Source organism: Bos mutus, chromosome 17 (assembly GCF_027580195.1).
Source record: "Bos mutus isolate GX-2022 chromosome 17, NWIPB_WYAK_1.1, whole genome shotgun sequence".
Classification (NCBI taxonomy): domain Eukaryota; kingdom Metazoa; phylum Chordata; class Mammalia; order Artiodactyla; family Bovidae; genus Bos; species Bos mutus.
The window spans coordinates 12,549,446-12,837,803 of NC_091633.1; the positions used below are offsets into that span (position 1 = coordinate 12,549,446).

General features: G+C 45.2%; 2 long non-coding RNA genes across 4 annotated transcripts; both read left to right on the forward strand.

Annotated features, from left to right (window-relative positions):
* The first annotated feature begins 21,903 nt into the window (after positions 1–21,903).
* LOC106700829 (uncharacterized) lies at positions 21,904–186,890 on the forward strand. 3 transcript variants are annotated; one of them, XR_011467435.1, is made up of 9 exons: positions 21,904–22,235; positions 22,424–22,465; positions 23,055–23,335; positions 60,094–60,169; positions 127,016–127,196; positions 130,621–133,702; positions 133,871–134,000; positions 172,347–172,516; positions 185,108–186,890. It is a non-coding gene; the product is annotated as an uncharacterized lncRNA (long non-coding RNA). The 3 variants fall into 3 exon arrangements; XR_011467437.1 differs by lacking the exons at positions 127,016–127,196; positions 130,621–133,702; XR_011467436.1 differs by lacking the exons at positions 127,016–127,196; positions 130,621–133,702 and having other exon boundaries at positions 23,055–23,267.
* Positions 186,891–208,456: 21,566 nt separating this feature from the next.
* On the forward strand, positions 208,457–239,217 carry LOC138991433 (uncharacterized). The gene is made up of 4 exons (XR_011467377.1): positions 208,457–208,530; positions 229,196–229,352; positions 237,416–237,537; positions 238,236–239,217. It is a non-coding gene; the product is annotated as an uncharacterized lncRNA (long non-coding RNA).
* Positions 239,218–288,358: the final 49,141 nt, after the last annotated feature.

Sequence of the window (288,358 nt, forward strand, 5' to 3'; positions counted from 1 at the left end):
GGCTAATTCTCTGTAATTATATCTCCTGCGAGGTTCTGTAGGCTCTGAGACATGTTAACTCATTAGAGTTCATAGCACACCTAGGACAAAGGTGTGGGGAGAGGCAAAGACTGACCTCACCAGCCAGAAGGGGGAAACCGAGGCTCCCCGTGGGAGGAGCAAAATTAGAACTGTGATTCCCTGAGTCCCAAGGGAGGAGAGAAAGAGATCAGACACTGGGGCTTGAGTTCTATTTCTTTTTTTCTCTGTGTGATCTGGGGGAAGTCACTCAACCTCTCTGGGCCATGGTTTCCTGATCTGTAAAAGCAGAGAGCTGGGTGCCATGAGCTGTATGGTTCCTGACTCAAATGACCGTTTGCTTGGAAGTTTAGCCTCCCTGAGTTATGAAGAAATAGCGTTTGTTGTGTAATAACGAGGGTGGGTGTAGGTTAGACTGTAGGTTGAACTGCCATGCTGTCCATTGTTCACCATTTGAACTATGGTGATGAATTCCTCACGGCCTTCAGAGGTTCATAAATCTGAGATGAGACTTTTCTGTGAACTGAAGCGACCAGTGAGGGACAGCAAAGTTGGGATGCCAGCCTGGGTGGAGGACTGGAAGAGGAACCGGTGGATTTCAAAGTTGCTTGCAAAAATCCCTCCCACAGTCCTTTGCACTGTGTTTTTTGCCACTTCTGCTCCAAGAAGCAGGAACTGTTTGCCCTCCCCTCTGGGCTGATCCCGTGACTTGGTTTGACCAATAGGATGTGGCAAACATGATGCCTGCACACATCTGAGGGTGGGCCTTCCAAGAGTTTTGTTCTCACCGCGTTGGGGCCCAGCCGCCACGGAAAGAAGTTCCCACGAGACTTTTGAGAGCACTTGTGAAGGAGACAGCTTTTAGCTGTTGCTGCCAAGCTCCAGATATATGGAGGAGGCTGTCTTGGGGGACCTCACCCCCTCAGACTCTTCATCCCCAGCCCACCCACTGAAAATATTATGCCATGGTCCTTTGAAGCTATTACCTTTCTGGTGGTTTGTTTCAAAGCAATGAGTAACTGATCAGAATGGTTAATAGAGGTTTGGGTAATAGAGGTTTTTCTGGTTTCTAAAAAACCTGATTCTTCTGGCTGTTTGATCTAAACGCTGATGCCTCCTGCTCTTGATTCAGTTGCTGGAGACAATTGTAAGCCGTGTCCTTTCACCTCTGAGTTTCAACTTGCCTGAAAGCATAGAACAGCAACCCTGTAAGTTGTTCTTCAACCATGATGCAATCCTAGTGTGTTGATATAATTTTTTTTTTCTTGCTTCCTTACTGATTGGGTAAAGGAGAGGAATTTAGGTAAAGGAAGAGGGAAACTGGAGAAAGAGGATGAGAAAGAGACCAAGAATTTTCCACGTACCTACCTTGGTACTATATACGATGTGATTTGCTTTCCATCCGCTATCCTGTCCACCCAACAATCCTATGAGGTGGACGTCATTCCCATTGTGGTGTTGGTTTAGTTGGTAATTTGTTTCCGACCCCATGGGCATGTAGCCTGCCAGGCTTCTCTGTCCATAGATTTCCCTGGCAAGAATGGAGTGGGGAGCCATTTCCTTCTCCAGGGGATCCTCCCGACCCAGGGATTGAACCCGTGTCTCACGCATTGCAGGTGGATTCTTTGCTGCTGAGCCAGTGGGGAAGCCCCTATTCCCATTGTACAGATGAACAAATTGAGGCTCTGGGAAGTTAAGTGGCATGTCTGAGGCTTCCTAGTCAGGCTGTGACAGGCAGGATTTGATCTAAGGTCCTTTTGTAATAGATACAATGACCATATTTAGTCCGTTCTCTCCCTAGGTTGGGAAGATCCCCTGGAGAAGGAAACGGCAACCCACTCCAGTATCCTTGCCTGGAAAATTCCATGGACTGAGGAGCCTGGCAGGCTACAGTCCATGGGGTTGCAGAGTCAGACACGACTGAGTGACTTAACTTTCTAGCTAGCTTTTCTTTCTACGCTGGCCTGAGCTTGTCTGAAGAGAGCTGGAGGGAGGCAGTGCCTGAAGCCACGGAAGATCTTTTGACTTCTCCTTTAGCTTCACCTGAAACTGGCTTTGGAGAGACAACTGGAAACCAAGATCTCTTCCTTTGAGTTCCACCCCTGATTTCAGATCAGGCAAGGTCTTCATAGGAAACAGAACTCATCCCGGACAATTGAATTCAATTCAATTCAGACATGGGCTATTTACGAGGGGCGGGGGGATGGGGAGCAAGGTTAAAGAAACACAGAGGGATGCTGAGGTTCTCAGGGGCTGGCCACAGTGGGAGCTGTCACCACCCTTAGGGCTGCAGGGGCCAGGGGGCGGTAGATGGAGCCAACGAGGGCTAGAACCATGGAGCTAGGCTTTCCAGCAGGAGCTCCAGTCACAGCGGGTCACTTTCAAGAAAGGGCAGGGAATAGATACCCAGACAGGACCTCTTAACCCACCTTCCCTCCTATCTCTACCAGTGCTGCCCAGAAGGCAGAGGGCAAGGAGCTGGCGCTGTATCTGCAGGGGACCTCCCTGGGTATCGGGCAGAGCAGAGAAGATGGAATGTGGATCTGTGCGTGTGGATGGGGTAGGGGGTACAGAATCAGCAGCACAGACCTGATCCCACCCCAGTCCTTTTTCACCCTCCAAATGGGGACACATTCAGTGACCTTGAGGCCGTTTTCTTCAAAGAAAGGGGACTCTTGGGTGCCTTTTAGTAGGTGTGCTGGGAATTTCCCGGAACGGTTGCATGCTCACCGAGCCCTGTACAAAACACTCTCTCCACCTGTCAGCACCCAGATAGGTTCAAGTGCGTCTCTGTCGCACTTGGAGAGGAATTTGGAGTGTGTGTGTCTTCCAGCCACTCTCCAGTCCCCCTTTAAGGGGAGTCTTATTTTAAAGATAGTGTTTATTGGCTTAATCTGTTGACTGTGTTGTTTCCCAGCTGTGTGACTTCAAGGATGTCAATGATGTCTCTAGGTCTCGGCCTTCTCATCTGTAAACTGGGTTACTAAGGAGCATTGAATAAGAATCTCTGTGGATAACACTTTGAACAATGCCAAGTGCCTATTAAGCACATAGAGGTTGGTAGTTCTTTTTCTTCTTTATCCTCTCCTCCTCTTCCTTCTTCTTCGTCACAGAGGACAGTGTGTATCAGGGAAAACAACAGAGAAGCCCTATCATGGATATTCTTTCACCAGGTTGGAAAAGCACAAAATAAAAAATAAGGGAGTTCATAAATCATCAGATCTTTCCCAACGTGCTGTGCACTGCTATGAGCTCTGGATACATTCAGTTTCTATCTTTCACAAAGCTTTGGGAGGTAGATATTTCCATGCTTCTGGGCCAACCAAGAAACAGAGGTTTAGAGATTGGACTTGCCCAAGGCCACCCACCTAGGAAATGGCAGGACTGAGATGGAAGCCCAGGTCCGGCTAAGCTGCGGTAAACCCTTTACTGACCACCTACTATGCGCTGGGGGAAAACAGGTGAAGCCACGGGAAGCTGGGACCCTGCTCTTTGGATTCTAACAGGCCTGTGACAAGACAGTTGCCAACACCACGCCACCTTCTGTGTGTTCCATGTGACTAAACATGCTTCCTGGGTGTCCTCTTCCTATTTGAGATGGGCCAATACTCCACGTATTCAACACCGGAAATTGGTGGTGGGGGAACACCTGATTGAGCCTATAACAACGTCTTTGTTGTTGTTGTTGTTCTTCAGTCGCTCTGTCGTGTCTGACTCTTCACCACCCTGTGGACTGCAGCACCCAATGATTCCCGGTCCTCCACTATCTTGCAGAGTTTGCTCAAGTTCATGTCCATTAAGTCAGTGATGCCATCCAACCATCTCATCCTCTGCCACCCCCTTCTCCTTCTGCCTTCAATCTTTCCCAGCATCAGGGTCCAAACAATCAGCTCTTCACATCAGGTGGCCCAAGTATTGGAGCTGCAGCTTCAGCACCAGTTCTTTCAATGAGTATTCAGGGTGGATTTCCTTTAGGATTGACTGGTTTGATCTCCTTGCACTTCAAGGGGCTTTCAAGAGTCTTCTCCAGCACCACAATTTGAAAGCAACAACGTCTTTATTATTATTTTCTTTTTTTGAAATTCTTTTTAAAAGTAATACATTTTATTGAAGTATAGTTGATTTACAGTATTGGGTTAGTTTCAGGAGTACAGCAAAGTGATCCAGTTATATACACATATATATCTTTTTTTTTTAGATTCTTTCCCCTTATAGGTTATTACAAAATTTTGAGGACAGTTCCCTGTGCTATATAGTAAGTCCTAGAATTATTATTATTTTTTTTATAGCTAATAAAAGGCTGAGGCTCTTATGGTTCAGATTGCTGATAATCAAGGCTTTGTGATCTGGAACAATGAAGACTTCATTCAAAGCCCATCCTGCATTCCCAGTGGGGGACAAAGACACATGCATGCCCTCCTGGCGGTGGTAACAATGCAGTGTCACTCAGTGAACACCAGAAATGAGCCTGCAAGCAAATGGCGCATGGAAAAAGAAAACCAGCTAGGCGCTCTCTCAGGTCTAGAACTGGATCTCTCTTGCCTGTCTCACATGCAGTTTTTCTGGGCTGGCAAACCTGCTTTCTTGTCCTACACTTGTATACAGCACATACCCAACCTGTGTGTCCTGCTGTATGGCAGTTCACTTCTGGGGGTAGGGAGCAGAGATAAACTGGGAGTTTGGGATTAACATACACACACTGGTATATGTAAAATAGGTAAACAACAGTGACCTCCTGTATAGCACATACTATAGTATAAACTATCCTCAATATCTTTTTTTTTTAAACAATTTATTTTTCATTGAAGAATGATTACTTTACAATGTTGTGTTGGTTTCTGCCATACATCGACATATATCAGCCATAAGTACATGTATGTCCCTCCCTCTTGAACTTTGCTCCCACCCCTTGAGGTTTTCACAGAGCACTGGGTTGAGCTTCCTGCGATGTACAGCAAATTCCCACCAGCTGTCTGTTTTATAAATGGTAACATATATGTTTCCATCCTACTCTCTCCTTTCGTCCTGCCCTCTCCTTCCCCCATGTACCCAAGTGAACTCTTTGGCCAATCCAATAAATACAAGTATAAGTGAATCACTTGAAACTCATGTAACATTGTAAATTAAGCATACTTCAATTAAAAAATGCATTTAAAAAAATAAAAAGAAGCTCACGTTCTTGTGAGTGCCTTCCTCTCCTCCCCACCAGGTTAATCTGTGTTCCACCAAAGATTTCACTATGGAAGAGTCAGCCAGCTTACCCACAGAGCAGTGGCTGTCAGGGTCCAGTTCAGTTCAGTCGCTCAGTTGTGTCCGACTCTTGGCGACCCCGTGGACTACAGCACGCCGGTCTTCCCTGTCCATCACCAACTCCTGAAGCTTACTCAAACTCATGTCCGTCGAGTCAGTGATGCCATCCAACCATCTCATCCTCTGTCACTCCCTTCTCCTCCTGCTCTCAATCTTTCCCAGCATCAGGATCTTTCCCAATGAGTCAGTACTTCGCATCAGATGGCCCAAGTATTGGAGCTTCAGCTTTAGCATCAGTCCTTCCAATGAATATTCAGGACTGATTTCCTTTAGGAAGGACTGACTGGATCTCCTTGCAGTCCAAAGGACTCTTAAGAGTCTTCTCCAACACCACAGTTCAAAAGCATCAATTCTTCGGCGCTCAGCTTTCTTTATAGTCCAACTCTCACATCCAGACATGACTCCTGGAAAAACCATAGCTTTGACTAGACAGACCTTTGTTGGCAAAGTAATGTCTCTGCTTTTAAATATGTTGTCTAGGTTGCTCATAGCTTTTCTTCCACGGAGCAAACATCTTTTAATTTCATGGCTGCAGTAACCATCTGCATTGATTTCGGAGCCTCAAAAAATAAAGTCTCTCACTGTTTCTGGGAGAAATATCAATAACCTCAGATATGCAGATGACACCACCCTTATGGCAGAAAGCAAAGAAGAACTAAAGAGACTCTTGATGAAAGTGAAAGAGGAGAGTGAAAAAGTTGGCTTAAAACTCAGAATTCAGAAAACTAAGATCATGGCATCTGGTCCCATCACTTTGTGGCAAATAGATGGGGAAACAACGTAAACAGTCAGGGTCCAAGCATCTCAAAAATACAAACTTCTTCCTTAGAGTAGCCCTAAAAAGGGGAGTGTGGTCCTTATCCCCATTTTACAGATGGGGAAAATGAGGCATGAGAGATTGTATCAATACAACTCCCCTCCAGTCCTACATGCTAGTAAGCACTCTTAACCATTGTGCTCCACTGCCTTTGGCAGGACGGGTAAATCCAGCTGGGGACATCAGAGTGAGGATGTGATGAGCTCCAGCTCAGGCAGGTCATGGAGGCAGGATCTTGTTTTTCCAGGGTCCATTCAAGGAGTGGAATTCTGTATCTTAGACCCAGATTTCCTCCAGTGCTTGCTGTCTCTCGGGCAGCCCGTGTATCTGTGGCCTCTGCTAGGGGACTGGAAGTGACAGCTGAGACCTGCTCTGTGATGTGACATCATGGGAATCTGAGAGCACAGAGGCTCTGAGGTTAATGCCGTGATAGTAATTACTGGCCTCAGAGCATGATGGGGAGGATGGGTGAGGTAGCACAGGAGCGAGGTTGGCACGGTGCCAGGCACTCGGAAGGCACCCAGCATGGTGGTGATGGCTGATCTTGTTGAGTGTTCTGTTATCTGTCAGTGTGTAGGACTAGAACGCAAATTCTATACTCTAGGGGTACCTGATGGAACTGGTTTTTGCAGGAGGGGTGGGGAGCAGGGATGAATTAAGATTTGCAGAAACATGTAATGCAAGCCAGGCACCCCGGGAAGCACTTGATATATATCATCTCAATATCTTTGCTAGCAAGTCTAGGACCATGACACCCACTTGACAGATGAAGAGACTGAGGTTTTGAGATAAACTTGCTCAAGGTCATTCAGCTAGTAAGTGATGGAATTGGTTCCCATATGGTTTCCTGGTTTCTCCTGCTTCTTTCCTCTCTGTTCTCAGAATACCAGCCACAGGGATCTTGAGGGTGTAAATCTAGGTCAGGTTATTCCCCTACAAAAAATTCTCCTGTAACTTTTCATCGCAATTAAAGTACAATTTAGATCCCTCTATGTGCCTAGCAAGGTCTTCCATGATTTGGTCTTTGCTAAGCCCTTGGTCACTACCTCATGCCTCTCTTTCCCACATAGATAAAGGTTAAGTCTTGCCCCCAACCCCTCCTGCTTCAATAGTGAGCATCGTATCAGTTAGCTATTGCTGCCACAACTACTGAGCCCATACACCACAACCATAAAGTCTCTGCCACAACGAAAGATACTGCACTACACAACGAAGACCCAAGACAGCCAAATAAATATTAAAAACAAAAAAACAATTTATTAAAGTTTCAGCTACCATGTCTGCTGGGGCTGCAATCATCTGAAGGCTTGACTGGGGCAGTAGGATCCAATTACAAAATGGCTCATGCGAACAAACGATAAATTGGCCTTGGCTGTTGGTTGGAGGGACCTCAGTTTCCCTCCACTTGAGACTCTCTATGGGTTGCTTGTTCGTGTTTATGACAACAGGCAGCTTCCTTCTGGGTGAGGGATTCAAGAGGGAGCGAGGTAGAAGCTACCGTGCCTTTTATGGGCTACCCTTGGAAGACGTGGCCGGTCCATCCTTTCTGCCATACTCTAGTCTTGAAGCAGGTTGGCCCCATCTGATGTGGGAGAAAACTCTACATGGTGTGAATACCAGGAGGTGAGAAGCACTGGGGCCACCCTCTTCCTAGATCCCTAACCCTCTTTTCTTTATTTGTGTCTTACTCATCCTTTAAACCTCAGCTTTTGAGCTCATCTCCTGTAAGAGACCTTCTCCAACAGCCCAATTTACTCATTCCACAGTTATTTACTGAACGTCTCTCAGGTACCAAACACTATTCCAGGTTCAAGGATATAGCCGGCAGAGGTCCCACTGGACCTATTTCCAAAAATATCATATATTCAGAACTTCCTTGGTGGCTGGGAATCCACCTGCCAATGCAGGGGACACAGGTTTGATCCCTGGCCTAGGAAGATCCCACATGCTGCGGGGCAATAAGCCTGTGTGCCACGACTGCAAAACGCGCACTCTGCAGCTACTGAAGCCAGGGAGCCTAGAGCCTGTGCTCCACGACCAGAGAAGCCACCGCAATGAGAAGCCTGCACACTGCAACTAGGGAGTAGCCCAACTCCCCGCAACTAGAGAAAAGCCCTTGCAGCAGTGAAGACCAGCACAGCTAAAAGCAAACAAACAAGCAGCCCTGGAGTAAACAAACACATCCCACTCCCCCTCCAAACTGGGTGCTCTTTCCATTACACCTGAATTCTTTTCTGAGCATCACACCCTGTATCTTTTCAACAGGGATGGATTACATCATCTCAGTCAACTTCTTGGGCTTTCTCAGCGGGTCGCATGCAATAATGGATGTAAGTGGGACTCCCCTGGTGGTCCAGTGGTTAAGACTCTGCGTTTTCAATAATGGATGTAAGAGCGTCATGTAACAGTTATGCCAATGACCATGAGGATGGTCCTTGTTTTTCCTTCCCTTAGTCCTAGGGAGGGGTGCCCCCTTGGCTTTCTTTTTTGTGCTTCTCAGGCTGGCTGGTTTCCGTCTCCTTTCCTCCTCGGCCTTTGGGGATGCCATGTGGCTGCTTCATTATTCATAGTGGCGGCTGAATAATCGGATTGGTATTGGTTTGGAGGAGGGATGGGAAGGGGAGAGATTTTTGCTACACTGTTTCTCTTTGGCTATGTTCATCTCCCCTGCCCAGTTGTGATTTATTTCTGCTGTTGGCAGTCTTGCTTTCTGGAAATTCTTTCACTGGCATGGAAAGGGAGATTGATGATGGCAGGGTGTGTACATTTTGGGGGGTCCTTTTTGGATGTGGGAGCTAGCTGAACCACTGACTGCATATAGCGAAAGGGGGTAGGTACTTTGGGTGTTGAGAATCTCAGGGTGCCCATCTGTGCTCCCAGCCTCTGAGTTGAACAGTTTTAATCTCTTAAACCCAATGGGCTTATGTACCTGCTATTTGTATGAGCACATTCACTCCCAGATCACCTTTGAAAGGTGTTCCTATCCACATTTTGCAGATGGGAAAACTGAGGCTTAGACTGGTGAAAGGCATTGTACGATTACATGGTTATCTATTCCTCCCTAACCAATTATCCCAAATTCAGTGGCTAATAGGCAACCGCTTTATTATGTTCACGGATTCTGTGGGTCAGAACTTTGGCCTGCTTCTGCTCCATCATGTCTGAAGCCTTAGCTTGGATGACCTGAATGGTTGGGAGTCATCTGAACATCTAGGGGCCCAGAAACATCAAAGGCTGCTTCACCCACCTGCCTGGCACTGGGGCTGGGTGACTCAAAGGCTGGACTCACGAGGGACAGTTGATTGGAACAACTCCACATGACATCTTCCTGCAGCTTGGGCTTTCTCACATCATGGCAACTGGGTTCCAAGTAAGACTGTCATAAGACAGAACACCTAGAACAAGAGAATCACATGGAAGCTGAATGGTCTTGTGTGACCTAGTCTTAGAGTAGTCTGCATCACTTGCTAGAATAGAAGGCAGGTCTAAAATCAAACTGGGATGCACAGTGCGGAAACAGGACCAGGGCATTTCTAGAGGAAAGTCATCCCCCACTCCTGCTTACTCTGCCAAAGGATGTTTATTGAATAGGCCACCATAGGGATACCCCAATCAGAATCACTCTGTGGGACTTCTCTGGTGGTCCAGTGGTAAAAAATCTCCCTGCCAAAGCAGGGGACATGAATTCGATCCCTGGTCTAGGAAGATCCCACATGCTGCAGGGCAACTAAGCCTGTGTGCCGCAACTTCCAAGCCTGGGCGTCCTAGAGCCCATGAACTGCCACTACTGAAGCCCGTGCTCTAGTCTGTGCTCCGCAACAAGAGAAACCACCGCAATGAGAAACCCGCGCACCCCAACTAGAGTGTAGCCCCTGCTTCTGCTGCAACTAGAGAAAGTCCACGTACAGCAACCAAGGCCCAGCACAACCATAAATAAATAAATAAAAATAACAATAAAAAAGATCACTCTGAGATAGAAGTGTATCCATTATACACACACACACACACACATATTTTTTTGCGGCAGGAAATCAAGCCCAGTTCCATGAACATCAGTAATGATGATGGTGTAATTCAGTCCAGGTCCAAAAGTCTGAGAATCGGGGGATGTAGGGGTGGGGGGCAATGACGTAAGTCCCAGTCCAAAGGCCCAAGAACCAGAAGCATCAGTGACCAAGGACAGGAGAAGACAAATGTCCCAGTTCAAACACAGAGCAAATTTGCCCTTCTTAAACCTTTTTGTTCTATTCAGGCTCTCTCTCAGTGGATTGGCCAAAGCCCATTCACACTGCTAAGGGCCAACTACTTTACCCAGTCCACTGGTTCAAATGTTAATCTCTTCCAGAAACACCCTCGTAGACACATCCAGAAGTAATCTTTTATCAGCTCTCTGGGTATCCCTTATCCTGTCAAACTGACACATAAAATTAACCATCACACACACACACACAATTAACCATCACACCAACTAACTCTAGGTCATCATTCCCTCTTTTTAAATTTTTGGTTCCTCAACCAGGGATTGAGCCCAGACTCTTGGCAGTGAAAATTCAGAATCCTAATCATTGGACTGCCAGGGATTCCCCATCATTCCAACTTTGTAACTCTTTTTTTAACACTGCCTGAAATAAACAGGGGAAAATACATCTGCTGGGGGAGAAAGATGCAAAATAAATGCAACTGGGCACTGAATTGCTGCTGGGGACCTAGAGGTGAGGACTTTCCAGGTGGTTCAGTGGCAGAGAACCCATCTGCCAATGCAGGAGACCAGGGTTCGATCCCTGGGTCAGGAAGCTCCCCTGGAGGAGGAATCGATAACCCACTCCAGTATTCTTGCTCAGAAAATCCCATGGACAGAGAAGCCTGGCGGGCTACAGTCCCTGGGGTCACAAAGAGTCGTAGATGACTGAGCGACTGGGCACACGCACATCCAGAGGCCAAGGCAGGGTACAAACTCTGATGTCAGATGGCTTCCTTGATGACAGTGGTTTCATTCCAAAGCAAGTCAGGGTGGTGACATGACCTTAGGCGGCTGACCCAGAGAAGGGCAAAGCTGGGGGCCTCACGGATGGGACCTGAAGAGGTCCTAGAGAGGAGCACAGGCGTCAGGCAGCGTGGAGAGTTGGCCTCTGGGAGAGGAGAATGGAGGGTGAGTTTACCTTCCATCTCCCCTTCCCCTACTGATTCCCCAGAATAGAGAAACAGGCTGGTGTTTCTCTTCCCCGGGCCCACCCTTTGCTGGGGCATCTCTTGCTGGTCCTGGTGAGGGCCACACACAGACACAGAGGTCTCTCTGAAACGGACAGTTAATTATCTCCAGGCCAGGGAGACCTGCAGAATTAAGTTTTTCCGGACTGGACCAGGGCACAGGGGAGGCGGAGACCCTCCCCCACTGCCCCCTTAGGCACTCTCATTTCCTTGCCAGTTTTCTAGAAATCCAGGTCACTTTCAAAGCCTGGGGCTGCAGGCTGCTTGAGCATGGGGTCGCTTCCGAGGTCACTGGCTGGACAAGCAGGTCAATTTTAGCAGGAAATCTACATGTAAGTGATGCTGGTTAAGTGGAGATTCCGAACCAGGGAGTTCTGGCCTCTGTCATGGGCCAGTATTTCCGCTTCATTTTATAACTGGGGAGCCTGGGTCTTCCGGAAACTAACATTGATTACATATGCACACTCACATACAGGCTTAATAAATACATCCAAATGTCAGGTATATGGGAGGCGAAGGGTTCAAGTCCCACTTGACTTGAACAATCTCGAACATGCCTCTTAAGCAATCTAACACTCAGTCTTCTAATCTATTAAATGGGAATCTGTCCGGTGGAAATGTGTGAAGGGGAAAAAAAAAGAAAAAACACAAAACCCTTAGCAAATGGGAAGCTGTAAAAAGAAGTAAATCTATCAAGTCTCCTTCTCCGGGTTGTGAGAATGGCAAATGAGATGTATTTGGACGGAGAAGGCAATGGTACCCCATTCCGGTACTCTTGCCTGGAGAATCCCACGGATGGAGGAGCAAGAGTACCGGAGTGGGGTGCCATTGCCTTCTCCGTCCAAATATATCTCATTTGCCATTCTCACAACCCGGAGAAGGAGACTTGATAGATTTACTTCTTTTTACAGCTTCCCATTTGATAAGGGTTTTTTTTTTTTCCCCTTCACACATTTCCACCGGACAGATTCCCATTTAACAGATGAGAAGACTGAGTGTTAGAGTGCTTAAGAGGCATGTTCGGGATTGCTCAAGTCAAGTGGGACTTGAACCCTTCTCCTCTGGCCCCCTAGTCCAGTCCTCTTCTTGATTTAACCTCGAAACTTGGAACCCAAAGGGTTGCCTAACAGTAAGCAGCTCCTCTCTCTCACCTGGATTCCCGGTCAGGAAAGGAGGAAGCGCTGGGCCCTCCCTCCGTCCCACCCAGCCACCCACCCGAGGTGCCATTAAAGTTAATTGTTTTTACTGCTAGTTTTACATCGTCTTGTAAATCGTTTTACGACATGGCCCAGGAACATCGAGCTGTGCGCAGAACTTGGGGACAAAATAAGAGTTTGAATACAGAAGCCTGGGTCCCACAATTACCTGGAGGCTGTAAGACAGGGGTGCCTTTGGTTCTTCCCTGACCTGCTATCAGTTGGAAGACCCCCTGACAGGTCTCTTCCAAGTGTGGCTAGGGCTGAGCCTGCGCATGTGCATGTGTGCTAAGTCACTTCAGTCGTGTCTGACTCTTTGTGACCTCATGGACCGTAGCCCACTGGGCTCCTCTGTCCATGGGACGCTCCAGGCAAGAATACTGGAGTGGGTTGCTGTGCCCTCTTCCAGGGATCTTCTTGACCCAGGAGTCAAACCTGCGTCTTGTGCGGCTCCTGCTTTGCAGGTGGATTCTTTACTGCTGAGCCATCGGGGAAACAAACCCTAGAAGGTGGAGATCCTTTGCCCCTCCTCCATCAGCTGGACAGGTATCCCTCTTGAGCCTACATTGTGGAACCTGCCAGAATCTGAGACCCCTAAGCTCTGATTCCAGAGCCTTAGGAAAGGCTGGCTGGGGGGATAGGATGGGGAAACTCCAGTGCAGAAAGCAGGGCGTTTGGGGCACTGAGTCTCTCCCAGCTTCAGGAACATGGATCTGAAAGGCAGGTGTTGAGGTGGACACACATTCTAGGCTGTGATGGTCCTGGAGACCCAGGTCTTTCCTGGCTATGTGTGTGTGTGTGTGTGCTCAGCCACTCAGTCATATCCAACTCTTTGTGACCCCATGGGCTATAGCCCGCCAGGCTCCTCTGTCCATGGAATTTCCCAGGCAATTCCCAGGCAACTGGAGCGGGTGTCATTTCCTTCTCCAGTCGTTCTCATAATCTATTCCGGGGCCAGCACCCGTACACCTGTCAGAAATGCAAGTTCTCAGTCCTCACCGCAGACCTCTGGGCGGGGGGGCCTGGTAATCTGATTTCAACAAGCCCTGTGGGGGATTGGGATGCTCCTTAAGGTTGGAGAACCACCTGTAGAAAGAATCCAGGCGCAGGCTTGGGAGTTAGAGGCAGGGTTTGAGTTCTTTTGCTAAAAATGAGGCTTTGGCTTGGAAACTGTAGGAAACTCAGTGGCAGGGTGGGAGGGCTGGGAGGGACAGGAGAGGAGTGGGGAAATAGGCCACTTAGGCCGCCGGGGAGGATGACGACCAGGGAAATACACCAGAGCGCTCTCTGACAGGGCATCTGAGGTCGGAGGCTGCGGGCTCTACCCCGGGGCCGATCCAGTTCAGGGAGGTCAGAAAGGCAGCTCGGAACGCGCCCAACCGGGACTGGAAACGTGTGAAACTCTCGGTTCAGCCCGATTCCGCCTCGTCCAGGCAGCTTGTCTTGGGGGCACCCTAACCTCTCCGAACCTCAGTTTCCCCATCTTGGGGTCACTGAAGCCGGAAGTTGTAGAAGCACCTAGGAAGCTACGGGGTCCTGCATCCGGACCAGTTTCCGGCTTTGCGCTCCCCGTAAGTTACAGAAAATTCCTCTGTCAAGATCCCGCCGGCCGGCGAGGGGAGAGGGGCGAGGGGTTGCCGGGATTCCGGGACGCGGCGACTGATCTTTTCCGAGAATCCTCCAATGGCGGTGCCTTCGGGCAGTGCGAGAGGGGCGTGAGGTTAACTTCCAGGCTTTACCTTAAAGCGTCCGGCGAATAACCCGGGTGTTTGCAGAATTAATGAGTTGCACAGGAGGCTCAGCGCGGGGGCCCTGACTTGGAGAGCCCGGGTGCGGCGACAGGGACCCAGTCCTGAAGCGCAGGGCGCACCGCCTGGGATTAGAGGTCGACACTGGCCTTCTCCCAGGTGAAAGAAAAGGGTGAGGATGGGAGGATGAGGGGTGGAGGAGGGTTGGGAGGTGGGCTTTCTTGCCTCTGGAGGGTTCAATAGGCATTCCAAGTGCTCTTTGTTTTAAAATTATTTTCTACTGAAGTATAGTTGAATTGCAATGTTGTGTTCCAAATGTTCTTTGAGTAAAATCCAAACAATGACCCGATCTCCAGTGAATATCAGTGATGGAGTGCTCTCCCTCCGCTTTCCTTTCAGGACTGAGCTTTTGTTACGTCCCCGCCAGCGACATCCAGTGGGGAGGGTCCTCCCCAGGACCCCAGACCCAGCTTGGGTTCGAGATCGGACCACTCTCCCCATCTCCTCTCGTTTCCAGCGGGCCAAGCTCATGGAAGGAGAGGGGACCAGAGAACTCTGACCTCCCCAGTTGGAGGAGATGGAGGCTGGGCCAATTTATCCCCTCCCAGACCCCAGGTCCGGACAGCCGGAGGGGCCTTGGCCTTGCCTGGGGGCCTTGGCTCACCCCCTCCTCCGCAGCCCCCGTACCCCATCCCTGCCAGGCTTTGAAAAGCGCCTTTTATGAACTTTTCCATTTTCCTTCTGGAGGCGTGTTTGTTTTCAGTCACCTCGCTCTGTTTTATGAGCTTCAGAGCTGATCTGCACGTTCTTCCCTCCGTGTAATTTCAATTTGAACTCTCCCCGGAGCGGCCTTTTCCCTCTTGCAGGCTGCCAAGTCGTTTGAAGGCTGCACAAACATTCTTCCTCTCTCGTGTCCCCGGGAATCAGGGTCTACACCCTCGAGGGCAGGCGGAGGCGGTTACCCCGAGAGTTCCGCTGGGTTGGAGCCCATCAGCAGACGCCTTCCGATTGATGGTTGGTAAGGATGGACTGGGAGAAGGGAAATATTCGAAAAACTGGCCCCGGGGCCCCTCTTTTTTTTGATGTGGTGTGTGTGTAAACACCCCCAATCCATATTCGAAGTCTTGGGAGTGAAGATAGAGGAGGTGCACAGGGATTAGGGATGCGGTGATGGAAACTGGCACCTTCTCTCTGTTAACAGCCTAGTTTCAATTTTCATCTGGTTTCCTGGCAAGGCGGGATTATCCCCACTTTACAGATGAGGAAAACTGAGGCTGAGGTTGGTTTCCCATCCCACCCTGTTGGGATTCAAGTTTTAGTTTGAATGAACCCTTTGCATAACAATACTTCTCTGGACTTACGGCTTACATCAGTAACTGCCCTTACGACAACCGCCCTTCCTTTGTTAAGTACCTGTTTTGTGCAGGGCACCGTTCTAAGCCACTGCTTTTTCATTTCTCCCAAATGTTTCTCACAGTGACTATATGAACTATGTTCTTAACACATGACAGTAAAGTGTCATGGCACAGAGACGTTGTCACCAGCCCCAAGTCACATACCAAGGGAGACCGGAGTCAGGAGTTGAACTCAGAGGCAGGCACTCCTAACCATCAGTATCCTGCCTCTGGGAGAGCCTTTCCCAGCTCTCTTCTGAGTCACATGAAAGAAATCCCAGGATTACTGTCCCTGGGCTGCATTTTCCTCCCCAGGGTCACGCGGAGGCAAACAGGAGGATGGGGGTGGAACAAGGGTTACGTAAAGCAGTAACTTCAAAGGTGGTCACCACTAGGGTGCACAGCCGTGGCTCTGGGCACTTAGCCAGCGGCACAAGTCTACACTGCGGGCTCTCCACCCACGGTCTCTCACCTACCTCTCTGTAGTCCAAGGACTGAGCTGGTGGTGGAGGCAGCTGAGGGCTGGAGGTCTAGACGTTGAAAGTAAGGGAAGCAGAGATCAGGTGTCGATAATCAGAGTAAAAATAATGATACCAGACGTTGTTTATTGAGCACTTACTATGCTGTGCATAATATATGGTTCTAGTCCCTTTAAAAGGCACAGAGAAGTTAAGTCATTTTTTCAGAGTCACACAGCCAGTAAATTCCCGGCTTTAGACACCCTCCAGTAGGGAGGAGGCTGTTAGTGGGGACTCACTTCATGTAAATGTGGCATATTCTGGTGGAAGCAGGCTCTGATTTTATCTGAAATGAGCTACAGCACAGAATGAGAGGATCTCAGGACAGTTGGTGCAGCCGGCATCCAGGTGGGGAAACAGGCCTGGAGAGGGGTGGAGGATGTCCTATAATTCCACATCGAGTCAGGAGGGCAAACAGAGGTGGAACCCCCTGGTTCTGGGGCTCAGCATCTCCCTCCCACGCCACGGCGCCTGCCACAGCCCTGAGGGAGGAAGCAAGGGAAGGGCCTGAGACAGACCTGGGTTTTTCCTTTTGTCCTCAGCCTACTGTGTGACTTTGTGGAAATTGCTCAACTTCTCTGGGCCTCAGTTACTCCAACTGCAAAATCATGGCGGTACAGGGGTTAGAGTGTACAATTGCTGAGTCATCGGTGATCATAATATTCGTAGATACCTATCAGGTCACAACCAAAAAACAGATTCAGAACCAAGCAGATGGAGTTCCCAATCCCAGGGTTCTAGGAAAGCAGGCTCCCCATGCTTTTGGAGAGGGGGTGGCAGTGGGGTGCTCCCTGGATGCCTGAAGAAATGCTCTTTCTTTGACAGCCCAAAGGCTTCTTCTTCTTTTTTTTTTTTTATTTTGGCTTCATCATGCAGCATGTGGGACTTCAGTTCCCCATCCAGAAATTGAACATATGTCCCCTACATTCGAAGCATGGGGTCTTAACTACTGCACCACAAGGGCGGTTCCTCAAAGGCTTCTTGATCACAGCCCAAGGATGGAGTATATGGGCTTCTACAGGAGAAGTGGGTTTTAATCCCAGTGATGGGATTCCTCTGAGGCCTCCTGCCCTTGGGACCACTGAGCCAAGGGTGGTGGGCGGTGGGGTGGGCAGGGCGGGGCTGGAGAGTGAAGGTCTGGACTGGAGTAATTAACTTTGGCCTGAAGTGTCTCTAAGACCCAGTAGCTGTGTGTGCTAATGCCTGCATATATATCCAGCCAGAGTGACTTATGTGAATACTTGTTTAAGGCCCACATAGACATGGTACACCCCTCCTCTCCTCAGCCTCCCCTCCTCCCCTTCTTCTTTCTATTATTAGTGTTAGTGCTAGGGCTACACTTTTTCTAGCAGCACAGTAAGTCAGCTGTATTGCAATTTACTTTATACCATTGAGAGTCAGAGACGTGAAGACACTTGCTCAAGGTGCTCAGCCAGTAAGTGGCCCAGAGACAGACAGGTAAAAATAGAGGGCAGACGGACTTCCCCAGCAGTCCAGTGGTTAAGACTCTGAGCTTCCAATGCAGGGGCCGAGAGTTCCATCCCTGGTTGGGGAACTAAGATCCCACATGCCATGCAGGGCAGCCAAAAGATTAAAAAAAAAAAAAGAAAAGGGCAGAGAGAGGAAGTTGAGGGAGTAGGCACTGTGACAAAGGAGAGAATTCCCATCTCCTTGCCCTAAATCTGACACTGAACTGGATTATCCTTGATTTGATCACAGACACCCAAAGACACCTGGGGCACAGAACAGCCCCAGGAAGTGGGTTGTTCCCGGATCGAGGGCTATTCCTTAGGCTGTGATCCATAGCTCCAGAAATGTGCTGATGGCTGCTTTGGGGGCTGATTTACGTTGGTATCTCCATTCCTGGTGACTCCCTGGGGCAGCAGAGTATTTCATTACAGAGATCTCAGACTTTCCTATTCTGTTCCAGGAGCTGGGAGGATAAGGTGTGTGCTAAAGGTGGGTGCTAGTGCCTAGGGAGGCAGATAGAGGCAGCCTGAGGACCCAGCTGATGCGAGGATCCTCGGATGCAGGTTTCGGTCAATGAATCAACTACACGGTTGGACTGCAAGGAGATCCAACCAGTCCATTCTGAAGGAGATCAGCCCTGGGATTTCTTTGGAAGGAATGATGCTAAAGCTGAAACTCCAGTACTTTGGCCACCTCATGCGAAGAAGAGTTGACTCATTGGAAAAGACTCTGATGCTGGGAGGGATTGGGGGCAGGAGGAGAAGGGGATGACAGAGGATGAGATGGCTGGATGGCATCACTGACTCCATGGACGTGAGTCTGAGTGAACTCCGGGAGTTGGTGATGGAAAGGGAGGCCTGGCGTGCTGCAGTTCATGGGGTCGCAAAGAGTCGGACACGACTGAGCAACTGAACTGAACTGAACACGGGGAACCAGACACTCCACCGAGAGAGGCTGGAGGCAGGGGCAGGTGGCCGTGGATAAAACCATTGTGCCTTCAGTTAGAGTCAGATGAAGCCTGGGGTATTATTTTACAGACCTAGAGAGGGGCTCTGCTTGGTCAAGGCCACTCCAATCAGGGATGGAGTCAGGGCTGGACTCAAGGGTGGGATCCTGCCTAAGAAGGCCTGGAACTAGCCTTTCCCGCTTCCCTGTACCGAGGGACTGGGGCAGAGGAAGCGGTGGTGGTGGGGTGTCTCCTTCGTGGCGCCCCCCTTCCCCCACAATGGTGTCGTCGGGGTGGTCCAGACTCAGCTTCCCTGTGCCCTGGCGCTCCCGGGGCGGCGGCGCATTTTTCCGCATCATGGGCTGGAGAGATGGCCCAGCTTGCCTGGACTGGGAAGAAGGAAGGGAAAGCAGGGCCTGAAGGGCGTTGCGGGGGTGGGGGGAGTGTAGGAGGAGGGAGCTGCGAACAAAGGGGCCCCGTGCGCTGGATCGGGCAGGGCCGCTGAGTGACGATCCGCAGGCGCGCGTGGTGGGGCGGGTTCCCAGGGAGGCGCGGGGGAGGGGCGGGGGGCGCAGGGAGATGCAGAGACACAAACCCACACAGAAAAGAGACCCAGGCTGAGGGGGCAGAGATGGACGCACCGAGATCAGGAGAGAGAAATGCCCAGAGGAGAGAGGGAGGCAGGCTGGGAGGGTGGTGGATGGAAGGAGAAACACGCGGAAGAATACTGACGCATATAGAGAAACACTGCTGCTGCTGCTGCTGCTAAGTCGCTTCAGCCGTGTCCGACTCTGTGCGACCCCATAGACGGCAGCCCACCAGGCTCCCCCGTCCCTGGGATTCTCCAGGCAAGAACACTGCACTGGGTTGCCATTTCCTTCACTGGGTAGAGAGAAAGCAGAGAGGAGAAAGACTCAGGGAGGGAGAGACGGAGAAATAGACTTGGAGAGACTGAGAAGGAAGCCTAAACCGAGAGAGGCAGGGAGAGAGACAGTAGAGAGAAAATAAAGACCCAGAATTGATACAGAGATGGACAGACATTGTGAGTGGGAGAAACAAACAGACCTGGAGAGACAAAGAGAGAAAGACACACAGAAACCGAGCAGAGACCGATGATCCAACTGGTTGATGAGACTTGTAGCCAACAGGGGACAGAAAACCACACTGACGCACATTCACCTTGGCTGCAGGGATCTGAGGTCTACTGTGCAGTGGTCCTTGGCTGTCCTGGCCTGATTGGTCCAGGGTCAGGGGACATTTGCCCCCTCCAGGTCCCAGCATAAGGGTCTTTAGGGGTTAGTTTCTTTTCCAGATAAAGTGTTTTCTGTCAGTGGTTTAAATGACCTGCCAACCCCAGCACACCCCATCTTCGATTTTTAAATGTCATCCTGCTACCTCTAGGGTGGGCATCTGAGGGTGTGTCTGTCCCTAGGCAGGGTCTTGGGGACACTCCTCAGGCCCTCAAGGGACTTTATGTCCAGCTTCAGGGACACCCTTGCCTGCACACACGCGTGTGAACAGGGTCATGCAACCTTCCCAAGATACAAGCATCTTCATCACGTATGTTTGCACATACCCTCCTGGAAGCTCACCAGACACACACACACACACACAATACTCACTGCAGCATACACATGTGAATTCACATTCAATATTTGTTGAGAATCTGTTACATGCAAAGTGTTAGACTCAGCATTAAAGATAGAAAATGGAGTAGGAAAATTTTTATTAAAGAAAGAAAATGGAGGAGGAAATAGCAACCCACTCCAGAATCCTTGCCTGAAAAATCCCATGGACAGAAGAGCCTGGTGGGCTGCAGTCCTTGAGGTTGCAGAGTTGGATGCAACTAAACACGAAAGACAGAAAAATAAGACGATGAAAGGGATCTCTCAGTCTTCCTCTGTAGACAACTGTGCCAGGGAGGCTGCTGGGGCCCTGGGCACGGGGACTGTCCCTCTGTCTTTGGAAATGCCCAGGGTCAAGTCTGTGGTGTGGCAGAGAGGTCCAGCCCCCCACTGCCATCAGGGCTAATAGCACCCGCCTTAGTCCAGGTGAGGGGCCTCCCCAGGTATGTTCGGTGTTGTGTAGTCCCTCAGTCATGTCTGACTCTTCTGCGACCCTGTGGACTGTAGCTCGCCAGGCTCCTCTGTCCACAGGAATTCCCCAGCAAGAATACTGGGGTGGATTGCCGTTTCTTTCTCCAGGGGATCTTCTCAACCCAGGGATTGAACCTGCATCTCCTGTATGACAGGTGAATTCTTTACCACTGAACTACCTGGGAAGCCCCTCCCAGAGTATAGATTCTTTCTTCATCCCCAAAGCCTCCCCACTGATACAGGGATTCAGAGGACTGAGGGTCCTGTCCCTGCATCAAGTCTCAGGACTGCCCCCCATATCTGCTTCTCTGGGGGAAGTCAGACATAGGAGATTGTCTCCTCCCAAGTTGGGAGCACTCCCTCCCCCAAAGGGGATCCTGTGAGAAGTGGGGGAGAAGTTGGATTGCCTTTTACATGGGATTGGCCCAAAAGTTCATGTGAGTCTTCCCGTAAGATGGCATGGAAAAACCCAAACCAACTTTTTGGCCAACCCGGTACTTGCCCCAGCATCTCGGGAGGGCGTGCACATCCATCCAGCTGGGCTGAGGGTAATGATCAAACCCAGTGCCTGCTTCCAGTGCTGGCTGGGTCTTTCTTTTCGTTCCACTTCATACGTCCTAGTGATTGAATAGTGATTGAATGGGTCTCCGACATTGGAGGCAGATTTGATTGGGTAACAGAAAATGTTGATTGAGTGCCCACTACACCAGGGTGCTTTGCCAAGTGCTTTGCAGATACTGCTCAAAACAGCCCCATTACGTGGAAGGGATGATCGTGAGTCCCATCGTACAGATGCAGAAACTGAGACCCGGGGAGGTGAAAGCTTGTGCCTGAAATAGTATGGCCGGAAGAATTCATGCCAAGGCAGGCTGACTCTAGAAGTCAAGCTTTTGACGTACCTGGAAATCCAGTGGTTAAGATACTGTGCTGTGGCTGCAGGGGCTCCAGTTTGACCCTTGGTTGGGGAACTAAGATCCTGCATGCCTCGAGGTAAGGCCAAACAAAACAAAACGAAACAAAAGAGCAGAAGTCAAGCTTTTGGCTAATATCCACCCCTGGAGCAGATAGCTGTAGCCTATCTCTGCAGCCTCAGGAAGTGGGCAAGAGGGGGAGATTTGTGTGTGCTTGCGAGTATGGGTGTCGTGGGTGGTGCAGATTTCCGGGGTCAGCCAGCAACTGCCCTGGGATTCCAACGGCAGAGGCCCAGCCTGGGGAGAACTTTCCAAAGACCAGCCATTTCCTCTGGGCTGCTCCAGGGGCCTTGCCCGAGCCCACCAGCTCATTTAAGCTCTGCTCTGGTCCCGCTGCAGGACTACAGAGCAGCCGGCTCCGCGCCCAGTTTGCCTGCCGTGTAACAGGATAGTTTATATTATACCGCCGAGCAGAAATAAAACTACTGACTCAAACATTGCAAACAGATGCCGCCCGCCAGAGCCCAGGGTCCGCGGCCAGATGCTGTTCTGAGAACCCTGGGAGGGCAGAAGCTGGGAGTCTGGTCCCTCCAGACCCTACAGGTTGGGGCGGGGGCTGCTGCAGGGGGAGGTGTGGGGTGCTGCTAAGGGGCTTTCGGAAATGGAGGGGGGCAGGAAATGAAGAAGGAAAGGGGGGCCCATCTTTCCTTTCTTGAACTTTCTTCAAGAATTCGGCCAGTTCGCCACTTGAGACCTGCCCGTTTCTGGATTTTAATGGCCTTTTTTCCCAGGCAGAGGTGAAAGAAACCCGGGAAGCCTCCTGGAAATCCCATGTGAGTTCTCCTCAAATACCCCCAAATAAATATGCTCTGAGTGCCCTAAACCCCCTTCTAAGAAGATTTTTGCCCCTAAGCGCTCAAGAGAGTTCTAGAACTTCCATCTCGTAATTATCTCCCCCCACCTCCACCCACGTCTGCTGCTTCATCTGCTAGACTGCAGTCACCAGGACCTTCTTAAAACCTGCCAAGTCCTGCTCTTTCTCCTACACCTTCAATGGCTCCCCACTGTCCACCGTAGAGCGTCTCAAAGGGTGGTCTGAGGAGGGCCTGCATCAGAGTTCCCTGGGATGGTTCCCAGGGCCCCACCCCTGGGTTAAGGAATCCACCTCTTTAGGGGCCTGGGAATCTGCATTGTAAACAATGTGAAAGGCTTTCTGGAAGGAGACTAAATGTAATTATTTGTTTAGAAAAATGAGCACACTGTAGAGCCAGTCAGGTAATGTCGAGTGGAAAGCCAGTGCAGCCCTCCTCATGCTGTTTATTCAGCAGGTGTTTGGACCACCTACGCACCGAGCTAGGGGCTGGATCCCTGGGATCCAGTCTGGACAAGGTAAGTGAGGTTCTGGTTGTCTTGTATTTCCAGTGACTTGGCAGAAAGAAGAGCTGGACGATGACTAGAAGGTTCCAGAAGACATCATGGGGAGACATCTCAGGAAGGAAAAGTGAATTATCCACAGGGATTCAGGGGCGGTGCTCCCCATCGAAGGCTGGCATCAGGAAAGACTCTGAGGTCAGATCCAGACACGGGATTGGAGGTGCTGATAAACTCTGCTGCGGCACAGACTTTGGGGAGAAGGTGAGAAAAATGAGGAAATGGGGCACCCCTGCTCTTTTATCTTCGCGTCTCTCCTGCACACTCCAAAGGTAGGGACCTTATCTCCTCATCTTCCCAGTAGCCCCTGGAGGTGCCCACAGTGGTCTGGAAATGTTTGTGGAATGAATAAAAGTAAGGTGGTAGGGGAGGAAGGGGGACATAAAAGACAAAGAGGAGAGGAAAGAACAAAAAGAATGAATAAGGAGGGACTTCCCTGGTGGACTAGAGGTTAGGACTGTGCACTTCCACTCAAGAGGCACGGGGTCCATGCTCTGATCAGGGAATGAGGATCCTGTATGCCTTGAGGTGCGGCAAAAAAAAAAAAAAAAAAAGAATGAATAAGGAGATAGAAAAAGAGGGGAAGAGACAACCAGGTCTCCTGGTTAGTTTATAAACCCCAGAAGTGATTTGGATGTATGTGTGCCTGAGTGTAGACAGGAATCCCTCGAGAATATATGGGTCTGATTTTAGAGACCAAGGCATCTAAGAATGTAGAAGAAGCCCCTTCCCTATGGTCCATTGTCTCCTAGGGGAGGAAGAAAGGAAAGGAGGCTGATGTAAAAACTGGGGATGGGAATTCCCTGGTGGTGCAGTGGTTAGGACTCTGCACTTCCACTGCACAGGGTTGGGGTTTGATCACTGGTCTAGGCACTAAGATCCCACATGCCTTGAGGTGTGGCTACAAAAAAAAAAGGAATTAAGAACAATAGTGGGGGTGACAATGGGCATGTAGAGCTGACCTGGCTGGAGATTCATATCAATGAGGGCAGATTTGTATCAACAGAGGCTACCAGGGAAAAGGCAAGTGTGTGTGTGTGTGTGTGTGTGTGTGTGTAACAGGCAGAAACTTTCAAAGCAATCGAAATAACTCTGATGAGCACTCTCTCCTACCCTTCCTCGTGAACCCCATTTCCTCCCAGTTGAGGCTCAGGGCAGACACGCCTGAATGTAATTCTAAGAGGCAGGGGAAGCCTGAGCAATTATTTTTACACTAAAAAAAAATTTTTTTTAAAGCCCTCAAAGATACAGGCGTGCTCCAGGCTCGGAGGCCCTGACCACCCCATCCCTGAGCGTGCCTCCCTCCGCCACCCCCATATGGTCTGGCCTCTATCTTCTGCCCGCCTGTGACAGACAGACCAGGCCAGGCACCCCCCAGAGACCACCCCCTCCCCAACCGGAGGCCTGTCCCCTCTGAAACTGATCCCGGGTCTTTGGATCTAATTTGTTTCTCTGTCTGCCGGGTTTGGGAAGGGGGGTGGGGGCGGTGGTCTGGCCTGGAGACGTAGTGGTCACAGGTGACATCAATCATGTCTGCGTCTTCCCAGGGACGGGGGTAGGATATCAGAGAGGTGACCAAGCATTTGCCACATGATTCAAATCATCTCAGCATTGATTAATTGGGTTCATCCTGAGTTTCTGAATCATAACAACTGTTTTTCTCCTTCACCTAACGTCAACAGACCCTTAAAGGGGAAGGATCCATTTACCCGCGGCATGTGGTATGTTGAACGGATCAGCTCCCATTAAATGTTAAATGCTGGATGAATCTTAGACAAACTCGATTTGCTCAGGATACTTTTCAAAGGTTGGGCGATGATTAGACATCTCTCTCTCCGCCTCGCCCCTTCCTCTCCGGCTTTTTCCCTGGGATGTGTTTTGGCTTCGGCCTCTGGCAGATGGGATGCTGGAACGTGTGGGCTGATGCAGAGGGTCCTTGGGGGGTGGGGGTGGAGACGGGGTGGCAGCTGAGCCCCCACAGGCTGTTTAAGAGAGATACAGTTTCTGAAAAGTTTAATAAGGCAGAAAACAATCCGTATACCAAATTTGCCTTCCAAAAGTTAAATATCCGGAATGTCTCCTGCCCCTAAATGAAGGAGAAAACAGCATTTCCCAAGCCAAAATAAAAGAGAAGTAGTTTTCTAGAGAAGAGAAATTATGTTTTTGCACTGGTATAGGTTCTGAAAGCTAAATAACCCAGTATGTTTGGCCTGGAAGCAAAATCCAGCTCTGAGGTGATTGGTCCGTGAGTGGAGGGGTCAGGGGAAAAAAAAAGCAAAAACAAAGCTCAGGTGAATTTCCAGTTGTCTTTCCTACATGTGAAAAGAGATGCTTACCTTGGTGACACAAGGCTGTGTCACCTTGGACAAATCACTGTGTTTGTCCGAATCCCAGTTTTCTGACATCTCAGTTTATAGAAAGAGGATGAATCCTAGTCACTGATCTGTTGAGAAGTTTAGATGAAAGAAGGTTAATGAAATAGCTCAATAAATGCAGAGGCTTGATAGGTTAAATGGTGTGTGTTGAAGGCAGGGACGGGGCTGTGGCCGGAAGACCCTGGTGCATCGTGTGTGTGCATTCGTTTGGTTCACAGAGTTTCAAAATGTAGACGCGCTCCAAGATTTCACCAAGGGGACAGTTTTGGCTGTGATAACTGGTGGGAAACCTGGCAATGGAGATCAATCTGTGAGTGTGGGCTTGGCAGCCCCCAGTAATGTTGGAAGAGTGAACTGGAAATTGATTAGCGTGTCTGGAAGGTTCTCAGGGAGAGTGGAGGCTCTTCACCCCCCACATAGCAAACCTCCCGGGAATCTCCCCATCAGCAGTATTTTTCTCTCCTAATACCACGTTCAGATACTTGAAGTGACCTGGGTCTTCTGTGATGCCAGTCTCGTCCTTAGTGATGGACAGAAGGGGACTGAGGCTTTGGACAGGTTCACCCATCCACTGTGGCTCTGAGTTAGGGTGAATCTTCCCTGCCTGAGCCTTGTTTCCTTGACTGCTGCTGTTTCCTCTGCTAAATGGTTTTGTAGAGTAACTGGGCTTTCCTGGGAGACATCGAAGGGGGCAGATAGATCACAGGGGGAGAAGAAGAGGCAGAGGTGGAAAGAGTGCAAAGACAGAAGGAGATGAGAGAGACACACCCAGACACAGAGAGAAAGAAACACAGGAGAAAGAAGGACAGAGAGGAAAGGAGAGGGAAAAAAAGGAGAGAGAGACAGAGAGAATTAACCCCACACAGATAATACAGGGGAAAGGAGCCAGGAGAGGGTCAGAAATACCCGGTTGTACCTGCAAAGAGAAACAGAAACCCGAAGACACAGGTTTCCTTTTACAAGGAAAAAGACGGAATATACAGAGAGCTAATGAGTAGGCAGATGTGATACTTGAATTGTCATATCTTGGACTAGTAGGTGACTGATCCTGATTCTCTTTTCTCTCCCAGAACATGGAATTCCCTATCAGCATTGCCAGGCCTTCAAAGTCCCCTACTTGCCTGGTGCCCTGGGGGCCACCGCTGGGATATCACAAATTAGACCTCAGGGCTGTGAGGCAGGATTACATCAGGGGAGGGATGGACAGAGGGGAAGGATCAAAGGCGTCCAGGGCCTGGCTTCATTGGCAGGACTCCCAGTGGGGCCCACAGGCCTGAATTCCTGGCGGGACCCCCAGGAAACATTCTGATGGGCAGATAGAGCCGTTCAACCGCAGGCTGCCTCCTCCCTGCCCCTCTTCCTCGTCCTCTGGCTTGTTCCTTGAAATCAGAATTGGGGGTTTCTGAATGCTTCCCTCAACTTGGGACAGCAGGGTCTGTTCTTCTAAGGGACCCCCGTTCATTCTTGAGTCTCAGTTCCCTTGTGTGTGAAATGGACATTCTAGTAACAGGCGGGGATCCCCAGTTGTCTGAAGACTCAGTGGAGTGATGTTAAGTATTCAGGAGGGAAAACAGAAGGAGAAGGGGAAGAAGAGGAAGAAGAAGAATATGGTGAAAGGGGATTCCCTGGTGGCCAGTGATTAGGACTTGGTGCTTTCACTGCTGGGGCCTGGGTTCAATCCCTGGTCCAGGAACTAAAATCCTGCCAACCAAAACAGACAAACAAAACCCCAGTGTTTTGTTTGTTAAGTGTTCAGGAGGCAGAAAGATGTGCTGTTTTGGAGTGAGACACTCTTGGGATTAAATCAAGCTGTCTTTCCTATAGTTGTTCAGTCACTAAGCTGTGTCCAATTCTTTGTGACCCCATGGGCTGCAGCACGCCAGGCTTCCTTATCCTTCACTATCTCCCTGAGTTTGCTCAGACTCATGTCCATTGAGACGGTGATGCCATCCAGTCGTCTCATCTTCTGTCGCCTTCTCCTCCTGCTTTCAGTCTTTCCCGGCATCAGGGTCTTTTCCGATGAGTTAGCTCTTTGAATCAGGTGGCCCAAGTCTTGGAGCTTCCGTTTCAGTCTTTTCCTGAGACTTAGTCTTCTGCTGTGTAAAAGGGGGATCCTAGAAAGAAGTCTCGCTGCATAGCCATGGGCTGTAAACCATCTCCCGTGCTCATCTGAGCCCAGGGCCCAGTGCCTAGGAAGCACGGGGCCCACGGCGGCTCCAGGAGACAGAAGCCAGATTGCTGCCCAGACAGGGGGTAATATATGGCATCTAACTCTGGCCGAGAATTGAATTCAACCTCAGCTGGAGAATTAGAACATTGTGATTAGAAACAAGAGGGGAGAAGGGACAAAACAAGCTGTCTTCAAGTGCATGATGACAGAGCACAGACTCTCCTGGCAGCCCCGGGGGTGGGGATGGGGGGGGAGCTGGAGAAAGACAGGGCAGATCATATTAATAACAATAAATTATATCTGCACAGTGATTTATGGCTCTGGTGCGCTTCCCATTATGTTGCAGTAAGTGCCTTAGGAAGGGCGGACTCCTCTGATGACGGTCACAGCCCTTTTAATGTTGTGGCTGCTGTTAGTGACAGCAGTGTGATCTGCGTTATTATTGATGTGATTTCTCCTAGTTTTCAAATGGGGGAAACTGAGGTTCAGGGAGAACGGATAGCTTGCCCAGGGAAAGAGTTGGCCCAGGATTTAAATCCAGGTTTTGTCCTCCTGGATCTTTTCTGGCTGCTTCTTGGAAATGAGATAGTCTGTTTTTCGTGCTGTCATTTTATCTCCTCTGTGCCCCCTGGGGAGTCTCCATTTATTCTTTCTCATGGTAGACAATTGGGTCTTCTTCTCTGATTGTCCTCCAAGGGTGAAGAGGCCCAGAGATTCCTCCTGTTGAACCCCAAGGCCCTCCATCTGCCTAACCCACCGGCACTCCATCTCCACCCTTTATTCTCACTGGTGGGAATTTCCAGCAAAGAGGGCATTCTCTCCAGTGGCTGCCCATTGCTGGGTCGTGCACGGGTGACTTGGATATGGACTTGAACTTCCAAGTTCCCCCCACTTAGCTGGCCTCACGTCTCTCTTTGAACCCAGCAGTAGCTGGTTCACCATCCTCTCTCTCTCTCACCTCCTGTCCTTCCCTCCAGGAAACCTATAGTCCCGATGAACGACTGCGTTGATTTGGCGACCAGGTTCACTTGGCATTTGCAGAGCGAGCTATTTCAAGAATGTGCAGATTCAGTCCTGAAAATGGCCTAGGAGAAGACTGGCTGGGCTTCAGAGGAGCAGAACAAATGAGTTCCCCCTGCCCACCCCCCTGCTCCTTGCACCCCATCCTGCGATTTCCTTTGTCTCAATCCAAAATCCCCCTTTACATGATCCCGGAGGCTTCCTAATAAAATAGAACTGTAACTTTATCTAAGACGAGTGCAGCACATGTAGAATGGATAAGGTGTAATTAATAACAGAAAATAATGTTTCTCCCCTCCTGACCTCTCACCCCCATATAAGTGTCTTAAGTTTTATGACAGCCGGGCCCAAAATGAGTGTGTGTATGGATGTGTGTGCATGCGCCCGTGTGTGTGTGAGTGTGCAGTGCATGTTCCAGTGTGTGCATCTGAGCTGAGCCTATGTGGGGCCAATACGTCTGTCTGCTGAGTATTCACCTAGCCCTGACTGGAATTGGTTTACGTTTCTGGGTAGACTGGCCTCTTGTTGAACCCAGGCACTGCCTGAAATTGATCTGATTTCTTGAAGTCAGGATTTGGTCTAGATCTTGGAAATAACCTGTATCTATTTCTATGCAAAACTTGGGGCAATGCAGAAGTTGAAGAATGGAAAAAATAAAGGGGTGAATGTGCGTGTACACACACACACACACACACACACACACATACACAATCTTTTAGATGATCTAGTATGTTTCAGAACCCTGGTGGATTCTGAGGAGGGTGTATTGATACTTCTTTGGGCAGGAAACCAAGACCTACATTGGCTTTGATGCTGTAAACCATGGGACATACAAGGGTCTCCTTATGCAAAATGCTCTCTTAAGAAATTGCATCTCATGTGGGGCTTCGCAGGTGGCTCAGGAGTAAAGAATCTGCTTGCGAATGCAGGAGATGTGGGTTCGATCCCTGGGTCTGGAAGATCTCTTGGAGGAGGAAGTGACAATCCGCTCCACTATTCTTGCCTGGGAAGTCCCATGGACAGATGAGTCTGGTGGGCTATAGTCCACGGGGTCAAAAAAGATTTGGACACAACTGAGCGACTGAGCCCTGAGCATGCTCTTTGTCATGTAGCATCATCCACCCTGTTCATCTGAGAAAGAAGTGTGCTTGGCCCAGTGAGGAAGCTGGAGGCTGGAGGAAGCAGGGGAAGGGATGAAGGGACTCCCATCTCCAGATCACCGCAGACTGTTGTCTGCTCTGGAAATTGAAGGGTGCATGCAACCCATCCCATTCATCTTCATGGTGCTACAGCTATGTTCCCTTTGAGTAGTATTATCTTGCTTTAAAGGTCACTGGGCTGGCCCAAGCTCTTGGTTTCTCATGATTCATTACGTTTGATGCTCAACTGTTGGAGAAGTCTCCGTAGCGCCAACCTCCGGGTTAATGGAATCCACACCAGCCGCGAAGCCCAGTGACTTTGAATCCTCCCGGGATGGGGAAATCTGGGCAGGACGCAGTGAGCTGCCTCTTTTGATCAGCAATGCTGATGTGAACCCGAGGTCACGCATGTTGGGGGCCCTGTGCGTGAGTCCTGTGAGACAGCGGCAACTGGGCCCTCTGTCTTCCTTCCCACCTCAGGCCTGGGGAATCTTGTTTTCCATTGTTACTCTTCTGTGGGCTGACTTTTCTGGGACCCCTACAGCACCAAAGGGACTTGGGTGGGAGGGGACGATCTGGAGCCTTAAATCATTTAAGAAGACCCCTCTGTCTACCCCTCTGGCTTTCCTTTCTTCCATTTCTGGCTCTTTCAGGCGCAGATAAAACCAGTCCCGGCTCCCCCCGGGGGACGCCGGCTCACCGATGTTAGGTGACAGGCTGGATCTGAAGGGAGATCTCTTTCTCCCCGGGGGAGTCGTTGGGATATTGAGTTCTTTTATGGGCATGCTTGAACTCCAGAGAGCCCCCAAACTGACAGCCACCTCTGCTCAATTGATCATATATTTTCCCGACATTCTGTCATTCCATCAAACTTGCCCAAATGCTTTGGCCTGCCATATTTTTATGATCCTTCTTCCAAGAGGAGATCCGTGGAGAGTGGGTCAGCATGATTTATCTCCGAGGAGAAGGGATGGAGAGTTTCTTATCTCTGGTATCAGGAGGTGGGATTTCCCTCTTATCACCCTGTGTCTTTTGCTTTGGGGTTTTAAATGCAATACCAACGGGTTGGATTAAGCAATTCAGGGAGTTCTTGAGGCTTCCAGCTTTGGAGAGTTGACGATGACCAGGAATTGAGGACTCCACTGTCTCCTAATTTTACATCCTCCTTGTTATTTAAAATCACAGGACGCCAGTCCTTGAGTTTGTTGTTGGGACCAGAAGATCTTGATTGGATTAAAATATTTCCCAAGAGGAGGTTTGGAGGCTTTGGCAAAGATAATGAGAGGAGCAGCTTTTCAAAAACAAAACTTGAAAAATTAAGCAAGTAATATATATTCATTACTGGAAAAAAGTAGAAAAGACAGATAAGGAAAAAAAATTACCTGTAATCCCACCCCATGGGGCTTAGTATTCATATATTACCATATATCTTTCCAGTCTCCTGGATATGGTATATGAATTCTAAATGAAAATAAAGAGATTGCATATGTTGCTAACGACAGCTTTTATTCACAAAAATTATATATACCTATTGTAAAATATTCAAGTAATATGGAAAAGAACAAAACCACCACCAACAAAAGCTCACATTGTAACCACTATCTACCTTCAGGTGAATATCTTTCTAGATACTTTTCCCCATATTGTTTGATAACTGCTTTAAAAATTCTTAACATAGGGAATTCCCTGGTGGTCCAGTGGTTAGGATTATTCACTTCCACTGCTGGGGACTATGGTTTGATCCCTGGTTTGGGAACTAAGATCCCACCAGTTTCCCAGTACAGCCAAAAAAAAAAAAAAAGTGCTATTTGGTACAATTACAAAAAAAATCTTAACATAGAATTCACTTCTCCCTGCCAATGAATTTGTCTCTACACCATTATTTCTTAGGGGTAGAATTGTGTTCCTTTATAAAGATGCACCAAGGTTTAGCTAATATATAAAGAAGGCTGAGTGCTGAAGAATTGATGCTTTTGAATTGTGGTGCTGGAGAAGAAACTCATGAGAGTCCCTTGGACTGTAAGGAAATCAAACCAGTCAATGGGAAGGAAATCAACCTTGAATATTCTTTGGAAGGACTAATGCTGAAGCTGAAGCTCCAATACTTTGGCCACCTGATGCGAAGAGCTGACTCAATGGAAAAGACCCTGATGCTGGGAAAGATTGAAGACAGGAGGGGAAGGGGGTGACAGAGGATGAGATGGTTGGATGGCATCACCGACTCAGTGGACATGAGTTTGAGCAAACTCAGGGAGATAGTGAAGGACAGGGAAGCCTGGTGTGCTGCAGTCCATGGGGTCGCAAATAGTTGGACATGACTTAGTGGCTGAACAATGACGATCCCTGCCACTGAGCAGTTAGATTATTTCTAGTTGTTCACAAAGACCTCTTCTCAAAGATTAGTTGCTGTGTTGTAAACACTTTATCAGGTGGAATATATGTCCCACTCACAGCCCATTAAACAAAGGTGTACCGCACCCACAGCCTTATACAGCAAGAAAGAAATTTGAATCCCCAAGATGACCTTTGGTTGCAGAAATCCTGACTAACAGTCCTTTAAACAAGGAGAGGGTGTTTGTTGTTGTTGGTTTCCTCATATGTGAATAGTTCAGAGGTGGCCTGCCTTATGAGATCGTCAGGATCTGGTTTTGCCTTTTATCAGTCCACCATCTTTAGCATTTGGCCTTTTTGCTTGAGCCTGTCTTCTTCATGTTCAATTATGGCTGCCTCAGCTCCAGGCATCACATCTGCATCCAGACAGGAAGGAGACAGGGATGGCGTCAGAAAGCTTTCTTCTTGAGCCTTTCTCCTTGATGAGAAATTGAAACTCCCCGCAAATCCTCCTGGCAGACCTCTGTTTACAATTTCTAACCCAAACTGTGCCCCATGGACTACCAAGAAGCCAGAAAGGCGAATCTTTTCTTTTTTAAACTGAGCATGCACGTGTAAAAGGCAGGAAGGGAGGAGCCTGTTAGGAATAGCCTTGTTTGGGGATATTGCCTCCACTTAACCACCCCCAACCCATTTACTCTGACTTCCTGCATCTCACCTGCTTCTTACCACCTCCAGTCCCTGCTCCCAACTCTTCTCATTTTTGTCTGGCCTCTTGGTTGGGAGACACATTTAGACTCCCCCATACTGAACTGGGGTTTCCCAGGTGGCTCAGTGGTAAAGACTCTGCCTGCAATGCAGGAGCTGCAAGAGACCCGGGTTCGATCCCTGGATTGGGAAGATCCCCCGGAGGAAGAAATGGCAACCCACTCTAGTATTCTTGCCTGGGAAATCCCATTGACAGAGAGCCTGGCGGGCTAGTCCTTGGTGTCACAAAAGAGTTGGACATGACTTAGCGAGTAAAACAGCACTGGCTGGACTTGGCTTTTCACTCAACTTTGCCTGTGTTAGCAAGATGCTCTCTAGTCTGTTAAGTGCTGGGTTGTTGGAAAGACTTGCTTGGGTGAAGATGGATTCAGTGCTCTGCAGTTCTGGGGCCAGGGATTCCTTCTCTGAATTCCCAGCCTCTAGCTGAGGCACTTGGCGTAATTCGTGCTTGTGAAATCCAAAAAGGGGGAGGACAGTGGGGCGTCTTTGTAAATCATAGTGATTCCACAGACGTGATAGAATCAGAGCTGATGAAGAATGGCCTGAGTGAGATTTTTCCAGGGGGCATCTTTTCAGTGGCCTGTGCTTGATTCTTAATTTGGGATACTTTTCCCAAGAGGAGATGTTCTATGGCATTGAGATCCTGCGTCCTTGGACTTCCCTGGTGGTCCAGAGATTAAGTATTCACCTGCCTGTGCAAGTGACATGGATTTGATCTCTGCTTTGGGAAGATTCCACACGCTGCGGGGCTGCTAGTCTTGTGTGTTGTGACTAGTGAAGCCCGAGTGCTGCAACAGGAGAAACCACTGCTATGAGAAGCCCAGGCACCATAACGAGAGAGTAGCCCTCTCATGCCTCAACTAGAGAAAACCTGCTTGTAGCATCGAAGACCCACAGCAGCCCAAAATAAACGAATAAAATAAATAAACAATAACAAAAAAGATCCTGCGTCTTTGAGAATTCTGCTTCATGGAATACCACTGAGGTGGAACACACTCAATTTTCTCTTGGGAGGATTTTATTTTATTTTATTTTACTCTGCAACCCAAAAGATGCTTAGGTGAAATATAACGTTGTTTGGAGAGTCTGTGATCAGGTTTTCTGTGACTCTGCAGCTCAGCCAGATCTGGATCCATGAGGATTGCTTCATGATTTTGTTTACCAAAGTGAAGCCATGGTCTAGACAGGATGGAAATAGCTAGAGGAACCTATCCTCCCAGGTTTATTTGTCAAATAAAACTGGGGGCAAGGGTGGGAGTTGGGGGAAGAAATGAGGTCATAAAGACAAAAGTATAAAAAGGAGAATTAGCATCCTTGGCGAGGGTATTGTGTGCTATGACCTGAGGGAGGGCATCTGCCATCTACTAGCTGGCAACCCACTCTAGTGCTCTTGCCTGGAAGATCCCATGGACGGAGAAGCCTGGTGGGCTGCAGTCCATGGGGTCGCGGGGAGTTGGACACGACTGAGTGACTTCACTTTCACTTTTCACTTTCATGCACTGGAGAAGGAAATGGCAACCCACTCCAGTGTTCTTGCCTGGAGAATCCCGGGGATGGCGGAGCCTGGTGGGCTGCCATCTCTGGGGTCGCACAGAGTCAGACACGACTGAAGCGACTTAGCAGCAGCAGCAGCAGCAGCAGCAGCAGCTAACTTAATCCTTGCAATGGTCACTTGATATAGTGTTCTGATATCAGTGCATTGTGCTGTGCTTTTGAAACCCCATGAACTGTAGCCCGCCAGGCTCCTCTGTCCACGGGATTTTCAGGCCAGAATACTGGAGTGGGCTGTCATGTCTTTTTCCAGGAGATCTTCCCGACCCGGGGATTGAACCCGAGTCTCTGGGGTCTCCTGCATTGGAGGTGGATTCTTTACCAGGAGATCTTCCTGACCCAAGGATTGAACCTGAGTCTCCGGGGTCTCCTACATTGGTAGGTGGATTCTTTACCAGAAGATCTTCCCGACCCAAGGATTGAACAATGAGGTTCTGGGATCTGCTGCATTGGCAGATGGTTTCTTTACCACTGCGCCGCCTGGGAAGCCCAAGAGTGCCGGAGGGAGATATAATTAAATACAATTTTACAGACAGAAAAGTGAGGCCAGGAGAAGCGGATGATCCGTCCAAGGTAGCACACAAAAATATGATGCAGGGCCAGGATGGAGCCGACGGTTATGGAATTGAGAAAATGCAGAGGACTGCATATGAAATTATGAATTTATTGGTGTAACAGGAAGAAATAAGATCATTTCTGGTTTGTCATTGTCACTGTTCAGCCCCTAAGTTGTGTCCGACTCTTTGTGACCCCGTGGACTGCAGCATGCCAGGGTTTCCTGTCCTTCACCATCTCCAGGAGGTTGCTCAAACTCATGTCCATTGCATCAATGATGCCATCCAATCAGCTCGCCCTCTGTCTCCCCCTTCTTCTCTTGCCCTCAATCTTTCCCAGCATCAGGGTCTTTTCCATTGATGCTCTTGGCATCAGGTGGCAGAAGCATTGAAGCTTCAGCTTCAGCATCAGTCCTTCCATTTCTGGTTAAGAGATCATTAACAGCTGAGGTTCAGTACGACCTAAGCTGTTTACTGAGGGAGAAACTGACTCCTTGCTGGAGGCTGGAGGCTGTTGCACTGAACACACCAGCTGGTGCCTTGTGTGTTTGCGTGTACATGTGTGCTCAGTTGTGTCCGACTCTTTGCAACCCCATGGACTGTAGCCTGCTAGGCTTCTCTGTCCATGGAACTTTCCAGGCAAGAACACTGGAGCGGGTTGCCATTTCCTACTCCAGGGGATCTTTTTGACCCAGGGATTAAACCTGTGTCTCTTGTGTCTCCTGCATTGGCAGGTGGATTCTTTACCATTGCAGTACCTGGGAAGCCTCCCCTGCCTCCACCCACCAATGTACCTTGGGGGCCCACATTGCCCCTGGTTGAGAATCTTTGCTAGACTCCACTTGACTTTAAGTCCTGGCTCTGTCGCTTCAGAATCATGTCCTTTTGGGGACTTCCTGATGATCCAGTGGTTGAGACTTTGGCTTCTAATGCATGGGGTGCAGGTTTAATTTCTGGTCTGGGAGCTAAGATCACACATGCCTCGGAGTCAAAATAACCAAACCATAAACAGAAGCAGTACTGTAACAAATTCAGTAAAGACTTTAAAAATGGCACGCGCGCGCGTGCACACACACACACACACGCGCACACACTGAATCTTTTGGAGCCTCAGTTTCCTCACTTGTAAGTTGGGAGGAATAATAGGACTACCTTGGAGGGTTATTTTGAACGTTCTTCAAGTGAATATTTACAAATTGGAAGAAAACATGCCTGGCACTTAATAAATGATGAATGAGCTGTTACCCTTTCTCTTGCTACTTGAAGATGAGAAACATCTTTTATTATCTTCCCCCCACCCCGTCCCTCCCTTTTATTATCTTTTATACTCAGTGCTGGGTATTTGGAGTGTTCGCTGAATGAATGTATAATCTTGAATTACTGTCTTCTCCTTGCAGACAGTAGACATCTTAGCCTACACCTAAGTCTACCAGAAGCCCCACGTCCCAGCCTCGTCACACACCCATGGATCCTGGGAAATTCAGAGCTTAAAGGAAGCCTCCAATGGGTTAACGTGTGGAAAATTCCACAGATACACTTTCTGATGCAGATCACTCCTCTCTACTCCGCCCACCACCCCCCCGCCCTTCACAACCAACTGCAGCTCCGCAGACAAGCCAGAGAAAAGAGAAGGGAAATGTGAAAACAATTCTGAATTCAGCTGGTGTGTGTGGAAGTGCAATATTCCAAACACAATTAAAACCCAATCAGGGTCCGGAAAAGTGCTTAAATGTCCCTGTCAAACAACAGACCACATGTGGCGTAAGCATCTCCCTGGGGACCCCTCCTTCAAGGGCTGTCGTGATGGCAATGAGGACCCCCACCCCAGCAGGACCCTCGTTATCCCGCCCAAGCCTGAACCTCGGAGACCAGGTGTCCCTGGCCTAGGATGGAGCCCTGGGCCATCTCTGTTTTGTTTGTTGTTGAGTCCCCAGTCAGGGATCGAACCGGCGTCCCTTGCGGTGAAAGTGCCAACTATTGGACCACCCGGGAAGTCTGTGTTTCTGTTTTTAACTGTAGGTAGGGACCTCCCTGGTGGTCCAGTGGTGAAGACTTTGCCTTCCAAAGCAAAGGGCACAGGTTGGATCCCTGGTCTGAGAGCTAGGATCCCACATGCCTCAGGGCCAAAAAACCAAAAGATAAAACAGAAGCAGTGTTTTTTTTTTTTTTTTCCAGCTTTCTTCTTTTTTTATTTTAAAACATGTTTTAATTAATTAATTTTTTAATTGAAGGATAATTACATTGCAGAACTTTGTTGTTTTCTGAGAAGCAATAGTGTAACAAATTCAAGACTTTAAAAATGGTCCAAATTAAAAAAAAAACTTAAAAAACAACAAAAACGCAGTAGGCAAACACATATACGCACACACACACGTGGTTTTCGAAGAGCAGAGGTTGGCTGAATTTCCACGCGCTTTCACTTATTTTCAGGAAAGAGTAGAAGTGGTTCACTTGTTCAATCAACAAACACTTCCTTTGGGGCTGCTTCTGTGAGTCCAGCACTGGGCTACATCAGGGATTCTCAACTGGGGGCAATGTCCCCACCGGCCGTGGGACAATATCTAGACACACTATGAGGTGGGGTGCCTCTAGTTTGTAGAGGCCAAAACCATCTTGAAATGCTTATGACAGTTTCTGAACCAAGGAATTATCCAGTTCAAAACAACAGCAGGGCTGGGGCTGAGAAACCCAGCTGAGGCCCCTGGGATAGGCAGATGAGGTCCCTGTCTTGACTAGGTTTCCTTGAATGCAGTCATCTTTTTTTTTTTTTTCAAGTTTTTTTGGGTATAATTGATTTATAATGTGTTAGTTTCAGGTGTACAGCAAAGTGGATCAGTTATACATATATCCACTCTTTTTTAGATTCTTTTTTCATATAGACCATCACAGAGTATTTAGCAGAGGTCCCTGGGCTACACAGTAGGTCCTTCTTAGTTACTATTTTATTTAGGGTAGTGTGTGTATATCAATCCCAATTTTCCAGTTTATCTCCCTTCCCCCAGCTTACTCCCCAACTATTTCTTTAAGCAGTTGGACTTGGAAAGGGGTGTCTTTAAAAACAACTTCAGTCTTTTTTTCTCTGAGGGTGGACCTGTTGTTGAGTTGTGTGTGTGTGTGTGTGTGTGTGTTCAGAGCCGTGGTGGGTATATGTTTGCACTTGTGCGGCTGTCTGTTTATGTCTATGTGCCGCCATGGGACTCCGTTCGTCAGAACGCTTCTGTCATTTCCTTCCCCAGCTTGCCAAAGAAGCACGGATGACTTGTGAAGACCTTCTAAGGTTGAATTTGTCAGTAGGCAATGTTAAGGCATCATGGGGGCTTCTTAGGTGGCTCAGTGGTATAAAGAATCCACCTGCAATGCAGGAGACACAAAAGACACGGGTTCTATCCCTGGGTGGGGAAGATCCCCTGGAGGAGGAAATGGCAACCCACTCTAGTATTCTTGCCTGGAGAATCCTCATGGACAGAGGAGCCTGGTGGGCTACAGCTTATGGTGTCGCAAAGGGTGGAACGTGACTTAGCTGACTGAGCACACACACATGGGGCTGAGTTCCTGTCTCTGCCCCCAGTCCCTCACAACTCTCCCTGCCCCCACCTTAGCCATAGAACTAGAGGTCTGCCTCTGAGTCGAGGCTTTGAACTTGGAGTTTAGTTTAGGCTAACTCCGCTGTGCCTGCGTGAAATCCAGGAAGCTTTAAAACTGGTATTTCCGAGGAATCAAAGAACAGTCCTGAATGTGATTGATCTAGACTGGAGGTTTTAACCTCATCCCTGTTGGCCTTCTGGGCCAGATGATCCTCTGATGTGGGGGACTGTCCTGTGTATTGTAGGGTGCTCAGCAGCATCCCTGACTCAGGTCTGCTAGCTGCACCCCAGTGCTGACAACCAAGAACGTCCACAGCCCCAAATCCCCTGGAGGCATAACACTGCCTGGTTGAAACTCATTGATCTACAGATACACAGAGAAGCAGGGACGCACCTCACTTCTTTTTCAACCAAAGAAGCCAGGTTCAAGTGTGAGACTGTGGGATTCCACTTCAACAGGGTGCAGAAACCAGGCACTGCTAAACAGGGTAGTGGTTGCCCTTTGAGGAGTGGGAAACAGAGACTGGAAAAGAACACCACGGAGACTTCTGGGGATTTTTTTTTTAATCTAGATGCTGGGTACACTTATGACATATGTGCTTTTCTCTATGTATTTTCACATCTGAATCAAAAAGTATATGTGTTGATGGGGAAACATATTAAGTGAACACATTTGGAGAATCAGAGAAGACTGTCTTAGGGGAAAAAAAATCCAAATGGGACAGGTTTCATCTCCTTCCCAAACCCTGCAGTGGACGGTTTATGAGCAGCTTTATTTAAAGGATTCTTACGGAATCCCCCATCTGTTTCTAAAGCTGCAGAAACAACAACTCTGCAAGGCAATGATCAGATTGAGGACAACACACTGTTCTCAGCTTCTGTACAAACACACACACACACACACACACACCCCAAACAGAGATGTCACCGGGCCTGTGTTGAATTTCCTGCCTTTGTGTTCTCCGGGGCAGCCCTGCGGAGGGGAACACGCTGCAGACTGATATGTGAAATGAACCAATAGGCCCAGTTGAGACTTCTAAAAACAAATAGCCCTTTTAATCTTCTGGAGGGGGGAAAAAATCATTTACATGGGCAATGATCAAGCTCCCTTCTTTGCACCCATTTCATGGCTTGGTCTTGAACCTCTTTCCTAAATCCTTGTTACCCATACCAACCCTGTTTCCATCCAGAGGACTCCAGATTACGATCCTTCTGCCATTTCCAGGTCTTTTTTTTTTTTACTACTTTAAAATAATTTAAACAGTTATTTATTTTCATTTTGGCTGTGCTGGGTCTTTGTTACTGTGTGAGCATTTCTCTGGTTGCGGTGCGAGGGCTCCTCATTGCGGTGACCCCTCTTGTTGCCGAGCACGGTCTCTAGGCCATGTGGGCTTCACTAGTTGTGCCATGTGGACTGAGTAGTTGCGACTCCTGGGCTCTACGGAGCACAGACTCAATAGTTATGCATTTAGTTTCGGGCTGTTCTTAAACCAGGGATTGAACCTGTGTCTCCCGCATTGGCCAGCGGGTTCCTTACCACCGAGTCACCAGGGAAGGCTCCATTTCCAGGTCTTAGGGAACAGCCGCACAGCCACGGGGATGCCACAAACAGAGGCGGTAGGTGTTCTCTAGGTCCTTGAATGTTCCGCTTTCAAGGAACCCCAAGGAAGTTTCTGGAAACAAGCAGGCCTCAAGATGTGTCTGAGAGACCCCACCCCCCGCAAGTCCTTCTCCTTGCGGAGGCCTCGTTGGGCACCAGAATTTTGGAAGAGGCGTGTGGACGCTGGCCGCAGCCTCCCCAGCTGGCCAGCGTTTATAAAGCGGAACACATCTGCTGTTGACTGTTAGCATGGAGGAGGGGAGGGTGTCGGGGGAGAGCAGGAACCCCAGACACTAGGACTGAGCCCACATAGCGCCAAGAGAAAATTGCTTCTACACTGGAGCGAAGGAGAAACGCTTCATGAAAATGCTCCCTTAGCCACCCTCGCCCCTCCCGCCTCCCTCCCCCGCTTCCCTCTCTCTTTCTTTTTTAAAAGTCTCCAGGTTCTAGCCAGCCTGGAGATTTATGATGTGTTTTGCTTTTCGAACACCCTAAGATCGTATTTGGGTGATAAAGAGCTGAGAGGTCTGCAGATAGCCTATTGGTTGGAAAAAGAGAATATGATGTATGGTGAATGCAGGCTATTTCTCGGTTCTGAATCCTCTCCCCCTTGCCTGGGGCGACACATAGGAGCCCCTGAAAGACACTGGGTGACAAGCTCGGAGACAGCCCCCCCCACAATGCCCCATCGCATGCACAGAGAGGCATCACATGCTTACCACACATGCCTGAGACCCACAGGCGTGCGGAAGCATGTTCATATGCAACACATAAAACCATGTAAAACCAGAGACAGGTGCAGACCCATGTCTCTCAGAACGGGATGGGAGTATGCACCCAGGTTCCACCACGCACGAACCTCCCTGTGGCCCCACTGAGAAGCTTAAATGAATGAGTTTTCCTTGCCATACGAGTGTCTTCCAAAATGCAGCCCTGGGGCCCACAAAACGCACTCCAACCTGCTTTCTTCATCAGATGTCCAGACCCCTCATAAAGCAGAAATCCTCAGAAACAGCATCTCACCGGGTTCGAAGCCTAGCCCTAGTCCAAGACTGGATGCCCCCCTTTCTGCCTTCACAGCTGCTTCAGTGAACTTTGCAAGGGAAACTGCGTATCACAAGAGTGTTCCTGGAGACCCCAGGAGACAGGCAAGGCCTAGACAGACTATCAAGGACCCATGATGGATAAGCCCGGTGACAGCCAAGACAGAGAATTACATGGGGTTTCTTGGAGAGACAAAATAAAAACCGGCCCCCAGTCTTCCAGCCTTTTCTCCAAGATCTAATTACAGATGTCTTGACATTCCTTCTGCATAGAGTTTCCTTAAAAGATTTGCCAAGAAGAAACATTTGGAAACCGTGTTTTAGGTATAATCCGGTCTGGGAGTCACTTTTGCTTGCTTTGTCGTTAGATGACAGAGAGCTTAATTACAAGGAACGGGCTTGTACACTGCATTCGGAAAACTAGATTATTGACCCACATAATACACCCCATGCTGACAATGGCCTTTTGGCAAAATGCACGTCTCTGATCTCACATTAATTACTACACAAATATACATATTGTGGGTACCGAGCTTATGCGACAGAGTCCTCTTGACACATGTTCACAATAAAAACACATTTTTTTTTTGCTTTGCTTCCCCTGACCCTAAGGGAAAAAAGATGAACATTTTTCAAGATGCTGTTTTAATGGCATGAAAACTGTCTGCTGAGTGTTCACTCTGCTTTTGTTCTTTTTGTTTTCTCCTTTTATGAAAAAGCCTTTTAAACCAAGCATTCCTGACTTGTAATTCCTTTCTTTGCTTTCACTTTTATGCCGAGGGAGAGACAGATTAGATTAGATTAAAGACCCGGAGACACCTCATGAAATACATTCCATCTCGGGGCAATTTGGTTGATAGTCAATTTGTACGTGTGTGCGTGCATGTGTGCATGTGTGCGTGCATGTGTGTGTGTTTCTTCTTGTGGCTGATGGTCTTTTTACAGACACAGGGTTCCGGTTTCTAGGAATGTATTTGTTCCCTTAACTTTTTCCCCTTCAAAAGTCTGCAGCCTTTGATTGTGGCCTGACTTCTTTAGGGGTCTGTGGCATTTGGGGGGAAGGTAGTAAATCTTATTAACTCTTTCCTTTAACTTCTCACGATGTCTCAAAACTTCTTCCAAAAGCATTGGCAGTTTCTTCTCAAACTGCAGATGAAAGAGTTTGTTTGAAAAAGCCTTTCCCCGCCACTCCATTGGGCCCCCGGGTTTGTCTGCTGATGTCACAGTGGTAACCAGGGCCACACCCTGTGACATCACAGTCAAAAGGCTTCTGACCTTGGCCTGGAATTCAAAGGAAAAGCTGCCCATAAACTTCTAAAGCAGGCAGGAGATAAATATCCTTAGTCATAAAAGAACAAACAAAGTTTGGGGTGGGGGGTGGGGGCTGGAAAGAAAGAGCAAATTTTTTTTTTGTTTTGTTTTAAGAAATACAGTAAAATACTCTGCCAAGTTTTCCAGGAAGTGCCAGTGGCCATTTTGATGATGTGAACTAGACTTTAAAACCGAAAGAGGAAAAATGAATGTGCTGAAGAAGGGTCATTTGCAATATTAGAAATAATTGGGTGAAGCCTACCCCTAAACCATAATTTGTAAAATGAAGCAGAGCAAAGCAACATCCGTTTCTGAATGCCAGGAGAAATTAGCTGCCAGGATAAGGGGAGAAAGTCAGGGAGGGGATTTATCAAAAAAGGGAAAGTGCTCAAAGTCATGGGGTCTCCTGGACTGGATTCTGGGACAGAAAAAAAAAGGGGTGAAATCTGAATAAACTCTGGAGTTTAGTTCATTATAATGTCCCTATATCAGTTTCTTCATTTTGGGGACCCATGGTAAGATGAGGTAGTAACATTAGGGGAAGCTTGGTGAAGAGTAAATGGGGATTCTTGTATCATCTGTTTTTGTTGTTGTTAATTTTATGTATTTATTTAAATTAATTTCTGTTGGAATGTAGTTGCTTACTGTATCATCTTTGCAATGTGTCTGCCAATCTGAAATCATCACAAAGCAAAAAGTTTCTTTTTGAAAGAGGAGAAAGTGGGGCATTGTGTTTTAGCGTGTGTCTTGGGAAGTCTTCCAGTTTCCTCCATTCGCAGTCCACGTACGCAGGAACTGGATTTCCATGATGGTGAGGAGCACGTGACTTGCAGGGAGCTGGCTAGACTCACAGGAAAGAGAGAAAGGCTGGAGTTGCCTCTGAACAACTTTACAAAAGGAAAGATAGTCCCCTGGGCCATTCTAAGATATTCTTGTCTTCAAAGCCTTCTGTGAGTCACCTGGTCTAATTTCACAGATAGACTTCTTTCTCCAGACATCCTGAGGGTAGGCTGACCACACAGAATGAGGAGCTGATCTTCAGAGGCCAGGAGGTGTAGGAGAACAGCACGGAACTGGGAGAGGAAGATCCTGTCCCTGCTTTCACATGAACTTGCGTGTGTATTGGGAAACCAGATCCCCCTCCAGCCTCATCCTCCTTGCCTGCTAAAGGGGGCTATAGGACAATAGATCACATGTATTTACACTACATATCGGTGCTGGCTTGGATTGATTGGTAGAGACTGGCTAGGGCTTGGATCTGAGCCTGGGTTCAGGAGTGTTGTGATCCATTAGTGATGTCTGTTACAGATGTAGGAGAGGACAGTTGAGGCATGTTTGCTATTCCAGGTCCTTGCACATTTGGGCCCTAGGCTTTTTGGGACCTGCTAGTCCAGACTCTGGACATGCCTCCTCTGGCATCTGTGTGAGCAATAGAACACAGTTCCTGAAGTCAGCCAGTAGTGGCTTCTAATCCTGGCTTTCCTTCCTGCACTGAAGGTCATATGGCCTATGACATTTAACAAATATGAACCACAAGTGTGCCAACCCCTGTGCATATCCCCTGCCATCTGGAGGCAATAGACAAGTTGACAGGCAATAAAAATGCATGGTGCTTAAGTGCTCTGATGACAGAAAAAGTGTTCTCAAGGTACTGAGTAGGAAAACCTGATTCACATCTGAGGGGCAGGCCAAGAAGACTTCCTGGAGGAAGCAACACCTAAGCTGAATTCTGAAAGATAAGATGGTATTATCCTGGGGAAGGGAGCAGGGAGAGATGAGGATGGAATTTGGCCGGGCTCAGATTATGTAGGGAATTTCTCATTCATTCTCAGGGTAAATGGGGAGCCACTGAGAAATTTTAGGTAAGGGAATTTCATTAGCAAAAAGAAATAAACAAAAAAACAAACCCAAGTCTTTCTGTTTACAGAGATAGAGTAGGGGCAAGCCTAGAGGCCATTTTTAGAATGAGGAGTGGTTTGGGAGCCTGGGGGTGACACCACAGGTGATCTTGGTTACCTTGACCAGTGACATGGTTTCCTGATTATGTGTGTCAGCTGTGCAGGGTCCAGATGAAAGAGCTTTGTTCCCCATGATAACCTTGAGAGATGACTCAGCAGAGAAGAGGGCAGGCAGCGGAGAGGGTGCAACAGTCAGTTCATCTACAGATGACAGCCTGTCCTTGGCTCATGGGAAAACAAGGCAGCAAAGCAACAACAACATAATAATACCTGTACCAGCCAATACTACTTCCTGCTTCCTCCACCGTGGACCAAGCCACCTTTATCTCTCTCATTTGGATGACTTAGTGGCCTAAGTCCTCCCTGGTTCCTGCCCTGGACATATTCTCTGTTTTGCTCTTAGTTTTCAAAATTTCACTTTATTGAGGTATAATTTACACAAAATAAATGCATCCCTTTCAAGTGTATGGTTCAATGAATTTTGGTAAATATATGCATCTATGTAACCACTAGTCCAGTCAAGGTATAGAACACTCTTCTTCATTTCCAAAGTTCCCTACAGCACCTCCTCAGTCACTTCCCCGCCTTCACTCATACTTCTGTCCCAGGTTGACCATTAATCTACTTTCTGTCAATGTAGAGGAACTTGATCATTTCAGAGTTCTATGTCAATGAAATCATCCAGTATGGATTTTTTTTGCAGGGGGTGGGGATCTGCCTTCTTTTGCTTGGGACTGTGTTTTTGAGATCCATTTGTGTTGTTTCATGAATCAGTGGTTGGTTCCTTTATTGATGAGAAGCATTCCATCACATGGGTGTGTTGCAGTATATGTATTCACTTGAGGATGGATATTTGGGTTATTTCTAGTTTTTAACTATTATGAATAATGCTGATATGAACAGCCAAGTGTAAGTCTTTTTGTGGACATATGATTCTTTGCCTTGGGTAGATATCTGAGTTGAATTGCTGAGATATATGGTAAGTGTATGCTTTTTAACATAAACAATATAAACGAAACCTAAGAGCTAAAACTATATAAATTCTAGAAGAAGAGAACATATTAAGAAATCTTTTTGACCTTGGAGTAGGCACAGATTTCTTAGTTAGGACACACAAAAACATAAACCATAAAATAAAAATAAATGATAAATTGGACTCTATCAAGATTTAAAACATCTGCTCTTTGAAAGACTTTGTTGAGAAAATGGAAAGGCAGGAGAAAACATCGTCTGTAAATCATTTATCCGACAAAGGACATGTATTGAGAATATTAAAAGAAGTCCTATGACTCACTAAATAAGAAGACAAATGATCCAATTTAAAAATGGGCAAAAGAAGATGTATGAACCATCAAAAAACACATACAAAAGTACTCAGCACCATTAGTCACGAGGAAAATGAAAACAGAAACAAGATATCATTGTGCACCCAACACAAAGGCTGAAATTGAGCAGACTGACCATGCCAAGTGTTGACAAAGACGTGGAGCAACTGGAATGCCCAATGGGAACACAAAGTGGTGCAGCCACTTTGGAAGAGTTTAATAGATTTTTTAAACTCCTTTATGAAAAACTGAAAAAAATTCTTAAAGCCCTCTCTGCTCCCCATTGCACTAAAATAAAACCCAAACTTTGTGCTGTGATCTATAAAGCCGTCTATAATCTGGCTCCTGCCATCCTGCAACCTCATCTTGCATCCTCTCCTTCAAGTTACTCCCTTTCTGCCACATTGACCTTTATTCTGACCTTGAGGCAGAGCAAAGTCCTTTGCTATTCCTTTTGCCTGCATACTCTTTCCCTGGCCCTTTATATGGTGGTCTCCCTGATCAAGTCTCCACACAGATGTCTTCTCCTTAGAAAGACCTTTGCTGTGCATTAAAAATGGTCCCCTACATGGAACTCTGCTTAGAGTTATGTGGCAGCCTGGATGGGAGGGGAGTTTGGGGGGAGAATGGATACACGTATATGTATGACTGAGTCCCTTCTCTTTGCACCTGAGACTATTACAATACTGTTAAGTCAGCTATACCCCAATAGAAAATAAAAAGTTTAAATTTAAAAAAAAAGAATTGAAAAAAGAATGTAAAAACTAAAGGTTCTCCTGCCATCTGCCATGTCTCATCGTTTTACATTTTTGTTCTTTTTTAAAAATGTATTTAGTTATTTGGTTGTGCTGGGTCTTAGTTGAAGCATGTGGAACCTAGTTCCCTGACCAGGGATCGGACCATGAGTCCCTGCACTGAGAGTGTGGAGTCTTGGCCACTGGACCACCAGGGAAGTCCCCTTTTTACCTCTGAAAATCTCCTATGTACTTGCTCAGTTTACCTCCCCTCTCTTACAACTAGAAAGAAGGCTATGAGAAGGCAGGGATCTTGTTTCTTTATTCAACACTGTGCCCTGTAACAAAGTTCCTAACACACAGTAGGACCTTTACAAATGTCGAACCCCCTAAGTGTTGTTCACGGGGACAAGGACAGTATAGCTGGTTTCTGGCAGTTCTGGGATATGAATCCAGCTCTCTCTGGCCTACAGGCTTGGGTCGACCCCTTCTGAAAGCTCACAGTGAGATGGGGCTGAGTCTTGGAGGGCAAGACTAGATTCCAACCGCAGGATATCCACTCTAGTCAGTGAAGGAGAATTCCAGGCATGAGAAAGGCCAAGTTAAGCTCCCAGAATGGGAATAGCTTGAGGGAAAGCCCAGGGTGTGTGGCTGTGGGGCCCAAAGGAGCCCAGATATGACTTCAGTTGGCTTCCTTCCTCCTTGGAAATCAGCAAGAGAAACAGGGTGAGTTATTGACATCCTCACCCATTTCCCATATGAAGAGAGAAATCTCCTAAGGACAGGGATGGGGTTAAGGATGTGGGGATGCTGCTTCTGTGTTGAGATGCAGTTGTCAGGATTTGAGTAAGACCTGGGGGCGCAGGTGGTGTTAGGGGTAAAGAACCCGCCTGCTAACAGAGGAGAAGCAAGAGATGTGGCTTCAATCCCTGGGTGAGGAAGGTCCCCTGGAGTAGGAAATGGCAGCCCACTCCAGTATTCTTGCCTGGAGAATCCCATGGACATAGGAGCCTGGTGGGCTACAGTCCATAGGGTTGCAAAGAGTCGGATGTGACTGAGCAACTGAACACACACACACACACACACACACACACACACACAGACATTCACGGGCACACATGTGCGTGTGCAGGGACACTCTGGGGACCTTGATGCCTCGGGTGGAGGTGGAGAGGATCGGGCCAACTGAGTCGAGCCTCAGAACACCTCGGGCAGGATTTCAGTGGATTTGAGTGTTATCTTTTTCACTGTGGTTGAAGTGTGAAGGCAGAAAAGCACGCAGTTTTGAGATGGTTGTAAGCTTGGAATCAGCCAGATGGAATTTCAGATTTGACTCTACCACTTTCTAGCTGTGACCTTGGGTGAAGACTTTTTTCCCCTTGAGGCTTACTCTGCTCATCTGTGAAATGAGGATGATGGTACAGCCATTTACCAGGTTCTTTTTTTTTTTTTCCACTGAATTTTTTGTTGTTGTTGTGGGTAAAAGTCACATAATACAAAACATGCTATTTTAACCATATTTAACTGTACAGTTCAGTGACACTGAACACACTCATATTGTTGTAAAACTCCTCATCATCCATCTTACAAAATTTTCACCTTCCCAAACTGAAACTCTGTCTTCATTAAACACTAAGTCCCCATTCCTCCTCCTCACTCCCACTCTCTGGCCCCTGGCACCCACCCTTGTACTTTCTGACTCTGAATTTGAATATTCTGCTGCTAAGTCGCTTCAGTCGTGTCCGACTCTGTGCAACCCCATAGACAGCAGCCCACCAGGCTCCCCCGTCCCTGGGATTCTCCAGGCAAGAACACTGGAGTGGGTTGCCATTGCCTTCTCCAATTGAATATTCTAAGTACCTTTTATAAGTGGAATCAAACAGTGTTTGTGTGCACCTGCTGTATATAATTTGGGGCTTCCCAGGTGACTCAGTGGTAAAGAATCTGCCTGCCAATTCAGGAGACATGGGTTCGACCCCTGAGTTGGGGAGATTCCCTGGAGGAGGAAATGGCAACCCACGGCAGTATTCTTGCCTGGGAAATCCCAAGGACAGACAGGCCTGGCGGGCTGCAGTCCATGGGTTCACAAAGAGTTGAACACGATTGAACATGCACTCACGCACACACGCATTGTACATCATTTATTAGGTTCTTAAGTCCATTCCATGAGGAAATACATATCCTATCTCTTGGCTCGGTATATAGCACTTAGCGAGTGTTTAATAAATGGGGCCAATTATGATTATAATGATTGTGCTTGCACCTTCTAGAACTCCAGCGAGGTTAGCAGAGGAGCTGAGACTGGAAGAGGACTCAAAGAATGGAAGATGTCAGCAATTTCCCAGTAGTACGGGAGTCTCCAAGAATCCAGGTTTAACATTCAAAGCAAAGACCCCTCACCTGGAGGCCTCCGTCCACCTGAGCATTCTTCAAGGATCTCCTTGGGTCCCAGGTTATCTAATTTTTGGATGGAGCAGGGAGCAGGGGACAGGCCATCCAGACAGCATTGAAGGGACTTCCCTGGTGTTGCAGTGATTAGACTCTGCCTGCCAGTGTAAGGGGCCCAGGTTCCATCCCTGGTCAGGGAACTAGATCTCACATGCTGCAACTGATAAGAGCTCAAATGCTGCCACTAGAGATCCCGCATGCCAAAACCAAGACCTGGAGCAGCCAAATAAATAAAATAAATAAAAATAAATATATATATAAAAAGACAGCATTGAAGACTAAAGACCTATGTGTGTTCAGGATCAGGAGTTCTGTTTTCATTTCTTTACTGAGACTATGGAGAAGTAGTGGAACTTGTCACTTGATCAAATCTGTCAAAAATGAGAACGTTTACCCCCTAGTGGTAAAGAACCTGCCTGCCAGTGCAGGAGCTGTGAGACGTGGGTTTGATCCCTGGGTCAGGAAGATCCCCTGGAGGAGGGCATGGCAACCCACTGCAGTATTCTTGCCTGGAGAATTCTATGGGCTGAGGAGTCTGGTGGGCTACAGAGTGTGACACAACTGAAGCGACTTAGCACAGCCCCATCCCATTGGACTGTGGAGACCAGGAAATGAAGAGGGGTGAAGAGAAGCCCCTGACGTGGGGCTGGCAGCCAAGAGGTCATGAGCAGAGGAGCACGTGGGCTAGCCCAGCCTGTGCCTTCACTCTGCCTGAGAAGTTGGAGTCTCTGAGTTTCTGAAGCTGCCCGCTTGGCTTTAGAAGAGAGAGATTCCCAGACGTTTTCAGCACTCCAGACATGCCCAGACTTGCAGGTGCCATTTTGAATTTTCGAGAGGCCCTTGACTTAAGGGTGTGAGTTCACAGAAATGCTTTTGTCTAACTTGTAACCCTATCTTGACCGATGCAGATTTCCTCCCCAGCCCAGGGAGGGGAATGGGAGTCTTCCGAAGACCCCACCCACCTTTTATCTCATGGCTTGTTCCAATAGTTTGGGAGATAGGTCAGGGAGATACCAACGTCCCCAAGATCCCCAGGAGAGATCAGCTGTTGACTTCAAAGAGTCAACGCGTTTGGATCGGAGGGATGGAGGGTGAATGATTACAGCAACTTTGCAAGCAGTGAGGTCCTCTGGCCAGCCGGACTGACAGGTCTTGGGCTTTCATTTAAAGGAGCAATCGATCAGAGGTTATGATGGGGGTTTTGTGGCTTCATGCAAGTCTCCCAAGATTCTCAGGGAAACAAGGAAAGGGGTATCATTAAAGTTGAGTTACAACTATGTACCACGTGCCCTGTGAGGTCAGGCAAATGCTACTCGTATGACAGGAAATCGAGGCAGCGAAACATCTTGCCCAGGGGCCACCCAGCTGTTAAGATAAGAAAGAAGGGATTGGCCCCTTCTATTCTAGCTGACACTTCCTCCTTCCACTCCTAGTTTCATTACCTTGTATTTAGCACCTACTATCTTGCCTGGAAAATCCCATGGACAGAAGAGCCTGGTGGGCTACAGTCCATGGGGTCGCACAGAATCAGACACGACTTAAGTGGCTAAGCAGTAGCAGTATGTGGTTATACGGGGAGGAGGCACCTGAGACCTCTCTGACCTGTTTACATCACCTTGCCCTTGTCCTCTGGATTCCAGCCCACCCTCACCTTCTTTCCCTTCTTCTTCTTTTGAAAATAATATTTATTATTTTTTGGCTGCACCACGTAACGTACGGAATCTTTGCTCACCTACCGGGCACTGAACCTGCACCCCCTGAAATGGAAACTCAGAGTCTTAACCACTGGCCTGCCAGGGAACTCCCTCTTTCCCTCCTTTGGAAAAAAAAAAAAACCCTTCTCTCTGCTGCCTTTGGTTAGGAGACCTCTTCCTACCCAGCTCGGGCTTATCTTTCAGATTTGCACATGCAAGGAAGTCCTCTCTGACCCCAAGAAAAATTCGGACTCCTACTCCCAAGCCCACGACACATCCTGTCCTCCATCCTGAAATGTATCACCCCTTGGAAACTCACTGGTAGAATTATTTTGATTAAGGTCTGTGGACCATGCCAGAAGACTCTAAGCCCCGTGAACATAGAGAGCGCATTTGTCTTGTCTGTGGCTGGATCCAAACACAATTGAAAGAGCACTGAAAGTGAAAGCTTCTCGGTCGTGTCTGACTCTTTGAGACGCCATGGACTATACAGTCCATGGAATTGTCTATGCCAGGATACTGCAGTGGGTAGCTGCTCCCTTCTCCAGGGGATCGTCCCAACCCAGGGATCGAACCCAGGTCTCCCACACTGCAGGGGGTTCTTTACCAGCTGAGCCATCAAGGAAGCCCAAGAATACTGGAGTGGATAGCCTATCCCTTCTCCAGCAGATCTTCCCAACCCAGGAATTGAACCAGGGTCTCCTGCATTACAGGCGGGTTCTTTACTAACTGAGCTGCCAGGGAAGCCCAGGAAGAGCAGGGAGGTACCCAAGAAGACCCCAAGGAGAAGGACCAAGGACCACACAGGTGGGGAGAAGAGCCCAGAGAGGTCAGTTGCCTCCAAGATGCTCTCCAAAGAGCCCTTTTCATGCTTCCTGTCCCAGCTCCTCAGATCCTAGGCGAAGGTGAAGTGCCGGACGTTCACCAGGACTCCTAGGATGAAGCCAATATGTGTTTTGAATGCCATGTGTTTATGCTTTCCCCTTTGAAGACTGCCTGGGAAAGGCTAACAGTCATGGAAGTAACAAACACTTTGCTTTCTCTTCTCTTGCCAAAAGCAATCTTTAATCACCCCACCAAGTAATGGGCTCAGAATAGCATAATGGAAACAAAGTACTTAAAATACTTTCTTGGGTGGATAAACACAGCCGAGGGGGGGGGAAAAAGTCTTACAGGCCCAGCCCCATCCTTTTTCACTGTATACACAGCTAGGGGACATGCAAGGAAGAGAAAAAAGTCCTTCCCAAATAAACGGGTCATTGTAAATAACCAGAACACACATATTTTTAGTGGTAGCAGGATCCCCCATCCTGAAGATGATGTCGTAGTATTTGCTGGGTTTCCCCTTCCCCTTAAAAAAAAACCCCGTCACCAAGTGACAAAAAAGTAGGTCTGACATAACCAACCAGTGGGAGGGAGTTTTCAAAGAGATTATGAGCAGAGTCTCAAAGAGTCTTTCTCAAATCTCTTTAGGATGTGGAGACCACTGGGCAAAGGAGATGGGTGGTGGTGTCCTGCGGAGGTCTCTGTGATTCTGAATGTTTTACTAGTGTTCAGGGGAGGAAATTTGTGCTGCTGCCCACTTGGGCTAAAGCCAAAGATGGAAGGAAAGTGGCATACCTCTGGGCTGTGGAATCCAGGCTGCAGACCCCTAGAGAAATGCTGAGTTTGGTATGAGAGAGAAGCAGATCTTCATATGCAGAGATAAACTTTTAGTTGTGGCATGTGGGATCTAGTTCTTGAACCAAGGATCGAACCCGGGTCTGCATTAGGAGCTCGTAGTCTTAGCTACTGAACCACCAAGGAAGTCCCAATAGACTCTTGAAAGAGCTACCTCCTCCAAGCAGCCCTTCTGGATTTTCATGGCTAGTTGGAATCTCTCTTCCATGAGACGAACAAGAGAAGAACTAGGAGCCTTCTAAAACACTGTATTCTCCTTGGCCAAGTTATTTATTCTCTCTGAACTTTGGTTTTCCCATCTGTGTCACAGGGACAAAAATACCTCCTTTGTGAGTATCCCTAGGCATAGAATTAAATACTAGTCTGTGGTCAGTTCCTCACCTGGAGCACTTAACTTGGTCTGCTGAGATGTCAGAATTACCCAAGTGCGTCTCAGGGTCTCCTTGAAGCGGGAGGGAGCCGGAGAGGAAGACGTGGGCACCGAACTAGCATGTTTTCCCTGGACTATTATGTCCTGGCCACTATGTTAGACCCTGTAATGTACATTATCTCCTATGTTCCACATGACAGAGTTTTCAAGGAGGTATAATTATCTCCACTTTTCAGAAGATGCAACTGAGGTTCAAAGTGCTTGAGTAACTTGGCCAAGGTCACACAGTGACTGGCTGAGCTCTGCAGCGTCCAGTCCCCGCTTCCTCATCCGCTAGTGTCTGATATAGAACCTGGCACATAGTAGCTGCTCAGTACACATATGTAGCTACAGCTGAAGTTCCCCTCACTTCTTGAATGTTTATTCACTAACAGATTATCTATGAATAATTGCAAACATTCTTGACATTTTTTCCCCATGTGTTAAACTTGATCATCTGATATGGTCTACTTAATCGTGGAGAAAACGAACATTTTTCAACACTTAAAAAAACTGCAGTGTTAAGGTCAATAGATACAGGCTGTGTATATAATAGGAGATGGAAGAAAGATGTTTGATGTGGGGGTTAATGTCATCTTTGCAACTGAAAGGCAGTTTGTCAATACAGATCAAGGACTTTCCTGCTGGTCCGGTGGTTAGGACTCTGTGCTTTCACTGCTGGGGCCTGGGTTCAATCCCTGGTCGGGGAACTAAGGTTTCATAAGCCATCCAGCCTGGCCAAAACTGAAACAGACACAAAAGAACAGAGACCATGATGTAGAAGAGCTGATCAAAGTGGAAACCCAGGGGTAATGCTGGCCGGCCCATTTGACCCTGGGGGCCAGGGGCACTAGATGTCATTGGGATTTTGACAGTGGAGAGTCTGATGTCCGCAGATGTGTGGGCACCTGGGGCTTTACCTCTGCCAGTAGAGCAGTCCTGGTAGCATCCTCCCACCCTCTCTCCCACAGGACTCCCTCTTCTAGACCCTTCCTGCCCTGTGGCAAGGGGGGAAAGCATCAGGCAGATGGGTTGCCCTTCTTCAGTCTGGTCTTTGGATAAATCAATCTTCCTAAACTCCAATTTTTCTCAGTTGTCAAAATAGCCATAGGCTATTTGAGAGCATGGGCTTCCCTGGTATCTCAGTGGGAAATAACCCGTCTGCCAATGCAGAAGATGTAGGCTTGATCCCTGGGCCAGGAAGATCTCCTGGAGAAGGAAATGGCAACCCTCTCCGGTATTCTTGCCTGGGAAATCCCGTGGACAGAGGAGCCTGGCAGGCTACAGGCCACGGGGTCGCAAAAGAGTTGGACACGACTTAACGACTAGACACCATTTAAGAATGAACATGGGAGTCAGTGGCTTAGCTTGGGGCCAGCCCTTACCGAGTACTCAGTAAAGATAATTATTAGTGGTGTCAGTATCACACTCATTCATCCACGTGTTTATTAAACAAGTATTAAAGGGACATCTTCCCGGTGCCACTCCAGGTGCCAACATACCACAGGGAACAAAGTAAAGTGCCTATATTGCTGAAGGTGGGGGCTAAACAAATGAGTCTCATGCAGCAGGCGATGAAATGAAACAGGCAAAGGGATGGAGAGTGAGGGCAGGAAGTGCTGCTTCATAGCGTAGTCATGAGGAGACTCGGGCAGAGGCTGAAGGCAGGGAATCAAGGTTGTGAAATTTGGGGGAACAGTGGAGGGAACAGAATGCAAAGTCTCTGACCCAGGACAGGGTTGGTTTGTTGGAGGATGAACAAGGAGGCTGCCGTTACTGGACGGAAAGTGGTCCGAGAGGCTTCGGTCATCAGTAAATATTGTTTAGATGGTGGCAAAAGATGAGACCAGAGAGCTGGGAGTTGGGAGGAGCCCAGATCTTGTAGACCCTCCCAGGGCAAGTACTTTGGCTTTGTGTATGAAGAAAACAGAAGCTGTCTTGAAAAGGAGTGAATATCTTCCTTTCCACTCCCTTTGCCCACTCACCCTACTTTAAATTATTCTCAAATTTATTTTTAATTTTAATTTTTCTATTTTTTAATTTTTTGGGGGGGCCATGCCATTGCACAAGCTTGTAGGATCTTAGTTCCCTGACCAGGGATTGAACCCAGGCCCCCTGCAGTCCTAATGACTGGGCTCCCAGGGAATTCCCTCCTTTTTATTTTATGAAAAATTTCAAGCATATAGAGAAGATAAAAATTATACAGAGAGCACCCGCATACCCAGAGAGTGGATTCTGCACTTCACAATTTCGTGTTTGCTTCATCGCACACCTACCCCTGTCTTCATCCCTTTCTCCATCTATCGATTTATCTTTTGTTTTGTTGCATTTCCAAGGTTGCAGACTTCCTATGACCTCATCCCCAAACACTTTGGCATGCCTATCACTAAGCAGAGGTCAGTGTTTGTTTTTAAAGAGAAAATTTACATACAGTGAAATGCACACATCTAAGGCTCATTGTTCTTTGAATTTTGACAATTTTTGACATACTTGTGCAGGCCCAGCCCCTATCAAGCTAGAGAGTATTATCACCCTGCCCCTCCCTCCTGCCCTGCCCCCAGGCAACCATTGTCCTGATTTTTCTCATCAGGTGAGTTTGGCCTATTCTAGAACTTTATGTGGATGGAATCACGCTGTAGGTAGTCATGCTTCTTTCACTCTGTAATATATTGGGTAGGCCAAAAAGATTGTTCAGGTTTCCCATAGGATGTTAGGAAAAACTTGAATGAACTTTTTGCCCAACCCAATATTTGCAATTCATCCATGCTATAACTACCCACATATATATATATATGCATCTCAGTAGTAGCTCAGATGGTAAAGCATCCACCTGCAGTGCAGGAGACCCGGGTTTGATCCTTGGGTTGGGAAGATCCCCTGGAGAAGGAAATGGCAACCCATTCTAGTATTCTTGCCTGGAGAATTCCATGGACAGGGGAGCCCGTTAGGTTACAGTCCATGTGGTCACAGAGAGCCGGACATGACTGAGCGACTAACACACACACACGAAATGTGGGGTTGTTGTTATTGTTCAGTTGCTCAGTTGTGTTGGACTGTTTGTGACCCCATGGACTGCAGCATGCCAGGTTTCCCTGCCCTTCACCATTTCCCAAAGTTTGCTCAAACTCTTGTCCATTGACTCAGGGATGCCATCCAACCATCTCGTCCTCTGTCATCCCCATATAGTGGGGTAGTATTTTTTGTGTGTGGATATACTGCAATTTATCCTTTCTCCTGTTAATGGACACCAGGGTAGCTGCCTTATATTTTAAAAGGACTCCTCTAGGAAATTCCCTAGTAGTCCAGTGGTTAGGATTTGATTCTTTCACTGCCTTGGCCCAGGTTCAGTCCCTGGCTGGGGACCTGAGATCCTGCAAACTGTGCCCCCTAAAATTAGAATAAAATAAAGTCAAATAAAATGAAAAGATCTTTTTGGCTGCAGGGTGGAGAACAGACTCTTGGGCAAAAAGGCAGAAAGTAGTCCAGCTTGGAGGCCACCAATTGTTCAGGTGAAAGATAATAATTTGATGATGGCATTGTTTGGACCACTGTGTTAAGCTTTTTAGACACTTTATCTCTGTTAACAAACATCTTGGGGGCTTAGAAAACTCCCTTCCTCCTAGAGATAACTCATTCCTTCCCAAGGAAAGACACGATTGTTATGCTTCCCTTTCATATTCAATCATGTTAGTCACTTTAGTCAAAGGTTTCCTAAATCTTCTAGGTTACAAATTTGCAAGAAGGAACCTGGGAACTGGACTCTAGCAGTTAAGGCCCCGGGAAAGGGGATGAATTACAGAAGCTCCTCAAAGCCTAGGTCAAATGGGAAATGCCAAGAGAGAGATTAAAAGCTCTAAGTAGCTTTCCATCAAGGGGATTGGGGTTGGGGTGGGGTTAGATGGAAAGTTCTAATAATAAAAAACAGCTCATGGCTTTGAATGTTTACTACAAGCCAGACACTGTGTTCAGCACTTTCCATACATTTTCTTGCATCAGAGGCATGACTTAGGAATGTTCCCATTTTATAGAGGAAAGCAAGGATTTAAGTCCATAGCAATCTGATTTCAGAGCCTGCACGCACCACTGTGGTGGACCAATTTCCTTTCCATTGGAAAAGATGACTGAAATACATGCAACCGAGCAAATGGATTCTCTTTCCTTCCCAATAGAATGGACTGCGTATTGGTCCATATGTTTTCTGAAATCACCATAGAAAAGAACATCATTGCTCAGCAGTAGGATGGCCAACTCTTCTGACTTTGCCTGGGAGTTGCCCTATTTGAACTGGAAGAGTCACTTATCTTACTCATGAATGATGGTCAGTGTCCCTGTGGAATGTTTCCGTTTGTGATCTGGATTGAGTAGTGAGAGCTTAATTGACTCTCAGATGGTGAGTTTACCCACCCTGGTTACTCCTTTAGTTCTGCCCTGCTCAGCCTTAGGACAATCTGTTTGGATAAGATCCACTGGGATGAACAATCATAGCAACTTTTATTGCTGATTAGCTGGTATTTGAGGACAGGCTGGTGGGTATGTATGCCTTTTGCTAGAGGGCTGGGGACCATCCAGTGGTTCTTCAATATTAATTTAGTTGCCCTGTGGTGTGTGGGATCTTAGTTCTCTGAGCAGGGGTCCACTGCTTTGGAAGGTGGATTCTCAATCACTGGACCACCAAGAAAGTACCTAGCTCCAAGCGTTGAGTGCCTCAAGTATTTTTTCTCTTCTCTACATAAAACAATGTCTCTCCAACACAGCTTTGCTTTCCCAGCTCTGTTGCTAAGAGCTGCATTGAAATCACAATTTTTTGAATTTGGATTAAGACATTGGCTTGCTAAATGTTCTGGAGCCTTCAAAACCTCATCCCTTTAATTCTTCTCACCTACTAACTAGATCATCAAAGAGGACTATTAAGTGCATCCATTCTCTACCAGCTTCTAATGAAGACTCTAAATAATAGAACCACACCTGGGCTGGAGAAGGAAATGGCAACCCATTCCAGTGTTCATTCCTTGGAAATCTCATGGACTGTGGAACCTGGTGGGCTACAGTCCATGGGGTCACAAGAGTTAGACATGACTGAGTGACCAAACCACCACCAACACCACGTCGGGGCAGCCAATTTCAGAGCCTGCTAGATCGTGCATTCTGCACAAGCATGGAGGCTTGTGACTCAGAGGTCCATGAGGGCAATTTGAAAGAAAAAAAATGAAGATTTCTAACTTGTGATAGACTAAAGTTAGGGTGACTGGTTTAGACTGACGCTCCTTAGGGTGAAAGCTTTTAGGTGTTTACCCATTGCCTCTTGTGCCTAAAAATGTCTTCCTTTCTAACCCTATTTCTTGCCTTTTTGGGTTTTTTTCCGCTGCTGCATTGCATAGCATATGAGGTCTTAGTTCCCTGACCAGGGGTTGAACCCAGGCCCCCTGTGGTAAAAGCACAGATTTTTAACCACTGGACCAGGAAGTAGGTCCCTCTAATCCTATTTCTTGACTTGTGCTTGGAGCTGTTGATTTGTCTCCCTAACCCTAACCTAAAGTCTTGGATCTGGTTGCCTTCCTTTCTTCTCTAGATTTCCACAGGAGCCTTCTGTCAGCTGTTTCCACTCTTCCCTCCGTACATCCACTTTTTCTGCAGCCCAACTGATCTGAAATGTGATTGTGATCACTACTGTCTTGCTCTCAGCCCTGCCATGGATCACCTGTGTGCCTGGGGTGATGCTCAAGTCCTTTCAGATCTGGCCATGTCTCCCTCTCCAAGCTCATTCTCTTGCCACTAGCTTGGAAAATATTTTCAAGAGTTCCCCAGCTATCTCTTCCTTGCCTCTAATTGATCCTAGTCCCTCTGACTCAGTTTCAGATTTTCCACTCTTAAATGCCCCATCCTTTCAAGGATGTGAGACTTCCGTGTGTTAATTCCATCTCTGGAATTTGCCTTCCCTTGTCTCTCTGAGGCTGGTGCCCTGATGTTGCCCTGGAAGGCAGGAAGGAGAGCCATACTTTAAGGTACATGGGTGAGATGACCTGGGTTCCAGCATGGTGGAGTGCCATCAAGAAATCCAGCCAGAGGGACTTCCCTGGTGGTTCAGTGGCTAGTACTCTGCCTTCCACTGCTGGGGACATGGGTTCAACCCCTGGTCAGGGAACTAAGATCCCACAGGCTGCATGGCACATTGAAAATAAAAATAAATAAGTAAATAAAAACAAAACAACAAAAAAGAGATATTCAGCCAATAATCCCCCGATGCTGCTGATTTTCCATTAGTAGAGCTCCACTGATGTCAGAGGAAATTCTAGGGACCAACTCGCAACTAAATTAGGTTCTTAGGACCCAAAGAAGTGCCCAGATTTATCTGCAATCGTGGCCTTCTCACCCATTGGCCGTAGATGTCTTTAGCCCTTTGTCGACCGCCGGCTAATGTCAGTTCAAGCTTAGACCACTTGGGAGACCAGATCACAGCCTTTCTCTATTTAACCCATCTTGGCCTGCCACATCAGCCACTAGAAAAAGCAGTAGATATGGGGTCTTTGGGGGAAGTCAGCCACCAGGTGGGACCCTTAGGACTTGATCATTAGATTTTATACTGCCTTCTGTGACCTGTGTGGAGCCTCTGGAAGCTGTCCAGTGGACTTCCTGGTCAATGCAGACTCAGGGCCTATTCAAATCATGTGGAAGGAAGAAGAACAGGGGAGAAAACAGGAGCCAGTTTCACAAAGACGGAAGCAAAAACAAAATGCCTTGGAGAGAAAAAAGGCAAAAAGAAAAAAAGGAACAAAGCTGACGACAATCAGCCTACCTTGTCCCTGAGCAGAAACTCAATTCATTTGGTTTCTGCTTGGAGATGTAGGACCGTTTTTGACAGATGTGTTTTTATGCATCCTGTTATTAGGGCTGAAAGAACTGTCTTGATGTGATTGGGAAAATTACTATTTTAATATCCTTTTCCTCCTTTAAGCCTTATGCATATTTTCCACTACACAAGTCTCTGGTTGCTCACAGTTCAATATAAATGAATTCCACAGATTTTCTCTTCCTCCTCTAGTTGATATGAGTGGGTTATTTGGATTGGACTCCTATTTGTATGTGTGTGTGTATTTAATCTTTGCAAGAAAGAAAAAGGCAAAGCGTCAAATAACAGGAAGAAAGAAGACAGAGAAAAACAAGAGACTCCTGTATAGAAGCCAGGAACTAGGATAATTATGGGCATTGTTTTTTTTTTCAAAGTAACAATATTTACTATTATTATTATCATCTTTGTGGCAGATGGCCTATGATTTTTGCATCCTTTCTAAACTTTATAAATTTGTGAGCTGATACTTGTTTTTTGTCCACTTTACAGACGAGGAGATTGATGCTTAGCAAGATTACCATTTACCCAAGTTCTGGAAAGTGATGGAGGCAGCCTTCAGATGCAGGTATGTGTGACCCAGATCTCTGCAATGAGCTGTGTACAGCCGCTGTGAACCAACAGGACATACAGAATGGCCATTGACAGTTTTTCTTGCTTTTCCTTTTCTGTAAATCACCTTGATTTTTTTTTTCCTTTGGAAATTGTGTCTCCTCTGCTCTGTGTGCAGATAATTCAGGTGAGGCTGACCCTCATCCCCAAGGTCCAGGAATGGTGCCTGACCAAGGCCGGACCAATCAGAGCGTTCTGACTCTTGGTCAGAGTCCATGGCTTGTGGATGGCTGTGTGACCGATCTGGACCAGGAAGGACAATGAGATGCATTCCTGGGACTCTTAATGAGGATAGGGAAAAAAACTGGAGCATCTTCTTGGCTGGGGTTGCTATTTTAGTAAGATGTTAGCTTGGAACTTCTGAGGGTCTTCTTGGCTACAGAGAGCTGAGAGCCTGCTTGGAAGAAAGTCAACTGAATGAAACGTGAGGATGAGAGTTGAGGAGGCAAAGGCTTGAGTGTTTAGATCCAGCTTTGCCCAAGACTAGAATCCACAGGTGGACTTTTGAGTCACAGAAGTTGTTACATTCCTGGCCTTCTAAGATCTTGGAGAGGAGAGCTACATACCACCAGTGAGATGAGGGCTCGGTGAGGCAAGGTGGGGCGGTGGTGATTGTGATATTGTGATTCATGATAAGAAATACATATCTGGTCTTCAAGTTCCTTTTGCTGGCCCAGAGCTCCTAAAACCCTTGGAATTTCCAAAGTGCTGAGAGCCGATAAATGTCTTTTGTTATGTGAATGAAGTGACTTGGAAGCACCTAAGGATGGGGGCTGATTGCCTGGAGATCCAGTCAGGGGATTAGAGGGTTGGAACTTGCAGTCCCACCCCTCAACCTCTGGAGAAGTGGGGAGGGGCTGGAGAGCAATACCAGTCTCCAGTGGTCGATGATTTAATCAGTCATGCTCGCAGGGATTTCCCTGGTGGTCCAGTGGTTAAGACTTTGTCTTCCAATGCAGGGGATGTGGGTTCGACCCTTAGCCGGGGAGTTAAAATCACACATGCCTGGTGGCCAAAAAACCAAAACATAAAACGGAAGCAATATTGTAACACATTCAATAAAGACTTTTAAAATGGTCCACATCAAAAAACAAACAGAAAGAATCTTGGAAAAAGTCATGGTTGTGTAATGAAGCCTCCATCAAAACCCCAAAATGAGGAGGTTCCAAGACCTTCCAGGCTGGTGAACCCATGGATATTTGAGGAGAATGGCACCCTCAGGTTAAGGGTATGCCCCTTCCCACGTGCCTTGCCCTGTGCTTCTCTTCCATCTGGTTATTCTTGAGTAATATGTTTTGCTTTTTTTTTTTTAATCTTTTAAAATATTTATTTACTTATTCGTGGTTGAAACTTAAGGCTTGCAGGGTCTTAGTTCCCTGAACAGGGATTGAACTGGTGTCCCCTGCAGTGAAAGCATGTAGTCCTAATCACCAGGGAGCTCCAGGGAATTCTCAGCCCAGCTAGTCTGCTGAAGTTCTGAAGTCTACAGGTGCTGATGGCAGAAAGTAGTAAGTATATCCACCATGTCCCCGTCCCTCTCTCTTCCTGTGGCTAGGCTAGACACCTGGTCAAGAGATCAGGTGCTAGTTTAAGGGCAGAGAGGGAAGTTCAAAGTTTTGGGGATGCAGAAGTTTCTGGAATCTCTCAGATAACATATTGGGAACGTGGCTTCCCTCCCCCCATCTTCCTTTCTGAAAGTGTTGAGATCACTGGGCTCCCATGGATGCATTTGAAACCGGCCAGCTGTGGGCTACCCAGCTGACAGAGGCCACAGCTGGAGCAAGAACAGTGGCTGGGTTTCTTCCAGCTGCAAACGAAAGGGTCAACACCTTGAAGGGGAAAAAAAAAAAGTCTAGGCATCAGCTGGTGGAAATGGTCCCAGAGTTCATAATCACTGAGAGGAAGGCAAGTTTTTTTTTTTTAATTGTTTTCATTGGCAGCTGTCTATGGATGATTCCGGTTGAAGCAGGTTTGGAGATTGGAACCCGGGCAGGTGTGAGTGTGTGTGTATGCGTATGTGTGTATACGTGTGCATGCAAGAATGCACATGGTATTAATACAAAAGAAGGTGGAAGAAAGCTGGTTGTCTGTGAATGCGAGCGTGGAAATGGCCTGCAGTGAGACAGGCAGATTTGTGTGTGTGTGTTGGCAGGGAGCTGAGGGCAATGACCATCTTCTCTGTGTGAAAGAGAAGAGTGGAGAGCAGGAATTGCCCGGCAGAGAAAAACCACCTTTATTGTGTGCACACACCAATCTATGAAGACGGAAAATCGTGGATGAAAGAGCAGGAAGGAACTCAAACGTGGGACAGCGGAAACCAGGCGCGGTGCGTGAGATTGCAGGAGACAGACCTGGAGCCAGTGTGCCACGAGCGAGGGCCCCATTGGCTCCCTCCTGGCCTTCCAGAAATAGTTTCCGGGAACCATGGTCCTCTCCCGGCCCCTGCTCTCGGGCCAGCGGGGAGATAAAGCTGCCCACGTAGCTTGTCTTGGCGGCCTCTCAGCTGACACTGCTGACAGGCTGCTTTGATCTTGGGTTATCAGGGCCTAACCCTATGCCCTGGGCCTGCTTTGCCAGCTCCCACCCGCCGTTCACCTCTGCAGAGGGCGTCCCATAAGGTCAGGGTTGGGGAGGGGGGAGCGGCCCAGCCCTCGTGCCCGGTTGGCCTTGGAGCCTCGGTGCTTGATGCAATAAGGGCACCATCTTTGTAGTCACAGAGTCAGTGATGAAAAGAGGGCCCAACTAGGGGCAAGAAACTTTTGAAGTGGAGCCACGCGAAATGACACCCTGAATGCAGCCCTGTCCCCCAGCCTCCTGGGCCTTCACCACAGTGAGTGGTGACAGAAGAGAAAAAAAAAGGATCGGCAGCCCGAACACTTGCCTTCCTGTCTTAGGACTGCTGCTGAGTCACCAGGTGACCTCATGCAGGTCCCACTTCTCTCTGGACCTCCGTTTCCATCCCCCCTGTCGTAAAATCAAAGTGCTCTTATAAGCAGGGAAAGCTCTTTTCAAATGCAATCAGGTGCAGAAATCCCGTATGCAAAGCAGCTCACAGGAGACGGGCCTGGATGCCAGGGGACATGATGAACTGGTACCCGACACTCAGCTTTGTGTTGACCTCTGTTGATTCTGCCTGCCCCTGCAGGAGCTGCCGGGGACTCAGGTTCCATCCCTGGGTCAGGAAGATATACCTTGGCGAAGAAAAGGGAAACCCACTCCAGTATTCTTGCTTGGAAAACCCCACGGACAGAGTAGCTTGGCAGGCTACAGTCCATGGGGTCGCGAAGAGTTGAGCACAACCGAGCACACACACACTGCTCTAGTTGGTGTGTTATTTTGTGTTATTTTTTATCTATTTGTGGCTGTGCTGGGTCTTCACTGCTTCGTGCTGGCTTTTTTCTAGCTATGGCTCAGCAGGGGCTAGTAGCAGTGCACGGGGTTCTCACTGCAGTGGCTTCTCTTGCTGTGGGCTCTAAAGTTCTAGCTCAGTGCTTGTGGTGCACTGGCTTAATGGTCCCTAGACATGTGGGATCTTCCCGGACCAGGAATGGAACCTGAGTCCCCTTCATTGGCAGGTGGGTTCTTCACCACTGGACCACTGGGGAAGTCCTATTTTTTTTCTTTAACTTTATTTTTTTCTTTTCGGCCTGAAGGCGTATGGAACTTCCCCAGCCAGGGATCGAACCTGTGCCTCCTGCCCGGAATGGGTGGAGTCTTAACCTGGACCACTAAGGATGTCTCTAATTAGTGTGTTAGATTCCTAGGGCTACAGTTGCAAGGTACCACGAACTGGGGGGCTTAACACAGCAGAACGTCATCGTTCTGGAAGCCAGAAATCCAAGATCAAGGTGTGGGCAGGGCCATGCGCCCTCAGAACCGGAGGGGAAGAATCCTTTATCACCTCTTCAGCTTTGGGTCCTTTGTTGGCATCTTCAGCATTCTATGACTCATGGCAGCATCATTCCTAGCGTCTGTCTCATCCATCCTACTCCAACCCCTCCCCTCTGGTGACCCCCACCCCCCACCGTTTGTTCTTTGCATCTGAGTCTTTTTGATTTAAATTTATTGTTATTATTATTTTGGGCTGCCTTGGGTCTTAGCTGTGGCCTGCAGGATCTTCGGTGGGGCCAGAGGGCTCTCTAGTTGTGGCGCTCGGGCTCAGAATTTGCAGTGCTTGGACTTAGTTGCTCTGCGGCACGTGGGATCTTATTCATTCCCTTACCTGTGAGCTAGAACCTGCATCCCCTGCATTGAAAGGCGGATTCGTAATGACTGGACCCCCAGGGAAGTCCTTCTGTTTTTGTTTTCTTTATTATTTGTTTTGCTTTTTAGGTTCTACATGTAAGTGACATCATACAGTGTTTTTCTTTCTCCATCTGATGTGTTTCACTTGCTGTAATACCCTCTAGACTTATCCATGTTGTTGCAAATGGTAAGATGTAAATGTTTTTTTTTTTTTTTTGCTGAGTAATATTTCTTTGTCCGTATTTATACAGTATATATATATCCACCACATCTTCTTTATCCATTCATCCATCAGTGGACACTTAAGTTGCTTCCATATCTTGGCTATTGCAAACAATGCTGCTATACACATGGGTGTGCGTATATATTTTCAACTTAGTGTTTTTGTTGTCTTTGTGTAGATACACAGAAGTGAAATTTCTGGGTCATATGGTAGTTCTGTTTTTAACTTTTGAGGACCCTCCATACTGTTTTCCACAGCAGCTACCCCAATTTATAATCCCACCAAAAGTGTACCAAATTTCCATAAGGACACCAGTCATATTAGATTAGGTGTCCCTAAGGACCTTGGGCTTCCCTGGTGGCTCAGATGGTAAAGAATCTGCCTGCAATGCAGGAGACCCAGGTCTGATCCCTGGGTCAGGAAGATCCCCTGGAGAAGGGAAGGCTACCCGCTTCAATATTCTTGCCTGGAGAATTCCATGGACAGAGGAGCCTGGTAGGCTACAGTCTATGGGGTCAGAAGAAATTAGACAAGACTGAGTGACTAACATTTTCACTTTTAAGGACCTTACGTTACCCTGATCACCTCTGTAAAGACAGTATTTCCAAATCAGGTCACATTCTGAGATACTGGGGGTTAAGGACTCAACATATCTTATTTTTGGGGGGGAGGGAGGGGTCACGATTCAACTCATAATACCCTCTTTACCTTTTCTACATTTCTGACTCATAGAGTCCGTGAAAGAAAGTGAAGTGAAAGTGAAATTCACTCAGTTGTGTCTGACTCTTTGCGACTCCATGGACTACACAGTCCATGGAATTCTCCAGGCCAGAATACTGGAGTGGGTAGCGTTTCCCTTCTCCAGGGGATCTTCTCAACCCAGGGATCTAACCAGGTCTCCGCATTGCTGTCAGATTCTTTACCAGCTGAGCCTTAAGGGAAGCCCCATAGAGTCTGTGAACATAGTCAAATGGTGGTTGTTTGACATCACAGGTTGAGTGATTTGTTACACAGCCATGGTAACTGTAACAGGTGGTTAAACTGAAATAACCAGACACTGGAGCAGTCCTATCCAAGTTCAGGCTCCCCTTGACATCTTAATCCATTCGATTTACTTCTTGGGGCCTAGTTTTCTCATCATGAAAATGGAGTTTGATAGAAAGAACATCTGTCAAATACCTGCCATCACAGTAGGTTCTTGATAAAGGTTTTTTTTTTTTTTCCTCTATTCTCTCTTCCTAAATGACTCTGAACCACAATGCTCGTGAGATTTTGGGAAACGTCTGAGTTTCTGAATTCTGTGGGAAACCCCTGGGTCCCAGGAACCAGATCCTTATTTCATGCCTACTTTGAATGAGGGAATGTGTTTCCTTGGCAAGCTCGATGTTTGGAACCCCTGTTCCACTCAGACTTTCAAGACAATTTAGTCTGAGCTAACCTTGGTTTCTTGTTACCGAAGAGAACCAAGGCTTATGCAGAGGCCTTGCAGAATGCCTCCAACATCAAACAGCAACTACCCTACTGCGTTCTGAGACACTGAGCGTAAATAAATTAAAACCATACCCGCTCCCTTTCCCTGTAAGCACACACACGTAATTTCATTACAGCCGGAATGAAGTGCTGCAGGCAAAACGTGTCTGGGGCTTGGCTGAACCCAGAGTGCTCTGGGAGACATGGATCTTTTCGGCCAACTGGAGGAGGGAACCTTGTTTGCCTCTTTTGCTCCTCTCTGCCCACTGGGCAATCTGTTGGCATGGGGCTGGCATGAATGCATTTGGTTTCAGACCTTCAGAGGACCGTGGTAATATGGGTTCTGTTTTTCACTTTCAGAAATTGTGGTGAAATGTACATAGCACAAATTTACCGTTTAAATGATTTGTAAGTGTAGAATTTAGTGGCATTTAGTACATTCACAACTTTTTTTTTTTTTCTTTGTATAGCTAGTGGGATCTTAGTTCCCCGACCAGGGATGGAACTCATGCCACCCCGTGCAGTGGAAGTGCAGAGTCCTATCCCCTGGGCTGCCAGGGAAGTCCCTGATTTGCCTGTTTTGAATAGTTCATATAAATGGGATTGTATAATATGTGACATTTTGTGCTTGGCTTCTTTCACTCATCATCATGTTTTCAAGCTTCATCCGTGTTGGAGCATGGACCAGCGTTTCATTCCTTTTTATGGATGAATACTGTCCTGTTGTTTGGATATATACTGCATTTGGTTTATCCATTCATCCGCTGATGGACATTTGGGTTGGTCCCACCTTTTGGCTATTGTGAATAACGCTGTATGAACAGTCAGGTAAATGTGTGGACATTTACTTTCACTAGGCTTGGGTATTTACCTCAGAGTGGAATTGCTAGGTTATCTGGGCTTCCCCTGTGGCTCAGCGGTACAGAATCCACCTGCAGAGCAGGAGCTGCAGGAGATGTGGGTTTGATCTCTGGGTCGGGTTGATCCCCTGGAGTAAGGAATGGCAACCCACTCCAGGATTCTTGCCTGAAGAATCCCATGGAGAGAGGAGCCTGGTGGGTTACTGTCTATGAGGTCGCAGAGTCAGACGCGACTGGAATGACTTAGCACACGTGCACCACTGCACACAGTGAAACCACTTAGCACACGGGGCAGCACAGAGAGGTTGAGCAACTTTTCTGAGAACACACAGCTAGCAAGAGACAAAGCCACGAAAATGCGACCTACCGAAGAGTTTTGAGCAGAGAAACAAAATAGTCAGATTTCATTTCTTCCTTCTTACCATCACTTTCTCCCACAGCATTTTCAAGCAGCAACTCTGGGTTGGGGAATGGTGGAATTAGGTAGATAGGAATTGGAGAGCAGAAAAAATCATGTCAGCATTCTTGGAAGGGTTTCATTTCCCCTCACGTGATGGATATTTAGGAGGTATGTGGATGAAGTTGATGAGAACTGCTCTCTTGCTAAATCACTGGGCTGTTTGACGAGGCTGGGAAAGGACTGGGGCTTGGATAGTGGAGTATTGTCGGACGGGCTCGATTGGGAGAGAGTGATGTCATCAACACCCCATTTTCCTCTGCCTGTTTATAGTTTCTTCTCTCAGGAGCCCCCGGGGTGTTGGGACACGCCTCAGCTGTGTGGATTTTCGTGTGTGCATCTGAGGTGCACACAGAGGCCCGGGTTGCTTCTATTGCCCCAGGGGCAGGAGGGGTGGGAGGAGGCAGGAGGATGGGGCTGAAAGGGCAGGTTTTTCCATTTAACATCTGAGCATTGATCCCCATCAAGACGGAGCCATCAGTCAGGACCTCTGCCCTGGTCTCCTGGCCTTGGTCTCCCCAGTCCAGTGAGGGAAATGGGCTGGACTGTCCTTGGTGACATCAGCTATTATTAGTTGGCAAGCCTTTATTATCACCTACTGTATGCCTGCATAGTTCTGAGTACCGAGGAGTGAACAAATAAGGTCCCTGCCTTCTTTATATATATATTAGAGCTTCTCTGTAGCTCAGATGGTAAAGAATCTCAATGTAGGAGGCCTGGGTTCATTCCCTGGGTCAGGAAGACCCCCTGGAGCAGGGAATGGCAACCCACTCCAGTATGCTTGCCTGAAGAATCCCAGAGACAGAGGAGCCTGGTGGTCTACAGTCCATGGAGTCACAGAGTCAGGCACGACTGACTCACACTACTACAAATATACACACACACACACACACACACATTTATTTATCTGGCTGCACCAGGTCTTAGTTGCAGCACGTGGGATCTAGTTCCCCAACCAGGGATCAAACCCGGGCCCCCTGCACCGGCAGCAGAGCCTTAGCCACTGGACAACCAAGGAAATCCCTGGTCCCGGCCTTCTGAATTCTCTTCTTGGGAGGGAGATTGACAGCCAACAAAGAGCTACAGGATGTTATCTGATTGTGGCACGTGTGCTGGGGGGATACAGGGAGAGGAGGATATGGGTGAGAGAAGGAAGATGCTAGTTTGCATCACAAGTAGGAAACTTCTTGTAGAACGATGCATCTTTAAATATGTCCACATCCTAAGCCCTAGAACCTTTGACTGTGTCATCTTATGGGATAAAAGGGACTTTGCAAAAGTGATTAAGATAAGGTAGGATGGAGGATCATCCTAGATTATCCAAGATGGCCCAATATAATTGTAAGATCCTCATAAGAAAAGAACAGGAGGATGAGAATCAGAGGAGACGTGACAACGGAAGCAAGTCCAAGTGATGCAGAGTCATGAGCCAAGGAGTATGGATGGTCTCTATAGGCCAGAAAAGGCCAAGAAGCAAATCCTCTCTAGTAGCCTCTAGAAGAAACGCAGCCTGGCCACCTCACTGTAGACTTCTGAGCTCTATAACAGGAAGGTAATATGTTCGTGTGGTTTTAAGCCACTGCTGCTGCTGCTGTTTAGTTGCTAAGGTGTTTCTGACTCTTTGAGACCCCATAGACTGTATCCTGCCAGGCTCCTCTGTCCACGGGATTTCCCAGGCAAGAATACTGGAGTAGGTTGCCAGTCCCTTCTACAGGGGATCTTCCTGACCCAGGGATCGAACCTGAGTCTCCTCCATTGGTAGGTACATTCTTTCCCATCTGAGTCACCACGGAAACCCTTTAAGCCACTAAGTTTGTAGTAATTCGTTACAGCGGCCATGGGAAATGAATACAGATTTGAATGAGGTGAATCCCTGAGATTCAGTGGGGAAGAGCATTCCATTCTAGGTGAAAAGAACAGCAGGTGAAAAGGCCCTGAGGTAGGATAGTGCAGCAGTGCTGGGACAGAGGTGCCATACCATGGGAACAGATGGGAGGGCCCATGCGTTTGGGAGTTCGTAACCATGGAAGAAGGCAATGGCACCCCACTCCAGTACTCTTGCCTGGAAAATCCCACGGACGGAGGCCTGGTGTGCTGCCGTCCATGGGGTTGCTAAGAGTCGGACAAGCTGAGTGACTTCACTTTCACTTTTCACTTTCATGCACTGAAAAAGGAAATGGCATCCCACTCCAGTGTTCTTGCCTGGAGAATCCCAGGGACTGGGGAGCCTGGTGGGCTGCCGTCTATGGGGTCACACAGAGTCGGACACGACTGAAGCGACTTAGCAGCAGCAGCAGCAACCATGGAAGAACTCAAAACAGAGATGCATGCACCGAACCCTCCAGGGCTGTAATGAGAACACTGGCTCTTGAATCCAACTGACCTGGGTTCACATCCTGCCTCTGCCCCTTGTGATGTAGCTTTGGATAAGCTACTTTCCTTTCCACATCTCTGCTTCCTGACCTGTTGAAGAGGGTCAACAATATACATTATTGCTTCTGTGTATAAAATAGATAACTAACGAGAAACTAATGTATGGCGTGGTCTTCCCGGGTGGTACAGTGGTAAAGAATCCAGCTGCCAGTGCAGGAATTGCAGGGACGTAGGTTTGATCCCTGGGTTGGGAAGATCCCCTGGAGTAGGAAATGGCAACCCACTCCAGTATTCTTCCCTGGAAAATTCCATGGACAGAGGAACCTGGCAGGCTACAGTCCTTGGGGTCACAAAGAGTTGGACATGACTGAGCAACTGAGCATGCATGCATTGCATAGCACAGGGAACTCTACTCAGTGCTCCGTGTGACCTAAATAGGAAGGAAACCCCCAGAGAGGGTGTATATATGCATACACGTAGCTAATTAGCTTTGATGTGCGGTGAAGCTAACACAGCAGTGTAAAGCAACCATGTTGTTGTTGAGTTGCTAAGTCATATCTGACTCTTTGCGACCCCATGGACAGCAGCCCGCCAGTCTTCCCTGTCCTTCACTTTCTCCCAGAGCTTGCTCAAACTCAGGCCCGTCAAGTCAGTGATGCCATCCAACCATCTCATCCTCTGTCGTCCCTTCTCCTCCCGTTCTCAGTCTTTTCCAGCATCAGGGTCTTTTCCAATGAGTCAGTTCTTTGCATCAGGTGGCCAAAATATTGGAGCCTTGGCCTCAGCATCAGTCTTTCCAGTGAATATTCAGAGGTGATTTCCTGTAGAAATTAATAATAATAATAAAAAAAGAATACACATACACATAAGGGCCAACTGTAATTCCAAGTGGCATTGTTGTTAAGCTCATCTGTGAAAAATCCTTACCCCAGCCTGTGGCCCATTTCAAGTGCTTGGTGTACATTTGGTATGGTGCTGATGAGGATGGTGATGAGGAAGAGGGTGGTGGGGAGGACGGTGATGAGGAGGATGATGATTTTGGTGCAGGAGAAGAATTGGGGTGGCATCTTGAGTGCAGGGGACAGCACGGGAAAAAGTCAGGTGTGCCCACAGGCTGCCTTCCTAATACTATGATGAAATTGTTTTATTCATAATTTTTGGCCCTGCTGGGTCTTTGCTGTGGCACTCAGGCTTCTCTAGTTGTGTTTAGGCTTAGCTGCCCCACAGTATATGGAACCTAGTTCCCCACAAGGGATCAGACCCGTGTCCCCTGCATCGGAAGGTGGATTCTTAACCGCTGGACCACCAAGGAGGTCCCAAAATCATTTTGGAATGCTTCTGTAGACTTCCCTTCTCTGCCTTCTCATCTGGTGTTGCTGACAGGGTCTGAGGCTGCCTTCACCCACCTTTCCGAAGAGAGAGGTTTCTGGCTGGTGGTGTGATGGTCAGACCAGTTCTTGACTGCCCATTCTGCTGGTCCCTTGAGAAGAGGCAAGAGCCCGGAAAAAAAAAAAAAATCCCTGCACCCCAACCCCTCCTATGATCAGAGAGCCTCGGAAGGGAAACAAGAAGAGGGGTTAGCTGATTAGGCTCTGTCTTTGTGGGGGTGCCCCCTACCCTTGGCTGACCTCCGCCAGCCTCCAGGGTGAGTTATAACTGTGGCTTTGCTCACCTGGAGGGCAGTTTGGGCCCTGGAGAAGGCCTATCAACTGTATGCAAAAAGATTTGCGTGAGTCTGTCTTTCAGCCTTTTTACAGCCTTTTGGTTTCTCTAGGCAAATGCTGTGCTTTGATACCCACTTGCTTTACAGGCTATGTAAATATCCGTTTTGATGCACCCACGTGGTAGGCAGGTGAGTCAGGACCGGTTGGCTGTCTTGGTCTCTTCCGAGGAGGGAGGAGGATCAAGATGGGTCGGTAGACGGGCATTGGAGAGGATGACTCCATTTGGAGACAGGGCAAGGTCAAGGGGGTTCAAGCCTGACTACTCAAAGTGTGGTCCTTAGCCCAATAGCAATAGCCACCTGGGGAATCAGAATCTGCTTTTAACAAGAGTCCCAGGACTTGGGGGCACATATTAAAGTTTGAGAAGCACAGTGTGGACTGGTGGACCTCAGACTTCACTGTGGATTTAGAAATCCACAAAGCACTTTAAAAATATACCAACGCTCAGGTCCTGCCCCAAAGATTCTGATGTCATTGGTCTGAAATGATGCCCGAATATGAGTATGTTTAAAAAGCTCTCCAGGGGATTTCCCTGGTGGTTCAGGGGCTAAGTAAGACCCACGCTCCCAATGCAGGGGGCCTGGGTTCGATCCCTGGTCTGGGAACTGAGATCCCACATGCCACAACTAAGAGTTTCCAGGCTGTAACTGAAGATCCCGCATGCCGCAAGGAAGATCAGAGATCCTGCCAGCCGCAACTAAGACCTGGCCAAATAAATACAAATAAATATTAAAAAAAGAATAAAAAAGCTCCTCAGGCAATTCCAGTTGAAGGTCTCTGATTTTTACTTAGAACTGTGGTTCTTAAACATTTACTTGCTTCAGAAAAAGTTGGGGAACATCTTTAAATACAACCTCTGGGCCCCAGCCAGTGGTGGACTGGTCAGTGTTTAATAGCAGGCTCTCTGGGATGGGCATGGGGTCAGGAAGAAGTCCAGATCCGTAGCCAATTCCTGTGGTATAAATATCCCCACTGTGGCTCTTGTGATCCAGTGCACACTGGCTCCACTGGCCACACCTCCCCCAAGTTTCTGACTCAGTAGGTCTGGGGTAGGACCTGAGAATCTGTATGTCTAACAAGTTCCCTATTCAACTTGGGTTACTGGGTTACTGTTCTTCTTGGGACGCTGCTTTGAGAGCCACATTAGATGAGAGGTTGGAAACAGGTGGTGTCTTGCAGGCCAATTCGGATCAACTTGTGGTGGGTACCCGGAGGGCTGTATTGAGTAGGATTCTGAGGTTGTGTGAGATTGAGTGATAAAAAGTGATCTATTCAGTTAACGTGCCCACCATGGGCATGTGATGGAGGCAGCGGCTGTCCCTGAATTTTCTGAGTGCTCGTTTGTAATTCCTTTATGAAAACAGAAAGGAGCGGGGAGTTAGGTGGAGTTGCATTTCCTAAGGACATAGGGGAGATAAGGAGTGAAGCTCTGGACTTCCCTGGTGGTTAAGTGGTTAAGCCTCTGTGCTCCCCCTACAGGGGGCACAGGTTCAATACCTGGTTGGGGAACTAAGATCCCAACATGCTGCATGGAGCAGCCAAAAAGAAAGTATTGAAGCTCAGTGTGTCCCAGGCTATCTCAATGATTAAGAGCAGTTTTGGGGGGGTTTTGGCTGCACCACGCAACTTGCGGGATCTTAGTTCCCAGACCAGGGATTGAACCTGTGCCCTCAGTAATCAAAGTGTGGCATCTTAACTACTGGATCGCCAGGGAATTCCCAAGAGGAGTATTCGTGACTATCTGAGAAAGTATACATGGAAGATGAATATTAGTGCAACTCTCTGATTTTATGGAAATGATTTCAAAAAAGGGATGGTTTCCACTCAAAATGCACAGAGCTCATTTGTTTAGATACCCTCAGGCTCTCAGATATTGGAAAACATGGGAGACGACGTTTCAGAAGAAAATCACGGAGAGTTTTGAATGCCCCAGCTGAAGAAAGGAGAAGATTGGGCAGAAACCATAAAGGAAGTTTTGCCCACGCCAGTGATGGGGTCATGCTTCACTCCAACACTTTCCAGAAGCAGAGAGCTCGGAAAAAGATGAGGGAGGGACCCTGAGGGAGGGGGGGCAGGATGCAAGATAAGAAATCCTGATTTCAATCTCCCTAACTTCCTCAGACCCGGGCTGTCTATAAACTGTATGCAAATGTGTTTGCTTTCCATTTTATTTCAATCAGAGTCACTCAGCTGTCAGGAGCTGTGTCAACATGTCAGTCGGGTGGAAGAAACAAGCGTTTTGAGTGGAAATATTTTGGATAAACAGACACAATGTTATGACAGATCTGAGCGGTTCAAACATGGGGTGGGGGAGGTGGCAACGGTGGAGAAGGGGAAGGGGGGTTAAAGCCACAGAAAGCAGATCTGTTTACCCTGGCCCATGCACTGGAGGGTCAGCTGAAAACAACATCGGTGTTTTATGAGTTGCATTGTGTGTGCGTGTATTGAGGGTGGGCTGGGGGACGTTTTTCCTCTTCTGTGGCGTTAATACATTTTGTCAGCTGAAGAGTAAGGCCTGCTTGCTGGGTTACCAGGCACATTCCTCTCTAATGTCCCTGCTGATTCCACGGGAGGAAATCAGGCAAGAAAAAGAAAAGACAAACCCACTGGATTAACTTAATTAGCGATGGGGCGACCAGTTGCTTGGCTAAATCTAACAGCCTGTTTGAGAGCTGCCCTCCTTTTTGCTTCTCACTTGGGCTCTTTTGCAAACAGAATTCAGAGGAAGGACAAAGAGATGCCCTTGTTTGTGGTCAAGGGTGGGGGTGGGGACATGCTCTGGGGAGAGGTGACCTGGGCATTAGGCCACGTGATGTATAGCTTTGAATTTAATTTTTGGAGTAAGTAATACTGTCACCTGGTTCAGTAACCCAAAGTATAAAACAAGTATTTGGAGAGATGTCTTTTTTCTTTTCCAGTCCATGCATTCCCTCCCCAACCCGCCCATCTCTCAGCACCCTAAACACACACACACACACACACACAGATTATATTTTGTTGGTCTAGGTCTATTTTTAGTTCCCAAGCCATAGAGTTTGATGAGTTTTGTCTAAAAAAGAATTCACACTTTCCTTAAACTAATACTTACTGCTTATCAAGCACCTACTATGTGCTAAGCCTCACCTTGCCAGGTTGGGATGATTCACCCTAGGTTGGAGGTGAGGAGTCCCGAGGCACACCCAGAGCCACACAACCCCATGGCCCACCAGTGAGCTTGAACTTCACCCCGGATCTGTCTGGCTCCAGGTCTGTGTTCTTCCAGCTACTATCAAGTACTTGGTTGAACTTGTGGCTGAGAGAGGGTGTGTGGCAAGGTAACTTTCTGAGGACTCAGGGAGCGGTCAGCCAACTCAGCTAGGCTGGACTTGTCCACCCCCGAGGTGAATCTGTCCAGGAAAGGGACCACGTGCTTGTCCAAATGTGGGACAAGCCGGCAGCTGCCTCAGGGGTGTGCTTGGGAGAGGTTGGCAAGGCCCCCACTGCTCAAAAATGTCTCCCCCAACCACCTGTCACATGGCCTCAAATTCCACCAGCAGAGAGGTATGACTCTGGGCTTCAAGGAAAGAATTTTTGGGGTCAGGCTTTAAGCATAGACACTTCCCCCAGAAAGGATTCATCTATGCCCTTCTCTTAAAAGCCCCCTCCTAGCAAGGCAGCTGGCCCACTGCTTGGCATTGGAGGATGGTTTCAGGGTGCAGATATCCTGGGAGGTGAGCAGGGTGGTCACCAGAGGAGACGGGGACAGTCAGGGATGGTCCCAAGGCTGCTGGTCAACCAACGTGTGGCGTCTGGGGCCGTTTGGAGACAAAGCTTCACACGTTTGCCCCAGAAAGAGGCCCTCTGAAGGTCCCACCTGTCTCCTTGCCAATCCTGACTGGTGTGTTTCAAGCTGGAACCCTAAATAGTCAGGCCAGGAGCCGGGGAAGCCCAGAACTTGTCATGGGGTCGCAAAATGTCACAGCTGCCATTCAGCCGGTCTTGAACTCCAATTAGTCACGTTCTTTCTTCCCCTTTTGTTCCATGATTACACCACCTGTAGGATTATTTTCTGAATATTTTCCTCTAAACTGACTCACTTGAAAAAATAAAAAATAAACATCTATTTTAAGTCTAGCAAGCATGAGTTTCCTCACCAAGAAAGGATACAGATGAATTCAAGCCCTCTGGCTTTTGTGTGGCAAATGCAAGCATTTTTTTTTTTTTTTTTTAAGGAAAACAAAACATTAGTGAAAACTTGAAAAAAAGGAAAACATTTATACACACATCCTTTCATCTCTATCACTTACGGCTTGATTTGCTCCTTATAATTTTTTTTTTCCAGAACATGTTAAAATAACAATGAATGCATAAAAATGAATTACTGCTCATTCAGATACCTACCATAAATCATATGATTACAGGTATCATGTCTTGCCCAAATCTCCAGTTGTATTGGAGAAACTGAGGTTCAGAGATAGGAAACATATACAGGGAGCGGGGGGTGGGACACAGCTGTCTGAGACCGTGTAAGGCCGAGAAGCGGGACTTCTCTGGTGGCTCAGATGGTAAAAGAATCTGCCTGCAATGCAGGAGACCCAGGTTCGATCCCTAGGTCGGGAAGATCTGGAGAAGGGAATAGCAACCCACTTCAGTATTCTTGCCTGGTGAATCCTGTGGACAGGGAAGCCTGTCCATGGGGTTGCAAAGAGTCGGACATGACTGAGTGACTAACACACACACACACAAGGGCAAAGAAGCACCCTGGAAAGATGTAAAAAGAGCACTGGATGGGGAGTCAGGGGCCACTGACTCCAGATCTAAAAGTAGAAGCAAATTCTGTTTCCTCTCTGGGCTTATCCTCAGCTATGAAAGAGAAAGAACAGTGTTACTTTGGGTTCTTCATCTGGGGGTCTAGCAAGAGTTGGGGTACCTAGGAATGAAGTCCCTGGAATTTGTTTTTTAATCCAGGTAAGATTCACATAACATAAAATGAGCCATTAAAAAAAAAATTTATGTGTTTGGGTGTGTTGGGTCTTAGTTGCGCCGTGCGGAGCTTTCATCGCAGCTCGCAGACTCTCTAGTTGTGGGACAGACTTTAGAGCTCAGGTTCAGTACTTGTGGTGCGTGGGCTTAGTCACCCTGTGGCATGTGGAATCTTCCCCGGCCAGAGATCAAACCTGTGTTCCCTGCACTGGAAGGCAGATTCTTAATTGCTGGACCACTGAGAAAGTCCCTAAAATTAACCATTTTCAAGCAAACAATGTGTTGACATTCAGTCCATTCACAGCATTGTGCAACCATCACCTTGATCCAGTTCCAGACATTTTCACAGAAAATATTTTCAAGCAGTCATGCCCCTTTCTCCCCTCCCCCCAGCCCCTGGCAAACATCAATCTGCCTTCTGTCTCCATGGATTTACCGACTCTGGTTGTTTCTGAGAGATAGAATCATACAATATGTGGGTTTTTGTGGTTGGCTTCTTCTACGGACCACCACGTTTTCAAGCTCCATCCACGATGTAGTACATATCAGGACTTTATTTCTTTTATGACTGAATAATATTCTATTGTATGGATATATCTTTTGTTTATCCATTCATCACTTGGTGGTCATTTGGATTGTTTCCACCTTTTGGCTACTGTGAATAATTCAGCTATAGATATTCATGCACGGGTTTTTGGTTTTTTTTTGATGAGGGCCATGTCTAAAGTCTTTGTAGAATTTGTTACAATACCACTTCTGTTCCACCTCTTGGCCTTTTGGACACAAGGCATGTGGAATCCCAGCTCCCTTACCAGAGATCAGACCAGCACTCCTTGAATCGGAAGGCAAAGTCCCAACCACTGGGCCTCCAGGGAAGTCCCCTGCCCAAGTTTTTGTGTGGACATTTGTCTTCATTTCTCTTGGGGATGCATACCTAGGAATGAAATTGCTGCATCGTGTGGTAACTCTTTAACTTTGTGAGAATAGCCCTTGAACGTTTTGTTTATGTGTTTGAGCCTGTGCTTTTAAGGAGATGGCTTTTGAACAGATTCTCAAGAAAAGGTAGTGTTAGTCGCTTAGTCGTGTCTGAATCTTTGTGACCCCACGAACTGTAGCCTGCCAGGCTCCTCTGTCCATGGAATTCTCCAGGTAAGAATACTGGAGTGGATTGCCATTCCCTTCTCCAGGGGTTTTCTTGACCGAGGGATCAAACTTGCATCTCCTGCATTGCATGCAGATTCTTTATGATCTGAGCCACTGGGGAAGCCAAGAAAATGATGACTTCCCTTGGTCCCTCTAAGATCTGTTCCAGCTTTAAGATCCCCCCATTCTTGATCCCCACCTCTGAGAAGACCTCAACTTCCTTCTCATCTTATGCAGCTTCCTTTAACCAGCCTTCTCTGTGCCAGGTACTGATCTGGGCATGAGAGATCTGGTCGAAAGGGCTTCTATCTGCCAGGGGTCAGAGGTGGGAGAGATGGGGCTAGGGAGGCTTCCTGGAGGAGGAGGCACTAGCTGACTCTCGAAGGTTGCCTGAGAACCAGGAGGGCCAGATGTGGGAACGGTATTTCTGAGCGAAGAGACAACACTTCCCAGTGCCCTTGGCAGGGGGCGGAGCTGGCTGGAGTGCCCTTTCCTTCCCCTGGCGGCTCAGAGATGCTGGAAACACAGATGGTTGGAAATCCTGTCTCCTCTACCCACCCGCTCATCAGTGAGGGCAGATGCGGCCCATTCTGATTGCCGCTGAAGGCGGTGGCGGTGGCCCAGGGCACGTCTGAGGATCACTCAGGGCCCCGGGAAGGCGGGGGGCCCTGGCAGAGGGTCTGCCCCCCACCCCCGCAATCCTAGAGGCAGGTGTTCCCAAAGCTTCCCACACAGGCCTGCCAAGATCGTCCTCCCGCTATGCAGCACACACGCACGCAGGCGTGCTATTTCATCTCCGCGGCCTCTCTCTCTCTGGGAGCAGCTGGCAGGGCCACCGGGGCATTTGCGGGTGGCCCATGGGACGGAGTCTGGAGGCCTTGGCTGACCCGCCACCCTGGGGCCCGGTGCTCCTCCTGCTGCCGATGTGCCCGGTTGTAGATTTTCTGGGCACCTTCTTGGTGGAGGGCAGGCAGGATCTGGTTTCACAGCACATTTGGAGGGACAAATCCACGCGGTGCTTTGCTGGATGCCTGGCCTTGTGAAGAGTCGGTGGTTAACGTGTTATTTATGGTGCCCTCCTGACTCCGGTCTCATATTAAGCTTCTGGGTGGGGCACGATGCCTCCGCCAGTCAATCAACCAACCGGCCGGAGGAGCTGATAAACCAGAGTCAACCCGCTAGTTTTACGCAGGGTTCCTGTATTCTTCTAGAAGCTTCAGGAAATGGGCTGTTCTGTATCTTTTTGGGTAGCCTGAGTGTCTGTTGCTTTACTGGTGGAACTTTTCATGGGGTTTGTTATGGGATTTTTACTTAAAAATTTTTTATTCTAGATTCCAGCAGAGTTAATTAACAATGATATGTTAGTTACAGGTGTGCAGCAAGGTGATATAATTATACCCATTATTATGGATTAAAAAAATTTTTTTATATTTATTTATTTGCCTGCCCTGGGTCTTAGTTGACCGTTGCAGGATCTTAGTTGCTCTGAACCTGTGTCTTCTGCACAGGAGGGTGGATTCTTAACCACTGGATCCCAGGGAAATCCCTAAGTTTATTATTATTATTTTTTAACGTAAAAATGGTAAAAATCTGTAACCTAAAATTTGTGATCTTAACCATTTCTTTTTTTCTTTTTTTGGATCTTAACCATTTCTAAGTGTGTTAAATATTACCATCTTAACCATTTTCTGCAGGGGTCAATACATTCACTTTGTTGTGCCACAGTTCTCCAAAACTCTTTTCATCTTGCAAAACGGAAACTCTGTTCTCATTAAACACTAGCTTTCCGTTTCTTGACCCCCCTTTCCCCAACCAAGCCCCGGCACCCACCTTTCTACCTCCGTGAAGCAGAGTACACTAGGGACCTCGTATAAATGGAACTGTACAGTATTTAACCTTTTGTGTCTGGTTTGTTTCACTTAGCACACTGTCCTCAAGGTTCATCCACGTTGGACCACATGACAGGATTTCCTTATTTTTAAGGCTGAGTCATATTCTATTCTATGGAATGACCACATTTTGTTTGTCCATTTATCCATCCGTGGACATTTGGGTTGCTTCCATATCTTGGCTGTTGTGAATAGTGTTGCTATGAACATGGGTCTGGAAACTGTGAGGTCTTTTTTTTTTTTTTTAATTAAAAATTTAGCTACACAGCTAATAAAATTAACAACACTTCCTATAAAATTAAACCAATATATATGACTAAAGTTCTTCTAGCTACTTCCCCCAACCTCCCCATCCCAATGATAAGTTCACTGTTATCAGTTTATAAGTTTTCACTTATTTATCTATACACTCATGCGTACATGTGTGTGGGTACATGTATATCTTTAGAAAAAGATGTATGTGCAGTTAATTCTGCTATAATATGGCATATGCAGTCCTAAAATCTTGCACTATGAAAAAAATCACACAATAAAACCCCAAGAACTTATGAGAAAAATAAAACTAAGGAGGCAACACTCTAAACTTTGTCAGTAACACATTAAAAAAAGAAAGGAAACTAATAAAAACAATAGCACAGTTTTACATGTTAAATGGTTAAGAAATACCTTAAAAAAAAAAAAGAAATATCTAAATGCTATAATAACTATGGAATTCGACTTTGGCAAAGTTCTGAACTTGTCTTGTGGAAGTGGTGCCAGAAAGGCTGCAGCTTTTGAATTCTTGTGAATGGGGAGAAAGAAGTTGTCTGAAATCAGAAATTTGTAACCCAGGTGTGGGTAGGTGTGGCTCATAACACACACTGTACACGGAGGCAGATGGAAGAGGTTGTGGGGTGTCTGTTTGGTGTGTTCCTGTGTGGTCAGTTCAGCTGGGTGCAATTTTCTGCATTGACCCAGTGTTTCTTGTGGATGAAATCATGCATGAGCAAACACAAAATTTGGTTATGCTCAGATTGTTCCCAAATATATCAGTCACGATGGAACAAATTTATGTTTTCAAAACAAGCACAACTGGCTACACACACACACACACACAGAGAAAATAAATGGAGCTTTTTGAGTGTGTGTGTGTATTTGCATAAATTGATTCATATTAGATGTATAAGTATGCAACTTTTTTTTTTGCTTAACAATATCCCTAAGAAATTTTCCATATTAGTAATGCAGACTTGTCATGTTTTTGCTGCTGTATAGAGTTCTATGGAATGAATAATCCCATTTAGGCCTCCCTCTAAGGATGGTCATGTAAGTAATTATATTGTAGTCAAATGCACAGAGCAGAATTTACCATTTAAATTATTTTTAAGTATACAGTTCAGTGGCAATAAGTACCCTCACATGTAACCATCCATTTCCAGGACTTTTTTTAAAATCTCCCCACCCTGAAACTCTGTACTCATTAAACAATAACTTCTTGTGGGCCAACAGCTATGGCTGAGTGACTCTGGGCAGTTTTTTTTCCCTCTCTGGGCCTCTGTTTTCTCACTGTAAATTGAAAGCAAGAGTCCATAGCTCTCAGATTTGGACTAACAATTACATGAGGTGGTACAGGTCATATGCCCAACTTCTTCCTTGGCATACTGTAGGTTCTTGAAAAATAGCTCCTATTGTCATGTGAAATTGACTAGATATCCCATCCTGCTTTGCTGTGGTTTACCTGACATCCGTGTCCTACACATGGCAGTGGGTGGGTGACATGTCATGGCTTGCTGGGATCCAGAGCAGAGGGCAGGTGGAGTCTAGAGAGCTTCCTAGTGGATGAGACCTTCATCCATGCCACTCTTCCAGCTATTCTTTTAGATGGGAGTTCCAGGCCCCTCCCTGCTCACCCCCTGCCCCAATCCAGGGCCCAGGCCAGCCCTTGGGACTCTTGGGAATGACCCATTTTTCAGCTACGGTCAGTGCCAGCCTGCCCACTGGGGCTGCCAGTTGCAATATGCATGGTAGCGAATGGATTGAGGTCATGGAGCAGATGGCAGTAACTTTCAGTTGAGATCTGCCAGCCTGCATTGGAACCAGTGACCCGGAGGTAAATGCATGTGCGTGGTCCCTCTCCCACTTCCGTCTGTAACTCTGGGACCCTGTCCCTTTCCAGCGCCTGTTCAGGCTTCTCCCCAGGGTCCAGAAGTGTCTCTTAGATTTTGTGGACTCCCAGGAACAGGAGAGAAAGTCACATTCTTGTAGGCAGTAGACAAGTCTCAGCCTCTACAGTGTTTGAATCCTCCCTTTCACAGGGAGCTCAAAGCACCTAGGTCTCTTCATTGGATTAATCTGATGTTATCCTTGTGTGTGTGCGTGGGGGATGTTTATCATTAGTCCCACTTTATAGATGGGGAAATAGAGGCAGGAGGAGGATGGCCCAGGAACCTGTAATGCCTCTGGATCAGAAAGGATTTACTGCAGCTGTTTGGTTCACAGAGCTCTTGGAGAATCTGGAGGAAGCTAGGGTTCCTTTAGACTCAGATATATAGATAAGTCTTACTCTTCTTATTTTTAAAAATCTATTTATTTGACTGCACTTAGTTGTGGCATATGGGATCTTTAGTTACAGTATGTGGGATCTAGTTCCCTGATCAGGGATCAAACCTGGGCCCCCTGCACTGGTAGCCCAGAGTCTTAGCCACTGAACCACCAGGGAAGCCCCATGTCTTACTCTTGACTTTACCTCCAGAACCTAAAGCCGCACTGGGCATACTGTGGGTGCTCAAAGTAAAGTATTTATTGAATGAATGAGTGAATTGATGAGCCATGGCTGAATACCTCCAGTGTGAGGCAATTAACAAACTAAAAGAGAAAGAAGCATTTTCTTATGCTCTTAATCTTAAGGAAGTTAGCTGTTCCCAATCTATAGATGGGAAAACTGAGTTATAGTTCTCAGGAGGTGGGAGGTCTTCCTTAACAACTCCAGGCAGTACGGCTTCACACGGGATCTTAGTTCCCCAACCAGGGATGGAACCCAAACCCCCCTGCAGTGGAAACTCAGAGTCTTCACCTCTGGACCAGGGTGGTCCCAGCAGTGCCACTCTTAACAGAGAATGTTCCCCACAGACGTGGCAGCCTTGGGACAAGTGACAGATGAATTTGTAGTTGAGAGCAACCAACACCGGAAGAAAATTGCCAATATTTGCTGAATCTACACCAAGACACCTTCTTTTCAGCCCTCACATCTTTGAAAATGCTGTTTCTCTTAGGGCTGATAAAATCTGATCACACTGTGTCCTTGAGAAAAATATGTGATGTCTCTATAGCAGATAGAAGCTGGAAGGTCCTTGGAGAAGCCAAAGAGTTGACCCCATTAAAGAGAGCAAGAGAGGAGGGAAGAGCATAGGAGGACAAGATTCCCTAGTGGTGGTTTTTCTGCTCTTTCTTGACCTCAGCTGCTGCTCAGGAATCTTCACGGGTCAGGAGATGGTGTGTGAGGACGGGGCCAGAAGGTGTGGAACATGGTAGAAGGAACTTCAGACTTGATGTCTCAGTTCTGACTTGGTCACCCCCAAAGCTGAGCTTTAGTTTTTTGACCCATAGATCAAGAACGAGGCAAGAATTCCACTCCACCCTGCTGCCCCTCATCCCCAACCCCTGCCAAAAAAAAGCAAAAGAACTTTCCTGGTGGTCCAGTGTTTAAGACTCTGTGCTTCCACTGTGGGGGGCATGGGTTCGATTTCTGGTCAGGGAAGTTCCATGTGTCTCATAGTACAGCCAAAAGAGAAAAGCAAAAAAAAAGAATGAGGCAATAGCATTGAATCTTCAGAGTGGTTACTATAACGGTATATTACACGTTGTTGTTCCGTCCCTAATTCATGTCTGACTCTTTGTGACCCCAAGGACTGCAGCACACCAGGCTTCCCTGTCCTTCACTGTCTCCTGGAGTTTGTCCAGACTCATGTCCTTTGAGTCAATGATGCCATCCAACCATCTCATCCTCTGTCGTCCCCTTCTCCTCCTGCCCTCAATCTTTCCCAGCATCAGGGTCTTTCCCAATGAGTCAGCTCTTTGCATCTGGTAGCCGAAATACTGGAGCTTCTGCTTCAGCATCAGTCCTTCCAATGGATATTCAGGTTGAATATTCAGATTTCCTTTAGGGTTGACTGGTTTGATCTCCTTGCTGTCCACAGGATTCTCAAGAGTCTTTACCAGCACCACAGTTCGAAAGCACCAATTCTTCAGTTCTCACTCAGCCTTCTTTATGGTCCAACTCTCACATTCATACAGAAAGATGTATATTGCATGTACAATAGGATAAATATAATTAATACCACTGTGTATTCCATATGAAAGTTGAGAGAGTAAATCCTAAGAGTTCTCATCACAAGGGAAAAATTTTTTTCTATTTCTTTAATTTTGTATCCATATGAAATGATGGATCTTCACTAAACGTTATGGTGATGATTATTTCGTAGAGTATGTAATGTCAAAATGTGCTGCTACTGCTGCTGCTGCTAAGTCGCTTCAGTCGTGTCCGACTCTGTGCTACCCCATAGACAGCAGCCCACCAGGCTCCCCTGTCCCTAGGATTCTCCAGGCAAGAACACTGGAGTGGGTTGCCATTTCCTTCTCCAATGCATGAAAGTGAAAAGTGAAAATGAAGTCGCTCAGTCGTGTCCGACTCCAACGGACCCCATGGACCGCAGCCCACCAGGCCCCTCCGTCCATGGGATTTTCCAGGCAAGAGTACTGGAGTGGGTTGCCATTGCCTTCTCCGCAAAATGTGCTGTACACCTTAAACTTATACAGTGCTTATGTCAATTATATCTCAATAAAACTGGAAGGGAAAAAAAATACCCCAGTATATTACATACCTAGTTGGGGAAGTTTTTGGCAAGTAGTAGGTATACAACTTCAGAGAGTCCAGGGACATTGGGATGGTGGGCGGGGTTGGGGCATTAGTGGTTATGAAGGTTTTCTTTAGGGTGCAGTAGAGGGTGCTTTGTGGAGAAGGCAATGGCACTCCACTCCAGTACTCTTGCCTGGAAAATCCCACGGACGGAGGGGCCTGGTGGGCTGCAGTCCATGGGGTCGCTGAGGGTCGGACATGATTGAGTGACTTCACTTTCACTTTTCACTTTCATGCATTGGAGAAGGAAATGGCATCCCACTCCAGTGTTCTTGGCTGGAGAATCCCAGGGACGGGGGAGCCTGGTGGGCTGCCGTCTCTGGGGTCACACAGAGTTGGACACGACTGAAGCCACTTAGCAGCAGCAGAGGGTGCTTTTAAGAGCCATCCTCCTGGTGAAGGCCCAGCCAGCCGGTAATGGAAGGACTAATGACAGTACTGATTAATCACAGCTTGTCTTTGAGGCAACACTTTCATGTTGGAGAATCCTCAGGCTTTCTCCAGCCACTGGCTAAAGCCAGGAGCTGACCCACCTCTGCCCTAATAGTACCAGTTCTTTTTTTTTTTTTTTTTTATAGATTACCTTTCATCTTGGCATCAGGCAGAACTTAATAATCATGGTCTCTGTCTCCAGCTCTGCCCGAGCCTGTGGTTTAGGGACCATGTTGTTAACCTTAATTTTTTTTTTCTGCCCCAGGGGAAAAACTGTGGCACCAGAGAAGAAGGGGCCTGATAAACAGAGTCTAGCCCCCTCGGATCTGCTCTTTGCATACCAAGGCAGCTAATCTAACCATAGTTGCCCTCCTTTGAGAAGTGACTTGGTTAGGCAGCCTGTTGCCCATTTTTGGTACATACATCAGCTACACACATCATGATGACTGTTTGTTTGTTTGTTTTTTAAGAGGTTGAAATGACTTAATTAATTGCTTACCTATGGATTGATCTTTGTCCTTATGGTAGACATAAAACTCCGTGAGAGGGACTTTCCTAGTCGTCCAGTGGTTAAGAACCCACCTTGCAATACAGGAGACTCGGCTTTGATCCCTGGCTGGGGAACTAAGGTCCCACATGCCTTGGAGGAACGAAGCCCCCATGGTGCAACTACTGAAGCCAAAGAGCCACAACTAGAGAGACCATGCACCCCAGGGAAAGATCTCGAACGGCGCAATGAAGATCCTGCATGCCGCAACTAAGACCACTGCAACCAAATAAATAAAAATAAATATCAAAAAATAAAGTAAAATAAAATTCCATGAGATCAATTCAGTTTAGTCGCTCAGTCGTGTCTGACTCTTTGCAACCCCATGAATTGCAGCACGCCAGGCCTCCCTGTCCATCACCAACTCCTGGAGTTCACTGAAACTCACGTCCATCGAGTCAGTGATGCCATCCAGCCATCTCATCCTCTGTCATCCCCTTTTCCTCCTGCCCCCAATCCCTCCCAGCATCAGAGTCTTTTCCAATGAGTCAACTCTTCGCATGAGGTGACCAAAGTATTGGAGTTTCAGCTTTATCATCAGTCCTTCCAAAGAACACCCAGGACTGATCTCCTTTAGGATGGACTGGTTGGATCTCCTTGCAGTCCAAGGAACTCTCAAGAGTCTTCTCCAACACCACAGTTCAAAAGCATCAATTCTTTGGAGCTCAGCTTTCTTCACAGTCCAACTCTCACATCCATACATGACCACAGGAAAAACCATAGCCTTGACTATGGTCCGTTTAGGACCTTTCTTGGCAAAGTAATGTCTCTGCTTTTGAATATCCTATCTAGTTTGGTCATAACTTTCCTTCCAAGGAGTAAGTGTCTTTTAATTTCATGGCTCCAGTCACCATCTGCAGTGATTTTGGAGTCAAAAAAAATAAAGTCAGTCACTGTTTCCACTGTTTCCCCATTTATTTCCCACGAAGTGATGGGACCAGATGCCATGATCTTCGTTTTCTGAATGTTGAGCTTTAAGCCAACTTTTTCACTCTCGTCTTTCACTTTCATCAAGAGGCTTTTTAGTTCCTCTTCACTTTCTGCCATAAGGGTGGTGTCATCTGCATATCTGAGGTTATTGATATTTCTCCTGGCAAACTTGACTCCAGCTGTGCTTCTTCCAGCCCAGCGTTTCTCATGATGTACTCTGCATATAAGTTAAATAAGCAGGGTGACAATATACAGCCTTGACGTACTCCTTTTCCTATTTGGAACCAGTCTGTTGTTCCATATCCAGTTCTAACTGTTGCTTCCTGACCTGCATATAGGTTTCTCAAGAGGCAGGTCAGGTGATCTGGTATTCCCATCTCTTGAAGAATTTTCCACAGTTTATTGTGATCCACACAGTCAAAGGCTGTGTAGATCCGTGAGATCAGGGACCTCATTTCTCTTGTTCACCTCTGGGTGCCCCCACACCCAGAACAGTGACCAGCACACAACAGGTATTTAATGAGTTCCTGGATTCATGAACAAATCAATATCATATAGACCTTGTTCTGGGCCAACCCATTGACCATGGAGAGGCTTCAAGGAGGAGGTGGGCAGTGAAGGATGAGTTCTCCAATGAGACAGGGGCACTCATTCTGGGCAGATCATAAAGCAGACCTAAAGGTGTGGAGGAGGGGCTTCCCTGGTATTCCAGTGATTAAGAATCTGCTTGCCAATGCAGGGGACAAAGGTTTGATTCCTGGTTTGGGAAGATTCCACATGCTGAGCAGAAACAAAGCGTGAGTGCCGAAACTGCTGAAGCCCCCACACTCTAGAGCCCGTGCTTGGCAACAAGAGAAGCCTTCACAATGAGAAGCCTGCACACCGCAACGAAGAGTAGCCTCTGTTCACCGCAACTAGAGAAAGTTCACATGCAGCGACAAAGAGCCAGGGCAGCCAAAAATAGAGAAATCAATAAACTTAACAAACAAACAAGCAAACAAAAACTAACCGGTTGTCTGCAACCTTCATAAAACTTTCTTCATTCTCCCCAAGTGGAGATCCACACTTGCCTCATCTCAGTAGCCACTTGCTCACATCATTTCTGTTTTCCTCTTTCATGCTGGATTTTTAAACTTTTCCACATTTCATTGTCTTTCAAAAAATATATTTTGTGTGTACTTTTCAGGCACCTAATCCATAAGCATTTAATGAAAAATAAAAAAATATCTTCTTTATCTTTCATTTCTTGGAGCCGAGCTCCAAGGTCATTGACCGAACACCTCTCCACCATGCAGCATGGTGGAAAGAGATGGGATTCACACATTCTGGCCTTACCTTTGCTTGGTGTTTGACTTTAGGCAGGTTCATTTTCCTCCCTAGGTCTCAGTTTCTCCCTCTGGAAAATGAAGGAATTGGGTCATCTTTGGTTTTCTTAACTGTGTTTTATGGAATGCTTATTCCGGTAGATACTCCATCAAAAAAGGGAGGAGGTTGTTGGTCTCATATATTGAGCAAAACAGTGCACCCTTGATCCCCTCACTGAAGATTGGTGAAGATCATTTGTGTATTAAAGGCTCTGAGAGATGCTGTAGTTAAGGTTGTTGTTTAGTCACTCAGTCGTGTCTGACTCTACTACCCCATGGACTGTAGCCCACCAGGCTCCTCTGTCCATGGGATTTCCCAGGCAAGAATACTGGAGTGGGTTGCCATTTCCTTCTCCCGGGGACCTTCCTGACCCAGGAAAAAACCCATGTCTCCTACTTTGAAACGCGTTGGCATGTGGATTCTTTACTGCTGCGCCATCCGAACCCTGTTTTAATTTTTTAAGTCACTGTTACTCCAGTGATGGGACAGATAGAATCAGTGATGATAGAATTCTAAAATCTTACAGGACTCTGGCTTAGAGATTCTCTGGATTTGTCTAGAGAGCATTCTTTTGGTTTGAACCTCCTGAGGTTCCAGGAGCAGTGGCATCAGTTGGTTGAGTCTTTCGTCTGCATTTTGCACAGGGAATAGACTGACCTGGGGATCTCAGTCTCTCCCCAGACCCCTCAAACTCACCACCAACTGCGAAGAACATGTAGGCTCAAGAAGGAAGGTGCAGTTACCTCGCATAGTCCCCTTCCAGGATGTCCTGGTCTCCCTCTCTGCATCTCGAATATGAATGTCTTTATCAACCCAGATCTTCTTAGGTTATGGTTCTGCCTCCCCATCCCTCTGTGACAATGAGAGGTCATGTTCCAAAATGAAGTTTTTCTCCAACAGAGCTCCACCCTGACACCCCATCCATATTATTCCCAACATCTGATAAGAGCTTTCCTTTCACAGACCCCTCAATCTCCAGGCTGTTACGTGGAAAATGATTCCATGGTGAATCATGTTGGAATGATAAAGAAAATCCAACACATTTAAACAATTTTTACAAGACTTTTTGGAGACTTTACTGTGCTCATGCCTCATGTGAATCTCTAAGGGGGTGTCAAGAAGGCAGTATTGATCGTGGAGAATGTCCCTCTATAAAGAGTACCAAAAAGCCCTAGGTTCATGAATGTCCAGTTTTGGAAATTCTGCCTTCTCGGGTTTCTTTAAATCTCTAATGCCTGTTTCTTTTGTCTTTACTCTTTTTTTTATCCATCAGTACAAAAACTTGCTGAGGCTCAGGAAGTCTCATAATCCTGTTGTATTGATGTCTTCTTCACAGGGCTATTTGTTCACAAAACCACTTTTTTTTTTTTGCTGTGTCACACAACATGTGGGATCTTGGTTCCCTGATCAGGGCTTGCCCCCTGTAGTGGAAACTCAGAGTCTTAACCACTGATCTACCAGACAGTTCCCAAAAGCACTTATTAAGTATGTCTTCAGTGAGTCAAGTCCAACACTACTTACTCACTATGTTATATATCTATCTACTTATCCATCTATCTTTGATCTATCATTTGATCCATAGCCACATATTATCTAAATATCTTTGTTCTTTGGAGAAACTCCAAAATAGGTGGGAGACAGCTCCTGCCTCCCTCTACAAAATCCAGGGGAGAGGATTTCCTCTCTCCATTCCCTAGAAACTAGGATGTGCCAAGAGGTTAGTGCTGGGCCTAATAGATATCTGCCTAGTACGAAAATCTTGGAGTGACATCGAAACTGTTTAGTAGTTGTCCTGGGGGCAGTGAGCAGTGGTGGTGATGAGAAGAGTAGGGCTCTTGCCGTGCTGAAGCACTGGAATTTCAGCCTCCTAGCCTCCCGTGTCTCTTGCCTACTATTATTCTTGCAGATTCTATGAGTGATCCACTCTCCTGAATATTTATTTTCTGCTTCAGTTGAAGTTAGTTGTTTGGAACCAAGAATCCTGACCACTCTTGTCAAATCCTTGCATCTGTCCATCCATCCATCAGTTATTCATCTATTCCTCTAACACAACAGACAGTGAGCTAGGCTCCAGCGTTATGCAAAGGTGCAAAGGTGAATAAATCGACAGTAACAGGAAATAGCAGCAAATGGATGCTCTATTTAAACAAGGGAATTTGAAGACAGAATTTCACAAAGGAACAGTGAACAAGGGCTATGTTTAGGAAAAGGAATGGTTTGGTACCCTGGAACCGGACATATTACCACTGCTAGGCATGAAGGGGTGAGGGGAGGCAAGCCATTTTCAGAGTCCAGAGACAGCGTGTAGAGAGGCTTCCTGGCAGCAGCTGCGGCCTTGAGTGAGGGACACAGGCAACCTGGGATGACCTGGCATGGAAAGGACCAGAGGATAAATACCTTGTCCACACACACCGCCCTCCCTCTGATCTCATGCCAGAGCCAGAGAAAACACTGAGTTGGCCCATACGGGTCAGCCTCCTGGGCACAGAGCAGGTGGGAGAAAGGGAGAGGGTAGATCCGGACAGCCAAACAGAAGACACAGTGCAACGATGTCACTTTTCCTCTCAAATTTTTCTTGTAGATTCTTAGTTACCTGGTATCCCGAACATTTATTTTCTGCCTCATTTAGGGTCAGTTGTTTGCAATCAAGAATCTGGCAGGTGCAAGTAAAGATCCCACATGCCACATCTAAGGCCCGGCACAGCCTAAATAAATAAATACTAAAAAAAAAAAAAAAAAAAAGAGAGAATTTGGCAAGCATATCCATCCAAACATCATCCATCCATCCCCTCATCCCCTCATCCATCCAAATATCTATCTAAACATCATCTATCCATCCATCCATCCATCCAAACCATCCAATATATCCAACATCCATCCCTCCACATATCTATCCAAGCATCATCCACCCACCCATCCAATATATCCAACATCTAGCCATCCATCCATCTACTACCAGTGGGTTTATGCTATGCTCAGATGAAAGTCAGTATTAATGACCTATGAGACGTCCCGTGACTTGCAGAACTCCCCTCCCCAAATCCCCACCCGTCTTTGTCTCCCTCTACTCTTCTAGTTTCCTCTACTCTGGCCACACAGCTTGCCATGCTCTACTCCAGATAAGTCCTGCCTCAGCACCTTTATTCATGATGTTCCCTCTTCATGGAACACTTTATCCTTATGTGTCCCCCCGGCTTCCTCCCTTCCTTCTCCCACGTTTTTACTCAAATGTCACCTCCCCTGTCCTCCTTTCATCAAATGGCAACCCCTCTTCACCACTCTCTCTTATTTTGCTTCTTAACACATTTCCCCATCTCACAGACTCTGTATTACTTGTCTTTCTTGTTTTATCGTGTGTTCTCCATGCCCACCCCACAACCTCCCAGTGGAATGTAAATTCTACAATGAAGGGATTTTTGAAGTTTAGTTTATTGCTGTGTCCCAGAGAATCCCTGCCACACAGAACGTGTTTGATAAATACTTGTGGAATATAACTATCTGTATCTCTATCTATCTAAGTAAGTGAAAGTCCCTCAGTTGTGTCTGACTCTTTGTGACCCCATGGACTATACAGTCCATGGAATTCTCTAGGCCAGAACACTGGAGTAGGTAGCCTTTCCCTTCTCCAGGGCATCTTCCCTGGAAGATGAGCATATATTCATTTTATATATATATATATATTTTTATATATATATAAAATAGATAATCAACAAGGGCATACTCTGTAGCACAGAGAACTCTACTCAGTACTCTGTGATAACCTGTATGGGAATGAATCTGGAATAGAAGAGCTATATGAATATGTATAACTAAATCACTTTTGCTGTACTTCTGAAACTAACACCATGTAAATCAACTATATTCCAATATAACACATATTTTTAAAATTTGTTGAATAAATGAATTAAGATATGGATGCAGCTCTGTGAAAGTTGCAGATTTTCCAGGACTTCCCTGATAGTCCAGTGGCTAAGACTCTGTGTTCCCAAAGCAGGGATTCCCTGGGTTCAATCCCTCATTAGGGAAATAGATCCCACATGCTGCAACTAAGATCCGGCTATGCTGCTGTGTTCATTGCTCAGTCATGTCTAATTCTTTGTGACCCCATGGACTGTAGCCCACCAGGCTCCTCCGCCCATGGAATTCTCCAGGCAAGAGTACAAGAGTGGATAGCCATTCCCTTCTCCAGGGGATCTTCCCGACACAGGGATTGAACCTGAATCTCCTGCACTGCAGGCAGATTCTTTACCATCTGAGCCACCTGGGAAGTCCTAAGATCCAGCAGAGCCAAATAAATATTAAAAAAAAAAGAGAGAGAGAATGTTTCAGATGTGCTTTTGGAGGGGAATTCAGCCAATCTGTGAGAGTTACTGCAGACTCAGGGCATCCCTTGTGCTCCCCAGGCTGAAACTGGAGTGAGAGTTAATATGCTACTTGTGCCCTCAGGAAGCGTCCTGAACTTTCCATGCATGTCGGCGACTTGGCTCTCAGTGACTCCTTGTCCTCCTTCGGAAAACCTGCGGGCAAGGGAGGGAAAAACTGAACACTTCACACATTGCATCTTCAAAGCACTTAATAAACGCTCAAGTCATTAATTCCCTCGGCTCTCTGGGAAGCGGATTTTATTGTTTCTCTTCTGGCAAAGGGGCAATGAGTGTGCTGGGGAATTCCGTCGTTTTCCCAGGACCATGGAACGAGCTGTGAGTGGTGCCAGAATGGCATTGGCATCCTCTGAGTTTCTGGCTGGGAGGCCTGCTGTCTCCCTGTGGTGGGCAGAGGAGCGGAATCAGATGGGAAGCAGGACAGACTGCCTTAGAGGGCGTCCTCCCATTTTCAGAGGATTATGGGAGCTGGGCGCCTGCGAGGCTGCACAGAAATGAGAATGCACCTGGGCCCATCTTTCCTCCAGGGTTCCAGATCTAAGTCAAGGCTTAAGTGTAAACTTTACAAAGCCCGAGTATATGAACTCTCCCAATACAGTGCGTGCATGCTACGTCACTTCAGTTGTGTCTGACTCTTTGCAACCCTGTGGACTGTAGCCCACCCGACTCCATCCATGGGGTTTTCCAGGCAAGAATACTGGAGCAAGTTGCCATGCCCTCCTCCAGGGAATCTTTCAGACCCAGGGATCGAACCTGCATCTCTTACATCTCCTGCATTGGCAGGCGGGTTCTTTACCACTTTATGACTTCTGCAACCTGGGAAGCCCGAATCCCAATGTAGACCATGACATGATGGGAACCAGATGCAGAACTGAATTTGTATGCCTGGCTCATCAGAGTCCCTCCATAGACATAACTCCTATAATCTAGGTTTTCCTTTATCTCTTCTCTAGCAGAATTTACCTGTCTGATTTCCCATACCATCAATACTCTACTCTCCGGGAGAATGGTTATCAAAGTACTCTATGTTAATAATATTGATGGCTGTTTCAGGAAATCCATATTCTTATAGGTATTATCTCCATGCTGATATTTTCCTATATATATGGACTAAAATTTGGGAGACCTGAGTTTTATTTTTATAAATAAAAGTCAAAATAGTTGTGGCATGTGGAATCTTATTTCCCTGACCTGGGATCAAACCCAGGCCCCCTACATTGGGACTGCAGAGTCTTAGCCACCAGACCACCAGGGAAGTCCTGAGATCTGAGTTTTAGGTTCTGCCACTAACTTGCCAGCTATCAAGGTGGGTCTTCCTTTCCCAGCTGTGGAATAAATAAGAGCAAAGAATATAAATACTCACTATGTGTATCATCCTACTTACTGCCCACAATTCCGGAGACAGGAACTATTTTTCTTCCAATTTTACAGATGAGGAAACTGAGGCACAGAGGGGTTGAGTGATTCATCTCAGACTCAGAGCTGGAAGGTATCAGAAATGGTATTTTAATCCAGGCCAGTCTTGGGTTCGTAACACCTATAGTAAAGTGATTGATTTGAACCAGACATGGGGAAAGACGTCAGTGAAAAAGTCAGTTCCATTGTAGCTTGTATTAAAATAACTTTCCTCCCGAAACGTTGAGAAACACTGACATAAATACATGTAACAACTGTTTATAAGAATTGGAATGCACCAGCACAGAATTGGTGGAAATATGAAATGCTAGGGAGAAGCGAAGGAGATCCTTATCTTAGCCTTTTTCCTGAAGACTTTGGTTAATTCCATGGTTATTTATGGAATAGAAAATGAGCAGAAACTGGCCATCTTGCTGGGCTGAGGATTCAAGAAGTTAGACTTTTCAGACTTCCAAAGTGGCTGGAAGTTGAGAAGCATATTGTAGAAAGGAGGGAACCACAGAGACATGAACCCCAAATCTGATGGCTTCTCTTCATTTTACTACTACTCTAGTCCAAGCCATTGGTATTTTATAAAGACAATGACCACAGCCTCCTGTCTGGTCTTTGCGATTCCATCTCTCCTTTTCAGGTTTTCTCAGCATAGTGCAGCCAGAGGTCTCTTTAAATAAAAACAGGAATCTTGGGATTTCCCTGGTGATTCAGTGGTTAAGACTTTGCACTCCCAGTACAGAGGGCACAGGTTCGATCCCTGGTCTGGGAACTAAGATTCCACACGCTACGGCGCGGCCAAGTGAAACAAAACAAACCAACCATGAATCTTATTATATCCTTCTAATTGCCTCCCAGTATTCTTAGCCTATAATCCAAAGTCCTTGCCATGAACCACAAAGCACTGGATAATCCGACCACTGACTCACTGGCTCCTATCTTTCTTTCCTCGACCTTGACTCTGACTACTTTGCGTCCTTGCTATTTCTCAAATATGCAGACTCCTCTCATCCTCAACTAAACCATGTATTTGCCCTTCCTTTTCCTCCTAGCACTGTTCCCTCAGATTTTCCACATGGCTTCTTAATGGTCTCTGCTCAAATGTCACCTAATCATCAGAGAGACTATCTCTGGACAACTCTGCAAGAGGACCCTCCACCCCCACTCTATTCCTTTACTTGATTATTTTTTTTCCAGAGCCCTTATTCCTTTATATAATTGTTCCATAAATTTTCTATTGTTGCGTGAAAAAAAAATCACCACTGAGTGGCTTAAAACAGCATACATTTAGGGACTTCCCTGACGGTCGAGTGGGCTTCCCTGGTGGCTCAGCCAGTAAAGAAGCCCTGGGTTGGGAAGATCTCCTGGAGAAGGGAATGGCTACCCACTCCAGTATTCTTGCCTGGAGAATCCCTTGGACAGAGGAGCCTGGTGGGCTACAGTCCATGGGGTCGCAAAGAGTTAGACACGACTGAGCGACTAACACTTTACTTCACTTCCCTGATGGTCCAGTGGCTAAGACTCTGCGCTCTCAATGCAGGGGACTCAGGGTTCGATCATTGGTCAGGAAACTAGATCTCACACGTCACAACTGAGTGTTCGCATGCTGCAACTAAACATCCTACATGCTTCAAAGAAGACTGAAGATCTTGCCTGCCGCAACTGAGACCTGGCGCAGTCAGATAAATAAATATTTTTAAAAGCACACATTTATTAGTTCACCATTTCTTTGTGTCAAGAGTCTAGTCTTCTGCTTAGGGTCTCAAAAGGCTGCTATCAATGTGTTGTCTGGGCTGCATTCTCATCTGGGGGCTCAACTGGGTAAGGATCCACTTCCAAGCTCACTGAGGTTATCGGAATAATTAATTTCCTTGTAGTCATAGGGACGGAAGCCCTGGGATTATTACTCAGTGTCAGCTGGAGGCCACCCAGCTCCTAGAGGCTGCCTGTAAGTTGACTGACACGACTGCTCCCTTCATCACACCAGGCAGGACAGTCTTCAGAGTGAGTCAGCTAGCAAGATTGTTTTATGTGGATGCACAGAAATAACAGCCCGCCACCACTGCCGTATTTTACTGGCTAGAAGCAAGTCGTGGGACTTCCCTGGTGGTCCAGCGGTTAAGAATCTGTCTGCCAACGCAGGGGATGTGGGTTCCATCTCTGGTCTGGGGGGACTCCATGTGCTTCAGAGCAAATAAGCCCATGCACCATAACTATTGAGCCCACTTGCCTAGAACCTGTACTCCTCAACAAGAGAAGTGACTGCTAGAAGTCTGCGCACGGTAAGGAAGAGTAGCCCCCGCTCTGTAACTAGAGGAAGCCCACACACAGCAATGAAGACCCAGCACAGCCATAAATAAAACAAATGAACTTTTTAAAAAAAACTAAAAAAAAAAAAAAAAAAAAAAAAAAAGCAGTCCCAAGTCCTATTCATACTAAAGGGGAGGGAATTATGCAAAGCTGTGAACACTGAGTGGCAGGAACGATGGAAGGGGGAACCTGTCCATCACAATTATATTCTATATTTCTTCATTTATTGGTATATTATATGTCCCACTAGTTAGGAACCTCCAAGAGTACACGACTTTATGTGTCTTGTTGGTGACTCTATCTCCAGCACCTGGAAACATTATTGGCACACAGTAAGTGCTTAAAATATATTTCTTGACTGAATAAATGAAATAAAGAAGTTCACCAGCTGTCTTGTAAAATGCAGTTTCCCAAGAAAACCAGCTTTTGGTTAATTAAGAGCTGTCATTCAAAATGGCTAGAATCAGCAGATCTCACAAGCATATTCTGTTTTTTAATGTATCTGCTCCAAGACACCAGAGAAAACATGCCCATCGTTAGTCTGGTTGGGTGTTGGAGAACTGCTTGGTGTGGAAGAGGGTGTGTGTATGAGGCTTTGTCCTCGGTTGGGATAAGTCAACCCCAGAGTCATCCGAAAGCTAATCACGGGGGCTGGTTTTGGCATCGGAATGGCCTTTTCTCACTGTGACCTTTGTGATTAATACACCAGATTCATAAATACACATATGCATTATCCACATATCCATTTTTATATCAATAGAAAATGCATTCCAGATGTGTGTTGGAGGTGATAGGCTTTGTGCTGCTGACTTTTTATTTTCTGTTAGGTCTCAGCCCGGCCAGGCACACAGCCTATTGTTTTTATATCAAAAAAGGCAGGTCGTACCTGCTTAATAAGTCGAAGGAATTCGCCGCAACCTGGGGGAACTGTAGGAATGTGGTTTTCAGATCCGATTAGAGAGATGTGGCCAGGTCCCCAGGGTTCTCAGGTTCAGCTGCCTCAGCCTACAATGTCATTCATTGTCTCCCAGGCCTTGTGCTAAAAGATCCCGGTTTTTGCCACCTTTCTTTTGTAGCCTATGTGTGCAGCCCCAGAGTACACCAAGAGGGGAATTTACCACTGAGCTTTCTATTAGCTTTCTTGTTGTTCAGTTGCTGAGTTATGTCTGGCTCTTTGTGACTCTGTGGATTGCAGAACGCCAGGCTTCCCTGTCCTTAACCATGTCCTGGAGCTTGCTCAAACTCATGTCCATTGAGTTGGTGATGCCATCCAGCTATCTCATCCCTGGTTGCCCTCTTCTCCTCCTGCCCTCAATCTTTCCCAGCCAATGAGTTGGCTCGTTGCATCAGGTGGCCAAAGGATTGGAGCTTCAGCATCAGTCCTTCCAATGAATATTCAGGGTTAACTTTCTAGTCGTCAATTGTTTCCATCAATGTTCTTTGTGATGGCTCTTGTAGGGTTTTAGAAAAGGGAAGAGAAGTTCAAATCTCCCTCAAAGTTGAGGAGTCTTTACTTTTTGACTTTGGGAGTGGCAGAGAGCTCTCTGGAGCATGCACTTTAGGGTCAGAATCTTGATCTAGCCGTTCACTAGCTGTGCGACCTCGGGCAAGCCCCTTGACCTCTCTGAGCCTCTGATGGCTCTTCTGTATATTGTAGATCTTAACACTTCATATCTCTTGGTTTATTTACTTTTTTAAAATTTGTGGCTGCTCTAGATCTTCGTTGAGGCATGTGGGCATCTTTAGTGGTGTCACACAGGCTTAGTTGTGGTACACGGGATCTTAGTTCCCTGGCCAGGGATCGAACCCAGGCCCCCTGCCATGAGAGCGCAGAGTCTTATCCACTGGGCCACCAGGGAAGCCCCACTCTTGGCTTTTTTTGAAAATGAAATGAGATGATGGCCTGGAAAACTCTTAGCACAGGGTCTGGTACATAGCAAACTCCTAATAAGGGCTAATATTATTACAACTACTATCAATATTATTATAATTTAACTTAAACCTGGACCCTGCTCTGATTTCCCTATGCAGGTTTGTTGGTTTAGAAGTGAGTGTGAGCAAAATGCATTCTGGAAGTGCTCCCTTAAATTTTCTCTTGAAACATCCCTGTTCAGAGCCCTGGAAACAAAGACCATGTCCTAATATTCTGGAGCCACATTAGTGACTTTGAACTCTAGGTACATTTATTATTATGTTTTTTCTTTTCTCTTTGGAAGGGCCCTGCTGATTTAGGGCAGCCCCAGATCAGAGGTGTAAAGTGAAATCCTGGGCTCTGGAGCCAAAGTTGACTCAAGTTTTCCCTTTGATGTGTGCCTTTCTCCTTGTGCTGGGTGGACCCCAGCTGGACACACGCTAGGCACTCAATTAACATGTGTTGAGTGAGTGGCTGGAGGAGAGGGCGCTTAGCCAATAGTCATCCTTGAGGAGGTAATAATATGCTAATGACATTGACACTCATATGCATCATTTTCCTGGTGCTTGGGTCTTTCCACAGCCTGGCTGCTCTGTATGGGTCTCTCATTTACTCCTCACGGAATATTCTATGAGGGGGACCCAATGATGCCTTCTTAAGAGATCAGAACATTGAGATTTACCCTAACATCCCCTGATGGTAAGGGACTGAGCCTGGATTCAAACCCAGAGGTCTGATTAAAGAGCTCTTGGAGACTTCTCTGGTGGTCCAGTGGTTAGGACACCACACTTCCAAGGGGATTTGGTCTCTGGTTGGGGATGAGACAGCAAAAGAGACACTGATGTATAGAACAGTCTTATGGACTCTGTTGCAGAGGGAGAGGGTGGGAAGATTTGGGAGAATGGCATTGAAACATGTATAATATCATATATGAAATGAGTTGCCAGTCCAGGTTCGATGCACGATACTGGATGCTTGGGGCTAGTGCACTGGGACGACCCAGAGGGATGGTATGGGGAGGGAGGAGGGAGGAGGGTTCAGGATGGGGAACACATGTATACCTGTGGCAGATTCATTTTGATATTTGGCAAAACTAATACAATTTGTAAAGTTAAAAAAAAAAAGATTCCACGTGTAACATGGAATGTGCTACATAAGATTCCATATGTAGCGTGGTCAAAGAAAAGAAAAAAAGCTTTTTTTTTTTAACCTCTGTGTGCCATGTCATAGGCCCCCTGACACAGCTGTCCAAACGTTCGAGCTTTGAGCTGGCCTCGTGTTGAAGTTCCCGAGGAGGTACTGTGCTTCCTTTCAGTCTGGAATGATCCATGTAGAAACATGCAACCAGAACAGCAACGTTTCAATCCTCTCTCTTTTACATAAAGGGAACAGATTAAAACAGATCATGCTCTTAAGGAATTCTGCCAAACCTTTAAAAAGAATGAGACAGATTTGAATCATTGAACAAGTGTATAGGTGATGTATCTGTGTTTCTATATACAAAGGAAAAAAGTTCTGTAAGAGACATAGTTGCCTATTTAAGAGATGGTTAGATTTTATGTGTATAATTTTAGTTTAAAAAATATACTTATTTCATTTAGCTTATGTATATTTTTAAATGAAACAAGAAATCAGAGCATATTAAAGGGTATACAGTAAAGATGCCTTTCTTCCCTTGTCCAGAGAGACCAGGTCCCCCAAGAAGCGAGCAAAGCTTTCAATTCCTTGTGTGTCTTTTTAGAAAAAATTAATTATCAGAGGCTTCGATTAGGAGGAGGGGAATTTTCCTTCTCATGCATATCTGTTTTGCATCCATTGTTGAAGCTTTTGATAACAAGCTTGGTATAAAGAAAATTAAGGTGCTAAATAGCAATCATTTTGCTGAGGGTACAGGTTCAATCCCTAATCAGGAACTAAGATCCTGAAAGCCCAAGACATGCTGCACACACAGGAAAACAAAACAAAAGTAATCATTGAAGGACACAAATACTCCCCTTTCAACCTTATATCCCCGCTTCAGAAATAGATGCTCAGAAACAATTCTTTACCTGGGATATCTAGCTGTGTTCTCTGGTTCTCCGGGAGGTATGACAGTTGATCCTTCAACTCCAACAGAGGAGAAGATGGTGGGGAGGCCTTTGATCTCTGGTCCCATCACCTTGATATTTCTCCATGGCAACCACCCTGCCTCAAGTTATGGAGAATGGTCCCATTGTTCCACTATCCCCATCTTCATTCCACCTTAATTACTAGTGGGGTTCACTTCGTTATTGGAGATTTGGTTATTGGAATCAAACTCTCAATAGTGATTGAATTTTATTGTTAATCTTGCCCTTTCTCTATCTATCTACCTACCTAACTTGCTATCCATCAATCCATTTATCCATCCATTCACTTCTCTGACTATTCATCCATCCATCTACCCATCCATCCATCCTTCTTATTATCTGTCTGTCTATCTATCTACCTAACTTTCTATCCATCCATCCAATCCACCCATCCACCATTCTTTCTTTTCATCTATCTAATGATCTATCCATCCATCTATCTTCTGATTCGCTGACCTTTCTCCATGACATCTGCACCTGATGACTGTCTGTCTCCATTGGTCACATCCTCTCCTGATTTTTCTCACCCCTAAAGCTTTGTCTGTGCTGTTCCCACTGCCTTGAGTGCCTCTTCCTGTCCCCTCACCTCTGGTTAACCCTGCTGAGATGTTACTCTCTCCAGGATTCTTACTTCATTCACCAAACCATCCACCCTAGTGGCTTCCATACCTTAGTATTTATCACATTGTATGGCAATCGTCCATTGCCTTACCTGTAACCCCTCCCCCAGAACCTGAGCACCTGGAGAACCGGACCTGTGTTCTGTCCAGTGTTAACTCTTTCGTGGAGTGCATTGTCAACATAGAGGAGATCTGTGGACATATTCATGTACCACATTTATTGAGCAGCCAGTCTGTGTCAGGCATTATAGTCACAAACCAAACGAGAGGATTCTTACCCTCAGAGAGCTTCTGTTCTAATGTGAGTGGCTGAACGGACACTGGGCTCTAGAACGCAGTGTGGAACGTCTTGTGGTGGTCCAGGCACCGCTGGCATTCCCATCTCTGTGCGTTTGGACGTCCTCTTCCCATGCTTCCAGCACACTTTCTCTCCTGTCTGCTTAACTCCCACACCAAGGCTGGGGCGGAAATCACTGTGGTAGGTCCCTATCTCGGTGATCCTCTCGTACCTTGAAAATTCCATCAAAGCAGGGTCTTGGGCGTGTGGGCACCTTTCAGAACATCGGCCCCCAGGGAACCAGGAGACTGTCTCTCACTTTCCCTCCAGCAGCTTTAGGATCCAGGTCCAGGCTGGGCAGATGAGAAGGCCTTTAGCAAACATACACTAGAGAAGGAGAGGAATCATGTTCTCAGTCTCTCTGCTCCTGGCCGAGGAAGGATTGTGTTTTTGGGGGCCCTTTTGCACAATTCTGATCTCATCCTCTGCTTGACGATGTGATTACTTTAACTTTCAGAGACTGTTGGGCGAGGCCTGGCCGGGCGCTCTGCGATTATCCAGAAACGTATTTCTAGAGAAGTGCCAAGTGACCTGCTGGAACTTGCAGGGTCCAGCGATGTTAAATAACATGTACTTTGTTTATTAACAACATTGATGGATTCTTCTGTTAAAAGAGCCATTCCTTTCCCACATAGAGAATGTTTAAATGAAGTTTTGTCCAAAAAACAAACATTTATGCCATAGATGCACAACTGGAAATTTTTTTGTGGGGTAAGGGGGATTTATCCAGGCTTAAGGAGAAGTTGGAGATGGGTATTGAACAGGGAAACAGAAGAGAAAGAGAAAAATCTGGACAGGCTGCCTTCCTCCCTGGTTAGGGCTTGGAAAGATCCTGTCTGTGGCTATAATATTTTGCCCAATTGGGTCTGGTGAAGTCCCAGTTGGCTCTTCAGCAGAGTGACTGTGTTTCTGAAAAGGGGCATTCTGCCTAGAATGCATGGCTCCTAACTTCTGTTCCAGTTGTTGTTTCTCTACCCATATGGTCTCTCAACCCAAGGGCATGATTCTAGACATTGCTCTCTTTTTTGAATCAAAGATGGTGGTGGAAAAAAAAAGTTCGTTTTCTGAGAGTCACAGGTAAGCTTGCTGGACTCCTCTTGTGTGCTCTATAAAATTAAATCTAGTACAGGAGTAGCCAACTCAAAAAAGTTCTAGGGCTGGGCAGGTAGCACAAAGGAGTGATGCTGATCAAAGGTGCATCAGATGGACTGGCAGGAAACAGAAGATGCTTTCCAGCTGGGTCATCTGATGGAAGCTTCCTCAAGGGACTGCTTACAGGTGTCCGGGAAGGATGAAGGCAACTAAAGAGGTAGAAGAAAACCAAGAAGAATAGTAAGAGACTTCCCTGGCGATCCAGTGGTTAAGACTGTGCTCCCAGTGTGGGGGGCTTGAATTCAATCCCTGATCAGGGAACTGGATCCCACATGCAACATCTAAGACCAGGCACAGCCAAATAAATAAATGAAAAAAAAAGAAGATTGGTGAGGTACCCTGAGACTAGTAACATATGGGGGCACCTACCTCCCCTAGGCTGAAAGAGAAGTTACTGAAGACGGTGATTCTATGGAAGAGGCCCTCAGAGGACTGGAGCCCTGACCTTGGGTAGAGTCTAGTGCAAGGCAGTCTAGATCATGGGTAGAGTGGAGTCTAGTCTAGTGTAGTCCACCTTCTGAGACTTTTTGACACCGCAGGGAGGTATGTATGGGGGAGTATATACCACAGGCTCTCCACACCGATATTTCTTCCCCATTTCTCCTGTTGGCTAAGTCTAACTTGAAGCCAAAGAAGGGACCCACACAGATCCATCAAGATCCATCTCCAGGGGCACAGAGTAGGGTGGGGAAGGGTGGAGAGTGACTGTAAAGGGACAGATGAAAGATCCTGAAGATGGTACTCAGGATATTTCATTTCCGCAGAAAAAATGGATACCCTTTTCCCTGTAAATCATGGCCTGCTTTGCTCACCTTAATTTCTCCCATTCTCTGAAAGGGTAACGACAACAACATCAACAATAACAAACCAGCATCCACCAAGGGACCTCCCTGGTAGTCCAGTGGTTAATACTGTGCTTCCTCCTCAGAGGGCGCAGGTGCGGTCCCTGGTCAGGGGACTAAAACCCTGCGTGCCGTGCAGCAAAGCCAAGCAGAGCACAACAACAACAGAAACCAGACCAACCAACCAGACAAGCAAGAAACAGAAAGACAAAGCCACTCGAAATATCCACAGACCACCCCCTAGAGAGTCATGAGGATTAAATGAATCAATTCATATAATGAGCTTAGAATATTTCATTATTATTTAGTCCCTCAGTCATGTCTCACTCTTTCGTGACCCCATGGACGGTAGCCTGTCAGGCTCCTCTGTCCATGGGATTTCCAAGGAAGAATACTGGAATGGACTGCCATTGCCTTCTCCAGGGGATCTTCCTGACCTAGGGATTGAACCCAGAGAATCCTTAGTGGGTGGCTTCTTTACCACTGAGCCATCTGGGAAGCCCTCAAGTAAGTGTTAAGTTTTGTTTTGTTGTTACGCCACCCTGATCCTTCTTTGTTTCTCTACTTTTGAAAGAGAGGTGGGTGTGAGATCTATTTTCCAGTCCCTTTAATTCTTCTGTAAGTAAAACAACCCAGAGAAGTCAATGGTAAAGAGCACCAGCCTCTGAGGAACAATGTAAGGAGACACCAGGGAGTGGTGGGGACTGTGGCAAAGTTCAGCATCTCTTCTCAAGGGACCACCCATCGCTCAGCTCCAGCCAAGATAACCTCATAGGGATGTAGGCTGAGGTTGCCAGAACTTTCAAGGTTTCAAGAAAAGCTGAAAAACTGAAATTTTTCTGTGAAAGTGTCTGATTTTTCAGTGCTGGCGAGCAATTGAAAATTGTAAAAAAATATGTCGTCTGCGCCAACTGTCTGTGAGCCAAGTAAAACAGGTCTGGGGGCTGGATCCGGCTTACATGTAGCCAGTTGCGGTCTTCTGCTAAGTTTACGCCCCACGGACCCGAGGAAGCTGTTGGCTTCTCCAGGGAGCAGGAGCGTGACCTTGACTCTGGGCAGAAGGCTCTTTAGTGAGGTCTGAACTGAAAGCTCAGAGATAAGACTAAAGCATCCTGGACCTAAACCATAAGAGCTGGAAGGATGCAGAGGAAGGGACGACATTTAGCGGGTGGCAAGGGCGGGGTGGGGTTTTTCAAGAAAGGGACTCGCGGGCTGGATTTTACTGGAAGCCTGAACAGTTTTGGTACCACATTCTTGCGCCAACTTCTGGTTTCATCTAGATGACTCGGTGGAGTCATTTTCATTCTGTTCAGTTTTTTATTTTTTTTCAAATGTCCTTGTGGGGGCAAGGAGAGTTAAAATCCAACTCCGCGATATTACATAAATCAAGGAATTAGCATCAGCACGCATCCCCTGACTCTTCTCCGGAGAAACTGGGCTGCAGGCGAGGCTGCCCCATGCTTCGAAGCTGTTCGACTTAATACACCCCTGGAGTGGGTTCAAGCTCTCTTCCTGCTTCCTTCCCTTAAAAGAAGAAGAAGAAGAAAAAAATGCCGTTTTGAATTCCTCATCTTTGGAGAGAGATGGGAGCACACAGTTGTGCATAGAAACCCTCTCCCTGCACACACATCTGTTATACACATTGCCACGGTGTACTCTGCTTGTTCAACAATGAACAAAATGATTTCCTCTCATTACTTCCCGTGTTGCTTCAAAACCGCACTCGGAAAAATAAAACCACCGAGGGGAGCTCAGCCAATCAAACCTCCTCGCTGGCCCCAGTTTAGGGGCTTGGGGGTGGCGGGCAAGGGGGAGGCACGGGGGTGCAGGGAGCTGAGGTAACCTGTGGACGAGGGAACAGAGCCGTGGTTGTGACGGATCGCTGTTGCTTCCTGTGTGTCTTTTTGTGTGTCTGTGTGTGTGGGTCCGTGTATATGTCTATACAAATGTCTGTGGGGCTGTCTGGGTGTCTGTCTGATTATCTATTTGTTGTGTCAATTTATGTGTCACGTGTCAATTTATTTTATTTTATTACTGTTTTCCAACTTTATTGAGATATTATTGACATGTGCTCCGTGTTAGTTTAAGGTGTACCATGTGACGATTTGATGCCTGGGTGTATTGGGAAATGATTACCACACCAAGGTTAGTTGGCACCTCCATCTCCTCATATAATTGCCTTTTTTTTTTTTTAAATGTGTGATGATTAACACTTAAGATCCACTCTCCTAACAACTTTCAAGTATGTAATACAGCAGTGTTTTGTTTTGTTCTGTTTTTGGCCATGCCACTCGGCATGCAGGATCTTAGTTCCCCACCCAGGGATTGAACCTGTGCCCCCTGCATTGAGAGGAAGTCTCAGTATAATAGAGTATTGTTAAGTATAGTCACTGTGCTGTACATTAGATCTTCAGGATAGACCCACTCGTTCCTCTGCATGTGCTGTATCCCTCTGAGGAATAAGGTCGTTTTGTGGTGGTTCAGACGGTAAAGAATCCACGTGCAATGTGGGAAACCTGTGTTTGATCCCTGGGTTGGGGAGATCCCCTGGAGGAGGTCACAGTAACCCACTCCAGTATTCTTGCCTGGAGAATCCCCAGGGCCAGAGAAGCCTGGTAGGCCACAGTCCATGGGGTCGCAAAGAGCTGGACACGACTGAGTGACTTAGCACAGCACCACAGCAGTGAATGAAGAAATGGAGGCTCAGAATGGCTAAGATGTTTGTCTAAGGTCACACGGCTAGTAAGCCATAAACATGGGATGCTAACATGGGTCCCTCTGGCTTCAGGGACAATACTTATTACCACTACAGTTTTGCTGTGGTAGGTATGTGGGTTCTAAGGGACTGTGGAAGGGACTAAGTATGAATAGAAGTGAGGTAGTCTTGGCTGAAAAATGAGGACTCTGGCTGTGGGCTAGGTCCTATGAGAACTCCGGCATGTCCAGTACTCAAGCGACAGTGAACGAAGACCAAGTGAGAGGAAGGCCCTTAGAGGCTGCTTGTGTATATCCTTAGAACATTAGAGACTTTCCCCTCTCTTTTCCAGAATGCACCATGACATCTGCCATCTTGTTATGCTTTTAAGGATTATGGAGCTGGGAGTAGGAGCATGTGGAGACTCAAGGCAGCTGGAAGCCTCAGTGAATTTTGATATCTTTTTTTTTTTTTTTTTTTTACCACAATGAGAGGCACGTGGATCTTAGTTCCCAGACCAGGGATTGAATCCATGCTCCCTGTAGTGATAGCATGGATTCGTAACTGCTGGACTGCCAGGCAAGTCTCATTCTGATAGAATTTCGTCTGTCTCTCCAGGGGACAAACCACAGTGTTCACTTAGGTAGACAGATCTGTATTTCTTACGAAGCACCAGGAATTAGGCAACAATTTCTTGCTTAGGCCTGAAAGATTTTGAAATGGTAATCTGCGCTTTAGGCAGGGCTTGAAGCTACTTGAGGTGGCGAGCCTCCCATCCCTGGAGGGATACAAGCAGAGGCTGCACTGCTTTGTGGAAGGGAGTCTTCTATTGGGTTAGAGAATGAACTGAATGATCTTTGAAGTTCTTTTCAATGCCTGATTCCAAGTTTCTGAGACATTAAGGAGTTGGCTATATTCTGGGCAAAGCAACTGAAATATATGAGTATCTAGAAGACTCTTGAGAGTCCCTTGGACTGCAAGGAAATCCAACCAGTCCATTCTGAAGGAGATCAGCCCTGGGATTTCTTTGGAAGGAATGATGCTAAAGCTGAAACTCCAGTACTTTGGCCACCTCATGTGAAGAGTTGACTCATTGGAAACAACTCTGATGCTGGGAGGGATTGTGGGCAGGAGGAGAAGGGGATGACAGAGGATGAGATGGCTGGATGGCATCACTGACTCGATGGACGTGGGTCTGAGTGGACTCCGGGAGTTGGTGATGGACAGGGAGGCCGGCATGCTGCGATTCATGGGGTCGCAAAGAGTTGGACACGACTGAGCGACTGAACTGAACCTAACTGAACCACTCCCTCTGGGGCTTAACCTCTCAAGAATCATTTGGCAGGGTGTATTTATTTATTTATTTGGGCTTCTCTGGTGGCTTAGATGGTAAAGAATCTGCCTGAAATGCAGGGTTGGTCTGAAGAATTCATAGACAGAGGAGCCTTGCGGGCTATAGTCCATGTGCTCACAAAGAGTCAGACAGGAGAAGGACTAAGTACACACACACACACACACACACATTTATTTATTTATTACCTTGAATTTCAGTCATTCCTTTTTTTGGTCTAAACTCAGGCACAGAAGTCGGCGTATTCAATTGATGAGGCATGTGATTTGCAGGGATACTACAGTGGAGTGGTTTTGAGGTCAAGTTAAAATCCTGCCATACCATTTGCTGGCTGGGTGACCTTGAGCAACTGACTAAACATTTCTGAACCTCTATTTTCCCATCCGTAAAATGGGGTCAGTAATAGAAACTACTCCATAGTATCGACTTGATGGTTGAACGAGATCTGCCCTGTAAAAGCCTCTTCACAGTGCTTGATATACAAAGTAAGTGCTTCATACATACATAAAATATTATTATTATTTATTCAATAGATATTAACTGAAAACCAGTTAGCTGTCAAACCTAGCAACATGTAGAAAGAAAAAAAGATCCTTCTGCTGTTGCAGAAAACCCTTATCTTCCTACACTAAGGTGGATCAACATGGACAGGAAATTCAAGACAACACATACCTCCTTCCTCTCAATTTTCAAAAAGTCTTCCCACGAGGTCACATTTGGATGAAATCCAAGACTTGGGTGATGCTTGGACCTTGATTTTTATCAGAATCGGCTTTTCCCAACTAGACTGCACTTGCCGTTGATATAGAATATGGCGTTATTTATTACTTGTTGAATACCCACAGTCTGTTCAGCCCTTTACAAGAGATAAAGAAGATAAGTCCTGGGCCCCCCAGGGGTTTGCGATTCAAGTTCCTCAGTCTCAAAGTGCACCAGCTCAGAAGGACTTTGGATGCCCTCGGCACATTGACTCTGAAGTCATTTATTCCTCCCATAAAGAAGATGATTAAGTGAGAGGCTGAGCTTGGATCTTTGCAGAGTTCTTCTAGATAGAAAAACACAGTAACAGCAGATGCTATTAAAAATTAATTTAAAAAAACCCCTCTTTTTAAACTCAAAACCCTGGAAGAGGAAGTCATCACAAATCATGGAACAGAGGTGGTTTTGATTTCCTGTCCTCCTTTATAAGTCTCCAACTTTTTTTTTCAAGTCTCCAACTTTAAAACTTTACCATCCAGACTGTTTACCATGTGGAGGAGGGGAAGGGAGGATGACAGTTTTTTTAAAGGTGGAGAAAGAAATACAAATGGATGCTGTTTTGCCTGGAAGTTTGGCACATTTATGGACATTCTTTCAGTTCCAGCAAAATATGCCAAGATCCTATTAAATTAAACCCTGGTTCTCTCACTGTGGTCCTTGCTCAGTGAAATCATGAACTTACGTCCATAAAATACCATGAGTTCATCACTGTTGTTTCCAGAAGGGAGCCCAATTCCCATGGACCCAATGAAAGAAGAGTCTGGATGTTTGGTAGCAAGGTAGTGAACTTGCTCCCATGTTGGTCGATTCTGTCCAGAGTTGCAGGGAACTTACACAGATGTGAAACGTGAAGAGGTTTGTCTGAAATGGGAGCTTCTTATCGTGATGTTGCTCCAGTCCCTCATCCCAGAGAGAAACTTAGGAATTACTCTGGACTCTTAATCGCTCATTAATTCCATCAATCACATCATGGCACTCTACATTCCAGGTAGCTCTCTAATCCAGTCTGCTTACACCCTGGTCCAGGCCACCATCGTCTTTTTCTTTTTTTGGGTGAGGGGTGGTTGAAGGACTTTTATTTATTATTGAAGTATAGTTGATTTATAATGTTTTAGGTGCATAGCAAAGTGATTCAGTTATATATATATATATACATATGTAACTTTCCAGATCCTTTTCCATTATAGACTATTACAAGAAATTGAATCTAGTTTCCTCTGCTATACAGTAGGTCTCTGTTTATTTGTTTTATATATAGTAGTGTTCATTGGAAGGACTGATGCTGATGCTGAAGCTCCAATACTTTGGCCACCTGATGCAAAGAGCCAACTCACTAGAAAAGACCCTAATGCTGGGAAAGATTGAGGGCAGAAGGAGAAGGGGCTGACAGAGGATGAGATGGTTGGCTGGCATCACAGACTCAATGGATATGAGTTTGAGCAAACTCTGGGAGACAGTGAAGGACAGGGAAGCCTGGTGTGCTGCAGTCCATGGAGTCGCAAAGAGTCAGACACGACTGAATGAATGAACAGCAACAACATATATGTCTATCTGTTAATCCCCAATTCCCAACTTATCTCCCATCTTCCCCTTTTGGCAACCATAAATGTGTCTTCTATGTCTGCATCATTGTCTTTTATCTAGAAGACAGACAATTTCCTAACTAGCCTTCTTTTCTTGCTGCTTTGTTTAGATTCTCTCTCTCCCTTTTTTTTCATTCATTCTGTCTTTAAAAAAAAAAGTATTATTTGTTTATTTGGCTGAGCTGGATCTTAGGTGTGGCACTGGGGATCTTTAGTTGTGGCTTTCAGACTCAGTTGTGACATGCAGGATCTTAGTTCCCCAACCAGAGATTGAACCCATGCCCTCTGCATTGGGAGTACAGAATCTTAACCACTGGACCACCGGGGAAATCCCTCTCTGACCCTCTGAACACAAAGTTAGGATTAGGGTTAGTTGATACGTAAGTGGAAATGTTTGTGATGCCTTGGGAAGACTAAGAAAGTTGACAACTGCTAAGCATACTGTTTTGTTCCCCGCCATCCCCTCCATCAACCCAACTCCCTCATTTCTGCACCTGTAATCTAGTCAAGGCTATGGTTTATCCTGTGGTCATGTATGGATGTGAGAGTTGGACTGTGAAGAAGGCTGAGCGCTGAAGAATTGATGCTTTTGAACTGTGGTGTTGGAGAAGACTCTTGAGAGTCCCTTGGACTGCAAGGAGATCCAACCAGTCCATTCTGAAGGAGATCAGCCCTGGGATTTCTTTGGAAGGAATGATGCTAAAGCTGAAACTCCAGTACTTTGGCCACCTCATGTGAAGAGTTGACTCATTGGAAAAGACCCTGATGCTGGGCAGGATTGGGGGCAGGATGAGAAGGGGACGACAGAGGATGAGATGGCTGGATGGCATCACTGACTCAATGGACGTGAGTTTGGGTGAACTCTGGGAGTTGGTGATGGACAGGGAGGCCTGGCGTGCTGTGATTCATGGGGTCGCAAAGAGTCGGACACGACTGAGCGACTGAACTGAACTGAATCTGGAATGTTTATGTGATGGCTAGAGCTCCAGCAGCTCCTTTAAACCATGAGATAACTTGGAAATGGAGGACAAAGAGAGAAGGAGCATGTCTCTGCCTCCCTGAAATTTTGATGGAATTGCCATATTTCCCTGATTGCCCACTTCAGGGATTCTTTGATGAGAAGAAAAAGTGAAATCTTAAATGTTTAAGTGACCGTAGTTGGGCTTAAATACCTAGCTAATATACTTTGACATCTTATTTCCTTTGACTTATCTCTCTTTCTATCTCCCAACGTGGACCTCTTGTTTTGGAAAGACCGATCTAAGCACATCCTTTTGTGATAATTTTCCCAGACTTTCATCTTGGTCTGATGCTGTATCTGAGCTCTGATGTTGCAGTGCACCTGTGCCCAAGATTTATTTTCATTTCCTTAATCTAACTTAATTTTTCAGTTTGACACCTGCCTTCTATCTTTCTTCTGGAACACACTTAGAGCTTGGAGAAAGGAGTATTGATACTATTTTTAGAATGGGAACCAAATTCCCTTCTTTTTGACCTTTATCTGTTCATTTATCTGCGAGAAGCTTATTAACTTCCATTGTGTGCTAGGAACTGTGCCAAGCACAGTCCTCCAGGGGTTTGTATTCTAATACCCTGAACAACATTACAATCATTTCTTTTGCTTAAAAATTTCTAATTATTGACATATCATCTAGCGATCATCAACTTTCTGTCTGTCTATCCATCTGTCTATTAAGACACTACATGTAGTAAAAGGGAGGTTTCAAACTAGAAATATATTTTAAACCAAAAACATAAATGACAAGATGATTTAGGCAGAGGTTGGCAAACTAGGTCCCATGACCCGGGTTCAGCCCCACCACCTGTCTTTGTAAGTCTTGAGAACTAAGAATGCTTTTTATGGGTTTCAGTGGTTGAAAATTGTTTTTGAAACAGCAAGAGCAAAAGAAGGTTAATATTTTGCAGCACATGAAATTTATATGAAATTTAAATTGCCGTGTGATTAATGAAGTTTTATTGAGATACAGTCACATTTATTCATTTTAGGTATTGTCCTTGGCTGCTTTTGCACTGCAATGGCAGAGCTGAGTAGTCGTGACAAAGACCACAGGACCCATGAAGATGAAAATATTTACTCTCTGACCCTTTACAGGAAAATTTTGCTGGCCCCTGATTTAATGGAATCCCTTCCTGTCAAATTAAGTGAGAAAATAATCACAGGATTTGGCAAAGTCACTAAGATGCCTGGTGATCTGTTGTTAGGGATTTTCATAGTAAGTTTTCCTCTCATCCTTTGATTTTCCGCTTCCAACTTAAAACTTCCTAAGAAGCAATTCGGTGAGACCATGGTTCCTAGAACATTCACCTGGAAAAATTGAAGAGACCTTCAAGGTGAGATATAATTCTCTCCAGGGTTGGGGAGGAGAAATGGCTGCAGGGACTCAAGGACTTACTGGCTTTCATCTTCTTTTCCTATAACCCAGGTTGCTCAAGCAAATCTTTGGGTTCACCAAGGTTGATGAGTTCACCAACAATGGGAATATCTGATTGCTCAGTTCTAGGAGTGGGCCACAGAGGAAAGCCAGCCCTTGGTCAGCACAGCATGTACAGGCTCCTAGGGCAGCCTCAGAGGCTAAGTGTTGCAAGCACACTAGATATTTGCAAAGTCAAAGTCCCCAATCCTAGCTTCGTTCCAAACGAACTCGGTGTTTTTTCACTGTAATTGAAGTTGATTCGTTTTATATTTACCATCTAAGGTCAGGGAGACCTGGATTCGACATCAATCCATCTGCTCTTCCCCTAAGTGTTTCTAATCCCTCCTCCATGGTGTAAATGGTTGATGATTTCTTCATCCTTTTCTCTTCCCAATTTTGTTCCTGTCACTGGGCCAACTCAGAGTAAACCTTCCCTAAGCATATGACATTCTTATTCATCAGGTCTGCCCCTGGGTGAAATCAGCCAGTTTCTTTCATTTTTAATTGCTGTCATTATTTTGGTAACATTGTGCACTAGTAGAATCTATCACCTAGCATTTTTTTTTTTTTCCCTTGAAGAATGGCATTCCTCGAATCTAGTAAAACCAATGAATGGTTGGTACCCATCTCAGTTAATTAGTTTTCTTGGAACAATCTGTGTATGTCAAAGAAGGGAGAGAGCTGGGTAGGGGATACTTTGAGAGGATGGTGGAGTGTGACACGTTTGCATTGTATTATTTATTACAATGGGAGTTCTGAGCTTTCCTGGTGGCTCAGTGTTAAAGAATCCACCTGCCAATGCAGGAGACTGGGGTTCGATCCTCGGTCCAGGAAGATCCCACATGCCAAGGAGCCACTCAGCCCATGCACCACAACTATTGAGCCTGTGCTCTAGAGCTGGAGAGCCACAGCTACTGAAGCCTGAGCGCCTAGAGCCCGTGTTCTGCAACAAGAGAAGCCACCGCAATAAGAAGCCTGCACACTGCAACTAGAGTAGCCCCTACTCTGCACAACTGGAGAAAGCCCACAACTAGGGAAAGCCCACAAAGCTGTAAAGACCCAGTACTGCCAAAAATAATTTTTTTTTAAATGGGGTTCTGATCCCAGGGTTAAGCAATGTTACACAATGTATGAATTCATTCTCTGTATAAAAGTTGAAATGAACAGAAAAATATTGAGTAAAATTTGCTATTTCTTTAATTCCCACCCCTGCCTCTTCTCCACCCTTAATGTAAAGACAAGAACATTTGGGTGTATATTTTTGAGCTCCTGTTTCTGTGATGGATTTTTTTCTTTGTGGGTTGCTTCTTAGTTTGGGCTGTGATAAACAACACTGCTACAGACATGTTCATAAATATGTAAGTAGTTTTGCAGGACAGATTCTTAGAGATAAAAATGCTGAGTCCAAAAAATGTGTATTTCATATTTTGATAGAGAACTGCCAATTTGCTTTCTAGCAAGACATTCCTAATTTAAACACCTGATTCATTTTGCTGTACAGTAGAAGTTAACACCACATTGTAAGGCAACTATCAGTTCAGTTCAGTTGCTCAGTCACGTCCGACTCTTTGCGACCCTATGAATCGCAGCACGCCAGGTCTCTCTCTCCATCATCAACTCCCGGAGTTCACCCAAACTTATGTGCTTCGAATTGGTGATGCCATCCAGCCATCTCACCCTCTGTCGTCCCCTTCTCCCCCTGCCTCCAATCCCTCCCAGCATCAGGGTCTTTTCCAGTGAGTCAACTCTTGGCATGAGGTGGCCAAAGTATTGGAGTTTCAGCCTCAGCATCAGTCCTTCCAATGAACACCCAGGACTGGTCTCCTTTAGGATGGACTGGTTGAATCTTCTTGCAGTCCAAGGGACTTGGAAGAGTCTTCTCCAGCACCACAGTTCAAAAGCATCAATTTTTCAGCGCTCAGCTTTCTTCACAGTCCAACTCTCACATCCATACATGACCACTGGAAAAACCATAGACTTTACTAGACAGACCTTTGTTGGCAAAGTAATATCTCTGCTTTTTAATATGCTATCTAGGTTGGTCATAACTTTCCTTCCAAGGAGTAAGCGTCTTTTAATTTCATGGCTGCAATCACCATCTGCAGTGATTTTGGAGCCCCCCAAAATAAAGTCTGACACTGTTTCCACTGTTTCCCCATCTATCTGCCATGAAGTAATGGGACCAGATGCCATGATCTTTGTTTTCTGAATGTTGAGTTTTAAGCCAACTTTTTCACTCTCCTCTTTCACTTTCATCGAGAGGCTTTTTAGTTCTTCTTCACTTTCTGCCATAAGGGTGGTGTCATCTGCATATCTGAGGTTATTGATATTTCTCCCGGAAATCTTGATTCCAGCTTGTGCTTCTTCCAGCCCAGCGTTTCTCATGATGTACTCTGCATAGAAGTTAAATAAGCAGGGTGACAATATACAGCAACTATACTCCAATAAAAATTCATTAAACATTTTTTACCCTTTATACACAGAGAGATAGCTCATTATTTTTTAAAATTTATTGAAATACAATTAATGTGCAGTAAAACATCCTTTGTAGAATACATTTTGATGACTTCAACCTGAATCCATCACAGAAATCAAGAAATAGAACATTTCCATTGCCTCATAATGTTCCTTTGTGTTATTTTGTAATCAATTCCCTTCTCCCATCTCCAGCCCCCTGGTAACCCCTGATCTGTTTTCAGTCCATTTAGATTGGACTTTTCCAGTGGGTCCTATAAGTGGAAATTATTTTACATAATTTTTGGTGTCTGGCTCTTACCGCTTAATAGAATGAATGCTCTTGAGATTCATCCATGTTTTGGTATATGTCAGTGGTTTGTTCCTTTTTATTGCTGTGTAGTATTCCATTGTATGGATATACCATAATTTGTTTAGTCATTCCTCAATTGATGGGTACTTGGGTTCTTTCAATTTTTTGCGCTATCATAAACAATTATTTTAAGCCTGGTGGACACAACTGGAGCGACTTAGCCAGCAGCAGCTGCAGCATGTTAAAATATTCATTTATAGGTCACATTTTTAGGTGTGAAAATGTTTTAATTTCTCTTGGGTAAATACTTAGGAATGGAATATTACTAGTATGAAAGTGAAAATGTCAGTCACTCAGTTGTGTCCAGCTCTTTGCGACCTTATGGCCTGTAGCCTGCCAGATTCCTCTGTCCATGGAATTCTCCATGCAAGAATACTGGAGTGGGTTGCCATGCCCTCCTCCAGGGGATCTTCCCCACCCAGGGATTGAACCCAAGTATCCTGCATTGCAGGCAGGTTATTGGAAAATGGTTACATTTATAGTAAGTGGTGAACTATTTTCTAAATTGGCTGTACCATTTTGCATCCTCATTGTATTAGTTTATTGAGCTGCCATGACAAAGTACCACAGACTGGGTGGCTTAAGCAACAGAAATTTATTGTTTCACAATTCTGGAGGCTAGAATCCAAGTTCAAGATCAAGGTGCTGGCAGGGTTGGTTTTTGCCCAGGCCTGCTTTCTCCATGGCTTGTAGGCTGTCTTCTCCCTATCACTTGACATGATCTTCCCTCTGTGTTTGTTCATGTCCTAATCTCTTCTTATAAGGATAGCAATCATATTGGATTAGCCCCCATCCTAATGACCTCATTTCAATTCACTTATTTTTTTTTTTTTAATATTTATTTATTTGGCTTCGCTGGGTCTTACTTGTGGCATGTGTGATTTTCTGTCTTTCTTGCAGCTTGCAGTATCTTTTTAGCTATGGCATGTAAATACTTAGTTGAGGCATGTGGGATCTAGTTCCCTGACCAGGGGTTGAATCTGGGGCCCCTGCATTGGGAGTAAAGAGCCTTAACCACTGAATCACCAGGGAAGTCCCAATTCAGTCACCTTTTTAAAGAACCTATCTCCAAATACCCTCACACTCTGAGTTGCTGAGAGTTAGAACTTGAACATATGAATTTCGGGGGACATAACTTAGTGCACAAGACTCATCAAGAGGTATGAAGGCTTCAGTCATTCCACATCCTCATCAGCACTTGGGCTCATCAGTCTTTTACATTTTTGTCATTCTGGTAGTATGTAGAACACATGGTTGTTTTCATGGGCCAAGTTTCTTTTTAAGCAAAGAAAAGCCCCGGGACTTCCCTGGCTATCCAGGGGTTAGGACTCCGTGCTTTCACTGCAGGGAGCAAGGGTTCGATCCCTGGTTGGGGAACTAAAATCCAGCATGCTGCATGGCTCAGCCAAAAGAAGAAAAAACCACCTCAGTTCTGTGGCTGAGTAGATCAGGGTCATCATGGTAACCAACCAATATGCCAGCCATTCCAAAAGACTGTGTCACGGTTAGCGTCCAAGAAAGTATGGATGGCTCAGGGCAAAACTTTGACCACTCTTTGCAAATGACCTTTGTCTGACTGATGTTGTGAGGTATTCAGAGATTTTGAAAGTCAAGAGGAATTGTGAAAACTCTTGAAGTCAGGTGCAGCCAGCATTTGGCAGAGGCCAATGGTTTCAGTTTTTTCAAGATAACCCTGCAATGGGAGATATGGCTAATGGGACACTCTAGAAAAACAGAACTAAATAAAATGAAGGACAGATTTATGACACAAATAAGCTGCTCTTTTGGTAGAGTGGGGCAAGGTAATTTATCAACTTATTGGATTGATTATGATCAAAGTTGCTTAACTTGATACAAATGTCATTCAAGATGAAATTGGATATTTTCCTGGGACACAGGGCTTCAAACAAGCAGAATGAATTGATAAGTGACATGCTTCTTAATAATTACACTCTCAAGTGATGGAAGATATAAGTACAGATATAGATATAATTCAGCCTATCTACCTATTACCTCTAAGTGTATGGATATATGTAGATATATATTTACCTATAGATAGATGGATATCTTTTGTAATATAATCTATTCTGTTTGCGTAAATGGTTCCATTTCAGATTCAATGCACAATAATATTCATCCATTTTTTCATCTTCTTGTTTTCCTCTCTCTGATCTATGCCTACACCCAAGCCCACAAAAGCACCTCTGATAGATGGAGAGTGATATTACGATTGATTGGTCTGCCCCTGCCAGTGCATCCGTGTTTGGTCATGAGTGCGGAGGCTGCAAGGGGGCCGGGGAATAGAATGACTCGGCCTACAAGACAGCTCCTCTTTGATGAACAATCAGACACAGATGTCAATAACAATTAGATTGTCTGTAAACTCCAGTCACTTAGGGCTCCCGAAGCCTGTCCACAGGGCCTGGATTGAAACCCTCAGCCTTGTGAACTCCAAATCAGGTTTGGCATTGGGAATGAAAAGCCATCAGCAGTAATAGTATTACGAAGCTGTTGGTCGAAGAAGTACAGTGGGCTTGGAATGGTGTTCGGGCTCTTGCATGTTGCAGGGCAAAGAATGAGCCATGGAAGCAACGAGATGAGAGGGCAGGCAAGATGGGGGCTGGCGGCACCGAGGGGCACCTGGGAATGAATGGGCACTTTGCTTATAAGCATGGACTTCATTGCAGCAGTATCCTGAGTGTGCGTCCTGGCTTTGCCACTTGTAACTTGTGTGATCTTGGACCAATGCTGTCACCGCCTCAGTTTTGTCATCATGAAATAGGGATGTCACGGGACCTAAAACCTAATATCATAAGAGGTATTATCTTATAGGGTGGTTGTAATAAGTAATCATCCTAATGAATTACTATTATCGGCAGAGCCGCAGGTGGTCAATAAAGTTAGCTTTTGAGTGTCTGACATGGGCCTGTTTCATGTGTCATGGGTCATTTAATCTCCACCACTGCCCATTCTGAAGTGGAGCAGATAGAATCATAGATGTCAAGCACTTAATCCAGTGCCTGGCATTGAATAAATTATGATTATCTTTATAAAACATCTCCCTTGGGTGGTGCAGGGGACACTCAGGAAGGTGAAAACCAGGAAGTATTGCCCAGAATATGAGAGTCTCATTTTCTCAGTCCCTGCTGAAGGGCCCATCTTTCAAGCAAGAGGGAGAGAGAAACGGAGTGTCACCAGAAGGAAGATGTTCTTCTTTAATATCTGCTTCCTCAGGGTCTCAGCCACGTGAATCAGGTGCTGCATGTTTGAGGGAGAAAACTTGGGAGTGGGGAGAGCAGGAAGAAGTGGAATTCCAAGGACAAGCCCCCGATCCCTCTTGAAGGAAGAGATGGGAAGATGGAAAGAACCCTCCCAGTCCCTCTGACTTGAGTTTCGATTGCAGAGCCATGGATTCTCCTCTGGTATTTGCACAGTAGGAAGCATTCCTAGCTGATCCAGGTAGAGGCTGACCTTGAATGATTTTAATTCCAGTGGCAAGTTTGCTTATTTTTTCTAGCTTGCTCTGCTTTTTCTCTAAGCTCATTTCCTGGTCTATCTCTTCCATCACTTCCTCCCCTGTTTTTTCCCAACTCAAACATTCTACACCCTTTAGATTGACCTGCTGACCCATCACATCAACAAAGAATGTGGATTCTGAGAAGACAGGCTTTGGTTCAAAATCTGACTGTGTTGCTGGTTGTCTATGTGAAGTGGGACTAGTGGCTTTGCCTTGCTCAGCCTGAGTTTTCTCATCTGTCAAAAGGCAGAAATTGTGCATTTCTCTTAGGGTTGTGGAGCTCTTGTGGGCTTATCTTATGGTCACCTACCGCTGTGTAACAAACTGCCCTGAACCTGAGTGGCTTGAAAGAGGGAGTTAGCCAAGGACCTGCTGCACAGAGCAGGGAACTCTGCTCAATGTTATGTGGCAGCCTAGATGCGAGGGAAGTTTGGGGAAGAATGGATGCATGGATATATATGACTGAGTCCCTTTGCTCTCCACCCGAAACTATCACAACATTGTTCATTGGTTATGTGAAATGAAAGTTGCTCTGTCGTGTCTGACTCTTTGCGACCCCATGGATTACACAGCCCATGGGATTCTCCAGACCAGAATACTGAAGTGGGTAGCCATTTCCTTCTCCAGGGGATCTTCCCAACCCAGGGATCGGAACCAGGTCTCCCGCATTACAGGCGGATTCTTTACCTGCTGAGCCACCTGGCTAGGCTAATATAAAATGAAATGTTAAAAAAAGCTTATCTGATAAAAGAAAAAAGAGGGAGTTATATTGATCTTCTAATAAATCTACAACTTGGGTCCAGCTCAATGGGGACAACCTCTATGCTCCACTTGGTAACAGGTGGAATGTTGGATGCTGTAATCAGCTGCAGGCTTGTCCGTTCTTGTGTCTAGTGACTGGCCAGGCCTCTGTTAGACCAGACAGCCAGAGCATCTATGCATGGCATCTTCCTGTGGCTACTTGGCCTCCTTACAAGATGGTGCTTAGGTTCTAAGGATGAGCATGCCCCTAGAGAGAGAAGACCAAGTGGAAGAAATACTTATTTCCTTTTATGATCTGACTTGGCTGCCGCAGAGGGTCACTGCTTCTAATTCCTGCTCATGGGGAAGTAAAGACATTTTCCCTCAGTTTCAGGGGGAACAGAAAGACTCCATTGGCTGACGGGGGAGTGGCAAAATTCTGGAAAGGCATTAGGAACTGGCAATATGCCGTGGTCTTTTTTTGTGGAAATCCAGTGTGCCACAGTTAATATACATACAACTCTTTAATAGGAGCTGGCACATGGGAAGTCGATGTTATCTCAAGTTCAAGCTCTTTCTACAATCTGAAATTGTAGGATCCCGGAGGGCTGAGACCTCATCATTCTCTGTTACCCTGAACTGGGCAAGACCTGGAGGGGATATTTGGCAAGTGTTGGTTGAATGATCAATGAACAATTTTCAATAGTTCAGTTGAGTGGCTCTTAAAACTGGCCCTTGATCAAAATCACCGAGGAGCTAGGTTCAGATTATCCCCAAGCTCTGCACTTTACCTACTGAATCAGACTCTCTGAAGCTGGAGTTTGGGGATGAGTGCTTTTTAATGACCTTTTCCAGCGGTTCCCATGTAGCCAGTGTGAGAACCAGCATTTCTAAACCATATGCTTAACTCAGGAGAATCTGATATTCCTACTAGGAAAGAAAGTGTTAGTCATCCAGTCATGTACCACTCTTTGCAACCCCATGGACTGTAGCCCACCAGGCTCCTCTGTCCATGGGATTCTCTAAGAATACTGGAGTGGGTTGCCATTCCCTTCTCAGGGGATCTTCCTGACCTAGGGATCAAACCTTGGTCTCCCATACTGCAGGCAGATTCTTTACAATCTGAGCCACCAGAGAAGCCCACTAGGAAAGAGCTGACCCATTTTATAGATGGACAAACTGAGACTCAGGAGGTGAAAGAACTTGCCCAAAGGAACATAGTGAATTAGACTACCTTCTGAGAAGCAGCAGTGCAAGAACTTTAGGCACTGTGGTTAGTCGGTGAAGGTAATATTTTTTGATCAGAGTTTTGGTGGTAGTGGGGAGAAAGCTTTAGCGGTTCTTTAAGTGGGCAATTCTCAAATTTGGTTTTTCGCTTGCTTACCTCCCTTTGATTCTTTTGCCACATTAGAGTAGCATATGCAGTTAACTCACATCCTATTTTTCTTTATTAAATAGACTCACTTTTTAAAAAATATTGTTTTTAATTTTTTTTAATTTTAATTAATTTTATTTTATTTTTAAACCTTACATAATTGTATTAGTTTTGCCAAATATCAAAATGAATCCACCACAGGTATACATGTGTTCCCCATCCTGAACCCTCCTCCCTCCTCCCTCCCCATACCATCCCTCTGGGTCGTCCCAGTGCACCAGCCCCAAGCATCCAGCATCGTGCATTGAACCTGGACTGGCATCTCGTTTCATACATGACATTTCACATGTTTCAATGCCATTCTCCCAAATCGTTTTTAATTTTTATTATTATGTATTCAGCTACACTGGATCTTGGTTGTGTCACACAGTATCTTTGTTGCATTATACAAGATCTTTTGATGGGTCACCCAGATTCTCTAGCATGCCCTGTGGGCTCAGCAGTTGTGGCTCTTCAGCATGTGGGATCTTAGTTCACTGACCGGGGATCAAACCTGTGTCTCCTGCATTGACAGGTGGATTCTGTACCACTGAGCCACCAGGAAAGCCCTAATTTTTTTTTTTTAATTAAAAAATTTTTTTGGCTGTGCCATGCAGCATGTGGGATCTTAGTTCTCCAACTAGGGATCAAACCCACACCTCCTGCATTGAGAACACGAAGACTTAACCACTGGACCATCAGGGAAGTCCCACGATTTGCTGCTTTAAATAAGACTAATCAGCCAGTCCAGTCAGGTTCCTGGTGCAAAGGACATGGGGAATCTGCTCCCCACCATCATTCAAGGGGCACCCAGGACTCCAAAGACTGGATGCAAAGTCCAGGGTCTTCATGGATTCAAGAAAACACAGGGACCTTGCTGAGCCTGTAGCCCAGGAATCCTGAACCCAGGCGAGCCAAAAAGCATGTTCTAGAAAGTTTTCTTGGATCAGGAGGAATGGAAGAGAGGAAATGTTTTCCAAAGTGGAATTGAGAGTGATGCACTTCTCTGTTTGGTGATGAGTTCTGTGTGGTTCATACTCACGTATGGAGATAAATATTTTCCTTCCATTGTCATGGAAGAGGGAGGAGTATAGAGAACTAAAAGAACAGAAGGGGGTTGTGGGGGGCAGGGGAGATAGGATGGATCAAAAAAAAGCAAAAAATGTTACTGCGGATTTATAGAATCCTGGAAATAGTTTCAGCATCCTTTCTGGCCTGGCTGCTGCTGTATTACCTTCAGGTGGTTGCCAATATCTGTGAAAAACTCGTGCTCTTGGCTTGGGGGCTCAGAATACTGGGCGTACGTAGTGCTGAGAGAAGATGTCAAGGGACCTGTATGTTCTTTGGATTTTGTGTTATAGAACATCGGCAGCAATTTCAGAAGTGTTGCTGTTTCAACCGGGTTGGTATTTCACACCAATTTTTTTTTTTTTTTAAATAGAGTCAGCTGAGCCCAGAGCATCGAAATACCCCTGGAAGGGCCAGCTATCCCTCCAAAAAGCCATGAGGTCGGCAGCAATTGTGTCTGCTGCTTGAAAGGGAACCAGTTCAAGCCGTTTTCAATTCACCGTGGAGAGTCTGTAGGAAAATCACGTTTTGTTGTAAAGGACACTAGCTCTCACAAAAAATCTTGTCTTCAAATATTTTTGCTGTGCTCCAAGTGTTGAACAAGTAAATTTGGAAAACTGCCATTGCACAAAAAGTCAAGCTAAACTGCCCAATGGGGAGGGAGTAGGATACATTTTTATAAAGAATGCCATCCAGGGACTTTTTCCCTGGTGGTCCCGTGGCTGGGGCTCTGAGCTCCCAATGCAGGGGGCCCCGGGTTTGATCCCAGGTCAGGGGACTAGATCCCACATGCCACAACTAAGAGTTTGCGTGCCGCAGCTAAAGATCCCACATGCTGCAACTAAGACCCGGTGCAGCCAAATAGATAAATATTAAAAAAAAAAAAAAAAAAGAGCACCATCCACTCTCTGCCACAGATGGGACAGCAGTCTGGAGTCTCAGCACCATTCCAGGTATTTCGGAGAGGTTATTTAATTCTTCTCAACAACAGGAGATAGGCATGTTATTTCCCATTTATAGAGGCTAAAACTGAGATTCTGATGGATGAAGGGATGTCCCCTAATTGAACGACTTGGAGGTGCTGACATGGAGATTTGAATCCATGCTGGTTTGACCTTTGAACCTTGTGATGAAGCAGGGACATTTTCATATTCTTACAAGACGTATTGCTCTCATTCATGAATGTGTTCCTTTGACAAATATTTATTGAGCACTTACTATATACCTGGCATTGTCTTAGGCATTCTTGATGCAAAAGTGAGCGAACCCAAATGCAGGTGGTAGAACCCTTTGCTTTTCTTCCATCCATTCCCATCGACAGTGCTCTACAAAATTCACTTGGAAGCAGGCTCCTTTTCTGCTTTCCTCTGGGGTAGCTGTTGTGCACTGGGCTTTAGTTGTGTGTTGATTTAGTTGCTTCTTTTCATCAAATGTTGAACTCTAAGAAAATGAAGGGCTATATCCCAGAATTTTGGAAAAGGCATCTCCCCAGCTCCAAGTAAACATGGGGCTCTGGACCTAGCATCATCATATTCCACCCTCAGCCACAGTGATTGGTCCAGGCAGGAGCATGTGACTCAGACTCGGCCAATCAAATGGCTTCCCTAGGATTTTTACAAGGGAACTGGTAGGAAAGACTATGTTTGTTTTGTTTACTCAGGTGTGGCTATAATTCCAGCTTCCTGGTGGGAGCTGGCTTTGAAAAAGAGTGGAGACAGAGGACTGCAGGGTCTGAGTCCTTGATTCTGGGCATCCCTAGAGCCTATTTCCTGCCTGCCTTTTTCTGTAGTTCAACAGGAGAATTATTATCTCTCTACTTCCCTACTTTGATGAATGTCAATTGGAGTTGATTTTCTGTCACTTACACCCAGAGTCCTCATGAGTGTATCCTGAGTAATTATCATGACAAATAGATGGAAAATAACTAGATACTGTGCTAAGGCCATTTATATCAGCAAGTGTGGGACTCAGCTCAGACTTAGGTGGGCAGGGGTAGTGGCACTGCTAGGGGGATTGAATATCACAGTGGGTGGAAGTCTGGGCTTTTAGAGACTAGAGGTCTTAGGTTTAAATACAGGCTGCAGTTCCAGACTAGCTGGATAACACTGGGCAAGTTACTTAACCTTTCTGAGCTCATGATTGTGAATCTGGTCAGCAATGGAAAGGGCCCTGCAAGATGATATATGTCTGAGTCAAATTACCTGGAGCTGGAAAGTATCTAAAAGACCCCTGCACTCTCCTTTGTGCTGGAAACTTGCCCCCATCATCTTTTACTTCACATTCATCAGCAACGCTGGTTGAAAGTCCCCTCTGTTTGTAAGGCACTGGGGAATAGCATCAAATAAAATAGATAACACCCCGGCTCTTTTGAAGCTTACACTTATACCTTATGAGTAACACTGCCTTGAGGCAGGAGGCATTCTGGGTGCTGTGGGTGCATTTGGGAGGGACCTGAGAGTTCCAGAAAAGCTACCAAGGGAAAGTGATATGTAAGCGGAGATGTGGACAAAATGGGTAGAAATAGGCTAGGTAAGCAGGGAACTGAGGGGAAAAGCATGCTGCTGGTGGAGAAGCCAGCACAGGCAAAGGCTTAGAAGTGAGCCTCAGTGGGGCTTCTTTCAGGAAAGCGATGGTGCATTGAGCATGGCTGGAGTATGAAGCAGGCGGGGTTGGAAATGGGGCTGGAGAAGAACGTAGGGAAGATAATGCCGAGTTTGGGGTCTTATGTTAAGATGTTAGGACTTTATCTTTAGGGCCTTGGGGACCCTTAGAAGAGCTTATGTAAGAACCTTCCAGGTGTCCTCTGGAGGTCAGAGCAGAGGGCAAATCAGGACTAGAATCCTGGATCCAAGATCGAAAATTCTTAGGATTTCCCTGGTGGCCCAGTGATTAAGAATCTGCCTTGCAGTGTGGGTCCGATGCCTGGGTTGGGGGACTAAGACCCCACATGAGCCCGTGCCTGCAACTGCTGAGCCCGAATGCCACAACTACAGCCCCTGAGCCCCAAGTCTCTGTGCTGCAACTACGACCCAACACAGAGAAATAAATTTAAAAAAAAAAGATGGAAAAATTTTGAGTCTAGCCTCCCATTTTCCAGATGGACAAACTGAGTTCCCAAGAGGCTGGTGAGCAGAGGGGCTGGATCCAGAGTCCAGGTCTCTGGATCTCAAACCAGTGCTTTCTTCTGCCCCTGGAGTTCCTCCCCTCCAAGCGCGAACCTGGGCCAAGTCCGGCCCCTCATAGCTCTTCTGAACTCAAGAAATCTTCCATTCCTCACGTACACACAGCCATGCTGTCTCAGGAAGCTCGCAATACTTTTTTTTTTTTTTCAGGCAACGCCTTGCTCCCATCCCTGCAAAACAATGTATTTATTATTGCTAAGCCTTTTCCATCTTTGAGGAGAAAATGCATACCACATGACTCCCCAAAGCCGAGCTGTCCCGGTTTACAAATACAGTACGTTAATAGCTTTGTAAACATTTATTCGGGATGACAGCTGAGGGAAACATGTGGCATTAATTAGAAGGCTCAGCAACTCAGCCTATTAAGAGGGAGTTTAAATCTGAATTAGCTGGCTTTGCTGGGACGAGAGGCTCTGGGGAACAAAACTTCGCTCTAATGTGTTCTGACTCCGTGGACGTTGGGGTGTGTCGAGGTCCACGGGAGTCTCTTAGGGAGGAAGCCTGTGTCATGGCAAGATGGTCTCGGAGTCATGGGGCTGCAAAACGATCAGGGTTAGCCTCCCCAACGGTCTGCCCTACTGGGTCATGAAACTCGCCATGGCTTCAGAGGATGGGAGTATGCCCGTGCAGGAGACATAAGAGATGTGGGTTTGATCCCTGGGTTGGGAAGATCCCCTGAAGGAGGAAATGGCAACCCACTCCGGTATTCTTGCCTGGAGAATCCCATGGACAGAGGAGCTTGGTGGGCTACAGTCCCTGGGGTTGCAGAGTCGGACATGACTTAGCAACTGAGCATGCAGGTTCTGTACAGAGTTCTCCCATCAGAGCATCCTGATTGTCTCTGCCTCGTGGTATCCACGAGCCTCCTCAATAAACTGGGTGCTCAGGGAGCCCAGAAGCTGGCCCTATTTCCCACTTCCTCCTTGTCCAGCAAGGCTTGGTTTAAAGTAGATGCTGGAAGGGGTGATTTCATCTCAGGTTGAATGATGAATCTCAAGTTCATCAAAGGTTGCGAATTTTAATGTTTGAGATTATCCCCAATGGTTGTATATCTGCACATAGAAGTGTCCTGAGAACATTGAAAGGAGGTGACATTTGTCGCATGACTCTGAACTTATGTCCTATGCTTGGAACATATCTCTTGTTGATATATGAACATCCTTTTATTATTTATTTTTTAAATAAATCTTTCAATTGGGCTATTCATGAATAGTCCAATGACATTGTTTTGTTGCACCTGGAATGGTGTTCAATATGTTCATTTGTTACATGCATTAAGCATTAACTCACATCCTGGTTTGTGTGTGGTACTGTTTTGACTTTTCTTCATCTGTGAATGTTCCCAAGAGCTTCTAAATACAGAAGGGACCCAGGTCTGCTGTGAACTCTTAGAATCTGGATGGTGCTCTGTGACTGTATGTTGAGTGCATCTATGGAAGAAGGAATGACCTCGGGAAGTTGTGTGTCTTCTCTGGGGCTCAGTTTTCTCATCTGTAAAATGGGACAGTAGACATGGAAGGAGGGCTGGGTAGTCAAGGGCTGAGGATGCAGTGAGTTGACTCACAGCATGCTACACAGTTCTGGTTTCTTTCTTTCTTCTTCTTTTATTTTTTTGCAGTCTTTAGTTTCTTTCGTTTATTTATTTGGCTGTGCTGGGTCTTAGTTGAGGCACATGGATCTTTAGTTGTGGCATGTGGGATCTAGTTCCCTGACCAAGGATCAAACCTGGGCCTCCTGCATTGGGAGCTCAGAGTTTAACCACTGGACCACCAGGGAAGTCCTTACACAGCTCAGGCTTCTGTTCTGTTGGCTCTGGCCTCTGGCCCCTCTACCCTGATGCCATCACCTTTGTCCCCCCGGCTCACCCCTTCCTGGTTGAGCCAGGCTCCCATCCTCCCAAAACTGCAAGCAAAGCCTCACCTGGTATCTGACTTGGCTGGATGACCCAGAAGCTGATCTGATCCTCTTTCGTTTTGGCTTCATCTCCAAGCCACAACCTTCTCCCTCTCTTCTCCACTCACTGCACAGGCCCTGGAAGTTCAAAGACTTGGTGGTTTTCAAAGATTTTTTTTTTCCTTCTAGGAAACGAGATTGATAACACAAACAGTGTCTGTTTTACAGACACTCTGGAAGTGGCCCTGGATGAAGTGGGAGATTTCCTCTCCCTCTCTGGATTCTGGGATGTTGTAGAGCCTTGATGTTATTCGTATTCTCATTTAATGGATAGAGAACCAGTGATGTGAGAGGGGCAGTGCCTGGCCGGGCTGAGAAGTGGCAGAGCTGGGGCTAGAACATGGCTCTTTTCACTGCATCTTGTCTAAGAGTGCAAGAGTTTAGAAGAGCCAAGAAGTAACTCTGGTAGGGATCATGGGAGATATATATATATAGGTAGACAGAAGGGAAGAGTAGGTGGCCAGGAGTTAGACTTTCTGGATTCCCAGCTTGCCCTCAGCACTTAGAAACCACGTGCCTGGGCAAGTTCAGTCACCACGCATGGCTGGTGGCTACCATATTGGATCACTTGGCTATTGAACACAGGCTGGAATCTAGGGGTACCTGGTTTACAATTGTAGCTCTGTTGCTCGTTTGCTGTGAAATTTGGACAGGTTACTTAATTTCTCTAAAGCTCAGTATCTTTATCTGTAGAGTGAGACTGAAATCGAAGTCACAGCACCTGTTCAGATCATAGCTCCTGGAGCCACCAAGCTCCCCACCTCTGAGACAAGGTCTACAACAGACCACATCAGGAAGATGGTGAAGCCTTCCAGAGACTCTTCAGGCATTTTCTGACAATTTCCCTGAGCACTCACCCCGTCCTTGGGTCAAGGTAAAGAGGGGGCTCGCTTGGATTCTTTGTTGTTGGTTCTCTGCCATGTGGACCACACGTGGTTTTGTTCGGTCCTTGGAGTGTGCCGTTTCCTGTTGGCTGGCTGACTGCATGGAGGGTGAGGCAGGGGATGGGGGGCTGGGAGGGAAGAGATGGGTGCAGAGGCAGCCCAGCCTCCCCGGCACTAACCGTCTGTCCATCTAATAACAAAGGCCAGGTTCTGGGCCTCTCTTGGCCTTTTAGGTGTAGATGATAAACAGTAGCTAAACGTAAGGGCAGAGAAGCCAGTGAATGAAGAACAAGGCTAACCCCCGCCAGGGAAATAACCGAGACTAGTGGGCTGTAGGGTCTGAGCGGCTGCCTTTATAAACCTCCCTGGCCTTTTCCTTGCCTTTCCCCCCGGCCCACCCTCTTTGTTTTCTTCCCATCCCCCCGCCCCTCTAATGTAGGAAAGAGGAGGTTGCTTTATTTATTCTGAGTGTTTAGGCATTTCTGTGGGTCCTCGTTGTAAGCACTTCACAGTCTCCTCTACCCCGACACTCTCCAGCATCCCATGGATTCCTGCAGATAAGAGTTATGATTTACAAGTCTTCAATCTTTCCCCAAAGAAAACAGGGATGTTTCTCAGAGTTTGGAAGATCTCCCAGGTTTGCCAGACTCACAGTGAAGTGGGCATCTCAGAGCAGTGCAGGGAGTGGGAAGCTTGGAGATGTCTCTCCAGAGCTGACTTGGACCACAATCCACCCATCACACCTTCCTGCTGACTCTGCAGCAGGTATGGGAAAGTGACCTTGAAAAAAAAAACAAAAACGAGAAAGCAAAGGAAAAGGGCTACTTCTAGATGAGTGCTCTTTCTAGATGGTTCTTGGGTTGGTAAAATGGCAGAATTCAGTTTTCCTTCCATTTTCTGCGCCTGGGCCTAGCTTTTCCAAGTACGTCCACAGCAGATTCGTATGTTGGCTCTGCTTTCCCAGCTCCTTGATGCTAAAGAGGAAGGGTTGGGTATTCCCTGGTGGTCCAGTGGTTAAGGCACCAAGTTTTCACTGCTGAGGGCCCTGATTCGATATCTGGTCAGGAACCTAAGATCCTACAAGCCATGCATGTATACATGCTAAGTCACTTCAGTCATGTCTGACTCTCTGCAACCCTGTGGACTGTAGCCCATCAGGCTCCTCTGTCCATGGGGATCCTCCAGGCAAGAATACTAGAGTGGGTTGTCAGGCCCTCATCCAGGGAATCTTTCTGACCCAGGGATCAAACCCACAGCTCTTATGTCTCCTGCATTGGCAGGTGGGTTCTATAGCATGGCCAAAAAAAGAAAAGAAAAAAAAAAAGGGACTTCCCTGGAAGTCCAGTGGTTAAGACTTTGTCTTCCAATGCAGGTGGTGTGAGTTTGATCTCTAGCTGGGGAGCCAAGATCCCACTTGCCTTGCAGCCAAGAAAAACCAGATCATAAAACAGAAGCAATATTGTAACAAATTCAACAATGACTTTCAAAATGGTCTATCATGGGTAGAGGAGCCTGGTGGGCTGCAGTCCGTGGGGTCGCGAAGAGTCAGACACGACTGAGCGACTTGACTTTGACTTTTCACTTTCATGCATCGGAGAAGGAAATGGCAACCCACTCCAGTGTTCTTGCCTGGAGAATCCCAGGGACGGGGGAGCCTGGTGGGCTGCCGTCCCTGGGGTCGCACAGAGTCGGACACCACTGAAGCGACTTAGCAGCAGCAGCAACATATCAAAAAAATCTTTAAAAACAAACGAAAAGGAATAAAGAGGAAGGGTCATGTTGAAGAGAATGTTTGAAGCATACAGGAGAGCAGATAATTTCATAGGACATGGACCAGACAAACGGAGGTCCTGACTTGAGTTCAGATTCTGCTGCTGACCACAGTGTGACCAGGGTCGAAGATATCACCGCATTCCTGGCCTCCACTTCTTCATCTCTAAACTGGTAAAAGAGTATTTCTCCTACGTGGAAAGATTTTCAAGGAAATCTTTCTTGGAAAGAAAAGACTCCATCTTTATTTAGTAATATCGAACCCTGTGTGTTTGTAGATGATGCAGGCCTCACCTCAGTTGTCTTTCCTCTGTAATTTAGGAACTTTGAGGTTCTCCTTTGTAGTAGGATGTAAAGACCAAAAGTAATGGCCGTGTAAAGCGCTCTTGGTTAAAAGATGGTAGGAGAGATGTGGAAAGTGTTGTGAACAATCACAGCTCAGACCATGTTCATGGCCAGGTTCCTAGCTGGGTTCATGGCCGGGTTGATAGCTGGGTTCATAGCCAGGTTCACGGTCAAGTTCATGGCCTCATTCTGCAGTTTGCCTTCAAGTCCTATTCTTTAAGAAGAAATCATTATTGGGAGCTGCCAAATCAATATTAAAACCAGTGACTTATGAAAGGACCTGGCAGTCAGAACAGGGAATCTTTTTGCACCTCTTAATTTTGCAGAAGGAAGGAGGCATCTGATCCGGGGCTGGTCTTTCAGCCCCAGAGACGGAAAAAGAGTTTTCCCCAGTCATCCGGTCTCATTTCTCTGAGATGATTCACATTGGAAATATTCCAAGGAGGAGGAAGGATCAAAAACTTTAGTTCCCCATCTTCTATGTGGGAAAAGATGCCCACATGACTGAGTGAAATAAGATGAACTTTCAGAAAATAAGAACTTTCAGAAATCCAGTGATGCTCAGTAAACCCATCCTGGTTTTTTTGTTTGTTTGTTTGTTTTTCTTTTGTAAGCGACATTTTACTCAGAGCCCTCAGACGCTGCCAATGGGAGGGTACGTCAGTCAATCTTTTTGGAGGGGACGTTCTTTTATTTTATTTTTGCCGGAAGTATTTGGACTTTTATTTATTTATTTTTTACTTTACAATATTGTGTTGGTTTTGCCATACATCAACATGAATCCGCCACGGGTGTACACGTTCTTTTAAAAAAACGGATATGCCTGTGGTCTCAGAAATCCCACTTCTGGGAGATTATCCTGAGGATGTGGTTGGAGCAGTTATCTTGAGGTGTGAGGACGAGATGGTGATGTCACGGCAGCATCGCTGACGGCAGTGAAGCACGGGAACCTCCCTAAACGCCCACAGTAGGAGATGGCTTGTGAAATTAACCTGTAATCTCCCGCTGGAAGATGAAGCAGCTGTTAGAAATTATTTCCTCCTCTTTTTCTCCTTCCCTTCCTTTTTTTTCCTTTCAGTCTTTCTTTATACAAATATTTGTTGAGCACCTAGTCTGTCCCAGACATGTGTCCAAGTGAACTCAGTGTAATAGCTAAGTGGACAGGCATGGAAAGATGTTTATGATGTATTAAGTAATAAACACACAATAAAATAAAATAAAAGGCTAGTTTCATGGATGTATTATATGATCCTACTCTTGTAAGTATATATATATATTTTCTTTCTTTTTTTTTTTCAGTTGTGCCATGCGGCATGTGAAACCTTAGTTCCCTGACACGGGGTTGAACGCATGCTCCCTGCAGTGGAAGTGCAGCGTCCTAACCACTGGACGACCAGGGAAGTCCCCTATATGTTTATATGATAGGATATGAAATAGAATGTTTGAAAGGACATGCACCAAAATGTCACTGGTCAGTTTTCTCTACAAGTTGAGATAATGAATGACCATGATCTCTTTAAATCTTTTATGTTATCTCTTTGTTAAATTGCTTACGGTGAGATTACGTCTCTTAGGTAATTCAAGTTCACTGAGGTTCCGCATGATTTGGCCTCACACCTGCCCATTGTTTCCCGACCTCCAGCCTGTCCCACCCTGGCCACATAGCGTCTCTGTCTCTTAAACATGGCAGGTTTGTTCCGACCTCAGGGCCTTTGCCCGTGAGGGTCACTCTGCCTGGAAAACTCTTTCCTCAGGTCAGTGCCAGCTCCTTCTATCTATTTCAGTCTCTACTTAAATACCCCTTCCCCAGAGAGAATATCCCTGCTCACCGAACTAAAATTAGCATGCCCTGCACATTTTATTGCATTTCCCCATATTAGTGACTTCATAGTGCTTATAAATCCGAAATTCTCTGGATTTCTCTCTAACCTGATTTCTGTCTTTTCCACTTGAATGTGAGTTTTCTGTGCACAGTTGTGTTGCTGTCCAGTCCCTCAGTCGTGTCCGACTCTTTGTGACCCCATAGACTGCAGCATGCCAGGCTTCCTTGTCCTTCACCATGTCCTGGAGTTTTCTGTAACTCACAGGGATCTTGTGTACTTGGTTTCTGGAAGAAAACTTGACCTATAACAAGAAATCAATAAATATTTGTGGAGTGAACAAATTCTGGGAAATATATATATTCTAAAAAGATTTATTTTTCAACAGTCCTCCTTTGTCGCTTACCAGAGACAAGTAGGAAAGTGGTAACTTCCAGCGGGAAGATTCTTTCTACTCAGCCAGTGTACTGTTTCTGACCGTGCAAGTGGCCTTGTGTTGCAAGTACCTGCACTACTGAGCATGCCATGCCCAAGAGTTGGCATCCACCCAGCTGGAAGGAGGCACTTGAATCCTCACCCGACAGATGGTACCAATGCCTCATCTACAGCTTTGGAGCTTTAGTCACCCAAGTTGTAACTCTTGCTCTGTGGGTAATTTGCTGTGTGACATCTCTCAAGTTTTAGAACCTCTCTGGGCTGCCGTTTTCCCCTGTGTGTAGTGATCTTATCCGGTTCCAGATCGATCAGGATGCTACAGCATCAGTAAGCTAAAGTCACACCATCAGTGCCCTTTCACAGCTGTCTTATTCCTTATTGGGCATCATTATTCCCATTGTAAACCTCTCAGACCAGGCTAGGATAGCAGAAAGGGAAAAGAATAGTATTATTTGAGCAACTCCTGAATGAATGCTATGTTAACTTCATGACAGCATCCCGAGGCATGGTTATGCCCATCTTGCTATTGTTTAGTTGCAGAGTTGTGTCCAGCTCTTTTGTGATCCCATGGACTGTAGCCCACCAGGCTCCTCTGACCATGGGATGTCCCAGGCAAGAATACTGGAGTGGGTTGCCGTACCCTTCTCCAGGGAATCTTCCCGACCCAGGGATCAAACCCATATCTCCTGGATTGCATGAGGATTCTTTACTGCTGAGCCACCAGGGAAGCCCTATGCCCATCTTAGAGATGAGGAAAATGGAGGTAATGTCTTGCCCAGGGACTCAGAGTGAGCAAGGGGCGAAGAAAGACTTGACTCTATATCTATTACTATGATAACATTGAGGCAGGTCACCTCCAAGTTATAATGACGCACAATTCTTAATGGATGCTAATTTCCTTGACAGCCAAGCCAGGTTGCTGAGCAACAGAGACTGACAAAGCCCTAAACAGCCAGCTCCCTCTATTTCTGCTAGAATTATTTTTCTAATAATTCTAATAACAAAGGAAAAGATTTAAGGAAAAAAGTTTGCAATAATCCATGTCTTGGGCAGCTTTGGGCAGATATTGTATTAAAACCCTTCTGTGAATCAAGTCAGTTTGTTTACTTACCATCAGGGTCCATCCAGCTTAGTTCCAAGAGGGGAGCTATAGTTGGAAGGAGGCCAACGCTGGGGAGGCTAGCGCTATTGGCATTGAGCTGGAGGCCCAGATCTTTCATTGCAAGGTCAAGGGTTCTTGGTCTCGGCAGGTGGAGGGGAAGAGAGTGAGGTCCAGCCTTTATTTTTATTTGCCTATTTATTTATATTGGGGTGAAATTGACATGACATAAAATTAACCGTTAAAGTATTTTTCCTAGTTTTTTTATTGGATTATAATTGCTTTAAAATGTTGTGTTAGTTTCTGCTGTATTGCAAAATGAATCAGCTATATGTGTGTGTGTGTATGTGTGTATATATATATATATATATCTCCCCTCCTTCTTGAGCTTCCCTCCCACCCCACATTCCACTCTTCTAGGTCCTCACAGAGCACCAAACTGAACTCCCTCTTTTCAACTCCTTTGGGTATATACCCAGGAGTGGAATTGGTGGGCCACAAGGTGAGGAGCCTGGCGGGCTACAGTCCATGGGGTCACAAAGAGTCACACACAACTGAGCGACTGATACACGCGTGCGCGTGCACACACACACACACACACACAGTGATGCTATGTTTAACTTTTTAAGGATCTGCTACATCGCTTTCCAGAGTGACTTCTACGCCTTCCATTCCCATATACAAGCATTCCTCCACATCTTCACCAGCTCATTATGTTTTATTTTCTTACTTACAGCCATCCTACTGCTGCTGCTAAGTCGCTTCAGTCGTGTCCGACTCTGTGTGACCCCATACACTGCAGCCCACCAGGCTCCCTCATCCCTGGGATCCTCCAGGCAAGAACACTGGAGTGGGTTGCCATTTCCTTCTCCAGCGCATGAAAGTGAAAAGTGAAAGTGAAATCGCTCAGTCGTGTCCGACTCCTATCGACCCCATGGACTGCAGCCCAGCAGGCTCCTCTGTCCATGGGATTTGCTCCAGCACTGGAGTGGGGTGCCATCGCCTTCTCCGACAACCGTCCTGATGGGTGTGAAGTGGTGTCTTATTATGGTTGTGATTGTATTTCCGTAGTGCATAGTAATGTGGAGCATCATTTCATGTGCTTATTGGCCATTTGTGTATCTTCTTCGTGGAAATGTCCATTCAAAAGTCCCTGGCCCAATTTTTAATCAGGTGTTCGTGTTTTTGTTGTCAGGCTCTAAGCTTTCCTGACCTCATAGCTGTGTTGCTGTGGGGCCCATCGGTGAAGCTGCCAGATGCAAAGGAGACCTGCCTAGATAATCCCCGGACAAAACAGACTCAGGAAATGAAGAGAGGCTGCCCGGGTGAGTCTAACGTTTTGAGTTTGGCCAAACTTGCAAAAAATTAAGAAGCCTTCCCTTTATAGAATGCTAGAAAGACTTCTGCAATTCTGGCTTAAAAAAAAAAAAAACCACTCTAATTCTAGGACACAAGCAGTTCTCATTATGAGAACATTCTACACCCTTAAGTCCCTTTAATCACTTCTAACACTCTCTCTTTATCTCTCATATGGAAACAATATGTCTTATTTTCCATACTCTGTAATTATCCCCTTTGATAAAACCATGTGCAGAAACATGTACAACACGCCAAGTATTATCCACCTGGCCCATTTACATAGACTTCCCCCTCCCTTTAGATTTTGCTTCATGTATTTTTACAGCCATATTACACAGCATCAGTCAGAGAGACAGTGAGCGGAAAATGTAGCGTGATTCCAAATTTCTCCCTCTCCTTTCATCTTCTGCTTCTTCCCTGTAATTCCATTAACCCGTCACACCAAGCAAACAAAACTTTGGAGCCAGGGAGATCTCTCAACACCTCTGATGGAGGGTGTAGGTCTCTTTCTGTCTTGGCACCAAAAAGTCCTTGGAAGTCTGGGAGGAAGGCTCATCTTAGCTCACCTCCAGCCACGGCCATGAGGCTGGAATGAGGCTCCCGGCACCGACCTTATTGGAAAATGAATCCCAGTCTCTGGAGTTTGATCCATTCTGCTAGATTCTTGAGTCTTTTCAGAAAGCCGTGGATTGCACTGACAAGACCTCTGGTTTTGGAATTACGAGGCTCTATGCTAAATCATGAGTCTACTATTTTAACGGATTTGGGACCCGGGATGAATGAATCATTCTTGGACCCAGTTTCTTGGTCTTTAAAATGGGGATAATATCCATGCCCACGCTACAGTGTTTGTGTCTTATAATGATGGCCAGGCTTTTATTTTATATTTTGTAAGATTTAAGATTCTCCAGTCAAGAATACTGAAGTGGATTGCCATTCCCTTCTCCAGGGGATCTTCCCAACCCAGGGATTGAACCCAGGTCTCCTGCACTTCAGATAGATTCTTTACCAGCTAAGCCATCAGTGAAACCATTTTTAAAGTCCTTATTGAATTCATGATAGTATTGCTTCTGTTTTATGTCTTGTTTTTTTATTGACCATGAGGCATGTGGGAGCTTAGCTCCCCGACCAGGGATCAAACCCACACCCCCTGCATTGGAAAGCAAAATCTTAACCACTGGACCACCAGGGAAGTCCCATGATGGCCAGTCTTGGTCAAGTACTTATGTGCTGAGCACTGGATGAAATGTTCCATAATTTGAAAATGTAACCCTCACAGTTTTACCTACATGCCCCTTTCAGCTCCATTTTACAGATGGGGAGACTGATACTTAGGGACATTACTTTAACTTGGCCAGATGGACAAAGCTGGCCCTTGGGGGAGCTGGGATGAGCACCCCGTCTCCTTGGTGTCACTATCCTCTGTGGCCTCCTCTCTCCCTGGTGACATAAAGTGTGTCCCCTTCCTGGAGGGGTTCAGCCTATGGCAGCTGGTAAGTGCAGAGTTCTGAGCACACAGTAAATGGGCTCTGTTTACCCCTTTCCTTCCCTTTCTTCCTCAGAATGATCTTCCATTGGGGGCCTTTCTTGAAGACCAAAGTTCAGGAGGGCAAGGCAGAGTTCTGTATGGGATTTGCTTAACGTCGCCAAAGGCTTTCAAAGGTTTCGGGGGTCTACAAAGCCCCTGAAGAATTTGGCTTGGAGCAGTTTTCCCCTTCGTTTCTAAATCCACGAGCAGATTAGGCAAAATGGAATCCGTATGTTTCTGATTCATTTACACTTAACTCATCAAAATGTTCCTTTTTATGAGCTATTTGATGTCCAGAAAGCCTTTTGAGTAGATTTTATAAGCCTTTTAAAGACTTTGCTCTTAGAAACAGGCGGTTGCATTTTGCCAAGAATAAACAAACTTGAACCTCAAAAGTGCTGAGCTCGCCAAGGATCCTGATGCCAGAGGGCAAATTTGCGAAGTCACCCCTTCTTCACTCCTGACACCTTCTTCCATTTCTTCAGCTCGCCCCCCTGCCCCCCAATCTTGGCCTCTGCTTTACTTGCAGAACTTTTTTACCCCAGTTCCAAACATTTGCACTTCCTTGCAACATACTTCTTTTGTAGCCACTTATCCTAGCTGGAGCAGCCCCCAAGCATTTCTTCCCTACCTGCCTGGGTGCAATTGAGAACACTTGAAAAGATGCAGTTAATCCCCAGTAGCTTGGAAATCAGTTCCTATATGCTTAGAAGCTTCCACTGACAACAGTGTGTAGCTGGAATATAATAGCTGTGTTTTGCTTTCCCTGTATTTCTTTTTTTAAGATGGTTATTGTTGTTCAGTCACTAAGTCATGTCTGACTCTTTGCAGCCCCATGGACTGCAGCACACCAGGCTTCCCAGTCCCTCACCATCTTCTGGAGTTTGCTCAAACTTATGTCCATTGAGTCTGTGATGCCAATGAACCATCTCATCCTCTGTCAGCCCCTTCTCCTCCTGCCTTCAATCTTTCCCAGCATCAGGGTCTTTTCCAATGAGTCAGCTCTTCGCATCAGGTGGACAAAGTATTGGAGATTCAGCTTCAATATCCGTCCTTCCAGTGAATATTCAGGGTTGATTTCCCTTAAGATTGACTGGTTTGATCTCCTTGTGGTCCAAGGGATCTTCAGGAGTCTTATCCAGCACCACAGTTGAGACCCTCAATTTTTCAGTTTTCAGCCTTTATGGTCCACCTCTCACATCCATACATGACTACTGGGAAAAGCTTTGACTGTACAGACCTTTGCCTTTCGTTTATGGACGTGATACTGGATATATGTATAGAAGAGTGGTGTGCAATTTCCTTGGGAGAGTAAATAAAGATTTAAGGAAAAAATACAGTAAGCAAATGGTTATAGAGATGCTGAAGTTGGCAAAACTTTTGAAGGTAGCATCCAAAGGATTGATGTTTGGGAGACATACATCAAGTCCATTTTACAGGTGATGAAGTTGAGTCTTAGCAAAAAGTCACAGGCTCAAGAGATAGGCCAGGGTCAAGTTTAGACCTCAAGTATACTGGTGAGCTTTGGTTGTTCAGATCATGTCCTGGATGGTATTTTCTTGGATGTCTTTAATGGGTTTAGTGGTTTTGTTCTAGGCCTGGGCCATGCCTCCAAATGGCTACCGCACTCTACCAGTGGAGGGAGGAGGGAGTGAATAGGCAAGTTAATGAATGAATGAATGAATGAATGAAACATTTGATGGCTTCTTTCCAAATTCCTGACTTGAAGAAAGAAAGATATCTTAGGAGGGGCCAGGCCAGGCTAAGCTCGATCCTAAGTGGATCTTAACTGCTCCAAAATATAGAGGTGCTTGGGGACACTCTCTTGCCTGGGGATGTTTGGAAATTTCTGGAGATGGTATTATTTTTAAAATATTTATTTTATTTATTTGGCTGCTCAGGGTCTTAATTGTGGCGCACAGGATCTTCAATCTTCCTTGTGGCATGGGGGATCTATTGATAGTTCCCAGACCAGGGATCCAACCTAGGCCCCATGTATTGGGAGCATGAAGTCCTAGCCACTGGACTACGAGGGAAGTCCCTGGGGATGTTATTAGTTGTCATCATGGAGGGGGTGTTTGGATCTGGTGGATATAAGTCATGGATGCTTCTAAATATTCTATAGTGCACAGAGCATCCCCCAGAATGAAGACTTATCCAGAATGTAAATAGTGTCCAGGCTGAGAAACTGTTTTAAGTAACTGATGGAATCATGGAGACTTGAAAATAGAGAGGGTCTGAGAATATTTTGAAGAGTCTAGTCTTGCTGAGTACTTAGAAATACTTTTTTTTTTCTTACTGGCTGGCTGTCATGTTGTGAGCTCTCTCACATTTTAGTTTGCTGATTGGTGCAGGTATGTAGTTATAAACAAAGATATTGATCGACAGGAGTAGTCATTTGTTGATATCATAATCTCTGTTCATTGCTGTGATAGTCCAAAAGCATGTTTGACTCCTGTATCCACAGTTTATACCTTCAATTGCCCGGTAGAAGCCCTGTGGATTTCTACAAGTGTTTTTTCCTTTTTTGGTTTTGTTTTTAAATTTTTAGTACTTTTTGGCCACACCACATGGCATGTGGGACTCTTTGTTCCTCAACCAGGGATCAAACCCTCGCCCCCTGCAGTGGAAGCATGGAATTTTAACCACTGGACTACCAGAGAAGTCCCTGTTTTGTTTTAGAAGGGAGTATCTGTGATGAAATATTTCTGGATAACTTTGAAATTATTTTGTCTGTTAGTGCTTTGGATGCTGGCCAGAAACTCAAAGATAATTCAGTACCTACATCAAAGAACCAATGAGAGGCAATAGTATTGGTCTCTTTGCATGTTTATCTCTTGCACCAGGCCATATGCATCTAGAGAGCAGGGGTTATATTCTTTTCATGGCTATTCCCTCAGCACCTGATATCTTGTCAGTCACCTAAGAAGGGCTGAGTGAATATTATTTAAATTAACGCATCATATTTCTTGGGCTTCCCTGGCAGCTCAGCTGGTAAAGAATCCACCTGTAATGCAGGAGACCTCAATTGGATTCCTGAGTTGTAAAGATGCCCTGGAGAAGGGAATGACAACCCACTCCAGTATTCTTGCCTGGAGGATCCCCATGGACAGAGGAGCCTGGCGGGCTACAGTCCATGGGGTCTCAAAGAGTTGGACACGACTGAGCGACTAAGCATAGTATAGCTCATCATATTTCTTTTTTTTAAATTTTTTATTTTAATTAATTAATTTATTTTAATTGGAGGCTAATTACAATATTGTAGTGGTTTTTGCCATACATTGACATGAATCAGCCATGGGTGTACATGTGTCCCCATCCTGAACCCCCCTCCCACCTCCCTCCCCATCCCATCCTTCACGGTTGTCCCAGTACACTGGCTTTGAGTGCTCTGTTTCATGCATCGAACCTGGACTGGTGATCTATTTCACATATGGTAATATACATGTTTCAGTGCTGTTCTCTCAAATCATCCCACCCCACCCTCGCCTTCTCGCACAGAGTCCAACAAAAGTCTGTTCTTTATATCTGTGTCTCTTTTGCTGTCTCACATATAGGGTCATCATTACCATTTTTCTAAATTCCATATATATGCATTAATATACTGTATTGGTGTTTTTCTTTCTGACTTACTTCACTCTGTGTAATAGGCTCCAATTTCATCCACATCATTAGAACTGATTCAAATGTGTTCCTTTTTAATAGCTGAGTGATATTCCATTGTGTATATGTATTACAGCTTTCTTATCCATCGTCTGCTGATGGACATCTAGGTTGCTTCCATGTCCTGGCTATTGTAAACAGTGCTGCGATGAACATTGGGGTACACGTGTCTCTTTCAGTTCTGGTTTCCTCGGTGTGTATGCCCAGCAGTGGGATTGCTAGGTTGTATTGCAGTTCTATTTCCAGTTTTTTAAAGAATCTCCACACTGTTCTCCATAGTGGCTGTATTAGTTTGCATTCCCACCAACAGTGTAAGAGGGTTCCCTTTCTCTGCACCCTCTCCAGCATTTATTGTTTGTAGATTTTTTTAAACATAAATTTATTTATTTTAATTGGAGGCTAATTACTTCACAGTATTGTATTGGTTTTGCCATACATCAACATGCTGACCAGGGTGAGACGGTACCTCATTGTGGTTTGGATTTGCATTTCTCTGATAATGAGTGAGCACATCATATTTTTTAAGCTCACATTCTATGTCGATGCTGGGCTGTGATATTTCTCTCTTATAAGAAAACTGATGTCCAGGAGGGTTAAGTTACTTATTTAAGTTCATACAGCTGGATCTGTGGAAGAAGATACCAAGAATCATCATTGATGGAAGTTAGCTGGCCTTTGCATCCCATTGAAAAAGACTTTGTGCCTCAAACGTAGAGAACAGATGTATGGATAACAAGGGGGCGAGGAGAGGTGGAATGGACTGGGAGATTGGGATTTACATATATACACCATCAGTACTAGGCATAAAATAACAGAGATACAGAGAGCCTACTGTATCAGCACTGAGCCTACTCAGTGCTCTGTGGTGACCTAAATGGGAAGAAAATCCAAAAAAGAGGGGCTAGATGTAAGCATCTAGCTGATTCACTTTGCTGTACAGTAGAAACCAACACTACATTGTAAAGCTATCATACTCCAACAAAAATTAGTTACAAAATAAAAAAACAATAAAAATATAAAGTCAATGAATAAATAACCAAAAAGAAAGAAAACAAAAAGAGTAAGTGTCTTGTTAAAGGCTTTGTGAGACTGAGTTTTCTGCTGCCAGTAAGAATACTTATCCATCATAATAAATGAAAATCTTAACAGTGAGAGAAAACAAAAGGACAGAAAAGCAAGAGTGTCACCCAGAGCACTGACTTTTCAAAAAATATTAAATTTACTTATTTTTAATTGGAGGATAATTGCCCTACAATAATGTGTTGGTTTCTTCAAACATCAACATAAATCAGCCATAGGCATACGCATGTCCCCTCTGTCTTGAACTTCCCTCCCCATCACACCCCTCCAGGTTGTTACAGAGCACCAGTCTGAGTTCCCTGAGTCATACAGGAAATTCCCATTGGCTGTCTTTTACATCTGGTAATTAGTATGTTTCCATGCTGCTCTCTCCATAACATCCCATCCTCTTAAGGGCATTGACTTTGAGGAACCTGAGTCCTGGATCATTCTGAGTGTCTTTGGGGGAACTTACTCTTTAAGAATCTCCATCTCTTCATCCCTAAAATGGGTACCCTTAGAGTGCTTGGCTCAGAAGCTTGTCCTGAAGGTCAACTGAAGTGATATGTATAAAACCCAGGTGCTGGGTAGGTAGGAAGAACTCTGTAACAATGCAAGCTCTTATGTACATGTGTGTGTGACTTTTCTTTTTAAGGAACAACATTTTGCCTTGTGAAGACTAATAGGAAAAGAGCAGTTTAGTGTAGAAAGAGAGAAAGCCAACTTTCCTTCCCCTCTAATACTGTGAAAAATTAGCTCTTTTGCTTAAGAGCCCACAGACCCTTGAAGAAAGTAAGACATAAAACATGAGCAGAGAGCAGACGCTGGGAAAATGCCATCTTTTTATTGGCACTATTAGAGGGAAATATATGAACTGTATAATACCATCATAAATACAGTTATTTGTAATGTCAAAGTAACAATGCTGGCCACAGTGTTTGTCTCTCTCATTCTCTCCCCTTGAAATGCTTCATAACCAAGCATAAAATCACAGGAAAATGTGAATAATATTTTCATTCATTAGGGGTTCATAATGATATATTAGTAATGTTATCTTGTGTTCTTTAGTACGAGGTTCTTTGCTTCTCTGCAAGAATATTAGTTCCTCTTTTTGTCTAAACGGCAAAGCTTTTTCATTTAAAAACATTTGTAGAAGAATGAGGTGCTGGAGTGCATATCTTGACAAACCATCAAATGGCTCTCACACCCTCCCCCTCCCCCCATTCCAGTTGGCATGGGAACCTGCCATTCCCACCAAGGAAGCCGGCTGAGAGGAAGCCATAACTTATTGGGATGGAGAGTTATCAAAGTTTGCTTTGAAAAGGAAAAAAATTGTTAGTGAACTTTGCTCTTTTGTTTCTCTCTCTTTTTCTGCCTGTTACACACACACACACACAAATAAATAAATAAATATATACATATATATGATGTTCAGACATCTGGTCAACTCAGCATTTATGGACACAATGCATGCATCTCAGAACATCTGGTTGACCTGAAGAAGAAGATATACACACATATACCACGTCCTTCCACTCTTCTAAACAACACATGAAGGGATGTCTGAGTTCCTGAGAGATGCAGTGTGTTGATCAGGTAATAACTTCTAAGAATAGGGATAATACTCTAAAATCTTGGGATTAAAATGATTTGTTTGCCTCCATTTTAAAAAGTTTAATGTGTGTTTGTGCCCTGTAACCAAATCTGTTTTGGATTTCATTCTAAGCTGGAGCAGACTGTGATATTTCCCCCTAGCTTCAAGATTTCTTTATTCTAGGAGAGGAGTCTAGTGAATAAATAGTGAATAAATAGCTTGTGGGGGGAAATCATTTTTTTCTTTAAGTTTTCAGTAAAGACCAGAATTGAAATATTGTTTTCATGAATGGGGAGGTGGGATGGGACTTGGTGGCAATTGTGTGTGTGTGACTTGGGAGTGAATTTTTTGTTTTGTTTTAATTTTTATTTAGTTTTTTTCTGGCCATGCCGTGCAGCTTATGGGATCTTAGTTCCCAGACCAGAGGTAGAACCCAAACCCTGGCAGTGAAAGCTCAGAGTCCTAGCCACTGGACTGCCAGGGAATTTCCAAGAAGTGAGTTTTTAATACCAGAACATTTACATTTGAAGCAAAAAAAAGAAAGGAAGCAAGTTTCCCTTTCTGTCTCCCCTTCTCCCTTATATGAAAGGTATACATACTGACTCTATAAAATTTGGAAAATAGGCAAAGTAGGAAGAAAAGAAAATCAGCTATAATCTAACAGATCTCTCTAACAGAGAGATCACCATTGGCAAACATTTTGATTTATTTCCTTCAGGTTGAGATAATGCTGTGCATACAATTTTAAGTCATTTTTCATGTACTGTCACATCATAAGCATTTTCTCCTGTCATTAAATATTCATTAGAGTCATAATTTAAAATGTTTTTGAAATACATGATTATACTACGATTTTACTTAAGCATTTTTAATTGACGGATATTTAGCTTTAAAACAGCTTTATGATAAACATCACTGTGATGACCATCTTTATGCATAAATCATTGCCTCTATATTGAATTAAAAAAACAAAGAAGTTAAGAATGGCTGGTGCATAGAATGTAAGGGGTGAGTGAGTGGGCTTCCCTGGTGGTCCAGTGGCTAAGACTCTGTACTCTCAGCGTAGGAGGCCTGGGTTTGATCCCTGCTTAGGGAACTAGAGCCTACATGCTACAACAAAGAGTTCCCATGCCGCAACTAAGACCTTGCACAGTCAAATAAATTAATTAATTAATTAAAAAAGAAGAAGAAGAAGGTAAAGCATGAGAACAGAGTTGAAGTTGGATAAATAGGCAAAAAGTAGATCTTGCCAACCTCTGTATCCTATACTGAGGGCTTATTATTCAAATATAAGAATACTAGTAATGAGGACTTCCCTGGTGGTCCCGTGGTTAAGACTCTGCACTTCCACTGCAGGGCATGCAGTTTCCACCCCTGGTCGAGCAAGTTCCATAAGCTGCCTGAGTGGCCAAAAAAAGAAAAAAAGAACAGTAATAATGATGATGAAGATAATAAAATAAGTATAATTTAATAAGTCTTTACTGTTCACCAGACACTTTTCCAAATAGCTTTTCTTTATTAACTCATTTCATCATGACAACAACCCTGAGCCATAGGTGCAGACTGCAAAACCAAAGCACAGACAAGGTGAGCCATCTGGCCAAGGTCATAAGGCTGGTAGGAAACTGGAGGGTAGAGCTGACGTGGTTCCTCACTTTGGCCAGTTAATTTATAGCAGTAGAGGCCATGGTCAGTTCAGTTCAGTCGCTTAGTCATGTCTGACTCTGCGACCTCATGAATCGCAGCACACCAGGCCTCCCTGTCCATCACCAACTCCCAGAGTTCACTCAGATTCATGTCCATCGAGTTGGTGATGCCATCCAGCCATCTCATCCTCTGTCGTCCCCTTCTCCTCCTGCCCCCAATCCCTCCCAGCATCAGAGTCTTTTCCAATGAGTCAACTCTTCACATGAGGTGGCCAAAGTATTGGAGTTTCAGCTTTAGCATCAGTCCTTCCAGTGAACACCCAGGACTGATCTCCTTTAGAATGGACTGGTTGGATCTCCTTGGAGTCCAAGGGACTCTCAAGAGTCTTCTCCAACACCACACTTCAAAAGCATCAATTCTTCAGTGCTCAGCTTTCTTCACAATCCAACTCTCATGAGAAAACCATAATTCAAAAAGACACAAGTACCCCAGTGTTCATTGCAGCACTATTTACAGTAGCCAGAAATTGGAAGCAACCTAAATGTCTATCAACAGATGAATGGATAAATGAGATGTGGTATATATATATATAGAACGGAATATTACTCAGCCACAAAAAGGAATGAAATGGGGTCATTTATAGTGAAGTGGATGGATTTATAGTCTGTCATATGGAGTGAAGTAAATAAGAAAGAGGAAAACAAATGCTGGATATTAATGCATATGTATGAAATCTAGAAATCTAGAAAGATGGTGCAGATGAGTCTGTTTGCAGGGAAGGATAGAGATGCAGATATAGAGAATGGACACATGAACATAGTTGGGGGAGGGGGGTGAGACGAACTGGGAGAGCAAGATTGACACAGGTGCACTGGCACGTGTGAAACAGCTAGTGGGAACCTGCTGTGTGGCACAGGGAGCTCAGCTTAGCATTCCGCGATGACCTAGAGGGGTGGGGTGGGGGAGGGCGAGAGAGAGGCTGAAGAAGAGGGTTATATGTATACACAATGCTGATTCATCTCATTGTATGATGGAGACTCACAGCATTGTACAGCAGTTGTCCTCCAATAAAAGAAATCTGAAAAAAATGTATAGCCTTAGGGAGCCATGGAAAGAGTTTTGGAAGGGAGGTAGGGGCACAATGGCTGGATTTGCATATTTAAAAGGCATGCTCTGTCTGCAGTGCGGAGAAGGGATGAAGGCCAGAGTGGAAGCAGTGAGACCAAAGCCAAGGGCAAGACGGAGATGGTGAAAGCCAGTGAGAATGGAGAGAATGGATTTGAGGACTGCTGTGGAGGTTGGGTTGGTAGGGACTTAGATCTGAAGAGAGAGGGACAGGAGCTCCGAGATGGCTTTGCAGACTTGGGCAGCTGGGTGGAGGGTGGGGCCGTGTGTTGAGAGGCAGGGGCTGTTGCATGATCTGCCCAGGGTCACTCACCTTCTCAGTGGAGGAGGGGAGGGTCTTGAGACTGAAGGCAGGAATCTATGGGTCTGGAGACAGTCTGAGAGAAGCAAGCTGTGCTCAACGAGAGCCTTTTCAATCGTGGAGGAGTGGAAAACAGAGTCAGAATTTGAAGATGGAGTCCAAACACCACACACAGGAATCCGCCATGGAGTACGCCATCAGGTCATGTCATGTCGAGCATGCCATCCCTTCCCTAGAGGGGCTGCACTACAGAACCGGGGTAGAGCAAGAGGTGCCTCATATTCATAACCCCCCAGAGCCCCTGGAAACCCCCTGTATATGAAGAAAAGCAAGGAGACAGCAAGAGAGGGAGGGTCAGGAGGGGGTCACTTTGTTCATTGCCTGACTCCGGGCAGCCACTCAGACAGAGATGACTAAGTCCATGTAGCGGCTTCTGTGAATGGTCTGACTGAGGCTTGGGGGGTCTGTTTATTTTGAGGAGACAGGTAATGAAGACAGGTTAGGCCTTTAAATGTAAAATCCAGTTGAGTAAGTTGTTTTTTTAGGGAGTAGTTTGCACAAACAAGGTGACAAAGTGGGGGGAAAAATCTGGGTTTTAGTGAGTTTTTTAGTAGTTCAAAACAAAAAAAAATTGGGGTTTTGACAATTCTAAATTTGAAAACCAATACTTTTATTATTATTATTTTCTTTTTGCTCTGGTGATAATGGGAACATTGCTTTGCCTCATTGAACATTTATTTATTTATTTATTCATAAAATGAGGATAGGATGGTACCCCAAATGATATCATGTCAAACACAGGACTTACCATATATCAGATATGTCAATGTGAGCCTCATTTTCTTTCTCCTACAATCTTTTTTTTTAATCATAACTCATTAATTAAAAATTTTTTTAAATTTTTATTTATTTTTAAATTTTGGCTGTGTTGGGTCTTTGTTGTGGAGCAGGAGTTTCTCTAGTTGTGGTCCATGAGCTTTCTAGTTGTGTGCAGGCTTAGTTGTCCCGTTGGCATCTCAGATCTCCTACCAGGAATCGAAACTACATCCCCTGCATTGGAAGGCAGATCCTTAACCCCTGGACCACCGGGGAAGTCTCTCTTCTACAATATCGACTTAACCTTCTTCTCCAAGTTGAAGACCCTGAGTCTCTTCTCAGTGTTCCCAGCCTTGTAATTTTGTAGTTCATAATATAAGAGTTGGCTCCTGCCAGGCTGGTGGACTATCTAGTAGTCATGTAGCTCTTTAAAATGCGCAAGGTACTTTCCGTAAGTATTCTCATTTAACACTCCTTATCACAGCTCTGTCACTTACGTGTTAAGAGCATTCCCATGTAATTGATGAAGAAACTGAGTCTCAGAGAGGCAAAATGACCAACCTAAGCTCCAGAAAATGTGTCATGGGGACTTGGACCTTGGTCTCTTAAGCTTGGCTTGCTCTTGGTATAACCCATCCTTCTCTTCTGCAATCCTAGGAGGGAGGGAAGCCCTTTGCAAACTGTTCCCAGTTTAAAAAATAAAGTACTGTGTTTTCCATGATGACAGCTCTCTCTGGCTTGGGATTGGACTCTACCAGCCAGGATTTCACCCTTATTCCTTCTCTCATGCTGGCAATGACTCTGGGATCTCAGACATGCCAGCTCTCACCTAACCAGGGATGGAACCTCTATCTCGTTCCCTCCATCAGCCCTTTCTTTCTGGCCTCGCAACCTCCATCCCTCTATAAATGTATTTGAGCCTGCAGGACTATTTGTGTTTACATCTGATGGTAAGCAGCAGGCATCTGAGGCAGAGTCACTGATATTGAAAACAAAAATCAGAAAACCAAAGTAAGTCAGTGTATCCTGAACGGACACGAGTGACTTTTATAAAGGAAGGACAGGTAGTTGGTACAATCATGGCTGTGTGTATGTTTTGGTTTTGATTTAAAACAATTTTTTTTTAGCTTTCAATAGCTTAATTTTTTTTCTTTTTTACTAAACTTTTAATTTTGAATTGAAGTATGGCTGATTAACAATGTTGTGATCGTTTCAGATGAACAAGCAAAGGGACTCAGCCATATATATACATGTATCCATTCTCCTCCAAACTCCCTCCCATCCAAGCTGCCACACAGACTCACAGACTTAGAGAAAGAACTTATGGTTCCTGGGGTGGGGGTGGGGGAAGATTTGGGGGAGAGTTTAGGTAGGAAGTTTGGGATGGACGTGTACACACGGCTCTACTTAAAATGGATGACCAACAAGGCCCTATTGTAGAGCACAGGGAACTCTGCTTAATGTTATGTGTTTGCTTTTTGTTTTCTGAATCACCGCTTTGGGGTCAGGTGATTCTGTGGCAGGGTCTGAGCTCTGCTCTTCACAGCTGCGTGACTTTGTGCAACTGTCTTAGCTTCTCTGAGACTCACCTTTCCCTGCCACTAGATCAGAATCTACAGGCTAGCGAAGATTTTCCACTCTTGTTCGCTGCTGTATCCCCAGGTCCAAGAACACTGCCTGAAACATAGTAGTTGTTCTGAAAATATTTGTTGAATGAATCCACCAAACAAAGTGAGCAATACTTCCTTCCCCGGGGCTTTTAAGAGGATGTAGAGAGAAGAGGCCTGTGCAGTGCTTAGCTCAGCATCTGGCCCACTGGGAGCTGCCCATTCATGCGAGCTGCTCTTGTGATGGGTGTCTCTCCTCTTTGGAGGTGGAACAACTTGGTTCCATTATAAAAACCAGGTTGGAAACCTCCGACTGCTCAGAATAAGGTGCTCTGCTGCCAGTCACTTTGGATGAGGGAGGAAACTGTCTGCTGATGATCAGAGACAAGAGTTCTTGTGAAAGAAGGGAGAGGTCACATTCAGTCACCTCCTCCAGCTCTTGTGGCTGAATCACCGCTGCCCCAAGTTAGAGGGAGCTTAGGAGACGTTTTCCAAGTGCACAAAGGAACAGGCAGGACTGGAGAAGCTCTTGGCTGGAAGCTCCATGTGGTTAGAGGAGTGGCTTGTAGTGAAGGAAACCAGGGAGGGTGGTAACGAAAGACCCCGTTGCACTTTGTAGAGGAGTCCTGGGCATTTGGAGTTGGTGTTCAGCCAAAGGACAGTTTGGGTCACTGGGCTGTGATGACCTTGGGGTCCCTGTTGGGATTTTAGGAGACAGAATGCTGTCTCATGTCTCCTGAAAGCCGTCATCTTCTGTGCAAAGAGGCCATGTGGCAACCTCAGGTTTTTTTTACTGGGACAGTCAGTTGTGTTGGTGAACTAAACCAATGCTTGATGGTCTCAAGACATGGCTTTCCCAATGTGACACCACAGTCCAGCGGTCCAACTTAACACACCTAAACGAACACAGCGTTGCACACCAACGTGTTTTCTGAAATCATGTCACATCCAACATAGACATTCCACTCTGATATTACAACACCAACCAACAATGTCTTCAACCCTGCCCGGTTGTGAATGAGACAACACAGAGTCTCATTCAAATCCAGTGTAACTCATAAATCACTCTTCACCCCCTCATGGCTCCCCAAGACAACTATGGCTCAACAAACCCCCGAGCTGTCCAGTGCTGATTCAGCTAAGTGTAATTGGCCCAGAGAAATGGAAAGAGAACACCAAATAGAATGATTTCTTTGGAAAAGCCAGCCTCGCTCCTAACCAAACTCTGTGGCAACGTAGGACTGGGGTTTTCCCAGCCTTGGGGGAATGAAGAAACCCAAATCTATCCTTTCAAACTTGCCAACATGCAATATTTCCTCTGACTTTGACCATTGTCTCCCCTTTATCTTGTTCCCTCAGCCACCATTAGGCTTGGCTAACCACGATTGGGATGTTGGTGCCAGATTGGGCGTTGGACACAGCTCGGAGAGAGGGAGAGAGAGAGAAGTGGAGGGAACGTGCCAGGCCCCGGGAAATGCTGTGGATGGCAATTCTCAGCCTCACTCAAAAGGGGGCTTTCCACTGGCAGCTCTGTGTGGTCTGCTTGTCCATCCAAGACAAACCTCAAACCCAACACTCGATTTGGCAGACGCGGGGCAAAAAAAAAAAAAAAGAGAGAGAGAACAAAGTTTGCTCCCTTTTTCAAAAAGTGGACCCAGGGATCCCAGGCTGTGTTCCACTCCTCTTGGTCTTTTTCCTTTTTAAACAAACCGCCTGGCTTTTAAGATCTTCAAAATCCCATTAAAGGCTTTTACCCCTTCATATATTGGAGGCGTTTGATGAAAGGAGGTAAGGGAAGGAAAGAGATAATGGGGCCTCGGAGAACAGAGACCAGAGGCCTTAATTTCGCCTGTCTCCCCTGCCGGTAATGGTGTTGGATGTAAACACTCCTCTGGTGAACGCTGGAGCGTGATTACAGGATGGCTGGGGAGAGAGGAAGTGTTTGCAAACCACAGGGAGGAATGTCGCCTTTGAAGGCGTTTGGCATTTATTTTTTGCCCCCCCTCCTCGGTCCCTCCCCCACCCCCCAACAACCCCAACCCTAGTACTTTTCTCCACGGCTTTCTTCTCTGGGTTCCTTGTACTGTAAACACAGTGACAGAAATTAGATGTGGGTAGATCTGTTAAACATTTTAAGTCGAAGTGGGCTTGGCAGTTGTCTCTCTCCGCGGGATATGCGAGACGCAGCTAATAACTCCGTAATGGGTCTTTTGTTTTTGTCTGGGGACCGCTGGGAGGGAAGTGGAGGGGCCGGGGCTGAGGAAGGGGGCCGCAGGATGGAAAGGGGAGGGGGCGACCAGGCTGCTGTTATGGAAGCCACCCAAGCTTCCGATGTCGTGGGGCCAAGGAGGCAGAGCAAGCTCTCAGCCCTCCGTGCATTCCAGAAGGCTGGCCAGTGACCGCTCAGCCCGCATGCTCTCTGCCCTTCATGGTGGGGGAATGCTCTCTGGTCTCCTGGTCACAGAGCATCTCTTCTTGACAGTTTCGTGCTGCAAACATCTACTGCTGTCTTGCCTCTTCATTTGTCCCATCCGTGAAATTCCCAGTTACGTCAATGGGGGTTCCATATGCAAAACACGTGCGATCCGTGAGACCGAGGAGCTACACCAGGGAGCTAAAGTGTTGGCCTGGTGGGTTTTCTGCCGACATGTTTTGCTGTCTGAAAACCTCTGCTTGGGATCAAGTTCATGTTCTTAATTCTGGTCAGATGGTTGGAATGGGAGCCTAGAAACCCACAGCTGGAAGCTCCATCCAGTGATCACTTAATTAATTCAACTAATACGTGACAGAGAGCATGCTATGTGGCAAGTGGGGCAAGATGTTGGGGATGTGATGGGGAATAAGACCAGCTTGTCAATTTTGCATTCTTGAGGAGCTGGAGTCTAGTGTGTGGTATCAATTTATTTCACAATAAGAAATTTTCACCAGTGGTGGGAGGTACAAGGAAAGAGGAAGCCATATGGTATAAAATGGGATGCCTAATCTAGACTGGGGCATGGGGCAGGTTCAGTGGTCCAGTCTTTATCTTTAATGAGATGAAAGTTTAATGCAGAGAATTGTAACCTGAAGTCTAAGGGGTTTTGGTTTTCAAGGGTTCCATGAATTCCAGTGCATCTACCATTCTCTAAACTATCCAGGGTAGATGTTTCCCATCTTTTCCTAGACCTTTCCAAGGGTAGAAATAGCACACCTTTTCACCAAAGCCCATTTGGGTGTTTTAACCCTCCTGGCTATGATCCAAGCATCATTTTTAGTGTGTGTGTGTGTTAGTCACTCAGTCATATCTGACTATTTGTGCCCCCATGGACTGTAGCCCACCAGGCTCCTCTGTCCATGGGAATTCTCCAGGCAAAAATATTGGAGCAGGTAGCCATTCCCTTCTCCAGGCAATCTTCCCAACCCAGGGATCAAACCCAGGTATCCTGCCTCTCCTGCATTGCAGGCAGATTCTTTACTGTCTGAACCACCAGGGTGCTTTATCAATAATAGCCACAATTCACAATAGTGGAAACATTTATTGGATGTCTACTTAAAAAGACCCTTATGCTGGGAAATAAAGTAAAAAGATGCTGATGCTGGAAAAGATTGAAGGCAAAAGGAGAAGCGGATGGCAGAGGATGAGATGGTTAGATAGCATCACTGACTCAACGGACATGAATTGGAGCAAACTCTGGAAGATAGTGTAGGACAGAGGAGCCTGGAGTGCTGCAGTCCATGGGGTTGCAGAAGTGGACACGACTTAGCAACTAAACAACAACAATTTTAAATAAGTTTCTGTGCTAAGTAGGCTTGTTGCTTTACATGATATGACTTTTCATTGGAGACTTTAATAGAGGAATTGCAGCTCAGAGAGGTTAAGTCAGTTCTCCAAGGTTACACAGCTACTAAGTGATGGAATCAGGATTCCAATCCAGGACTTCAAACTCTTAGGCCATTATTTTTCCCAAGAAATATCCTATTTTTCATAGCCCTTTTGGTCCATTGGTACTGTCTTTCATGTGGGATTATAAATCCCCCAAAGTCAAGGAATATATTCTTTAACTGCTTTGTAATCAACATTCTCAAAAAATAGACATATACTTTATTGTATGGATGGCTCTGTGCTGTCACTGGGGTTACTTAATTCTTCCTTATGTGCAATTATAATCTCTCCTCTATTTTTGTTCATTATAATTCCATGTGTTGTGGGCCATCCAGTCATAAACCATGAGCACCCAGCTTTTATCTTCCTTGGATTTTTGCCCCCCCCCCTTTTTTTTTCAGTTTTTCTCAGGACTATCACCTCCCTGATGATTTCTGCTCCTCTAGTATATTTCACTGGATACTCTACTGACCGTCTGCACAGAACTGGACAAGGTGATTCCAAAGGAGCTATTGTAGAATTTCCCAAAGGGGTTAACATTAAAAAGAGATATTTTCTAGTATTAGCAGAGCTGAGATGAAAGCTGTTCATGGGCTACAAGGGCTCCTGGGGTCTCTTGCTTTGTCCCGAGAATTGATGCTCTTAAAACAATTCTCTATATGGTTTTTCCATAAGCTTCAATTGGAATCCAAAAGACTTTCTGCTAAAATAAAAGCCCCCAATGATTATACTTAGTGTTTTTTAATATTAAAATGTATTTACTATTTATTGTGCTTGTGCTCAGTCGCTTCAGTCATGTCAGACTCTTTGTGATGCCATGGCCTATAGCCCACCAGGCTCCTCTGTGTGTGGGATTTTCCAGGCAAGCGTACTGGAGCGGGCTCCCATTTCCTTCTCCAGGGCATCTTTCCAACTCAGGGATCGAACCTGTGTCTCCAGCATCTCCTGCATCGCAGGCAGATTCTTTACCGCTGAGCCACTGGGGAAGGCCTTAATATTTATTAAGCATTATTATGTATTTATTTAAGTATTAAGTATTTGTCCGATATTTATTGAATATTTCTATGGCTTTCACAGCACTAAAAATGGGGTTCAAAGATAAAAGGATGATAATTAGAGTGAGGTGTTATGCTAAATGCTTCTCGCTAAAATACGTGATCTCATTTGATTTTCAAAATGATTACATAGGGTAAGCACTATTTTTATGCCCATGTTATAGATGAGGAAATCAAGGCTTAGAGAAATGGAGGAACTTGCTTGAGGCCAGATGGTTGGTCTGGCCACAGAATCTGTGCCCTTTTTAACATTAAAAAAATTTTTGTATTAATTAATTAGTTAATTTAATTTTATTAATAGCTGCAATGGTTCTCCACTGCATCACGGGTACTTCTCTCTAGTTGCGGTGCAGCACATGGGATCTTAGTTTTCCAACCAGGGATCAAACCCGTGTCCCCTGCACTGGAAGGCAGGTTCTTAACCACTGGACCAGGGAAATCCCAAGTGTTGTCTTCATGGCATTGTGCCTGGTTGTCTGTCACCTTCTGATTTTTCAATCCAGTGGGGGAGACAGACTAACAAACGGATGCCATGTGATAACATACATACTCTAGATCAGGGATGTTATAAGGTGCTGGGCAGGGAGGGGTTGGAGGAGAAAACACTCTAATTTGCCCAGGGAAACAGAGGAAGGATTTTATTTTCTTTTTTAGAGGTGGTGACAACTTGGAGACTCTTGGAGTTACAAGACAGAGGAGAGAGACATCATTCCAGGTGTGGGTGGAAAAGGTGAGGAAACTAGAAAGAAATGACACATAAGGGAAAACAGCATCAGATTTGCATTACTGCGAAAATCACGGGGTGAAGACGCTGGAGAAACAGGCCAGGCAGATGGAGAAGGGAGTTTTACCTCAAGTGTTTTGGGCTCATCTCTGCCCAAATGGCGATGCTTTCAAGGGAGTGAACACTGACTCAAAAAGAAAGGGCCATCACCCCGAGCCGGTCTCTTTACCCGACATTTTAGTTCCAGCCCCTGCCCACTGTTTAAAAGCAGCATCTGCAGAAAGCAGAGGTCTCTGCAATTCATATGAGCCTGTCTCCCGCCCTGAGAACACATCATTTATTTCCTATAAGTGCCTGTCTCCCTCTTCCTCAAATATGCTCAGGGTTACAACTTTCTCTGCTTCCTGGGGGAGTTGCCCACTCTACACGGTCATTACTCACTCCATAAAGGCTGTCTCCAAACCCTCCTTCTCAGCCCTTTTCTCCTGACCCTTTGCAACTGACCAGTGAGAGGGTGAGCATGCCGCCTCTCTGCCTGTTCGCAGCCGCCGCCATCTTGGATTTCATCTGGAAATGGATGATGACGCTGGGGGAAAGTGTCCTTTTCGTCTCCCTCCTTTTCTCAGCTGGAAGTCAGTATAATTTATTTAGGGGCCTTCCTACTTCTTTTCTACACATCCAACCAGGAAAAGCGAGATTTATTTCCTTCTAACCTAATTATAACATTGATTTCATGCCCACATCTTGTGGTGCTGAGGTGGATCAGGGGTGGATCAGAAGCTGAATATGTGGGTCAGAAGCTTCTCAGTACAACTACAACTTCATTTAACCTGTCTGGGTGTTATTCTTCTCCTTGGTGAAATGAAGACATGATTTCTGCTCAGTTTATTTCTGTCACGTTCAGTGAGGTAGACGGGATAGATATACAAAAACATACGCTGTAAGGCAGGCTACACATAGAAAGTATCAAGAAGCAAATAGGAACAGAAGCAAATCAGTGATCATGAAGGTAATTGGATATTGAGTCTAAGAATCCTTAGACCGTATTATTGCATGGGCTTGTACCGTTGTCTCCTCTATTTGGTAATTGTGTAGGCTTGGGCAAGTTGCTTAGCTTCTCTGTGCTTCAGTTTCCTCAACTGGAAAAGATGATGGTGGCTTCCTCAAAAGGTCCTCATAACAAGACATGAACACAGAAATGCTCAGAGAAGCTCCTGGCACATCATAAGCAGGGTATAAATGTGTTCTTGTTACTATTATTATTGTCAGTATTATTCTTTACAACTTGTTGCTACTTTTGTATGTAGAAATCTGGACTTCTGCATACGAAAGCTCATATTCTGTAACTTTATTCTCGTTCATGATAAAAACAAATAATATCGAGAACTTGGTAGTAAGTGGAACCCTTAAACTCACTGACTCAGTGGACATGAATTTGAGCAAACTCTGAGAGATAGTGAAGGACAGGGGAGCCTGGCGTGTTGCAGTCCACGAGGTTGCAAAGAGTTGGGCATGACTGAGCAACAACAACTTCAACAGAGACTGTTATTTACAAAAAGGGGGTTTTGCGACTAGGACCCTATCACACCAGGCTCTTTGTAGATTCTTTGTCACGTGGCTTTAAGGTCTGTAGAGAGTGGACATTGAAGCAATGCATTCTAATACAGTTCAGTTATACACTCTTAATAGGTAGTTGATAGATCCTGTTCACACATTCTTGGTGAGAAGCCCCCTTTGTGGTTTTCGTGTTCTTTTTTATTCATTAGAACCCTGTTAGCAATAGCTCTGATAAAGTTTTCTGATAAGATTCAGGCTTGGACTTGTGATGAACTCAAACTAACACGTTAAGAACTCTGGTTTTTGGGGGCCATGCACTGCTTAACTATCACTATATTTAACTTCACCCCAGGGATGGTAAAACTTTAAAAAAATGAAAAAGAGGCAAAATGTATGAAAGAGATTAAGGCCCGGTATGAAAACTATTTTTATAGGCAGTTTGGCCTCAGCTTTGAAGTTCAATAGGGAGTGATGTATTGCTATCAGCTTGGATTTCACACCTATTCAATTCTGTAGCCAGGTAGTGATGAACAGCCTCCTTAGGGTATAGAAGAATGAAACAAAATTAAGGCAAGCTGTGAAATAGTCTCCTTGCTGCAATTTCATCTCGGGAGAGATTTGGATTTTCCAGAGTGTGTTTAAACTTTTTTTTTTTTTTACTTTAAATTAGAATGATGGTGTGAGAGTATTAAAAAATTTTTTGCAAAAAAAAACAAACACCCAGTCACTCCTAATGCTTACACCCAGACAAAAATGTTTTCATTTCTACACATTACTTGCTGGTCTTGGTCCATAGGCACACTTAGAACTACAGTGTTGTATGCAGAATTTACTTTTAAATGAGTCCCCCCCCCCACATTCTTTAATTAGGCCCCTTATCCTCCTTTCTACCTCACTTCCCCAAGTGAAAAAACAAAATATGAAATGCCAGCATTATCTTGCTTGGAACGTGACACTTACTGCATCCTGTCTGCGACAGTGTCCCTTCTCAAGTGGTACCCAGCTCACGGGATATGGCTTTACATTTTTGTCATCCAAGGTTTTAAAACAGAGCAAGTGCCATGTGGTGTTTCTTTAACAAATGGTGTTAATTCAGAGTCTTTACCCATGTGGGAAGCCATTGTGCCCAAGATTGGAAATGAGGTTTTTCGTTGGCCTTCCGGTCTTACAGGGTGCATCATCCAACCTCCTAGATCCAGCTCAGATCCAGTAGGGTACCCAGCCTGCCCTGAGGTTGCCATGGGAACAAGGTCACTGCTGTCAGCCCCTGGCTCAGGAATTACTCAGGGCTCCCCTTCCCTCATCCCATGTGTCCCCTGGACATCCCAAGCTCGTTCTGATCTCAGGACTTTTCCTTCTGCCACCCTCACTGCCTGCCATCCTCTTCCTAGCTCTTGCATGCGTGTGCTCCGTCGCTCAGTTGTGTCCGACTCTTTGCAACCTCTTTGTAGCCCGCCAGGCTCCTCTGTCCGTGGAATTTTTAGGGCAAGAATACTGGAGCGGGTTGCCATTTCCTTCTCCACGGGATCTTCCCTACCCAGGGATCGAACCCACGTCTCTTACGTCTCCTGTATTGGCAAGCAGGTTTTCTTTATCACTGGCATCACCTGGGAAGCAGCTCTTGTATGGCCAACTTTTTTTCATTACCTGGGTCTTTGCTCCAATGTCACCTCTTCAGAGGCCCTCCCTGAAGTGACAGGGAGGTGACACCCCACCTGGTCACCATTCTCTGCCACCATCACCCTATTATGTTCTCCATAGTGCTTGCCACTCTCTCCAATAGCCCTGCTTATTTATTTGTGAACGTGTGAACATCTGTCTGCACCCCAGCCCCCTACATTTGATGCCTTCTGTACATCCACATTGGACACCATGCCTGGCCCAGGTAGGTTTTCAGTAAACGTATGCTCAGCATATGAATGGGAGTGTAGCTCACTTACTTAGATCTCAGATCCTACCTGTTCCATTTCAACCTTCCTCCATTTAAAAAAAAAAAAAAAGTTTTATTTTTTAGAGTAGTTTTTAGGTTCCTAGCTAAAGAGCAAAAAGTACAGAGGATTCCCCTAGATTCCTTGCTCTCCTCCTTCCTACACACAGCCTTTCCACCATCTACATCCCCACCAGAGTGGGACGTTTGTTATAATTAGTGAACCTACACTGACATATCACCATCACCCAGAGTTTCCATTTTGGAGGAATCTTGTTGTACATTCTGTAGGTTTTGGCCAATGCATCATGACCTCTATCTGTCATTGTAGTATCATTTCACTGCCCTGAAACTCCTCTGTGCTTGGCCTGTGCTCCCTCAACTGCCTTTTAATGTACCTTAAGCCTTTACTCTGGCTGTGGCAGCAACAGGACACTAAGCTGTCACTCTAGTACCAACAGCTATTAGTGTTTATGTTAGGCTACTGTGCCGGAGAAGGCAATGACACCCCACTCCAGTACTCTTGCCTGGAAAATCCCATGGATGGAGGGGCCTGGTAGGCTGCAGTCCATGGGGTCGCTAGGAGTCGGACACGACTGAGCGACTTCACTTTCACTTTCACTGGGCTTCTCAGGTGGCACAGTGGTAAAGAATCCACCTGCCAGTGCAGGAGACGTCTGCTCAATCCCTGGGTTGGGTAGATCCTCTGGAGAAGGAAATTGCAACCCACTCCAGAATTCCATGCACAGAGAAGCCTTGTGGGCTCTACGGTTCATGGAGTCACAAAAAGTTGGACATGACTGAGCACACTCACGTGTTATGCTACTAGTTATTAGCATAAACTAGTAGCACGCAGTGGAGAAGGCAATAACAACCCACTCCAGTACTCTCGCCTGGAAAATCCCATGGACAGAGGAGCCTGGTGGGCTGCAGTCTATGGGGTCTCGAAGAGTCGGACATGACTGAGCGACTTCACTTTCACCTTTCACTTTCATAAATTGGAGAAGGAAATGGCAACCCACTCCAGTGTTCTTGCCTGGAGAATCCCGGGGATGGGGCAGCCTGGTGGGCTGCTGTCTATGGGGTCGCACAGAGTTGGACACGACTGAAGCGACTTAGCAGCAGCAGCAGCAGCAGCAAGCAGACCTTGCAATAAGGACATTGCAAGCATTGTCTTATTTCGTTCATAACAATCTTATATTATGGATCAGGACACTTTCCCCTCTTTCTACTTTCCTATTTCTCATGCACTGCTCTCAAACTCACATCCCAGCTGACCTTACTGTTTGCCTTCTTCTCCTTAGCTGCTTCCTTTGTCTTTCCCATTTTTTTTTTCATTGCTTTTAGCTGCTCCCTTTGGCTTTGAGTTTTCTTTTTTTAATTAAAAAAATTTTTTTTATGTGTACCATCTTTTTTTTTGTGTGTGTGTACCATCTTTCATAGTCTTTTTTGAATTTGTTACGATATTGCTTCTGTTGTTTATGTTCTGTTTTTTTGGATGCGAGGCACGTGGGATCGTTGCTTCTCCACCAGAGATGGAACCTGAAACCTCGGTATTGGAAGGTGAGGTACTAACCACTGGACTGCCAGGGGAGTCCCGTGACTTTGCTTTTCTGCTTTCAGTTCCTTTAGTACTCCACTGGCTCTGAAGATCTGCCTGGAGAGATTTCCTAGACCAGTTCTTGAAGGTAGTGGAGCAAGGGATCTTTTTATGAACTCAATATAGTTTAATGATCATTTATTGAAATCTGCCCTATGAAGGTGCTGGTGATCTGGGTCTCTTCTGAAACTTGTGTGGCATTTACCTTCTCCCTTCCCGCCCTCCTTCCATGTTCCATGGAGTCTGGGAACTGCTGATGCATGTGATTCTCTGGAAATGGGGATATGGGAGATGGGAGGTGGCTGCTGTGAGCATCCAGGGGAAGGGCACTCACTGCACAGAGAAATGGGAGAGAGAAGGAGCCTATTTTTCAGAGTCTGAGTGTAAAGTTCACTGTGTACAGTGATCAAGAGGAAGGTGTCCCAGGCACCTGCACTTTACCGTCACCTGGATAGAAGATGTCTGAAACCAGCCCTGGGGCATGAGCATTTGTCCTGGAGAAGGGCTTCCACCTTGCCCTTGTTTTTGATTGCTTAAAACTAGCTGGAATGAATGGATAAGGAAGTTGTGGTATATATATGCAATGGAATATTAATCAGCTATAAAAAGGAACACATTTGAGTCAGTTCTAATGAGGTGGAGGAACCTAGATCCTATTATACAGAGTGAATTAAGTCAGAAAGAGAAAGACAGATAGTGTGTATTAATGCATATATATGGAATCTAGAAAGATGGTACCAATGATCCCATATACAGGGCAGCAAAGGAGATACAGATGTAAAGAACAGACTTTTGGAGACTCAGTGGGAGAAGGAGAGGGTGAGATGATTTGAGAGGATAGCATTGAAACATATACATTACCTTATTTAAAATAGGAAATCACGGAGAGTTTGATGCATGAAACAGGGCACCCAAAGCTGGTGCTGTATGACAACCTGGATAGGGTGGGGAGGCAGGTGGTGGGGGAGTTCAGGATGGAGGGGACCCATGGCCGATTCATGTTGATATGTGGCAGAAAACCATCACAATATTGTAGTTATCTCCAATCAAATAAATAAATTGTAAGAAGTTATAATGTAAGAAACCAAAAACAACATAAACAACTCATTAGAGCACCTATGGGTCCTTGCATTAGGGGGATGTGTGTGTGTGAATTGATACCAAATGGAAAACCCCTCTTTCCTCTCAACAGCTGCCCTTTAGAATCTCCTTATGGTGGAATCATTCCCAGAGTTCCCCTCTTTGCTGACGTCTGTGGGCTTGATCAAACCTTACCTGATCTCCCTTAACCATTCCTAAAACTCTGTTCCTCAGATTTACCACTTGTGCCCCACACCACAGAACTTGTGCCAGGAGCACACTGTCTCCCTGCCCCTCAGTTGCATGCTTAAAGTTCAAGCGAGGTTCCCAGACATCAAATTCCAGTCAAAATCTCATTTTCCACTTGTCCCCAGTTGGCTATATCTAAGCTGTCCTCTGAATCCTGCCCCAGTCCTCTGTAAGGTAATGTCTGCTCTCCAGTTCATGTTTGGGGAAATGGAGGCATATGGAGGTTATGCATCTTCCCTGTAGTCACACAACATGTGAACAGCCAAGTCACAGTCCCCAAAGCCAAATCTGTCTGAATCCAAAACCTCTTTGTTCCATTGTGTCTTCTATGAGACTCTCCAGGTGGTGGGCAAACTAGAGGCAGAACTATTGGTTACTGAGCACCTAGCTGTCCCCCTCCTGGACTTTACTTCCTTCCTCCCAAAGGAGCCTGCCATTTGGTTGAGGACTGAACCACCAACTCATTGCTCAACTGACATCATGTGGTGTTTTCTCTTCATCTGTAAAATGGGCTTAATAATAGCAGGGGTGTTGTGGGACAGATTAATTAATGTTTGGACAAGTCTTTTGTGATTCCTTGGATGAAAGATGCAATGCCAAGGGCTGTTCAGAGGCCTATGCTATGCCGTGCTTAATTTAGTATTCCTTGTACTTCCCTCTTTGCAGGTTCCACAGTGATTGCTGACTCAGGAAATATTTACCAGGGCAGGCGATACCCCAATATCAAGTCTGACTAGTGATAGCAGAGGGAATGGGTCATGATGTCTTTGTGAGGATTTGCGGCCTCCTTCCATTTTTTAAATTAATTTATGTTCTTATTTTCAGCTGGGTTTTCCTTGCAGCATGTGGCCTCTTCTTTGTTGTGTGCAGGCTGCTGTCTAGCTGTGTCTCACTGTGGCGAGGCCCTTCTCATTATTTATCTATTTATTTGGCTGTTTCAGGTCTTAGTTGTGGCATGTGGGATCATTGTTGAGGGGTGCAGAGTTCTCTCTAGTTACAGTGTGTGTGATTAGTTGCTCTCAGGCATGTGGGATCTTAGTTCCCAGAGCAGGGATCGAACCGTGTCCCCTGCATTGGGAGGCAGATTCTTAGCCACTGGACCACCAGGGAAATCCCAGTCTCATTCCTTGTTGGTGGTCTGTCCTTCCATGTTGGGATTCCACTGATGCACAGCCCTTGGCTGGGGCTTAAGGATTTAAGAGGAAGGGCATAACAGGATGGGCTGAGGATACCCAGAATGGCTGCACCCCAACACAAGACTCTTGCCTCAGTTGGAAAGATGATGATGGTCAACAGTTTAGGTATCCCAAGATCTTGGAGATCAAGCAAATGTGAAGCAGAAAATATTCAATCAGATCAGATCAGCCGCTCAGTCACGTCCGACTCTTTGCGACCCCATGAATCGCAGCACGCCAGGCCTCCCTGTCCCTCACCAACTCCCGGAGTTCACTCAGACTCACGTCCATGGAGTCAGTGATGCCATCCAGCCATCTCATCCTCCGTCGTCCCCTTCTCCTCCTGACCCCAATCCCTCCCAGCATCAGAGTCTTTTCCAATGAGTCAACTCTTCGCATGAGGTGGCCAAAGTACTGGAGTTTCAGCTTTAGCATCATTCCTTCCAAAGAAAGCCCAGGGCTGATCTCCTTCAGAATGGACTGGTTGGATCTCCTTGCAGTCCAAGGGACTCTCAAGAGTCTTCTCCAACACCACAGTTCAAAAGCATCAATTCTTTGGTGCTCAGCCTTCTTCACAGTCCAACTCTCACATCCGTACATGACCACAGGAAAAACCATAGCCTTGACTAGACGAACCTTTGTTGGCAAAGTAATGTCTCTGCTTTTGAATATGCTGTCTAGGTTGGTCATAACTTTCCTTCCAAGGAGTAAGCAAGCATCTTTTAATTTCATGGCTGCAGTCACCATCTGTAGTGATTTTGGAGCCCAGAAAAATAAAGTCTGATACTGTTTCCACTGTTTCCCCATCTATTTCCCATGAAGTGGTGGGACCGGATGCCACGATCTTTGTTTTCTGAATGTTGAGCTTTAAGCCAACTTTTTCACTTTCCATAATAGCTACCTATAAAGGGAATGGATGGGTGATGGATGGGCTTCCCTGGAGGTTCAGTGGTAAAGAATCTGCCTGCAACGCAAAAGTCACAGGAAACACAGGTTCGATCCCTGGGTCAGGAAGATCCCCTGGAAGTGGGCATGGCAACCCACTCCAGTATTCTTGCCTGGAGAATCCCATAGACAGAGAAGCTTGGTGGGCTAACGTCCATAAGGTCGCAAAGCGTCAGACATAGCTGAAGCGACTTAGCTTGCTTGTGCGGGTGATAGATAGATTTTACACAGCCGTGTCCACCAAGTCTCAGAAAGGCATAATCTGTATAACTGAAAGTCAAAAAGCAATTCCTCTTTTGTGGTTCTGCTTCTCTTTTCATTGATTCTGCTTCTCTTTTCAATGACACGCACGATTGCTTTAAGTTTTAATCTTTTATTAATTCTTATTGGCGTATAGTCGCTTTACAATGTTGTGTTACTTTCTGCTTTACAGCAAAGTGAATCAGTTACACATACACATACATTCCCTCTTTTTTGGGTTTCCTTCCCATTTAGGTTACCGCAGAGCCTTGAGTTCCCTGTGCTACACAGTAGGTTCTCATTAATTATCCGTTTTACATAGTAGTTGTGTATATAAGGTGGTTTTTATATGCAGATGATTTTTTTAAATCAATATTTAATTTTAGAATCATTTCACATTAATAGCAGAAAAATCGTGACGATGTACAGAGGGTTCCTGTAGACCCCACACCATTTCCCCTACTATTAACATCTTATGTGAGTGTGATGCCTTTGTTTCGATTAATGAACCATTTTCTGTCCCAAGATTCCACCCAGGATACCACATTGCATTTAGTCACCATGTGTCCTTAGACTCTCCTTGGATGTGACAGTTTTCCAGACTTTCCTTGTTTTTCATGATCTTGACAGTTCTGAGGAGTACTACTCAGACATTTTGTAGAATGTCCCTCAGTGTGAGTCTGTTGGATGTTTTCTTGTGATTAGACTAGGGTTATGGGTTTTGGGTTTGGGGTGATGAAGGCCACGCAAAGTGTGAATTGCCGTTCTCATCACAACCTATCAAGACCTCATATATACATGTTTTTAAGGCTACATATTTATTACTGTTGATGTGAAGTTTTATTCTGTGACCTAGGTAGTGTTTGTCAGGAGCTGATCATTTATAAACTTTATTTTTGTATCATGGAACATTTCAAAGCTATGGAGAAGGATGAATGAATGGGTGAATAAGTGGGAGGATGGATAGATGGATGAATAAAGGATGGAAGGAAGAAATGATGGACAGACAGGTGAATGATGGATAGGTAAATGAGTGATGAATAAATGAATGATTAATAGTGGTAATCAGGGGCCCCTCCCACACAGTTCCTTATGATCAGAAAATGATATAACTTAACTACTCCTTCAGTATATATTTGAAACTTCTCTAGGACTTGTTTGGGAAGTTTCTCTCTAGCCCTTAGCTCTGTGCTTACCGAATACCTAAATGAAAGCAGGAAAGGAGCCTTGGTTTAAAACAAACAAACAAACAAACAAAAAAAAACTTGAAAGAAGATAAATTGTCCACATTGAACTTAGAAAAAGTCATCTGTCCTCCAGCCTTACTTGATGGTTTAACTCATACATCTGAATTCCCTGGTCTTTTCCATCAGACTTGTTTTTCTGGTATAAAGTTTTATTTTCATGCTCTCATGAAAGTCCAATCTTGTATTTTCATCAATCTAGCTATTTCATTAGCCAACTCAAAGGTTATTGGTAAGAGGCCCTTTTGCTCGATGAGCAAAGCCCTTCACCTAATCAAGGCCCCATGGGGATTTTCCCAGGAACTAGGAAGACTAGCTTAATAAGGATGCCGCAGAACACAGAAGGGATCCAGGAACACCGGGTCTAAACCTTGGCTCTGCAGAGTGGCCTGGCCTGCCTAGGTCTTAGTTTCTTCATCTGGGAGATTGAAATAAACACCTCTGTTTCACAGAATCTGAGAAAGAAAATATATTTGTGGGCTGTAAAGTCTTGTAGGCATGAAAAAATAAATATTTGGAGAACTTCTAGATGGTAGTGGGTACTTTGTCTTGGTTATGGTTTTAGTCCTCAGCCCTTTGTATAGTGCCAGGCACATGGCAGGGTGTCAGTCAAGGCTTTCCAAGTGAATTGAATGAGTGAATGGAGATGGACAGATGAGTGGATGAATGAATAAATGGATGGAAGAGGGAATGATGGATAGACGGACGAATGAATGAATGGATGGAGGGATAGGGGAATGAATGATGCATGAATGAATGACGAAAATGGTAATCAGGGCCTCTCCAACAAATAAATCTTTTCTTTTCAGTTCCTTGTGATCAGAGGAAGGCAATCATCCCAAATTTGGCTTCTGCCTTACAACTGTTTTGTGGCCTTGAGCCAGCCAACTAACCTGTTAGTTGCCTGGCTCATAAAAGAATGATAATGACACCTTTGAGGGGTGGGGCTGATGGCATAGTGGATGTTGAGAAAATTAATTGGGTGGTGGTAAATGGCTTTGAGAGCGCCAGATGAAAGGTGCCGCAGAGGTGAGCTGTTATTATCCATGTTACCTGGGGTTTCCTCTGCCCTCTTCTGCCTCCCCCAAGAATGGCTTCTCTCCTGGTGCCCCAGAAGCGAGTTTTCCTTGGAGAGGGAGCCTGCCTTTCATTGGACTGACTCTTCCCTGGGGTCATTTGGCAGACGTCTTCCAGGTGAGAGAGAGAGCTATAATCCCAGAAACCTGGCTGTCCTGCTTTATTTCCTTCCAGAAGGATTGATTTTCCCAGATGCCAACCAGGCCCTGCAGTGCACAGCAGCCTGAAAACAGACTCTCTTTTTCCTCTTCCTGGAATGAAAAAGAGGGACGGCCCTCCAGATACTAATTTCGAGGGTCCCACCTGTTGGCACGACCTCAGCACTGGAGACCAGGTGTGTAGCATCTGGTGTCCAGAGAGACCTGGGAATTCACTGAGATCCAAGAGTTTTGCAGGCTCCCTCCTTTCCATAGGTGGCATCCCAGGTTGAAGGCACAGACTATGTGTGTCTTTCAGTTTATGTTTTTCTCACAGAGGACAAAGGTCCCAGGCTTTGGGGTTGGGAGGTGGTTTAGATCTGCAACTGTGTGCCCTTGGACAAGTTGCGTAACCTCTCTGGAAATTTCTGAATTTTGAAACACATCTGGTTCTGGGATTTGGGATTAAGGATGGTGGGCCCATATTCCTTTTTATGGTTACCTCTTATTTCTGGCAAGCATTTAAGAGTGGATAAAGTGAGTTAATATAAACAAACAGAAAAACAGCAAGTAAATAATAAGAGAAGTGCTCAGATCTGGCTTAAATTGTCGAGCGGTACAGAAAGGACGAAAGTTCAGGATAAGCTGTCCTAAGGGGGATTTTCCATCCCTTTAATGACCTGTCCACTCTATTCTCTTGTTCCCTTCCTTATGCTGCTCCGTGATCACCAAGCCGCCCTCTTATTGCCTCCAAACTCAGACCATCTCTGCGGGTGATGGTGAGTTAATGAACAATCCTGTCTTACCCATAAAACCAGACGGGGTGCCAGGAGCTCATTTGACATTCCCGACACTTTTGAGAGACCAACTTCGAGGTGGCCGAGGACCCCTCGCACGAAGACGTTCCCTGGAGATGTGGGGTTGGGGAAGGAACCGTGACTCTCAGCATTCGGGGTCCCGAGGATGGTCTTGGGGTGAAGGCTGTGGCTTCTAGACCAGACTCGCTAGAGTGCTGTGTTCTGAAAGGGGCTGCTTCAAGCCTTTCAAGGGGCAATCTCCCTGGCCTTAAGTAGTTTTTAAAACACCAAACAACATTAGTGCCCACAAATGAGGGACATTTAAACCTAAACCTGATTACAGCCAAGAGTGGCGAGGCGGCCAAGGTGCTATAAAGAAATGATGTTATTATGTCCAAGGGATGCCATTAAAACTCTGTTTACAAACCAAATGTGCCAGAGAATGGGTCAGGGAAAGAATTATTAGCAACAGAGCTATTTGATCTCTTTTATGATCCAATGAGTCATATTGCTCCATGCTCTAGAAGGTGAATAATGAAAACCTCAAGCCTGTTGATTTATAAACAGGCCCAGAATTCCCTGTTCTTTAACCTCAAATGCCCTCTTAAGTGTGACTTACCCTAAATCACACGTGACATCAGATGCCACTGGGCCTGTCCCTGCCTCCACCCCCACAAGAGGTAATTGAAGAGGTGATTGGCGTAGAGGGTGCATAAAATTCCCGTTCACGATAATGGATAGCTGGGGGAAGGGTCAATGGTCAGGACTTAGAGCCATGGCTTTGTTTCTACATGCCCCTGTCTGCAGGACTTGCAGCTCCAAAGCCGTCTTTGTCCATGCTCCTGGATTCTCCATAGACCAAGGAAAGTGAGGCTTGGGGTGCACATAATCCTTTGTCCTAGTGGCCACAGTCTTGCCTCTCCGCCACCCCCTGCCCCCAGTCCCTGAAAGCTGTTCTGAGGAGTAGGACCAATGAAGTGTTCCACCTGAACTCCACCCATTACTGAATGCAACCTTGGGAAGTTTCCTTGGGGTCTCTGAGTCTGTACAATGACACGGCCATCTTCAAGTGCTTCCTTACTACGTGAAGATGCTTTACACATGCCATGAGCCAGCTTAGTCCAAACCTCATAATAACAGACTAACTTAATCATGACTTGACCGTGTGGCAGACACTGCTTTAAGAACTTTGCATCTATCCATGTATTTCATCCTCACAAGATCTCTGTGAGGTAGTGCTGAGAACCTGAATCCCACAGACATCCCTATGACAGGACTTGAGTCTGAGTGGTTAATTTGGGAGATCGCAAGAGGCTGCGTTAAGAAAGTAAGACTAGAAAGGGAAGAAGTTGGGCAAGCCACCCCCTTGCTCAGTAATATCAGCATCTCTATAGCAGGCAACTGGGGTGAAGTTTCATGGAGGATCTTCAGGAAGATAGCATCGGACACGCCCCAGTTGTCTCACTGGAGAGGCAGAAATTTGGGGGTAGTTATGTGTCAACTCCAGCCATCCTAGTGGATGGGGGGCTCCTCAGGGGGTCTTAACTCCTGGTACCCCTCGTCTGTGCCATGTGCAGGCCAAGTGGGTCCCTGGGACCAAGGGAATTCCTTGGGCAGAGAGTTGCAGGTGCTTGTAGTTGGATGCATTGGGTTGACCTGCATGGGAATGGTGTGGAGAGGGTATGGGTGTGTCCCCATCGTGTCCACCGCAGGTCTGAGCCAGGGATAAGAAGACTGGGCCGCAGAGAGCTGGGAATCTTCCCAAAGCTTCTCCAGCTGGCAGGAGGGGGAAGTGTTAGTCGCTCAGTCACGTCTGACTCTTTGCAACCACATGGACTGCCAGGCTCCTCTGTGCATGGGATTCTCCAGGCAAGAAAACTAGAGTGCCATTTCCTTCTCTAGGGGAATTTCCAGACACAGGGCAGGAGGTGGGAGCCTGCATCTGTATCCCCTGGTGGATAGTTTGTTTGTTTGTTTGTTTTTTTATGTGGACCATTTTTAAAATCTTTTATTGAATTTGTTACAATATTGTTTCTGTTTTATGTTTTGGTTTTCTGATCATGAGGCATGTGGAATCTTAGCTCCCCAAGCAGGGATTGAACCTGCACCTCCTGCTTTCAGAAGCGAAGTCTTAACCACTGGATTGCCAGGGAAGTCCCCAGTGGTGGTCTTAGATTTAAAAAAATTTTGGCTGCACCATAGAGTATGAGAGATCTTAGTTCCTCAACCAGAGATTGAACCCATGACGCCTGCAGTGGAAGCGTGGAGTCCTAACCACTGGACCACCAGGGAATGCTCTCCCCTTGTGGTCCGATTTCAGGGTCCACAATGAAAGTTCCTGGGCTACACATTATAACCCTTTGAGGAAGGTATCACTATCCCATTTATAAATGCAGCATCTGAAGTTTAAAGGGGTGAATTGACTTGGTCCCACAGCACATTGGCCACTGATCTAGGACTGCAGCTTGGCCCCTGCTGACTTCAAAGTCCAGGTCAGCTTCAGCACACTACCTGCCTTTTGCCTGCCAAGGGGACCCCCTAGTTGTCCTGAATTAGAGCAGTGCCCCAGAGTCTCCAACCAGAGGCTCAGGCTACAAGGATGCGAAGAAGGTTCACGCTGTCTCGTTTCCTTAAGGTCAACCTCGTGGCTGGAGGTGAGGGAAGGACTGTGTATCCACCTCCAGGCTGTCTCCAAGGGGCTGACTCTAGTCTCTAATCTCTTCAGTCTGGTTCTGGCCCCTAGAGTCTGCCAGATTCAGCTCGGTCTTGATTCCATCTCCCGTTGTCCCCCAGGTTATCAGCCTTCATGCTTTGGGGGCCTGTCAAAAATTCTGCACCTTTGAGTTGGAACGGGCATGAAAAGCTGTAATTATATATCCTAAAATGGAATCTTGGAGGCCTTTAAGCAGAAACTCAACTCTCCCCTTCCTTCTCCTTCCTCCCTCCTCCCCTTCAAAGAATGATACAGAGGCTTTGAAAGTCCCACTGGGCTCGAAGGCACCCTGGCAGAGAGTTGCATTAGGAAACCGCAGGCGCTTGTAGACACTCTCGACACGCTGTGGTTTTCTAGTCCACTTCACTAGACCGTGCCCAGCGCTGTTCCCGGAGTAGTCTGTCATTGTACTTACAACTCACATCACAACCCGAGTCAGCCCATCACCCTGCGGAGCCAACAGCCTGGCCGTTTTCATGCAAAGCCAGCAAAAACAGACCGCCTGGTGGACTTGGAAAACACACAGGCTCCCAAGCCTCTTCTTTCTTGCAGAAATAATAAATGATAGCAGCATTAAGACCAACTGGGGCCAGGTGATGACAAGAAAAAAAAAAAAAAAAAAGAAACCCAGTATCTTCCAAGTTGGGGACTGGGAGATCAGGCCTGGCTTGGGCACACATTTCCTGGGTGACCTTGGGTTTTGTGCCTTCCTGTCTCTGGGTCTCCTCTGTTTTCTCATTAAATATTGGGTGAAAACTCAATCTCAAGCTCTTTTCCAAAATTTGGGTATCGTATTTGTTTCCTGGGGCTCCTGTGACAAACAACCGCATACTGGGGGACTGAAAAGAACTGAAATGTATGCTCTCCCAGTGTGGAGGCTACGGCATGGGGTCGAGGGGTTGGAGGGCCGTGCCCCCTCCCAAGGCTCCAGGGAACGATCCTTCCGTGCCTCTTCCAGCTTCTCGTGGTGGCTGCCCATCCTTGTCACTGCTCGGTTTGCAGCTGCACCTCTCAATCTCTGCTCCCGTCTTCTCGTGCCTTCTTGCCTTCTGTGTTCAAAGTTCCCTCCTCTTATAGGGACACCCGTCATATTGAGTTACAGCCCATTCCACTTGAGTATGACCTCGTCTTGACCTGATTGCATCTGCCGGAACCCTATTTCACAGGCTCCAGGGGTTAGGACATTAACACATAGTTTTTGGATCACACAATTCAACTCATAACAGGTATCACTGAGTGCTTTCTTACCGAATAGAATTTAAGGAGGCTCACTTTTGTGTGTGTGTGTGTGTGGCGTGTGGGATCTTAGTTCCCCAGACAGCAATCAAACCCGTGCCCCTGCCACAGTGGAAGCTTGGAGTCCTAACCACTGGACCACCAGGGAATTGCCTAGGGAGATTCATTTTTGAATTTTGAGCTAGGAGATGTTCATGGCTTGACCTTAGTGGGGAAGAAATTGAGGAAACAAGAGCAGCGACCAGAATTCACCAGGGCTGAGATTAAGGTGGGATGTGTGGCTCCCTGACAGTTTGTTAAAATATCAGGGGACCGACCCACTGCCCTGAGATGTCCTTGCCCATGCATTCCTCTGTCCCCTGGCTGCCATGGGGGCAAGGTAATTTGTTCAGGGTTTTTCCATTGCTGGAGTTTCTGATTGGTTTTGCGACTCTGCTGAGCAATACAGGGGATCCACTGTGATGTCAGGACACCCTCAGTGAAAACATTGGCCACGTTGGCTGAGTCTCATCTTCCATTGTGTGCTGGCTGTCCCATAGATCATAAACTCCACAAGGGTGGGGAAGTCTGTTTGACTTGCTCGCTCATGTAGTTCCTGGCTCAGGGAATTAGGGGCCAGATCACATAACGCCTGCATGCATGCTCAGTCGCTAAGTCGTGTCCGACTCTTGTGACCCCATGGATTGTAGCCTACCAGGCTCCTCTGTCCATGGGATTCTCAAGGCAAGAATACTGGAGTGGGTTGCCATGTCCTTCCCTGGGGAATCTTCCCGATCCAGGGATGGAAATTGTGTCTCCCGTATCTCCTGCTTTGGCAGGCAAATTCTTTACAACTGAGCAACCTGGGAAGTCCATATCACATAATAGACGTTCAATAAATATTTGTTGAATGAATACACAAGATCTTTGACAAATGCGATGACAAACATTAGCAAAGGAAGCCTTAAGAAAGAATCTGTCTGCACCAAAATACTCTCTTGAAATGTTCAGAGTTTCTTAATTTGGTATCCATGCATACCAGGAATAGCTATCTTGGAACCTGGAGTCCTCTAATATTCTTGTAGCCATTGACCTTGTCCTCATTTTCCAGCGGAGCCTAATGACACTTAAAGAGGTTGAATTCTTGCTCAAAGGCACATAGAAAATAAGTGGCAGAAGCTAAAACCCTGGTCAAACCTGATTAGCAGGGCTGGTATGTCTCCTATTCCACACTCTAAGAGAATCATATAATTTGCTCCAAGGCTCATGCATGATCACATACTTCTTTGCGTGATTGTATAAGTAATGCCTGTCACCTCCACTAGACTGGGAACTCTGTATTTTTTAATTAACTTAAAAGCTTTATTTACTTATTAATTTGGCTGTGTTGTCAAATCTTGATTGTGGCATTTGGTATGTTTTGTTTTGGCCCTCGAGCTTAATTGCCCCAAGGCATGCAGGATCTTAGTTCCCCGACAGGGACTGAACCCGCACCCTCTGCAATGGAAGGCGAAGTCTTAACCACTGGACCACCAGGGAAGTCCCTAGGAATGCCTGCAACTGCTGGTGGCACAGAGCAGGTGTGTGCTGTTGGCATCTACCAAGATGGGCCCCATGATCTTTGCCTTCTGGGGTTCGTGCTCATGGGTTGTCCCTGGATGCACAAGTTGACCTATGTATCCTGTAGTGTATTGTGAAAATAACTAGGGTTTGCAATATAAGAGACGCTGCAACTTCCAACCTCTTCTCTCTTGGGTCCCTTCAGGGAGCACCAGGCACTCAACAAAGATGTGTCTTTTCATAGACTCTACCAGGGCTTCCCTGGTGGCTCAGATGGTAAAGAATCTACCTGTAATGCAGGAGAGGTGGGTTCCATCCCTGAGTCAGGAAGATTCCCCTGGAGAAGGGAATGGCAACCTACTCCAGTATTCTTGCCTAGAGAATTCCGTGGGCAGAGGAGCCTGGTGGGTTACGATCTATGGGGTTGCAGAGTCAGACACGACTCAGCGACTCACACACACACACACAGATGCCTAGGAAAAGTGCAGACTATGCCTCTGCAATCTTTTGGGGGGTTCCATCCTCTCTGGCAGGTCTTGACCTCGTGTTCTGTGTCTTCATTGCCATGCCCGCGATCCCCAATTTTGCTTCTCTTGAGCTGATGTAGTGAACTTGAGCTCCATGGGGACCTGCAGCTGCCAGGACATAGACGCTCCCTCCCCACCTTGCTAGGAGAAGTGAGACTGACACTGGAACTTCTCATATTTCTTCCAGTCTCTTCCTCTTTGAAGAACTCATTCTTTGCCCCTCAGTTGGCCAAGAAAACTATTCTTGCTCCAGTTTTGGGACTAAGACATCAGTCCTGGGCCAAACTATAACCCAAGATCACCGTTCACCTCCCTTGGGACATCTAACAGGTCACTTAGCCTCCCTGAGCCTCAGTTTTCCCCTCTGTAAAAAGGGAACCATTGTGGTTCTTACCTTCCAGCAAGCGCTGAAGCCAGACAGTTTCTAGAACCATGCTTGACACCAGTAAAAGCTTTATAAGCGCCATGTGGGTTACTATTGTTACTGTTTTTATTATTTGAAGTGCTAAATGATACCTCTTCTTCCTGGAAGTTTCAGTTCTCATGGAAAGGATGCTCTCCATGAGAGACAAATCTGTTTTCCTTCCCACACATACTGTACACACTGCTCCCTTGAACTTCAAAGAGAACCCGCACCCCTCACTCCCGCCAGGAAGCTCAACTTGTTATAAGTACAGCAGGAGAAGTATGGGCACTGCTGCCACGGCCCGGGAGCAGCTGTTTGATATCACACCGGGGTGGCCAAGACTTCGGGACGGGCCTGTTTACTCCTCATAGATAATATCTGGAATGAACCGCGGGAAGGACGCTCAGGGTCAACCTTCACCTTTGTAGTTGTTTAAATATCGATTATAATGCATCTGAGGCTGAGCTGGACGGGGGTGAGGAGTGAGCGATGTGTTTGCAGACCTTCCATCCGTCCACTTGCAAACTTCATTTAGAGAATCTTAAATCTCTTAACCGAGCAGGCGATTCCCAGCGCTCGTTTTTCCAGTTAAGAAAGAGTTAAGCAACTCCTCGTTAAGGACTGATTGTTGAAAACTCTAAGATGCTAGAGGCCTCCCCCATCTTAATTACATTTGCCAGGGAACATATAAGACAAGATGGAGCTTTCTCGCTGATTTAGAATGGGAGCAGGATGGTAATTGGATTTCAGGAAATAAGGAGTCCACGGACAGAGATGTTTGGGAAGAAACTTGTTTTTAAAAATGCAATGATTTTTCTTAACTGCAGAACTTTCCAGTCTCTCAGATGTTCATGTGCATCTTGTGATTTTTTTTTCCCCTAGATGGATCCAGTAGGTCACATTTCTGCAACCTCTTTTGGACCATGGAGTCTTCAACTTATGCAGTATATTGTGAGACCAGCATTCCATGGAACACTTCGGTCAAGGCTACTGTGTGAAATAAAACAGACAAAGGACTTAGAACAGGGCATACAGCCCTGTGTATGCCCTTGGTAAATACCAAATATTGTTGTTAATATTATAGAGGGGGTTGAACTTCAAAGGCACCTCCAAGTCTAAAAATCCATGATTCTAGTTATGGTGCTATCGCGCAAAAAAATGATTCTAGTTATAGTGTCACCACAAAATAAGTGGGCTTGTTGGCTTGGGAAAAATGAAAAAAAAAAAAAGAAATCAAATAATTAGTAAGGCAAGTCAAATAATCTCCAAGACAAACTCTAGGTTACTCATTTCAGCGTTTGGAGGAAAGGCATTGTCTTGGGAAGGTGGCATAATTCGGTGAAATATGGGTTGGATCCATGTCCTACTTGGACCTGCATGAACCAGGACCATATGGAAACCACCTCACTGCTTGGGTCCTGGGCTTCCTAACTGTCAAAAATAAACAAGAGATGAAAATATCTCCTTGCCACTTGTAGCGTGGTCCACAGAGATTAGCAGCGTTGACACTGCCTGGGAGTTCTTCTCTTTCTTGGAGAGTGTTCCACCTACTTACCATTTCCAGGCTCTGTTTGGAGACTTGGTAAAGTGGCCACTTGCTTGGCTAGATGTGACAACACAATTTGGAATTCCAGGTTAAGAGGGCAGTTCCCGTTTTAGGGAGAGGACTGGTGCTGATTGTAACATACATCTGTGGTTCTGGCTCTCTATGAAAAAAACCTCATCAACCTGGAAGACTAACTCTGGGTTTCCTGTCACCTCCGTGATCCTTTGCTCTCTCTTTCTCTCTCCTCTTTTCCATAATAAAACAGAAATGTAATCAGACTCTGGAATGTGCCTTGGCAGAAGGAATAAACTCAGGCAGCTTAGTTTATTAGCTGTTTCCATGGGAGAGAACTCTCGGGGCCAAACAGATATTTACAAATATTGAAATACTGTGCTGATCCCCAGTAGTGTCTGGAGATAAATAGCTTCTCAGAGAGGTGGTACTTTTTTTTTTTTTTTTCCTGCACCCTCTCCTCCTCCATCCTATTTATCTATTCTGCTTTCATCTGGATCATCCAACACGGAGAAGGTCTCCAGAAGAAAATTCTTCCCTGCCTGTGCAAATTCAGGACCCAAGGGCATGGAATTTAGTACTTCAGGGGATGAGACCATCAGTGGGGTTTTGAAAGATGATTGTTTTGGTACTTTCAGTGATTTAGCCAGCTGGGAGCCTTTGTGAGCAGAGGTGAGAATTCCGTAAGAGGTGTTCTCAGCCAAAGAGCTCCTCAGAGTGGTCAGAGGACCAAATTCAGGGATTATGTTAGCATTCTCTTCCTCTGAGTATGTATTCATTCAACAAATAGGCATTGAATCCCCTACACATACAAGGCAATGTATTCAGCACTGGAGTTTCCATGTTGTATCTGTGAGGACGTCATGAAAGTTCCTTCAAGCAGAGAGCATTCAATGCAGGGGATTGAATCCCTAGGTGATGGAAGAGTCAAGGTGGCAAACGGGGAAATGAGGCAACTCAGAGATTATCAAGAGCAGGAAGTCGTTACTCTCCCTAGGGAAAAGGGACAGAAAGAGAAGCTTGTGTTATGAGAGCTCAAGTGCCAGGACCTCCACATGGTTGGTTAGCTGCTGCCAAAGCAGGATGGATGAGTGGAGTGAGAAATACCGTGGCTCTTTTCTCCACCTTCCCTCCAGCCTGCCACCATTGACTGAGCAGGAAACCAGAAAGCAAAGCAGTTTGGGACATGTAGTTCTCTGTGATTTGGAGCTGCTCATGGCTGGCACACGTAGTAGATGGGACCCGCATAGTCCTTACTCTCTTGGAAGGATGTGGGTGCTGACTATTGCTTGGCCCTACCCATACTCTTGACACTCATTTCCCAAATTAAAACTGAATCTAAAGGGTAAGAGACCAGTCTTCTAATTTTTTTTTAAATCTGAAAATATGGGAATTTGCCAAGGAGAAAGCAAGTTCACGTTTCAGAAGGAAATCCACTTAGTGGGTGAGCAAAAATGTGGATGAAGGAGTCCACAGTGCTGTCACCTTAACTTTTGAGCCCCAGAATGAAGTTAGTATCAGGTCTTCTTCCAGCCCTGAAAACATCTTCCCCTGTAATAAGAACTAACGTTTTTGGGATGCTGGGTGTGTCGTGGTCCTAGATGCTTTCCATACATTATCTCATTATGCCTTATATCATTATGCCAATCCCATGAGGTAGCTAGGCTTATTACACCCAATTTATAGATTTGCAATCTGCAGCTTAGCTAAGCAAATCACTTTCACTTATCCCATTGTCAGGAAGTAGTAGAGCTCAATTTGGAGAAAGTTAACCTGACTTCACAACCCATTTTCTTTTTTTGAACTTTTTATTTTTTATTGGAGTATAGTTGATTAACAATGTCATGTTAGTTTCAGATGTACAGCAAAATGATTTTTATACATATACATGTATCTATTCTTTTAGAATCCATATTCTCTTTTTTTAACCTTTTTATTTTATATAGAAATATAGCCAGTTAACAATGTTGTGATAGCTTCAGGTGATCGGTGAAGGGACTCAGCCATACATATACATGTATCCATTCTCCCCCAAACTCCTCTCTCATTCAGGCTGCCACCTAACATTGAGCAGAGTTCCCTGTGCTATACCGTAGGACTTTATTGGTTATCCACTTGAAATGTAGCAGGTTGTATATGTTGATCCCAAACTCCCTTACTATCCTTTACCCCTATCCTTCCCATGAGTCAGAATCCTGTATTCCAAGCCTTGTCTCAACACTGCCTCTAATGTCTTGTACATGGGAATTGCATAATGTTGGTGGATTTGATTGTGTGGCAGATAAAAGGAGAATGCTACTACTTTGCGTAGGATATAGTTCAGCTGCTTGAGGAGCAATTCCAAATACTTATAGCTTAAATGAGGTAGATACTTAATTCTCTTGCACATATAAAACTGTGCTGGCTGCTATGACAACTCTGAACCTTGGGATTTTTTCCCCTTGGGTTTCTTCTTTTTTTTTCCTTTATCATCCTTCAGGTGTTTTCACTGTCAACACTTTTTTGTAATTTAGCACCAAGTCTATAGTCTAGCCCATGAAAAGAGGACAAAGAAGATGGGAAAGAAATGCCCCTTCTCCTTAAGGGCTTGGCTGGGAAATTGCACACATTTGTCTCCATCTCCATGGTTATAAATTCCCACTTAGCTGCAAGGGAGCTAGGAAAAACCCACCTAAAATCCAGTTGTTCTATCAATATAGTAGAAAAGAAAAACTGGTATTGAAAGACAACTGTGGTTCTCCTTTCTTCTTTAATTTTCTGATTGCAAAATTTTACCATGTTTCATCTCAGCTCATGTACAAATCTTCAACATGGGCTAATTTTGTCTGCAATTTACACACGAGGCGACGGAGGACAAAAGAGGTGAAATTATTTGCTCTAGGTCACCAACTGTGTCAATTATGCGGGGAATGAGGTTTTCATGGGAATTAATTTTATACGTGGCCATCCACTTATGAATTCTTCTTTATATTATAAATGGCTTTTTGCTTCCAGATATAACCTCATTACTGTGTTAGAGTTGGATAATAAATTCTTATGTAATGAAGACCCCATGCCTATAAACGCCCTTTTGTTTTGTGCTCAGAGCTGTTCAACTACTAAGAATTATTACTGAGAATATTACCAAACTCAAGTTTTGGACATTTGCACAATTCCAGCAAGTCTGAGCTAAGTACTTCATATGAAACAATAAAAAAAAAATTAGTGTCAGAGCTCAAGTGTCTGGAGGATTTAGTTAAGAATATTTGTTTTTGTGGACAGAAACTTAGTCTAGCTCACGCCAAGAGGATTAAGTGTAGCATATACCAGATGATATCCTGTGTACTCAAGGGTTAGAAATAAAGTTTAGGAGATCTCATTAACTGGGAATTCATTGTCTGAGCTCATGTTGTACAGAGTCATGCAGAGAATCAAACGTTGTCATGATATGGTAAATGACCAATAAGCTCATCATGCATGCTAAGTTACTTCAGTCATGTCTGACTCTTTGTGACCCTATGGACTATGGCCCGCCAGGCTCCTCTGTCCATGGGGATTCTCCAGGCAAAAATACTGGAGTGGGTAGCCATGCCCTCCTCCAGAGAATCTTCCCAACCCAGGGATCAAACCTGTGACTCTTATGTCTTGTGCATTGGCGGGTGGGTTCTTTACCATTAGCTACCACCTGGGAAGCCCATAAGCTCATCACTTATGCACATATTCCCCCTTCCACGTCACACAAGCCTAATTGTCAACCAGGGCACCAACATCTTTATGGGGAGGTTGCCAGATGCTAGAGATATCCAACAGTATGATGCAAATATGATGCAAATGCTTGCAAAGTGGAATTGCAAGTCTTGCAAAAGATGCAGGGTTTCATAAAATGGATGAAAATTTTGCTGGAGAGTGGCTCTAATTACAAGCAAAGCATTTGAGGGATGAGCATGTAGTAGCATCAGGCCAGTTGACACGACAGGTGCTTCAAAAGAGAGTGATTTGTGAATCAAAGGATTAAGAGAGTCTTTTTGGAAAATTGATGGAGCCCTCCAGTATTTCTGAAAAATTATCTTCTTTATGCTCCTGCTGCAGAAAGTTCTATGTGAAGGGAATGTGTCATATTACAGTGTCATATTATCTATCTACCTATCTATCTGTACAGATAGTCTCTGAAGACTTGCCAAAACTTGATTCAAGCTTCATTTGTTCTAAGAACAAATGAACAAGCACAGTTGACATTACAGCTGGACTGTTGTTAGAGATGATAAAATAAAACCTGTTTTGATGATTTTCGGTTTGAAGAGTTTTCAGCCCCCTAGGGTCTCTTGCATGTTTTAGTAGATTGTGGAGTTGATTGCCTGCACCTTTTGAAAGGCGGGAATGGAGATCTTGACTTGCCTGTCAATCACAGAGCTTTCAGTTCAGTTCAGTTCAGTCGCTCAGTCGTGTCCGACTCTTTGCGACCCCATGAATCGCAGCACGCCAGGCCTCCCTGTCCACCACCAACTCCTGGAGTTCACTCAGACTCACGTCCATCGAGTCAGTGATGCCATCCAGCCATCTCATCCTCTGTCGTCCCCTTCTCCTCCTGCCCCCAATCCCTCCCAGCATCAGAGTCTTTTCCAAGGAGGTTTAGATGGCTGGAAGGGACACCAGGAAGTAGCATGTGATGGGGGAACACCAGTTCCTGGCAGTTGTCTGAGCACTGGAGTAATAAGGATGTTTCTGATGATGATAACAAAAACAATAATAACAAACATTAATTGGGTCATTATTATGTTCTAGGCAGGGTGCCAAATACTTTGCATGGGTTATGTCATTCCATCTTCAGATAACTCTGTAAGGTAATTACTGTTTTATCCCCATTTAACAGTTGAAGTGATAAGAGTTTAGCAGAGTCCAATGCTCTGCCACTCATGTTCAACATTTAGTCCTTTGGGAGACTAAATTACCCCCTTTTTCAATTGTAGTAAGAACATTGAATATGACATTGAACAGATTTTTAAGTGTACAGTACAGTATTGTTGACTGCAGATAGGATGTTATGCAGCAGATTCCTAGAACTTATTCATTTTGGATAACTGAACATTTATACCCATTAAACAGCATCTCAGGGACTTCCCTGGTGGTCCAGTGGCTGAGATTCTGTGCTTCCAATGCAGGAGACTCAGGTGTGGTCCCTAGTCGGGGAACTGGATCCCACATACCACATGTAAAAGTTTGCATGCCACAACTAAAGATCCTGCACGCAGCAAAGATTACAGATCCCGTGTGCCTCATGTAAGACCTGGCACAGCCAAAAAAAAAAAAAAAACCCTTCCCATTCCCCACTCCCTCCAGCCCATGGCACCCAGCATTCTACTCTCTACTTCTGAGGGGCTATAGTAGATACCTCATTTAAGTGGAATCATACAGTATTCATCCTTTGGGGACTGGTTTATTTCACTTAGTGTAATGTCCTTCGGTTCATCCATGTTTCCCCTTAAGGGAAAGGATTTCCTTCTTCCTTTTTTAAGGCCGAATAATATTTCATTGTACGTATATACCACATTTTCTTTATGCTAAGTTCCCTTTTGATTCCTGCAGGTTGATCAAAAATCGGAAAGTGACTGGGAGACACGGTAGAGTGAATTTGAGATCCAAATCAAGCAGAATTCACATCTTAGCTTGCTTTAGTAGCAAGCTTGGGGAAGTGACTTAATCTACATCATATATTTCCATTACTTTTGTGTGTGTGTTGATAACATTTAAGATCTATACTCTTGGCAACTTTCAAGTATTGGGTTGGCCAAGAATTTCATTTGGGTTTTTCCATAACATTTTACATCTTACAGAAAAACCCAAATGAACTTTTTGACCAAACCAATATACAGTCCAGGATTATGATCTATAACCACCATGCTGTACATTAGATCCCAAGAACTCATTCATATTATAACTAGAGGTTTGTGCCCTTAGAATACATTTTTACAAATAACGTTCTTTCTTTCTTTATTTTTGACTGTGCTGGGTCTCTGTTGTTGCCCTAGCTTTTCTCTAGTTGCAGAGAGTGGGGACTGCTCTCTAGCTGCGGTGCTTGGGCTTCTCATGTGGGGTCTCCTCTTGCTGCAGAGCACAAGCTCTGGGGCACTTGGGTTTCAGGAGTTGCGGCATGTGGGCTCAGCTGTTGCGGCTCCCAGGCTCTAGAGCACAGGCTCAATGGTTGTGGCACATGGGCTTAGTTGCTCCTTGGCATGTGGGATCTTCCCCGACCAGAAATTGAATCCATGTCCCTGGCACTGGCAGATGGATTCTTTACTACTGAGCCACCAGGAAAGCCCCAGAATAATTTTGAAGATTTTCTTAGAAACTTATAACCAAGTCTAAGCAAATCTCCCCACCTCTCACTGCCACTGTGCTTTGCTCACAATGACTCTGATATGTACTGCACTTTGCACAATGGCAAGGATTTTTACCTTTATTCTCTTACGTCAGACTCACAGACTCTGCAATATAGAAAGGAATGATTAACCCCATTCTCAGATATAGAAAGTGAAGCTCAGAGAGGTTGAGTGACTGGCTTAAGGTCACACAGCTGGTAAACCTTATTCCCCACCGCAGTAATATTACTCCCAATCCTAAACTTCCATTCTGCCTTCCTAGCCTGGTCTCAGCATCCCACAGTCATCATAAGCTTGCCGATGCCTGTCTTACAGTCCTGTTGATAGAGACATTTGTTTATTCGTGCATATTTCCCTATCAGTTGAAAAGTTAGTAATGTGAATAAAGTGATGGTTAAGTTCAGGCTACAGTCCATAGGGTCGTAGAGAGTCAGGCACAACTGAAGAGACTTAGCGTGCACACACGCACAGGTTGGCTTTATCATTAAGTATACCCTTAGGTCACTTAGATGCCAGGCTGTCAGGAAAAGCTAGCCAGGTCTCTGCAAGCTCAAGGATGCCGCTGTTGATGGTTTCCTTATGTATCACCCAAGCATGGCAAATGCAGTTACCCAGTGACATCTGCGCCCAAACTTGAACTTATTTACAGTAACTACACCTGCTTCTCCAGTAAGGAGGTCCTGCGTAATTGAGTGGACCAGGCGGGAATTAGATCTGGGCCCATGATCTATACAGCCTGCCCATAGCTTAATCTATGTCAATTATTTCCACTGATCGTTGTTCTGTAGCAAAATTGAACCATGTGGCTTTTGGAAGGCCAAGAGAAGGGGCAGCAGCTGATACATTCAGAAGAGGGTCCTCAGGATAGCATGACTCGTCATTTCTAAGACGAGAATAGCTTTGGGAGTGGGCTTGGCTATTTTTTTTTTCCCCCATAAACTCCAAAAGCTCTCTTCCCGGCACCCTGGGCATCTTCTTCTCCAGGAAGCTTTTCCTTCCCCTCCTAACAGTATCCACCCTGTTTTGAGATATTCTTTATTTGTCCGTCTCTCTGACTGGCATTTCCTGGACATCAGGATTGTGTCTTGTTTATTTCTGTATCGCTAGTATGTCATCCAGTGCTGGGCACATGGCAGACGCAGAGGGATTGCTAAATTGTTGAACTGGAAGTAACGGGGAAAAAAAAAAGAAAGGAGAAGAATGTCTCACTCCACCCTAAGTCTCCATGGCCTTCCTTCCCAGAGGCTACCTCTTCCTTCTCACTAATGTCAGTGGAGGGTAAAGCATGGTTTGTTGTAAATAATGCATTTGGCATTCTGGAATCGAGACAGGATGTGAGAGGTAAGCTGAAATGGTCTCGAAATAAACTTTTTTTAAAAAAATTGAAGTATAATTGATTTGCAATGTTGAGTTTCAGGTGAGTGGCAGAGTGATTCACTTATGCATATATATATATATATATATATATATATATATGTATATCTATCTATTCTTTTCAGATTCTTTTCCACTATAGGCTAGTATATTAAATATAATTCCCCATGCCGTACAGTAGGTCCTTGCTTATCTCTTTTATATCTAGTGGTGTGTATCTGTTAATCTCCAATTGCAAATTTATCCCTCCCCTCTATAAATTCTTGACTAGTATCCAAAGCTTTCTCTTCTTTCTTTCTCCTCCCTCCCCTCGCCTCCTTTCCTCTCTCTTCCTCTCTCTTTCTTTCTCTAGGACCCTGAATATTACATTTGATCATATTTTTCTTTTGAAGGGTCCACTTGTGTAATTAACACATAGAAGGTTCTGAGAAGCCCTATCATAATAAAGAAACTAGAATCATTTTCTTCAACTCAATATTTTACTGATTATTCTGACCCTGGGATCATTTTTTTTATTCCCTTCCTCCTCCCTCAACAAAGTCCCACGAGAAGTGTTCCCTCACACTACTTCTTGTTTTATGGCGGAGGGGTATATGGCAGGCCGGATGAGGGGGGATTGATCTCTTTGGAGATCTTTATTGTAATAGTATCTTATAATATTACATTATTGTAAAAATGTAGTTGACAATCCATCCCTGGGTTCTTTCATTCAAGTGTTCTCAGACTCATCTGAGATTATTATTATTATTCATTATTATTATTGAATTATTTGTGACTGTTTTGGGTAGCAAGTGGTAGAAACCCAATTAAAGAAGAGGAAAAAAAGGGAACTTCCCTGGCAGTCCAGCAGTTAGGATGCCATGCTTCCACTGCAGGGGGCTTGGGTTCAATTTTTGGCTGAAGAACTAAGATCCCACATGTGGGGGTATGTGCTGCCCCATCCACCCACCCTCACCCCCACCCCCCAAAAAAAAAACAAAGAAGAAGGAAAAAGAACCAAAATTAATTTGTTGGATCATCTAACTGTGAAGTTCAGAGATGGACCTGGTTTTAGGACTATAAAGACTCTATGAATTGCCCTTTCTCTCTTTTTATTTTTTTCTTTCTTTCCATTTTTAGCTCCATTTCTCCTTCTATTTATACTGGTCTCATTTTCTTCTACAGCAACTGAATTTCCTTCTTTGGTGAGGGAGTCGAGAAGGAGAGGTGTGGTCAGAGGCGGTTTCAAGCTGATATTATCCTAACTTAGTCACTGCAAAGTAAAAAGCTCTTTTGTTTCTCTCGTATCTTTGTAAAAACTCCAGGCAAGGAATATGGTTGGTTGGTTTGTGTTAACCCCTCCTCCTTTTTATGGCTCTCATTCTGGGCATTGGGATGAGAGTCTACAATACCCAGTTTGGGTGGCATGCCTACACCTGTGGACAGGAGGCTGGGATAGTTTGTGATTTTCAGCCCATCAAAACCTCACAGAATGGGTTTCTTAAAGAAAGAGGGAATGTTATTTCTAGAAGACAACTGGATATGGAGTACCAGGCAGACTGAAATAAGATTCCATTATACCTTCTTCTACTATCACCTTGTAATCTTTGACTTTTGTTTAGCAGCCAGTCAAGAATTTATATTATATGCAAAATGGCAGAAATAATCATTTGGTCCCTAGTGGGGCCATACCAAGTTAGGGTGTCTCATTTGGGGGGCATGAAATGAACCAATATTACTTGCATCTGAAGATTAACTATCTCATAGAATTGAGGCCTGTTAGGAGAAGGGAGAAGGTTAAGTGTGTTACAGCCTAACCCTTTTTGGAAATGCTCTTCAGGCTAGTGCAACAGTTTACCACCTTGGGGGTGCCCAATATGGGTTTTCAGCTACTTATCATTCCCACAATCCCCTTCCCTGAAGACTGAATGACCTTCTTCTGTGGTGGTACCTACCTGGACAGCTACATTAATCAGGGTTCTTTGGGGTTTGAGGAATCTATGATCACTCAAACAAATCCAAGTTAAAAGGATTTTTATTGTAAGCTTATTCTCAATAGTAGGGAATATTATTATCATTATTGATAACAGACCCGCAATACAAGACGGAGAAGAGTACTTTGAGAGATTTGGAGTTGAAAACTGGGAAGTAAAGGCCATCGTTCCTCCTCCTGGGGGCGTGGGTGGGTGGCCCTGTGGTCCCTCTCATCTTTGCTCCCTTTTGGAGTCTTCTCCATTCTCATTTAAAAATAAAAATAATTTGTCTTTTCATTCTTTTTCAATTTTTTTCCATATTTAGATTATTATAGAATGTTGAGCAGAATTCCCTGTGCTCTACAGTAGGTCCTTGTTGGTTAACCATTTTAAATACACACTGCTGGTGGCTCAGATGGTAAAGAATCTGCCTGCAGTGCGGAAGACCTGGGTTCGATCCCTGGGTTGGGAGGATCCCCTGGAGGAGGGCATGGCAACCCACTCCAGTATTCTTGCCTGGAGAATCCCCAAGGACAGAGGAGCCTGGCGGGCTGCAATCCGTGGGGTCTCAGAGTCAGACACGACTGAGTGACTAAGTAGGAGCAGGAGGAACCTATTTAAGATAGGTAACACATTCTCTTTTTTGCCCCGGCCTGTCACTGCCTGGGGTGGCTAGGCCTATGGCCTCAGCACTCCGCATCATGACCTCTCTGCTCCCGGTGACCCCCATCAACTAGCAGGTTGGTTTACTGATTCTAAATTCTTGGAGCAGGATTTATGGCCGAATCATGTCTTGGTGGACAGAACCTTATCTAACAGCATATGGATGGTCTCCTGTAGATCAGGTTACCTCCTCTGGACCAGCCTGGGGCTGGGAGCACAAGACCTATAGGCTTCTCACTGAGGGCTCTGGACCAGGATTCATCTCCAACCTCTTTCTTACTCCAGACAATTCGAGTAAGACACTGGGCTAGTGTGACCCACATTTTTAATAAAATAAAGACACCATGGCAACAAAAATGTCTTTAAGTGAAGTCGCTCAGTCGTGTCCAACTCTTTGAGACCCCGTGGACTGTAGCCCACCAGGCTCCTCTGTCCATGGGATTCTCCAGGCAAGAGTACTGGAGTGGGTTGCCATTTCACATTGTCAAATATCCGCCGGAGAACTAAATTATCTTTCCCCAGTTGAGAACCCACGTCCAAGAGTCAGAAGATGACAAAATAGGTGCTGACTCAGTTTCGGCCGAGACCACAGGTTTCAAAGGACCTCTGTGTTTCAAAGCAAAACGCTAAATCACCTTAGTGAGATTTTCAAAGGAAGTATCTGAAAACCAAATGGTTGTCCCAGTGGCGTTAACCCATGGGTGCTTCAGGGCAAGCCTCCTTCGCCCCATTTCCAGCCCAAGTCTCGACTTCTTCCCCGATTTCTTCTTCCCACTCGTTCTCGGCCCGTTCAGGAGGGGATGGCGGTGTCCATGTCCACTCATTTATCATCTTAGTCATTTTGTTTTCCACTCCACAGGCCACCCTGTCCCTATCTAATCAGGGGGCTGCTTCCTGTTTTTGTTCACTGCCATTCGTCCTGCGGGAGCGATTTTTATCATCAAACAATATGAAAATAGAATGCTAGGAATTGGCACCCCTCTCCTGTTGGGAGGCTGTGGGCCTGGCCAGTTGGCTTGGGCAGAAGATACGGAAACAGCAGGAGACCCAGCCATGTATTGTGTGTGGGACAAATACCAAAGCATGCCTCTAGTTCCCTTCACATGGAGGCCCCTCAAAAAAGAAAAATAATGATGCAATTTGTTTAAACCTAAAGACATGTATTTACAAGCATTTCATGGTCCTTCTTCCTGGGGAGCGGGGGGCAGTTTTCATAGTTTGATGAATGGGTTCCTTCTGCCATCCGGAATGTGCACAAAGGTGGGCATTCCCACTCAAGGGTGGGTCTTAGCTTCCTCCCTGGTCAATGTCTGCCGCCGGGAAGGAGCCATGGTTCTCAGTGTTGTGGGAGAATGGCAGCATATGGGTGAGATATCGGGGTGAGCAGGAAAACTCAATGACATGACGTTCTCAAAAAAGCAGTTTTCTCTATAGGTTCATCAGTCTTTGCCATTGCATGAACTTAGGGGACTCACGATCTGCCTGGTGGGAGGAAAGGTGAAGTGTTGGGATTGGGCTCGGGCTCATGGGTCAAGCACCTACGGGGTGCCTAACATCAGTTGTTATTATTGTTTAGTTCCTCAGTCGTGTCTGACTTTTTGCATCTCCATGGACTGTAGCCCACCAGGCTCCTTCCTCTTCCACGGATTCTCTAGGCAAGAGTACTGGAGTGGGTTGCCATTTTCTGCTCCAGGGGATCTTCCTGACCCACGGATCAAACTTGTGTCTCTTGCTTGGCAGGAGGATTCTCTACTGTTGAGCCACCAGGGAGGCCCACCGGGTATCAGTAGAGCTGCTTCAAGGCAAGAGCAAGAATCAGAAGATCAAGAAGAAGAAAGTGTGGTAACTATGTTCTTTTAAAAAAGGTTACCACTTCCTTAAAAAAAAAAATCAGCACATTATTATTTCTTTTGCACATTCTTGGATAAACCCCGCTTCTCCTTTTTTTCTCATAAAAAAAAAATGACCCGAGTTCAACACCCCAACGATCCCATTAATTATACATCATTACAAGTCTGACCTGTGGTTGTAAATATGTGGCTTGCATGCCTTTATTCTCCATCCCAGACCCACAGTAGACATTGCTGATCAATCATGACATTCTTTCTCCCATTTGTTGCTGTGGCTTTAGAATCATTCCTGGAACATCATTCCAAAGTAAAAAATATCCCCTCCTGTCCCTCTTGGAAGATCCCTTTCCTTCAAAAAGTATCATAAGCTCAACAGGCAGCAAATCAGTTAAACTGATTCACATACATGCCAACAACTCTTAACCTTTTCCTTTCTGGTGGCTCAGTCAGTAAAGAATCCACCTGCAATGCAGGAGACCCAGGTTCAATCCTGGGTTGGGAAGATCCTCTGGAAAAGGAAATGGCAACCCATTTCAGTATTCTTGCCTGGGAAGTCCATGGGCCAAGGACAGAGGAACCTAGTGGGCTACAGTCCCTGGGGTCACAAGAGTCGGACATAACTCAGCCACTGAGCCACCAGAGTTGCCAGATAAAATACAGGACACTCAGTGAAATTGTAATTTCAGATAAATAACTAAGAACTTTTACTTTAAGTATATCTTCATGTATTGCACAGGACATTCTTATACTTAAAAATATTTATTGTTCTTCTGAAATTCAGATTTTCCTGGGAGTCCTATATTTTTAATTGTGAAATCCGTGTCCACTGCCTAACACCCACTTCTAGAAACAGAGTTGGGAGGCTCTAACCTGTATAAATCTGTAAGGTTATCATTTCAGGCCCGAACCAAGAAGAGGTGAGACGTATACTAGTAGACCTTGGGAGGGGAACTACTTTGCCGCCAGCCATGGTGGGAGGTGAGAGTCTTCTTTGTCTTGATATTACACTCCATCTTCCTACTCAGCCTATAAAACAAATAGTGGATACTGAGACAATAAACTGTGGGAAATTCTGAAAGAGATGGGAATACCAGACCACCTGACCTGCCTCTTGAGAAACCTATATGCAGGTCTGGAAGCAACAGTTAGAACTGGACATGAAACAACAGACTGGTTCCATATAGGAAAAGGAGTACGTCAAGGCTGTATACTGTCACCCTGCTTATTTAACTTATATGCAGAGTACATCATGAGAAACACTGGGCTGGAAGAAGCACAAGCTGGAATCAAGATTGCCGGGAGAAAATATCAATAACCTCAGATATGCAGATGACACCACCCTTATGGCAGAAAGTGAAGAGGAACTAAAAAGCCTCTTGATGAAAGTGAAAGAGAAGAGTGAAAAAGTTGGCTTAAAGCTCAACATTCAGAAAACTAAGATCATGGCATCTGGTCTCATCACTTCTTGGCAGATAGATGGGGAAACAGTGGAAACAGTGTCAGACTTTATTTTTTGGGCTCCAAAATCACTGCAGATGGTGATTGCAGCCATGAAATTAAAAGATGCTTACTCCTTGGAAGGAAAGTTATGACCAACCTAGATAGCATATTGAAAAGTAGAGATATTACTTTGCCAACAAAGGTCCGTCCAGTCAAGGCTATGGTTTTTCCTGTGGTCATGTATGGATGTGAGAGTTTGACTGTGAAGAAAGCTGAGCGCCGAAGAATTGATGCTTTTGAACTGTAGTATTGGAGAAGACTCTTGAGAGTCCCTTGGACTGCAAGGAGATCCAACCAGTCCATTCTAAAGGAGATCAGTCCTGGGTGTTCATTGGAAGGACTGATGCTAAAGCTGAAACTCTAATATTTTGGCCAACTCATGCGAAGTGTTGACTCATTGGAAGAGATCCTGATGCTGGGAGGGATTGGGGGCAGGAGGAGAAGGGGACGACAGTGGATGAGATGGCTGGATGGCATCACCGACTCGATGGATGTGAGTTTGAGTGAACTCCAGGAGTTAGTGATGGATAGGGAGGCCTGGCATACTGTGATTCATGGGGTTGCAAAGAGTCAGACATGACTGAGTGACTGAACTGAACTGAACTGAGACATACTGGGCTCACAAACTCAGTATTTTTGCACAGTTACACCCTTCAGCATTGCCTTGGGAGTGGGAGTTGGCTAGATAACCTGATTCTAGCCAACCAAGACTCCCTGGAACCAGCTGTGTTTTTGAGGATGTGGAGTTTTAGCTCAAGGGCATAGTGGGAAGGATCAGAGAGGAGAAACAGAGGCAGAGTCCCCCAGGGATCTGATTTCTGTGCAGGATTTAAGATGCTGAAAACTGGAATTAAGACACTCCACCGTGGCTTCATTGGCTGTGTCAACAGTGCTTTCTTCGACAGAGCTGGTCTTCACTGGGCACATCCAGGAATGGCCTCCCTACTTGTTTCCAGCAGGCAGACATTTCGATGTGACCTACTTTATGGACCACCCTTGATTTTAAAGGGTGCCAAGGTGGCAGATGGGCACGGAGAGTTGAGAACAAGTTCCCTGCCTCACCAGTAGTCCCCCAATTTTCCGCACGTTTGAGTCACGTGCGGAGGTTTTACTAGTCCTGTGTCCTGATGTCATGGCTCAGACCCCTCAGATCAGAGGTCTGGGGATGGGGACCAGGCGTTGTTAGAAGATCCCCAGTTGATTCCCATGTGTGGCCACATTTGCCAACTGCCGGTCTATGCTCAACGTGCTTCTCCTGCTCCAGCCGACGCCATCTCAGCTAGACATCCACGGATCTGACGGGGCGGGTGGTGGTGGTGGTGGCGGGGGGATATGGAAAGTCACCCTGCCTTGTCCGTCCAGGGGGAGGAAGAGGGAGGAGGGAGGGGGGTCCCCTCAGGATAGAGTGGCATTGTTTTGTATCAGTTTCTGGCTTTCTAGCTTGGCTGGGTTGGCAGAACAAAGAAGGCTTCATGCGGGACAAAAGCGCACTGTTTCACCTAATGAGGAACAGTTGAGAGGTCTGGTGACAGCGCCCCATCAGTGAGGGACAGAGGGCGGCAGAAGAGAGAGGCTGTCGGGCCGCCTAATGAAGACCAGTTGAGAGGTGCCGGCCAGACACCAGACTCAGCTTTCTTTTTGAGGCCCCAACACTCACCCCCCCACCTCTCCTGTCTCAAGAGGCTTGGCCCTGCTTCCAGAGAGAGAGAGAGAGACAGAGACAGGCTTAGATTCATCTGTCACGGTGACGGGTCCTGACCTCATGACCTCTTGAGCCGTGCCCTCCGGCCCCTGGATTTGACCTTTCCAAAGAGCCCCCGGTCCTCAGCCAGAAGGTCCCTATTGACTACCTGCTAGTGGCCACCTGCTGAAGCAGCCCCTGAGAAATGAAAGCCAGCAAATGGTCCACCCGGGACCCTTTGAGGCTTTGCCGGATGGAGTGCTGTGTGCGAGGCCCCTGAACCAATCTCTCTAATTGTGTTGCAAGATGCCTTTCTACTTCTTTTTAAGGGCTTGGAGCTTTGCTGAACTTGGGGGCTTGTAAAGAACAGCACCGTGAGACCGAGAAAGAGACAGAGTTGTTGCGAGGACCTCTGAAGTCCTCCTGCTTGCCCAAGGGTCCGGGTGGGAAGAGGGGATGGGTGCAGGCAGGTGATCTGGAAGGATGTTCCTCTCGCAGGGCACTGGCTTCCAGAAACACAGCCACTCTGCGGTCTTTATCGGAACAGTGTGCATCACGCCATAAACAGGCTGGTGTTTATCCAGATCCTTGAGCCCTTCCCTCGATCATTGTAGAGATTGTACCACATGGAACTGCCATTTTGTTTGTGGTTAAGATGGTCAAACATTGGCAATTTCATAGCATTTAAGCTAATGAGGGGGCTTCCTTGATAGCTCAATTGGTAAAGAATTCACCTGCAATGAAGGAGACACTGGTTCGATTCTTGGGTCAGGAAGATCTCCTGGAGAAGGGAAAGGTGACCCACTCCAGTATTCTTGGGCTTCTCTTGTGGCCCAGCTGGTAAAGAATCCACCTGCAATGCAGGAGACCTGGGTTCGATTCCTGGGTTGGGAAGATCCCCTGGAGAAGGGAAAGGCTACCCACTCCAGTATTCTGGCCTGGAGAATTTCGTGGACTTCCATGGGATCACAAAGAGTCAGACACAACTGAGGGATTTTCACTTTCAAGCTAATGAGTGAAATTGGATAAAATGGATATTCCCTAAAAAAAGAAGTGATGATATAGCAGTTACCTATTACCCCCAAATTAGAGGCAAACATTTCTCATCTGAGAGTTTCTGTCAGGACTTTGGGCTGCTTAGCTGGGTGAGTCTGGGTCAAGGTGTCTCTTGGGGGTGTTGTCAAGATGTCAGCTGGGGCTGCAGTTTCATGTGAAGGCTTGATGGTGGTCAGAGGAGCCACTTCCAAGATGGTTCATTCACATGGCTGGTGGCAGGAGTTTTCTTGCCACAGGTGGACCCCTCCATGGGGCTGCTTGACTGTCTTCATAACATGGCAGCTGGCTTCCTTCCAAATGAATGATCCGAGAGAGGGTGTGATGAGGAAGCAGTGTTGCCTTGTCTAGCCTTGGAAGTCACCCTCTGATGCTTCCACAATATCCTATTGGTTACGAAAGCCAGCCCTATTCAACAGAGAAGGGGAGCATACAAGTATGTGAATGGCGAAGGCCGAGTCTTGGGGGCCCATCTTGGAGGTTGGCTACCACTGAGGGACCTTGTTTCCTCCCTTCCTCTGCAATGTAATGATTTACTGCTCCCTGGTCACTTCCTCTCCCTACTTTCTGATGCATCTTCATGTTATTTGAAGGCTTAATCTCTCTGTCAGCTCTCTTCCTGCCTCCACTATGCTAAATGGGAGTCTGGGTTACCCAAGAGCTTTTAAAACTTGTAGCTGGAGAAGTAGCAGGAATAGACAGGGCCGGCAAGCACGGACATCCTTTCCTGTTCAGCTGCCAGGATTTTGGTGCCCAAATCCTGTTTTAAGAGAATTTCAAATCTGACAAAGCGGAACATTGGTATGGCATTTATTGTGTGATTAATTTATCAAATATCGTTAAGCCTCCCAAGAAACTCTAGCCTACACATTTTCCCACCAGCAAGCACAGAACAAGGTAGTGAAAGATGCTAGTATTTATTGGGTGTTAACTGTGTGCTGGACCCTTGACTGAAGGCTTTGCCTGCCTTATCTCATTTAATTCTCATCATAACCCTGGACTGTCGGCACTACTATTATCTTAGTTTATAGAAAATGAGATTCAGAAGAGTTGGACTTGTCCACTGTCACATGGCTGTTTTGAGCGGTAGGATTTGAACGCCCGTGCGTGACTTTGGAGTCTGAGCTCAGAACCATGATAATGAACCAGTTTGAATGAAGGGGAGGGAGGCTCAATTGGATGACCCTTCACATCCATTCCATACTATGACTTCGTGATTCCAGACTTTGGTTTCTGCTGTGCCATGGCGGATGAGCTTCTCCAGATGAGCTGACTCCGAGATGGAGATTTAGCATGCAGGAAGTTTATTAAGGAGATGACTTGGGGCCAATAACTGTAAAGGGAGGGTAGGAAACCAAGATTAGGTGGAGGAAGAAACTGAGCTTTGACATGAGCCCAGGATGGGCCTCAGCCAGCCCATGGGGCATCTGGCGCTCAGATGGGTCCTTCACAGATGTCCCAGGTTGGGGTGAGGAGTCTGGCCTCTTACACCGTGATGTTGGTTACCCAGTGTGGGCTCTAGCCCCTCTTCCATCTTGGAAATATCCAAAGAGGGCTGAGTCCAGAGGACCGTCTTCCAGCGTCACTCTCAAGCAACGGTGACAGTAGAATCCTTCCTTTATGAGGGGGATCTAGGGCATATGTCACGGCGTATGGTGTCAGCTTCTAATACAACTAAGAAAGTCCAAGTTTATAGACCCGGATTCAGAGATGCACATACATATGCACACCTGCACTCGCAATGGGCAATTCTAGGCAGCAGTAAAGAATAAATTCAGCTATAAGAACCCACTTGAGTGTTCAGAAGAAGGGACAACATACATTTGAGAGCTTCACAGGAAGTTCTGTCCTTTGCAGTGTCCCACTATCTGTGTTAAATCCATCCACTTCTGCCCTCAGCGTAGATATACCCAGTCACCAAACAAAATATCTGTATAAAACACTGCTGTGTTTAACATGGATAACCAATAAGGTCCTACTGAATAGCACAGGGAACTCTGCTCAATGTTATGTGGCAGCCTGCATGGGAGGGGAGTTTAGGGGAGAATGGATACATGTATATGTATGACTGAGTCTCTTTACTGTTCACCTGAAACTATCACAACATTTTTAATTGGCTAAACCTCAATACAAAATACAAAGTTAAAAAAAAAGAATATCTGTATACATGGTACAAAATGCAGCAACATATATGGAACACACACCTACTTACAGACATGATTTATTCACACACTACACTAACAAGTACCTACAATATCCACACATGTGTTTGTAGATATTCATAGCATGTATATGCCCATTCAGGGCTTCCCAGGTGGCTCAGTGGGTAAAGAATCCGCCTGCAATGGAGGAGATGCAGGAGATATGGGTTCAGTCCTTGGGTCAGGAAGATCCCCTGGAGGAGGGCATGGCAACCCACTCCAGTATTCTTGCCTGGAGAATCCTGTGGACAGAGGAGCCTGGAGGGCTACTGTCCATAAGGTTGCAAAGAGCTGGACACGACTGAAGTGACTGAGCATGCCTGCACATATGCCCACATAAACACAATACAGTTACATGCCCCCCAACAAACATACAGATGGTGGGGTTAGTCTGAAGTCAGTGAGAAATATCTCTTAAAGATGAAATTATTTTTGTATAAAAATAAGAATATAGTTGATTTACAATGTTGTATTAGTTTTAGGTGTATCACAAAGTGATTCAGTTATACATATATATAGTTATACATATATGTATGTAAATATGTATATATATTCTTTTTCAGATTCTTTTCCCTTATAGGTTATCACAAGATACTGAGTGCGGTTCCCTGTGCTTATCTATTTTACATATAGTAGCATGTATATGTTAATCCCAAACTCTTATCTAAAATTATCTTTGACGAATCGATTAAATTACCACATTTTGAAAGACACATGGGGAACTAGACCAGTTTGGGGAACAACAGAAGCTCATTTTACACCTGAAGCCTTCCTGGGTCGTAAGATGTTCACTGAGTAAAATGGGTGTGTAGAGTTCAGTTAATATTATTTACTTTATCCCTCTATGTCTCTGTGTCTTGTCTCTCTTCTTTTCCCTATCTGTCTCATCCTCTCTCTCAGAAGTTGAATCAGTGTCAGATGAGGATGAGATGGTTAGATAGCATCATTGATTCAGTGGCCATGAACTTGAGCAAACTCTGGAAGATAGTGGAGGACAGAGGACCCTGGTGTAGCATAGTCCACGGAGCTGCAGAGTCGGACATAACTTAGCGACTGAACAACAACAAAATACACACATGATGTTTCTGCACAACATCATGTTATCTACACACACACACACACACACACACACACACACACCAGCGATGGAAGAGAATTCCAGTAAAGATGGAAAGTCAAGAACTCCTGCCTTTCTGAGCCAATCTAGCAAATCAGTGGAGAAGCACCCAGAGCTGTGGACCATAGGCGGTGGGTCTGCTATTGTCCTCATCACCTTCGTATCAGGGTGCTGTGTCTACCAGCCTCATTGTCAAAAAGAGGGCAACGTGGAAAGAGATAACCAGACAGGTCTGGCAAAGGTCTCTGGAGTGATTGGCAGTCGGTCTCTTATCCCAGGAGCAAACACTCTGTAAGTTTGGAGGCCCCATCAGATCTTGTAAGGTTACCTCTCACCATCACCCACAGTTGGAACAGAGCTTTCTTTTTCTGTTCTTCTCCTTAAGCAATCAACTCCCTCTTTCCCTTTCCCACTGCCTTGAACCCTCTCTCTCTCTCTGCCTGTTCACCTTACATTGTTTTGAAATGACCATTCCTATTGCCACCTGTCCGAAATCAACCCACTTCTCTCTTCTCCTGATGGTGGGCTCCCCATCTGTGAGTTCATCCTTCATTTCTCATCCAAAGTTTCCTTCTGTTCCCAAGTCCCATTTCAGCATCCCCCTTCTGCATTCCCACAGCCCATAACTCTCAGGCCAGGGGATTAACGTGCTGATTTATCTGCAAAATTCCTTGAGTGAGAGATGAGGAGGGAGGAAAGCCCAGAAAGACCTTTGTCCTTGAATATTGAGTGGCGATTCTGTACATTTAGCAAATGATAAAATAAGCTCTGGGGGTCTGGAATGGGGGGAGGTGACTGGATGTTTGAGTCCAGTTAGAGGGTATTGTCAGTCTGGAAAGTTCCAAGATTTCCTCTCCATCCTCTGCCCGACCTGTATGTATAGCCCAGTCCGTTTTTGTTAGCAATGTACCTCTCAGATATACATCCCCCTTCTGCATTCCTACAGCCCATAACTCTCAGGCCAACTCATCTACCTTCTTTCAAGACTCCCTCAGCCCCATGGAGATACCTGGTGGTTTCATTAGTAACCACTTAACCATACTTATAAACAGCCATGGACAAAAAGACCAAAGAAGCTGTCTTCTTGTATCACTGATCAAGGAAGGGGTAAGGAAAAAAATAGGAAGAAGGGATAGAAACAGAAAGTGTGATCGGGACTTCCTTGGTGGTCCAGGAGTTAAGAATCCATCTTCCAATGCAGAGGATGAGGGTTCCATCCCTGGTCAGGGACCTAAGAGCCCACATACCATGGAGCAACTAAGCCCACATGCCACAACTAAGACCCAATGCTACCCCAAATAAAATAAATAAAATAAATATATTTTTAAAAAGTGTGATCAAAGTCTCTTTCCCTCCCAACTTTGGCTGTGATAGTTACCATTTGTGATGAATATCCCTAAAGATTTCCACAAGGACAACTCCATTCACTACCTGTTGTTCGTTCGGTCGTAGGTGCCTTACTAGTTGGGAAGTGCTAATGCAACAGCACACCTTCTCTTCTGGCTGTCTTAGCATCCCATGCCGTCCGTAAGTCAACCAGCCTAGACCAAAGGCATAGTTCGTTGATGGAACATTAAAAGAAAGGAGCCCAAAGAATGTTTCCTTTTTCTTTGTCTTTAGTCCTTCTCTTAAAAATGGCATTTCAAGAGCTCTAGAACCTCAGTGCGGAGGGAGGTGGCAATGTCCCTGAGATACGATAAAAATGCATAGGGAATTCTTGGAGGTAGATTGTGGCACCTGAATTGTGTGGTTCCTATATTAACTATATTCTCTTCCTATATGTAGAGAATCTAGAAAAATGGTGCAGATGAACCTATTTGTAGGGCAGAAATAGAGATGCAGACATAGAGAACTGAAGTGTGGACATCGGGAGGGGCAGGGAGCGGGGCGTGAACCGGGAGGACAGCATTGGCATATATGCGCACACTACCATGTGTAAAATTGACAGCTAGCAGGAACTTGCTGCAGTACAGGGAGCTCGGCTTGGTGCTCTGCGCTGACCTAGAGGGCTGGGATGCGGAAGGGTGGGAGGGAAGCTTAAGAGGGAGGGGTTATATGTATACATATAGCTGATTCATCTCATTGTATAGTAGAAAGTAACACGACATTGTAAGGCAACTCTACCCCAGTTAAAACATAACAAATGTACCCGTATTGGTTCCTTACCTTGTGATAAAGGTACCAAAGTTGAGTTAGGTGTTAACAGTAGGGAAAACTGGTGAGGGGGACATAGAGAATGCTCTGTATTATCTTTTCAAATTTCCTGCAAGTCTAAAATGATTCTAAAATGTAAAATGTAATATAAAAGCATTTGTGTGCATTGGTATCAATAAAAAAAGGCACCAAATAGAGACCCTCTAAGAAAAGGTAAAGATCCCCTGGTGAAGGGAATGGCTGCCCACTCTAGTATTCTTGCCTGGAGAATCCCATGGACAGAGGAGCCTGGTGGGACTGGGCTACAGCACAGCCCATGGGACTGCAAAGAGTCAGACAGGACTGAGTGACTAACACACACACACATGCACACACACACACACACACGCATGCACACACACACAAGAAAAGGTAAAGTGGATTTATTGGGAGGAGGGCTGAGACGCTGCCCAAATCACCTGTGAGATTATTCTGTTACTGCTGTTCATCTATCCAGAGGCTGGGGAGCTGGGGAAGCTGAGATAATGAAAGAGTACAAATAAACATGTGAGAGCAGAGAAACTGGTAAGGTGGTGATGGAAACCCCCTCCCCCTCCCCCAGGCATCTTTGCTTCCTTCCAGCTGTTGGCTAAAAAAGACTTGAGGGTAACATTCTATATTGAATCTCAGAGTTCACTAAAGAGTCCTTGCCCCAGATTTTCAAATCCCTCATGGTTTACCCCTCTTTCCACTTAAAGCACTCCCTCAATGCCCTTTATTGCCTCTTTTTCAAAAGGGTGTCAACAGCCATTGGAGATCAATACACATTAGTCCATCTGTTTTCACTTTGAGGTGCTACATTCAGCATATGTCTTGCAATTCTTCTGATTGATTACTTTGAGCACCTCTATATTGCTTCTGAGTCGGAGTTCATTCTCTTGCCTTTTCTGCAGTCGAAATTTCATTTGTAACCAACCAAATTTTTCATAAGATTTGTGGTAGAACATTGCTTCTCTTTGATGTTTCCCAAAACAGAGAAGAAGGTAGCATGCTCCAATCTTGAAAGCTCAAACCAGGAATATGTTCTCTGGTCCTTGATTTGGTTCATCCTTTTGGGTACCACTAATATCCCAAAGTCCAGCTCAATATACATCCATTTATTTACACAAGAGTCTGCGGAGCTGTTTTACTTTTTCAAACCAGATGCCAAAGCAACTAGCTGCATTTGGAAAATGAACTTGTGTATAATGAAATCAGAAGGAGACCAATTCAGGTGCGGCCCCACCCCCCAATCCTGGGCCAATGCATTACTGCTGCTGCTGCTAAGTCGCTTCAGTCGTGTCTGACTCTGTGCGACCCCAGAGACGGCAGCCCACCAGGCTCCCCCGTCCCTGGGATTCTCCAGGCAAGAACACTGGAGTGGGTTGCCATTTCCTTCTCCAATGCATGAAAGTGAAAAGTGAAAGTGAAGTCACTCAGTTGTGTCCGACTCTTAGGGACCCCATGGACTGCAGCCTACCAGGCTCCTCCATCCATGGGATTTTCCAGGCTAGAGTACTGGAGTGGGGTGCCATTGCCTTCTCCGAATGCATTACTAGTTTTTTTTTTTTTTGCCACATAGCATATGTGATCTTTGTTCCCTGACCAGGGATCAAACCCAGGGCCACTGCATCGGAAGCGTGGTCTCTAACTTTAGTCTTCACTAAAGAAGTCCCACATTGTGAGTTATAGACGAGCAAACTCTGGAGGGCACCAGCAATTGTGTTCTGATAAACAATATTTTATACAGAAAATATAACAGCATTTTGTAATAGGGACTGTCTCTTAGTGCTCTAGCTAATAATTCCTTACATCTGATGTGAGGTCAGATGACTGGGAAGTGGGATATTTCCATGGTTGAGGTTGTGAATGCAAAAGTACAAATTACTGAAGGCTGACCAAAACCACATCATGAAACCCCTAATTACCCATGTCCACTGAAAGAGGCATTTTAGCACAGATAATACAAAAATGAGTACCCAAGGTGTCATTTATCTTTGGTTTTGGATTATGTGCAATGAATGCTTCTTTTTGCATCAGATTTTCCATATTCAATATTGTTATCATTATTAATTTTACATAAAATCATAATATTTCAGAATTTGCAGAGCTGGAAAGAATTTGGGGATTTGATAGTTTCAGGATTTTCAGACTGTGTTCAATGAGGGTCCAGAGTTCTGGAGAGGATCCCTGGGAAGTAAGGGGAGGAGAAACTGGGTGCAGGTCTCCCATTGTACAGATCACAAAACTGAGTCCCACAGAAAGGGTGAGAACTTTCTAGCTGGTTGGTGCTGGAGTCGCCCAGACCTGTGATCTTCTCTCACTGCAAAGAGAGAAATTCTTTTTTTATTCATCTTTCAGATTTGGCTTATTAAAATAATTTTCATCAAGCAAGTTGTTCTTGTCAGTTAATAAGAATTTGTTTTTCTTTTTACACAAATAGCTCTTTTTAGCATTATTATATTTTACTTAAAAAATTTTTTTTGGCCACACCATGCAGCATAGGGGATCTTAGTTCCCTGACCAGGGATCAAACCTGTGCCCCCTGCATTGGAAGCCTGGAGTCTTAACCAGGACCACCGGGAAAGTCCAGGAGAAAGTGGACTTAAGGAAGGAACTGAGGGAAAAAGAAGGAAATGAATACGTATTTTCTTCCTTATATCAGACCCTTTACATAATTTATTTCCTTAAATCTTTGAAACAACCCAGTGATGCTGGGATTATCACCTGCCTGTGTGTTACAGACAGGAACAGTGGAACTTTAAGAAATGACAGAGTTTCTTGCCTAATGTAGAGCAATCAGAAAGTGTCAGAGAGTGGATGTCATGCTGCTTGTGCCAACTCAAGAGTTCGATCTTCCCAGGAGGGAACATGAAGAAACAGCCGAGAGAGGTGGCTCAATCCAATCCAGTAAAAACGGTGGCGCATGAAAGTCCAGGATGAATTTGTCAGGTGTGGCTCTGTGAGTGTCTTGGTAAAGAGAATGCACTGGCTGCCCAAAGTGGTTTCCTTTGCTTTCCTTGTCTTTTTTTTCAAGATTTTTTTTTTTTTTTTGATGTGAACCATTTTAAAAGTCTTTATTGAATTTGTTACAATATTGGTTTTTCTTTCTTTTCTTTCTCTTTAAAATGTTTTGGTTTAGTGGCTGCGAGGCATGTGGAATCTTAGCTCCCAGAACAGGGATTGAAACAGCACCCCCTGCCCTGGGAGGTGAAGCCTTAATCCCTGGACCGCCAGGCAAGTCCCTTCCCTGTCTTTACAGACCAACAGAGCACCCAGCAGAGATAAAACTCACTATGTACCAACCCTTAATTTACCCAGCTAAGGAGCATCCAAAGACCGGTAAATTTCCTGTCTCCCAATTTGGCTGGGAATGTTTTTCTTGGATAATCACCCCGTTTTTTTTTTCACTTCTTTTTCTCTCCTTGTAGCCCTTGGCATACTTCCATGCCACCCAGCGACTACAATAGAAGCGATATAAGATTTTCCCCTGAAGCCAAATTCCTTGGGTGTTAAAGTTGCATTGTTTTAAAAAGGTTGATGATGGCTTAGCCTCAGAAGAATGAACATCACGCTATTCTTTGCTCCTTGCTGGGGAGGCGCCTGTGGGGTGGTGTCACCTGTCACTGGGAGACAAAGAAAGTCATGTTTGTTACTCTGAATGGCATCTCTGTAAGAGTCACTGACCTTGTTTGTTGAGGTCCTGCCTCTTGTCTAGCAGGGTTGCAACCTTTTTTTTTTTTAAAGGCTCTGTTCCAGATTTCCTTTGTGAATGCCACCTTCTGAGATTTGGGGATGTAAGAGACCTGTTTCTAGTGGCTTCCATGATTTCATCTTTCTGCCAGTTGCTCCTAAGACAATGAGCTTCACATAGTAAAATGATTTCTGATTCTGCCTAGCTGCTTTCATAGAAATAGGTGGCAGAGTGAATGAGGACACATCTTTTCTCTTTTCACCTGGACCAGAAATCTGGGGCTAAGGAAAGCATGAGCTTTTTTGTTTATCTGCTATCTTTCGTGAACTCACAGTAAATGAGAACTAGCTTTATACAAACCAAGAAAACGATGTTAATTGTGAAGAATCTGATAAAAAAAAATTTTTTTTAAAGTACTACTACTCAACGAAAGGCTAGTGTTAAAATTGTGGAGGAGAAAATTCTATAATCCTCCTTGGTGATGACCTTCGATTCATGTGTAATCCTCATAGGTATTTGGTCTTGAATATTACAGATATTTATGGATTACCTACTACATGGTAGGGCTTCCCTGGTGGCCCAGACGGTAAAGAAGCTTCCTGCAACTTGGGAGACCCGGGTTTGATCCCTGGGTCATGAAGATCGCCTGGAGAAGGGAATGGCTACCCACTTCAGTATTCTTGCCTGGAGAATTCCATGGACAGGAGCCTGGTGAGGTACATAGGATTGCAAAGAGTCAGACACAATTGAGTGACTAACACACACCCACTACATATTCAATTCAGCTAGTCTCTCAGTTGTGTTTGACTCTTTGCTCCCATGGACTGCAGCACGCCAGGCTTTCCTGTCCGTCACAACTCCAGCACCACTCACAACAGCCAAGACATGGAAATAGCCTAAATGTCCATCGTCAGGTGAATGGGTAAAGAAGGCATGATGCACACATACAATGGAATGCTCAGTTCAGTTCAGTCGTGTCCGACTCTTTGCGACCCCATGGACTGCAGCACACCAGGTTTCCCTGTCCATCACCAACTCCCAGAGCTTGCTCAAACTCATGTCCATCAAGTCGGTGATGCCATCCAATCATCTCATCCTCTGTTGTCCGGTTCTTCTCCTGCCTTCAATCTTTCCCAGCATCAGGGTCTTTTCAAATAAGTCAGTTCTTAGCATCAGGTAGCCAAAGTATTGGAGTTTCAACTTAAACATCAGTCCTTCCAGTGAATATTCAGGACTGATTTCCTTTAAGACTGACTGATTTGATCTTCTTGCAGTCCAAGGGATTTTCAAGAGTCTTCTGCAACACCACAGTTTGAAAGCATCAATTCTTCGGCGCTCAGCTTTCTTGATGGTCCAACTCTCACATCCATACATGACTACTGGAAAAAACATAGCTTTGACTAGAAGGACCTTTTTCAGCAAAGTGATGTCTCTGCTTTTTAATATGCTATCTAGATTGGTCATAGCTTTTCTTTCAAGGAGCAAGCATCTTTTAATTTCATGGCTGCAGTCACCATCTGCAGAGATTTTGGAGCCCAGGTAAATAAAGTCGGTACCTGTTTCCATTGTTTCACCATCTATTTGCCATGAAGTGATGGGACCAGATGCCATGATCTTAGGTTTTTTGAATGTTGGGTTTTAAGCCAGCTTTTTCACTGTCCTCTTTCACTTTCATCAATAGGCTCTTTAGTTCCTCTTCGCTTTCTGCCATAAGGGTGGTGTCATCTGCATATCTAAGGTTATTGATATTTCTCCTTGATTTCAGCTTGTGCTTCATCCAGCCTGGCATTTCACATGATGTACCCTGTGTATAAGTTAAATAAGCTGGGTTGCAATATACAGCCTTGACGTACTCCTTTCCCAATTTGGAACCAGCTCCTTGTCCCATATCCTGTTTTACTGTTACTTCTTGACCTGCATACAGATTTCACAGCATATAGGCAGTGCAATAGAAGTACAAGAGCAAACCAGACAGATACTGTTTTTTAGGGAATTGGGGAGTTGACAGGTCATTGGAAAGGAGAGACATCAAGAGAGTATTTAATAAATACAGTCCAGTGAAGAAGGGTGTATCATTGGAAGGGAGCTTGTAAGAGGGAGTCTTAACTTTTGGGATCAGGGAAAATGCCCTGTGTGAAGTGACTCTGAATTCCTCAGCACCATGTCCTATTTCTCCAGTCTGCTAGACCCAAGCTTAAATGGTGTCATCTGAAAGTTTAATTCTCTAACCTAGAAGATTCCATGACCACTATAAACCCTGTTAGCTCCGGATCATCCATCATATCTTGACACTCAGAGGTGATGTCAAATCTCTGATAACAAATCTTCTTTGAAGTTTGCCTTCCATCCTAACATGATTGTTGAGTCTAGATGTATCCTTCTATTTTTTATGTGAGTATTCGGTGATGGAGGGAGGCATGTGTCCTTTTTTTTCCTCTATATATCTCAGCTCTTCATTACAAAATGATAGCTGTGATGTAGCCTATTAACTACTCTGTCTCGTAGTAGATCTAGGAGCTATTAGAATCTCTTAACAGTCTTCTCACATTTCTACAGACTTATGAGAAGAAAGGGAGAAGGAAATGGCAACCCACTCCAGTATTCTTGCCTAGAAAATTCCGTGGACAGAGGAGCCTGGTGGGCTGTTGTCCATGGGGTCGCACAGAGTCAGACTCAACTGAAGCGACTTGCATGCATGCATTGGAGAAGGAAATGGCAACCCACTCCAGTGTTCTTGCCTGGAGAATCCCATGGACGGAGAAGCCTGGTGGGCTGCGTCTATGGGGTCACATGGAGTTGGGCATGACTGAAGTGACTTAGCAGTGGCAGCAACAGCAACATGAGAAGAAAGGATGGAGACTTTTATCATCACTGTTATCAAAAAGGAAAAACAAAAAGACTGAGCTCCTCATTCTCTAAAACATTTAAGAGTTTGAATAACCATAATTAGGTTTTTTTAAAACCAAGAATTAGTTGATTATGACCAAGTGTATCCCAAGTACCATATGACAAACATTTGTATCAAACATCCATAGGTTTTTAGGAAAGGTGCCTCTTCATTTTTATACTGTAATTCTTTAATTTGTGAAACCAGAAGGTGAACTAAATAATCTCAAAGTTCATTTCTACTCCTAAAATTTCTAACTGATGTCTTAGACCTTAAAACATCTTATGATATTCAGATTTTATACGGTCTAGCCCATGGTTGGGGGTTGGGCTTCCCTGGTAGCTCCGGTAATAAAAAAGTCTGCCTGCAATGCAGGAGATCCTGGTTCCATTCCTGAGTTGGGAAGATACCCTGGAGGAGGGCATAGCAACCCACTCCAGTATTCTTGTCTGGAGAATCCCTGTGGACAGAAGAGCCTGGCAGGCTACAGTCCATGTGGTCACAGAGAGTTGGACACGACTGAGACTAACCACAGCACAGCACAGCCCATAAAGACTTCCAAAATGGTCTTTGCTATCTAACACCAGTTAAAGCAACTGAGTGAACTTTGAAACATGACCCTAAATAGAGCTGCAGAGAAAATCCTTCAGCTCTGAGCTAGGTACCATTTTGTTTTCGAAGACGGGGGTAGTCTCTGATCATCTGGAGTGTGAGAATATTCTGGAAGCCAGTTTGAGAGATTGGAAAGGCAATGTAGAACAAGAGAGATGAAAAAAAAAAAAAAAAAAGAACAAGAGAGATGAAAATCTGCCAATGAATGTGCAAATAATGGGCTGATTATATCGATGAGTGGAGGGATGAATGAGAAAGTCTTCATCTCTGACCTGGGGGTGATTCAATCACCCAAGTGGACCTCAGTGAGGAAATCCATCTCTACTAAAATAGACTGAGTGCTGTAAATGGTAGAGGCTCTAGGTTCAAGTCCTGCACCCTCCTGCCATATATACTTACTTGCTACATGGTTTTGATGGGTTTAAATAACCTCTTTGACCTTCAGATTATTCAACTGGTAAATTTATTTGGTGTGAGGATGCAATGAGATCCTACATTTATGAATTATTGGCTTATATGTAAGCGTGCATGCTCCATCTTGTACTACTCTTTACAACATTTTGGACTGTAGCCCGCCAGGCTCCTCTGTCCATGGGATTTTCCAAGCAGGAATACTGGAATGTGTTGCCGTTTCCTCTTCCAGGGGATATTCTTGACCCAGGGATCAAATCCATGTCTCTTACATTGGCAGGCAGATTCTTTACCATTGAGCCAATGGGAAAGCCCTCATAGGACATGCTCAATAGAAGTGATGAATCTGATTAGAGTAATGACTTCTTCACCGAGTTCGCTGAAAAGCAGTTGGTCCATTTGATAGTAAAAGTAACCAAGCAGCTAGCGTTGGTGTTGCAGTCTGTAATTTGGGGAGTTCTTCTCATGTCTCCCAACAGTGTTTTGCTTTTTCATTTCCTCCAATCTCTTCTTCACCTCTCTTTGCTCCTTTCACCTGAGATGCTCTTCCCTCAGTTCTTCTACATGGTATACTCCTATTTTTTATTTTATTTTATGGCCACATCAGGCAGCATTCGGGATCTTAAATCCCTGACCAGGGATGGAACTTGGACTCCCTGCAATGGAAATGTGGAGTCTTAACCACTGGGCCACAGGGGAAGTCCCAGTATACTTCTACTTTTATTTTCAGGGTAAGTAGCTCTCTCTTTCTCCAGGCTTCCTCCCCTGCCCTCCCCCATCGAGCCTGGATTACGGCCCTCACTGGTCTCCCACACCCTATACTCACCCGTCCATGCGTGCTCAGTCACTCAGTAGTGTCCGACTCTTTGTGTGACCCCATGATCTGTAGCCCACCAGGCTCTTCTGTCCTGGATGTTCTCCCAGGCAAGAACACTGGAGTAGGGTGCCATGCCCTCCTCCAGGGGATCATTCCCAACCCAGGAATTGAACCCACGTCTCTTGAATTGGCAGATGGATTCTTTATCGCTGAGCCACCAGGGAAGCCCTCTATAGTCACCCACCTCACTTCTCAACTGTCTCACTGTTGGATCCTCAGCACCCAGCCCAGTTTGGAAACAGTCCAGACTCTCAACACACATCTGCTGGTTGAGTGAAGAGGGTGCAGATGAACAGGAGCTCTGGGCACCACAGTGAGAGTGTAGGGAAGTGATGACGAAATGGCGGCCACAGATTGGACAGACGGGGAGCTGAGATTGCCTGGCCTGCTGATTTCTGTCATGTCAGCTCTCCAGTGGGCCCTCCATTGCAAATCCTGAGCTGTCTTGCCATTGCCAGTGGAGCAAGTCCCCTGGCCCACCCAGAGGAGGCCAGCCTCCTCCAGCCCTGTTTGTCTGCAGCCTCCCTGCCCCCCACTCTCCATTCTGGGGCTCTGTCTGCTTGTGGAGTCAGGAGGGGACTGTCTGCACCTTCTGCAGAGACAACAAGGGAACATGACGTTTCACTCTGGCCCCAACCCCAAGCGTCATTGGTGTTGGCTGGCGATCAAAGCCGCCGTTCCATTTTTAACCTTCATCAGGCCCCACCTCACCCTGAGCATGTGTTCCCGACATTTCATTGTGTGCCAGGGGGATAAACAAAACCCACCCCCTGAGTCCAGGGGAGGATGCCTTCGGGGGAGCTCTGAACCCGGCTGAGGCAGATAAGTGACTTTTCCACCCGGAGCCCCCCTTGAGTGCTGTGGTTTTTCCTGAGCTTACATGACACCACAGTAAGGGAGATGGATGGCTTTATTTTTGTGCAGAACAAATCTACAGATGGTGACCCCAACAAAAAAAAAAAAAAAAAAGCAGAGGCTGGGAGGAGGGTCAGAGAAGTCTATCTTAGACTTTCCTTTTTCTGTCTCCAGTCTCCGAACTCATGTCTCCTGAGTCTCCTATAAATGTCTCTATCGGTGATTATTGGGGGATATCGACAAGAGATAATTTGATTTGATTTTCAAATGAATCCAGATACAAATGAATATATGTTTTTAGAATTTTCAAGCAATTAAGAATAAATAGGAGGAAGAAAGGGGCTTCCTTGGTGGTCAGCAGTAAAGAATCTGCCTGCAAATCAGGAGCCGCAGGAGACACGGATTCAATCCCTGGATTGGAAAGATCCCCTGGAGGAGGACATGGCAACCCACTCCAGGGTTCTTGCCTGGAGAATTGTACAGACAGAGGAGCCTGGCAGGCTACAGTCCACAGGGTCACAAAGAATCAAATATGACTTAGCAGCCAAACAGCAAACAATACTATACTATATAGTACTATGGTATAAAAAACATAGTTCACACTATACATGCAAACAGGATCAGACTCTTCATGGTGTTTCACAAACTGCTTTTTTCCACATCCTAGATGTCTTTCCATGTGTGTGAATTTAGAACAAATTCATTGCATTTCACAGCTGCCAAGTAGCCATTTCTGTAGCTCTATTATCACTTACTTAACCAGTTCAAGAGAGCTGGTTTGAAATCCCCACCTTAAAGCAAGCTCATACTTTATTTTTATTCTTATGATGCTCCCTCTCTGCTGTCTTGACCCAGCTGAGGTCTTAGTTTTCTGCTTCCTCGATTGCAACCTTGTCAGCACTAAGATGGTGGATGCACACTGGCAGAAATCCATTTGGATTTCTCCGTCACGCTTTAGCGAAAAAGCAGCCCATTTTCCTTGGGCTTCACCCCCCTAACATGTTTCCACATTTGTTTCTTTGTGGTGGCAATTATTACATCAGGCTTTCAAGGGATGGGGCCTGGAGATTTATAGTCTCTTTTATTTTTTAAAGATTTTTTTTGATGTGGACCATTTTCAAATTATTGAATTTTTTACAATATTGCTTCTGTTTTATGTTTTGGTTTTTTGACCATGAGGCATGTGAGATCGTAGCTCCCTGGCCAGGGACAGAACTCCCACCTTCTGCATTGGATGGTGAAGTCCTAACTGCTGGACCACCAGGGAAGTCCCCGTAGTTTCTAAAGAGCTCTTTGTGTGCTCTGATGAACTTCTAGAACCAAGAAACATGAAAAGGCATGGAAAGAAATGATCTCTGTTGTCCAAAAGGACCAAGATCTCATTCTATCTCTGATTTTGGGATAGATAGTGACTTTTCAGTTCAGTTCAGTTCAGTTCAGTTCAGTCACTCAGTCATATCTGACTCTTTGCGACCCCATGGACTGCAGCACACCAGGCCTCCCTGTCTATCACCAACTCCCAGAGTTTACTCAAACTCACGTCCATTGAGTTGGTGATGCCATCCAATGATCTTATCCTCTGTCATTCCCTTCCCCTCCCACCTTCAATCTTTCCCAGCATCAGGGTCCTTTCAAATGAGTCAGTTCTTCGAATCAGGTGGCCCAAGTATTGGAGTTTCAGCTTTAGCATCAGCCCTTCCAGTGAATATTCAGGACTGATTTCCTTTAGGATTGACTGGTTGGATCTCCTTGCAGTTCAAGGGACTTTCAAGAGTTTTCTCTTTTGAACCACAGTTCAAAAGCATCAATTCTTTGGCTCTCAGCTTTCTTTATGGTCCAACTCTCACATGCATACCTGACTACTAGAAAAACCATAGCTTCAACTAGACAGACCTTAATTGGCAGGGTAATGTCTCTGCATTTTACCTTGCAGGAAAACACAGTTTCCTTGTCTGCAAAATTGGGAAAATTATAACCGAAGTGACCTTGCAGGATTATTCTGAAGATGAAAGTAACTGTGAAGGACACAGCTGTTGCTTAATAATGCCAGCTTTTCTTATTTTCTGAGAAGTGTTAGAAGTAGGAGATGGTCCATTTCTGGGCTTGAATCTAAGCCTCACCTCTTTTCAGATAACTGGATAACTAACTAACCCCTGTGCGTTTCCATTTCCTCATCTGTAAATTGGAGCTGAAATAGTCATCAAAAATTATTGTCAGATATATTGAAGACTTCCCTGACAGTCCGGTGATTAGGACTCCAGGCTTCCAATTTAAGGGACTAGGGTTTGATCCCTGGTTGGGGAGCTAAAATCCCACATACCTTGCAGCACAGCCAAAAAAACAATTTAGAATATATTGTATAACACGGGGAATATAGCCAGGATTTTATAAAACTATAAATTGAGCATAACCTTTAATAATTGTGAATCACTATTTTGTACACCTGTAACTGACATATTATACAGCAACTATACTCCAATAAAAAATTTTATCACAAAGCTTACAAGTAATGTATATAAAGGACCTAGTTCAAGCACTCAAATGGTAGCTGTTCTTACAGTTTACTTAATTCTGATTCTTCTGTTTTCACTCTAGGCAAGGATTGAATTGTCTACTATTCCCACCCTGTGGCCATGCTTTCAGGGCTTTCTTGCTTGAAGAAGATGCTTATTTATATGTAGAAAATATGGAGACAAAAGTCAGAAACTGCATTCTAATCCTGCCTTTCCTATTTACTTCTCATATGACCTTGAACAAGGCACTTGGCCTCTTACTTTTGTTATTTCTAAATTGTGCCATTATTTGTAATACAAACAACACCGTGTTTCCTTGATACTTAACAGTTTATGAATCATCTTCATAGTCCTTATTCTAGGCCAACTTCCTGGCTAGCGTGTTGAAGATCATAAATACACATTCAGCACATCAATGTTCTATCAAATTTGGAGCCCCTCTAAAAAATAAAATCTTTTTTTTTTTTTTAAGAAGCAAGTTTGGGCAGAGGAGTGGGAATGGGTGTTAAGATTTCCTGGGCTACTCAAAGTATTTGCTTCTTCAATCATTCAACAAACACTGTACAATTGCTTATAATGTGCTCATTCCTGTACTATGATCTGAGGATAAAAGAAGACATTATTATCATTACTCTTGGGAGTTTCTTTGTCGAATGGGAAAGATGTGCATGGAAACATTTAATATACTGGAGGGGCAGCAGGTAGTCTGATTGAGGCATGTGGGGGGTGGGAAGTGGAGGAGTGAATACTTAATCCTGCTTGCAAGGCTGGGGGTTAGGGGTGGTGTTAAGAAGAGGTTTTAAGACAACGATATCCTTGAATTCATCATCAATGATATGAGTTTACTGAATCAAGATGTGGTCAATGGGCATGATGGGGTCATTAAGAGAGTTTAAAGCTTCCCCGGTAGCTCAGATGGTAAAGAATCTGCCTCCAATGCAGGAGACCCAGGTTCGATCCCTGGGTTGGGAAGATCCCCTGGAGGAGGGCATGGCAACCTGCTCCAGTATTCTTGCCTGGAGAATTCCATGGACAGAAGAGCCTGCTGGGCTACAGTCTTTGGGGTCACAAAGACCCGGACACGACTGAGTGACTTCCACTTTCACTTTCATCGACTGTTTAAAGTCTTATAGGCATCTTCAAGATACTCCAAGAAGCCTATGGAACAATATATGAGAATGGGAGATGAAGTCAGAGTAGTCCGTGGGGCAGAGCTTGAGAACCCTGTGCTCCCTAATAAGGGACCTATCTCTTCTGAGGGCAATGATGGGCTTCAGGCTGGCGGGCCACATGGGGGCCCCAGTTGTGTTTCTCAGTGATGAGATTTGGTAGCGACCCAGTTTGGGTTCTCCAAAATGCAGAGCCTGAGGCAAGGATTTGGGTGAAAGGGATTTCTTTGTCAACCCAGGAAGCACTGGGAAGGGGTAGTGAAGTGAGTCAGGGTAGGAGAGAAAGCCAAGGAAAGGTGCCCTACAGGGCAAATGAGGTTCCATGCCTCCAAGCCTTTGAGAGACATTGTGGACACCTCAGGCTTTTCCACGGTGGGTGAGGAAGCTGGGTGTTTATCCATCAGCTCCTCCCATCACAGGATGTGGGATGCTCCTGGGACATCCACTCCCTGGCACTTCCTGTGTGCCCGTCCTGGCCTGAGCATACTCTAAGTCAGAGAACACTCTTGGACAGAGTGACAGGGCGGTTCAGGCAGGAAGCCAGGTATGAGGACGGTCACTGAAGCTGCAGGTAGTTTCTTCTTCTTCTTTTTTAGAGTAATCAATCAAAGAAGTTTATTTGTTTATTTCTTTATACTTTTTATTGAGCACCATTTTTTAAAAATTGAAGTATAGTTCATTTACAATGACTTGCTTCAAGTTAGCTTCAAGTTAGCTTACAATGTTAGCTTCAAGTGTAAAGCAGTGACTCTATCGTAAGTGTGTGTGTGTGTATTCTTTTATAGATTCTTTCCCCTTATAGATTACTACAAGATATTGAGTATAGTTCCCTGTGCTACATATAGTAGGTCCTGTTGGTTATCTATTTTATATAGTAGTGTGTATCTGCTAATCCCAAACTCCTAATTTATCCTTTCCCCCTTTCCCCTTTGGTAAGTTTGTTTTCTATGTCTATGAGTATATTTCAGTTTTGTAAATAAGTTCCTTTCTATCATTTTTTTAGACTCCGCGTAGAAGTGATACCACACGATGTGTGTCTTTCTCTCTCTGACTTACCCCACTTAGTACGATGATCTCTCTGTCCATCCATGTTGCTGCAGATGGCATTATTTCACCCTTTTCCAGGGCTGTGTAGTGTTTCATTGTATATATATGCCACGTCTTCTTTATCTATTCATCTATTGATGGGCCTCAAGGTTCTTTCCACGCCTTGGCTGTTGTAAATAGTGCTGCAATGAACACGGGGGTGCATGTATCTTTTTGAATTATAGTTTTCTCTGGCTGTATACCCAGGAGTGGGATCATTGGATCATATGGTAACTGTACTGTTAGTTTTCTAAGGAACCTCCGTACTGTGAAAAGAAACACTAAATCCTGATGGCATCATCTGAGTATCAGAATCCAATCATGCCTAAAGGCAGACCGCTCTGCTCCTAGAGTTTATGTAAATCAAGACACTATCTTTATTTCCTTAAATCTATTTGAGTTGAATTTCTCTCCCTCTTTTATGTTAAAAGACCCAGTTAATAATGTCTTTGGGGCATAGCAGGATCTCTTTATCTAAGGGATAGGCATCTAAGATACTAGGATATTGAACCATCCAAATAATAACTAAAACCTCAGCAACAATTATGGGCTTCCCTGGTGGCTCAGAGGTTAAAGTATCTGCCCGCAATGCGGAAGACCCGGGTTCGATCCCTGGATAGGGAAGATCCCCTGGAGAAGGAAATGGCAACCCACTCCGGTATTCTTGCCTGGAGAATCCCATGGATGGAAGTCCATGGGGTCGCAAAGAGTCAGACACGACTGAGCAACTTCACTCAGCAACAATTTATTGAAGGCTTTCATACAGCACATAACTAACTACATCCAGAGGCACTATTATCAATCCCAGTTTATAGATAGATAAATCAAGGCTCAGAAAGGTTAAGCAACTTGCCCAAAGTCACACAGCTGGTGAGCAACTAGCAACCACACTCCCACTTCTCTGTCTCCTGACTGCCTTGTCAACGTCAGCTTCCCACGGTTCCTTCCTAAAGCATTGCAAGTCCCCTACTGAATAGACTGAGATGAGCTGAACTTTGCTAAACACTCACGGAGCATCTGTAGTGTCACTTCATTACCAAGGTGTTAGTGGAGGTCAACAAACAGACAAGAGAAAGGTCATGCTCTCGCTCAGAGCTTTTAGCTCTTCTTCCCTCCCAGCCAGTCTGCTAGCGTGCCAGCGTGGCTGGGAAAATGGCCTGTCACCAGATACTCTGTTCATCTCCGGGTTTCTGTATACAATCTTATTTCCTGTCCTGATTGGAACCTCCATTAGGGGGGCCGAAACAAAGTCTGCCCTATAAAGTATGTACACATAAACGCTGTCTCCGGAGCCCCCAGAATCTAGACTATTAAGTGTGCTTATCCAAGTATCTCCTAAAGCTTTGAAACATTAATCCTATTTGCTCCTAAATTCTGTATAACCTCATGCAAAAAGCAGAGAAAGAGCCCTGGTCTTGTGGCTTTTGGAGATGAAAGATTTTGATAGCACTGAGTGGTGCCCAGCCATTGAAAGTCTATCAGCCATTTAACGAAGCCGCAGCACCTGATAGATACAGGTAAATACCAGGGAGTGTCCTCAATCTGATACTGAAATCAGAGATATCAAAACCATTTAAATATTAAAAAAAAAGAAAAAATTCTGAGTCCATCCAGTGTTAAAGATCTGCTAATAGTTTTAAGGGCTGCTTACCACAGGGAACTCTGCTCAGTTCTCTGTGATAACCCAAACGGGAAAAGAATTTGATAAAGACTAGATAAATGTGCTGGGCTTCCCAGGTGGCTCAGTGGTAAAGAACCCAGCTGCCAGTGCAGGAGACGTAAGAGACACGGGAGGAAGCCATGGCAACCCACTCCAGTATTCTTAGCAGGAGAATCCCATGGACAGAGGAGCCTGGTGGGCTACAGTCCATGGGGTCACACGGAGTCAGACACGACTGAAGTAGCTTAGCACACACACTTGCAAATACATGTGTAGATACAACTAAATCACTTTGCTGTATACCTGAAACTAACACGTTTTAAATCAACTATATTCCAATATAAAATAAAAATTAAAAACAAACCAAGACCAAAATCAAAGAAAGCCCACTCTTGTTCTATTCCTCAGCTTGGTTTTAGCTGTTTTCTGAACTCTGCTCAAGCAAGAAGAAAGGTGGAGTGTGGAAAGGGCATGCTAAGTCACTTCAGTCGTGTCCGTCTCTGTGGGACCCCATAGATGGCAGCCCACCAGGCTCCGCCGTCCCTGGGGTTCTCTAGCAAGAATACTGGAGTGGGTTGCCATTTCCTTCTCCAATTGGAAAGGGCATACCTCTGTAAACATGGGGATGTAGCAATGAACTGAGACCCAGCCGGTCTCTCGCAGGAGGCTGCAGGGTCTTCTGTGACCCAGGATTGAATAAAGGGGCTGGGATTTTCCCCATGTTTGTTCTCAGGACAAGGGCAACCAGAGGGGAAAAAAAATACAGAAGAGAGTTTAGATGATTCCGAAGCCTGAGTTAAAGTCTTCTCTATGCCACTGGTTGGTCTTGAACAAGTTCTTCTCTTTCTCTGAGCCTCAGTTTCCTCCTCTGCTGTAACCAAATTGGACCGGTAGCTCCAAAAGGCCATCCTTGAACCCCCATGTTAGAAACACCAGGGCCAAAGACATTAAAACGCAGTTTCCTAAGCACTAGCCTGATGGAATCAGAATCTTCCACCCATGTGCTATGAACCTATATTTTTAGCAGGCTTCTTCAGGTGATTCTGAGTCGAAGTCAAGTATGGAAATCACCCGAGTAGCTCCGGCCGTGGTCCCTCCCAGCTTTAGCATTCTCCTAGGATGTTTTCAGGACAGATGTCTGGGTGTTCTGTTCTCTGTTGGAAGAGAGACAGGGGTTCCTGGGGGCCCTGAAGTGAAACAACCCGATCATCTTTATCAAACCAGCCACATGGGAAATAAACTGGAGGATCTAGAGACTTCAGGTTTACCATTTAAAGAAGAACTCAAGGACTTCCTTGGTGGTCCAGTGGTTAAGAATCCACTTGCCAATGCGTGGGACATGAGTTTGATCCCTAACTGGGGAAGATTCCACATGCTGTGGGGCAGCTAAGCCTATGGCATTGCCGCTACCGAGCCCGTGCTCTAGAATGAATGCTCCACAATGAGAGGACTGCACAGGGCAACCAGAGTAGCCCCTGATCGCCGCAACTAGAGAAAACCCCCCACGTAGCAATGAAGACCCAGCGCAACCAAAAATAAAGAGAGAACTAAGCCCCATTTCTAGATTAGCTAGACAAAGGCACTAGATGTCAATACTTGTTGGGCACTTTGGGCTACACACTTCACATGGATTACTCTTTTCGAACTCCCCATCCTAGAAGTTAGATGCTATTATTAACATCCTTATATTACATTTGAGGGGATGAAGGCTGAGTCATTTCCTGCAAATTCCAGAGCTAAGAACTGTGGCAGCTATAATCACAAACCCAAATAGTCTAATTCCTGATGCTGAGTGTCTCATAACCATGCCCTCCGGTCGCTACTGCTGTCACGACCACTTGTGATCGATTTAGCATCTGCTCTGGTGGATCAGACGGTAAAGAATCCACCTGCAGTGCAGGAGACCTGAGTTCAATCCCTGGATCAGGAAGATCCCCCGGAGAAGGAAATGGCAACCCACTCCAGTATTCTTGCCTGGAGAATTCTGTGGACAGAGGAGCCTACCAGGCTAAAATCCATGGGGTCTCAAAGAGTCGGACACGACTGAGCAATTAACACTTTGACATGTGCCTGAAATCTTGCAAAGTCTTTATGCTTATTGACTGTTTATGAAAACCTTGTTGATACTTGTTGGGTTTTTTTTCTTCTCATTTTAAGGATTGAGAAATTAAGGCTAAGAGTGCTTTTCTCTATTGTACCCAGACTTACATAGAAGTTGGCCTTAAATATATACACTTGGTGGAGAAAGTCCACCCATAACATAAACGTCGAGAGGGATGCATGTACATATGTGTGTTTGTGTCTGTAGCCCGATTACCAAACAGCTCTTTGTGTTTAAAGGGATGGACTTTGCATTGTCCAGAACAGTTGAGAGGGTGCAGACTCCAGTCTTTAATTCCCTTTTTGTAAGAAGTGTTGTCCAAATAAAATAAACAGAACTTGTAATGGCTCATTGTGTTGCTGGCCTGAGCCATCTCACACGTCCGGCCTCTGTCATCCCATCTGGAAGCTGCTCCTTCACTAAAAGGAGCCGGGAACATTAGCAGTGGAATATGTATTTTTTTAATTATAGAAAGGGATTGTTTAGACTGATCTCAGGACCATAACATGGAATCATAGAGCAGCAGGTTGAGACGATTTTGCTAGACCAAGAAAGGACTGATTTCATGATGGTTTTGGTGACTGCTTCTCCATCGCTTTTAACATTAATGCTGAGATATATGGTGGAATGGGAGGTAGTGGGGTTTGGTCACTCTTGTCTTCAGTTTACCATGACCACAAATCTTTGTTTTGGTACAAAGACTGAAAATGGGAGACAGGAAAGTGTGCTGGGCTGAGTCTGGGCTTTTGTTCTCTCTGCAAACAGAAGGTAGGTGACTGCTTGCCACCTTGGAAGTCTCAGTCTGTCCATCTGTACAATAGGATGACTGGGTGGGAAGATTCCCCAAGTCAGGCTGTTTTTGGCTGGAGACCTGGGGTACAGTAAATGCAGCCACAGTCATCACACCTGGTTTGCAGGCAGATGCAGTCGAGCGCCTAGAGTACAGGACATGGATTAAAAACCTGTCTCTAGCCTGGATGGTAAGGAAGTTTCGGGGAGAATGGATACATGTATATGCATGGCTGAGTCCCTTTGCTGTCCACCTGAAACTATCACAACATTGTTAATTGGCTATACTCCAAAATAAAATAAAAAGTTAAAGTAGTAAAAAAAAAAAAAAAAAAAAGACCTGCCTCTGCCACCATCCAGCTGAATGACCTTGGGCAAGTCCTTTACCTCCCTGAGCTGTTTCCTCATGGCATGGGGCTTACAGAAAGAAATTTCTCAAAGTGCAACCAGAGTACTTTCTAGATGAACAAACCCTGGGGCGCTTGTTAACAACTCAAATCCCTGGATCCCATCCCAGATCTGCTGTATCTGAATCTCATGGAGGGGAGAGGGGAGGAAGGGGATATGCATTTCAGCAAAGACCCCAAGGTGATTCTTAAGCACATTGACACCAGATAATGTGTTAAAGTGCCTCACAATTTTTGAGTGAAGGCTCCAGGCATGACTGATGACTTTTATGAACTCATGCTCTAAAAAAATCACCTACTTGGCTCCATTGAGCAGTGTCTTGTTGCACCTGTAGATTTTTTCTTTATTTATGAATATATCTTAAACTCTGTTTACTGAACACTTATCCTGAACCAAATTTAACGTATAGAGCCTCACTTATTCTTACAAGCACCTTAGGAACTAAGGACTATTTACTTAGATATTTATTTGTATTTTTTATTTATTTGACTGCGCCAGGTCTTAGTGCAGCATGCAAGCTCTTAGTCATGGCGTGTGGGACCCAGTTCCCTGACCAGGGATAGACGCCAGGTCCCCTGCATTGGGAGCTCAGAGTCTTAGCACTGGACCACCAGGGAAGTACCAGAACGAAGGACTATTTAAAGTAAGGAAAGTGACCTTCAAGGAGATTAAAAAGCTTGTTTGGGATTGTGCCCTACGTAAGATATGGAGCTGGATGTGAACCCAGATGCATCTGACTCCAAAGCCTATTTAATAGGCAACCTCCTATTCTTTCTTAACCAGGGTTACCATGATGAACTTCTCTGGGGGTGGGGGGACTGTTCATGTAGAAAATAACATAAACAGTGCCCTCCATCCCCCAGAGTTCTGAATCAAGGATGTCCTGCAACTCTCTATTCCTCTTCTCTGCATCCTTCCCTCATCTTCTTACAGTCTTAGCTAAAATCTCCTTACTTCTGGCTAGAATAATCCAGCCCTAAGTGATAACATTTTTATTTTCTACTCCGTCTTCACACATGACATTAGCAACTGTCATGCTTGTGGGGATGGACTGAGAGTTATCCCTCCCTCCCTCCCACCCCCACATTTTTTAGGTTGTAATTCTTTTGTTTCAGTTATCTATGGCTGCATAACAAGCTGCCCAAAACTCAGTACCTTGAAAACAAAATTTGTTACATTTTTAAAATGTTTTGCAGATTGGGAATGTGGGCAGGTCTCAGCTGGGTAATTCTTCTGTCCCTTGCAGCATTAACAGAAGTCACTTGGCGTGGTCTAGAGCAGAGGTCAGGAAACTATGGCCTGAAGACCAAATCCAGCCTGGCAACTGTCTTTGTAAATAAAGTTTTATTGGAACACAGCCATGCCCATTCTTTTTTTTTTTTTCTTTTCAGATTTCACACTTTAATTTCTATTTTTCCAGTTTCAAAGGTAAAATGTCCTTATAAAGATCAAATAAAATACATACATAAAACAGAGATAATGAAATTGTTGCGCATGTTCTTCCTCTGGAAAATCTGTGGAAATATTCTTTGTTTAAAGCTTTGACAGCATTCCTTTGGAGAATTTTTTTTGGGGATACACACATTTATTTCAATGAAATAGAGAGACAATACTAAAAATATATTTATTATTCTGCACGTATTTTTCTAATTCACAGGCTTACAACATTTGCAGGGTGCACTTTTTACTTAGCAATAAATTCTGAACATGTTTTAGGTCAGTATATATATTTGTACATCATTTTATGAATCACTCAATTTTCAGTAAGATTGCTTCCAATTTTAGGATTTTTTTTTTTCTGTTCACAAGTTATATATTATGCCCATTCTTTTATATACTGTCTATGATGGCCTTCATGCTATAAGAGTAGAGTAGGAACAACAGATGCTGGATGGCCTGCAAAGCCTTTAGTGTTTGATATCTGGCATTTTGTAGAGAAAGGGTTCTGATCTCTGATCTGGAGGGGCAGAGCAGGGGGTGTCCAAAACAGTTTCATTCATTTCTCTGGGGCCTTGGAGGGTCTGGCTGGCAGAGTGGCTCAGTCAGAATTGCTAACTGAACCACCTACAAGTGGTTTCTCCCTAACATAGAGAAATGAACTGCTTCCATGGCAGCTAAGGCATAGAAAGAATGTTCCAAGGGGTCCAAGCATAACTCAGAAGGCCTCCTATGACCTAGTCTCGGAAATCTGAGAACATCCTTTGTGCCAGATTCTATTGATCAGGAAGTTTACTAGAACCAGTACAGATTCCAAGGAAAGGAATTAGTCACCTCTCAGTGAGTAGGGTAGCAAATAATTTATGACCATCTTGACTCCACCACACCTCATTTTTGAAAAGCTTTTCTAAAACATCTGTATCTCCTTTCTCGCCTTCCTTGGTAGCTTAGATAGTAAAGTGTCCAACCCGGGTTGGATCCCTGGGTCAGGAAAGATCCCTGGGACGGGAAGATCCCCTGGAGAAGGAACTGGCAACCCACTCCAGTATTCTTGCCTGGAAAATCCCATGGATGGAGGAGCCTGGCGGGTTACAGTCAACGAGGTTGCAAAGAATCAGACATGACTGAGTGACTAACACTTTTACTTTCTTGACTCGGATGATAATGATCACAGTTGAAATATTCCTTTGTTGCTTAAATATCTAGGAGACACTTGAGTGGGACAAGGGTCAGCATTTATTTAATAAACATTCCCTGCACTCCTCGGAAGCACTATACACTCCACTAGGTATTAAGGACACAGCAGTGACAGAAAAATGTGGCCTGTATCCCCATGGTGCGCACAATCTGGTGAATATAGATCGAAAAGATGCAGGAGGTACTGGAAATTAAGTCGAATATGTTCTGACTCCTCCTTTGACTAGATTTCCGAATCCACCTTCACTTATTTTTCTACTCCATTCTTTTTTTCCCCTAAAAGTGAAATAAGAAAAAAGAGTTATGGTTAACTGAAAGTTCAGTGAGTCAGAACTCGGGTTCCATACTTGTTCGTTTTTTATAGTGTTTATGTGTAGTTTTACTGACAACCTTCATTTCATCGGTATTTCTTCCTTTTTTTAATCCACAAATATGTTTATGGCACCACTGTTCATAATACTCCAAAGATACCTAAATGTCTATCAGATATAATCTATTAAATAAATGAACCGTAAGTTCTACACAACAGAATGCTATACAAATAATACATCTATATTTAAGGGCAAAGGAAAATGTATCCATTCTATATGAAATGAGAAAAGGTTACTAAACAGAGTATATTATATGATCCATTGTTTATTAACAAAATACTGGAATGTATTGGAAAAAAGTCTATCTGTGTATATATACATGAATTTTAAAAGTTTTTAATTGAAGTAGAATTTTTATGTATGTTACAGGTGTACCAGACTGTGATTCACAATTGTTAAAGGTTATACTCCTTTTATATTTTTCTAAAAATATTGGCTATATTCCCCGTGTTCTTCAATACATCTTTGTACTGTGTATTGTACATAAGAATCTGTGCCTCTTAGCCCTTCTCCCGTATATCGCCCCTACCCTCTTCCTTCTCCTTGCTGGTAATCACTAGTTTGCTCTGCATATCGACCACAGATTTTCTTTTTCTTTTTTCTAATTCTGCCACAAGGGTTCTAAACCGTCACCCTTCATGTTCTAAGTACCGTGGTGGTGATGACCAGAATCCCATCTCTCACTGCCCCTCAGTTGAAATTCAGACACAGCAGTGGTGCAGTCATGATGTTGCACCTTCACGGCTGCACGTGCAAATGCCTCTTGGGACTCTGGAACGAGAAGGAGGGATTCTGAATCTCCCTCCAAGAGTCGACTTGATGCTATGCATTTGTTCACTGGCCTGTCTCTAACATGGAAGGGTCTCCATGTACCTGTTAGTTTGGCCCACAGGAATTTCCTGACAGTCTTGACCTGTTGGCCCCTTGGGAGCTGATGCTCAATCCATGTCACATCCTGGTGCCTCAGTGGCCGGGGGTCTCTGGAAGAATAGAAGCTTTATTAGTCTTTTCCCACATCTATCACATTTCCATCAAATCTCTTCCCCCCTCGGACCTTTCATTGTTGGGTATCAATGGCTTCATTGTAGAGACAGGCTCTCATTACCTGTAAGTTCCTTTCTGCTCACCTTTCTTTTTTCCCCCTAGCTCTGGAAGTGGAAGTTTCTTTGTGTGTGTGTGTGTGTGTTTTAGTGAACCTACCTGTATGTCCATTGATCTATTTTCATTGAGTATGTCATGCCTAGGAGGTAGTATCAATTTTTTTTTTTTTGGAGGGGGGTATAAATAGAATCTTTAAAGAAACAATTTTATTGAGGTGTAATTGATATACAGAAAGCTGTGCATATATAATATATACCACTTGATGATACTGGAGATAAGTAAGTATATGCCCGTGAAACCATCTCTACCTGTATAACATAAACCTATCCATCACTACAAAAGTTCTTTCCTTCCTTTCCTCCTCCCTCCCTCTTTCTTTCTTTCTTTCCTCGATTGTTCATAAGATAATGACACAAGACCTACTCTCTTAGCAAATTTTCAAGTATGCAATTCAGCATTGTGAACCAAGGTCACTGTGCTGTATGCAAAACTCTAGGATGTATTCATCTTGCATAACTGAACTTCTGCACACTTTGACCAACTCCTCTCTGTTTCTGTTGAGCCCCTGGCAGCCACTGTTCTACTCCTTTTCTATGAGATTCCTGATAGAAGTGACATCATACTGTATTTGTCTTTCTGTGTTTGGCTTATTTCACTTTGCGTCATGTCCTCCAGATTCACCCATGTTGTCACAAATGGTAGACTTTCCTTCCTTTTTTAAGGCTGAATAATATTCTTATGTATGTAAATACCACATTTTCTTGATCCACTCGCCAGCTGATGGACATTTAGGCTGCTTTCATGCGGTTGGCTGTGGTGAATAATGCTGTAAGGAATGCAGATATGGCTTAGAGATCCGGATTCCAGTTTCTTTGGATGAATACCTAGGAGTGGAATTGCTGGCTCATATGGCAGTTCTATGCTAAATTATTTGAGGAACTTCCATACTGTTTTCCACTTGTTTGGTGGCTTCACCAAATTCCATTCCCATCAACAGCATACAAGGGTTCTCTCTCTCCACATTCTTGCCAACATTGGCTAATTTTTGTTCTTGTTTTTTTGGTAATAGTCATCCTAATAGGTCCAAGGTGATGTCTCCTCATGGTTTTGATTTCCCTGCTGAGCATACTTTCCTGTACCTTTTGGTCATCTATATATATCTCTTTTTGGGGGAGAAATGTCTATTTGGTTCCTTTGCTAATTTTTGAATTGGGTTGTTTCTTTGCTGTTAAGTTGTAGGAGTTCCTTGTATATTTCAGACAGTAATCTTCTATCAGATCTACATTTGGCAAATATTTTCTCCCATTCCATTGTTTGTTTTTTCACTCGAAGGTTTCCTTTGCTCTGCAAAAACTTATGAGTTTGATATCATTCCACTTGTTTATTTTTGCTTTTACTGCATATACATCCAGTGAATAACTCTGTTTGGAGGTGACACTTCCCTTGACTCTTCTCCCTAAATTCTGACAACCTTTGTGTTAAAACCATGTTATGAGCTTAGTTTCCAGAGTCAGGTAACAAAGGGGTTGGTGCTGTCATTTACTCTGTGACTATGGGAAAGGTGTTCCATCTCTGAATATTTGCTTTCTGTATAATGGGGGTGATAGTACTCAGCTCAAAGACTTACTGTGAGGATTAAGAAGGCTCATGGCACATAGAAAGCATTCAATAAATATAATCAATAGTTATTATTTACTACCGCCCTTCCTAATTTTCAGAAAAGGTCACAGAGGCTCAGAAAGATGAAGTTACAAACTCAAGGTCACATAGCTTATGAGAACAGAGCTGAGATTTTAGCACAGCTCAAGGCTTGATTTTATTTTATTTTTTTTAATAGAACTTAAAAAAAATTTGTTTATTTTTGATGGCACTGGGTCTTCATTGCTGTGGGAGTGGGGGCTCCTCTTCACTGTGGTATGTGGGCTCTCATTGTGGTGGCTTCTCCTGTGACAAAGCACAGGCCTCTAGAGCGCAGGCTCAGTGGTTGTGGTGCTTGGGCTTAGTTGCTGCGCGGCATGTGGGATCCTCTTGGACCAGGGATCAAACCTGTGTCCCCTGCATTGGCTGGCGGATTCTTATCCACTACGCCACCAGGGAAGTCCAAAATAAATAGTTTCATTTGGCTGTGCTTGGCCCTAGTTGCAACACCTGGGATCTTCCATCTTCACTGTGGCATGCGGGAACTAGTTCCCTGACCAGGCATCAAACTCGGGCTCCCTGCATTGAGAATGTGGAGTCCTAGCCACTGGACCACCAGGAAAGTCCCAGCCCGGCGGCTTTAGTATGTGTTCTTTCTCAAGGTTCTATCAATGCCTGTGTGTATGCGTGCGTATTAGTCGCTCAGTCGAGTCTGACTCTTTGTGACCCCTACCAACGCCTATCACCCACTAATACACACATGGCCCTTGGTATGTGCAGAACAAATCACGGTAGAGGCAACATCACTCCTGCCTTTTTTTTTTTTTTTCCTTCTCATTTTATTTCCTTTTGGGCGAGTATCTTTTCCCTCTAGATGACCTTTCTTCTTTTTGGTGATTCTTCTAACATGGAGCAAAACACACACACACAAGCAAACTAAACAGGGTCCACATTTGCAATCAAGAAAACACTTCACAGATGTCTTCAACTTGGAAAGAGCACAACAATCAAAACAGATAAACAATCCCTGGCTAATATTGCCCAAGACTTGGAAAGCCCGAACGCTTTCTGGAAAACCAGGGTGGACTGGCCCAGGATCGTTCCTGTCCACAAGAGTAACTACACATGAGCGGTCTCAGCTGGGTCTGGAGACCCTCTCTTCAATTTCCACATATGTGTGACTGTGGGTGGGAGCTGGGAACATTTCAACTCACAAAATCTGGCAGTTGTATTTTTTTGACATGTGCGTGGTTGACAGAATTAATTGTGAATAACTGGAGACCGCTGACCTCATCTGGGGAGGTAACGGCATGAAAGAACTGAGTTGAGCAGCCTGGGGTTCCATTTGCAAAATGTGTTTTTTACCCTCTTTGAATTCAAACCGAGTGCAAATAGAAGGAACTAGTGCAGATGAGAAAGAAACCTACCATTTCATATACCTTTAGCTCTGACTTAAGACTTCTACTTTCATCTCTTGAACTCCTTCTCACCCATTGCCTTGTTCGTCCTTAAAGCACACTGTTGATTTTGAGGGTGAGAAAAGCAAGGTCCTAGGATAGATTGCTTTAAAGCATTGCAAAGTAGTGATGCGGATGGACCTAGAATCTGTCATACAGAGTGAAGTGAATCAGAAAGGGAAAAACAAACATCGTATATTAGTGCATAGATATGGAATCTAGAAAGACGGTACTGATGAACCTATTTGCAGGGCAGGAATAGAGACATAGACTTAAAGAGACTTGTGGACACAGTGGGGAAGGAGGGGGTGGAACAATTTGAGAGAGTATCACTGATATCGGAGAAGGCAATGGCACCCCACTCCAGTACTCTTGCCTGGAAAATCCCATGGACGGAGGAGCCTGGTAGGCTGCAGTCCATGGGGTCGCAAAGAGTCGGACATGACTGAGTGACATCACTTTCACTTTTCACTTTTCACTTTCATGCATTGGAGAAGGAAATGGCAACCCACTCCAGTGTTCTTGCCTGGAGAATCCCAGGGACCGGGGAGCCTGGTGGGCTGCCGTCTATGGGGTCCCACAGAGTCGGACACGACTGAAGGGACTCAGCAGCAGCAGCAGCATTGATATATATATGCTACCATGTGTAAAATAGCTAGCTAGTAGGAAGCTGCTGTATAACACAGGGAGCTCTGCTCAGTGCTCTGTGATGACTTAGAGGGATGGGATGCGACCTGGGTGAGGCTCAAGAGGGAGGGGATATATGTATGCATATAGTATAGCAGAAACTAGCACAATATTGTAGAGCAATTATACTCTAATTAAAAATAAGTTAATGGGTTATTCCTCAATACAAAACAAAAAGTTAAAAAATAAAGTATATGGGAGAAAAGAATTTAAAAGATATATATATATATAAAATCATAAAACATCGCAGAAAAAATATCTTCCCAAATGCTTTGCACACAGAGCAATATTAAACCCTATAGTTGCTAATGGAAGAAGAACCTAATTACCTGGTTTTATAATAGCTAAATATTAAGCATTAATCATGGCATAGTTTAATGCATTAAGTTCATGACTTCAAGAGTCTGGCAGGCTTGTGTTTGATCCCAGTCTCAACTGTGTGAACTTAAACAATTGCTTAACTTCTATGATCTTCAGTTTCCTCCTATGAAATGCCATTAGTAACAATCCCTGCCTTTAGGATTGTAGGGAAGTTTTTAAATTTTTTTTAAAACCACAGCACATGGCATCCACTCAGATCTTAATTCCCTGACCAGGTATTGAACCTGTGTCCCTGCAGTGAAAGCATGGAGTCTTAACCATGGGACCATCAGAGAAGTCCCAGGATTCTTGGGATGTTTGATATGAGTTATATAAAATTCTTGGTCTTCCCTAGTGGTTCAGACAGTAAAGAATCCACCTGCAATGAAGGAGACCTGGATTTGATCCCTGGGTTGGGAAGATCTCCCAACCCGGAGAAGGGAATGGCAACCCACTCCAGTATTCTTGCCTGGGAAAATCGCATGAACAAAGGAGCCTGGTGGGCTACAGTCCTTGGAGTCACAAAGAGTTGGACATGACTGAGTGACTGAGCATGCATGCGTACAACAAAACTTCACAGTGAGTCTCTAGAATAATGCCTTTATTTTTTTTTTTCTGAAGGTATCCCACAACCTAGATGGAGATTATGAGCTACTTTCCTCTCTATGAATAATTCCAGTCTACTTGGCTTAATGTACCAAGGTTTATGGCAGAGTGTTTAAGACAAAGCCAAGCTTGGGTTTCTTTGAAGGACAGCAAGGAGTAACTTACTGACTTTATTCCCATTTAGGATGGTTTAAAAACACACAAGCGAATGTTCTCTTCCAAACATCAAACGACGGCTCCAAAAATACAGGCTGAAAAAAAAATCCCATCATCCAATTTTTTGGCCACAACAAACAACAGTTTACGAGAAACACAATAGACTCAAGAGACACGGCAGCATTCCTTAGCGTCTAATGTCAGTTGACAATCAGCAGGAGAACCACAATAAACAAGCAGCAGGCGGAGCAGAAAAGTTACACACCCACACCATATGGTGGGGCTGCCGCTGTTGTCGGCCAGTGAATCACCTTCGGTCCCCCGACCTCATAGAGGACCAGGCACAGCCACGTGACTCTGAGATGGCATTGGTCTGATGGAACCCCACCATCCCTCCAGCATCCCAGAGCGTGAGACAGTGCGCACATTCATTGCACATGGTCTTCTCGGTCCACTGGCATCTCAGCCATGAACTCTTCCCTCCAGATCACCTAAACCACGTTGCCCAAACTTTGTTCTCATCCCAAAAGATGGTCCTTAACGAACTAGTTCCAAGGTCAAGGAAGACTCAAAATGCTACCTACATCATTATCACCAGGGACTCAGGTAGCTTCTAATTCCCTGTACTGTGAAACCTAGAGCATCACTTGCATTCGGGGCAGTGGGGAGAGGAAGACAGAAGAGAAACCCCCTCCCTCTTAGAAACTTCCTAGAAGTAAGATCATTCATTTAGATCACTGTTCATTTAGAAAGAACAAATAGATCATTCTTTTAAAGTTTGTTGACCTAAACTAGGGCCCACGGCTTCTCAGGGTTATAGGAAGGCTGAAAGAAGTGGACTTTTACCTGGGACGTAACTACACTATTAAAAGTTAGGACACTAAGACAGAGGATGAGAAGAGATGCTGGGATTGGGTGGGGAGAATCTGGAACCCTGCTGTGCCACCACGATCCACTTCTCATGAAACACTGGACACAATAGTGACTGCCATTGAACAGTTTTTGATTGCTTATTATGTATCAGGCACTACAGTGAGCGCTCTGCATCTCTTACCTGGTGAGTCCTCAAAACTGATGAAGTGAGTACTCCTATTTTACAGATGAGGAAATCAAGCCTCAGAGAGGTCAAATGATTTTTCCAAAGACACCCAGCTGGAAATTAGTGCAGTGTTCTGCACTAATTCAATTTCATCTTGACTTTGCAAACAAATGAACAAAACTCATGCTCTTAACAGCATAGTATCAATACATCATTTTATAATTCAGCATCCTTGCCCCAGGCTCTTACTCTGTCTTTGCCTTAATATTGGCCTAGTGCACTTCTATTCACCCATCAAGGCCTGTCATAAATGTCCCTTCTTTTGCTAAGTTTTCTTTGAATCCTCCAACCTCTGTAATATGACAAATTGATCATTCACTTATCCTTTCAATTATCATCTGTGGAATCTTATGGATTAATCATTGTTCTAGGGGATATAAAAAAGGGGAAAATACATGATTATCTTCAATGTTTGTAGGTTTCTTAGACCATCAAGAGCAATGGTGTTCCAGTTGAATTTTCTGCAGTGATGGAAATATTCTATATCCCTACTTGTCCAATATGGCAGCCAACAGGTACTGGGACTGTTGAGCACTTACACAACTAAAGAACTGAATTTTCAATTCTGTTTAATGTTGATTAATTTAACTTCAAATTTAAAAACTGACATGATTCAGCTATTGGAAGCTATTCAGCTGAAGAGCATGATTCAGCTATCCAGCTATCGGTTTTCAAGTATGTTTGAAACAACTTTAGCATGTGAATCTGTACTTTTCAGCTATAGTGATTATGACTCCTAAATATAAAATCTCCAGAATTTTTGATGACAATTTAACATCCAAATAAGAAGGGTTGTTAGTATAAAATATACCTCTTTTTGAAATCTTAGGATGAAAAAAGAATGTAGAATTTCTCATTGATAATGTTTATCTTGATCACATGATAAAATGACCATATTTTGGATGTATTGGGTTAAATAATATACATAGTAGATTAACACATGTAATGATATTAAATTAATTTCACAAGTTACTTTTTAAAAATGTGACTGCTTGAGGGAATTCCCTGGTGGTCCAGTGGTTAGGACTCTGTGATTTCACTGCCAGGACCTGGATTCAGTCCGTGGTTGGGAGACTAAGATTTTGCAAGCTGCACGGCATAGCCAACATTTTTTTTTAAAGTCACTGCTCAAAACTTTAAAATGCCAGATGTGGCATCCCTTAGATTTGTATCAGCTAGTGCTGGCTGTAGACCATTTTACAGGTCTGTTCCTTCTGCTGAAGTATCATTTCTGAATTACCCCTGGCCTTAGCATGAACATAGCACACACCAGCTCCTCATTTAATAACCATTGGAAGAGCAAAGAGGTATCTCTTTATAACCCCGGTGAAATATTTTTTCTCTTTCTGGGTTTCATCACAGTCGCCGAAATCTTCCAATTCATGTGAGAGGCTTCCCTAGCTATTTCACATTTGGTCAGTGATTCCATGGTTTATGACCTGAAATACTTTTCTTATATTGAGACAGTGTTAGGTCTCAGAATTGACATCAATCTAGAAATAAGACAGTAAAGGATACTCTCATTGGCTTCACTCATTCATTCAACAAATAATCATGGAGCCTCTACCATCTGCCCAACATTGCCTTCAGAGGCTGAGGGTACAACAGCGAGGCAGCCGGACATATTCCCTACCCTAGAGGGAGGACAAAGAAATAATAAGAAACATGTAGATCCTTCATTTAAGGAGCTGATCTACTGGATTTCTTTCCCCATGATCTTTCAGTTATTTCTCTTACTGAGACTCTTTTTCCTTTTTTTCTCCCTTCCCCTTCCAGGTGAGGTTAGGGAAATCCAAAGAAGAGATTTTGTGATGAAATCCTCCTTGTCACTCAGACAGGTTCCTGGAGGGACCTGGGAGAGGAAATCTCAAGCCAGACCCCAGGATGAGACAATCCCTCAAACGCTACGATGGCTTCTCCGTCTTCAGTTCTTGACAGATAGTTAAGATTAGGTTAAGATTAGTCAGCAGGAGGATTGACTGTGGTTCTTTAAAGTAGCATATAATTATAATGCTCGGTACTTAAGGGTTGTCTTTTATTTCAAGCTCTTTCAGCACAAGCATACGATGAGTCCTAACTTCATAATCTTGGCAATTTTCACTACGTTATTATTCTTTTTTTATGAAATTGTAAAATGACCTACTTGAACACCATTTTGAAGAAAGCCTTTTTATTAAAAAGCATTAATCTTCTCAATGTTCTTTTCTGTCTCTCCTGTTATGATCTACTTTTCTGAGCCTACTGTGTGCAACTTGAAAGCCAGGTTATGCATGCTTATATAGTGCCCTGAGTGCTCAGTCGCTCAGTTGTGTCCGACTCTTCCCAGCCCCATGGACCGTAGCCCGCCAGGCTCCTCTGTCCATGTGATTTCCCAGGCAAAAATACTGGAGTGGGTTGCCACTTCCTCCTCCAGGGGATCTTCTCCACCCAGGGATCGAACCCAGGTCTCTTGGGGCTCCTGTATTGGCAGGTGGATTCTTCCGAGATCAGACGAGATCGGGCGCCTTCAGGCTGATATGGCCGGAGACTGGCAGGTGGATTCTTTACCACTAGTGCTACCTGGGAAGCCCCATGTGGTGCCATATGTATGCCCTATATATGTTTTGGTTTAAGAGAAAAGATTGTTCCATTCTTCTACCCATTCACTGCTCTAGCCATAACGTGTTGAGTTAGTCAAGGGCTTTTTAGGTCATAGGGAGCAAAATTTTACATAACTTATACCCAGAACATGAAAGCATTGGAGGACATTGGTGGATATTAAACAAAACAAGGGCAAGAGTACACGGTAGACCTCACAGGGGCCTGGGACCAAGACCCTCGAAACTCCAGACCCGAGATGACTCTTTCCATCTGTTGTGGTTCACAGGGCTTCTCAGCTGGGTGTTCTGTTTCTGTGTATCAGCTTTCTCTTCTTTTCTCTCTGTATTTTCCTGCTTACTTTCACATGGGCCAGACACGGCCACACTTGTTCCTGTGTACTACCAAGATGAAGCCCCAGATCTCAGTGCCTGACTCAGTGAATGTTTATTTCTCTGTCTCATCAGTCTTCTATGTATTTGGGGAGCCCTTCTCCATCTTTTTTGCTCTTGTGAAAGAGTACATGACCCCTAAGGTCATCACAGGGGAGGAAGAAAGGGCTAAAGAGTTGCATGGAGGGTGTTTTTATTTTATTTTAATAAAAAATGACTTAGTTGACTGCACTGGGCCTCGGTTGTGGCATATGGGATCTTTTGTTGTGGCGTGCGAACTCTTAGTTGTGGCACGTAGGATCTAGTTTCCTGACCAGGGATTGAACCCAGGCCCCCGCACTGAAGTGCAGAATCTTAGCCCCCAGTCCACCAGGGGAGTCCTCTGGAGGGTGTTTTTAAAGGTTGGCCTATCTCTGCCCACATTCCCATCAAGCAGAACCCAGTCAAGGGACCCAAGTCTCATGTCAAGGGACCCCAGTCTCATGTCAAGGGCAGCTGGAAAATGTGGAGGAACACAGGGAGAGCTGGTGAATACTATTGCCTCTGACATACAGCCCCGGTAAAACGTAAGCTTCCTGAAAGAAAATACCCTCCATGCAACTCTTCAGCCCTTTCTTCCTCCACTGTGATGACCATAGGGGTCACGTGCTCTTTTGCAAGAGCAAAATGTCAGGAAGGGCCTTGACTGAGCCTTCTAGCACCTGTCACATGCTAAACACAAATTAATGAAGACGTAAATGAACGACAGCTTACTATCTGGAACTTCCATTTCCTTCTTAGTTATGAGCTGTGTTGTAACATTCATTGTGAACTCTTGTCTTTTTAATTCCATTTTCAGTCTTATTAGGGTAGGGATGAATCTTGACATTCTTTTTAAATCTTGACACCATTTAACACCATCCCAAGTTCCTTGCAGATGTCCTTCTCTTTGGAGGAATAACAACAACTGCATTTACCATAGTTCCCAGAAGGAAAACTGGTAACAAGACTTGAATTTTATTCCATTATGGTTTCTATTTTTCATTGCTTTAATGATTTTACAAGCACTCCGTAACATCGTTATCACATGCCAGAATTAGATTCCTTGCCTCCCTCTTATGCTTTCTCTCCCCAATCTACTTCCTTAATCTTTTGAAACTTTCAGGCCTTGAGTCAATGACCCTGAAGATCCTAGCATCCAGATTCAAGGATTTCCAGGTACATTAAAAAAAATCCTACAAGTTACTTTTTCTAGGCTAGTTTGTGGGGAGTCTGCAAGACTATGGCTTTATACGTCAGAACTTGTTTTTTTTTTTGGTCATGAACTCTTTCCTCCAGATTTTGACCTTGGTCCCAAGAAGATTTGGAGATAAAGTATAAATGTCTCCATAAGGGCTCAATACCCCTACCACAAAGTTCAGACCACAGATCCTAGAGCTTTGTTTTCCAAGCTTTCTTCAGTGAGAGTTCTGTAAGAGGTCAAAAAGTATTTCAGCAGGAAGAATTTCCTGGGGAAAGAAATTTGGGGAAAAAATGCTTAGTATGTCCTCCTTTTGGGAATTTGCAATATAAAGTACAATATTAAAGGCACTGAGAAGGTCTGCACATAAGCAAATGAAAAAAGCAAGCAAACATATTTAATTTTGTTTAGCTTCGTTTATCCCGACTTATTCAGCCATGGATCTCTTTTGCATGCAATACGTGTTAATATCTTGTGGACTTAGAATCCTTCTGAGCATAGTTTTGGAAACTCTGCTTTCACCTATGTGATTTCCAATTCTTATGTCCATTGTGCAAACTTTTCCATATGTTGGAATTAAGGTGCAGGGAAGGGAAGGAGCTTATGTACAGTAACTGAAACCTACGAGTTACATAGCTGGAATTCGAGCTCTTGCGTGATGGATTGGAAGCCCCCCCTTTTTTCCCTCTCTCTGTCCTATACTATTCCCAAGGTATGGTGAGTTGCCTGGAATTCATTTTAATTGTTTGATAAAAATAATTTGTAATTAATCGTTGATTGCCTGTCAGTGAATGCTATTCTGGAGAACTTGAAGACAGTTTATTCTCAGCTCCAACAGTCTGCTTTGCATTATCAATTTGTTAAGAAACTCTCTCTCTCTTTTTTTTTCGTGTAGAACTGTGCAAAAAGCAACTTCCATCCAGACTGTCTGAATTATCCAAAAATTCTGAACTGATGGCATCCAAATGAATAAGACTTTACAGAGCTGCACTGGGAGAGTTGATTGGATTTGTCAGTTTTCCTGTGGATACGAAGTCCTGGGTGGCTTGACTGTAAGTACGTTGGAACATAAATAATCACCAAGTTTTCAGGTGAATTCCACAGAGTCCATGGGAAAAGAAAAACTGGCTATGTGTTTGGGAATCTATAAACTATCAGAGAAAATCCAGCACAAAGTCCCAAAGTGGGAACTCAGGGATGAGGGTGTTTGGGGGAAAAGAAAGAAAAAAAAAAACAACACAAAATTTTTTTTTCCCCCCGAAACTAAATTACTTTCCAGCAACCAGTGCTAAGATTTAACAGCCAAGAAGAGTCAGGGTAATGAACTTTCCAAGAGTTCGTGGACACTAGGCATTCAATAAACTCCCCAAACTCCAAAATGCTAGAGGGTCAGAAAGGAAGGAAAACATGTTTGTATAACAAAAAAGATGACGTCTTGGATCGATTTATTTATTTCATACAAAGGTTTTGTTTTGTTTTTTTTTTTTTACAATTTTCTGTCTCTTGGCTTCTTGATCTCTTCCTCGTCAGGGGAGGGTGAGAGATGGGGCAAAGGCCTTGCAAAAACTAGACTTGGATCCTTCTCGTGTATATTTTCCAGAGACTTCGTGCTGGTGATGAAAGGTCTGACCCAGGAATTTGAAGTTCATCAGAGGGGTGTGGGGCGGGCGGGGGGAAGCCAAGAGGCCTCCCCACCCCAGCTTCCGTCTGCCCCTGTTGGCTGGCCGCCAGCCACTCTCATTCTTGAAGGCTTGGGTCAGTGCTGCAGTTCACTCGTGGCTCTATCTTCCCTTAGAAGGAAATGGCTTTTGCTTCTTTCTGGGATTTGGGGTGTGGGATTTGGGGTGTGTTTGGCTTCCCTGGCGGCTCAGATGGTAAAGAATTTGCCTGCAATGTGTGAAACTTGGGTTCAATCCCTGGGTCGGGAAGATCTGGAGAAGGGAATGGCTACCCACTCCAATATTCTTGCCTGCAGAATTCCATGGACAGAGCCTACAGTCCATAGGCTGCCGAAATGTCAGGCACGACTGAACGACTAATACGTTCACTTTCAGGTGTTTCTAGGTTAGAAACAGACGACACTACCTCTATCCTCTTGGGAATTCCCACATATTTATTTTTACTGGAGTTTAGTTGCTTTATAATGTTGTGTTAGTTTCTATTGTACCGCAAAGTGAATCAGTCACATGTATACATAAATCCCCTCTTTTTTTGATTTCCTTCCTATTTAGGTCACCACAGAACACTGAGTAGATTTCCCTGTGCTATAGGATAGGTTCTCATTAGTTATCTAGTTTATATATAATAGTATACATATGTCAATCATAAATTTCCATCTCCTCTCACCTTCTTTTCTCCCCTTGTTCTCTACATCCATGTCTTTATTTCTGCTTTGCAAATAGATTCATCTGTACCATTTTTTTTCTAGATTTCACATGTATGCATTATACACAATATTTGCTTTTCTCCTTCTGATTTAGTCCACTCTGTATGACAGCGTCTAGGTCCATTCATGTCTCTGCAAATGGCACGAGTTTGTTCCTTTTTTTAAAAAAAATATGTGACACCAGCTTGCACTGTAGGTCACTTGGACTGAGAGGTATCATTGGAAATCATCTCTTCCAGTTCTCCCATTTTACAGATGGGAAGGCAAAGGTGCAGAAAGGAAGAATGGGCTTGCTCAAGGTCACATCATGGGTTAGTTACAAAGCCTGAGGAAAGATCCAGTTTTCTTGCTTTGTAACCCAAATCTCTTTCCTTAGTCCCATGTTGCCTCTCACAGTTCATTCAGTTAGTCTGTGCTGAGCCCCCACAAGGCACCACGAACTGTGCTGTTGTTAAGTCGCTATGTCATGTCTGACTGTTTGCAACCCCATGGATGGCAGCATGCCAGGCTTCCCTGTCCCTCACTATCTCCTGGCGTTTGCCCAAGTTCATGTCTATTGAGTTAGTGATGTTGTCCAACTGTCTCATCCTCTACCGCCTTCTTCTCCTTTTGCCTTTAATCTTTCCCAGCATCAGGGTCTTTTCCAATGAGTCATTTGTTCACATCAGGTAGCCAAAGTATTGGAGCTTCAGCATCATGAACTGTGTTAGGTGCTATTAATATTTGGAACTCCAAGATATCACTCAAGAGACTGAAGATCTAAGCTGGAGGCTGTAGACCCTTAAGTCATGAACTGGGAGATGTAGAGCGGAGAGTGTGGAGTTGGGAATCAGATTAGCTTGGGTTCAAATGTTGGTCTTCCATCGATTCTAATTCATCATGTATTTTGGGCAAGTTATTTAGCCTTTCTGAGCTCCAGTTTTCTCATCTTTAAAACAAGCATGGTGATAGTCTCTACTGCTTATGAGTTGGGAAACAAAAGCGGTAATACATGGAAAATATCTTGCAAAGTGCCTGGCATAAAATACAGAACCCTGCATGATTGTCATGAATAATAACTACTGTGGTAAGTGCTTCAGATAGTTAAAGGTACAGGATTCTACAAATACATGGGAAGAAGCAGCTAATTATGTCCCCAGGCGGAGATGAGAGAAAGTGGAGTTCTCTTTTGATTGGATTTTTCTGCCTGATTTGTGTGTGGGGAGAGTGTATATTTTATGGCTGAAATCTCTCTACAGGCATTTCCAGTCTAAGAAGTGCATTTTCCTATAAGAAGTGACTCTAAAGACAGAGCTGTATGCTGATGTAAATGCAAAACAGGACTCTCTAGTTATTGACCAGCCAGACAGGAGAGTCTTTTAATGGCTATGACCATGTCCGAGTACAAAGATGACCCATGTCCAGAGGATGACCCAAGACACAGGAGTTATCAAATGCCATATGCATCATCAGAGATCAAATTAGTTGAGTCATTTAGGATTACATACATTTTAAAAAATGTTGGAATGCTTTGAAAATTGACAGTGCTATAGAGTTCATTTTCTGATGATGCTCGTAGCAGTTGGTCTCGACAAGCGTTTCCCAAAGCCTGCTTTGTGGAACACTAGATCCATGACATGCCCAGCAACCTTGAGCAAAAATGTGTATTCAGATACTCCCAGTTGTACCTTTGAACTGATCCACTTCTTGACCCAGAAGACTTTTCTGTAATCCCTAGATTATGAGGCCTATGAATACAGGAATTGCACCTGTTTTTTTTTTCCTACTGTATCCCCCAAACCAGCATGATTTCTGGAACATGTTGTGCTGTGCTTAGTCATGTCCAACTCCTTGTGAGCCCATGGACTGTAGCCCACCAGGCTCCTCTGTCCATGGGGATTCTCAGGCAAGAATACTGGAGTGGGTTGCCGTGCCCTCCTCCAGGGGCTCTTCCCAACCCAGGGATCGAATCCTGGTCTCCTGCACTGCAGATGGATTCTTTACTGTCTGAGCCACCAGGGAAGCCCAGCAATCCTGGAGTGGGTAGCCTATTCCTTCTCCAGGGGATCTTCCTGACCCAGGAATCGAACCAGGGTCTCCTGCATTGCAGGCAGATTCTTTACCAGCTGAGCTACCAAGGACCGCTTAATATATATTTATTAAAAGCAATTTTGTATTTCTTAGGCAGGAGGAGGGGAGAGGAATGAATTACAAAGGAGCAAGAAGAAACTCTTAGAGGTGATGAATATACTTTTTATCTTGATTGTGTTGATGACGCCATGGGCATATATATAAGCCTGAATTTTAAGTTCATACTGTTTATGTCAATTGATAGGTAATCCAATTATCAATAACACTGTATTTTTCAATTTGAAAAAAAAATTATGTATTTCCTAAACTTGGCCATAGAAACTCCTTATCAGTCCACAGTATACCTACCAGCATTGACAAAAATGAAGTTTCTTTCCAATCAAAATTGCACAGTTTGTCCCAGGTGGGGCTCCAGAGGTGTCTTAGGGTAGAATTGGGGAGGAGGGGACATGGATGGAGTTCCAGACCCCCAACCCTTGTCTTAACCAGAACACCTTTGCTGTCCCAGTAACCATTTTACTTACTAGGATTTCTTTTGAACTGAGAGCTATATGTTTTTACCACATTTGACACATGCTTGTTTGAGAAGAAATAGCATCCCTTGGGGGTGCTGATATCACTGAAGGGAATAATAAGAGTTGGGCTTGACAGATTAACTTGATGTGTTTTAGGGGAGAAATGTGACTTGAAACTCATTTAATTCTAGAGTCATTCCTCTATACTTATTGAATGTCTTTAAATGCCAGGCACTCTTCTAGAGTTTGAAAAGACAGGTAGTATGATAGACAAGATCTCTGAGTTCAACAGAGAAGGAGAAATCCTGCATCTTGTTGTTCTTCAGTCGCTCAGTCACGTCCAGCTCTTTGCGACCCCATGGACTGCAGCACATCAGGCTTCCCTGTACTTCACCATCTCCCAGAACTTGAAATATTGCATGATGTCCCTTATATGCAGACTCTAAAAAGAAACGATCCAAGTAAACTTGTTTATAGAACAGAAACAGAGTCGCAGACTGAGAGAATGAACTTTCGGTTGTCAGGGCAGAAGGATGGGTTGAAGGGAGAGTTAGGGAGTTTGGGATGGACATGTACACACTGCTGTATTAAAAATGGATAACCAACAAGGCCCTACTGTATAGCACAGGGGATTCTGCTCGATGCTGTGAAGCCTTAATGGTGTGTGGGGGTACTTCATGTATATGCATGGCTGAGTCCCTTTGCTGTCCAACTGAGAATATCACAACATTGTTAATCAGTTCTACCCCAATATAAAATAAAAAGTTTTTTTAAAAAAGATGTCTGACTTTAAGGAGCTTACAGTTTGGGAGGGAAGGATACTGGTTAATAAATCAGAAACCAATCCCCTATCAAGCATGATTCTATATAGACACACATGTTGTGAAGACACTACGGCAGTGAGAGAGAAGTGGAAGTGTTAAGGGGAGGGATGGTAAAGAATGGTCTCTACTGAGATTTGAGTTGAGATCCGGGTCTGATGACTAGAAAAGGGGTCAGTCTGGGTGGAGGGGACAGCATGTGCAAAGACACCGAGGCAGGAACAAGATTGGTGTGCTCCAAGAAAATAAGGCAAGCCAGTGTGGCCAGTTTAGGGCAAGCTAGGGAGTGAAGTGAAATTGAATTGATGTAGGAGGCTGCATCTAGCTCATTCATCTTCTAAGTGCTGAGTACTGTATCAGGCAAAGACCAGGTAGCCATGGATATTTGATGACTGTACATATGATGACTGAATTTGCATCCCTTGGTTCCTGTCCTCCACAACCTTAGGTGCCACTATTTATGCATATTTTATAAAGTAAAGCTAATTAACCCCATAATACTGTTTTTGCTATTTTCCTAAGTATGATTGTATTCATGGGGTCAGTGTAAAAGACGATTTGATACTGACTATCCCCCTAAAACTTAAGATTTTGGTGAAAAGTGTTGCCTGATTAACTGGAGATGCAGAGGAATTGCCATCTACTACTGAAGGATTCCCTTTAAAGGCTGAGAGATCCAAGAAGGACCAATGATGTGGCTGAGGCCACACAGGGCGCTTGTCGTATACCAGGTGTGGGAACCCACTTTCTCACCCTGAGATCGAGCTCGTGGCTAGAAGGATTAGCTGACCCATTTAACTCCATTTGCTTTGACATGCTCACGCTTGACACTTCCCCAGTACAATGTGCTCAGTTCCCCAAATATGGGATTTTTGAGTGAAACCCTGATATTTAGCTCTAGGGCTAAAAGCAATGCTTAAATCCCCCAATTAGAAGCAGAGATGGAGATGAAATGGTCCCAAGGAATCTGGAGACACAACAGTTTCAAAAGGCAGCAACAGGCTGGGGCAGAGAGAGAGAAGTTTTAGATCTTGCACCAGGAATGCAAAGCTAAATAAGAACCAGTCGAAAGCTCTGGGGGTTATAAAGTGGAATTCCCTCTTGTATAGTACACAAGAGTTATTAAGTGTGTATATAAGACTCCTGTTTTACTTCATGTACATGATTATTTTATACAGGCGGGTTTGGAAAGAATTATAGGCTGAGAGCTGGCCAAGAGGCAAGATGAGCAGTGGGGAATGCGGGTGGCTGTTGCAATGTCATTCTTGGGAGCTTGGCCTATTTGGAGAATGCCACCGTGGGGTCCATTATGGGCTGAGGGGTTAGGGGGGAGAAGCAAAGTGGAATTGGATTTTGTGTGGATTCATCTTCAAATCGGCATCTCAGGACTGCTCTTTATAGGATGGGCCAGGTTTGAGACCGAGAGGAGCAGAAGCTGGGACGAAGCCCAGCCAACTGGGTTTGCTCCACTGATGTCCTGAGATCAGGAGGATAAAGAATGTCAATCTGACTTGCCAGACTTTAAGGCCTGAGCGACCTCGGGCTGTTCTCAACACACCCAAGTGATTTCAAAAGTGAAAAATGCATTCTCTTTCTGAAAGAAGTCCAGGAGGCAGGGAGCTGGGGCTAGAGGGCTGCCTCGAGCAGAGATTCGATTACCTGCAAGACCCGCCTAGTGTGTGAGAGGCAGTGAAATTGGTCTCCTTACGTCATCCTGGGGTTGTTTGTTTGTTGCTGTTGTTCAGTCGCTAAGCTGTGTCCAGCTCTTTGCGACCCTGTGGCCTATAGCTCTCCAGGCTCCTTGTCGTCCACTCTTTCCCGGAGTTTGCTCAAATTCATGTTCATTGAGTCAGTGATGCTATCTAACCATTTCATCCTTTGCTCTCCCCGTCTCCTTTTGCCTTCCTCGGTTACCTTCCTTTTCAAGGGAGGCAGGGCTCTGTATCAGAACTATTTGAATTCTTGATTTTGCTTCTAACTCTGTGATCTTGAGAAAGTTAATTAACCTCTCTGAGCCTCAGTTTCCCTGATTATAGAATGGGGATTCAAACAGCTGCTTATATGAAAACATAATAAGGCAAAGGATATGCAAAGCTGGTCTCATCAAGTGACAGTCATATCAATAATAATTGTTAATAAAATTTTTAATGAAGGACAATTAATTGGACTGGAGTGGGGAGCAGTCCAGCAGTGGCTGGACTGGCATTGTGTGTGGTATCTCTTGTTTGATGAGTGGAGGTCACTTACCAGCTGTTCTTTGTGCCCTAGGCTCTCTCTGGTGCAGCATACAAAACTTTGTTGAACTGGAAGTGGTTTTATAACTTGAAAGGAGTGGTCTTTATGGTGGCCTACTTCTCAATCCTGGATAATTGAGATTCTATAGACTCTAGACTGGCTGAATGCCAACCATGTAGATCCCAAAGCTCTCCTCTTGAGTATCCTGGAGATACACCTGAAGCCCAAATTCCTTGAAGCTACAATGTACCTCCCATCCTCCTCCCTCCTTTTTCTTCTTTCACTGAGCAACACGTTCCCCACGCCCTTCCCCCAATAAATCACTGTAACACGTCAAACAGAACACAGCAAAGCTTCAGGATTTGAAAACAGTAGTCCCAGGAGGAGAAGAGGGCAACAGAGGATGAGATGGTTGGACGGCATACCAACGCAATGGACATGAATTTGAGCAAGCTCCAGGAGACAATGAAGGACAGGGAAGCCTGGTGTGTAATAGTCCATGGGGTCACAAAGAGTCAGACTTGACTTAGCAACTGAAAACAAGGCTTTACCCATTAGGTTTCCCCATTGCTTCTGCAAGGAGTTCTTGAACAATCTAGAGTGGGTTCTTGAAACCCACTCTAAACCATCAATTTAGTTTACCCATTTCTCATACAGAGGGTAAGGTGAAACTAACTCTGAAAGGAATTTGTCCAAGTCTAGATAAGATATGCAGATCATATCCCACCGTTCAGTTCAGTAATAGATGCTATGAGTTTCCAGGAGGACCAGCAGATTCTTTCAACCACGTCACCCAAATTCAAGACTCAGAGGTTCCAGTTCAGTTACTGTGCATTACAGCTTCAGATATCTAAAGGGAACACACTGATTAGTTAAGACTTGTTTTTAGGCAAAAACATACATGACCCATATTCGGAATCAGAACATTCGTTGCAATCTGTGCTTGGAGGCAGACGTGTTTGTTTATTTTACGAGTTTTTAAAGTGCCAACTCCCCAGCAGTGAATTACTTAATGACTCAAACACAAACCCCAAACTCCAAACTGGCTCAAGAGAGGTGGCGATTACGGAAAATTCTACTTCATCTAGCCCAAAGAATTGACCACCCGTGAGCTGGAAAACAGACCCCAAAGCAGGAAAGAAACAGAAGTGTCCAAAGAAGATGTGGAAAACACAACCCAGAAAAAGCTGACCCTCAAGAAAGAAGTCCGGTGAGTGGAGTCGGGGGTAGATTTCCTGATGGTTTCTCAAGGCTGCCGGGGTTCTGCTTTCTGGGTGAGAATGTGATTGAAGACAAGCATTGTCTATTTTACAAAGTCCCAGAGAATTTGGATCCCAGATGTGGTAGACGATGGTCTTAGATCTGGGATTGCAAAGTCCACATCTACCCAGACCGGGCAGGAAATGTAAATGACCGAGTGAACTGAGTGTAAGATGATACTAGACAGCTGACACTCAGTCCTGGGGGCTGTGAGGAGATGGGGGGCTGTGAGGAGATGGGGGACAGACCTCAATTAAAGAGAGCAGCTGCTGACCCCTAGCCACTGGTCGCCTGTGGAAAGGTGGGTCCAGTGTTGACAGTTGTTCTGAGGTATCAAAAGAATCTCCAATCCTTGATTTTCATGAGCAATCTGCTTTCAAAAGGATTGGCATTGAACGCACAGTTTTAAAGTCGTCCGAGGGCTTTCCCCTCTTTCTCATTAATAGGCCTCATGATGGCCATGGACTCCCAATTGTGGCCCTCCTTTTAAGACCCTTGGAGTAGCAGAGGGTGCTTAATTCTACCCCTTCATTCTACTTATGCGGAAGATGGACCCCGGGTTCATCTTAAGTCACACACAACGGTGTCTGTGGCAGAGCTAGGAGAGGACCAGTTCTGAGTTCTGCCTCTCTTTCTTTCTCAACACAGATTCCAGACCGGTGTCAGTTTCCAGAACTGAAGAGCTATATGTGCTGAGTGAGGATATATTAAGTTTCCTGCTTTCCATGGAGAAAAGCAAATGCTACCCTAGCCCTTAATTAAGGATGTTATCATTGGTGACAGTGATGGTAAATATCAGGAGTGCTTTGAGCAGCAAATAACAGAAAATTCTGAGTCAAATCGACTTAAACAATTCATCAAATTCTTACCTTTCATGCCTGGAAAGTCAGAGGAAGGGTATGCCCCAGGTCCAGTGAGATCCATGATATAACCAGGAGTATGAGTGCTTTCTGTCTTTCTGCTCTGCATGATTCCTCCTCCTCCTCCTCCTTCTCCCTCACTCTGAACCTCCTCCTCTTGGTTACAACAAGGCTTCCAATAGCAGGTGAGTCTATGTGGGTCATTGTCCCATCTGGAAAGAGAGAACGAAAGAACCTTGAAACTCTCCCCCAGGTATGGACTACAGGTTATTCCCTTTCATCTACTGGAGGTGGATGTCCAGTCCTGAACCAATACCAGTTACTCAAGGTAAATTGTGTGCTGATTGGCTGACCTGTGCAGTCTATTCCAGGAGCGGAGATGGGACCTTGTAGGGGAAGGGTTTACACGTGTGTGTGGTCACTTTCCTGTCTGCCCAGACACCTTGACTCTTCTTGGGAACCAGTGAACCAACTTATGAATCTTCACAATATCCTCAAGGTGGGCTGGACTTAGGCTTTTCACAAAATTCCTGTTTTCTGAGCAAATCTAGTTTTTTTTTTTTTTAATATTTCTTTGGCTACACCAGATCTTTAATTGTGCCACTTGGGATCTTTCATCTTAGTTGTGGCATGTGGGACCTTGTTCCCTGACCAGGGGTTGAACCCAGACCCCTGCATTGGGATTTCGGAGTCTTAGCTGCTAGACTACCAGGGAAGTCCCTCAAATCTAGTTTAAAGTGGAACTTCTCAACCTTCAATTGCACTCAGAACCCTCAATGGATCTGATAAAAATGGACATTCCCAGTTCATACCTGGAAGAGTCTGATTCAAGGAATTTGCATATTTCACAAACTGTCCAGGTGATTCTGATTTGGGTGGTCAAGTATTATACTTTAGGGAAAGCTCTGTGTGTGTGTGTGTTAGTCGTGTCCGACTCTTTGTGGCCCCATGGACTGTAGCCTGCCAGATTCCTCTGTCCATGGATTCTCCAGGCAAGAATACTGGAGTGCGTTGCCATTTCCTACTCCAGGGGATCTTTCCTACCCAGGGATTGAACCTGGGTCTCTCTGCATTGTAGACAAACTCTTTACCATCTGAACCACCAGGGAAGCCTCTTAGGGGAAGCTACTCGAGGCTATAAAACCTGGTTGTCCCATAACTCAAGAAAATTCAAGAGGCCACCAGCCATCAGGGAAATGCTGAGAGTTTTAATCTATTGAGCCATTTATTGTGATGGCACAATAGAACTCTCTTTTTCCTAATTACCTGTGAATTCTTAGAAGAGAAAGTTTCATCTGAGTTTCTAGTTATTGTTTTCTTCTGGAGTGCATTGAAGGAATTTTTGGACAAGAGTGAGGAAGCACTGAAGGAGACAGACATGTCATTTGTTCCCTAGGCTTCTACCCACATCCTAAATTATCCTTGGCCCATGGGTCACAGGATACTGGATGGAGGGTTGTTCTGATTTAATCAACCTGTTTGTGGAATTTTAGCTACTGTATGATTTCGGTTTTATTTAAATACAGTTGAATCCCAAGTGAGAAACTATTTCCTTTTAATGCTCATTTAATCATTCTGCTAACTCAAGAGACTTTAGTTCTAACATTTAACTCCTGCCTATTACGTGTTATATCCCTTTTGGCCAAAGAGAGAGGCAAGCTTGGGTTCAGAGGCTTGAAATATAATATCACCATAATTATATTAACTTTAATATAATTAAAAGCATCTAGCTATCATTTAATTATATTGTTTTGCTTTCATCATCTGTTGGACAGGATACATGCTAGATTATGCTGACCTAAAAAAAAAATCCCAGTGGCCTAAGACAACAGTCTTATTTGATACACTACCTGTCTTTCATAGATCTCAGGGGGTGTTCTGTTCATTGGAATTACTCAGAGTCGGGCTGATGGAGTCACCACCATCTCCAACACGGTCAGTTTTCAATGGCAGAGAGCAAGAGAATCTTTGAATGTTCTCGCATTGGCTGTTAAATACAGTGGCCAGAAGACACATGGAGCTTCTGTTCACAGCCCATTGGCCAGAACTAGTCACTGGGCTCCAATGTAATCACAGGGGCCCAGGAAGTGAGAAGCTTCCTGTGACTGGGAGCAAGGAGATGGAGATATTTGGTAAAGAGCACAGATGCTCAGTACACACTTGGTGACTGCCTCTGTCTCCCAGCCAGTGCTCTCCCATCCTTGTCTTCTTAAAGTTTCTGAGGAAGGCACCTTCCCTTGGGATGTGTGGACACACGTAGAACAGTTCATTGCAGACCCATGTACCTTCCCCGGTCACTTTGGCTTGGATTGACTCACCATGAACACTCAGCCAGGTGTGTGGGTTTCAAGAAAAGTGCGTTGAGTCCTAGTCTTGGCCTCTGTTGGCCACCCAGCTGACACTTTGATCAGGCTGCTGGGTGGTATCATTTGGCTGGCAGCCTGGCCAGAATGCCACTCCCTGGGCAAACCTGACTTTCTGGAAAGAACGTGCACTTGACCATGAGGCAAGTAACAAAGCACATGTGGTGAGGCGCACTGGAAGTTTCCTACCCTCCGAGAATCACAGACCAAAGGAGCCTGATGCTGACTAGTTAACGAAAGCACCAATCAGGGCAGCAACATCTGCCACCGTGACCTGACCTCCTACCAGGCTCTGGGCACCGCCGTTAGCCTTCTGTCTAGATGATCTCATTTAATGTCCACAACAGCCTTGAAAGGGGAGCAAGGTTTCAAGAAGGTTCCTCTACTTTATCCGATTTGACACAGTTCATTGGAGGGAATAGCCATGGCCAAATGTAAAACTCACGGTTTTTATTACTAATAAACATGTGTAATTGATGCTCCGGACTTCTATCCTATTTCTGATTCTCTAACCCATCTCCTCATTCAAGCAAGAGCTTAAGGATTTAATATTTGACTGCTTTTGCCATATCACCCGAAAGAAAATGTCTCCCATGTTGGTACTAAAACCCCCAATTTGAGATGATGGAACCGAGGCTCAAAGAAATCAAGTTATACAGAATTCCAAAGTGGTAGAGCTGAGATCTTTTTCCTTCAATCTTTTATTTTTTTTTTTTAACAGTCCCTTTTCTTTTCTTTTTTTTTTTCAAGTGAGTTTTTTTTTTAATTACTTTACAATATTGTATTGGTTTTGCCATACATTAACATGAATCTGCCACAGGTATACACATGTTCCCCATCCCAAACCCCCCTCCCTCCTCCCTCCCCGTACCATCCCTCTGGGTCGTCCCAGTGCACCAGCCCCAAGCATCCAGTATCATGCATCGAACTTGGACTGGCGACTTGTTTCGTACATGATATTATACATGTTTCAATGCCATTCTCCCAAATCATCCCACCCTCTCCCTCTCCCACAGAGTCCAAAAGACTGATCTATACATCTGTGTCTCTTTTGCTGTCTCGCATACAGGGTTATCGTTACCATCTTTGTAAATTCCATATATATGCGTTAGTATACTGTATTGGTGTGTTTCTTTCTGGCTTACTTCACTCTGTCTAATCGGCTCCAGTTTCATCCACCTCATTAGAACTGATTCAAATGCATTCTTTTTAATGGCTGAGTGATAGGCTGCACTGAGTCTTTGTTGTGGTGCTCAGGCTTTCTCAAGCTGTGGCACAAGAGCTGAGTTGCCCTGCCACTGTGGGATCTTAGTTCCCCAACCAGGGATTGAATCCATAGCCCCTACCTTGGAAGGTGGATTCTTTACCATTGGGCCACCAGAGAAGTCCCTCAACTTTTTATTTCAGGTTCAGACCTGCACAGAAGTTTCAAAAAAATCCCTGTATACAGTTTACCCATGTCCCTATATTAAAACTTCATCACATTTGCTTTACTCTCTGCCCCCCTTTTTAAACCATCTGAGATTCAGTTGCAGACCTGATGCCGTTTTGCTTCTAAATACTTCAATGTTTATTTCCTAAAAATAAGGATGGTTTCTTACATAATCATAGTACAGCTATTAAAATCAGGGAATTGATGTTGATATAGACACATTACTATCTAGTCTTTCAACTTTGTTTATATTTTACCAGTTGACAGATGGTCTCAATAATGTCCTTTATAGCAAAATGATAAGAAAGAAGAAAGAGGCAAGGGAGGGAAGAAGAAAAGGAGGGAGGGGAGAGAGAGAGGCAAAAACAAGGCAAAATAAGAAGAGAAGAAAAAATATTTGAATTTTTAAAAACTTGCAATGTTTGTCTTTATTTTGTTCTTTATATTTTGAAAGTGAAAACAAATAATATTGGTAGAGAAAGAGGGAGGGAGAGACAGAAAAAGAGAGAGGGGGAGAGAGGCAAAAACAAAGTGAAATAAGAAAAAAGAGAAGGAAAAGGGGAAAAATTGATTTTTAAAAGACTTGCAGTGTTTGTCTTCATTTTGTATTTTATATTTTGAAAATGGAAAGAAACAGTATTGAGAGAGAGAGAGGGAGAGAGAAAGAGAGGGGCAAAAAGAAAGTAAAATAAGAAAAAAAGAGAAGAAAAAGGGGAAAAAATGGAATCCGTTAGTGTGCTCAGTTGCCTTTTGAGTCTGTTAATCTGGGAGAATCCTCGCGCTTTCTTTGTACTTCACGCTGTTGACAGTTTTAGAGAGTTCAGGCCAGTTATTTTGTAGAATGTTCACCCATTTGGATGTGTCGCGTTAGATTTACGAGATGTACTTTGGACAGGAACCGCATAGAAGTGACGTGTATCTCTCAGTGCATGGTAGCAGGAGGCATGTGACGTCAAGCTTTGTTCTGAGATTGCTGAGGGTAGCTGGGATCATTCAGTGATGGTGGGGTCTATTTCTCCCTTTCTACTTAGTACCTTGAGCAGGGAATACTGAAAAGATGATGAAGATCAGAGCCAGGACTTGTAATCCAGCAGCCTGAGTCCGGAACCTGCAGTCACCTACTATGCTCACTATTTCCCTACATTCCCTACATGAAGATTTACCAGGCACTGTGCAAAGTAAGTAAATGTGCTATTTCTTTGAACTCTCACAATAATTTCCAGAGCCTGTCTATCACCCTCAGCCCTTCATCCACATTATACAACACATTCAGGACCCAGATGAAATGATCATTTCTCTCACTAGAAGAATTCTGAGGATGTTCATAGCAGCATTATTTACATTAGTCTAGGCATGGAAATGACCCAAGTGTCCATCAGCCGATGAATGAATAGAAAGTGCTAGTCACTTACTATCAAGTCTATTGACTTTGTTTATATTTTACCAGTTGACAGATTGTCTCAATAATGTCACTTATAGCAAAATGATAAGAAAGAAGAAAGAGTCAAGGGAGGGAAGGAAGGAAGGAGAGGGGAGAGAGAGACTGAGTCATGTCCAACTCTTCTCTTTGAGAACCCATTGACTATATCCTGCCAAGCTCTTCTGTCTGTGGAATTCTTCAGGCAAGAATACTGGAGTGGGTTGCCATTTCCTTCTCCAGGGGATCTTCCCAACCCAGGGATTGAGCCCGGGTCTCCCACGCTGCAGGAGGACTCTTTACTGCGTGAGCCACCAGGGAAGACTCTAACGGATAAAGATGTGGTAGATATATGTACAACGGAAGACCACTCAGCCATAAAAAAGAACAAATTTTTGGCATTTTCAGTGGCATGAATGAACTTAGAAGGCATTATGCTGAGTGAAATAAGATAGAGAAAGACAAATACTGTATGAGATCACCTATATGTGGAATCTAACAAATGCAACAAACTAGGGAGCCTAACAAAAAAGAAGCAGACTCACAGATAAAGAGAACAAACCAGTGGATACCGGTGGGGGGAGGGGCAGAGAGGCAATAGAAGGGTGAGGGAGTGGGAGGTGTGAGCTATTGGGTTTTAGACAAGCTCAAGGGTGTATTGTACAACATGGGGAATAGAGCCAATATTTTGAATAACTGTACATGGAAAGTAACTTTAAAAATAGTATAAAAATGAAAAAAAAGATGAAAAAAAGAGAATTCTGAGAAAGTTGAATGTCAGCTTCATGATCATAAGACCCAAACTGAAAAAAAATAATAATAAGAATCCCACAGGACTCCCGAGGCGGTCCAGTGGTCAAGACTGTGCTTCCAGGGCAGGGAGCATGGATTCAAGCCCTGGTTGGGGAACTAATACCCCACATGCCAAAAAAAAAAAAAAAAAAAAGACCCAAACTGGAAGTTGAAAGGGCTCTCATAGATTCCCTAGAAGTATTATCCAAACAAAACCCTTGCCAGAGAAATGAACTAATAGGGGAAAATCCATGTGCGTGTGACTCAGAAAGGGCTTGGGTTGACTGTAGGAATGCCTTTTTATGAGATTTAATATTCCCCTCACTGGAGACACATTACTATCAAATAATAAACAGCAGAGTCTATGGTGTTGATCTTTAAAGTAAATCCTATTGCTATTAGCTTATCTACCCAACTATTAAAACTAATAAAATAATAAACTTTATGACACAGACACTTAGCTCAATTCAATCCCCCCTTCTAACTGCACTTTTCTCCTTCTATGACTGTTGGTTTTTCCAGCAATTTCCTGCTTATCACCAAACTATCTGGAACATGTTTCTATGTTTGGCTGATCATTTTCACTTGCCCTGGGATGCTGTTATACTCCTTTATCTCTCTCCCTGTTTCTCTCCCTCCCTCTAAATCTCCCTCTTTTTCTTTAAACTGAACTTTATCATGTCTCTCTACTTCAATCTGCGTTGAACTTTCTTAGCCTTTTGCTTCAGCAGGGAAGAATGCCTCTTATTATCAGTTTCAAGATCACCTGTCTCTTGGGGTTCAGAGTGAACTTGCAAAAAAAAGGTTGGGGGTGGAGAAAGCACCTCATATTACTTGGGGGTGGGAGAGGGGAGACCCAATTCTCATTCAGAGTTCCTCTGGTCTGTAATCTCTGCAAGGGTTGGCAATGTCAGGTGAAAAGTTGGAGGTAGGGGCTTCCCTGGTGGCTCAGTGGTAAAGAATCCGTTTGCCAATGCAGGAGACATGGGTTTGATCCCTGGTCCAGGAGGATCCCACATGCTGCAGAGCAACTAAGCCCATGCGTCACAACTACTGAGCCTGTGTTCTAGAGCCTGAGAGCTGCAACGACTGAAGCCCTCTGGCCCCAGAGCCCATGATCTGCAACGAGCAGCCTCTGAAAGGAGAAGCCCTCATACTGCAACGAAGAGCAGTCTTGGTTCACTGCAACTAGAGAAAAGCCCGAGCAGCAACAAAACCCAGCACAGCCAGAAATAAAAATGTGTGCATACCAAGTTGCGTCCAACTCATTTGCAACCCCATGGACTGTAGCCCACCAGGCTCCTCTGTCCATGGAATTTTCCAGGCAAGAATACTGGAATGGGTTGCTGTTTCCTACTCCAGGACATCTTTCTGACCTCAGGGGTCGAATCTGTGTCTCTTGCACTGGCGGAAAAAAAAAAGTTTGGGGCAGATCAGAAACTATAACAACAACATACAGAAGAGTAGTTTCTTCCATGTGGGTAAACTCCATGCAGGATGAAGGCATAAGGCAACATATGCATAGTCAAGGGGCATCCTGAGTATCTGTCCCCTAGGAGGTTGTCTTTTTAATATTATTTACTTATTTATTATTTACTTGGCTGCATCAGGTTTTACTTGTGACATGTGGAATCTTCACCGAGGTGCACAGACTCTGGTCGTGGCGTGTGGGCTCAGTAGTTGCCCTATACAGGGTAATTGCAGTACAGCCAATTGCCCTGTGGCATTTTAGTTGTGGGATTTTAGCTCCTCACCAGGGATCCAACCTGTGCCCCCCTGCAGTGGAAGCTTGGGTTCTTAAATCACTGGACAGCCAGGGAAGTCTCCGGATGCTGCTTTATTAGAGACTGATGTCTCCTCTCTCTATAAGCCCATGAGATCCAGTTTTGTTTCCACCATCAAAGATCTCTGTACTGAGAACCAGAAGAAGGGGCTGTTTAAGGGGCCTGTTGTATGAAACAGTAAATGTATTTAAGGCTTAGAATGACACTCAGTGCTGAGGGATGCTTCATTAAGCACTGGAAGAGCGTTGGAACTCGGACTGACCTAAGGAGGGCCAAATTCACCCCGACATCTCATAGTCACCTTGGGACATGTGCTCACAGCCCTCACCATGTTAGCACTCTCTGTCTTCCACCTCTTAGTCCCACAGCATAGAGATGGATTTTCTTACAATAACTATGTGGATGGGACCACCTAACGGTATTTAATTCTCCAACACTCAGAACTCAGGCAGGCGCAGACTTTGTAGCTTCATTGATTGAGCTTCTTCTGGCTTTAGTCTGATGAGCATCTCTAAGAAGACGCTAGACACTGTACCAAGAGACTGTTCTCCGGTCTCTGGGATCTTATATTCCATCTCCAGCCATCAGTGTGAGCGGTGTTCTGCCCACGGTCAGGAAAATCATAGTATCGGGTAACAATCAATGGTGTGCATGGTAATTTGACTCACTGCCAAAACCCCACAGGTCTTACACCTTCCCCCTTCTTTTTAACTTAGTGGATTTGTGTATGTCTGTGTCTGAATGAGGTGAGAAATATGTTATTCAGGCGAGAAGAAAGACATGCTTAGGACGATTTTTAATTTAGCCTGAGTCCTGTCATACTTTCAAAATGACTTTTCTCCACACCCTGCCCCCAAAACTTGAGTATAAAAGAAACGTATATTCATTCCAGAAAATATGGAAAAAACAACGTATCAGTCAGAGGACACGACTGTTAAGAAATATAAGCCCATTTCGACTGCCTGAAGCAGAACTTAATTTATTTGACATGTAGCCTGGATCTCTCAGAATGGGCAGGAGGCTTTGCCAACTAGGTTTAGAAGGTGGGAATGAATTGTGGACTCAAACAGAGGCAGGGATGGGGGTGGGGAGCGGGGACTGCAGCTACAATATCACGGTAGGAAGATTCAGGTCCGTGCACGTATGCTATAGTCAGGGGTCTGCAAGGGCTCTGCCTGGTGCAACGTTCACTGAGTGTTATGAGCTGAGCTCTATCCTCCAAAATTCATATGTTGAACCTCTAATCCCCAATACTTCAGAATATAATTGTGTTTAGAAATAGGGCTTTTAAAAAGTAATTAAGTCAAGATGAGGTCAGTAGGGTGGGCTCTAACTCAATCTAATTGTGTTTTATGAGAAGAGGAAATTTGGACATGCAGAGAGATACCAGAGATGTACACACAGAGAGAAAAGCCACAGGAAGACTCAGCGAGAAAGTAGCCACCAGCAAGCCAAGGAGAGGGGAGCCGACTCTGTGGGCATCTTGGTCTTGGACTTTCAGCCTCCAGAGATGTGAGAAGTACATGTCTGTTGTTTAAGAAACACAGTTTGTGGAATTTTGTTATGGCATTGCTTGGAAATGAATGCACTAAGATGCAAAGTATTGAGAGAGGACATCTAACCGGTTGAGCTGAGGTCACGTGACTGTTATTTGGGTGTATGTCTTGACTTCTGCAGTGAAGGGTAGACACCTAGAACTACCAGACCATATGTGCACGATGAAGCATCGATGTACTTATTTTTTGGCTGTGCTGAGTCTTCGTTGCTGCACGTGGGCTTGCTCTAGTTGCAACAAGCTGGGGCTACTCTTCGTTGTCAAGTGTAGGCTTCTCATTGCAGTGGATTCTCTTGTTGCAAAGTGCAGTCTCTAGGCACACGGGCTTCAGTACTTGCAGTGTGTGGGCTCAGTACTTGCAGCTCATGGGCTTAGTTGCTCCACAGCATGTGGGATCTTTCTGGCCCAGGAATGAGAGCAGTGTCCCTTGCATCGCAAGGCAGATTCTTAACCACTGGACCACCAGGGAAGTCCCAAAGCATTGATAATCCCTTACGATAAAATTCAGATGTGTAGCAGACCCTATTGATGTCTGTGACAGCCAGGCTTGTCCAGTGATCCATGCTCATCCCCTCCTGGTGTTCACACCCTTGTGTCGTCCCCTCTTATATTAAATCAGACCTGTTCTGCATGATCAATAGGTGATACCAGAGGAAACTGCTTGGCTTTTAGTTAGTTCATAAAAGGCATTATGCGTCTTCAGCTTGATCTCCTGGCTTGCTTTTTCCAGGGGAAGTATTTAGCTGTCATGTCATGAGGACACTCAAGCAGCATGTGGAGAGGACCCTGTGGGGGAGAAACTGAGGCTTCATGTCAACAATCAGCATCATTTTGCCAGCCCTGCCAATGACCCACTTTGGAAGCAGAACCTCCAGCTTCAGTCTAGCCATTAGATGAGACCACCACCCTAGCAGATCAAAATGGCAAACTTATGATAGCCTCTGAGCCAAAACCACCCAGGCCAGCTGTTCCCAAAATCTTTTAAAAAATATTTCTTTACTTTATATGGCTGTGCTGGGTCTTAGTTGTGGCACATGGGATTTTCCATCATCATTGGATCATGTGGGATCTAGTTCCTTGATCAGGAATCGAGTCCAATCTCCTTGCATTTGGGCTTACCACTCCAGTGTTCTTGCCTGGGAAATCCCACAGACAGAGGAGCCTGGTGGGCTACAGTCTGTGGGGTCACAAATAGTTGGACAGAGCTGAGCGGCTGAGCACTCACAGCTGAGCCGACACACACACACACACACCATAGGGTGGTAAAAGAGGGAAGAAAGAGAAGAAATGTATGCACTGGTATATTTAAAACAGATAACCAAAAGGACATGGTATAGCACAGGGAAGTTTACTCAATATTCTTTAATAACTTAAATGGGAAATGAATAGATACATGTCTGTGCATAACTGAATCACTTTTATACACCTGAAAGTAATACAACATTGATAATCAACCATGCTCCAGTATAAAATAAAATTTTTTAGATATATAAACGTATATCTGACATTTGTTGTTGTTGAGTCACTAAGTCGTGTCTGACTTTGTAACCCCACGGACTCTAGCCCACTAGGCTCTTCTGTCCATGGGAGTTCCCAGGCAAGAGTACTGGAATGAGTTGCCATTTTCTTCTCCAGGGATCTTCCTGACCCAGGGATCAAACCCACATCTACTGCATTGGCAGGTGGATTCTTCACCACTGAGCCACTGGGGATGCCTTATATCTGACATACACACACAGGAAACTGAAATATAACCAGTTTCTGTTACTACTCATAAGGATGTGGCTAATATTTATTCTAGTATCCACCCTACGTTCCCTGCTTGAGGTTGTTTGCCCCATGAGAAGACCCACCTTTATTTTTCAGGACCTTTATTTCTCTTGATGTCCTGGCATGTACAATGTTGCTATAGCTTTTTTTTTTTTTTTAATTAACCTTGACCACTGGACATAACTACAAGAGAGTAGGAGATCCTTGGGATGTCGCCTGAGTTCCATTCATAAAGTGAAAGTGAAAGTGAAGCCGCCCAGTCGTGTCTGACTCTTTGCGACCCCATGAACTGTAGCCCGCTAGGCTCCTCCATCCATGGGATTCTCCAGGCAAGAATCCTGGAGTGGGTTGCCATTCCCTTCTCCAGAGTTCCATTCATATTCCTCCTCTAATTCATTTTTGTGAATCAGAATTTCTATTTTCCTTTGAAATTTCTATTTTCCTTTCCTCTTTAGAGGGTCATGAATCCTAGCCATCCGATACTCTAAACCTCTCTTTTTTTTATCAAATTGGGACATGTTATGTCTCAAAAGCCACAAGGTATCCTCCTCTTCCCCTCCCCCAATTCAGTAAAATCATAATTGGACTTCCTCTTAGAAGCCTCACACATAGAGATGAAGATTCAGAGTGGTTAAAAACATGTCCAAGATCACCCTAGTGGCTCAGATGGTAAAGAATCTGCCTGCAACATGGGAGACCCAGGTTTGATCCCTGGGTTGGGAAGATTCCTTGGAGAAGGGAAGGGCTACCCACTCCAGTATTCTTGCCTGGAGAACTCCATGGACAGAGGCGCTTGGTGGGCTACAGTCCATGGCGTCTCAAAGAGTTGGACACGACTTAGCAGCTAACACTTAGACACAAACCCATGTCTATCTGATCCCAAAGCAGCTGCTTCAGTGGGTGCCAAGACCCTCGTATTCTACGTGGTTCTTTGCAGAAGACAAATATAGAGACTATCAGTACCCTATATTAGTACACTATAGTACTACAGAAATAGTACTCAAGGTGGGGGGGGAAGTCAGTGTGGTGCAGTGGAAGAATCCATGGCTTGAATCCTAGCTCTGTACTTATATTTACTGAATTTATTAAAAATTATTTTGTGAGTCCTTTCTACGTGGCAGGCACTGTCCTGGTTACTGCAAACAGAGCAGCATTCATAAGTCTTGCATCTTCCTTCTTAACTCTGTGTCCTCCAGCACAGAATTAAACATTTCTTTTAATTTTACTTCTCTGAGCCTTACTTTCCTGTCCTATAATATGGGCTATTAATACCTACCCGGTGAGAGACATCCATTTGTTTTGTCACGAGGAAAATGGGGACCAGGATACATGATCTTGCTGGGAGAATTAAATCAGGCAAATGTATAGAGATCCATTCATTCAACAGATAGTTATTGAAAATCTATTCTGTGTCAGTGATGGAGCTGAACTCTGAGAGCACGCCAGTCAAAGAGGCAAATACAATTCCTGGTCACATGGAGTTTGCACCGAGTGAGGTTAGATATTCAGCACAAAAAATTGCAATTGTGATTAGGATTTCTAACAAATGTGAACTGACTCCGGCTACTGCTGTAATTCTCCCTCTGTCATCGCCCTGCTGATTCTCAGGAGCTTCCGTCTTAAAGGTCTCCAGGCTCTTATAATACACGTCTTGTTTGTGTACTGAGTCCGGAGAAGGAGATTAACGCGGTGGTGAGGGAGCAGCAAAGCGAGGGAAGAGTTAAAAGTGAAAAATTCCTCAAAGGAACAGCAACCAACTTGTCTGCTGCCATGTTGGCTAAGTCTCGTGGTCCCTTTGCCATGACTTTAGGTTTATGGAAAAAAAATAAGCCCTACAGAGAGGAAGAGAGGAAGTCGTTTTTCCTACAGCACAGCTGAAAATCCCATTGCTCCATGGAATTTCCCCCCCCGCCCCTTTTATGTGCACAGTTTGGGGATGGATTTCACCCCTCTGTTGGCTTCCCTGAGACATTTTATTGTAAGGTGTATTTATGGACTCTGAAACCAAATATACAAGGCTGAGTCCTGTTTTGTGGTTCTTCAGTTCTAGCAGAGTGTGTCTAGCATGGTAGCTAGTGCATCACAGATGCTGGTGAATGTTGGCTGGATAAAGTTTCTGCCTACAGACTTCAGGTCAATCATCACTATCTGGAAGTTCTGTCCTGTTGACCCATCTTGCTTATGGAAGAAAAATGTGTCCGTCTGTCTTTCTGCATCAACCAGTCTGTTTTTGGTCTGTCAGGCTGGAAATACATCCCAGTTCTTAGGTCGTTGATGTTTGAGAAGCACCTGTTAGATATTAGTCACTGCACTGGTGTTTCACATGCCAGATCTGTGAGATGGTTAAGAAACAGGAGGGTGGAGGCAGTCCATCCATTGCCCCTTTGCATGGGAAGAGGTTCTGAGTTTATTCTATTTCCACCCTTAATTCATTTCCACGGGGATCACGCTCACCAGTGGCTGCAGGCCTCTTGTATCCGCTCAGAAGTGTCTGTCTTCTAGTTGGCTAATGGTTTCGTCATTAACCTGATGAATAGGCTTGATTTAAGAGTCTTCATCTCCAGAGTGGGAAGCGATTCTCATAGCCACTGCTGCCGACCCTGTCATGTTAGAACACAGAAACCTTCCAGTTGGGTTTTCAGGAAGAGACAAATTCAACCAGCCAAGCTGTGTCTTTTTCTCTGGTCAAGTCATTTTGGCTTGAGGGGGTAGCAAAGCTGTGTTCAGTTTGACGATGGCCCAAGAAAGTAAATTTCCTTTTTTTCGTGCAATGGTTACAATTGCTTTGCTAGAAGAAAGTCAGAAGGTATTCAGTTGGCCAGAAAAGTAAGGTGTTACGGAAAACTCCGAACGAACTTTTTGGACAACCCAATGCTATTTATTTACCAGTGTGTTTTCCATATCCTGGTAACCCTAAGCACACAATAGGTGTATTTCTTGAATAAATAGTTACTGAAAAAAATTGAGAAAAAAAAAGTAAAAGAGGACTTCGCTGGTGGTCCAGTGGTAAAGAATCTGCCTTGCAATGCAGGAGATGTGGGTTTGATCCCTAGCTGGGGAACTAGGATCCCACATGCCGTGGAGCAACTAAGCCCACGTGCCTCAACTACTGAAGCTTGAGCGCTGCAGCTAGAGAGTCCATGTGCCACATCAAAAGATCTTGCATGACGCAACTAAGATCCCACATACCGGAACTAAGACCCGACACAGCCAAATAAAAAAAAGTGAAAAGGAAAGAACAATGACAGACACATAGTGGATACTCTACAAATAGTGAACACATAAATAAATGAACAAAGAAATGAATCAGTGAATGAAAGTAATTCCCCCAGGATGAAACAATGTGCAATGACAGTTTCACTGTGCAAGAGAATTGTGGGGTGTCTCCCTGTGGATGATGGTGCCCTGGGTTTTCTTCCCACAATTCGTAGGGGTGGTTTCTCTGTATCCACCTTTGTCCAACATGACTCATCCATTATGACCACAACTGTTGGAACCAAGAATGGCATCGAGCCCCAAGGAGACAAATCAAAATATCTTCCCCAGGAAGAGCTGAGACTGAGATGTTCTCTGTCCATGCTGTCTTTACTGTGATTTGCTAATGTCTCCTATGGAACTGTCTCGCCCTCACCAAAGAGATAAAGTAGGAAAAGATGGTCTTCCACGCTGCTGCTGCTGCTGCTGCTGCTGCGAAGTCGCTTCAGTCGTGTCCGACTCTGTGCCACCCGACAGACGGCAGCCCACTAGACTCCTCCATCCCTGGGATTCTCCAGGCAAGAACACTGGAACGGGTTGCCATTTCCTTCTCCAATGCATAAAAGTGAAAAGTGAAAGTGAAGTCGCTCAGTCGTGTCCGACTCTTCGCGACCCCATGGACTGCAGCCTACCAGGCTCCTCCGTCCATGGGATTTTCCAGGCAAGAGTACTGGAGTGGGGGTGCCATTGCCTTCTCCGGGTCTTCCATGAGGGAAAAGAAATACACACACACACACACACACACACACAGACTCCTAGAAAAGAGAAATGCGTGGATTCCTGAGATGCTTCTAGTTCCTGGACATAACCCCACATCTTCATAATTCCCCCAACATTTGTTAGGACAAATTGATTTATTTCACTACAGCCAAGACAGTCTTAATGCACATGCCCTGAGATGAGAGGCTTCAGACTTCAAGGTCTTTGTGTAAAGACAGACAGGCTCTCTCCCCTCTGGTTCCCAGTCCCATTCTTCTTCATTCGTTGGGACTTAATGATGAGAAAAAAAAAAAACACAGAAGAAAAAAAAAATGAAACACCTCTGTCTTCATCATTTTCAATGGGTTGGTGGGGGCTTGTTTGATTTGGTTTCTGTTCAGTGCTGAGGTTTGTCTCCCCAGCATTTAGCATGGGTTTCGGTTGCTTTATCTTGGCTTCTGGTAGCTCCAGAGGACTGAAGGGTGTCCAGGGCAGGACTGTGGTATTTATATTGGCTGTTGGAGCTGCTAGAGGAGCAGAAGGGCCTGACCTCAGCCTTCAGTGCATCAGGAGTTTCCTTTGTGAGGTTCTGGGTCCTGGGGATTAGGACAAAACGCACCCACACTTGAGTCTCAGTACGTGATTCTCAGAACCTGCTTGGAATCTCCCGGGAAGCGTTTTGTTTTGTCGGGCTACCGCTTGCGATCGCGAGAAACAAATGCTTCTTCTCTCTTCTCTTCCTCTGCAAGGGAGGCTGGCGGTTTTGGCTGCCTCAGTGGAAAAACAAATACCCTTCCACAAATAAGTTCTTCTCACAGCCCTGAATTAGTGTTGGCAAAAACACCTCTGAGTGGGGATTCCATAAAGGCACAGGCCAACCATACCTTTGAAGACAGAGGACCTCCAAGAGGTGGGGTGGATGGATTGGGTGGGGTTCAAGGGGGCTGTGAGTGTCCCAGATTGGAGATGTTGTCACAACTGGGAGCTAGGAAGACACAGAGGAACAAGGTGTCCTGGCATCTCTCTCTGGATCAGGTCCTGTGCTTTCGTTTCAACCAGCTTCCTAGGTGTTGGCAAAAAGCATCTTGAATCTTAGCAGCCAGTAAATCCATGGCTGCTGGGAAAAGCACAATTATTATACAACAGAAAGAAAGGAAAGAAAGGGATTTGCTTTGCAAATGAGCATGCAGACCCTAGAAATTGCACAGAAGGTGAAGTTTAAAGTCACGGCGCTTTGGCGCAATCTCTCTCTTTAGCCTAAAGCACACCTCCTTTTAGCATCGCTAAAAAGTCGCCATTTCTTCTCAGTATCACTTCCACCCTTAGCCATTCTGACCCCCTTGGCTGGCCTTTTTCTCCTCTTGTCCTCACCCATCAGCTGGGCCTGCCAGTCTGAAGACTAAGACATGACATATTTGCGCCATGCGTAAACACCGCTCCCCATTAAGAGCTCCATCTAATGAGAAACAGAGCCACGGAGGGGAAGCTTCAAAGTGGTTAACGGAAGGAAGTGCCTGGAACGAAATCCGACTTGATGTCCCAATTAATACGTCCCCTAATTCTATTTCCTGCCCTTGCGGGCTTGCAGCCGCCTCCCTCTAATTTCTGTGGGAGACGGAGACTCGGCTGATGGGGAGGAAGGAACCTGGAAATGGGGCGGCTTCACGGATGACTTGATACGCAGGCAATGGGCATATTAGGACAAATTAGAGAATTAAGGACGAGGAAAAAAAAGAGACAACGACGGTCAGAGGAAATGTCATCCCAAGTAATAGTATTAATGGAGACTGGGACTCTGCTGGAGAGAGGGTGGCTGGAGAAATTGAGAGCTGGAAGCGCCAGCCAAATCATCTTTTATTTCAGCCTGGGAGAGAGGCAGTGGTTGCTGGAGGCTTTCCTCCGGGTTCTAGGACTGTGGGGTAGAAATCAGCCGGGAATCCTTTCAGGAGGATGAAGGGCAGGTCCAGAGTTCAGCCAAAAGCCTGCTGAACTTGGATGAAGTGTTTGGGTGGAAATAAAGTTGAGTAGGAAGACATTAGCCCTGGAGTAGTCCAGTTAGAATAAGCGGTGCACTCTGGAAGTGTCACAAGCTCTTAGAAAATAACTCTGTAATTGTCCTGAGAGTCAATCACTCTTCAGTTAAGCATCAGCCCACTCTGTACCACTCTTTACAAAGGCAGATGCTTGTGGAGGGTACACTGTGCCATTCCCCAATGCCCTGGGGTAAAGAGTTTATCAGAGGCACTGGATCCCCCCAGGAGAAGCGGTGACTGGAAGGCCCTCATCTAACATCACCCGGACAATGTGAATGGGCTCTAGATTGGCTCCGCTGGCTCTAGTCTCTTCACTACACCGGTCTATTCTCAGTTGATTATGCACGTTGCTGCTGCTGCTGTTCAGTTGCTCAGTTGTGTCTGGCTCTTTGCGACCCCGTGGACTGTGGCCCTCCAGGCTCCTCTGTCCGTGGAATTCTCCAGGCAAGAACACTGGAGTGGGTTCCCATTTCCTCCTCCAGGGGATCTTACTGACCCAGGGATCGAACCTGCATCTCCTGCTTGGCAGGTGGATCCTTTACCACTTGAACTGCCTGGGAAGCCCGATTATGCACACACCTGACTAATGATCTTTCTAAAACACAGAGTCCAGGACTTCCCTGGTGGTCCAGTGGCTAAGACTTCACGCTCCCGATTCAGGGGGCCTGGGTTTGATCCCTGGTCTGGGAACTGGATCCCACATGCCACATCTAAGACCTGCCACAGCTAAATAAATAAAAAATAAATATTGAAAAAGTTACAGAGCCCATGTTATCACCACTCTCCCACCCTTAAATATCTGGTGGGGTTCCCTAGTGCCAGTGTGATCAAGTTTGAACTCCTTAACACGACACCCAAGGCCTGTCACGTCTGAACAGGCTTCCTCCAGAACTTCAACATCTTCCACTCTCCTCCTTAGGCCTCCACCCAACCCCATTGTTGCCCTAAACGACACATTCCTTCCTTTCACAGAACCTTTCACACGCTATACCTTCTTCTAGCTTCGCTCTTCTTTTTCATCTTTGCTCTTTCTTTATCCATCACGCCTAAGTGGCACTAGCTTCTCACTAAAGTCTTTCCAGGCATTTAAATAACCTCTCTGTGTTTCCGTGGACCTCTGTTTCCATCTCCAAGTCCTTATGTGTCCCACTGCAGGGTAATCATTGGCTTTTTCACCTGATTCTCCTTAAAGAACGTCTCCCTAAAGATACACAGAAGACAGGACCAATGGTATAAATTTCTCAATACTTGCATTGTCTGGTATAACATAGGGACTCAGTAAATAGAGAAAGAACAAAGTAGAAAAGAAAGGAGGACACAGAGGGAAGAGGACACAGAAAGAACAGGAAGTGTCTTGAGTCTCATTGTTCATGATGTCATTCTATCAGGATATAACACAGACACCCAGCTGGACATGAGACCAAGCTGAGTTCGCTTTAGAATCTGTTCAGTTTGAGAGAACTGACCAGGCTACACAAGGCAGCCAGTGGTTAAGAATCTAGGCTTTGGAGATCTGGGTTCAAATCCTTTTGCAATTATTCAGCCACTGGGGAAGACATGACCCCTCTCTGAACTTCTGTTTCCTTATCAGTAAAATGGGGGAAAGGTAGTCATGAGGATCAAACAGGGCAAAGTAATTAGAGGAATTTTTCCAGTGCCTGGTGTGTAGTAGGTGATCAATGAAACTTAATACACATGAGAGTTGAGCCTGGGAACTCGGCCATCCTTTCGGACCATCTGTGGTTCTCACTCCCTCCTCTTCCTGGGTTAGTCTGCCCAGACCTTGCCCCATAGTTTGAACTGTTCACTCTCCTCGCTGCCAGGATAGACAAGGCAGGGAGTGGCCCCAGCATTCATGCCAACAGCCACTGGCATCTTGGTTACTGGGGAACAATACCATGGCTGTGGCTTGGGAAGTTCCTTAAAGGAGCCGATGCCTGTCGCAAACATACCAGACAGAAGCCTCTTGGTTGCATCATTTGCTAGGGACAAGAAGTGACAGCAGAAATTTGTGGGTCTGTCAAACTTAGAGACGAACTTATGGTTACCAAAGGAGAAGGTATATCTCCATTCTTCCCCAAATTCCTCATATATATATATGAGTCACTTTACTGTGCACCTGAAATTATTATAACATCATTAATCAACTATACTCCAGCATAAAATAAAAAGTTTTTTAAAAAGGCCAATATATTAAGATTTTTGTTGGGAAGATTTTTTGAAAAAGGAAATTTGTGGGTCTGAGATCTGGTGCCTTAGTTTTTCTGCTGTGACTTTTCAGCCAGTAGGGCACCTGGAGGAATGGCTGAGACCACACTGGGGATCTTTTCTATCAAGATAAACCTCTATGCAATCCAGATTCCTTTCCTTATATGCTCCTGCCTGGAGGAGAAGCCACTCTTCCCTGGCCAGACAGTGCCCATTGAAGTAAATGTTGATGCAACGACTAAAGAAATCCAGGTTTGCATTTCTCCTTAGGAAATCACTGAAGACAAAGGAAATGACCCTGAGGTCTTGGGAGGACGGCTAAAGGATTGGCCAAGCCTTCCTCCAAATCATTCTCCAAAGGGGAGAAACAGCCTGAACAGGGTGCTGAGGATGTGTAAAACTTGCTGAACAAGTTCTCAAGGCCTATCTGTTTGACTTGTCCGAGGCAGGGACAAAAGAGTCTTCCTCCCTTTGATATCTTGTGGCCATTTGCAGAGTTCTTCCTCCTTTTCCTCTTCTTTTAATCTTTCAAAGCAGTTTTATATCTGTTGTTTATTTTAGGTCCTTTATTGGATATTGAGAAAGGGCGTCATCATCTCCATCTGATGAAAAAAAGGAGACACAGAAAGTTTAAGGTCAAGTGTCATGGAGGCATGGTGTGCTGCTCCGATCCATTTCAGGACTGAATGTCTTACTCCACAGTGTTTAAGGGTGTGGTGCTCCAAATGCCTGCATCTCCCATCCCTCTGGCTTCTGCCCTCAACTAAAGAGGCCCGCCTTACTCAAGATTGGGGTTCCCTGATAACTCAGTTGGTAAAGAATTTGCCTTCAATGCAGGCTACCCAGGTTCAATCCCTGGGTTGGGAAGATCCCCTGGAGAAGGGAAAGGCTACCCACTCCAGTATTCTGGCCTGGAGAATTCCATGGACTGTATAGTCCATGGGGTCGCAAAGAGTCAGACACGACTGAGCAACTTTCACTTTCGTGTTACTCAAGATAACAAACCCTTTAAGGAAAGGGCAGAGCTCAGTTGCTTCAGTCTGTCTCTGTGACCCAATGGACTGGAGCCCGCCAGGCTTCTCTATCCATGGGATTCTCCAGGCAAGAATATTGGAGTGAGTTGCCATTTCCTTCTCCAGGGGATCTTCCTGACCCAGGGATCAAACCCCAGTCTCCTGCATTATGGGAGGATTCTTTACTACTGAACCACCAAGGACATCCCACATGCAAAGACTGGCAAAGCAGGGGAATCAAAACTCAGCCCCTTGGCCCCTATAGAAGGGTCATCTCATCTTCAGAACCTCCATGAGATCAAGACCAGCTGAGGCCTTTCCTGAGATCACATCACAGCTTCTTGACTGCCTGGAGGTGAAGAAAGTCTAGCTTGAGGTTGGTCTGCTGTTCATGTGGTAACAATGGTTGAAGAACCAGGCTGCTGGGACAGTTGTGTCTCATTTCCTCAGCCTCTGGCTGGGACACCGGCATGTCACATCGTGTCTCAGACCCAGCTGTGTGGAGCAGAAAGAGTGCTGGACAGAGGGAAAATCATAATGCCTAATAATAATAATGACCATCATTAGTATCCTTATAGGTATCATTCACTGCGTGTCTCTACTCGTTTTTTTTTAAACATATGCTTGTATCTATTCTTTTTCAAAGTCTTTTCCCATTCAGATAATTACAGAATATTGAACAGGGTTCCCTGTGCTATACAGTAGGTCCTTGTTGGTTATCTACTTTTTTCAAATTATTTATTCATTTTCTGATGTGGATCATTTTTAAAGTCTCTATTGAATTCGTTCCAATATTGTTTCTGATTTTCTTGCATGTGCGTTTTGTCTTTTTTTTGGCTGAGAGTTATATGGGATCTTAGTTCCCCAACCAGGGATCAAACCTGTGCCCCCTGCACTGGAAGCCCAGAGTCCTAACCACTGGACCTCCAGAGAAGGCTCAGCAATTTCTTCTGACTTCTAGTGCTCTCCCCCATCTCGGACACAGTGAGAAGGCAGAGGCGGGAGGCTGATGTTTAGCAGTTTCTTGACTCTGGATTGAATACACTGCAAGAACCCGGAGAATAACGACCTTTTCCAAGATGTTTGGCTCTTGCCCTCTTAATAAAACCAAGAAATAGGAAACTACTACCCGCTTTGATGGAAACCTGAACATTTTCAGATGGAGGAAATAAGATGAGGATGCTGGAGGACGAGAAGTGGGAAACATGAAAGCATAGTATGTTTCACTGCTACGAAAAGCAGGCTTTTTTGCAGACGGTGGGGGTGGGGAAGCTGGCTGGAACCCCTCAAACCTGTTCCACCCACTTCTCTCCCAAGCCTTTTTTCCACCATCTCTGTGACCCATCAGTTCACAAAGGTGGTTTTCTTGTATTCCCCTCTTGTGACAGACACATCATTACTGAGAAATAGGTCTTGGAGCTCAGGGTAGGAAACCAAAAAGGTGAAGACACGAGAAAGTGGCTGCCCAAAGATATGTCGTGTAAAAGTCCAGCCTTGGTGTTTGAGTCCAGAGTCAGCCTACAAGGCTGAGGGTCTCCCCGGGCCTGGACACCAGTGTGAACAGTGACAGCCCATGCTCAGGTATTAGAGGAAGCCAGCTTGCTCCAAACTTGATTCTACACGAAATTCATTTACCACATCAGCCTTCTTTTGGTTAATATTTGCTTAGAATATCTTTTTTTTGGTCTAATTTTTCATTTTCACATTTTTTCTAATGTGGACCATTTTTAAGGTCTTTATTGAATTTATTACAGTATTGCTTCTGTTTATGTTTTGGTTTTTTGGCCACAAGGCAGGTGGAGGTCTTAGCTCCTCAATCAGGAATTAAACGTGCACCCTCTGCATTGGAAGGCGAAGTCTCAACCACTGGACCCCCAGGGAAGTCCCAATTTCAGCTTTTCTATCACTTTATACATACCTTGGAAAAAGCACATAGCTGACCTCCTAAAAAAAACACAGAATCCATTCCCAAGATCTCTGTCTTTTAATGAATTATAATGAATGTGATTACAGATTCATTTGGACTTCACCATCTAAGATTTCTTCTTGTCACGTCTTTATGTTTTTCTTCTTGTCTTTGCTCCTTTCCTTCTCTTTTTCCTTACGTGTGTTAGAGTGACAGGATTTTCTTATCTCCTCCTCTTCATCAACCTTTTCTCCTCTCTTTGTTTAGAAGTTACATTTTAAAAATGTGTACATTAAATTCTTACTTTGAATTTGATTGATCACTATCATCGCTAAAGTAATTCATCTAGCCTCATTCTGAACAAAATGAAGCCCCAGAGCTCTTAACCTCCAACCTTTCCTCTTTTTGGCATATATATTATTTTTGTCCAGCCAATTTAGAGCCTCCACGTTTCCCCTTTCTCTTTCTGTTTCCTTGTAAATAACTTCACCTCCCTGACTCTCAGATTCTCCCTGGAATCTTCCTTTGTTGGAAAGTTGTTGGATGGTTGGAGGGTTGTTGGATGACCAGAAACAAGCTACATAAGTGAAGCTGTTCCATCTGTGCGTTGGTTCCCAAACATCCCAGGAAGTGCAGAAGTCCGAGTTCAAAGTGACCTTGAAGGGCCTCAGGTCCTTTCATTCTCTTGTACTGTCCCTTCTTTACTTGGCTGCCTTTGGATATGATCTTTATTTTTCATTTTCAATTACTTAAAAAAATTTTTTTAAATAATTTTTTTGGCTGTGCTGCATGGCACACGGGATCTTAGCTCCCTGACCAGGGATCGAACCTATCCCCACCTCAGCAGTGGAAGCTCGAAGCCTTTTACCCACTGGACCACCAGGAAAGTCTTCATATGATCTTTATTTTATCCTCAGCTGGACCTTACTTCACGTCAAGGTGATGGAGTCTAATGGGCTCATTAAAACGTAACTTCCTAGATGTCGGTCAACAGATGAATGGACAAAGAAGTTGTGATACATATACACAATAGAATTTTACTCAGCCATAAAAAGGAATGCATTTGAGTCAATTCTAATGAGGTGGATGAACCTAGAGCCTATTTTGCAGAGTGAAGTGAGTCAGAAAGAGAAAGATAAATATTGTATACTAACGCATATATACGGAATCTAGAAAAATGGTACTGAAGAATTTTTTTTGCGGGGCAGCAATGGAGAAACAGACATAGAGAACAGACTTATGGACATGGTGAAAGGGGAGGAGAGGGTGAGATACATGGAGAGAGTAACTTGGAAACTTACATTACCATATGTAAAATAGATAGCCAACGGGAATTTGCTGTATGGCTCAGGAAACTCAAACGGGGGCTCTGGATCAACCTAGAGGGGTGAGATGGGGAGGGAGATGGGAGGGAGGTTCAAAAGGGAGGAGATATATGTATACCTATGGATGATTCATTTTGAGGTTTGACAGAGAACAACAAAATTCTGTAAAGCAATTACCTTCAATTAAAAAATAAATAAATTAAAATTCTAAAAAAAAAGAGAGAGAGAACTTAACTTCCCAAGTACAGAGATGCCACCTTCTTTCCTTGCCTCTGTTCTCTTTCCTCTGCCTCTTTCCCTCCTCCTGGATCTCTGTCTCAGGCCCTGTGTCCAGGAGTGTCTCTCCCATCGCCTGGTTCCTTCCTCCTCCTCCCGTCTCCCTAGCATTAGGCTTTCCGCCCTGGCTCCACCTTTCTCCCTGTGTCTCCATGTCTTTGCTTTGCTCGGTCTCTGTTCCCGGCCCTTCTCTCCATCTCTCTGTCCGTGTCCAGGTCTCACCTGCATCAGCTCCGAGCCTCATCCCGGCCCGTCCACACCTCTCCCCTCATCTTGGCCTCTCTCCTCTGTCCACGTCTGTGAACCCGAGGCACACTCTGTCCTGCCTCTTCCTCTGCCGGCCTCCCTCCGTTTTCCCTTCCGCCTCACTCTGTTTCGACCATTTTCTCCGCCCCCGGCTTCTCTCTCTGGCATCGTCCTCGTCCTGGCCCAGGTCTCCGCTCCCTACGGAGGGCTGGACCTCTGCTCCCCTCTCTCTCCCTCTTGCCCACCTCCCCACCTCCATCCCGACTCCCCCTGCCTCTCACCAAACACGCTTTGCACATCAGGCGGGAGCCCCAGCCGGGGGTCCCGGGCTCCAGGAAGCAAGCCAGAGACTGTGCAGGCCGCGCCATAACTCAGGAACTCGGCCAGCAATCATTTCATTAAGCAGGAATGGCGTTCCCATTACCAGATAGCGGGTCTGCTTCGTCCCCACCAGGCCCCCCCTCCCCGCCACAAAGCCCCCTCACAACTTCCTGCTCGCAGCAGCCACACAAGGCCTCATTCTAATCCTCCGACTTGTCTGTTTAGTGTCTTTGGAGAGAGGGGAAAGGAGCAGAAAAGTAGCTAGTCTTTTATTTTTATTTGCTCTCTTTTCCCCCCCTTCCTCCAGAGAGCCCCCTGGGGCACCGGCCTAGAACAGAGCAACAAATATTTACTAATTCCATTAACAGAAGAGGGCTTTTTATTTTTTTCCAAGCGAATATCCGAGGCCCCAAGTTCATGGTGAGACTTGTCCCCCCACCCCCCCACGTGGCCCCCCTCCTCCCTACCCCCTCCACGCCCAGGACTTATATATAGTTCACTCAGTGCCATTTCCCCAATTTTTTCTGAAGTTCAAGACAAGTTGAAGGGTCAAAAAGGCAAAGGGTGTTTGAGAAGTTTAGCAGACAGCTTTTGGTACGAAAGAAAGAAAAGAGGGGCAGGAGAGAGGGAGAGAGAACAGGGAGGCAGGAATCTGGCTCACATTAAGCTGGAAAGTTCCAACCATTGATTTGCTCTGGAATTATAGCCTTTTTTTTTTTTTAATCACAAAACATGGTTTATTCATGAGGTTTTTTTTTTTTTTTCTTTTCTTTTTAATAGCAACCAAAAGTTGCACTTTGGGTCTTTGGTACCAAGATGGAGATCCAACTTTCCCTTTCCTTTGATCTTTCAGGTAGGACTGAGAGAAAAGGGAAATGGAGACAAAGGATTCCCCAAGCAGGGAGTGCGGAGAACACAGGAGAATCTTCCAGCCAGGTCTATCCAATGTCTTTACCATCCCTCTTAGGGAAAACCAAGCACACTCTTGGGGAGAGGAGATCGCTTAGAGGAAAAAGCGCCTGTTCTAAAAAGGCAGCTCATAGCCCCTCATAAAGAAAAGAGGAGAAAACACACAGTTGGTTACACTGGTAAATGTTAGTGTATATGACAGCAGTCCCCAACATTTTTGGCACCAGAGAACAGTTTCGTGGAGGAGTTTTTCCACAGACAGGGGGCGAGGGGGAGGGATGGTTTTGAGATGATTCAAGCGCACTCCACTTATTGTGCACTTAATTTCTGATATTATTGCATCAGCTCCACCTCAGATCTCATGGTCCCCAGAGGTTGGGGACCCCTGATATAGGGAATGGGTTTAGTGATTGCTTTAGCTTCTCAAGGCTGTCACAACCAGCCACCACAAACTCGGAGGCTCAAAACGACTGATCTGTATTCTTGCACAGTCCTGGACACCAGGAATCTGAAATCAAGGGGTCAGCAGGACCATGGCCCCTTCCTGGCCCTTCAGCTTCTGATGGTTCCAGGCGTCCGTCCACTGGCTTGTGGCTGCATCACTCCCTTTTAGCCACATCTTCATCTTCACATGGTCCCTGTGTGTGTCAACTGCCTCCATCTTCACGTGGTCCTGTGTGTGTCAACTCTCCTTCTTTCTCTTCTAAGGACACTTGTTATTGGATTTAAGGTCCTCCTAAATCCAGGAGCATCTCTTCCTGAGATTCTCATATCTGGAAAGATCCTATTTCCAAATAAGGTCACATTCACAGGTAATGGGGTGTTAGGACTTGAATCTATCTTTTATGGGGAGGGAGGGATCATTACAAACCCGTTAGAGTGATCATAGAGTGTTTCTGAACAATGTCATGCAGGGAAGCCAACCTAAAATGGCACAGCTAGGGACTTCCCTGGCAGTCCAGTAGTTAAGACGCCAATGCAGGGGGTGCAGGTTTGATCCCTGGTCAGGGAACTGAGATCCCACATGCTGCGCAGCCAAAAAAAGAAAGACAGAAAGGGCACAAAGAGATGCTGTGCTGTGCTTTCCTTTCATTTCCCACTCAGTCCTGACTGTTGCAAGGAGAAAGGCCCAGCTGGTGCTGCTGTGTCTTAAAACCCCTTCTTGCCACTTGCTCATCCTCCTTTTTAAGGGAGAATGAGGGCAGGTCTTCCCTGTTGGTCCAGTGGTTAAGAATCCACTTTGCAATGCAGGGGATACAGGTTTGAACCCTGGTCCGGGAAGATCCCACACGCCTCGGGGCAACTAAGCCTGTGCGCCACAACTGCTGGAACCTGCACAGCTAGAGCCTATGCCCTGCAACGAGAGAAGCCACTGCAGTGAGAAATCAATCAAAAATAAATGAATACAGACTGAGTGAGGGCAGCTTCCAGGCTCTGAATCCACAGCAGGAAGCTCACGGGTTTATCACATGTCTGACCCGTGTAACCACCTACTGATGAAAACAGACACCGGTCTTTCATTTATGGTCATGACGTAGAGCTTCCTTTTGGATTGAATTAAAATTTAAGCCAATAGCAGGTGGCTGAGTTGAGAAACATATTAGGTAAATAAATAATCCAAGTGGTACACAGACGTGGCAAATGTGGTGAGGCTGTCGTGCGGACAAAGGAAGACTGGGGATCACTGTGTGGTGTACTGGCTTTCCCACTGTTCACAGGAGCCCAGCACCTGTGAGATGTACCGGGAAGAGGGTGGCTAAGAAAGGGTGCTGGAGTATGTTGTTTCTCCTTGAACCTGAGACTCTAACAGTTGTACGCATTGGGTTTCCCCATGAGATTTTGTTTGAGGGAAGAAAAACCACTTCATAACAAAATGAAAGCTTCAAGAATCAATCAACCAATCAGCCTCGTTTGCCACTCCAGTTGTATGTTACAGATGAAAAAAATCAAGACTTAGACAGGAATAACAACAAAAGGAATTGGCCAAGGTCACCCAGGCATCCAGATAATCCATACATTGAGTTCCTACTATTTATGGGGCAGCTGCAATGCATGAATTCTTCGGTACATGAGCTATTGTATCGAGTCCCTTACAGTAGCACAGGAAAACTGCTGAAATTTGACAGAGGAGAAAACGGAGGCTCAGAGAAGTTAGAAACTTGTGCAAAATGACAGAGCTGAGAAGGAGAGGAACTGGGATGCTCACCCACACCTGGCTGGCTCTTCAGGTAGCGTTTTTGTTTTGCTTTGGTTTTCTTTCTTTTTGGCCGTGTTGTGCAGCATGCAGGATTTTAGCTCCCCAGCCAGGGATCGAACCTGCCCCCTGCCTTGGGAGCATGGAGTCTTAAACACTGGACTGCCAGGGAAGTCCCCATCTAGCATTTTTCCTGTAGCAGCCTGTTGTTTTCCCCTACTTACAAAGGTCTGCATGCCCTTGCCCACCACCACCAGCACCACACACACACACACACACGGAGCATGTTTATTTAGATGAGGACATTTCGAATCTTGGCCATCTCTGCAGCCTCCACATTCACACACCTCCTCCAACTGACATTTCTCTGCTGGGTCACCTTGGAAATGCTTGCAGGTGACAACATGTTTCTGGCTTCTTCCGAAGAGAGTGAGTGCAAAGGAGACATTCCTCCCCGGGGAAAGGAGAGGCTGTGTACAGACAGAGATTTTGAGCCTAAGGATGTCAGATGATTTCTGTCTATTTTGGAAGTTCCTAGGCATTGGAAAACAATGGTAGGAAGCCCATCATTTGTTTTTTTTTAAAAAACAATTAGGCACCATCGATGACCCTGACACCAACACCACAGGTGTGACCTGCCTCAGGTTCATCTGCTCTTAAGTGTCTTCATGGAAGGCACTGTCGTATTCTAGATCCCCAGAGAGTCCCCCCAAAAAACAGATAGGGGATTTTCCTGGCAGTTTAGCGGTTGAGACTCCATGTTACCATTGCAGGGGGCACTGGATCGATCCCCGGCTGGGGAACTACAACTGTGCATGCCACATGACACAACCTAAAAAAAAATAAGTAAAAATAAAACAACAACAACAGCAACAAAAATGCCATGGAAAAAAGGGGGGCAGAAAATGCAAGTAAATATTTAAATAAGCATTAAAAAAAATCAATGGGAACTATGAACCACTTATCCCGTGAACTAAATGACCACATGCCACATTTTTCATACAGTTTCTTGGAGTTTCCATACTCTCTGAAGTTCTTTTCTAAACTTAGTTTAAGAGTTTCTCCATCCACTAATCACAATAGGAACATGTCTGGATATCCCTGTGGGCCATTCCCTTAACTTACCGGTGGGGAAACTGAGATCCAAGACCCAACAGGGGAAGGACTCAGACATCATGGGGATGGCTAGGACCAGAGCTGGGGTTTGGATGCTGTGCCTCCTCAGACTCACCCTTTTCACTATCTCTCCCACTCCCTGAAAGCCAGAGGCACTCCTGAAGAGTTAGGGCAGCCCTTGGAGAACAGCTCCCTGGGAACCCAAGGGGCTAAGGCAGCCTGCAGTGAAATCCTAGGTTCGAATCACAGCTCCGCCACTTATGGGTCAGGAAGCCCTGGGTAAGTTACTGAACTTCTCCGTACCTCAGTTTTCTCATCAGTAAAATGGGACAAATATTAGCACCTACTTCATAGGGCCATATGTAACATATGTTAGTCACTCAGTCGTGTCTGACTCTTTGCAGCCCTATGGACTGTAGCCCACCAGGCTCCTCTGTCCATGGGATTCTCCAGGCAAGAGTACTGGAGTGGGTTGCTATTTCTTTCTCCAAGGGGATCTTCCTGACACAGGGATCGAATCCAAGTCTCCTGCATTGCTCCATCTGAGCCAGGGCTCTAGGGAGGATTACAACAGAATCTAGGTCAAGTTTTGAAGTAGTGCCTGGCTCACAGTACACGTTCAATGAACAGTTATTACTGTTAGCATCAATATTAGAATTCGGATTAGATGTAGGGGGAAAACCTCTTGTGGGGGACAGACACCCTAAACAGGTGTCATGCCCACCCTAACTCTGAGCCAGAAGAACTTCTACCAGAGGCACAAATTGATTTTGGCATTGGGATGGGGAGAATGAGAGGTGCTTGGGGCATAAAGGACCTGATTCTCTGATCTTTAGGCAGAGAAACTAACTTGCAGAGAAATTAAGGGATTTTTTTTTTCTGAAAATCTGGGGACTACTTAGAGGCAAAGCCAGGTCTCTGGAAACTTCTATCTCTCTATTCGCCCAGGGCTTGGGGTGCATCCCCCTTACAGTTGTGATTCTGAAGAGCAGATGCTGGATCCCCTGATGCTGAAGGGGTTAACTCTGAACCCTGCAGCTGACTGCAGAGAGCTTCCTACACTCCGATTTTCATTCACAAAACAAACAAACAAGTCACTCTCTAATAACTCCCAGGCCTCTTTCTTTGTGGCTAAGATGTGGATTTTGCAACAAGCAGGCCTTACAAAGATCCCTAATTGCTAGGCTGCTGTTGAACAGCTAAAGACTCTTTCATGGCTGGCAGAAAGCTTTACATGCTCATTCATTCATTCATTCATTTACCAAATGATTACTAAAGACCCACTTTAAGACTTCATGATAGTGGAACTTTCCTGGTGGCCCAATGGTTAAGAATCCACCTTCCAATGCAGGGGATGTGGGTTCAGTCCCTGGTTGGTGAACTAAGATCCCACATGCTTGGGGCAACCAAGCCGGAGTGCCATAATTAGAGAGAAGCCGGCACCTCAGAATGAAATATCCTGCATACAGCAACTAAGGCCTGATGCAGCCAAATAAATAAATATTAAGAAAAAAAAAAGACTTCAGCAGTGAAAATGGGCATCAAGACCCTCCTAGGCCTTAAGAAGTAGATGGTATTTACACAGCATTCTCAGAGCTGCACCAACAGAGAGGTCAGCATGATTACTCTCAGGGAAAAAAAAAAAAAAAAAAGGAACGTGGGGCATTCAGTAAAGAAACACTAGTCCAAGAGGAATGAAAGCAGGACTTTTTTAGCACAAAAGGGGTCCAGTTCTCCAGTCTGAATCTCTGATTTGTTGTCTGGCTCAAAACCACATCAACTTTTACATATGTGTTATCATATGGTATTTTTCCAGTAGTCATGTATAGGTATGAGAGTTGGACCATAAAGAAAGCTGAGCACCGAAGAACTGATGCTTTTGAACTGGGTGTTGGAGAACACTCTTGAGAGTCCCTTGGACTGCAAGGAGATCAAAGCAGTCAATCCTAAAGGAAATCAGTCCTGAATATTCATTGGAAGGACTGATGCTGAAGCTGAAGCTCCAATACTTTGACCCCCAATGCGAAAAACTGACTCATTTGAAAAGACCCTGATGCTGGGAAAGATTGAAGGCAGGAGGAGAAGGGGACGACGGAGGATGAGATGGCTGGATGGCATCACCGACTCAATGGCCGTGAGTTTGAGTAAGCTCTGGGAGTTGTTGATGGACAGGGAGGCCTGGCGTGCTGCAGTCCATGGGGTCGCAAAGAGCTGGACATGACTGAGCTGAACTGAGCGTTCTATTGTATGTGTGCACCACACCTTCTTTACCCATTCACCTGGCGATGGGCATTTAGGTTGTTTTTGTGTCTTGGCTGTTGTGAGTAGTGCTGCTCTGAACATAAGGCTGCTTGAATCTTTTTGAATTATAGTTTTGCTTGGGTGTATGCCCAGGAATGGGATTGCTGGATCATATGGCAAGGCTTTATACTTGTAGACTTTTTGATGATGGCCATTCTGATTGGAGTGAGGTGATACCTCATGTTTTTTTTTTTTTACATTATACTTCAATAAAAAATAAAATTAAAAAAGGAAATGGCATTTCTCCCGCTATGTTCTGAGCCGTCTCTGTGTGTATACATAGATGTAGTTATCACGTGAACCCAGGTCTCCTGCATTGCAGGCAGATTCTTTACCGTCTGAGTCACAACTGGGAAGCCCAGTCATAATCGTACTGTGTCCCTAATTCGATTCTGATTTCTTCAATGAAGATTATTTTGTGAGGAGAACAAACAAACAAACATACCAGCATCTCTTCTTTTTTTTCTCTCTTTCCCCCTTCTTCCCCTCCTTTTTCCTCCTCTCTGTCTTCCTTTTCCTGCTCCTCTTCCTATATTCTGGCTTCTCATGATGGAGCCTGATATGGAGGACCGAGTTTTTTAGGGAGAGAGGAAAGGGTTTGCTTTCCTTCTGTGCACATGTAGTGAAAGGCATCCACTCCCAAAGTTCTGGGGCAACATCTCTGGTTTTACTTTTCCGAGTGGCTTCAGTTTTGTTCTTCTCCACGAACCTGCATTATTCTCAGCTGTCAGGAAGGTGGTTGCCCCATGTCTCATGTCTACACACGGTCCTCACTGGTCCTTACTCAGAGGAGTAAGAGTGGGCTCTTCTGAAAAGTCTAGAAAAGTGAACATCCCTAGAAGCCACCAAGGCCACCTCTTCTTGCATTTCATTGTCTAGAATGGATCAAATAACTATTCCTGATGCAATCAGTCAGAGCAGAACCAAGTTACCCTTAGGACTGAGTCCCGGAGCTGGGGATGGTGTTGACATCCCTTGAGGAATATGAGCTGCGTGGAGGAGTGATGGACACATGGACAAACTGAGATCCTATTAGGAAGAAGGATGGGAGAAATGAATGCTGGGCGGGCCACCAACAGTGACTGTTACAGAGTGTTGCTCCCTCTTTTCCCAGGAGTCTTCTCTTACAGTATCATTTTATAGATGTTAATAGATGCTGAGGGGCATGTCAACATCCCAAATGTAACACAGATGGTTATTTTAGAAGACATGGGACATCTAACTCTACTCACCATCAGTATATACCTGTATCATACATAGCATGCTTTTGCTCAGTCATATCCAACTCTTTGTGACCCTTCAGACTGTAGCCCACCAGGTTCCTCTGTCCATGGGGTTTTCCAGGCAAGAATACTGGAGTGGTGGCCAGTTCCTCCTCCAGGAGATCTTCCCGACCCAGGGATCGAACCTGCATCTCCTGTGTCTCATGCATTGGCAGGCAGGTTCTTTACGAGTGGGGCACCGGGGAAGCTCCCAGTATATACCCCACAAATCTGGACAAAACCATGTCATTTGATTCTTTTCTCCACCAAAGCTTTGTCTTCCGCAATAGCTATTTATCCTGTGTAATCAATTTCAATTTGATGAGCACCCTGCTTGTGTCAGCGGAGTTATGGAAAGCAGATGTTAAGATGGGGAGAGAAACATGAGAGATTTACTGGAGGGTAATGCCTGTGAACGATGAAGGGGGAGAGAAGCAGGATTAGGTAGGAAGGGCTTCAGACCACAGGGAAGGTCAGAGCGAGCCTCAGCTCACTGGATGGGGAGGTCCAGAGCAAAGATCGTCTATTAGGGGGGTCCTGTGCTGGGTGGAAATGGCCAGGCCCTGCCTGGTTTGGATGAGGGCTTTCCAGAAAGGGTGTGGTATTTTCTGTAGATTTATTTTTTTAAACTTATTTTATACTGGAGTATAGCCGATTAACAATGTTGTGATAGTTTCAGGTGACCAGCGAAGGGACTCAGCGATACGTACACATGTATCCATTCTCCCCCAAGCTCCCCTCCCATCTGGGCTGCCACATAACATTGAGCAAATTTCCCTGTGTTGCACAGTAAGACCTTGTTGGTTATCCATTTTAAATCTAACAGAGTGTACATGACCTTCTCAAGCTTCTTAACTAGCCCTTCCTCCCATCTCTCCTCGCTGACAACTACTTGATATGCAAGGATGCACCATAAGTAAGAACGTGGCTTTGACTTGAACGGTAACCTGGACCCAAGGGCCCTGCTGCTGGAATCTGTTCGCTAATGGCACCACCTGAAGCCGAGTGATAAATTCTTTCTCAAAGGGAGATCCGAGCATCACGTCCGGGTGACAACCACACCACTGAGTACCTGCTATGCACTCGGACTGTACGAGAACCTGCATCACCTTCATGACTTGATACTGTTGTTCTTTGACATACAAACAAAATCGGGTCTCACATACCCTTTTGTAGATGGAAAGTCCTTAGAAGTAGCCATTCATCCCCACTAAAACGAGTACAAAATCCACAGCATTCATGTTAATGGAGAAGTAAGTTCCAGCAATAAGCTGCTGACACATATATGGGTCGTAATTATATGCCACAGATAACTATAAAATCTGTTATTATACTAATAGTTTATTTTACAAAATCCTGCAAGAACTTGTTGGCAGCTGCAACGCCGTTGCTTACCATTTTTATCAATTGTTTGCAGGCTCTGTGGATGTGTGCGTATGGGTAAAGAAATACTTGATGTTTGCCTGAGAGTTCTTATTTTCAGACTGGATACCGCATTGTGGTGCAACTACTCGCCAGGCTCCTCTGTTCATGGGGTCCTCCAGGCAAGAGTACCAGAGTGGGTTGCCATGCCCTCCTCCAGGGGGTCTTTCCAACCCAGGAATTGAACTGAGGTCTCCTGCACTGCAGGCAGATTCTTTACCGCTGAGCCACCAGGGAAGCCCTTGAGATGCAAGAATACACCAAATGGACCTCTGTACTGAATGGTGCCCCGAACAAAAAGCCATGATGATAATGACAGTGGTGGTTGGTATTCCATTTAATAAACCACCCTGAACGTAACAGTCCCCAAATAAGAACTGCTTTTTTATACTCATGAATTCTGTGGGTCAGGAAATGGGTAGAGTACAGTAGGATTGTTTTGTCACTGTTCTGTGATGACTAGGTTTCATCTGGAAAGGTTCCTTTTGGTTTGTTTGTTTTAAAGATTTTTTTTTACATGGATCACTTTTTAACTTTTAATTTTATATTGGAGTATAGCTGATTACGGAGAAGGCAATGGCACCCCACTCCAGTACTCTCGCCTGGAAAACCCCATGGATGGAAGAGCTGGTGGGCTGCAGTCCATGGGGTCGCTAAGAGTTGGACACGACTGAGCAACTTCACTTTCACTTTTCACTTTCATCCATTGGAGAAGGAAATGGCAACCCACTCCGGTGTTCTTGCCTGGAGAATCCCAGGGACGGGGGAGCCTGGTGGGATGCCATCTGTGGGGTCGCACAGAGTTGGATACGACTGAAGCGACTTAGCAGCAGCAGCATAGCTGATTAACAATGTGTGTGATGGTTTCAGGTGGACTTTAAAGGGACTCAGCCATGTATATACATGTATCCATTCTCCCCCAAACTCCCCTCTCAGCCAGGCTGCCACTTGACACTGAGCAGAGTTCCCTGTGCTATACAGTAAGTCCTTGTTGGCTATCCATTTTAAATATAGCAGTGTGTACATGTCCACCCCAAACTCCCTAACTATCCCTTTGCCTCATCTGTCCTCTCTGGTGACCACAAGTTCCAGAGAAGTTCAATTTCATATTCGAATATGTTTTGCTGGTAAGTGAGTGAGAATTTGAACTCAGTAACTCGTGTCTCCAAAGCCCAGGTCCTTTCAATAGGCCCCAGTAGAAGGGACAGGTCTGCATGTGGGTCTTCCTTCTAAATGGAGGAAAGAACCTTAGTCTAAGATGATCTTGGAATTCAACCCTTACAAACCCACACTTCCGGGAGGGCGGGCCTTGGAACTACAGGTTAGACCTTGGGATTCATTGGTGCCAGATCTCTGTTATATGGGACACACCATATGGAACCTAGAATTCATCACAGCCTTTGGCAGGCAGCCTGGCCTGCAAATAACCGCAGAAGGCTACATTTTGATCAGGAAGCCCGCAGCTGTTTTTCAAAGTCATCGCCGGAATTTTCAATTTAATTTTATCTTTAGTAAACCTTGGTGCCCCTGGTTTCTCAGCCAGTCTTCTAATTTCCTGGGTGTTCTGGACGATCACAGTGGGTACCTCGCATGTGGGCAGAGAGAAACTGGGATGTTTGAAGTGGTTCCCACACCTTGTTGGGCCAAGCAAGGCTTGGGGCCTCAGAAAAAAAAAAAAATCCCAAGTCAAGTTAAGCACATAAGCAGCTGTGGCCTCGTCTCAAGGTTGCAGCCGCAAAAGGGAAGGAGTACAAAGGACCTCTGAGTGCTCCCCCAAATGGTCAATTGCCTCTTTTCCTAAAATGAGGCATCTGGAAGGCCAGGCAGACACCCTCAGGATAGACAGGCCAGCCGCTCGGGCCAGTTTGCCATGCACAGGCTTCTTAGACCTTTCATTTTTCAATTTTCCAAGTGATTCACCAGATCCCCGTTACGTGGGGGCTGGACTCTTGAAAGCAAAGCCACATCTGAATTCTCCAAAGTGAAGCCACGTTTTAGGATTTGGCTGCAAGGGGCTTGGAACCCAGCCACCCTGGGACTTGAGAGGAGAGTGGTTCCATTTCTGAGGTTTGAGGGATCCTAGAATTCAGAAGCTGGGCCCAGCCTGGGAGAGAAACTGATTTCAATAGCATCTAATCCCCCCACCTCCACCCAGACCCAGGCTGTAGAACAACCGGTTCAGGGCACGTTCTCACTGGCATGAACTGTGTTGGGAGCTGTTAAGGTGTCAGGCTTTTGCTTACTGGGGGCAAAAACAAGAAATGAAATCGTGCCATTCACAGAGATGTGGATGGACCTAGAGACCGTCGTACAGAGTGAAGTTAAGTCAGAAAGAGACAAACAAATACCGTATAGCAGCACATGTATGTGGAATCTAGAAAAATGGGACAGATGTACCTATTTGCAAAGCAGAAATGCAGACACAGACGTAGAGAAAGAGAGTGAGGACATGGGGTGGGGGGAAAGTGAGGTTGGGATGAACTGAGAGATTGAGATTGACATGTGCTACGCTACTAGGTGTAAAACAGATAAATTATGAGGTCATACTGTACAGCCCAGGGAACTCTACTCAGTGCCCCGTGGTGACCTAAATGGGAAGGAAATCCAAAAACGAGGGGCTACATGTATACGAATGGCTGATTCACTTTGCTGTACAGCAGAAACTAACACCACATTGTACAGCAACTACATATCAATTTAAAAAAATCACATGATGAACTTGGCATGTATATGTTTCTTCTTTTTCTTCCCCCACCTAGAATGGCAGTTCTTCTGTGGTGTATCTACTCCACTGGATGAGACAGGGAAGGGGAAGAGAAAAAAGAAGCCACATATAAAATTCAGGGTTTTGTTATTTTCTTTTGCCTACACAATACCACACAGATGGTGTGGTTGACTTATTTTTAACTCTGTGTTTGTGTGAATGAACCAAACTGGTCAGTTGCTTGGGTAATAATGAGATCAGAAGCAAGCTGATCAAAGGCACCAAAAGCAACCGCTAATTTGATCAAGAAAAAAAAAATAAATCACCCCACAATAGCCAGACAAAGACATGTCAGTTTGGTCTGTATATAAATGTGGCCTGCCTTGAAGTTCAGTGATGGTACAGAGAAGTATCCAGATGAATTGTACTTCTGACCATCTAAATAGCTGAGCCCTGATCATTCAGTCTGGGAGTTTAGCTTGTCCAATCCAGTTCTCAAGAAAGCTTGCAGAAAATGGCATGGATGTGTCTGCAGGCAAAGGGGGACCTTGGGAGGAGGGAATTGCTGGTCGTATAATACAATTATGACTGTTGACATTGACTATCAGTCAAGTAGGGCAAGCAGGAATCCGGTGACTTGTTAGTCAATTGATTACACAGTGGCCAGTCCAATCAGTTGTACGATTTTTCCTTCCGTTTCTTCTTTTATTGTATTATGTACTAATTTAAAAATTATTTTAGATTGATGTATAGTTGATCAACAGTGTCTTTTTTTTTTCAGGTGTGCAGCAAAGTGATTCTGGTATAACGACGTATTTTTTTCAAACCCTCATTTCTTTGGAGTTGGGAAATCAACTGCCTCTCTCCCTTCATATCTCTGGTGGGGTAGGGGTTGAATATGGGTTAAATATGTTATGGGTTCATCTGTCTCATTTTTCTAGGTTCCACACAGATGCATTAACATATGATAGCTTTCTCTTTTTGACTTCAGCCTCCATGGCAACTCCAGGGGATGGGTGTGTGGATACGATGCAGGGACGGTGGTGCAGAGGGAGGGTGGGGAGAACTGGAAGATTAGGGTTGGCACACATACACTACCACATGTAAGAGAGCTAGCGGGAAGCTGCCGTATGGCACAGGGAGCTCAGCTCGGTAGTCTGTGATGACCTAGAAGAGGGCTGGGATGTGGGGAGGGAGGCTTAAGAGGGAGGGGACATACGGATACATATAGCTGATGGTGGTGCAGTGGGAAAGAATCCGTCTGCCAATGTAGGGGAAGCGGGTTTGATCCCTGGGTTGAGAAGATCCCATGGAGAAGGGAATGGCAACCCACTTCAGTGTTCTTGCCTGGAGAATTCCATGGACAGAGGAGCCTCGTGGGCTACAGTCCGTGGGGTCACAAAGTCGGACGTGACTGAGCACACACCACACACATAATTGATTCATTTCCTTACACAGCAGAAACTAACACAACTTTGCAAAGCAATTAACATCTCAATTAAAAAACTACATTACAGGGATGAATTGTATCCTCCCTTCCTCCAAATAAAGGACACTGAGAACTCCTCCAAGGTCATGGTGTTTGGAGATGGGGCCTTGGAAGGTAGTTAGGTTCAAAGGAGGCCATGAGGGCGGAGTCTCCGTGATAGGATTAGTTTCCTTATAAGAAGAGGAAGAGGTTGGAGCCCTCTCTTTGTCTCTCTCTCTCTGCCATGGTAGGACATAACCAGAAGGTGGCTGTGGACAAACCGGAAAGGAAATTCTCTTCAGAACCCTACCAAGTTGCCACCGTGATCCCAGCCCTCTGGCCTCCAGGACAACGGTAAGACACACTTTTCTGTTGTTTAAGGCACTCATCGATGATGTTTTGTTATGGCAGCCTTAGCAGACTAAGACAGTCCTCTCTAAGATCCCTTCCAGGATGGAGATTATATGACTATTGATCTTGCCCGTATGTGGCTAAAAGATGTAATTTATCCTGGGATGGAAACCTCTATCTAAGGGGTCAAATTATTATTTTGGTCCATGATGTATTACACTTCCCTCATCCATTTCTCGTCTTGGCCCTGTCAGCGAATTCAGTGCCGATGAGTTAATGTATATGAAAGTGCTTTGTAAATGGCAAGGCCCCAATAAAAGGACTTACTTTTATGCTATTGAAGTTGAGAGCATTACAGCTGGGCTAAAGGCAGAGTGCATCTGATATCATGTGTGGGCAACAAGGTCGTGGGTGTATGATATTTGTGAAAATGCACGACGAGTGTAGTACATGTGTGTTTCAGTTTCTGCCTAAGTGGAAATTCAAGAAACAATCGAGCAATATGTTTCTAAACATGTGATCTTGAGAAGCTGCTCAAAGCTGCCACCGGACTGTAACGTTTGACGTCTCTGTGGTCTTGGCTGACTCACTTCTGTGACTTGATTTCTCCTTCTGAAAAATGGGTACAATAATTTTCACTTCCTAGGGTTGATAGGAAGATTAAATGAGGTAAGGCACATGAAACACAGCTATATACCCCAGCTGGTATGTGCCTGTCTATCACATGTGTATTTTGTGTGCATGTGCAAATGCCATGTGCCATCTTTCCTTCTATGTCTTGCAGACTGTTTTGTTCCCTGTGGTTTGGCTTGCGTTCCCCCAGTAAACTACCAGGAACAAGAAGTAGAAGGCGGTGTTTGGGGAGCATAGCCCCGGACAGCCTGGGCTTTGGAAGATCCTGGAGGAATTACCTTTTGACCTTACAATGCCTCCAGCCTTCTCCTGGACATTTTGTAATCAGACATTTAAAACAGTTCCTTGGAGCTTTAAAGCATGACTCATCATCACTGCCTGGTTTGCACATTTCAGTCAATGACCCAAAAGTATGGTCTCACTCTGAGAAGGATTAAACCTTCCACTGTTTGAGGGGTGGGGGAAGGATGTGAAGGAAGAAACACTTGCATTTCAGGCCACTCCAACCTCTCCATCTTGGGCTCTGTCCTTGGCACGCTATTGGGGAATTTGCTAGAGAAGGGAAACATTTGAGTCCATTATTTTAAAAGCAGCAGAAAATAGACTCTAGGAAAAGAAAAAAAAAATGTGCCTTGGCCACAGGAACTTAATGGGCCATTTTGATCTCTGCCTCCTGCCTGGCTGAGGGTGTCAGGAGCCATGCTCTCAGCTTGCAAAAAAATGTCATAATGAAGTGTTCGAGTAATGGAGAGTTAATGGAACTGGGAGCCAGGGTTATAACAAAAGGGCCTTAAAAGAGGGGTGGGGTATAATTTATTAACAGCAATATATGGAGCAGGGAGCCTGCAACATTTATGAGGAAAGAAAATGGGACCTTTCACAAGATCCTAGATTTCCACTCTCCATAGGCTCCGGCGACACCCATTGGTCAGATGCAGGCTCCGCCCCTTTCCCTGCAAACCCTTCTGCTCTTCTTCCCAAGGAAGAGTGTGGCATCTCTGCTAACTGAGTTCTGTGGATCAAGGGTGACTGCTGTGATTCTCCCAGGGATGGAGAAGTTTCTGTTTATGATAAGGATGTTGAAGTAAATATCCTCAGAGCATGATTCGAGTGCTTAGGGTATTCTTTTCAAAATCTGGTCTATTAGCCAGGGCTTTGCTGGATGTGAGATAAAGACACAGAGTTCACCCTGGCCTAAGACTGAAAAAAAATGGAGTATGGGTCTTATTTTGGATTCGGTCCAAAGTATATTGGTCTTATTTTGAAGCAGATCTTGAGATAATTACAAATAGTTTATTTAGGAAATGATTCCGGGGAACTGTGGTTAGATAGTGGGAAAATGAGGGATGAGAAGGAAGATGATAAGGTGTTTTTTTTTTTTTACACTTTTTTATTTTATATTGCAATATAGCCAATGAACAATGTAACAACTTCAGGTGGACAGCAAAGGGACTCAGCCATATAAATCCATGCATCCACTGATTAAAGGTGTTTATTATCAAGCTAGTTGTAATGTGGGCAGGTGGAGCTTAACTCATTTGATCCACACTCTGGATGATATGATACAACATACTTTCAAACTGAGGGGCAAGGGGGCTGGGGAAATTATTTATTCAATCCTTGCAGTCCTTAGTTGAGAGCTGCTGTTGGAGTTTTAACTCCCTGGCATTCTTGGCTTTTTCTGCGTGATGCCAAGGGTGCTCCTGTGGCCAGGGGCTGGGGGAGGGACCTTTGGGCAGAGGGTTGCAGGCTGTTTTCTGTAAAGAATTGTCAACATGTAAAGGTGACTGCCAAAGAGATGTAGGTGCACTGGCCACAGCATCAGTCAAGGAGGGGTAAATACTAAACTGACTTTGTTGATTGAAAAATTCAAGCTTGCACTAGCTTCAGGCATAGTTAGATCCAGGGGCCAAAGAAACATCATTTGGACTTGGTAACATTTCATTACTGGTTTTTGTTTTCTCAACATCAGCTCCATTCTTAGGTGAGATTTCCCATGTCATGGTATGATGCCTGCCGGTAGCTATATGCCTTTTTAATATATATAATTTAGCCACCTCAGTGGAAAAACAAAACATTTTTTTCCCCTCAGACAATTTCAGAAACAACTCTAGAATGTGTGCATATTGGCTCAGCTTGGTTAGTTAGTTATAAAGTATTTTAACAATTAATTTAATCTACCTGGAACCCCACCCCTCCACCCAAGCAGAGTCTCCACCTGCACAAAGATGCTGCAATACTGTCTTCAGCTAGAATCATTTGGCTGTAAGTGACCCCCATTCCGCCACATCAACGAATCCTTTTTATTCTCACGGCATGTTTGTGCAAGCATGATTTCAAGTGTTAGCCCTCTTCTATGTTCCTCTGGAATAACTCTTCCTCTTCTTTGCTGAGTGTCTCCTTCTGAGTAGATGGCCTTCCAAATTGACTTTGTGGGGACTTCCCTGGTGGTCCAATGGCTGAGACGCCTCCCTGCCAATGCAGGGGGCACCGAGTTCGATCCCTGGTCAGGAAACTAGATCCCACATGCTGCAATTGAGTTCACATGCTCCAACTAAGACCTGGTGCAGTCAGATTAAAACAAACAAACAAATTGACCTTGTGAAGCTATTATACCAGGATGGTGGGATAGCGAGTAACAGAAGATCTAATTAAAACTGTGTTTGTGTTCATATACCTATACATATGTTACTGACTCTCTACAGAGTGCAGAAGAGCATTTTGGGATTGTGCTCATTTAATCAGTTATTATTATTGTCCGTTTCTGGGAAGGAAAAAACTGCACATTTCTTCCCATCTTTTCCTGTTTTCAGCACCTCCTTACCCACTCCAGTATTTTTGCCTGAAAAATCCCACGGACAGAGGAGCCTGGTGGGTTATAGTCCATGGGGTCTCAAAGAATTGGACACGACTGAAGTTACTTAGCATGCACTCCTTGTATGAGCTTCCCTGGTGGCTCCATGGTAAAGAATCCACCTGCGAATGCAGGAGATGCAGGTTTGATCCCCTGGAGAAGGAAATGGCAACCCAATCCAGTATTCTTGCCTGAAAAACCCCATGGACAGAGCAGCCTGGTGGGCTACAATGTATGGGGTCACAAAGAGCAGGACATGACTTAGGGGTTAAACAACAATATTTACATATATATCTACATAAATATGTCCATATGTATGTTTGTGTATTTATATTTACATATATATTTACACAGTTCTATGTTCGTATAACCAAAACAGGAGCTAGCTGTGGTTTCTGTCTTGGCTGGATTCCTGGTCTTACGTAGACTCATCCGTCATTCACTTCGCCTTCCTTCGGCTCTCTTTGTTCTCAGACGCCATCTCGCCCCATGAACACAAGATCCTCCGGTAGCTCCAGTCCCACCTCTCTCACTCTCATTCAAAGAGAAGAGTTTGTTTTGACAAAGGCTCAAACAGAAGTGCCAGAATGACATCTCACCTGCTCCGGTTGCTCTGACTCAAGTCACATGACCCTTCCTGAAGTAATCACGGGCCTTGGAAGAACCCGAGTGTCTGACTGGCCCGTCTTGGATCACATATTCTCTCTTGATTTAAACACTGACTTAATCAGAATCACACAGACTGAAAGTAGGGGAGAGCCGCTTCTGGAAAGAGGAAGGTGAATGTCATTCACGTGTCTCTTTTGCAGCGTTCGTTTATTTTCTCTCTTGTGCTACACGAGTTCATGACTAACCCAGCGTCTAGCACATATTCACATCACTAGACTTGTTATCACCGCCCAGGTGTCCTTTGATACATTACTTAACATGTTGCATGATAGGGTTTCCCCAGCCTTCCCACTGTGGGTACATGTGTTCTTATTCTCTTATTCTTCTTGATATCCTTGGCATCCAGCACAGAAGCTGGCATTTATCAAGCATGCAAGAAATCTTTGAGAGGCAAAAAAGAAAAGAGAAACACAGCAAGAAATAACAGAACTCTGAATTTGAAGTCCCGAATTCCTTCCCAAGCTAGTAGTTTGGATCTGAATGTTGTCCTGGTGAGATGCAACATAGTAACCTGTACTGTCAACTCATCAGCTCCCAAAGAGAGCACACCGTCTTGTTTTCTGAACCATTACACATTTCCTACTTCACTCCATTGGACCTCAGGACATCTGCCAGAGGTTTGATCTGGTGGATGTAGACTTTGTTTCAGAGGCCAACAAGCCCTCTGATATCATGTAAAATTTTATTTTAGCTTTTTAGTGGAGTATCTTGTTTAAAAAATTATTTATTTATTTGGCCATGCCTGGTCTCAGTTGCAGCATGCAGGCTCTTCAGTCTTCGTTGCAGTACATGGGGTTTTTTGTTTTTGTTTTCTTTTTTAGTTGCTGCATGCAGGGTCCTTAGTTATGGCATGGAGGATCTAGTTCCCTGACCAGGGATTGAATCCAGGCCCGCTGCATAGAGGGAGCACAGAGTCTTAGCCACTGGACCACCAGCAATGTCCCCATGTAAAATTTTAGGGATGTGTTTCCATGAATTGACTAGAGGTGTGCTCCGTCCAACCGCGCACAGAAAGCAGGGTCCAGGAAGTCATGTGTTTGGTATTGCTTGTGTTACTGAATATCCATGAAATGCAAAAGGGGACCGTGACCTAATGAGGTTTTAACCCTGCCTCATTACTACACATCACCCGTAAAAGCAGCCCCTTCTTGGCCAGGACTATTTCAAGGAGATTTAGGAAGTGTTTGAGACTCCAGAAGAATGGCTGGAAATGAGGGATCCTTCAGATGGGCCTCTCTGAAAGCTCAGGGCAGGATATGTGGACCACAGTCCGCACCACCCCCCACTCCCTGCCCCTGCCCTGGAGGCACCAGATACGTTCACTTGTGGCTGTCCCTTATAGTCCTGATAAGACTTACCCAGTGCTGGAAAGAACAAGGACTCAGAGTCTATGGATCTGGATTTACATCTCAACTCTGCCACCAGGACATGTGAGACTAATGACCTGTCCATTCTGAGCTTCAGTCTCCATGTCCATAAAATCATTATTGTACATATCTCTGAGGGTTGTAAAACTATAATAAGATAACATTCATAGGCAAAGCCCTTGCTTCACGGTGGACGCTTGCTATTACTACTCTGATCTTTGTTGCATTTCTTATTGTGATGTTTGGTAATGTTGGAAGACAACTTGAGTAGAGGAAACCAAGAATTGTCAGCCTGATCCAATGGGACCATTTGCTCCTTGGTGGCTCAGTGTTAAGGAACACGTCTGCCAAAGCAGGAGATGCAGGTTCGATCCTTGGGTTGGGAAGATCCCCTGGAGAAGGAAATGGCAACCCACTCCAGTATTCTTGCCTGGGAAATCCCATGGACAGAGGAGCCTGTGGGCTACAGTTCATGGGGTTGCAAAAGAGTTGGAGACGACTTTGTGACTAAATAACAACAAAACAATTCAAATAAACATTATTTATGGCCTGCCCTCTGTTAAGTACTTTATATACCTTATCCCAATATTTCTAGCAACAACCCCCTGAGGTGGACCTTATTAGCCTCACAGAGGAAACAGAGGGTCAGAGGAGTTAAAAGCCTGGCCGATGTTCAACAGCTGCTGCAAAGTGACAAATCCAGGATTTGAGCCTTGTTCACATGACATCAGATGCCATGTTTGTCCCATGACACGAGCCCCAGACCCCCTGTTCTCTACACACCTTAGTTTTTAATCGGTCCTGGGGGTGGAAGGTCAGGGGTCCTGGCGCCCTAATCCAGTTTTTGCTCTGGTTTTCCCATGAGAGCTTTGATCACCTTGTGTGTCCGCCACATCCCAGCTCCAGTCGCTGGGAGGTCATCGTCCCCACTACCTGGGGACTCCAGGGGCCAGGAGCTGTGTGGGCTTTGCCTGTAAAGCAGTTTGATGATGTGTTAAGTGTCACTGCTTAATGAGCTGCAGGACCAAACACTCAGGGTAGAGGCGAGGGAGGTCGACACAGCCCCCAGACACATGCTCCTGCCCAAATTCAATCGTAAACGTCACAACCAGGGGCGGGTCTGGAGCCGCCCGCTCAGAGAACCCCGACTTCCGTTGCCCCATTGGCCTCTGACTAATCCACTCCCCACTCAACAGCTTGCCCCGACTTCCTCCCCAGTCCTCCAGCCGCCCCCCCAACCCTCCAGCCCATCCTCAGGGTTGTCGCCATGGGAGGTCTCTTCTTACAACAGGGCAAAGCAATTAAGGCCAGACGGGGCGAATTAAACCAGAAAGAATGAGTTTCCTCCAGCACCAGAGAAATATTTGGGGCCTTGCTTTGGAGGAGAAGCCAGGAGGAGAGATGGACTGTGATTGAGTGGTGAGGATGGAGGCTGATGGGATAGGACCAGGCAACAACGGGAAGGAGAGAAGGGGTGAGTCTCTGGTGTGTCCTCAGTCATGTCTGACTCTTTGTGACCCCCTGGACTACAGCCTGCCAGGCTCCTCTGGCCATGGAATTTTCCAGGCAAGAATACTGGAGTGGGCTGCCATTTCCTACTCCAGGGTATCTCTGGATAGAAGGTTAAAGTGGAAAGACAAGTTGAAGGGAGAATGGCAGAGTCATTCATTCATCCATCCATCCATTCACTCAGTCATTCATCCACCCATTCATTCATTCACTCATTCATCCATCCATCCATCCATACACTCATCCATTCTTCCATTCAGGTATCAAGCATTGACCTAGATGTTTTAAATCCAAGGACAAATTGTAGATCATAATGAATTGATTAGGAGCTAGGGCTTTGGAATGAACAGATATGGTGGATTCCATCATTTGTTACTGGGGTAACCCTTGGCAAGAGACCCAAGCTCCAATGCCACAGTTTCGATAAAATGTGTTTGTCCTGCCAGGGCTTTGGGGGAGAATTAAATAATATAATTGATGCAGAATGAACATTGCTTTGCCCTTAAGTAGATGTTCAAGAAAATTAATACATCATGTATATGGTCCTCTATGTGTGTCTGTTGAATGATTAATTAAGTTTGTGCTTATGTTTCTAACTGTTTTATATACATTCATTTATATAGTTCTCAAAAATACACGAGGAAGTCGTTACTACCATCTTCCTTTCTTTCTAAATAGAAACCGAGGCACCAAAAGGTTGTATTATCTTCCAAAATCTCACAGGTGTTAAGTAGCAGAGGTAGCATTAGAGCCCAGGGAGCTTAACTCCAGAAATTGTGCATCTGAAGGTCAATGACACTGCCTACAAGTGATGCTGGAGGAAAAAAAAACTATGTTATACCTTGTGTGTTTAAGCAGTGGGCATTGGATCAGAGGATCCTTGGAGATCTCTTTAAAGAATTCTATTCAGTGACTCCCCCTGCCCATGGCCGGGTATCTCACACACACACACAAGGACACAAACACATGCTTGTGTGTGTGCCTGCTTTGGCCTCTGCTGACCTCCAGCTGCTCCTCTCCCCGTGCCCGCAGCGGTGGCTGCTTCCTGAGAAGGGTGGCTGGGGTTGCTGTGTGGATGCCTAAAGCAAAGGCTGCTGACCCCTGTGACCCCAATTCCATCCCATGGTGCCCTCCTCCTCCCCGCTTCCCCCTTTCCTTCCCTCCCTCCAGGGCCCGGTGCAAACATGGCATCCAATTTGTTACCTACACAGGAAGGTCAGGGCCCCGCTGGCCCCTGCGCTTTTCTCAGCGTGGGTCACGTGACCGCGGCTCACTTGTTTTTCTCTCTGTTCTTTGAAAGCGTCAGTGGGAGTCAGGGAGGGAGCTGGGACCAAACGGTGACCTCTGACTATAAGAAATTCATGGAAGAGGAGGCTTTTCTGGAGTCCTACCTAGGTGTCAAAGCTGTTCAGGCAAGGCTGTGTGGGAGGATTTTGATGGAGAACTTGGGGTTCACCATAGACTGCAGGACAGATGGACTGCACTGCCTATAAAGTAATTGAAGTTCGCAGACAAGATGTATGTGATATTGTGTCTCTCTGTGGGTGTGCGTGCATGGTGTGTGTGCCTACCCCTGTGTTTGCGTGTGCTCATGTAGGCGTTTTTCTGGCCAGAGGGTTCGCAGATATCCTTAGAATTTCAAAAGGATTTGAGTCTCCCTAAGGGTCAGAGTCCACTGGCTTATTGTCACGGGGAGTTGAAAGGGAAAGTTCTACAGTGATTTGGGACAATGTAGGACCCAGGGAAAAATCCCATGGACTCACAGAGTCCGAGCACCATATTAATTGATCCAGGGGCCCCAATCCAAGTATCTACATTCACCCACGGTGAATGTCAATACATGATGAGTCCAACCAAGTGGAAGACAAGTCTTGGTGTCTGGGAGACAAACTGTAGAAATCAGATAGTAAAGAACGATTGTCCCCAGTGAGGGGTCACAGCCATCCCATCCATTGTTGACATATTGGAGTGTTGCCCCAACTTTGCTGGGTCTTCCAACTCTTTTGAGCAAAATCAGAAACCCAGATTTCTATCTGAAATGTCCCAAGTGAAAACATGTAAAGATATGTTACATTTGAATATTGTGAAAGCCAAACACTGTGCAGGTCTGATCTGCACATCCGCGTTTTGTCTCCAAACCATTTTCCTGGGAAAGAAAACTGGAGTTTCCTGCAAACCAGAAAGGAGAAGTCTATTCTTTCAAGATCACATAAAATGAAGAATCAGGATTCAAAAGCTTAGTGGACCAGTGGCTAAGACTCCGAGCTCCCAACGCAGGGGACCCAGGTTAGACTCCCTGGTCAGGGAACTAAGACCCCTACATGCTGCGATTAAGAGTTTGCACGCTGCCACAAAAAAGATCCCACATGCCACAGCTAAGACTCGGTGCAGCCAAATAAATACTTAAAAAAAAAATCTCAAAAAAATTAAAAAAGCTCTAAGTCGCAACCCTTGTTTCTCCCGAACATGCTGCTTGTTGTTGCTTTTCAGTCACTAACTTGTGTCCAATTCTTTGTCACCGCATAGACTACAGCACGCCAGGCTACCCTGTCCTTTGCTATCTCCTGGAGTTTGCTCAAATTCATGTGCATTGAGTTGGTGATGCTGTCTAATATGCTGCTTAAGGAATAACTTTTCTCTATTGTTCAGCTTCTCCAAGGAAGGTCAGCAGTTATTTAGGACTAGATAATAGACATCAGCACTTATTTACCCATCAGGGGATGTAGAGGAGGTCTATTGCCTGGGTGCCTTCACTTCTCCCATTTAGAATAAAGCCCTTTTGCTTTACACCTTGATCCTGGGCTTGGCCATGTAATTTGCTTTGGCTAATGAGACCTTAGCAGATGTGATACAAGCCAAGTTTTGAAAAGCGCTAACTAATTTCACCTTGCTTTGCTCACACTTGGAGCTCTGCCATCACCTTGCAAACTAACGTGGCGCAGTCTGCTGGAAGCATGTGAGAAACACAGGGAGGTGAACTGAGGCCATTCTAGATCAGCCAGTCCCCAGCCAACCCCCAACTGATTGTATTCACAGAAGCAAGCGCAACCTAAATCACTCAAACTCAGCTCACAACAGCAAGACCATCCAGCCTTCTCGTGGAATCACGAGAAATGAATACATGGTTGCCATTTTAAACCACAGTAAATTCATAACCCTCATTCTATGCCACTCAGGTCATTTTTAATTTTCTCTCTTGAGTTATTGGACTACCCTGCAGATATGGGGATGTACTGGTAAATGGGCAGGTATAACTGGGTTGTTGTTGTTCAGTCACTAAGTCACGTCTGACTCTTTGTAAGCCACCAGGCTCCTGTGTCCATGGGATTTACCTAGGAAAGCATACTGGAGTGGGTTGCTATTTTCTTCTCCAGGGGATCTTCCTAACCTAGGGATTAAACCTACATCTCCTCCATTGGCAGGCATATTCTTTACCACTGAGTCACCTGGGAAGCCCCATAACTGAATTACATGCAGGGTAAATCTTGCTGAAAAGATGGCCCATAATATTTCTGTAAATAGATCATATTTAATAATCCCAAGTGTAGGAGACAGTGTGGGGTAGGCTATGCTGCAATCACAAAACTCCAAATCTCAGTGGCTTAATGTACAAGAGTTTATTTCTCTCTCATGCTTCATGTACAATGATGCATATTGGCCTGGGGGTGGGGGCAGGCATTCTACTCCTTGAAATCTTTCAGAGATCCAGACTAATAGAGAGTTTACCTTGACACATGCTTCCATGGCCACGACAGCAGTGGGAAATGAGCATGGAGACTCACTTATCACAGCTTTCAGAGCTTCAGAGTGACACATATTGAGTGACAAAGCGACACATATCCCTCTGCTCATATTTCATTGGCTGAAGCAAGTCACACGACCATGGGCTGAAGCAAGTCAAAAAGGGCAGAGATGTACAATTCTTCCAAGTGCCTTAGAAAGTAGAGCATTAGAAACATTTGATGAGGAGCACAGCTGACTACTGAGCCTCCCTAGCGGCTTAGTGGTAAAGAATTCAGCTGCCAACGCAGGAGACACAGGTCCAGCCCCTGGGTCGGGAAGATCCCTGGAGGAAGAAATGGCAATGCACTCCAGTATTCTTGCCTGGAAAATCCCATGGGTTTTCCAGAGGAGGAGGAGCCTTGTGGGCTACAGTCCATGGGATCGCAAAAGAGTTGGACATGACTTAACAACTAAACAATAACAACAATTGGCTGTTGCATCAAGGGAATTCAACAATGTAAGAGAATCTTTTTTTAAAAAACAGAATATGTTGATTATCTAACATTGGCTTGGCATTTTGTTTACTTTATCTTACTTAATATGCACTCTGGAAGACAAACATGACTGTGCTTGTTTTTACAAAGTGGAAAACTGAAGATTGGAAAGATTATACAAATGCCCACAGTCACCTGGCCAGGAAGTGATGGATTTAACTTTGAAGCTGGCTGTCTCTCTCTCCCTCTCCAATGTTTTCACTCTTCACCACACTTAAAAAATGTTCAACGCTTCCTTTCAGAAGCACCATATATTTTTAAAACTCCAAGAGTAAAATAGTATTAAGAAAGACAAAGATTTTCCTTAGGGAATTCAGCGTCTGGCCATTAAAATGTTCATGATCTGTCTTTTGTTGGATGAAAATTTCCATATCAGGCTTTTCTTAAAGCAGGGGAATCAGAAAAAAAAAAATAGTGAGCCAATATTAACACAATACATGATTTAGCTTTTGTGGGGATTAAGGGTGGTACGTGGAAGCT